This window comes from Triturus cristatus, chromosome 1_1, assembly GCF_964204655.1.
Source record: "Triturus cristatus chromosome 1_1, aTriCri1.1, whole genome shotgun sequence".
NCBI lineage: Eukaryota > Metazoa > Chordata > Amphibia > Caudata > Salamandridae > Triturus > Triturus cristatus.
Genome location: NC_140579.1, coordinates 644,821,618 through 645,097,056, shown reverse-complemented (window position 1 = coordinate 645,097,056; position 275,439 = coordinate 644,821,618).

Genomic DNA, 275,439 nt, shown 5'->3' with positions numbered 1-275,439 from the left:
AGAACCAGGTCAGCAGAGCTGCTCTAGAGCCAGAGAACCAGGTCAGCAGAGTTGCTGTAGAGCCAGAGAAACCAGGTACGTAGAGCTGCTTTAGAGGGAGAGAACCACGTCAGCAGAGCTGCTTTAGAGCCAGAGAACCAGGTCAACAGAACTGCTTTAGAGGGAGAGAACCAGGTCAGCAGAGCTGCTCTAGAGCCAGACAACCAGGTCAGCAGAGCTGCTTCAAAGCCAGAGAACCAGGTCAGCAGAGCTGTTGTAGAGCCTAAGAACCAGGTCAGCAGAGCTGCTCTAGAGCCATAGAACCAGGTCAGCAGAGCTGCTTTAAAGCCAGAGAAGCAGGACAGCAGAGCTGCTTTAGAGGGAGAGAACCAGGTCAGCAGATCTGCTCTAGATCCAGAGAACCAGGTCAGAAGAACTGCTCTAGAGCCTAAGAACTGGGTCAGCAGATCTGCTCTAGAGCCAGAGAACTAGGTCAGCAGAGATGATGTAGAGCCAGCGAAACCAGGTCAGCATAGCCTCTTTAGAGGGAGAGAACAAGGTCAGCAGAGCTGCTTTAGAGCCAGCGAACCAGGTCAGCAGAGCTGCTTTAGAGGGAGAGAAGCAGGTCAGCAGAGCTGCTCTAGAGCAAGAGAACCAGGTCAGCAGAGCTGCTTTAGAGCCAGAGAACCAGGTCAGCAGAGCTACTTTAGCGCCAGAGAACCAGGTCAGCAGAGCTCCTCTAGAGACTAGGAACCAGGTCAACAGAGCTGCTCTAGAGCCAGAGAACCAGGTCAGCAGAGCTGCTGTAGAGCCAGAGAAACCAGGAACGCAGAGCTGCTTTAGAGCCAGAGAACCAGGTCAGCAGAGCTGCTTCAAAGCCAGAGAACCAGGTCAGCAGAGCTGTTGTAGAGCCAGAGAACCAGGTCAGCAGAGCTGCTCTACAGCCTAAGAACCAGGTCAGCAGAGCTGCTCTAGAGCCAGAGAACCAGGTCAGCAGGGCTGCTGTAGAGCCCGAGAAACCTGGTCAGCAGAGCTGCTTTAGAGGGAGAGAACCACGTCAGCAGAGTTGCTTTAGAGCCAGAGAACCAGGACAGCAGAGTTGCTTTAGAGGGAGAGAACCAGGTCAGCAGAGCTGCTCTAGAGCCAGAGAACTAGATCAGCAGAGATGCTTAAGAGCCAGAGAACCAGGTCAGTAGAGCTGCTATAGAGCCAGAGAACCAGGTCAGCAGAGACGTTATAGAGCCAGAGAACCAGGTCAGCAGAGCTGCTCTAGAGCCTAAGAACCAGGTCACCAGAGCTGCTCTAGAGCCAGACAACCAGGTCAGCAGAGCTGCTTCAAAGACAGAGAACCAGGTCAGCTGAGCTGTTGTAGAGCCAGAGAACCAGGTCAGCAAAGCTGCTCTACAGCCTAAGAACCAGATCAGCAGAGCTGCTCTAGAGCCAGAGAAGCAGGACAGCAGAGCTGCTTTGGAGGGAGAGAACCAGGTCAGCCGATCTGCTCTAGATCCAGAGAAGTAGGTCAGCAGAACTGCTATAGAGCCTAACAACCAGGTCATCAGAGCTGCTTTAGCGCCAGAGAACCAGGTCAGCAGAGCTGTTATAGAGCCTAAGAACCAGGTCAGCAGAGCTGCTCCACAGCCTAAGAACCAGGTCAGCAGAGCTGCTCTAGAGCCAGAGATCCAGGTCAGCAGAGCTGCTTTAGAGGGAGAGAAACAGGTCAGCAGTGTTGCTGTAGAGCCATAGAACCAGGTCAGCAGAGCTGCTGTAGAGCCAGAGAACCAGGTCAGCAGAGCCGTTATAGAGCCAGAGAACAAGGTCAGCAGAGCTCCTCAAGAGCCAGAGAACTAGGTCATCAGAGCTGCTTTAGAGCCAGAGAACTAGGTCAGCAGAGCTGCTTTAGAGCCAGAGAACCAGGTCAGCAAAGCTGCTTTGGAGCCTAAGACCCAGGTCAGCAGAACTGCTTTAGAACCATAGAATCAGGTCAGTAGAGCTGCTTTAGAGCCAGAGAACCAGGTCAGCAGAGCTGCTCTAGAGCCAGAGAACTAGGTCAGCAGAGCTGCTCCAGAGCCAGAGAACAGGGTCAGCAGACGCTCTCTGGAGCCAGAGAACCAGGTCAGCAGAGCTGCTCTAGAGCCAGAGAACAGGTCAGCAGAGCTGCTTTAGAGCCAGAGAAACAGGTCAGCAGAGCTCCTCTAGAGCCTAAGAACCAGGCCAGCAGAGCTGCTCTAGAGCCAGAGAACCAGGTCAACAGAGCCTTTATAGAGCCAGAGAACCAGGTCAGCCGAGCTACTCTAGAGCCAGAGAAAGAGATCATCAGAGCTGCTCTAGAGCCAGAGAACCAAGTCAGCAGAGCCGCTCTAGAGCCAGAGAACCAGGTCAGTAGAGCTGCTCTAGATCCAGAGGACCAGTTCAGCAGAGCTGCTTTAGAGCCATAGAACCAGGTCAGCAGAGCTCCTCTAGAGCCTACGAACCAGGTCAGCAGAGCTGCTCTAGAGCCAGAGAACCAGGTCAATAGAGCTGCTGTAGAGTCAGAGAAACCAGGTCAGCAGAGCTGCTTTAGAGGGAGAGAACCAGGTCAGCAGAGCTGCTTTAGAGCCAGAGAACCGGGTCAGCAGAGCTGCTCTAGAGCCAGAGATCTAGGTCAGCAGAGCTACTTTAGAGCCTGAGAACCAGGTCAGCAGAGCTGCTTTAGAGCCCTAGAATCAGGTCAGCAGAGATGCTTTAGAGCCAGAGAATCAGGTCAGCGGAGCTGCTCTAGAGCCAGAGAACCTGGTCAGCAGACCTGCTCTTGAACCAGAGAACCAGGTCAGCAGAGCTGCTCTAAAGCCAAAGAACCAGGTCAGCAGAGCTGCTCTGGAGCCAGAGAACCAGGTCAGCAGAGCTGCTTTAGAGGGAGAGAACCAGGTCAGCAGAGCTGCTTTAGAACCAGAGTACCAGGTCAGCAGAGCTGCTCTAGAGCCAGAGAACTAGGTCAGCAGAGCTGCTATAGAGCCTAAGAACCAGGTCAGCAGAGCTGTTATAGAGCCAGAGAACCAGGTCAGCAGAGCTCCCCTAGAGCCTAAGAACCAGTTCTGCATAGCTGCTCTAGAGCCAGAGAACCAGGTCAGCAGAGTTGCTGTAGAGCCAGAGAAACCAAGTACGCAGAGCTGCTTTAGAGGGAGAGAACAACGTCAGCAGAGCTGCTTTAGAGCTAGAGAACCAGGTCAGCAGAACTGCTTTAGAGGGAGAGAACCAGGTCAGCAGAGCTGCTCTAGAGGCAGAGAACCAGGTAATCAGAGCTGCTTTAAAGCCAGAAAACCAGGTCAGCAGAGCTGTTGTAGAGCCAGAGATCCAGGTCAGCAGAGCTGCTCTAGAGCCAGAGAACCAGGTCAGAAGAGCTGCTTTAGAGGGAGAGAAACAGGTCTGCAGAGCTGCTGTAGAGCCATAGAACCAGGTCAGCAGAGCTGCCGTACAGCCAGAGAAACAGGTCAGCAGAGCCGTTATAGAGCCAGAGAACCAGGCCAGCAGAGCTGCATTAGAGCCAGAGAACTAGGTCAGCAGAGCTGCTTTAGAGCCTAAGAACCAGGTCAGCAGAGCTGCTCTACAGCCTAAGAACCAGGTCAGCAGAGCTGCTCTACAGCCAGAGAAACAGGTCAGCAGAGCTGCTTTAGAGGGAGAAGAACAGGTCAGCAGAGTTGCTGTGGAGCCATAGAACCAGGTCAGCAGAGCTGCTGTAGAGCCAGAGAACCAGGTCAGCAGAGACGTTATAGAGCCAGAGAACAAGGTCAGCAGAACTGCTCTAGAGCCAGAGAACTAGGTCAGCAGAGCTGCTTTAGAGCCAGAGAACCAGGTCAGCAGAGCTCCTCTAGAGCGTAAGAACCAGGTCAGCAGAGCTGCTCTAGAACCAGTGAACCAGGTCAGCAGAGATGCTGTGGAGCCAGAGACACCAAGCACGCAGAGGTGCTTTAGAGGGAGAGAACCAGGTCAGCAGAGCTGCTTTAGAGCTAGAGAACCAGGTCAGCAGAACTGCTTTAGAGGGAGAGAACCAGGTCAGCAGAGCTGCTCTAGAGGCAGAGAACCAGGTTATCAGAGCTGCTTTAAAGCCAGAAAACCAGGTCAGCAGAGCTGTTGTAGAGCCATAGATCCAGGTCAGCAGAGCTGCTCTAGAGCCAGAGAACCAGGTCAGAAGAGCTGCTTTAGATGGAGAGAAACAGGTCTGCAGAGCTGCTGTAGAGCCATAGAACCAGGTCAGCAGAGCTGCCGTACAGCCAGAGAAACAGGTCAGCAGAGCCGTTATAGAGCCAGAGAACCAGGCCAGCAGAGCTGCATTAGAGCCAGAGAACTAGGTCAGCAGAGCTGCTTTAGAGCCTAAGAACCAGGTCAGCAGAGCTGCTCTACAGCCTAAGAACCAGGTCAGCAGAGCTGCTCTACAGCCAGAGAAACAGGTCAGCAGAGCTGCTTTAGAGGGAGAAGAACAGGTCAGCAGAGTTGGTGTGGAGCCATAGAACCATGTCAGCAGAGCTGCAGTAGAGCCAGAGAACCAGGTCAGCAGAGACGTTATAGAGCCAGAGAACCATGTCAGCAGAGCTGCTCTAGAGCCAGAGAACCAGGACAGCAGAGCTGCTTTAGAGCCAGAGATCCAGGTCAGCAGAACTGCTCTAGAGCCAGAGAACTAGGTCAGCAGAGCTGCTTTAGAGCCAGAGAACCAGGTCAGCAGAGCTCCTCTAGAGCGTAAGAACCAGGTCAGCAGAGCTGCTCTAGAACCAGTGAACCAGGTCAGCAGAGCTGCTGTAGAGCCAGAGACACCAAGCACGCAGAGGTGCTTTAGAGGGAGAGAACCAGGTCAGCAGAATTGATTTAGAGCCAGAGAACCAGGTCAGCAGAACTGCTTTAGAGTGAGACAACCAGATCAGCAGAGCTGCTCTAGAGCCAGAGAACCAGGTCGGCAGAGCTGCTTCAAAGCCAGAGAACCAGGTCAGCAGAGCTGTTGTAGAGCCAGAAAACCAGGCCAGCAGAGCTGCTCTACAGCCTAAGAATGAGGTCAGCAGAGCTGCTCTAGAGCCAGAGAACCAGGTCAGCAGAGCGACTTTAGAGCCATAGTAACCAGGTCAGCAGAGCTGCTTTAGATGGAGAGAACCACGTCAGCAGAGCTGCTTTAGAGCCAGAGAACTAGGATAGCAGAGCTGCTTTAGAGGGAGAGAAACAGGTCAGCAGAGCTGCTCTAGAGCCAGACAACCAGGTCAGCAGAGCTGCTTTAGAGCCAGAGAACCACGTCAGCAGAGCCATTTTAGAGCCAGAGAACCAGGTCAGCAGAGCTTCTCTATAGCCAGAGAACTAGGTCAGCAGAGCTGCTCTAGAGCCAGAGAACCAGGTCAGCAGAGCTGCTTCAAAGCCAGAGAACCAGGTCAGCAGAGCTGTTGTAGAGCCAGAAAACCAGGTCAGCAGAGCTGCTCTAGAGCCAGAGAACCAGGTCAGCAGAGCTGCTCTGGAGCCAGACAACCAGGTCAGCAGAACTGCTTTAGAGGGAGAGAAACAGGTCGGCAGAGTTGCAGTAGAGCCATAGAACCAGGTCAGCAGAGCTGCTGTAGAGCCAGAGAACCAGGACAGCAAAGCCGTTATAGAGCCAGAGAGCAAAGTCAGAAGAGCTGCTCTAGCGCCAGAGAACTAGGTCAGCAGAGCTGCTTTAGAGCCAGAGAACCAGGTCAGCAGAGCTCCTCTAGAGCCTAAGAACCAGGTCAGCAGAGCTGCTCTTGAGCCAGTGAACCAGGTCAGCAGAGCTGCTGTAGAGCCAGAGAAATCAAGTACGCAGAGGTGCTTTAGAGGGAGAGAACCAGGTCAGCAGAGCTGCTTCAAAGCCGGAGAACCAGGTCAGCAGAGCTGCTCTAGAGCCAGAGAACCAGGTCAACAGAGCTGCTGTAGAGCCACAGAAACCAGGTCAGCAGAGCTGCATTAGAGGGAGAGAACCAGGTCAGCAGAGCTGCTTTACAGCCAGAGAACCGGGTCAGCAGAGCTGCTCTAGAGCCAGAGATCTAGGTCAGCAGAGCTACTTTAGAGCCTGAGAACCAGGTCAGCAGTGCTGCTTTAGAGCCCTAGAATCAGGTCAGCAGAGATGCTTTAGAGCCAGAGAATCAGGTCAGCGGAGCTGCTCTAGAGCCAGAGAACCTGGTCAGCAGACCTGCTCCTGAACCAGAGAACCAGGTCAGCAGAGCTGCTCTAGAGCCAAAGAACCAGGTCAGCAGAGCTGCTCTGGAGCCAGAGAAACCAGGTATGCAGAGCTGCTTTAGAGGGAGAGAACCACGTCAGCAGAGCTGCTTTAGAGCTAGAGAACCAGGTCAGCAGAACTGCTTTAGAGGGGGAGAACCAGGTCAGCAGAGCTGCTCTAGAGGCAGAGAACTAGGTCATCAGAGCTGCTTTAAAGCCAGAAAACCAGGTCAGCAGAGCTGTTGTAGAGCCAGAGATCCAGGTCAGCAGAGCTGCTCTAGAGCCAGAGAACCAGGTCAGAAGAGCTGCTGTACAGCCAGAGAAACAGGTCAGCAGAGCCGTTATAGAGCCAGAGAACCAGGTCAGCAGAGCTGCATTAGAGCCAGAGAACTAGGTCAGCAGAGCTGCTTTAGAGCCTAAGAACCAGGTCAGCAGATCTGCTCTAGAGCCAGAGAAACAGGTCAGCAGAGCTGCTTTAGAGGGAGAGAAACAGGTCAGCAGAGTTGCTGTGGAGCCATAGAACCAGGTCAGCAGAGCTGCTGTAGAGCCAGAGAACCAGGTAAGCAGCGACGTTATAGAGCCAGAGAACAAGGTCAGCAGACCTGCTCGAGAGCCAGAGAACTAGGTCAGCAGAGCTGCTTTAGAGCCAGAGAACCAGGTCAGCAGAGCTCCTCTAGAGCCTAAGAACCAGGTCAGCAGAGCTGCTCTAGAACCAGTGAACCCGGTCAGCAGAGCTGCTGTAGAGCCAGAGAAACCAAGCACGCAGAGGTGCTTTAGAGGGAGAGAACCAGGTCAGTAGAATTGATTTAGAGCCAGAGAACCAGGTCAGCAGAACTGCTTTAGAGTGAGAGAACCAGGTCAGCAGAGCTGCTCTAGAGGCAGAGAACTAGGTCATCAGAGCTGCTTTAAAGCCAGAAAACCAGGTCAGCAGAGCTGTTGTAGAGCCAGAGATCCAGGTCAGCAGAGCTGCTCTAGAGCCAGAGAACCAGGTCAGAAGAGCTGCTGTACAGCCAGAGAAACAGGTCAGCAGAGCCGTTATAGAGCCAGAGAACCAGGTCAGCAGAGCTGCATTAGAGCCAGAGAACTAGGTCAGCAGAGCTGCTTTAGAGCCTAAGAACCAGGTCAGCAGATCTGCTCTAGAGCCAGAGAAACAGGTCAGCAGAGCTGCTTTAGAGGGAGAGAAACAGGTCAGCAGAGTTGCTGTGGAGCCATAGAACCAGGTCAGCAGAGCTGCTGTAGAGCCAGAGAACCAGGTAAGCAGCGACGTTATAGAGCCAGAGAACAAGGTCAGCAGACCTGCTCTAGAGCCAGAGAACTAGGTCAGCAGAGCTGCTTTAGAGCCAGAGAACCAGGTCAGCAGAGCTCCTCTAGAGCCTAAGAACCAGGTCAGCAGAGCTGCTGTAGAACCAGTGAACCCGGTCAGCAGAGCTGCTGTAGAGCCAGAGAAACCAAGCACGCAGAGGTGCTTTAGAGGGAGAGAACCAGGTCAGTAGAATTGATTTAGAGCCAGAGAACCAGGTCAGCAGAACTGCTTTAGAGTGAGAGAACCAGGTCAGCAGAGCTGCTTTAGAGCCAGAGAACCAGGTCAGCAGAGCTGCTTAAAAGCCAGAGAACCAGGTCAGCAGAGCTGTTGTAGAGCCAGAAAACCAGGTCAGCAGAGCTGCTCTACAGCCTAAGAACGAGGTCAGCAGAGCTGCTCTAGAGCCAGAGAACCAGGTCATTAGAGCGGCTTTAGAGCCATAGTAACCAGGTCAGCAGAGCTGCTTTAGATGGAGAGAACCACGTCAGCAGAGCTGCTTTAGAGCCAGAGAACTAGGACAGCAGAGCTGCTTTAGATGGAGAGAAACAGGTCGGCAGAGCTGCTCTAGAGCCAGAGAACCGGATCAGCAGAGCTGCTTTAGAGCCAGAGAACCAGGTTAGCAAAGCCGTTATAGAGCCAGAGAACCAGGTCAGCAGAGCTGCTCTAGAGCCAGAGAACTAGGTCAGCAGAGCTGCTCTAGAGCCTAAGAACCAGGTCAACAGAGCTGCTCTACATCCTAAGAACCAGGTCAGCAGAGCTGCTCTAGAGCCAGAGAACCAGGTCAGCAGAGCTGCGTTAGAGGGAGAGAACCAGGTCAGCAAAGCTGCTCTAAAGCCAGAGAACCAGGTCAGCAGAACTGTTGTAGAGCCAGAGAACCAGGTCAGCAGAGCTGCTCTACAGCCTAAGAACCAGGTCAGCAGAGCTGCTCCAGAGCCAGAGAACCAGGTCAGCAGAGCTGCTGTAGAGCCAGAGAAACCAGGTCAGCAGAGCTTCTTTAGAGGGAGAGAACCATGTCAGCAGAGTTGCTTTAGAGCCAGAGAACCAGGACAGCAGAGCTGCTTTAGAGGGAGAGAACCAGGTCAGCAGATCTGCTCTAGATCCAGAGAACTAGGACAGCAGATCTGCTCTAGAGCCTAAGAACTGGGTCAGCAGAGCTGCTCTAGAGCCAGAGAACTAGGTCAGCAGAGATGCTTAAGAGCCAGAGAACCAGGTCAGTAGAGCTACTTTAGAGCCAGAGAACCAGGTCAGCAGAAACGTTATAGAGCCAGAGAACCAGGTCAGCAGAGCTGCTCTAGAGCCAGAGAACTAGGTCAGCAGATCTGCTTTAGAGCCAGAGAACCAGGTCAGCAGAGCTGCTTTAGAGCCTGAGAACCAGGTCAGCAGAGCTGCTTTAGAGCTCTAGAATCAGGTCAGCAGAGTTGCCGTAGAGCCAGAGAAACCAGGTACGCAGAGCTGCTTTAGAGGGAGAGAACCACGTCAACAGAGCTGCTTTAGAGCCAGAGAACCAGGTCAACAGAAGTGCTTTAGAGGGAGAGAACCAGGTCAGCAGAGCTGCTCTAGAGCCAGACAATCAGGTCAGCAGAGCTGCTTCAAAGCCAGAGAACCAGGTCAGCAGAGCAGTTGTAGAGCCAGAGAACCAGGTCAGCAGAGCTGCTCTACAGCCTAAGAACCAGGTCAGCAGAGCTTCTCTAGAGCCAGAGAATCAGGTCAGCAGAGCTGCTCTAGAGCCAAAGAACCAGGTCAGCAGAGCTGCTTTAAAGCCAGAGAACCAGGTCAGCAGAGCTCCTATAGAGCCTAAGAACCAGGTCAGCAGAGCTGCTTTAGAGCCAGAGAAGCAGGACAGCAGAGCTGCTTTAGAGGGAGAGAACCAGGTTAGAATCTGCTCTAGATCCAGAGAACCAGGTCAGCAGAACTGCTCTAGAGCCTACGAACTGGGTCAGCAGAGCTGTTCTAGAGCCAGAGAACTAGGTCAGCAGAGATGATGTAGAGCCAGAGAAACCAGATCAGCATAGCATCTTTAGAGGGAGAGAACAAGGTCAGCAGAGCTGCTCTAGAGCCAGAGAACCAGGTCAGCAGAGCTGCTGTAGAGCCAGAGAAACCAGGAAAGCAGAGCTGCTTTAAAGCCAGAGAACCAGGTCAGCAGAGCTGCTTCAAAGCCAGAGAATCAGGTCAGCAGAGCTGTTGTAGAGCCAGAGAACCAGGTCAGCAGAGCTGCTCTACAGCCAGAGAACCAGGTCAGCAGAGCTGCTTTAGAGCCAGCGAACCAGGTCAGCAGAGCTGCTCTAGAGCCTAAGAACAAGGTCAGCAGAGCTGCTCTAGAGGCAGAGAACCAGGCCAGCAGAGCTGTTTAGAGCTATAGAACCAGGTCAGCAGATCTGCTTTAGAGCCAGAGAACCAGGTCAACGGAGCCATTGTAGAGCCAGAGAACCAGGTCAGCAGAGCTGCTTTAGAGGGAGAGAACCAGGTCAGCAGAGCTGCTCTAGAGCCAGAGAACCAGGTCGGCAGAGCTGCTTCAAAGCCAGAGAACCAGGTCAGCAGAGCTGTTGTAGAGCCAGAAAACCAGGCCAGCAGAGCTGCTCTACAGCCTAAGAATGATGTCAGCAGAGCTGCTCTAGAGCCAGAGAACCAGGTCAGCAGAGCGACTTTAGAGCCATAGTAACCAGGTCAGCAGAGCTGCTTTAGATGGAGAGAACCACGTCAGCAGAGCTGCTTTAGAGCCAGAGAACTAGGATAGCAGAGCTGCTTTAGAGGGAGAGAAACAGGTCAGCAGAGCTGCTCTAGAGCCAGACAACCAGGTCAGCAGAGCTGCTTTAGAGCCAGAGAACCACGTCAGCAGAGCCATTATAGAGCCAGAGAACCAGGTCAGCAGAGCTTCTCTATAGCCAGAGAACTAGGTCAGCAGAGCTGCTCTAGAGCCAGAGAACCAGGTCAGCAGAGCTGCTTCAAAGCCAGAGAACCAGGTCAGCAGAGCTGTTGTAGAGCCAGAAAACCAGGTCAGCAGAGCTGCTCTAGAGCCAGAGAACCAGGTCAGCAGAGCTGCTCTGGAGCCAGACAACCAGGTCAGCAGAACTGCTTTAGAGGGAGAGAAACAGGTCGGCAGAGTTGCAGTAGAGCCATAGAACCAGGTCAGCAGAGCTGCTGTAGAGCTAGAGAACCAGGACAGCAAAGCCGTTATAGAGCCAGAGAGCCAAGTCAGAAGAGCTGCTCTAGCGCCAGAGAACTAGGTCAGCAGAGCTGCTTTAGAGCCAGAGAACCAGGTCAGCAGAGCTCCTCTAGAGCCTAAGAACCAGGTCAGCGGAGCTGCTCTAGAGCCAGTGAACCAGGTCAGCAGAGCTGCTGTAGAGCCAGAGAAATCAAGTACGCAGAGGTGCTTTAGAGGGAGAGAACCAGGTCAGCAGAGCTGCTTCAAAGCCGGAGAACCAGGTCAGCAGAGCTGCTCTAGAGCCAGAGAACCAGGTCAACAGAGCTGCTGTAGAGCCACAGAAACCAGGTCAGCAGAGCTGCATTAGAGGGAGAGAACCAGGTCAGCAGAGCTGCTTTACAGCCAGAAGACCGGGTCAGCAGAGCTGCTCTAGAGCCAGAGATCTAGGTCAGCAGAGCTACTTTAGAGCCTGAGAACCAGGTCAGCAGAGCTGCTTTAGAGCCCTAGAATCAGGTCAGCAGAGATGCTTTAGAGCCAGAGAATCAGGTCAGCGGAGCTGCTCTAGAGCCAGAGAACCTGGTCAGCAGACCTGCTCCTGAACCAGAGAACCAGGTCAGCAGAGCTGCTCTAGAGCCAAAGAACCAGGTCAGCAGAGCTGCTCTGGAGCCAGAGAAACCAGGTATGCAGAGCTGCTTTAGAGGGAGAGAACCACGTCAGCAGAGCTGCTTTAGAGCTAGAGAACCAGGTCAGCAGAACTGCTTTAGAGGGGGAGAACCAGGTCAGAAGAGCTGCTCTAGAGGCAGAGAACTAGGTCACCAGAGCTGCTTTAAAGCCAGAAAACCAGGTCAGCAGAGCTGTTGTAGAGCCAGAGATCCAGGTCAGCAGAGCTGCTCTAGAGCCAGAGAACCAGGTCAGAAAAGCTGCTGTACAGCCAGAGAAACAGGTCAGCAGAGCCGTTATAGAGCCAGAGAACCAGGTCATCAGAGCTGCATTAGAGCCAGAGAACTAGGTCAGCAGAGCTGCTTTAGAGCCTAAGAACCAGGTCAGCAGATCTGCTCTAGAGCCAGAGAAACAGGTCAGCAGAGCTGCTTTAGAGGGAGAGAAACAGGTCAGCAGAGTTGCTGTGGAGCCATAGAACCAGGTCAGCAGAGCTGCTGTAGAGCCAGAGAACCAGGTAAGCAGCGACGTTATAGAGCCAGAGAACAAGGTCAGCAGACCTGCTCTAGAGCCAGAGAACTAGGTCAGCAGAGCTGCTTTAGAGCCAGAGAACCAGGTCAGCAGAGCTCCTCTAGAGCCTAAGAACCAGGTCAGCAGAGCTGCTATAGAACCAGTGAACCCCGTCAGCAGAGCTGCTGTAGAGCCAGAGAAACCAAGCACGCAGAGGTGCTTTAGAGGGAGAGAACCAGGTCAGTAGAATTGATTTAGAGCCAGAGAACCAGGTCAGCAGAACTGCTTTAGAGTGAGAGAACCAGGTCAGCAGAGCTGCTTTAGAGGCAGAGAACCAGGTCAGCAGAGCTGCTTAAAAGCCAGAGAACCAGGTCAGCAGAGCTGTTGTAGAGCCAGAAAACCAGGTCAGCAGAGCTGCTCTACAGCCTAAGAACGAGGTCAGCAGAGCTGCTCTAGAGCCAGAGAACCAGGTCATTAGAGCGGCTTTAGAGCCATAGTAACCAGGTCAGCAGAGCTGCTTTAGATGGAGAGAACCACGTCAGCAGAGCTGCTTTAGAGCCAGAGAACTAGGACAGCAGAGCTGCTTTAGATGGAGAGAAACAGGTCGGCAGAGCTGCTCTAGAGCCAGAGAACCAGATCAGCAGAGCTGCTTTAGAGCCAGAGAACCAGGTTAGCAGAGCCGTTATAGAGCCAGAGAACCAGGTCAGCAGAGCTGCTCTAGAGCCAGAGAACTAGGTCAGCAGAGCTGCTCTAGAGCCTAAGAACCAGGTCAACAGAGCTGCTCTACATCCTAAGAACCAGGTCAGCAGAGCTGCTCTAGAGCCAGAGAACCAGGTCAGCAGAGCTGCGTTAGAGGGAGAGAACCAGGTCAGCAAAGCTGCTCTAAAGCCAGAGAACCAGGTCAGCAGAGCTGTTGTAGAGCCAGAGAACCAGGTCAGCAGAGCTGCTCTACAGCCTAAGAACCAGGTCAGCAGAGCCGCTCCAGAGCCAGAGAACCAGGTCAGCAGAGCTGCTGTAGAGACAGAGAAACCAGGTCAGCAGAGCTTCTTTAGAGGGAGAGAATCACGTCAGCAGAGTTGCTTTAGAGCCAGAGAACCAGGACAGCAGAGCTGCTTTAGAGGGAGAGAACCAGGTCAGCAGATCTGCTCTAGATCCAGAGAACCAGGACAGCAGATCTGCTCTAGAGCCTAAGAACTCGGTCAGCAGAGCTGCTCTAGAGCCAGAGAACTAGGTCAGCAGAGATGCTTAAGAGCCAGAGAACCAGGTCAGTAGAGCTACTTTAGAGCCAGAGAACCAGGTCAGCAGAAACGTTATAGAGCCAGAGAACCAGGTCAGCAGAGCTGCTCTAGAGCCAGAGAACTAGGTCAACAGATCTGCTTTAGAGCCAGAGAACCAGGTCAGCAGAGCTGCTTTAGAGCCTGAGAACCAGGTCAGCAGAGCTGCTTTAGAGCTCTAGAATCAGGTCAGCAGAGTTGCCGTAGAGCCAGAGAAACCAGGTACGCAGAGCTGCTTTAGAGGGAGAGAACCACGTCAACAGAGCTGCTTTAGAGCCAGAGAACCAGGTCAACAGAAGTGCTTTAGAGGGAGAGAACCAGGTCAGCAGAGCTGCTCTAGAGCCAGACAACCAGGTCAGCAGAGCTGCTTCAAAGCCAGAGAACCAGGTCAGCAGAGCAGTTGTAGAGCCAGAGAACCAGGTCAGCAGAGCTGCTCTACAGCCTAAGAACCAGGTCAGCAGAGCTTCTCTAGAGCCAGAGAATCAGGTCAGCAGAGCTACTCTAGAGCCAAAGAACCAGGTCAGGAGAGCTGCTTTAAAGCCAGAGAACCAGGTCAGCAGAGCTCCTATAGAGCCTAAGAACCAGGTCAGCAGAGCTACTTTAGAGCCAGAGAAGCAGGACAGCAGAGCTGCTTTAGAGGGAGAGAACCAGGTTAGAATCTGCTCTAGATCCAGAGAACCAGGTCAGCAGAACTGCTCTAGAGCCTACGAACTGGGTCAGCAGAGCTGTTCTAGAGCCAGAGAACTAGGTCAGCAGAGATGATGTAGAGCCAGAGAAACCAGATCAGCATAGCATCTTTAGAGGGAGAGAACAAGGTCAGCAGAGCTGCTCTAGAGCCAGAGAACCAGGTCAGCAGAGCTGCTGTAGAGCCAGAGAAACCAGGAAAGCAGAGCTGCTTTAAAGCCAGAGAACCAGGTCAGCAGAGCTGCTTCAAAGCCAGAGAACCAGGTCAGCAGAGCTGTTGTAGAGTCAGAGAACCAGGTCAGCAGAGCTGCTCTACAGCCAGAGAACCAGGTCAGCAGAGCTGCTTTAGAGCCAGCGAACCAGGTCAGCAGAGCTGCTCTAGAGCCTAAGAACAAGGTCAGCAGAGCTGCTCTAGAGGCAGAGAACCAGGTCAGCAGAGCTGTTTAGAGCTATAGAACCAGGTCAGCAGATCTGCTTTAGAGCCAGAGAACCAGGTCAACGGAGCCATTGTAGAGCCAGAGAACCAGGTCAGCAGAGCTGCTCTAGAGCCAGAGAACCAGGTCAGCAGGGCTGCAGTAGAGCCAGAGAAACCAGGTTAGCAGAGCTGCTTTAGAGGGAGAGAACCACGTCAGCAGAGTTGCTTTAGAGCCAGAGAACCAGGACAGCAGAGCTGCTTTAGAGGGAGAGAACCAGGTCAGCAGATCTGCTCTAGATCCAGAGAACCAGGACAGCAGATCTGCTCTAGAGCCTAAGAACTGGGTCAGCAGAGCTGCTCTAGATCCAGAGAACTAGGTCAGCAGAGATGCTTAAGAGCCGAGAACCAGGTCAGTAGAGCTGCTTTAGAGCCAGAGAACCAGGTCAGCAGAGAAGTTATAGAGCCAGAGAACCAGGTCAGCAGAGCTGCTCTAGAGCCTAAGAACCAGGTCACCAGAGCTGCTCTAGAGCCAGACAACCAGGTCAGCAGAGCTGCTTCAAAGCCAGAGAACCAGGTCAGCAGAGCTGTTGTAGAGCCAGAGAAACAGGTCACCAAAGCTGCTCTACAGCCTAAGAACCAGGTCAGCAGAGCTGCTCTAGAGCCAGAGAACCAGGTCAGCAGAGCTGCTTTAGAGCCAGAGAAGCAGGACAGCAGAGCTGCTTTAAAGGGAGAGAACCAGGTCAGCCGATCTGCTCTAGATCCAGACAACCAGGTCAGTAGAACTGCTATAGAGCCTAGGAACTGGGTCAGCAGAGCTGCTCTGGAGCGAGAGAACTAGGTCAGCAGAGATGTTGTAGAGCCAGAGAAACCAGGTCAGCATAGCTTCTTTAGAGGGAGAGAACAAGGTCAGCAGAGCTGCTTTAGAGCCAGAGAACCAGGTCAGCAGATCTGCTTTAGAGGGAGAGAAGAAGGTCAGCAGAGCTGTTCTAGAGCCGAGAACCAGGTCAGCAGAGCTGCTTTAGAGCCAGAGAACCAGGTCAGCAGAGCTGCTTTAGCGCCAGAGAACCAGGTCAGCAGAGCTGTTATAGAGCCTAAGAACCAGGTCAGCAGAGCTGCTCCACAGCCTAAGAACCAGGTCAGCAGAGCTGCTCTAGAGCCAGAGATCCAGGTCAGCAGAGCTGCTTTAGAGAGAGAGAAACAGGTCAGCAGTGTTGCTGTAGAGCCATAGAACCAGGTCAGCAGAGCTGCTGTAGAGCCAGAGAACCAGGTCAGCAGAGCCGTTATAGAGCCAGAGAACAAGGTCAGCAGAGCTCCTCAAGAGCCAGAGAACTAGGTCAGCAGAGCTGCTTTGGAGCAAGAGAACTAGGTCAGCAGAGCTGCTCTAGAGCCAGAGAACCAGGTCAGCAGAGCTGCTTTGGAGCCTAAGACCCAGGTCATCAGAACTGCTTTAGAACCATAGAATCAGGTCAGCAGAGCTGCTTTAGAGCCAGAGAACCAGGTCAGCAGAGCTGCTCTAGAGCCAGAGAACCAGGTCAGCAGAGCTGCTCCAGAGCCAGAGAACCGGGTCAGCAGACCCTCTTTGGAGCCAGAGAACCAGGTCAGCAGAGCTCCTCTAGAGCCTAAGAACCAGGCCAGCAGAGCTGCTCTAGAGCCAGTGAACCAGGTCAACAGAGCAGATTTAGAGCCACAGAACCAGGTCAGCAGAGCTGATTTAGAGCCATAGAACCAGGTCAGCAGAGCTGCTGTAGAACCAGAGAGCCAGATCCTCAGAGCCTTTATGGAGCCAGAGAATCAGGTCAGCAGAGCTGCTCTAGAGCCAGAGAAAGAGGTCAGCAGAGCCGCTCTAGAGCCAGAGAACCAGGTCAGTAGAGCTGCTCTAGATCCAGAGAACCAGTTCAACAGAGCTGCTCTAGAGCCAGAGAACCAGGTCAGCAGAGCTCCTCTAGAGCCTATGAACCAGGTCAGCAGAGCTGCTCTAGAGCCAGAGAAACAGGTCAACAGAGCTGCTGTAGAGCCAGAGAAACCAGGTCAGCAGAGCTGCTTTAGAGGGAGAGAACCAGGTCAGCAGAGCTGCTTTAGAGCCAGAGAACCGGGTCAGCAGAGCTGCTCTAGAGCCAGAGATCTAGGTCAGCAGAGCTACTTTAGAGCCTGAGAACCAGGTCAGCAGAGCTGCTTTAGAGCCCTAGAATCAGGTCAGCAGAGATGCTTTAGAGCCAGAGAATCAGGTCAGCGGAGCTGCTCTAGAGCCAGAGAACCTGGTCAGCAGACCTGCTCTTGAACCAGAGAACCAAGTCAGCAGAGCTGCTTTAAAGCCAAAGAACCAGGTCAGCAGAGCTGCTCTGGAGCCAGAGAACCAGGTCAGCAGAGCTGCTTTAGAGGGAGAGAACCAGGTCAGCAGAGCTCCTCTAGAGCCTAAAAACCAGGTCTGCATAGCTGCTCTAGAGCCAGAGAACCAGGTCAGCAGAGTTGCTGTAGAGCCAGAGACACCATGTACGCAGAGCTGCTTTAGAGGGAGAGAACCACGTCTGCAGAGCTGCTTTAGAACTAGAGAACCAGGTCAGAGGAACTGCTTTAGAGGGAGAGAACCAGGTCAGCAGTGCTGCTCTAGAGGCAGAGAACCAGGTCATCAGAGCAGCTTTAAAGCCAAAAAACCAGGTCAGCAGAGCTGTTCTAGAGCCAGAGAACAAGGTCAGAAGAGCTGCTTTAGAGGGAAAGAAACAGTTCAGCAGAGCTGCTGTAGAGCCATAGAACCAGGTCAGCAGAGCTGCTGTACAGCCAGAGAAACAGGTCAGCAGAGCCGTTATAGAGCCAAAGAACCAGGTCAGCAGAGCTGCATTAGAGCCAGAGAACTAGGTCAGCAGAGCTGCTTTAGAGCCTAAGAACCAGGTCAGCAGAGCTGCTCTACAGCCTAACAACCAGGTCAGCAGAGCTGCTCTAGAGCCAGAGAAACAGGTCAGCAGAGCTGCTTTAGAGGGAGAGAAACAGGTCAGCAGAGTTGCTGTTGAGCCATAGAACCAGGTCAGCAGAGCTGCTGTAGAGCCAGAGAACCAGGTCAGCAGAGACATTATAGAGCCAGAGAACAAGGTCAGCAGACCTGCTCTAGAGACAGAGAACTAGTTCAGCAGAGCTGCTTTAGAGCCAGACAACCAGGTAAGCAGAGCTCCTCTAGAGCCTAAGAACCAGGTCAGCAGAGCTGCTCTAGAACCAGTGAACCAGGTCAGCAGAGCTGCTTCAAAGCCAGAGAACCAGGTCAGCAGAGTTGTTGTAGAGCCAGAAAACCAGGCCAGCAGAGCTGCTCTACAGCCTAAGAACTAGGTCAGCAGAGATGCTTCAAAGCCAGAGAACCAGGTCAGCAGAGCTGTTGTAGAGCCAGAAAACCAGGCCAGCAGAGCTGCTCTACAGCCTAAGAACGAGGTCAGCAGAGCTGCTCTAGAGCCAGAGAACCAGGTCAGCAGAGCGGCTTTAGAGCCATAGTAACCAGGTCAGTAGAGCTGCTTTAGATGGAGAGAACCACGTCAGCAGAGCTGCTTTAGAACCAGAGAACTAGGATAGCAGAGCTGCTTTAGAGGGAGAGAAACAGGTCAGCAGAGCTGCTTTAGAGGGAGAGAAACAGGTCAGCAGAGTTGCTGTGGAGCCATAGAACCAGGTCAGCAGAGCTGCTGTAGAGCCAGAGAACCAGGTCAGCAGAGACGTTATAGAGCCAGAGAACAAGGTCAGCAGAACTGCTCTAGAGCCAGAGAACTAGGTCAGCAGAGCTGCTTTAGAGCAAGAGAACCAGGTCAGCAGAGCTCCTCTAGAGCCTAAGAACCAGGTCAGCAGAGCTGCTCTAGAACCAGTGAACCAGGTCAGCAGAGCTGCTGTAGAGCCAGAGACACCAAGCACGCAGAGGTGCTTTAGAGGGAGAGAACCAGGTCAGCAGAATTGATTCAGAGCCAGAGAACCAGGTCAGCAGAACTGCTTTACAGTGAGAGAACCAGGTCAGCAGAGCTGCTCTAGAGCCAGAGAACCAGGTCAGCAGAGCTGCTTCAAAGCCAGAGAACCAGGTCAGCAGAGCTGTTGTAGAGCCAGAAAACCAGGCCAGCAGAGCTGCTCTACAGCCTAATTACGAGGTCAGCAGAGCTGCTCTAGAGCCAGAGAACCAGGTCATCAGAGCGGCTTTAGAGCCATAGTAACCAGGTCAGCAGAGCTGCTTAAGATGTAGAGAACCACGTCAGCAGAGCTGCTTTAGAGCCAGAGAACTAGGATAGCAGAGCTGCTTTAGAGGGAGAGAAACAGGTCAGCAGAGCTGCTCTAGAGCCAGAGAACCAGGTCAGCAGAGCTGCTTTAGAGCCAGAGAACCACGTCATCAGAGCCATTATAGAGCCAGAGAACCAGGTCAGCAGAGCTGCTCTAGAGCCAGAGAACTAGGTCAGAAGAGCTGCTCTAGAGCCAGAGAACCAGGTCAGCAGAGCTGCTTCAAAGCCAGAGAACCAGGTCAGCAAAGCTGTTGTAGAGCCAGAAAACCAGGTCAGCAGAGCTGCTCTAGAGCCAGAGAACCAGGTCAGCAGAGCTGCTCTGGAGCCAGAGAACCAGGTCAGCAGAGCTGCTTTAGAGGGAGAGAAACAGTTCGGCAGAGTTGCAGTAGAGCCATAGAACCAGGTCAGCAGAGCTGCTGTAGAGCCAGAGAACCAGGACAGCAAAGCCGTTATAGGGCCAGAGAGCAAAGTCAGAAGAGCTGCTCTAGAGCCAGAGAACTAGGTCAGCAGAGCTGCTTTAGAGCCAGAGAACCAGGTCAGCAGAGCTCCTCTAGAGCCTAAGAACCAGGTCAGCAGAGCTGCTCTAGAGCCAGTGAACCAGGTCAGCAGAGCTGCTGTAGAGCCAGAGAAATCAAGTACGCAGAGGTGCTTTAGAGGGAGAGAACTGTTAAATGGTAGCGGCAGTTTCAATCGATAACCTTTCAAGTATTTGCCCGGCGGTAATCGCCTCTCATACCACTCGATAATTTACCAATGAAAGAGGCAGGCGCCGGAGACTGGAAGGCAGGAAACAAAGTTTTATTCCGTCGGAGCAGAACACATCAGATCAGACAGCAAGGTATCGTCACGAGGTGCTCTAACTGCATCTCTGAGACCTGGTCTCTTATACACAGGTTTATTGCTTTATTACATATGGTACATTCTTGTTGAGGCTTTGATGTACGGGAAGACATTCCTTGGAACCCCCACTTCAAGCTCGTTCCCACACATATCTACAGTAGAAGTCCCCACCCCACCCACAGTAGGAGATGGCTATCACGCAGCTGGATATTCCGCCAATTCCCGGGGGTGTGTGCAACCGGCCGGGTCTCAGGGGGTAGGGGCTTTTGATCCACCGTAATCCCTTTGATGTGGGGTGTTTCCCTTACAGTAGGAGCAATAAACTGCATCCGCAGGGCTAGGTGATGGCCTGGGATCGGTTCGGACAATGGGGCGCAGAGGAAGGGGGGGTTTATCAAAGAAAGGCATGACCATGTATAGGATGTCGGTCAGGTGTGGGATGTGGTTCCATGGCAGGGTCGTGCTGAATGAGAGGGTTTATGGCCCGTGTATGAGAGAGCGGGGGCGGCCGGCGCGCGGGGGATGATCGCAGCGCCAGGGGAAAGCGCTGGCGATCGAGAATGAGCGGGGAGAGAGTGGGGTGCTTAAAATGGCGGCCGTGCATTCGCTGTGCGTGGCGCTAGGGAGTGGCAAGATGGCGCAGATAATGTTCAGTTTGCAAGCTAAATTTCCACAGTCCTCCCTTTTAACATATCTCGCCTGCTTGCCTGGCCGTCATTTATCTTCGTTAACCTTCAGCTATAATATCGTTAATGTCTTTCGTACATTCCTTAAAGATACAGAGTTTTTAGGGCAGGCAGGAGTAATCTGACACATTTGCTTATAGTTACATACAGGTGATAATGTAGGCGAGGAGGTAGTACATACAGAGTTACATCAGCTGTGCCGCATGTCAGGCCCAGGGACAGGAGGAGGGGAGTTTGTTTGAGTACAAATAGGATACTGTAAAGCAAACAGGATGTTTCTGGCAAAACAAGGGATATTTCATACATTACTTAAGGCCCAGACTTTGTGTGGATCGAAAATAGTCAGTATAGTCGTGTACATGGCTGGTGTTGTATGAATGTCACTATACAAAGTTACATTTTCTTAACTTCTCAGTGTACAGTCGGAAGTGATTGATGCAACATCATGAAAACTTGATAGGAAGATAGTTAATATAAAAAGGTGGTTGGGAGAGGATTTTCAACTTTGACATGGGTTCTTCTTTCCAGTGTCCTTTTTTTTTATAAAGAGCCATCACTGGTAAGCTCTTATTGTTGTTCTTCTTTCGTTGGCACTGTTGAGCACCGGCGGTGGAGCTAAGGTCCAGCTCAAATCCAATTTCTCACGTTGCAGGGTGTGACCATTCACTGTTCTCCGATCACAGCCCCGTTCCTTAACACAGTTCACCATAGGTACTTTGAGACAGGGTACCTGCTTTTTGTTCTTCTGTAGGTAAGTCAGATTCATAATCCATATAAAAGAGGGTGAGAGAGAGAAGAGTGTGACGTGCTTCGGGATGCCGAGGGAAGAGGGGGTGGAGTGGGATCGGATCAAAAAATGTGGACCAAGGGGAGCAGAATCTTCCAGCACTGGGCCCATCAATCGGGCCCGACGGGTTGAGACTTCAGGCACGCTGGTCAGTGAGCAGGGGGGCCTCGATGTAGCCCTTCGCGCTTATCATCCTGAAAATGGTGTCTCGTCTCACGCCCTTTTTGCTTCGTAGCTTCCCCCTTGGTCGATGTCATAGATGTTCCATGGTCTGCAGCCAGGCTGTGCGTCACGTCCGACCCCTCCCTTCCGATGGCAGCACGTTATCTTTAAATGGGTACAAGAAACAAAAATCTTAGAGAGTTGGCAGGGAAGACATTTACATACTTCATCCTCTCTCCCAACCAACGAGTGGTTGCGGACATGCTTTTATCGGTTGCTGTATGATTGGTGTCTATTAACTCTGATGTTAGTGTGTGCGTTACTAATCTATTAATCATTGCTGTGGTGCAAGTTTCTGTGGGTGTCCCTGCCCATCGTCTGGCCCTCTAGGTGCCGATTCCTGCGCCCGATACTGGTTGCAGGAAGCCTGACATCTGTCAACCTTCTAGTCTATTAAAAATTCGAACCGGCTTCTCCGCCAGAGGCTCGTTCGTCTCAACACAAGTTTTGTTAATACATATTTCCTTCCGAGGACTGCTAAGTTTATGAAAAGAAAGTGCGAGGTGCTACTGTCACGGGTTCACGAGTATCCATTTCGGGGAGGAACATAAGCTAAGCATTATTTTTGCTGGCGACAATAGGTAACCCTTTATCAGTTTAGGCGATGTATTATTAGTGAATAAGGTCATCAGCTGTTTCGTTCGAAATACTCTGAGGCGGCTAGTATAGGGCCGGGGTTATCTTGGGAGAACGGGGTGCTTTAGACATTCTATTTCGGGGTAATTGGGCGGGGGTAATTCTGGGCGGTGGAGATGGTGTTGTTAAAGCTCTGAAAAACGGAAACCACGGACATATAGTCCCCGTGATGAGGGCCAAATTGGGAGACATCAGTCGTCTTACCTGTCCTTTCTTTTCTCAGCCAATTAAGCTCAATATTTGTAGAAAGGAGAGGTAGTAACGTGGCAGAGTACGGTCGTTTTGTTTCAGTCAATTTGTTCGAACACCACCGTGCTCCAGGCCAATTATACACTTACCGAGGAGGTATGTGTCGTTAATTTATTCAAAAAGAAAAGAGGGTAAGAAGGCTTTTTAGTGAGGGAGGGAGTGAGAGAGAGAGAGAGAGAGAGAGAGAGAGAGAGAGAGAGAGAAAGAGAGAGAGAGAGAGGGAGGGAGAGAGAGAGAGAGAGAGAGAGAGAGAGAGAGAGAGAGAGAGAGAGAGAGAGAGGTGTGCATCAAGTAGGCTATTTGGCATACATACGACACAAAACGAGAGAGACATGGGTAAGATAATAGGCCACTTGGTGCACACACAACATGGAGTAGCATGGGTCTGTTCCATGTAAGAAAACACAAGCGGGGAAAAGACATAAATTCGGTGATCACGTACACACAAATGCCGGATAGGGTGTGACAGTACATGCATCAAGCGCAGAAACTTAAGACGGAGACTCAGGGCTACGTTGAGTATCGGGACCTCTCCTTTCCTGTCCTCCTTTCCTATGCATGCTGCGTACTTTCAGTATTTTGTAGTTTATCCTAGGGGGTGTCGGACCCTTTATTCTCCTCCCTTTGATCGATGGGCGAGCACTTCAATCATACTGTGACGCTCTCTTCAAGTGACCTAAGCATGAGATGCACACACATTCATACCGTGTAATCATAGCACACACGCACAATCATGCCATACAGTTTCTCAAGTTCTTAATGGTGGTCTGCACTTCACGCACTATCTCACAACGTTTGTCTAAATTTTCCCTGATATTGAACTCGGTGCGGTCCATGTCCACTTCATTCTTCAGTCGGAGCTTCGTCGTGACCTATAGAGGGGAAAAAGAGGGGAGGGGATGTGCAGTATTCAAAGTACCCTAGCGCGCGCAGACACGAAAAAGTTCTACCTACCATGTACCAGGCTAGCCGCAGGAGTGGGTAATACCACAGACCTTTTATTCTTTTTGTTCGAGGCAAAGATGCTCTAGTTTATTCATCTCCTAAATTCGGGTTCCTTGGTCGTACATGTATTTCTCAATAGGTCGTGTACTGTGGTGCAAGATACCATACCTGGCGTTCGGCATATACCTTAAGTTATAGTTGATCATCGATTTGACAATTCTTGGAAAAGGGCAGGTGTGATGGGTACAAATTCCGTTAAAAAAGATTTTAGGCAAATGGAGTCTGTAATATCTGTATTCTTTCGCTTGGGAGTAACAATCATTTATTCGAAAAGAAAAACCTTTAACAACCTAGATGATTTGTCATGACACTGATTCAGTAATTCCTTTTAAGAAGCCCTTTATTTAAAACAATGTCAGTATAGAAATACGGGCCTACAGCCGCTATAGGCCGGCCACGGCGTGAGAGGCGTCGAGCATCATGAGCAACACTACTTTGGCATAAAATCGGTTCCTTCCCCGCCCCCCCCCCCCTCCTGACCATCATGTGTGGGGGGCATCGCATATGTATATATATATATCTCCTTTTAACACAAATATCACGTGACTGGAACGCCACAAGGGTTTGTAGGCCTCTCCTACATCGGCGCCATCTTGGGGCGAGGTCGGGCCAGAGTACAGTCTAAGTCTTTCCATGAATTAGCTGTTGGAACAGAATTCCTTTCAGTAGTTCGAGAACTTTCGTTAGCGTCAACTTTGCGTCAGCATGGCGTCACTGCGACCCCGTAGAAATGCCATGGTTCGTTCTTGGGGCGGGGCAGCAGGCGGGTTCTTCCGCCGACGCTTCGAACCAGTCTTTCTCACTGCACCAAGCGGAGGCAAGGTGGCTGCCGTCCGGGGCAAAGAGCAGTGGCAGCGGTTTGTCCTTACCGGAAGTCCGTGGGAGTCGAGTGTCAAATGACTCCAGCCGATTCTGCAAAGCTGAGGGGAGCATTTTGTCAAGGGTGGGGCCCACGCCCAAGCAGACAAGCTTTCGAGTCCAGAATCACCTCATGGTGGGTTAGGCCTGGATCCGGAGAACCGACCGCCGGAGTCCAACGGCAGCAGCAGTAGCAGCTCTTCGGCACAGCCACCGGGTGGGCCCAGTAGCAGCGACAGCAGTTTGGATGGTATCGCCACCGGGGTGGGTCCCCGATTACTTGGCTGCGGGGGCCCACTCCTCTCGTCGAGCGCTAGTGGCGATCCTGGTGAACCCGTGCTTGGGCGGTCGTCCGGTGGTCGCGTGCAGCGGCAGGGTGCAGCTCAGCTGGCCGGTGAGTCAAAGACGGTTGGGGTGCAGCTTAGCTGGCCGGCGAGTCAAAGACTTTTGGGGTGCCCTCATCTGCTGGCGACCCTCCACCTGTGGAGGCGGGGGAGGCCCGTCCGCGTCGCCTCCCCCCTGTCAGGGCACCCTAGCCGTTATTGAAGGAAGAAGAGAATGGGAGGATCCACACGACGTGGCAGGGTGCGACTCAGCAGACCGATGAAAAAGATGGCTGGGGCGCCCTCATCTGCTGGCGAGCCTCCACCTGGGGAGGTGGGGGAGGCCCGTCCGCGTCGCCTCCCCCCGTCAGGGCATCAGCCGTTATTGAAGAAAGAAGAAAGAAAACGGGAAGGTCCGCACAGCGTGGCGGACTCCGCCTTGGTGTTGCCAGAACTTCGGCGCTTCGTATAGCCTCCGGCCTATTCGCACAGTCGTCCGCCACTGATGTCAATGGATTTTTGCATGGCTTTTATAGCCCAAAGTCAACTAAAAAGGACCGCCCAAAACAGGCCAATGTTGCAATTTCGAGGAAGGAGAGGCGAGGACGGTGTCACGTGGACGTTAAGGCTTTGGGATGGAGGTTGCAGCAGACTGTCATGTAAATAGTTGTTTTAAAATGTGTTTTAACCTGTTTACCCTGTTGGTGTGTTTGTTATATCTTATAAGTTATTAAAATGTTATAACTATACTACTTCGTTGGAGTGTTTGTACATATTTGCAATCTGATGACGAGCACAAGGAGGTCACTGTGCAATCGGAAAAATAACATAGCCCAAGTGTGCGCGATCTAGCCCTAGTTTGGTGACGTCGATGGTGGGTGTCAGCAGGCTTCCGTTTGTGCAGGATTTTGTCATGCTTATTGGGCGGGGTGGGCAGTAGGGCAGACATGTTTAGGTAGCGAGAGTAATGGAGTCGGGCTACCTCGTGGCCGTCTCGACCGTGAGCTTGGCTCCTTCCCTTGGTTTCATATGTCCCACAAAGGGCTAACTCCTAGCGTTACTTTAGTTTTTGTAAGGTCAAAAAGGATCCCACCAGTGCCTTTACTATTTTGTCGATTCCTGTTCGTTCATCCTTCGTTAGTCGATTCATTCTGGTGGAATCTTTCTTTCTCATCTCAGGGTCATCCAACGTTATTGCCGACGTTGTGTTCAGTACAGGAGGCTCGGCCGGCGCGGAGGCCGTGAGGACCGAGGCCCCTGTACTGCTTTCGTTCGTGTTTGGGGGTTGTGGGTGTTGCACTATTGATTGGGAGGGTGCGTATGGAGGGGGCATGTAAATGATCGGGGGACCTAATAGTAATTCATCATTCGTTCGCTGTTTAGAGGATAACTCAGGGTAGAGCAAAGAAGGGGTCCTAACAGCGTACTGGCCTGATGTTTCGGGCTCCTGTCTTAGTTTAGTTTCCCTTCTCTCCTTTATTTCTTCTTCTAACTTTCTAGCGGCAAGGTGAGCTGCTTTTCGTAATTCCTTTTCTGCTTTTACTTCTTCCCTCTTTTTCCGTTGTGTTGCTTCTTTGCGCCACATGCCGATACTGTCAAGCATAGTAGGCGTCGTCTTATTGCTACGCAGAGCTATTTCTAGCGCTTCTATCTTATGGTCGTCGAAGGATCCCATCAGTGGCCACTGACTCTCGGGGTCCTTCTTGGTATATTTATGCCACAGCTTGCTATAAGCTATGGCGACTAGTCCATATTTAGTGAACATGTCCTTATTAGGGGTGCCCTCCAGTGGAGCCGGATGGTTCACCTCTAATAAGCGGTCCGGGCAGAACCAACTACCAATCAGTGGGGAGAAGATAGGCATGACGGGTTTCAACGGGGACAAAAGTCAGCACTACCTATCTTTTCACTGCTTGCAAAGACTAGACAGAATATCTCTATTCCTCGTTATTTGTAAGCAGAGAATACCTCCAAAGAACCAATATCGAACAACTAGTGTTCGGACAATCAATCAATGGGGAGATAAAGATAGGCACGACGGGTTTCAACGGGGACAAAAGTCTGCGTTACCTACCCTTCACTATTTGCAAAGACTAGACAGAATATTTCTATTCTACGTTATTTGCAAACAGAGAATATCTCAAAGAGCACTATTCTTCAAAACAATCAATGTTCGGACAATCAATCAGTGGGGAGATAAAGATAGGCACGACGGGTTTCAACGGGGACAAAAGTCTGCGTTACCTACCCTTCACTATCTGCAAAGGGAGAGAGAGAGAGAGTATTTCTACTCCTCCCCGTTTGTAGACAGCGAATATCTCAAAGAGAACAATCAATGAGCAATACTAGTATTTCCAAAACTTCAAACAATCAATCAATTATTTCGCAATTTGTCGTGTATCACGACCTTACCCGGACCGCGTGGACAGTTTCTCGTCTTCCGCCTCCAGCGCCCGATCGTCCTCTACTCTCCGTATTTGCCGCGGCACTCCTGATGGTTCCCAGTCAGGACCGTAGATCACTCGAGAGAGGTCTGCTCGGAACCAGTGAAGTTCGGATGATCGGCTGCCAGACGAGGGTCTATTGGGCAGGAGCTCTCCCGATCGTTGCAGTCGTTCACTCTGTCGTCGGGACCTCTCCCACTGGATCCACGTGTCGCTGATGGGCCCCACGTTTGGGACGCCAATTGTTAAATGGTAGCGGCAGTTTCAATCGATAACCTTTCAAGTATTTGCCCGGCGGTAATCGCCTCTCATACCACTCGATAATTTACCAATGAAAGAGGCAGGCGCCGGAGACTGGAAGGCAGGAAACAAAGTTTTATTCCGTCGGAGCAGAACACATCAGATCAGACAGCAAGGTATCGTCACGAGGTGCTCTAACTGCATCTCTGAGACCTGGTCTCTTATACACAGGTTTATTGCTTTATTACATATGGTACATTCTTGTTGAGGCTTTGATGTACGGGAAGACATTCCTTGGAACCCCCACTTCAAGCTCGTTCCCACACATATCTACAGTAGAAGTCCCCACCCCACCCACAGTAGGAGATGGCTATCACGCAGCTGGATATTCCGCCAATTCCCGGGGGTGTGTGCAACCGGCCGGGTCTCAGGGGGTAGGGGCTTTTGATCCACCGTAATCCCTTTGATGTGGGGTGTTTCCCTTACAGTAGGAGCAATAAACTGCATCCGCAGGGCTAGGTGATGGCCTGGGATCGGTTCGGACAATGGGGCGCAGAGGAAGGGGGGGTTTATCAAAGAGAGGCATGACCATGGTAAATAGACATAATATCGAAAAAAAAATATCGAGTGGACAGAATATCGAGTTTTAAATATAGAATGGACAGAATATCGAATTACCAAAATATAGTGGTGAAGAATATCGAAAAACAGGTAAGAAATATCGATTGCAATAATATAGAAGTAAATAATATCGACAGTCATAATATAGTTGTTAAAAATATCGAATTTTTTATAGTGTTTTAAGTGTTAGTATATGTGTTAAAAGTATGTATTAATATTGTAATGTATGTTAGAATATTTTTAAAGTAATGAATTTTATGTTATTTTATTTTTGTGTAATTTAATTCCGTAGCGGGTTGTGGGTTTATAGGGGAGTAGGGTGGGAAGTAATTTAATTATAATACATTAAATAATAATTTATTGGAATTATTAATAATTTTTAATTTAATTTTGCGTTTTACTTCTGTAGCGGGTTGTGGGTTTATAGGGGAATAGGGTGGGAAGTAATTTAATTGTTATTAGTTAATTATTAATTGGTATTGAAAATTAATTGGTTGTTGATTAATTATTAATTGGTAAATAATTAGTATTAATTGGTAATTAATTTGTATTAATTGTTTAATTGATAATTATGTTAATTGTATTTATTTAATAATTGTAGTGGGTATTGTGTTTATAGGGGAATATGGTGGGAAGTAATATAATTGTAAATAATTAATTATTTAATTGGTGTGTGTATATTGTTAATTAATATATCTTTAATTTAATTTAGCGTTTTACTTCTGTAGCGGGTTGTGGGTTTATAGGGGAATAGGGTGGGAAGTAATTTAATTGTTATTAGTTAATTATTAATTGATATTGAAAATTAATTGGTGGTTGATTAATTATTAATTGGTAAATAATTTGTATTAATTGGTAATTAATTTGTATTAATTGTTTAATTGATAATTATATTAATTGTATTTATTTAATATTTGTAGTGGGTAGTGTGTTCATAGGGGAATATGGTGGGAAGTAATATAATTGTAAAAAATTAATTATTTAAATAATTTGTGTATATCGTTAATCAATATATTATTAATTAATGATTAATTGTTATTATTAGCATTTATTAATGTTTGTTATTGAAAAACAATTGGTTGTTAATTAATTATTAATAGGTAATTAATTAAACAAAAATATCTTGGTATTTATAAATAATCAATTATTAAATCTTGTGTGATTGGTAATTAATTGTAATACTTGTTTTGGTATTAATAATTAATTAATTGTTAACAAAATATGAATTTATTATTTTCCCTACTTTTGCACTTACTTGAGTGGGAATAGTAATTTTTACCCTACTGCTTTGCAACGCTTTCCCTACTGTTGCACTCTCTGGAGTGGGAATAGTAATTTGTATCCCTACGTTATCCAATGCTTTCCCTACTGTTGCACTCTCTGGAGTGGGGATAGTAATTTTTACCCCTACGCTATCCAACGCTTTCCCTACTGTTGCACTCGCTGGAGTGGGAATAGTAAATTTTACCCTCCCGCTATCCAACGCTTTCCCTACTGTTGCACTCTCTGGAGTGGGAATAGTAATTTTTATCCCTACGCTATCCAACGCTTTCCCTACTGTTGCACTCTCTGGAGTGGGAATAGTAATTTTTACCCCTACGCTATCCAATGCTTTCCCTACTGTTGCACTCACTGGAGTGGGAATAGTAATTTTTACCCCTACGCTATCCAACGCTTTCCCTACTGTTGCACTCACTGGAGTGGGAATAGTAAATTTTACCCTCCCGCTATCCAACGCTTTCCCTACTGCTGCACTCTCTGGAGTGGGAATAGTAATTTTTATCCCTACGCTATCCAATGCTTTCCCTACTGTTGCACTCTCTGGAGTGGGAATAGTAATTTTTACCCTCCCGCTATCCAACGCTTTCCCTACTGTTGCACTCTCTGGAGTGGGAATAGTAATTTTTATCCCTACGCTATCCAACGCATTCTCTACTGTTGCACTCTCTGGAGTGGGAATAGTAATTTTTACCCCTACGCTATCCAATGCTTTCCCTACTGTTGCACTCACTGGAGTGGGAATAGTAATTTTTACCCCTACGCTATCCAACGCTTTCCCTACTGTTGCACTCACTGGAGTGGGAATAGTAAATTTTACCCTCCCGCTATCCAACACTTTCCCTTCTGTTGCACTCTCTGGAGTGGGAATAGTAATTTTTATCCCTATGCTATCCAATGCTTTCCCTACTGTTGCACTCTCTGGAGTGGGAATAGTAATTTTTACCCCTACGCTATCCAACGCTTTCCCTACTGTTGCACTCTTTGGAGTGGGAATAGTAATTTTTACTCTCCCGCTATCCAACGCTTTCTCTACTGTTGCATTCTCTGGAGTGGGAATAGTAATTTTTACCCTCCCGCTATCCAACGCTTTCCCTACTATTGCACTTACTGGAGTGGTAATAGTAAATTTTACCCGCCCGCTATCCTACGCAGAAAATATTGAATATTTTTAATAAATATTACGTTAATATATATGTATTCATTTTTTTTTTACTTACATTAATTATTTATTAATTTTAATGTTGTTTAAGTATTTTTAAGTATGTGTCAGTTAATTATATGTATTATTTCATTAATTTTACATTACTTTTAAAACATTTAAAAAATTCGATATTTTGACTAACTATATTATTTACAACGATATTTTGGATTCTATATTTTTGTATTTTCCTGTTTGGAGATAGGGAGTCGATATTTTGGTATTCTATATTTTGGCATCGATATTTTTGTAAGTCTATATTTTTGTAGTCGATATTATGTCAGTGATCCATGACCATGTATGGGATGTCGGTCAGGTGTGGGATGTGGTTCCATGGCAGGGTCGTGCTGAATGAGAGGGTTTATGGCCCGTGTATGAGAGAGCGGGGGCGGCCGGCGCGCGGGGGATGCTCGCAGCGCCAGGGGAAAGCGCTGGCGATCGAGAATGAGCGGGGAGAGAGTGGGGTGCTTAAAATGGCGGCCGTGCATTCGCTGTGCGTGGCGCTGGGGAGTGGCAAGATGGCGCAGATAATGTTCAGTTTGCAAGCTAAATTTCCACAGAACCAGGTCAGCAGAGCTGCTTCAAAGCCGGAGAACCAGGTCAGCAGAGGTGCTCTAGAGCCAGAGAACCAGGTCAACAGAGCTGCAGTAGAGCCACAGAAACCAGGTCAGCAGAGCTGCTTTACAGGGAGAGAACCAGGTCAGCAGAGCTGCTTTAGAGCCAGAGAACCGGGTCAGCAGATCTGCTCTAGAGCCAGAGATCTAGGTCAGCAGAGCTACTTTAGAGCCTGAGAACCAGGTCAGCAGAGCTGCTTTAGAGCCCTAGAATCAGGTCAGCAGAGATGCTTTAGAGCCAGAGAATCAGGTCAGCGGAGCTGCTCCTGAACCAGAGAACCAGGTCAGCAGAGCTGCTCTAGAGCCAAAGAACCAGGTCAGCAGAGCTGCTCTGGAGACAGAGAAACCAGGTATGCAGAGCTGCTTTAGAGGGAGAGAACCACGTCATCAGAGCTGCTTTAGAGCTAGAGAACCAGGTCAGCAGAACTGCTTTAGAGGGGGAGAACCAGGTCAGCAGAGCTGCTCTAGAGGCAGAGAACTAGGTCATCAGAGCTGCTTTAAAGCCAGAAAACCAGGTCAGCAGAGCTGTTGTAGAGCCAGAGATCCAGGTCAGCAGAGCTGCTCTAGAGCCAGAGAACCAGGTCAGAAGAGCTGCTGTACAGCCAGAGAAACAGGTCAGCAGAGCCATTATAGAGCCAGAGAACCAGGTCAGCAGAGCTGCATTAGAGCCAGAGAACTAGGTCAGCAGAGCTGCTTTAGAGCCTAAGAACCAGGTCAGCAGAGCTGCTCTAGAGCCAGAGAAACAGGTCAGCAGAGCTGCTTTAGAGGGAGAGAACCAGGTCAGCAGAGCTGCTGTAGAGCCAGAGAACCAGGTCAGCAGAGACGGTATAGAGCCAGAGGACAAGGTCAGCAGACCTGCTCTAGAGCCAGAGAACTAGGTCAGCAGAGCTGCTTTAGAGACAGAGAACCAGGTCAGCAGAGCTCCTCTAGAGCCTAAGAACCAGGTCAGCAGAGCTGCTCTAGAACCATTGAACCAGGTCAGTAGAGCTGCTGTAGAGCCAGAGAAACCAAGCACGCAGAGGTGCTTTAGAGGGAGAGAACCAGGTCAGTAGAATTGATTTAGAGCCAGAGAACCAGGTCAGCAGAACTGCTGTAGAGTGAGAGAACCAGGTCAGCAGAGCTGCTCTAGAGCCAGAGAACCAGGTCAGCAGAGCTGCTTCAAAGCCAGAGAACCAGGTCAGCAGAGCTGTTGTAGAGCCAGAAAACCAGGTCAGCAGAGCTGCTCTACAGCCTAAGAACGAGGTCAGCAGAGCTGCTCTAGAGCCAGAGAACCAGGTGAGCAGAGCGGCTTTAGAGCCATAGTAACCAGGTCAGCAGAGCTGCTTTAGATGGAGAGAACCACGTCAGCAGAGCTGCTTTAGAGCCAGAGAACTAGGACAGCAGAGCTGCTTTAGAGGGAGAGAAACAGGTCAGCAGAGCTGCTCTAGAGCCAGAGAACCAGGTCAGCAGAGCTGCTTTAGAGCCAGAGAACCAGGTCAGCAGAGCCGTTATAGAGCCAGAGAACCAGGTCAGCAGAGCTGCTCTAGAGCCAGAGAACTAGGTCAGCAGAGCTGCTCTAGAGCCTAAGAACCAGGTCAACAGAGCTGCTCTACATCCTAAGAACCAGGTCAGCAGAGCTGCTCTAAAGCCAGAGAACCAGGTCAGCAGAGCTGCTTTAGAGGGAGAGAACCAGGTCAGCAGAGCTGCTTCAAAGCCAGAGAACCAGGTCAGCAGAGCTGTTGTAGAGCCAGAGAACCAGGTCAGCAGAGCTGCTCTACAGCCTAAGAACCAGGTCAGCAGAGCTGCTCCAGAGCCAGAGAACCAGGTCAGCAGAGCTGCTGTAGAGCCAGAGAAACCAGGTCAGCAGAGCTTCTTTAGAGGGAGAGAACCACGTCAGCAGAGTTGCTTTAGAGCCAGAGAACCAGGACAGCAGAGCTGCTTTAGAGGGAGAGAACCAGGTCAGCAGATCTGCTCTAGAGCCTAAGAACTGGGTCAGCAGAGCTGCTCTAGAGCCAGAGAACTAGGTCAGCAGAGATACTTAAGAGCCAGAGAACCAGGTCAGTAGAGCTACTTTAGAGCCAGAGAACCAGGTCAGCAGAGACGTTATAGAGCCAGAGAACCAGGTCAGCAGAGCTGCTCTAGAGCCAGAGAACTAGGTCAGCAGAGCTGCTTTAGAGCCAGAGAATCAGGTCAGCAGAGCTACTTTAGAGCCTGAGAACCAGGTCAGCAGAGCTGCTTTAGAGCTCTAGAATCAGGTCAGCAGAGTTGCCGTAGAGCCAGAGAAACCAGGTACGCAGAGCTGCTTTAGAGGGAGAGAACCACGTCAACAGAGCTGCTTTAGAGCCAGAGAACCAGGTCAACAGAACTGCTTTAGAGGGAGAAAACCAGGTCAGCAGAGCTGCTCTAGAGCCAGACAACCAGGTCAGCAGAGCTGCTTCAAAGCCAGATAACCAGGTCAGCAGAGCAGTTGTAGAGCCAGAGAACCAGGTCAGCAGAGCTGCTCTACAGCCTAAGAACCAGGTCAGCAGAGCTGCTCTAGAGGCAGAGAATCAGGTCAGCAGAGCTGCTCTAGAGCCAAAGACCCAGGTCAGCAGAGCTGCTTTAAAGCCAGAGAACCAGGTCAGCAGAGCTCCTATAGAGCCTAAGAACCAGGTCAGCAGAGCTGCTTTATAGCCAGAGAAGCAGGACAGCAGAGCTGCTTTAGAGGGAGAGAACCAGGTTAGCAGATCTGCTCTAGATCCAGAGAACCAGGTCAGCAGAGATGCTTCAAAGCCAGAGAACCAGGTCAGCAGAGACGTTATAGAGCCAGAGAACCAGGTCAGCAGAGCTGCTCTAGAGCCTAAGAACCAGGTCACCAGAGCTGCTCTAGAGCCAGACAACCAGGTCAGCAGAGCTGCTTCAAAGCCTGAGAACCAGGTCAGCAGAGCTGTTGTGGAGCCAGAGAAACAGGTCACCAACGCTGCTCTACAGCCTAAGAACCAGGTCAGCAGAGCTGCTCTAGAGATAGAGAACCAGGTCAGCAGAGCTGCTTTAGAGCCAGAGAAGCAGGACAGCAGAGCTGCTTTAGAGGGAGAGAACCAGGTCAGCCGATCTGCTCTAGATCCAGACAACCAGGTCAGCAGAACTGCTATAGAGCCTAGGAACTGGGTCAGCAGAGCTGCTCTGGAGCGAGAGAACTAGGTCAGCAGAGATGTTGTAGAGCCAGAGAAACCAGATCAGCATAGCTTCTTTAGAGGGAGAGAACAAGGTCAGCAGAGCTGCTTTAGAGCCAGAGAACCAGGTCAGCAGATCTGCTTTAGAGGGAGAGAAGAAGGTCAGCAGAGCTGCTCTAGTGCCGAGAACCAGATGAGCAGAGCTGCTTTAGAGCCAGAGAACCAGGTCAGCAGAGCTGCTTTAGCACCAGAGAACCAGGTCAGCAGAGCTGTTATAGAGCCTAAGAACCAGGTCAGCAGAGCTGCTCCACAGCCTAAGAACCAGGTCAGCAGAGCTGCTCTAGAGCCAGAGATCCAGGTCAGCAGAGCTGCTTTAGAGGGAGAGAAACAGGTCAGCAGTGTTGCTGTAGAGCCATAGAACCAGGTCAGCAGAGCTGCTGTAGAGCCAGAGAACCAGGTCAGCAGAGCCGTTATAGAGCCAGAGAACAAGGTCAGCAGAGCTCCTCAAGAGCCAGAGTACTAGGTCAGCAGAGCTGCTTTGGAGCAAGAGAACTAGGTCAGCAGAGCTGCTTTAGAGCCAGAGAACCAGGTCAGCAGATCTGCTTTAGAGGGAGAGAAGAAGGTCAGCAGAGCTGCTCTAGAGCCGAGAACCAGGTCAGCAGAGCTGCTTTAGAGCCAGAGAACCAGGTCAGCAGAGCTGCTTTAGCACCAGAGAACCAGGTCAGCAGAGCTGTTATAGAGCCTAAGAACCAGGTCAGCAGAGCTGCTCCACAGCCTAAGAACCAGGTCAGCAGAGCTGCTCTAGAGCCAGAGATCCAGGTCAGCAGAGCTGCTTTAGAGGGAGAGAAACAGGTCAGCAGTGTTGCTGTAGAGCCATAGAACCAGGTCAGCAGAGCTGCTGTAGAGCCAGAGAACCAGGTCAGCAGAGCCGTTATAGAGCCAGAGAACCAGGTCAGCAGAGCTGCTTTGGAGCCTAAGACCCAGGTCATCAGAACTGCTTTAGAACCATAGAATCAGGTCAGCAGAGCTGCTTTAGAGCCAGAGAACCAGGTCAGCAGAGCTGCTCTAGAGCCAGAGAACCAGGTCAGCAGAGCTGCTCCAGAGCCAGAGAACCGGGTCAGCAGACCCTCTCTGGAGCCAGAGAACCAGGTCAGCAGAGCTCCTCTAGAGCCAGAGAACCAGGTCAACAGAGCTGCTTCAGAGCCACAGAACCAGGTCAGCAGAGCTGATTTAGAGCCATAGAACCAGGTCAGCAGAGCTGCTGTAGAACCAGAGAGCCAGGTCCTCAGAGCCTTTATGGAGCCAGAGAACCAGGTCAGCAGAGCTGCTCTAGAGCCAGAGAAAGAGGTCATCAGAGCTGCTCTAGAGCCAGAGAACCAGGTCATCAGAGCTGCTTTAAAGCCAGAAAACCAGGTCAGCAGAGCTGTTCTAGAGCTAGAGAACCAGGTCAGAAGAGCTGCTTTAGAGGGAAAGAAACAGTTCAGCAGAGCTGCTGTAGAGCCATAGAACCAGGTCAGCAGAGCTGCTGTACAGCCAGAGAAACAGGTCAGCAGAGCTGTTATAGAGCCAGAGAACCAGGTCAGCAGAGCTGCATTAGAGCCAGAGAACTAGGTCAGCAGAGCTGCTTTAGAGCCTAAGAACCAGGTCAGCAGAGCTGCTCTACAGCCTAAGAACCAGGTCAGCAGAGCTGCTCTAGAGCCAGAGAAACAGGTCAGCAGAGCTGCTTTAGAGGGAGAGAAACAGGTCAGCAGAGTTGCTGTTGAGCCATAGAACCAGGTCAGCAGAGCTGCTGTAGAGCCAGAGAACCAGGTCAGCAGAGACATTATAGAGCCAGAGAACAAGGTCAGCAGACCTGCTCTAGAGCCAGAGAACTAGGTCAGCAGAGCTGCTTTAGAGCCAGACAACCAGGTAAGCAGAGCTCCTCTAGAGCCTAAGAACCAGGTCAGCAGAGCTGCTCTAGAACCAGTGAACCAGGTCAGCAGAGCTGCTTCAAAGCCAGAGAACCAGGTCAGCAGATTTGTTGTAGAGCCAGAAAACCAGGCCAGCAGAGCTGCTCTACTGCCTAAGAACGAGGTCAGCAGAGATGCTTCAAAGCCAGAGAACCAGGTCAGCAGAGCTGTTGTAGAGCCAGAAAACCAGGCCAGCAGAGCTGCTCTACAGCCTAAGAACGAGGTCAGCAGAGCTGCTCTAGAGCCAGAGAACCAGGTCAGCAGAGCGGCTTTAGAGCCATAGTAACCAGGTCAGTAGAGCTGCTTTAGATGGAGAGAACCACGTCAGCAGAGCTGCTTTAGAACCAGAGAACTAGGATAGCAGAGCTGCTTTAGAGGGAGAGAAACAGGTCAGCAGAGCTGCTTTAGAAGGAGAGAAACAGGTCAGCAGAGTTGCTGTGGAGCCATAGAACCAGGTCAGCAGAGCTGCTGTAGAGCCAGAGAACCAGGTCAGCAGAGACGTTATAGAGCCAGAGAACAAGGTCAGCAGAACTGCTCTAGAGCCAGAGAACTAGGTCAGCAGAGCTGCTTTAGAGCAAGAGAACCAGGTCAGCAGAGCTCCTCTAGAGCCTAAGAACCAGGTCAGCAGAGCTGCTCTAGAACCAGTGAACCAGGTCAGCAGAGCTGCTGTAGAGCCAGAGACACCAAGCACGCAGAGGTGCTTTAGAGGGAGAGAACCAGGTCAGCAGAATTGATTCAGAGCCAGAGAACCAGGTCAGCAGAACTGCTTTAGAGTGAGAGAACCAGGTCAGCAGAGCTGCTCTAGAGCCAGAGAACCAGGTCAGCAGAGCTGCTTCAAAGTAGGAGAACCAGGTCAGCAGAGCTGTTGTAGAGCCAGAAAACCAGGCCAGCAGAGCTGCTCTACAGCCTAAGAACGAGGTCAGCAGAGCTGCTCTAGAGCCAGAGAACCAGGTCAGCAGAGCGGCTTTAGAGCCATAGTAACCAGGTCAGCAGAGCTGCTTAAGATGGAGAGAACCACGTCAGCAGAGCTGCTTTAGAGCCAGAGAACTAGGATAGCAGAGCTGCTTTAGAGGGAGAGAAACAGGTCAGCAGAGCTGCTCTAGAGCCAGAGAACCAGGTCAGCAGAGCTGCTTTAGAGCCAGAGAACCACGTCAGCAGAGGCATTATAGAGCCAGAGAACCAGGTCAGCAGAGCTGCTCTAGAGCCAGAGAACTAGGTCAGCAGAGCTGCTCTAGAGCCAGAGAACCAGTTCAGCAGAGCTGCTTCAAAGCCAGAGAACCAGGTCAGCAGAGCTGTTGTAGAGCCAGAAAACCAGGTCAGCAGAGCTGCTCTAGAGCCAGAGAACCAGGTCAGCAGAGCTGCTCTGGAGCCAGAGAACCAGGTCAGCAGAGCTGCTTTAGAGGGAGAGAAACAGGTCGGCAGAGTTGCAGTAGAGCCATAGAACCAGGTCAGCAGAGCTGCTGTAGAGCCAGAGAACCAGGACAGCAAAGCCGTTATAGAGCCAGAGAGCGAAGTCAGAAGAGCTGCTCTAGAGCCAGAGAACTAGGTCAGCAGAGCTGCTTTAGAGCCAGAGAACCAGGTCAGCAGAGCTCCTCTAGAGCCTAAGAACCAGGTCAGCAGAGCTGCTCTAGAGCCAGTGAACCAGGTCAGCAGAGCTGCTGTAGAGCCAGAGAAATCAAGTACGCAGAGGTGCTTTAGAGGGAGAGAACCAGGTCAGCAGAGCTGCTTCAAACCCGGAGAACCAGGTCAGCAGAGGTGCTCTAGAGCCAGAGAACCAGGTCAACAGAGCTGCAGTAGAGCCACAGAAACCAGGTCAGCAGAGCTGCTTTACAGGGAGAGAACCAGGTCAGCAGAGCTGCTTTAGAGCCAGAGAACCGGGTCAGCAGAGCTGCTCTAGATCCAGAGATCTAGGTCAGCAGAGCTACTTTAGAGCCTGAGAACCAGGTCAGCAGAGCTGCTTTAGAGCCCTAGAATCAGGTCAGCAGAGATGCTTTAGAGCCAGAGAATCAGGTCAGCGGAGCTGCTCCTGAACCAGAGAACCAGGTCAGCAGAGCTGCTCTAGAGCCAAAGAACCAGGTCAGCAGAGCTGCTCTGGAGCCAGAGAAACCAGGTATGCAGAGCTGCTTTAGAGGGAGAGAACCACGTCATCAGAGCTGCTTTAGAGCTAGAGAACCAGGTCAGCAGAACTGCTTTAGAGGGGGGGAACCAGGTCAGCAGAGCTGCTCTAGAGGCAGAGAACTAGGTCATCAGAGCTGCTTTAAAGCCAGAAAACCAGGTCAGCAGAGCTGTTGTAGAGCCAGAGATCCAGGTAAGCAGAGCTGCTCTAGAGCCAGAGAACCAGGTCAGAAGAGCTGCTGTACAGCCAGAGAAACAGGTCAGCAGAGCCATTATAGAGCCAGAGAACCAGGTCAGCAGAGCTGCATTAGAGCCAGAGAACTAGGTCAGCAGAGCTGCTTTAGAGCCTAAGAACCAGGTCAGCAGAGCTGCTCTAGAGCCAGAGAAACAGGTCAGCAGAGCTGCTTTAGAGGGAGAGAAACAGGTCAGCAGAGTTGCTGTGGAGCCATAGAACCAGGTCAGCAGAGCTGCTGTAGAGCCAGAGAACCAGGTCAGCAGAGACGGTATAGAGCCAGAGGACAAGGTCAGCAGACCTGCTCTAGAGCCAGAGAACTAGGTCAGCAGAGCTGCTTTAGAGCCAGAGAACCAGGTCAGCAGAGCTCCTCTAGAGCCTAAGACCCAGGTCAGCAGATCTGCTCTAGAACCAGTGAACCAGGTCAGTAGAGCTGCTGTAGAGCCAGAGAAACCAAGCACGCAGAGGTGCTTTAGAGGGAGAGAACCAGGTCAGTAGAATTGATTTAGAGCCAGAGAACCAGGTCAGCAGAACTGCTTTAGAGTGAGAGAACCAGGTCAGCAGAGCTGCTCTAGAGCCAGAGAACCAGGTCAGCAGAGCTGCTTCAAAGCCAGAGAACCAGGTCAGCAGAGCTGTTGTAGAGCCAGAAAACCAGGTCAGCAGAGCTGCTCTACAGCCTAAGAACGAGGTCAGCAGAGCTGCTCTAGAGCCAGAGAACCAGGTCAGCAGAGCGGCTTTAGGGCCATAGTAACCAGGTCAGCAGAGTTGCTTAAGATGGAGAGAACCACGTCAGCAGAGCTGCTTTAGAGCCAGAGAACTAGGATAGCAGAGCTGCTTTAGAGGGAGAGAACCAGGTCAGCAGAGCTGCTCTAGAGCCAGAGAACCAGGTCAGCAGAGCTGCTTTAGAGCCAGAGAACCACGTCAGCAGAGCCATTATAGAGCCAGAGAACCAGGTCAGCAGAGCTGCTCTAGAGCCAGAGAACTAGGTCAGCAGAGCTGCTCTAGAGCCAGAGAACCAGGTCAGCAGAGCTGCTTCAAAGCCAGAGAACCAGGTCAGCAGAGCTGTTGTAGAGCCAGAAAACCAGGTCAGCAGAGCTGCTCTAGAGCCAGAGAACCAGGTCAGCAGAGCTGCTCTGGAGCCAGAGATCCAGGTCAGCAGAGCTGCTTTAGAGGGAGAGAAACAGGTCGGCAGAGTTGCAGTAGAGCCATAGAACCAGGTCAGCAGAGCTGCTGTAGAGCCAGAGAACCAGGACAGCAAAGCCGTTATAGAGCCAGAGAGCAAAGTCAGAAGAGCTGCTCTAGAGCCAGAGAACTAGGTCAGCAGAGCTGCTTCAGAGCCAGAGAACCAGGTCAGCAGAGCTCCTCTAGAGCCTAAGAACCAGGTCAGCAGAGCTGCTCTAGAGCCAGTGAACCAGGTCAGCAGAGCTGCTGTAGAGCCAGAGAAATCAAGTACGCAGAGGTGCTTTAGAGGGAGAGAACCAGGTCAGCAGAGCTGCTTCAAAGCCGGAGAACCAGGTCAGCAGAGGTGCTCTAGAGCCAGAGAACCATGTCAACAGAGCTGCAGTAGAGCCACAGAAACCAGGTCAGCAGAGCTGCTTTACAGGGAGAGAACCAGGTCAGCAGAGCTGCTTTAGAGCCAGAGAACCGGGTCAGCAGAGCTGCTCTAGAGCCAGAGATCTAGGTCAGCAGAGCTACTTTAGAGCCTGAGAACCAGGTCAGCAGAGCTGCTTTAGAGCCCTAGCATCAGGTCAGCAGAGATGCTTTAGAGCCAGAGAATCAGGTCAGCGGAGCTGCTCCTGAATCAGAGAACCAGGTCAGCAGAGCTGCTCTGGAGCCAGAGAAACCAGGTATGCAGAGCTGCTTTAGAGGGAGAGAACCACGTCATCAGAGCTGCTTTAGAGCTAGAGAACCAGGTCAGCAGAACTGCTTTAGAGGGGGAGAACAAGGTCAGCAGAGCTGCTCTAGAGGCAGAGAACTAGGTCATCAGAGCTGCTTTAAAGCCAGAAAACCAGGTCAGCAGAGCTGTTGTAGAGCCAGAGATCCAGGTCAGCAGAGCTGCTCTAGAGCCAGAGAACCAGGTCAGAAGAGCTGCTGTACAGCCAGAGAAACAGGTCAGCAGAGCCATTATAGAGCCAGAGAACCAGGTCAGCAGAGCTGCTCTAGAGCCAAAGACCCAGGTCAGCAGAGCTGCTTCAAAGCCAGAGAACCAGGTCAGCAGAGCTCCTATAGAGCCTAAGAACCAGGTCAGCAGAGCTGCTTTAGAGCCAGAGAAGCAGGACAGCATAGCATCTTTAGAGGGAGAGAACAAGGTCAGCAGAGCTGCTTTAGAGCCAGCGAACCAGGTCAGCAGAGCTGCTTTAGAGGGAGAGAAGCAGGTCAGCAGAGCTGCTCTAGAGCCAGAGAACCAGGTCAGCAGAGCTGCTTTAGAGCCAGAGAACCAGGTCAGCAGAGCTACTTTAGCGCCAGAGAACCAGGTCAGCAGAGCTCCTCTAGAGCCTAAGAACCAGGTCAACAGAGCTGCTCTAGAGCCAGAGAACCAGGTCAGCAGAGCTGCTGTAGAGCCAGAGAAACCAGGAACGCAGAGCTGATTTAGAGCCAGAGAACCAGGTCAGCAGAGCTGCTTCAAAGCCAGAGAACCAGGTCAGCAGAGCTGTTGTAGAGCCAGAGAACCAGGTCAGCAGAGCTGCTCTGCAGCCTAAGAACAAGGTCAGCAGAGCTGCTCTAGAGCCAGAGAACCAGGTCAGCAGGGCTGCTGTAGAGCCAGAGAAACCAGGTCAGCAGAGCTGCTTTAGAGGGAGAGAACCACGTCAGCAGAGTTGCTTTAGAGCCAGAGAACCAGGACAGCAGAGCTGCTTTAGAGGGAGAGAACCAGGTCGGCAGATCTGCTCTAGATCCAGAGAACCAGGACAGCAGATCTGCTCTAGAGCCTAAGAACTGGGTCAGCAGAGCTGCTCTAGAGCCAGAGAACTAGGTCAGCAGAGATGCTTAAGAGCCGAGAACAAGGTCAGTAGAGCTGCTTTAGAGCCAGAGAACCAGGTCAGCAGAGACGTTATAGAGCCAGAGAACCAGGTCAGCAGAGCTGCTCTAGAGCCTAAGAACCAGGTCACCAGAGCTGCTCTAGAGCCAGACAACCAGGTCAGCAGAGCTGCTTCAAAGCATGAGAACCAGGTCAGCAGAGCTGTTGTAGAGCCAGAGAAACAGGTCACCAAAGCTGCTCTACAGCCTAAGAACCAGGTCAGCAGAGCTGCTCTAGAGCCAGAGAACCAGGTCAGCAGAGCTGCTTTAGAGCCAGAGAAGCAGGACAGCAGAGCTGCTTTAGAGGGAGAGAACCAGGTCAGCCGATCTGCTCTAGATCCAGACAACCAGGTCAGCAGAACTGCTATAGAGCCTAGGAACTGGGTCAGCAGAGCTGCTCTGGAGCGAGAGAACTAGGTCAGCAGAGATGTTGTAGAGCCAGAGAAACCAGGTCAGCATAGCTTCTTTAGAGGGAGAGAACAAGGTCAGCAGAGCTGCTTTAGAGCCAGAGAACCAGGTCAGCAGATCTGCTTTAGAGGGAGAGAAGAAGGTCAGCAGAGCTGCTCTAGAGCCGAGAACCAGGTCAGCAGAGCTGCTTTAGAGCCAGAGAACCAGGTCAGCAGAGCTGCTTTAGCACCAGAGAACCAGGTCAGCAGAGCTGTTATAGAGCCTAAGAACCAGGTCAGCAGAGCTGCTCCACAGCCTAAGAACCAGGTCAGCAGAGCTGCTCTAGAGCCAGAGATCCAGGTCAGCAGAGCTGCTTTAGAGGGAGAGAAACAGGTCAGCAGTGTTGCTGTAGAGCCATAGAACCAGGTCAGCAGAGCTGCTGTAGAGCCAGAGAACCAGGTCAGCAGAGCCGTTATAGAGCCAGAGAACAAGGCCAGCAGAGCTCCTCAAGAGCCAGAGTACTAGGTCAGCAGAGCTGCTTTGGAGCAAGAGAACCAGGTCAGCAGAGCTGCTTTAGAGCCAGAGAACCAGGTCAGCAGAGCTGCTTTGGAGCCTAAGACCCAGGTCATCAGAACTGCTTTAGAACCATAGAATCAGGTCAGCAGAGCTGCTTTAGAGCCAGAGAACCAGGTCAGCAGAGCTGCTCCAGAGCCAGAGAACCGGGTCAGCAGACCCTCTCTGGAGCCAGAGAACCAGGTCAGCAGAGCTCCACTAGAGCCAGAGAACCAGGTCAACAGAGCAGCTTTAGAGCCACAGAACCAGGTCAGCAGAGCTGATTTAGAGCCATAGAACCAGGTCAACAGAGCTGCTGTAGAACCAGGGAGCCAGGTCCTCAGAGCCTTTATGGAGCCAGAGAACCAGGTCAGCAGAGCTGCTCTAGAGCCAGAGAAAGAGGTCATCAGAGCTGCTCTAGAGCCAGAGAACCAGGTCATCAGAGCTGCTTTAAAGCCAGAAAACCAGGTCAGCAGAGCTGTTCTAGAGCCAGAGAACCAGGTCAGAAGAGCTGCTTTAGAGGGAAAGAAACAGTTCAGCAGAGCTGCTGTAGAGCCAGAGAACCAGGTCAGCAGAGCTCCTCTAGAGCCTAAGAACCAGGTCAGCAGAGCTGCTCTAGAGCCAGTGAACCAGGTCAGCAGAGCTGCTGTAGAGCCAGAGAAATCAAGTACGCAGAGGTGCTTTAGAGGGAGAGAACAAGGTCAGCAGAGCTGCTTCAAAGCCGGAGAACCAGGTCAGCAGAGGTGCTCTAGAGCCAGAGAACCAGGTCAACAGAGCTGCAGTAGAGCCACAGAAACCAGGTCAGCAGAGCTGCTTTACAGGGAGAGAACCAGGTCAGCAGAGCTGCTTTAGAGCCAGAGAACCGGGTCAGCAGAGCTGCTCTAGAGCCAGAGATCTAGGTCAGCAGAGCTACTTTAGAGCCTGAGAACCAGGTCAGCAGAGCTGCTTTAGAGCCCTAGAATCAGGTCAGCAGAGATGCTTTAGAGCCAGAGAATCAGGTCAGCGGAGCTGCTCCTGAACCAGAGAACCAGGTCAGCAGAGCTGCTCTAGAGCCAAAGAACCAGGTCAGCAGAGCTGCTCTGGAGCCAGAGAAACCAGGTATGCAGAGCTGCTTTAGAGGGAGAGAACCACGTCATCAGAGCTGCTTTAGAGCTAGAGAACCAGGTCAGCAGAACTGCTTTAGAGGGGGAGAACCAGGTCAGCAGAGCTGCTCTAGAGGCAGAGAACTAGGTCATCAGAGCTGCTTTAAAGCCAGAAAACCAGGTCAGCAGAGCTGTTGTAGAGCCAGAGATCCAGGTCAGCAGAGCTGCTCTAGAGCCAGAGAACCAGGTCAGAAGAGCTGCTGTACAGCCAGAGAAACAGGTCAGCAGAGCCATTATAGAGCCAGAGAACCAGGTCAGCAGAGCTGCATTAGAGCCAGAGAACTAGGTCAGCAGAGCTGCTTTAGAGCCTAAGAACCAGGTCAGCAGAGCTGCTCTAGAGCCAGAGAAACAGGTCAGCAGAGCTGCTTTAGAGGGAGAGAAACAGGTCAGCAGAGTTGCTGTGGAGCCATAGAACCAGGTCAGCAGAGCTGCTGTAGAGCCAGAGAACCAGGTCAGCAGAGACGGTATAGAGCCAGAGGACAAGGTCAGCAGACCTGCTCTAGAGCCAGAGAACTAGGTCAGCAGAGCTGCTTTAGAGCCAGAGAACCAGGTCAGCAGAGATCCTCTAGAGCCTAAGACCCAGGTCAGCAGAGCTGCTCTAGAACCAGTGAACCAGGTCAGTAGAGCTGCTGTAGAGCCAGAGAAACCAAGCACGCAGAGGTGCTTTAGAGGGAGAGAACCAGGTCAGTAGAATTGATTTAGAGCCAGAGAACCAGGTCAGCAGAACTGCTTTAGAGTGAGAGAACCAGGTCAGCAGAGCTGCTCTAGAGCCAGAGAACCAGGTCAGCAGAGCTGTTGTCGAGCCAGAAAACCAGGTCAGCAGAGCTGCTCTACAGCCTAAGAACGAGGTCAGCAGAGCTGCTCTAGAGCCAGAGAACCAGGTCAGCAGAGCGGCTTTAGGGCCATAGTAACCAGGTTAGCAGAGTTGCTTAAGATGGAGAGGACCACGTCAGCAGAGCTGCTTTAGAGCCAGAGAACTAGGATAGCAGAGCTGCTTTAGAGGGAGAGAAACAGGTCAGCAGAGCTGCTCTAGAGCCAGAGAACCAGGTCAGCAGAGCTGCTTTAGAGCCAGAGAACCACGTCAGCAGAGCCATTATAGAGCCAGAGAACCAGGTCAGCAGAGCTGCTCTAGAGCCAGAGAACTAGGTCAGCAGAGCTGCTCTAGAGCCAGAGAACCAGGTCAGCAGAGCTGCTTCAAAGCCAGAGAACCAGGTCAGCAGAGCTGCTCTAGAGCCAGAGAACCAGGTCAGCAGAGCTGCTCTGGAGCCAGAGATCCAGGTCAGCAGAGCTGCTTTAGAGGGAGAGAAACAGGTCGGCAGAGTTGCAGTAGAGCCATAGAACCAGGTCAGCAGAGCTGCTGTAGAGCCAGAGAACCAGGACAGCAAAGCCGTTATAGAGCCAGAGATCAAAGTCAGAAGAGCTGCTCTAGAGCCAGAGAACTAGGTCAGCAGAGCTGCTTCAGAGCCAGAGAACCAGGTCAGCAGAGCTCCTCTAGAGCCTAAGAACCAGGTCAGCAGAGCTGCTCTAGAGCAAGAGAACCAGGTCAGCAGAGCTGCTGTAGAGCCAGAGAAATCAAGTACGCAGAGGTGCTTTAGAGGGAGAGAACCAGGTCAGCAGAGCTGCTTCAAAGCCGGAGAACCAGGTCAGCAGAGGTGCTCTAGAGCCAGAGAACCAGGTCAACAGAGCTGCAGTAGAGCCACAGAAACCAGGTCAGCAGAGCTGCTTTACAGGGAGAGAACCAGGTCAGCAGAGCTGCTTTAGAGCCAGAGAACCGGGTCAGCAGAGCTGCTCTAGAGTCAGAGATCTAGGTCAGCAGAGCTACTTTAGAGCCTGAGAACCAGGTCAGCAGAGCTGCTTTAGAGCCCTAGAATCAGGTCAGCAGAGATGCTTTAGAGCCAGAGAATCAGGTCAGCGGAGCTGCTCCTGAATCAGAGAACCAGGTCAGCAGAGCTGCTCTAGAGCCAAAGAACCAGGTCAGCAGAGCTGCTCTGGAGCCAGAGAAACCAGGTATGCAGAGCTGCTTTAGAGGGAGAGAACCACGTCATCAGAGCTGCTTTAGAGCTAGAGAACCAGGTCAGCAGAACTGCTTTAGAGGGGGAGAACAAGGTCAGCAGAGCTGCTCTAGAGGCAGAGAACTAGGCCATCAGAGCTGCTTTAAAGCCAGAAAACCAGGTCAGCAGAGCTGTTGTAGAGCCAGAGATCCAGGTCAGCAGAGCTGCTCTAGAGCCAGAGAACCAGGTCAGAAGAGCTGCTGTACAGCCAGAGAAACAGGTCAGCAGAGCCATTATAGAGCCAGAGAACCAGGTCAGCAGAGCTGCTCTAGAGCCAAAGACCCAGGTCAGCAGAGCTGCTTTAAAGCCAGAGAACCAAGTCAGCAGAGCTCCTATAGAGCCTAAGAACCAGGTCAGCAGAGCTGCTTTAGAGCCAGAGAAGCAGGACAGCATAGCATCTTTAGAGGGAGAGAACAAGGTCAGCAGAGCTGCTTTAGAGCCAGCGAACCAGGTCAGCAGAGCTGCTTTAGAGGGAGAGAAGCAGGTCAGCAGAGCTGCTCTAGAGCCAGAGAACCAGGTCAGCAGAGCTGCTTTAGAGCCAGAGAACCAGGTCAGCAGAGCTACTTTAGCGCCAGAGAACCAGGTCAGCAGAGCTCCTCTAGAGCCTAAGAACCAGGTCAACAGAGCTGCTCTAGAGCCAGAGAACCAGGTCAGCAGAGCTGCTGTAGAGCCAGAGAAACCAGGAACGCAGAGCTGATTTAGAGCCAGAGAACCAGGTCAGCAGAGCTGCTTCAAAGCCAGAGAACCAGGTCAGCAGAGCTGTTGTAGAGCCAGAGAACCAGGTCAGCAGAGCTGCTCTGCCGCCTAAGAACAAGGTCAGCAGAGCTGCTCTAGAGCCAGAGAACCAGGTCAGCAGGGCTGCTGTAGAGCCAGAGAAACCAGGTCAGCAGAGCTGCTTTAGAGGGAGAGATCCACGTCAGCAGAGTTGCTTTAGAGCCAGAGAACCAGGACAGCAGAGCTGCTTTAGAGGGAGAGAACCAGGTCGGCAGATCTGCTCTATTTCCAGAGAACCAGGACAGCAGATCTGCTCTAGAGCCTAAGAACTGGGTCAGCAGAGCTGCTCTAGAGCCAGAGAACTAGGTCAGCAGAGATGCTTAAGAGCCGAGAACAAGGTCAGTAGAGCTGCTTTAGAGCCAGAGAACCAGGTCAGCAGAGACGTTATAGAGCCAGAGAACCAGGTCAGCAGAGCTGCTCTAGAGCCTAAGAACCAGGTCACCAGAGCTGCTCTAGAGCCAGACAACCAGGTCAGCAGAGCTGCTTCAAAGCCTGAGAACCAGGTCAGCAGAGCTGTTGTAGAGCCAGAGAAACAGGTCACCAAAGCTGCTCTACAGCCTAAGAACCAGGTCAGCAGAGCTGCTCTAGAGCCAGAGAACCAGGTAAGCAGAGCTGCTTTAGAGCCAGAGAAGCAGGACAGCAGAGCTGCTTTAGAGGGAGAGAACCAGGTCAGCCGATCTGCTCTAGATCCAGACAACCAGGTCAGCAGAACTGCTATAGAGCCTAGGAACTGGGTCAGCAGAGCTGCTCTGGAGCGAGAGAACTAGGTCAGCAGAGATGTTGTAGAGCCAGAGAAACCAGGTCAGCATAGCTTCTTTAGAGGGAGAGAACAAGGTCAGCAGAGCTGCTTTAGAGCCAGAGAACCAGGTCAGCAGATCTGCTTTAGAGGGAGAGAAGAAGGTCAGCAGAGCTGCTCTAGAGCCGAGAACCAGGTCAGCAGAGCTGCTTTAGAGCCAGAGAACCAGGTCAGCAGAGCTGCTTTAGCACCAGAGAACCAGGTCAGCAGAGCTGTTATAGAGCCTAAGAACCAGGTCAGCAGAGCTGCTCCACAGCCTAAGAACCAGGTCAGCAGAGCTGCTCTAGAGCCAGAGATCCAGGTCAGCAGAGCTGCTTTAGAGGGAGAGAAACAGGTCAGCAGTGTTGCTGTAGAGCCATAGAACCAGGTCAGCAGAGCTGCTGTAGAGCCAGAGAACCAGGTCAGCAGAGCCGTTATAGAGCCAGAGTACTAGGTCAGCAGAGCTGCTTTGGAGCAAGAGAACCAGGTCAGCAGAGCTGCTTTAGAGCCAGAGAACCAGGTCAGCAGAGCTGCTTTGGAGCCTAAGACCCAGGTCATCAGAACTGCTTTAGAACCATAGAATCAGGTCAGCAGAGCTGCTTTAGAGCCAGAGAACCAGGTCAGCAGAGCTGCTCCAGAGCCAGAGAACCGGGTCAGCAGACCCTCTCTGGAGCCAGAGAACCAGGTCAGCAGAGCTCCACTAGAGCCAGAGAACCAGGTCAACAGAGCAGCTTTAGAGCCACAGAACCAGGTCAGCAGAGCTGATTTAGAGCCATAGAACCAGGTCAGCAGAGCTGCTGTAGAACCAGAGAGCCAGGTCCTCAGAGCTTTTATGGAGCCAGAGAACCAGGTCAGTAGAGCTGCTCTAGAGATAGAGAAAGAGGTCATCAGAGCTGCTCTAGAGCCAGAGAACCAGGTCATCAGAGCTGCTTTAAAGCCAGAAAACCAGGTCAGCAGATCTGTTCTAGAGCCAGAGAACCAGGTCAGAAGAGCTGCTTTAGAGGGAAAGAAACAGTTCAGCAGAGCTGCTGTAGAGCCATAGAACCAGGTCAGCAGAGCTGCTGTACAGCCAGAGAAACAGGTCAGCAGAGCCGTTATAGAGCCAGAGAACCAGGTCAGCAGAGCTGCATTAGAGCCAGAGAACTAGGTCAGCAGAGCTGCTTTAGAGCCTAAGAACCAGGTCAGCAGAGCTGCTCTAGAGCCAGAGAAACAGGTCAGCAGAGCTGCTTTAGAGGGAGAGAAACAGGTCAGCAGAGTTGCTGTTGAGCCATAGAACCAGGTCAGCAGAGCTGCTGTAGAGCCAGAGAACCAGGTCAGCAGAGCTGCTGTACAGCCAGAGAAACAGGTCAGCAGAGCCGTTATAGAGCCAGAGAACCAGGTCAGCAGAGCTGCATTAGAGCCAGAGAACTAGGTCAGCAGAGCTGCTTTAGAGCCTAAGAACCAGGTCAGCAGAGCTGCTCTAGAACCAGTGAACCAGGTCAGCAGAGCTGCTTCAAAGCCAGAGAAGCAGGTCAGCAGAGTTGTTGTAGAGCCAGAAAACCAGGCCAGCAGAGCTGCTCTACAGCCTAAGAACGAGGTCAGCAGAGATGCTTCAAAGCCAGAGAACCAGGTCAGCAGAGCTGTTGTAGAGCCAGAAAACCAGGCCAGCAGAGCTGCTCTACAGCCTAAGAACGAGGTCAGCAGAGCTGCTCTAGAGCCAGAGAACCAGGTCAGAAGAGCGGCTTTAGAGCCATAGTAACCAGGTCAGTAGAGCTGCTTTAGATGGAGAGAACCACGTCAGCAGAGCTGCTTTAGAACCAGAGAACTAGGATAGCAGAGCTGCTTTAGAGGGAGAGAAACAGGTCAGCAGAGCTGCTTTAGAGGGAGAGAAACAGGTCAGCAGAGTTGCTGTGGAGCCATAGAACCAGGTCAGCAGAGCTGCTGTAGAGCCAGAGAACCAGGTCAGCAGAGACGTTATAGAGCCAGAGAACAAGGTCAGCAGAACTGCTCTAGAGCCAGAGAACTAGGTCAGCAGAGCTGCTTTAGAGCAAGAGAACCAGGTCAGCAGAGCTCCTCTAGAGCCTAAGAACCAGGTCAGCAGAGCTGCTCTAGAACCAGTGAACCAGGTCAGCAGAGCTTCTGTAGAGCCAGAGACACCAAGCACGCAGAGGTGCTTTAGAGGGAGAGAACCAGGTCAGCAGAATTGATTCAGAGCCAGAGAACCAGGTCAGCAGAACTGCTTTAGAGTGAGAGAACCAGGTCAGCAGAGCTGCTCTAGAGCCAGAGAACCAGGTCAGCAGAGCTGCTTTAAAGCCAGAGAACCAGGTCAGCAGAGCTGTTGTAGAGCCAGAAAACCAGGCCACCAGAGCTGCTCTACAGCCTAAGAACGAGGTCAGCAGAGCTGCTCTAGAGCCAGAGAACCAGGTCAGCAGAGCGGCTTTAGAGCCATAGTAACCCGGTCAGCAGAGCTGCTTAAGATGGAGAGAACCACGTCAGCAGAGCTGCTTTAGAGCCAGAGAACTAGGATAGCAGAGCTGCTTTAGAGGGAGAGAAACAGGTCAGCAGAGCTGCTCTAGAGCCAGAGAACCAGGTCAGCAGAGCTGCTTTAGAGCCAGAGAACCACGTCAGCAGAGCCATTATAGAGCCAGAGAACCAGGTCAGCAGAGCTGCTCTAGAGCCAGAGAACTAGGTCAGCAGAGCTGCTCTAGAGCCAGAGAACCAGGTCAGCAGAGCTGCTTCAAAGCCAGAGAACCAGGTCAGCAGAGCTGTTGTAGAGCCAGAAAACCAGGTCAGCAGAGCTGCTCTAGAGCCAGAGAACCAGGTCAGCAGAGCTGCTCTGCAGCCAGAGAACCAGGTCAGCAGAGCTGCTTTAGAGGGAGAGAAACAGGTCGGCAGAGTTGCAGTAGAGCCATAGAACCAGGTCAGCAGAGCTGCTGTAGAGCCAGAGAACCAGGACAGCAAAGCTGTTATAGAGCCAGAGAGCAAAGTCAGAAGAGCTGCTCTAGAGCCAGAGAACTAGGTCAGCAGAGCTGCTTTAGAGCCAGAGAACCAGGTCAGCAGAGCTCCTCTAGACCCTAAGAACCAGGTCAGCAGAGCTGCTCTAGAGCCAGTGAACCAGGTCAGCAGAGCTGCTGTAGAGCCAGAGAAATCAAGTACGCAGAGGTGCTTTAGAGGGAGAGAACCAGGTCAGCAGAGCTGCTTCAAAGCCGGAGAACCAGGTCAGCAGAGGTGTTCTAGAGCCAGAGAACCAGGTCAACTGAGCTGCAGTAGAGCCACAGAAACCAGGTCAGCAGAGCTGCTTTACAGGGAGAGAACCAGGTCAGCAGAGCTGCTTTAGAGCCAGAGAACCGGGTCAGCAGAGCTGCTCTAGAGCCAGAGATCTAGGTCAGCAGAGCTACTTTAGAGCCTGAGAACCAGGTCAGCAGAGCTGCTTTAGAGCCCTAGAATCAGGTCAGCAGAGATGCTTTAGAGCCAGAGAATCAGGTCAGTGGAGCTGCTCCTGAACCAGAGAACCAGGTCAGCAGAGCTGCTCTAGAGCCAAAGAACCAGGTCAGCAGAGCTGCTCTGGAGCCAGAGAAACCAGGTATGCAGAGCTGCTTTAGAGGGAGAGAACCACGTCATCAGAGCTGCTTTAGAGCTAGAGAACCAGGTCAGCAGAACTGCTTTAGAGGGGGAGAACCAGGTCAGCAGAGCTGCTCTAGAGGCAGAGAACTAGGTCATCAGAGCTGCTTTAAAGCCAGAAAACCAGGTCAGCAGAGCTGTTGTAGAGCCAGAGATCCAGGTCAGCAGAGCTGCTCTAGAGCCAGAGAACCAGGTCAGAAGAGCTGCTGTACAGCCAGAGAAACAGGTCAGCAGAGCCATTATAGAGCCAGAAAACCAGGTCGGCAGAGCTGCATTAGAGCCAGAGAACTAGGTCAGCAGAGCTGCTTTAGAGCCTAAGAACCAGGTCAGCAGAGCTGCTCTAGAGCCAGAGAAACAGGTCAGCAGAGCTGCTTTAGAGGGAGAGAAACAGGTCAGCAGAGTTGCTGTGGAACCATAGAACCAGGTCAGCAGAGCTGCTGTAGAGCCAGAGAACCAGGTCAGCAGAGACGGTATAGAGCCAGAGGACAAGGTCAGCAGACCTTGTCCTCTAGAGCCAGAGAACTAGGTCAGCAGAGCTGCTTTAGAGCCAGAGAACCAGGTCAGCAGAGCTCCTCTAGAGCCTAAGAACCAGGTCAGCAGAGCTGCTCTAGAACCAGTGAACCAGGTCAGTAGAGCTGCTGTAGAGCCAGAGAAACCAAGCACGCAGAGGTGCTTTAGAGGGAGAGAACAAGGTCAGTAGAATTGATTTAGAGCCAGAGAACCAGGTCAGCAGAACTGCTTTAGAGTGAGAGAACCAGGTCAGCAGAGCTGCTCTAGAGCCAGAGAACCAGGTCAGCAGAGCTGCTTCAAAGCCAGAGAACCAGGTCAGCAGAGCTGTTGTAGAGCCAGAAAACCAGGTCAGCAGAGCTGCTCTACAGCCTAAGAACGAGGTCAGCAGAGCTGCTCTAGAGCCAGAGAAACAGGTCAGCAGAGCGGCTTTAGAGCCATAGTAACCAGGTCAGCAGAGCTGCTTAAGATGGAGAGAACCACGTCAGCAGAGCTGCTTTAGAGCCAGAGAACTAGGATAGCAGAGCTGCTTTAGAGGGAGAGAAACAGGTCAGCAGAGCTGCTCTAGAGCCAGAGAACCAGGTCAGCAGAGGTGCTTTAGAGCCAGAGAACCACGTCAGCAGAGCCATTATAGAGCCAGAGAACCAGGTCAGCAGAGCTGCTCTAGAGCCAGAGAACGAGGTCAGAAGAGCTGCTCTAGAGCCAGAGAACCAGGTCAGCAGAGCTGCTTCAAAGCCAGAGAACCAGGTCAGCAGAGCTGTTGTAGAGCCAGAAAACCAGGTCAGCAGAGCTGCTCTAGAGCCAGAGAACCAGGTCAGCAGAGCTGCTCTGGAGCCAGAGATCCAGGTCAGCAGAGCTGCTTTAGAGGGAGAGAAACAGGTCGGCAGAGTTGCAGTAGAGCCATAGAACCAGGTCAGCAGAGCTGCTGTAGAGCCAGAGAACCAGGACAGCAAAGCCGTTATAGAGCCAGAGAGCAAAGTCAGAAGAGCTGCTCTAGAGCCAGAGAACTAGGTCAGCAGAGCTGCTTCAGAGCCAGAGAACCAGGTCAGCAGAGCTCCTCTAGAGCCTAAGAACCAGGTCAGCAGAGCTGCTCTAGAGCCAGTGAACCAGGTCAGCAGAGCTGCTGTAGAGCCAGAGAAATCAAGTACGCAGAGGTGCTTTAGAGGGAGAGAACCAGGTCAGCAGAGCTGCTTCAAAGCCTGAGAACCAGGTCAGCAGAGGTGCTCTAGAGCCAGAGAACCAGGTCAACAGAGCTGCAGTAGAGCCACAGAAACCAGGTCAGCAGAGCTGCTTTACAGGGAGAGAACCAGGTCAGCAGAGCTGCTTTAGAGCCAGAGAACCGGGTCAGCAGAGCTGCTCTAGAGCCAGAGATCTAGGTCAGCAGAGCTACTTTAGAGCCTGAGAACCAGGTCAGCAGAGCTGCTTTAGAGCCCTAGAATCAGGTCAGCAGAGATGCTTTAGAGCCAGAGAATCAGGTCAGCGGAGCGGCTCCTGAACCAGAGAACCAGGTCAGCAGAGCTGCTCTAGAGCCAAAGAACCAGGTCAGCAGAGCTGCTCTGGAGCCAGAGAAACCAGGTATGCAGAGCTGCTTTAGAGGGAGAGAACCACGTCATCAGAGCTGCTTTAGAGCTAGAGAACCAGGTCAGCAGAACAGCTTTAGAGGGGGAGAACAAGGTCAGCAGAGCTGCTCTAGAGGCAGAGAACTAGGTCATCAGAGCTGCTTTAAAGCCAGAAAACCAGGTCAGCAGAGCTGTTGTAGAGCCAGAGATCCAGGTCAGCAGAGCTGCTCTAGAGCCAGAGAACCAGGTCAGAAGAGCTGCTGTACAGCCAGAGAAACAGGTCAGCAGAGCCATTATAGAGCCAGAGAACCAGGTCAGCAGAGCTGCATTAGAGCCAGAGAACTAGGTCAGCAGAGCTGCTTTAGAGCCTAAGAACCAGGTCAGCAGAGCTGCTCTAGAGCCAGAGAAACAGGTCAGCAGAGCTGCTTTAGAGGGAGAGAAACAGGTCAGCAGAGTTGCTGTGGAGCCATAGAACCAGGTCAGCAGAGCTGCTGTAGAGCCAGAGAACCAGGTCAGCAGAGACGGTATAGAGCCAGAGGACAAGGTCAGCAGACCTGCTCTAGAGCCAGAGAACTAGGTCAGCAGAGCTGCTTTAGAGCCAGAGAACCAGGTCAGCAGAGCTCCTCTAGAGCATAAGAACCAGGTCAGCAGAGCTGCTCTAGAACCAGTGAACCAGGTCAGTAGAGCTGCTGTAGAGCCAGAGAAACCAAGCACGCAGAGGTGCTATAGAGGGAGAGAACCAGGTCAGTAGAATTGATTTAGAGCCAGAGAACCAGGTCAGCAGAACTGCTTTAGAGTGAGAGAACCAGGTCAGCAGAGCTGCTCTAGAGCCAGAGAACCAGGTCAGCAGAGCTGCTTCAAAGCCAGAGAACCTGGTCAGCAGAGCTGTTGTAGAGCCAGAAAACCAGGTCAGCAGAGCTGCTCTACAGCCTAAGAACGAGGTCAGCAGAGCTGCTCTAGAGCCAGAGAACCAGGTCAGCAGAGCGGCTTTAGAGCCATAGTAACCAGGTCAGCAGAGCTGCTTTAGATGGAGAGAACCACGTCAGCAGAGCTGCTTTAGAGCCAGAGAACTAGGACAGCAGAGCTGCTTTAGAGGGAGAAAAACAGGTCAGCAGAGCTGCTCTAGAGCCAGAGAACCAGGTCAGCAGAGCTGCTTTAGAGCCAGAGAACCAGGTCAGCAGAGCCGTTATAGAGCCAGAGAACCAGGTCAGCAGAGCTGCTCTAGAGCCAGAGAACTAGGTCAGCAGAGCTGCTCTAGAGCCTAAAAACCAGGTCAACAGAGCTGCTCTACATCCTAAGAACCAGGTCAGCAGAGCTGCTCTAAAGCCAGAGAACCAGGTCAGCAGAGCTGCTTTAGAGGGGGAGAACCAGGTCAGCAGAGCTGCTTCAAAGCCAGAGAACCAGGTCAGCAGAGCTGTTGTAGAGCCAGAGAACCAGGTCAGCAGAGCTGCTCTACAGCCTAAGAACCAGGTCAGCAGAGCTGCTCCAGAGCCAGAGAACCAGGTCAGCAGAGCTGCTGTAGAGCCAGAGAAACCAGGTCAGCAGAGCTTCTTTAGAGGGAGAGAACCACGTCAGCAGAGTTGCTTTAGAGCCAGAGAACCAGGACAGCAGAGCTGCTTTAGAGGGAGAGAACCAGGCCAGCAGATCTTCTCTAGATCCAGAGAACCAGGACAGCAGATCTGCTCTAGAGCCTAAGAACTGGGTCAGCAGAGCTGCTCTAGAGCCAGAGAACTAGGTCAGCTAAGATACTTAAGAGCCAGAGAACCAGGTCAGTAGAGCTACTTTAGAGCCAGAGAACCAGGTCAGCAGAGACGGTATAGAGCCAGAGAACCAGGTCAGCAGAGCTGCTCTAGAGCCAGAGAACTAGGTCAGCAGAGCTACTTTGGAGCCTGAGAACCAGGTCAGCAGAGCTGCTTTAGAGCTCTAGAATCAGGTCAGCAGAGTTGCCGTAGAGCCAGAGAAACCAGGTACGCAGAGCTGCTTTAGAGGGAGAGAACCACGTCAACAGAGCTGCTTTAGAGCCAGAGAACCAGGTCAACAGAACTGCTTTAGAGAGAGAAAACCAGGTCAGCAGAGCTGCTCTAGAGCCAGACAACCAGGTCAGCAGAGCTGCTTCAAAGCCAGATAACCAGGTCAGCAGAGCAGTTGTAGAGCCGAGAACCAGGTCAGCAGAGCTGCTCTACAGCCTAAGAACCAGATTAGCAGAGCTGCTCTAGAGGCAGAGAATCAGGTCAGCAGAGCTGCTCTAGAGCCAAAGACCCAGGCCAGCAGAGCTGCTTTAAAGCCAGAGAACCAGGTCAGCAGAGCTCCTATAGAGCCTAAGAACCAGGTCAGCAGAGCTGCTTTAGAGCCAGAGAAGCAGGACAGCAGAGCTGCTTTAGAGGGAGAGAACCAGGTTAGCAGATCTGCTATAGATCCAGAGAACCAGGTCAGCAGAACTGCTCTAGAGCCTACGAACTGCGTCAGCAGAGCTGCTCTAGAGCCAGAGAACTAGGTCAGCAGAGATGATGTAGAGCCAGAGAAACCATATCAGCATAGCATCTTTAGAGGGAGAGAACAAGGTCAGCAGAGCTGCTTTAGAGCCAGCGAACCACGTCAGCAGAGCTGCTTTAGAGGGAGAGAAGCAGGTCAGCAGAGCTGCTCTAGAGCCAGAGAACCAGGTCAGCAGAGCTGCTTTAGAGCCAGAGAACCAGGTCAGCAGAGCTACTTTAGCGCCAGAGAACCAGGTCAGCAGAGCTCCTCTAGAGCCTAAGAACCAGGTCAACAGAGCTGCTCTAGAGCCAGAGAACCAGGTCAGCAGAGCTGCTGTAGAGCCAGAGAAACCAGGAATGCAGAGCTACTTTAGAGCCAGAGAACCAGGTCAGCAGAGCTGCTTCAAAGCCAGAGAACCAGGTCAGCAGAGCTGTTGTAGAGCCAGAGAACCAGGTCAGCAGAGCTGCTCTGCAGCCTAAGAACAAGGTCAGCAGAGCTGCTCTAGAGCCAGAGAACAAGGTCAGCAGGGCTGCTGTAGAGCCAGAGAAACCAGGTCAGCAGAGCTGCTTTAGAGGGAGAGAACCACGTCAGCAGAGTTGCTTTAGAGCCAGAGAACCAGGACAGCAGAGCTGCTTTAGAGGGAGAGAACCAGGTCGGCAGATCTGCTCTAGATCCAGAGAACCAGGACAGCAGATCTGCTCTAGAGCCTAAGAACTGGGTCAGCAGAGCTGCTCTAGAGCCAGAGAACTAGGTCAGCAGGGATGCTTAAGAGCCGAGAACCAGGTCAGCAGAGCTGCTTTAGAGCCAGAGAACCAGGTCAGCAGAGCTGCTTTAGAGGGAGAGAAAGAGGTCGTCAGAGTTGCAGTAGAGCCATAGAACCAGGTCATCAGAGCTGCTGTAGAGCCAGAGAACCAGGACAGCAAAGCCGTTATAGAGCCAGAGAACAAAGTCAGAAGAGCTGCTCTAGAGCCAGAGAACCAGGTCAGCAGAGCTCTTCTAGAGCCTAAGAACCAGGTCAGCAGAGCTGCTCTAGAGCCAGTGAAACAGGTCAGCAGAGCTGCTGTAGAGCCACAGAAACCAAGTACGCAGAGGTGCTTTAGAGGGAGAGAACCAGGTCAGCAGAGCTGCTGCAAAGCCGGAGATCCAGGTCAGCAGAGCTGCTCTAGAGCCAGAGAACCAGGTCAGAAGAGCTGCTGTACAGCCAGAGAAACAGGTCAGCAGAGCCATTATAGAGCCAGAGAACCAGGTCAGCAGAGCTGCATTAGAGCCAGAGAACTAGGTCAGCAGAGCTGCTTTAGAGCCTAAGAACCAGGTCAGCAGAGCTGCTCTAGAGCCAGAGAAACAGGTCAGCAGAGCTGCTTTAGAGGGAGAGAAACAGGTCAGCAGAGTTGCTGTGGAGCCATAGAACCAGGTCAGCAGAGCTGCTGTAGAGCCAGAGAACCAGGTCAGCAGAGACGGTATAGAGCCAGAGGACAAGGTCAGCAGACCTGCTCTAGAGCCAGAGAACTAGGTCAGCACAGCTGCTTTAGAGCCAGAGAACCAGGTCAGCAGAGCTCCTCTAGAGCCTAAGAACCAGGTCAGCAGAGCTGCTCTAGAACCAGTGAACCAGGTCAGTAGAGCTGCTGTAGAGCCAGAGAAACCAAGCACGCAGAGGTGCTTAAGAGGGAGAGAACCAGGTCAGTAGAATTGATTTAGAGCCAGAGAACCAGGTCAGCAGAACTGCTTTAGAGTGAGAGAACCAGGTCAGCAGAGCTGCTCTAGAGCCAGAGAACCAGGTCAGCAGAGCTGCTTCAAAGCCTGAGAACCAGGTCAGCAGAGCTGTTGTAGAGCCAGAAAACCAGGTCAGCAGAGCTGCTCTACAGCCTAAGAACGAGGTCAGCAGAGCTGCTCTAGAGCCAGAGAACCAGGTCAGCAGAGCGGCTTTAGAGCCATAGTAACCAGGTCAGCAGAGCTGCTTTAGATGGAGAGAACCACGTCAGCAGAGCTGCTTTAGAGCCAGAGAACTAGGACAGCAGAGCTGCTTTAGAGGGAGAAAAACAGGTCAGCAGAGCTGCTCTAGAGCCAGAGAACCAGGTCAGCAGAGCTGCTTTAGAGCCAGAGAACCAGGTCAGCAGAGCCGTTATAGAGCCAGAGAACCAGGTCAGCAGAGCTGCTCTAGAGCCAGAGAACTAGGTCAGCAGAGCTGCTCTAGAGCCTAAAAACCAGGTCAACAGAGCTGCTCTACATCCTAAGAACCAGGTCAGCAGAGCTGCTCTAAAGCCAGAGAACCAGGTCAGCAGAGCTGCTTTAGAGGGAGAGAACCAGGTCAGCAGAGCTGCTTCAAAGCCAGAGAACCAGGTCAGCAGAGCTGTTGTAGAGCCAGAGAACCAGGTCAGCAGAGCTGCTCTACAGCCTAAGAACCAGGTCAGCAGAGCTGCTCCAGAGCCAGAGAACCAGGTCAGCAGAGCTGCTGTAGAGCCAGAGAAACCAGGTCAGCAGAGCTTCTTTAGAGGGAGAGAACTACGTCAGCAGAGTTGCTTTAAAGCCAGAGAACCAGGACAGCAGAGCTGCTTTAGAGGGAGAGAACCAGGTCAGCAGATCTTCTCTAGATTCAGAGAACCAGGACAGCAGATCTGCTCTAGAGCCTAAGAACTGGGTCAGCAGAGCTGCTCTAGAGCCAGAGAACTAGGTCAGCTAAGATACTTAAGAGCCAGAGAACCAGGTCAGTAGAGCTACTTTAGAGCCAGAGAACCAGGTCAGCAGAGACGTTATAGAGCCAGAGAACCAGGTCAGCAGAGCTGCTCTAGAGCCAGAGAACTAGGTCAGCAGAGCTACTTTGGAGCCTGAGAACCAGGTCAGCAGAGCTGCTTTAGAGCTCTAGAATCAGGTCAGCAGAGTTGCCGTAGAGCCAGAGAAACCAGGTACGCAGAGCTGCTTTAGAGGGAGAGAACCACGTCAACAGAGCTGCTTTAGAGCCAGAGAACCAGGTCAACAGAACTGCTTTAGAGGGAGAAAACCAGGTCAGCAGAGCTGCTCTAGAGCCAGACAACCAGGTCAGCAGAGCTGCTTCAAAGCCAGATAACCAGGTCAGCAGAGCAGTTGTAGAGCCGAGAACCAGGTCAGCAGAGCTGCTCTACAGCCTAAGAACCAGATTAGCAGAGCTGCTCTAGAGGCAGAGAATCAGGTCAGCAGAGCTGCTCTAGAGCCAAAGACCCAGGCCAGCAGAGCTGCTTTAAAGCCAGAGAACCAGGTCAGCAGAGCTCCTATAGAGCCTAAGAACCAGGTCAGCAGAGCTGCTTTAGAGCCAGAGAAGCAGGACAGCAGAGCTGCTTTAGAGGGAGAGAACCAGGTTAGCAGATCTGCTATGGATCCAGAGAACCAGGTCAGCAGAACTGCTCTAGAGCCTACGAACTGCGTCAGCAGAGCTGCTCTAGAGCCAGAGAACTAGGTCAGCAGAGATGATGTAGAGCCAGAGAAACCATATCAGCATAGCATCTTTAGAGGGAGAGAACAAGGTCAGCAGAGCTGCTTTAGAGCCAGCGAACCAGGTCAGCAGAGCTGCTTTAGAGGGAGAGAAGCAGGTCAGCAGAGCTGCTCTAGAGCCAGAGAACCAGGTCAGCAGAGCTGCTTTAGAGCCAGAGAACCAGGTCAGCAGAGCTACTTTAGCGCCAGAGAACCAGGTCAGCAGAGCTCCTCTAGAGCCTAAGAACCAGGTCAACAGAGCTGCTCTAGAGCCAGAGAACCAGGTCAGCAGAGCTGCTGTAGAGCCAGAGAAACCAGGAACGCAGAGCTACTTTAGAGCCAGAGAACCAGGTCAGCAGAGCTGCTTCAAAGCCAGAGAACCAGGTCAGCAGAGCTGTTGTAGAGCCAGAGAACCAGGTCAGCAGAGCTGCTCTGCAGCCTAAGAACAAGGTCAGCAGAGCTGCTCTAGAGCCAGAGAACCAGGTCAGCAGGGCTGCTGTAGAGCCAGAGAAACCAGGTCAGCAGAGCTGCTTTAGAGGGAGAGAACCACGTCAGCAGAGTTGCTTTAGAGCCAGAGAACCAGGACAGCAGAGCTGCTTTAGAGGGAGAGAACCAGGTCGGCAGATCTGCTCTAGATCCAGAGATCCAGGACAGCAGATCTGCTCTAGAGCCTAAGAACTGGGTCAGCAGAGCTGCTCTAGAGCCAGAGAACTAGGTCAGCAGAGATGCTTAAGAGCCGAGAACCAGGTCAGCAGAGCTGCTTTAGAGCCAGAGAACCAGGTCAGCAGAGCTGCTTTAGAGGGAGAGAAAGAGGTCGTCAGAGTTGCAGTAGAGCCATAGAACCAGGTCAGCAGAGCTGCTGTAGAGCCAGAGAACCAGGACAGCAAAGCCGTTATAGAGCCTGAGAACAAAGTCAGAAGAGCTGCTCTAGAGCCAGAGAACCAGGTCAGCAGAGCTCTTCTAGAGCCTAAGAACCAGGTCAGCAGAGCTGCTCTAGAGCCAGTGAAACAGGTCAGCAGAGCTGCTGTAGAGCCACAGAAACCAAGTACGCAGAGGTGCTTTAGAGGGAGAGAACCAGGTCAGCAGAGCTGCTGCAAAGCCGGAGAACCAGGTCAGCAGAGCTGCTTTAGAGCCAGAGAACCAGGTCAACAGAGCTGCTGTAGAGCCAGAGAAACCAGGTCAGCAGAGCTGCTTTAGAGGGAGAGAACCAGGTCAGCAGAGCTGCTTTAGAGCCAGAGAACCGGGTCAGCAGAGCTGCTCTAGAACCAGAGATCTAGGTTAGCAGAGCTACTTTAGAGCCTGAGAACCAGGTCAGCAGAGCTGCTTTAGAGCCCTAGAATCAGGTCAGCAGAGATGCTTTAGAGCCAGAGAATCAGGTCAGCGGAGCTGCTCTAGAGCCAGAGAACCTGGTCAGCAGACCTGCTCTTGAACCAGAGAACCAGGTCAGCAGAGCTGCTCTAGAGCCAAAGAACCAGGTCAGCAGAGCTGCTCCGGAGCCAGAGAAACCAGGTACGCAGAGCTGCTGTAGAGGGAGAGAACCACGTCAGCAGAGCTGCTTTAGAGCTAGAGAACCAGGTCAGCAGAACTGCTTTAGAGGGAGAGAACCAGGTCAGCAGAGCTGCTCTAGAGGCAGAGAACCAGGTCACCAGAGCTGCTTTAAAGCCAGAAAACCAGGTCAGCAGAGCTGTTGTAGAGCCAGAGATCCAGGTCAGCAGAGCTGCTCTAGAGCCAGAGAACCAGGTCAGAAGAGCTGCTTTAGAGGGAGAGAAACAGGTCAGCAGAGCTGCTGTAGAGCCATAGAACCAGGTCAGCAGAGCTGCTGTACAGCCAGAGAAACAGGTCAGCAGAGCCGTTATAGAGCCAGAGAACCAGGTCTGAAGAGCTGCATTAGAGCCAGAGAACTAGGTCAGCAGAGCTGCTTTAGAGCCTAGGAACCAGGTCAGCAGAGCTGCTCTAAAGCCAGAGAAACAGGTCAGCAGAGCTGCTTTAGAGGGAGAGAAACAGGTCATCAGATTTGCTGTGGAGCCATAGAACCAGGTCAGCAGAGCTGCTGTAGAGCCAGAGAACCAGGTCAGCAGAGACCTTATAGAGCCAGAGAACAAGGTCAGCAGACCTGCTCTAGAGCCAGAGAACTAGGTCAGCAGAGATGCTTTAGAGCCAGAGAACCAGGTCAGCAGAGCTCCTCTAGAGCCTAAGAACCAGGTCAGCAGAGCTGCTCTAGAACCAGTGAACCAGGTCAGCAGAGCTGCTGTAGAGCCAGAGAAACCAAGCACGCAGAGGTGCTTTAGAGGGAGAGAACCAGGTCAGTAGATTTGATTTAGAGCCAGAGAACCAGGTCAGCAGAACTGCTTTAGAGTTAGAGAACCAGGTCAGCAGAGCTGTTTTAGAGCCAGATAACCAAGTCAGCAGAGCTGCTTCAAAGCCAGAGAACCAGGTCAGCAGAGCTGTTGTAGAGCCAGAAAACCAGGTCAGCAGAGCTGCTCTACAGCCTAAGAACGAGGTCAGCAGAGCTGCTCTAGAGCCAGAGAACCAGGTCAGCAGAGCGGCTTTAAAGCCATAGTAACCAGGTCAGCAGAGCTGCTTTAGATGGAGAGAACCACGTCAGCAGAGCTGCTTTAGAGCCAGAGAACTAGGACAGCAGAGCTGCTTTAGAGGGAGAGAAACAGGTCAGCAGAGCTGCTCTAGAGCCAGAGAACCAGGTCAGCAGAGCTGCTTTAGAGCCAGAGAACCAGGTCAGCAGAGCCGTTATAGAGCCAGAGAACCAGGTCAGCAGAGCTGCTCTAGAGCCAGAGAACTAGGTCAGCAAAGCTGCTCTAGAGCCTAAGAACCACGTCAGCAGAGCTGCTCTACATCCTAAGAACCAGGTCAGCAGAGCTGCTCTAGAGCCAGAGAACCAGGTCAGCAGAGCTGCTTTAGAGGGAGAGAAACAGGTCGGCAGAGTTGCAGTAGAGCCATAGAACCAGGTCAGCAGAGCTGCTGTAGAGCCAGAGAACCAGGACAGCAAAGCCGTTATAGAGCCAGAGAACAAAGTCAGAAGAGCTGCTCTAGAGCCAGAGAACGAGTTCAGCAGAGCTGCTCTAGAGCCAGAGAACCAGGTCAGCAGAGCGGCTTTAGAGCCATAGTAACCAGGTCAGCAGAGCTGCTTTAGATGGAGAGAACCACGTCAGCAGAGCTGCTTTAGAGCCAGAGAACTAGGACAGCAGAGCTGCTTTAGAGGGAGAGAAACAGGTCAGCAGAGCTGCTCTAGAGCCAGAGAACCAGGTCAGCAGAGCTGCTTTAGAGCCAGAGAACCAGGTCAGCAGAGCCGTTATAGAGCCAGAGAACCAGGTCAGCAGAGCTGCTCTAGAGCCAGAGAACTAGGTCAGCAGAGATGCTCTAGAGCCTAAGAACCACGTCAGCAGAGCTGCTCTACATCCTAAGAACCAGGTCAGCAGAGCTGCTCTAGAGCCAGAGAACCAGGTCAGCAGAGCTGCTTTAGAGGGAGAGAAACAGGTCGGCAGAGTTGCAGTAGAGCCATAGAACCAGGTCAGCAGAGCTACTGTAGAGCCAGAGAACCAGGACAGCAAAGCCGTTATAGAACCAGAGAACAAAGTCAGAAAAACTGCTCTAGAGCCAGAGAACTAGGTCAGCCGAGCTGCTTTAGAGCCAGAGAACCAGGTCAGCAGAGTTCCTCTAGAGCCTAAGAACCAGGTCAGCAGAGCTGCTCTAGAGCCAGTGAACCAGGTCGGCAGAGCTGCCGTAGAGCCAGAGAAACCAAGTACGCAGAGGTGCTTTAGAGGGAGAGAACCAGGTCAGCAGAGCTGCTTCAAAGCCGGAGAACGAGGTCAGCAGAGCTGCTCTAGAGCCAGAGAACCAGGTCATCAGAGCTGCTGTAGAGCCAGACAAACCAGTTCAGCAGAGCTGCTTTGGAGGGAGAGAACCAGGTCAGCAGAGCTGCTTTAGAGCCAGAGAACCAGGTCATCAGAGATGCTTTAAAGCCAGAAAACCAGGTCAGCAGAGCTGTTGTAGAGCCAGAGATCCAGGTCAGCAGAGCTGCTCTACAGCCTAGGAACGAGGTCAGCAGAGCTGCTCTACAGCCAGAGAACCAGGTCAGCAGAGATGCTTTAGAGGGAAAGAAACAGGTTAGCGGAGTTGCTGTAGAGCCATAGAACCAGGCCAGCAGAGCTGCTTTAGAGCCAGAGAACCAGGTCAGCAGAGGTGCTCTAGAGCCTAAGAACCAGGTCAGCAGAGCTACTCTAGAGTCAGAGAACCAGGTCAGCAGAGCTGCTTTAGAGCCAGAGAACCAGGTCAGCAGAGCTGCTCTAGAGGGAGAGAAGCAGATCAGCAGAGCTGCTCTAGAGCCAGAGAACCAGGTCAGCAGAGCTGCTCTACATCCTAAGAACCAGGTCAGCAGAGCTGCTCTAGAGCCAGAGAACCAGGTCAGAAGAGCTGCTTTAGAGGGAGAGAAACAGGTCAGCAGAGCTGCTGTAGAGCCATAGAACCAGGTCAGCAGAGCTGCTGTACAGCCAGAGAAACAGGTCAGCAGAGCCGTTATAGAGCCAGAGAACCAGGTCAGCAGAGCTGCATTAGAGCCAGAGAACTAGGTCAGCAGAGCTGCTTTAGAGCCTAAGAACCAGGTCAGCAGAGCTGCTCTAGAGCCAGAGAAACAGGTCAGCAGAGCTGCTTTAGAGGGAGAGAAACAGGTCAGCAGAGTTGCTGTGGAGCCATAGAACCAGGTCAGCAGAGCTGCTGTAGAGCCAGAGAACCAGGTCAGCAGAGACGTTATAGAGCCAGAGAACAAGGTCAGCAGACCTGCTCTAGAGCCAGAGAACTAGGTCAGCAATGTTTTAGAGCCAGAGAACCAGGTCAGCAGAGCTCCTCTAGAGCCTAAGAACCAGGTCAGCAGAGCTGCTCTAGAACCAGTGAACCAGGTCAGCAGAGCTGCTGTAGAGCCAGAGAAACCAAGCACGCAGAGGTGCTTTAGAGGGAGAGAACCAGGTCAGTAGATTTGATTTAGAGCCAGAGAACCAGGTCAGCAGAACTGCTTTAGAGTGAGAGAACCAGGTCAGCAGAGCTGCTCTAGAGCCAGAGAACCAGGTCAGCAGAGCTGCTTCAAAGCCAGAGAACCAGGTCAGCAGAGCTGTTGTAGTGCCAGAAAACCAGGTCAGCAGAGCTGCTCTACAGCCTAAGAACGAGGTCATCAGAGCTGCTCTAGAGCCGGAGAACCAGGTCAGCAGAGCGGCTTTAGAGCCATAGTAACCAGGTCAGCAGAGCTGCTTTAGATGGAGAGAACCATGTCAGCAGAGCTGCTTTAGAGCCAGAGAAATAGGACAGCAGAGCTGCTTTAGAGGGAGATAAACAGGTCAGCAGAGCTGCTCTAGAGCCAGAGAACCAGGTCAGCAGAGCTGCTTCAGAGCCAGAGAACCAGGTCAGCAGAGCTGCTTTAGAGGGAGCGAAACAGGTCGGCAGAGTTGCAGTAGAGCCATAGAACCAGGTCAGCAGAGCTGCTGTAGAGCCAGAGAACCAGGACAGCAAAGCCGTTATAGAGCCAGAGAACAAAGTCAGAAGAGCTGCTCTAGAGCCAGAGAACTAGGTCAGCAGAGCTGCTTTAGAGCCAGAGAACCAGGTCAGCAGAGTTCCTCTAGAGCCTAAGAACCAGGTCAGCAGAGCTGCTCTAGAGCCAGTGAACCAGGTCGGCAGAGCTGCTGTAGAGCCAGAGAAACCAAGTACGCAGAGGTGCTTTAGAGGGAGAGAACCAGGTCAGCAGAGCTGCTTCAAAGCCGGAGAACCAGGTCAGCAGAGCTGCTCTAGAGCCAGAGAACCAGGTCATCAGATCTGCTGTAGAGCCAGACAAACCAGTTCAGCAGAGCTGCTTTGGAGGGAGAGAACCAGGTCGGCAGAGCTGCTTTAGAGCCAGAGAACCAGGACAGTAGAGCTGCTTTAGAGGGAGAGAACCAGGTCATCAGATCTGCTCTAGATCCAGAGAACCAGGTCAGCAGAGCTGCTCAAGAGCATAAGAACTGGGTCAGCAGAGGTGCTCTAGAGCCACAGACCTAGGTCAGCAGAGATCCTGTAGAGCCAGAGTAACCAGGTCTGCATAGCTTCTTTAGAGGGAAAGAACCAGGTCAGCAGAGATGCTTTAGAGCCAGAGAACCAGGTCAGCAGAGCTGCTTTAGAGGAAGAGAAACAGGTCAGCAGAGTTGCTCTAGAGCCAGACAACCCGGTCAGCAGAGCTGCTTAAGAGCCAGAGAACCAGGTCAGCCGAGCTGCTCTAGCGCCAGAGAACCAGGTCAGCAGAGCTGCTTTAGAGCCAGAGAACCAGGTCAGCAGAGTTGCTTTAGAGCCAGAGAATCAGGTCAGCAGAGCTGCTCTAGAGCCTAAGAACCAGGTCAGCAGAGCTGCCCTACAGCCTAAGAACCAGGTCAGCAGAGCTGCTCTAGAGCCAGAGAACCAGGTCAGCAGAGTTGCTTTAGAGGGAGAGAAACAGGTCAGCAGAGTTGCTGTGGAGCCATAGAACCAGGTCAGCAGAGCTGCTCTAGAGCCTGAGTACCACGTCAGCAGAGCTGCTCTACATCCTAAGAACCAGGTCAGCAGAGCTGCTCTAGAGCCAGAGAACCAGGTCAGCAGAGCTGCTTTAGAGGGAGAGAAACAGGTCGGCAGAGTTGCAGTAGAGCCATACAACCAGGTCAGCAGAGCTGCTGTAGAGCCAGAGAACCAGGACAGCAAAGCCGTTATAGAGCCAGAGAACAAAGTCAGAAGAGCTGCTCTAGAGCCAGAGAACTAGGTCAGCAGAGCTGCTTTAGAGCCAGAAAACCAGGTCAGCAGAGTTCCTCTAGAGCCTAAGAACCAGGTCAGCAGAGCTGCTCTAGAGCCAGTGAACCAGGTCGGCAGAGCTGCTGTAGAGCCAGAGAAACCAAGTACGCAGAGGTGCATTAGAGGGAGAGAACCAGGTCAGCAGAGCTGCTTCAAAGCCGGAGAACCAGGTCAGCAGAGCTGCTCTATAGCCAGAGAACCAGGTCATCAGATCTGCTGTAGAGCCAGACAAACCAGTTCAGCAGAGCTGCTTTGGAGGGAGAGAACCAGATCAGCAGAGCTGCTTTAGAGCCAGAGAACCAGGACAGCAGAGCTGCTTTAGTGGGAGAGAACCAGGTCATCAGATCTGCTCTAGATCCAGAGAACCAGGTCAGCAGAGCTGCTCAAGAGCCTAAGAACTGGGTCAGCAGAGGTGCTCTAGAGCCACAGAACTAGGTCAGCAGAGATCCTGTAGAGCCAGAGTAACCAGGTCTGCATAGCTTCTTTAGAGGGAAAGAAACAGGTCAGCAGAGCTGCCCTACAGCCTAAGAACCAGGTCAGCAGAGCTGCTATAGAGCCAGAGAACCAGGTCAGCAGAGCTGCCTTAGAGGGAGAGAAACAGGTCAGCAGGATTGCTGTGGAGCCATAGAACCAGGTCAGCAGAGCCATTATATAGCCAGAGAACAAGGTCAGCAGACCTGCTATAGAGCCAGAGAACTAGGTCAGCAGAGCTGCTTTAGAGCCAGAGAACCAGGTCAGCAGAGCTCCTCTAGAACCTAAGAACCAGGTCAGCAGAGCTGCTCTAGAGCCAGTGAACCAGGTCAGCAGAGCTGCTATAGAGCCAGAGAAACCAAGCACGCAGAGGTGCTTTAGAGGGAGAGAACCAGGTCAGTAGATTTGATTTAGAGCCAGAGAACCAGGTCAGCAGAACTGCTTTAGAGTGAGAGAACCAGGTCAGCAGAGCTGCTCTAGAGCCAGAGAACCAGGTCAGCAGAGCTGCTTCAAAGCCAGAGAACCAGGTCAGCAGAGCTGTTGTAGAGCCAGAAAACCAGGTCAGCAGAGCTGCTCTACAGCCTAAGAACGAGGTCAGCAGAGCTGCTCTAGAGCCGGAGAACCAGGTCAGCAGAGCGGCTTTAGAGCCATAGTAACCAGGTCAGCAGAGCTGCTTTAGATGGAGAGAACCACGTCAGCAGAGCTACTTTAGAGCCAGAGAAATAGGACAGCAGAGCTGCTTTAGAGGGAGATAAACAGGTCAGCAGAGCTGCTCTAGAGCCAGAGAACCAGGTCAGCAGAGCTGCTTTAGAGCCAGAGAACCAGGTCACCAGAGCCGTTATAGAGCCAGAGAACCAGGTCAGCAGAGCTGCTCTAGAGCCAGAGAACTAGGTCAGCAGAGCTGCTCTAGAGCCTAAGAACCACGTCAGCAGAGCTGCTCTACATCCTAAGAACCAGGTCAGCAGAGCTGCTCTAGAGCCAGAGAACCAGGTCAGCAGAGCTGCTTTAGAGGGAGCGAAACAGGTCAGCAGAGTTGCAGTAGAGCCATAGAACCAGGTCAGCAGAGCTGCTGTAGAGCCAGAGAACCAGGACAGCAAAGCCGTTATAGAGCCAGAGAACAAAGTCAGAAGAGCTGTTCTAGAGCCAGAGAACTAGGTCAGCAGAGCTGCTTTAGAGCCAGAGAACCAGGTCAGCAGAGTTCCTCTAGAGCCTAAGAACCAGGTCAGCAGAGCTGCTCTAGAGCCAGTGAACCAGGTCGGCAGAGCTGCTGTAGAGCCAGAGAAACCAAGTATGCAGAGGTGCTTTAGAGGGAGAGAACCAGGTCAGCAGAGCTGCTTCAAAGCCGGAGAACCAGGTCAGCAGAGCTGCTCTAGAGCCAGAGAACCAGGTCCTCAGATCTGCTGTAGAGCCAGACAAACCAGTTCAGCAGAGCTGCTTTGGAGGGAGAGAACCATGTCAGCAGAGCTGCTTTAGAGCCAGAGAACCAGGACAGCAGAGCTGCTTTAGAGGGAGAGAACCAGGTCATCAGATCTGCTCTAGATCCAGAGAACCAGGTCAGCAGAGCTGCTCAAGAGCATAAGAACTGGGTCAGCAGAGGTGCTCTAGATCCACAGAACTAGGTCAGCAGAGATCCTGTAGAGCCAGAGTAACCAGGTCTGCATAGCTTCTTTAGAGGGAAAGAACCAGGTCAGCAGAGATGCTTTAGAGCCAGAGAACCAGGTCAGCAGAGCTGCTTTAGAGGGAGAGAAACAGGTCAGCAGAGCTGCTCTAGGGCCAGAGAACCAGGTCAGCAGAGCTGCTTTAGAGCCAGAGAACCAAGTCAGCAGAGCTGCTTTAGAGCCAGAGAATCAGGTCAGCAGAGCTGCTCTAGAGCCAGAGAACCAGGTCAGCAGAGCTGCTTTAGAGGGAGAGAAACAGGTCAGCAGAGTTGCTGTGGAGCCATAGAACCAGGTCAGCAGAGCTGCTCTAGAGCCTAAGAACCACGTCAGCAGAGCTGCTCTATATCCTAAGAACCAGGTCAGCAGAGCTGCTCTAGAGCCAGAGAACCAGGTCAGCAGAGCTGCTTTAGAGGGAGAGAAACAGGTCGGCAGAGTTGCAGTAGAGCCATACAACCAGGTCAGCAGAGCTGCTGTAGAGCCAGAGAACCAGGACAGCAAAGCCGTTATAGAGCCAGAGAACAAAGTCAGAAGAGCTGCTCTAGAGCCAGAGAACTAGGTCAGCAGAGCTGCTTTAGAGCCAGAGAACCAGGTCAGCAGAGTTCCTTTAGAGCCTAAGAACCAGGTCAGCAGAGCTGCTTTAGAGCCAGAGAACCAGGACAGCAGAGCTGCTTTAGTGGGAGAGAACCAGGTCATCAGATCTGCTCTAGATCCAGAGAACCAGGTCAGCAGAGCTGCTCAAGAGCCTAAGAACTGGGTCAGCAGAGGTGCTCTAGAGCCACAGAACTAGGTCAGCAGAGATCCTGTAGAGCCAGAGTAACCAGGTCTGCATAGCTTCTTTAGAGGGAAAGAAACAGGTCAGCAGAGCTGCTCTAGCGCCAGAGAACCAGGTCAGCAGAGCTGCTTTAGAGTCAGAGAACCAGGTCAGCAGAGCTGCTTTAGAGCCAGAGAACCAGGTCAGCAGAGCTGCTCTAGAGCATAAGAACCAGGTCAGCAGAGCTGCCCTACAGCCTAAGAACCAGGTCAGCAGAGCTGCTATAGAGCCAGAGAACCAGGTCAGCAGAGCTGCTTTAGAGGGAGAGAAACAGGTCAGCAGGATTGCTGTGGAGACATAGAACCAGGTCAGCAGAGCCATTATATAGCCAGAGAACAAGGTCAGCAGACCTGCTATAGAGCCAGAGAACTAGGTCAGCAGAGCTGCTTTAGAGCCAGAGAACCAGGTCAGCAAAGCTCCTCTAGAACCTAAGAACCAGGTCAGCAGAGCTGCTCTAGAGCCAGTGAACCAGGTCAGCAGGGCTGCTGTAGAGCCAGAGAAACAAAGTATGCAGAGGTGCTTTAGAGGGAGAGAACCAGGCCACCAGAACTGCTTTAGAGCCAGATGAACCAGGTCAGCAGAAATGCTTTAGATAGAGAACCAGGTCAGCAGAGCTGCTCTAGAGCCAGAGAACCAGTTCAGCAGAGCTGCTTCAAAGCCAGAGAACCAGGTCAGCAGAGCTGTTGTAGAGCCAGAGAACCAGGTCAGCAGAGCTGCTCTACAGCCTAAGAACTAGGTCAGCAGAGCTGCTCTAGAGCCAGAGAACCAGGTCTGCAGAGCTGCTGTAGAGCCATAGTAACCAGGTCAGCAGAGCTGCTTTAGATGGAGAGAACCACATCAGCAGAGCTGCTTTAGAGCCAGAGAACCAGGACAGCAGAGCTGCTTTAGAGGGAGAGAAACAGGTCAGCAGAGCTGCTCTAGAGCCGCCTAAGAACCAGGTCAGCAGAGCTGCTCTACAGCCTAAGAACCAGGTCAGCAGAGCTGCTCTAGAGCCAGAGAACCAGGTCAGCAGAGCTGCTTTAGAGGGAGAGAAACAGGTCGGCAGAGTTGCAGTAGAGTCATAGAACCAGGTCAGCAGAGCTGCTGTAGAGCCAGAGAACCAGGACAGCAAAGCCGTTATAGAACCAGAGAACAAAGTCAGAAGAGCTGCTCTAGAGCCAGAGAACTAGGTCAGCAGAGCTGCTTTAGAGCCAGAGAACCAGGTCAGCAGAGCTGCTTTAGAGCCAGAGAACCAGGTCATCAGAGCTGCTTTAAAGCTAGAAAACCAGGTCAGCAGAGCTGTTGTAGAGCCAGAGATCCAGGTCAGCAGAGCTGCTCTAGAGCCAGAGAACCAGGTCAGAAGAGCTGCTTTAGAGGGAGAGAAACAGGTCAGCAGAGCTGCTGTAGAGCCATAGAACCAGGTCAGCAGAGCTGCTGTACAGCCAGAGAAACAGGTCAGCAGAGCCGTTATGGAGCCAGTGAACCAGGTCAGCAGAGCTGCATTAGAGCCAGAGAACTAGGTCAGCAGAGCTGCTTTAGAGCCTAAGAACCAGGTCAGCAGAGCTGCTCTAGAGCCAGAGAAACAGGTCAGCAGAGCTGCTTTAGAGGGAGAGAAACAGGTCAGCAGAGTTGCTGTGGAGCCATAGAACCAGGTCAGCAGAGCTGCTGTAGAGCCAGAGAACCAGGTCAGCCGAGACGTTATAGAGCCAGAGAACAAGGTCAGCAGACCTGCTCTAGAGCCAGAGAACTAGGTCAGCAATGCTTTAGAGCCAGAGAACCAGGTCAGCAGAGCTCCTCTAGAGCCTAAGAACCAGGTCAGCAGAGCTGCTCTAGAACCAGTTAACCAGGTCAGCAGAGCTGCTGTAGAGCCAGAGAAACCAAGCACGCAGAGGTGCTTTAGAGGGAGAGAACCAGGTCAGTAGATTTGATTTAGAGCCAGAGAACCAGGTCAGCAGAACTGCTTTAGAGTGAGAGAACCAGGTCAGCAGAGCTGCTCTAGAGCCAGAGAACCAGGTCAGCAGAGCTGCTTCAAAGCCAGAGAACCAGGTCAGCAGAGCTGTTGTAGTGCCAGAAAACCAGGTCAGCAGAGCTGCTCTACAGCCTAAGAACGAGGTCATCAGAGCTGCTCTAGAGCCGGAGAACCAGGTCAGCAGAGCGGCTTTAGAGCCATAGTAACCAGGTCAGCAGAGCTGCTATAGATGGAGAGAACCATGTCAGCAGAGCTGCCTTAGAGCCAGAGAAATAGGACAGCAGAGCTGCTTTAGAGGGAGATAAACAGGTCAGCAGAGCTGCTCTAGAGCCAGAGAACCAGGTCAGCAGAGCTGCTTTAGAGCCAGAGAACTAGGTCAGCAGAGCCATTATAGAGCCAGAGAACCAGGTCAGCAGAGCTGCTCTAGAGCCAGAGAACTAGGTCAGCAGAGCTGCTCTAGAGCCTAAGAACCACGTCAGCAGAGCTGCTCTACATCCTAAGAACCAGGTCAGCAGAGCTGCTTCAGAGCCAGAGAACCAGGTCAGCAGAGCTGCTTTAGAGGGAGCGAAACAGGTCAGCAGAGTTGCAGTAGAGCCATAGAACCAGGTCAGCAGAGCTGCTGTAGAGCCAGAGAACCAGGACAGCAAAGCCGTTATAGAGCCAGAGAACAAAGTCAGAAGAGCTGCTCTAGAGCCAGAGAACTAGGTCAGCAGAGCTGCTTTAGAGCCAGAGAACCAGGTCAGCAGAGTTCCTCTAGAGCCTAAGAACCAGGTCAGCAGAGCTGCTCTAGAGCCAGTGAACCAGGTCGGCAGAGCTGCTGTAGAGCCAGAGAAACCAAGTACGCAGAGGTGCTTTAGAGGGAGAGAACCAGGTCAGCAGAGCTGCTTCAAAGCCGGAGAACCAGGTCAGCAGAGCTGCTCTAGAGCCAGAGAACCAGGTCATCAGATCTGCTGAAGAGCCAGACAAACCAGTTCAGCAGAGCTGCTTTGGAGGGAGAGAACCAGGTCAGCAGAGCTGCTTTAGAGCCAGAGAACCAGGACAGCAGAGCTGCTTTAGAGGGAGAGAACCAGGTCTTCAGATCTGCTCTAGATCCAGAGAACCAGGTCAGCAGAGCTGCTCAAGAGCATAAGAACTGGTTCAGCAGAGGTGCTCTAGAGCCACAGAACTAGGTCAGCAGAGATCCTGTAGAGCCAGAGTAACCAGGTCTGCATAGCTTCTTTAGAGGGAAAGAACCAGGTCAGCAGAGATGCTTTAGAGCCAGAGAACCAGGTCAGCAGAGCTGCTTTAGAGGGAGAGAAACAGGTCAGCAGAGCTGCTCTAGCGCCAGAGAACCAGGTCAGCAGAGCTGCTTTAGAGCCAGAGAACCAGGTCAGCAGAGCTGCTTTAGAGCCAGAGAATCAGGTCAGCAGAGCTGCTCTAGAGCCTAAGAACCAGGTCAGCAGAACTGCCCTACAGCCTAAGAACCAGGTCAGCAGAGCTGCTCTAGAGCCAGAGAACCAGGTCAGCAGAGCTGCTTTAGAGGGAGAGAAACAGGTCAGCAGAGTTGCTGTGGAGCCATAGAACCAGGTCAGCAGAGCTGCTCTAGAGCCTAAGAACCACGTCAGCAGAGCTGCTCTACATCCTAAGAACCAGGTCAGCAGAGCTGCTCTAGAGCCAGAGAACCAGGTCAGCAGAGCTGCTTTAGAGGGCGAGAAACAGGTCGGCAGAGTTGCAGTAGAGCCATACAACCAGGTCAGCAGAGCTGCTGTAGAGCCAGAGAACCAGGACAGCAAAGCCGTTATAGAGCCAGAGAACAAAGTCAGAAGAGCTGCTCTAGAGCCAGAGAACTAGGTCAGCAGAGCTGCTTTAGAGCCAGAGAACCAGGTCAGCAGAGTTCCTTTAGAGCCTAAAAACCAGGTCAGCAGAGCTGCTTTAGAGCCAGAGAACCAGGACAGCAGAGCTGCTTTAGTGGGAGAGAACCAGGTCATCAGATCTGCTCTAGATCCAGAGAACCAGGTCCGCAGAGCTGCTCAAGAGCCTAAGAACTGGGTCAGCAGAGGTGCTCTAGAGCCACAGAACTAGGTCAGCAGAGATCATGTAGAGCCAGAGTAACCAGGTCTGCATAGCTTCTTTAGAGGGAAAGAAACAGGTCAGCAGAGCTGCTCTAGCGCCAGAGAACCAGGTCAGCAGAGCTGCTTTAGAGTCAGAGAACCAGGTCAGCAGAGCTGATTTAGAGCCAGAGAACCAGGTCAGCAGAGCTGCTCTAGAGCATAAGAACCAGGTCAGCAGAGCTGCCCTACAGCCTAAGAACCAGGTCAGCAGAGCTGCTATAGAGCCAGAGAACCAGGTCAGCAGAGCTGCTTTAGAGGGAGAGAAACAGGTCAGCAGGATTGCTGTGGAGCCATAGAACCAGGTCAGCAGAGCCATTATATAGCCAGAGAACAAGGTCAGCAGACCTGCTATAGAGCCAGAGAACTAGGTCAGCAGAGCTGCTTTAGAGCCAGAGAACCAGGTCAGCAGAGCTCCTCTAGAACCTAAGAACCAGGTCAGCAGAGCTGCTCTAGAGCCAGTGAACCAGGTCAGCAGGGCTGCTGTAGAGCCAGAGAAACAAAGTATGCAGAGGTGCTTTAGAGGGAGAGAACCAGGCCAGCAGAACTGCTTTAGAGCCAGAGAACCAGGTCAGCAGAAATGCTTTAGATTGAGAGAACCAGGTCAGCAGAGCTGCTCTAGAGCCAGAGAACCAGTTCAGCAGAGCTGCTTCAAAGCCAGAGAACCAGGTCAGCAGAGCTGTTGTAGAGCCAGAGAACCAGGTCAGCAGAGCTGCTCTACAGCCTAAATACTAGGTCAGCAGAGCTGCTCTAGAGCCAGAGAACCAGGTCTGCAGAGCTGCTGTAGAGCCATAAGCCATAATAACCAGGTCAGCAGAGCTGCTTTAGATGGAGAGAACCACATCAGCAGAGCTGCTTTAGAGCCAGAGAACCAGGACAGCAGAGCTGCTTTAGAGGGAGAGAAACAGGTCAGCAGAGCTGCTCTAGAGCCTAAGAACCAGGTCAGCAGAGCTGCTCTACAGCCTAAGAACCAGGTCAGCAGAGCTGCTCTAGAGCCAGAGAACCAGGTCAGCAGAGCTGCTTTAGAGGGAGAGAAACAGGTCGGCAGAGTTGCAGTAGAGTCATAGAACCAGGTCAGCAGAGCTGCTGTAGAGCCAGAGAACCAGGACAGCAAAGCCGTTATAGAACCAGAGAACAAAGTCAGAAGAGCTGCTCTAGAGCCAGAGAACTAGGTCAGCAGAGCTGCTTTAGAGCCAGAGAACCAGGTCAGCAGAGCTGCTGTAGAGCCATAGAACCAGGTCAGCAGAGCTGCTGTACAGCCAGAGAAACAGGTCAGCAGAGCCGTTATGGAGCCAGTGAACCAGGTCAGCAGAGCTGCATTAGAGCCAGAGAACTAGGTCAGCAGAGCTGCTTTAGAGCCTAAGAACCAGGTCAGCAGAGCTGCTCTAGAGCCAGAGAAACAGGTCAGCAGAGCTGCTTTAGAGGGAGAGAAACAGGTCAGCAGAGTTGCTGTGGAGCCATAGAACCAGGTCAGCAGAGCTGCTGTAGAGCCAGAGAACCAGGTCAGCAGACCTGCTCTAGAGCCAGAGAACTAGGTCAGCAATGCTTTAGAGCCAGAGAACCAGGTCAGCAGAGCTCCTCTAGAGCCTAAGAACCAGGTCAGCAGAGCTGCTCTAGAACCAGTTAACCAGGTCAGCAGAGCTGCTGTAGAGCCAGAGAAACCAAGCACGCAGAGGTGCTTTAGAGGGAGAGAACCAGGTCAGTAGATTTGATTTAGAGCCAGAGAACCAGGTCAGCAGAACTGCTTTAGAGTGAGAGAACCAGGTCAGCAGAGCTGCTCTAGAGCCAGAGAACCAGGTCAGCAGAGCAGCTTCAAAGCCAGAGAACCAGGTCAGCAGAGCTGTTGTAGAGCCAGAAAACCAGATCAGCAGAGCTGCTCTACAGCCTAAGAACGAGGTCAGCAGAGCTGCTCTAGAGCCGGAGAACCAGGTCAGCAGAGCGGCTTTAGAGCCATAGTAACCAGGTCAGCAGAGCTGCTTTAGATGGAGAGAACCACGTCAGCAGAGCTGCTCTAGAGCCAGAGAACTAGGACAGCAGAGCTGCTTTAGAGAAAGAGAAACAGGTCAGCAGAGCTGCTCTAGAGCCAGAGAACCAGGTCAGCAGAGCTGCTTTAGAGCCAGAGAACCAGGTCAACAGAGCCATTATAGAGCCAGAGAACCAGGTCAGCAGAGCTGCTCTAGAGCCAGAGAACTAGGTCAGCAGAGCTGCTCTAGAGCCTAAAAACCACGTCAGCAGAGCTGCTCTACATCCTAAGAACCAGGTCAGCAGAGCTGCTCTAGAGCCAGAGAACCAGGTCAGCAGAGCTGCTTTAGAGGGAGAGAAACAGGTCGGCAGAGTTGCAGTAGAGCCATAGAACCAGGTCAGCAGAGCTGCTGTAGAGCCAGAGAACCAGGACAGCAAAGCCGTTATAGAGCCAGAGAACAAAGTCAGAAGAGCTGCTCTAGAGCCAGAGAACTAGGTCAGCAGAGCTGCTTTAGAGCCAGAGAACCAGGTCAGCAGAGCTGCTTTAGAGCCAGAGAACCAGGTCATCAGAGCTGCTTTAAAGCCAGAAAACCAGGTCAGCAGAGCTGTTGTAGAGCCAGAGATCCAGGTCAGCAGAGCTGCTCTAGAGCCAGAGAACCAGGTCAGAAGAGCTGCTTTAGAGGGAGAGAAACAGGTCAGCAGAGCTGCTGTAGAGCCATAGAACCAGGTCAGCAGAGCTGCTGTACAGCCAGAGAAACAGGTCAGCAGAGCCGTTATGGAGCCAGTGAACCAGGTCAGCAGAGCTGCATTAGAGCCAGAGAACAGAGGCAAGATGGCGGCCGCGTCGTTGGTCGGCTGAGCGGGTTGCTCCTCACTCCCTTCGGTGTTAGCTGAGGATGTACTGAGCTCTATTCTGACCAAGCGGATCAAGCGGATGGATTTTGGGCACGCAAAGTGAACTGATGCTGTGGCTGCCGTCGCTGGTTATTGACCCCCTTTATTTGCTCACCTATTTGAGTTGCCGGCGTCTCAAACAAAGATTTCTGGGTTACGGCGTAATAGCAATGGCAGCGAAACCGGCGTCTCGTGCAGCGAGAACAGCGAGACCGCGAGTAACCGCCGCACAGACCGGCACCCTGGTCAAGACTCGCCTGGCTGCAAATGCCGCTAACTCTGCTAATGCTGCAACCGTGGGACAAAGTAAGGGGAGCCCTATCCCAACTAATGTAGCTGGAGAGCCGGAAGATTCGGATGGTCTGGGCCAGGGGCTTCAGAAGGATTTCACCGTTGAACCTCAAGCGCGGTGTCCACCTATACCGACTATACCTGTAATGTTCACGCAAAAAACAAGCAGGAAGAATCGAGGAAGTGACTCAGCGCTTTGCGCGAAGCCAGCTCTGGGTGTGGACGATCGGGTGATTGATGTCTTGGTCCCGGTGAGTGTGGAGAGTGCAAAATCGGGGGGGCCCGAAGCCAATGTAGTATTTACAATACCAGGGCCGGGCAATGATGTCTCTTCCTGTTGCATTGTGGGAAATGAAGTTCAGTTACCTGCAATGGAATCATGCGCTGATAATGCTATTGCTAAAATTACGGATGATGGTGGAGGAGTAAGCCAGGGCTCGACTGAGATTTCTAGTCCCGATGAAAGGATTAGGATGGCATATGATGCACTCGATGCTCCAACGGATACTTTAATCACTCCAAATATGGTAGACTTACATCGCTTCACAGAGTCAAGTGAGCCCCTTGATAAGTTGTCTAGTGCCGATGATTTCTTCTCCTTATCTGATCACTCCTCTGATGAGAGCTTTGTAGATGAGGGGATGGCAGCACCTGGCTTAGGTACCGGCGCCGGTGGGGACAAAATGAAAGGCTCCCTGAAGCAAAGGAAACTTCAGAACCAGGGGGAACGAGTGATGTCAGAGACTACAAGCGGCGTTATGGTCGCAGTCGAAGGGGCTGAGAGCCCGCCTGGGTCAGACGTGTCACATTCTTGGGATTATGAGGGCTCCCCAAACACAGTTATGTCTTCTTCAGAGACCCAGTTATTATCCCTGGCTGGGGCTGTTGGTACAAGTACAGAGAATGGTGAAGTAACACTGGCTACTATCTATGATTTGATTGTTGCGCATAGGGCGGAAACTCAGGCCGAGAGTATTCGCATGCAGAACTCGTCCAAGAAAATCCAGAACTCAATTCGGAGGGTAGTGAAGACATGCACAGATATGTCTAACAGAATTAGTGAGGCCGAGACCCGCATATCTGTCTTGGAGGATGATCTTATAAAGCAGAGAGAAATCACGGGCTCCATAAAGGCTCACAGAGATGACGTTCTTTGGAAATTGACGGATTTAGAAAACCGTGTAAGGCGCAACAATCTAAGAATTTTGGGGGTCCCCGAGGGCAAAGAGGGAGTGGACGTGCGTAAATTTGTTGCCGAATTATTTGAGGAGGCTTTTCCAGGTCTTACACACTGGGATTGGCGAGCGGAGATACAACGAGCCCATCGTTTTCCAGCTGTTCAGAGGAAAAAGTCGAGTGAGAGTCCTCATCCTCGAGCTATTCTTATCTCGCTTAATAACTTTTTGGCTCGCGAAGCCCTCTATGATATTGCGCGTCCCAACAAGAAAGGCCACGCCAAGGATTGTGACTTTTTCGTGAGGCCTGATTTCTGCCAGCCCACTGTTGATCTCCGTTGGAGGATGCGGCAGTTGATTCCGCAGTTTCAGGCTAAAGGTGTACAAGTATATCTACAGAATCCTTCTAGGCTGAAGATTGCTGATAAAGGTCGGACAATGATGTTCTTTGATGAGCTGTCTGCTAAGGAGTATTTGCAGACTCTAAAGTAATCAATGGCGTGACTGTGTGGAGTTATTAGATTTTTATTTTTTTAAATTTTTTTTTGCGACTAAATAGAGCCAGTCTGGTTTGGAGATAGTAAACGAGGGGAGTGGGAAGCTTGGAGCCCGACTCTACATCGCAAGGGACGAGATCCCTTATGCCTCATGGGGTTGGTAAGGCACTGGGGAGGGGGAGGGGGGGGCGGAGTGGTGGGGTTGGTGGGGGGGGTTGCACAGGGTAGGGGGATGTAGGGGTAGTAGGTGTAGGTTTGGGGTTAAAATTTCAGCAGTGGAGGCACAATCTTTGCTTTGGTTTGGAGGGAGCCCATTAACTTATTTTTGTAGGAATGGCAAGCTATATGCTATATATGCAATGATGAGCTTGGATAGAGAAGCTATGCTGCTTGCAAAGGGCTGGGAGTATCGGGGAGAGAGATGTGATTTGGAGGGGGTAGTATATAGTATTATAAAAGATTAAAATTCACAGTTTGTTCTCTCAATATATGTGGCTTAATTGACCCTAATAAGAGAAGGGTTTTGGCCAGTATAACCCAGGCTATGTCATGGGTCGTTTTGTGTTTACAAGAGACGCATATAGCGTGGGCAAATAGAGGGTGGCTTAGGGGTCTGGGAATGGAATTGGTCACCTGCTCACGCCAGTCAACAAATCTTAGAGGGGTGGCTATTTTGTCTAAGAAGGGGGTATTAACTGTTAGGAAACGTAAAGAGGACAATTGGGGGCGTTGGGCAATGGTCGAAGTTGTTGTTAATAGTGTAAAGCTTACAATATGTACTGTGTATGGTCCAAATCTGGATGAATCTGAATTTTTTGATAAAATTAATTTAGAATTGTCTACCTGGGCTCAGCCGTTTATAATTTGTGGGGATCTGAACATACATTTAAATGAAAGATTTGATGCTATAGGCCGCCCGGCTTATTATGGCAGGAAACCTAGAGTTTTTAGAAGTTTGCGCAGCTTAGTTTTGGATCAAGGATTAGCTGATGCCTGGATTGAATTAAATGCTAATCAACCGGGGTATACGTATTTTTCAGCCCCTCATAAAAAATTGGTTCGGCTGGACTATTTTTTTGTCTCACATTCCCTGCTTGGAAATTCGAGGGTTTTTACACTGCCTAGGTTTATATCTGACCATAACCCTGTAGTCTTAAAAATTGAGTTTGATATAGGTACCCCGCGAAATTTTGAGTGGACTTTTGACAGGAAAGTACTGCTGGATCCGGAGTATTGTAGCCATATTAAGGTCTGGATTTCCAGTTTTTTTGAGATAAATAGGAACACTGCCTCTGTAGGAACCGTTTGGGATGCATTTAAGGCGGGACTTAGGGGGGAGACCCTTAGTTTTGCCGCTTATAAGCGTAAGAATAATAAATCGGTTCTAGATAAACGTATAAAGGACCTAAACAATACTGAATGTGAGCTGGATAAATATATTAAAGAAGGACGGGATTTATCGGAGATACTGAGAAAATTAGCCATTCATAGGTCAGTTGTATATCAACAGTTTGCTGAGGAGGTGGCTGCTAAGTTTCAGATCCACAAAAGGGAATGTTATGAGCATGGTGAGCAGTCTGGCAAGGTTTTAGCCAATCGACTTCGACAAAGGGAGGCTCAGAATAAAATCTTGAAGATTAAAGATATGCAGGGAACAATTCAGACAACACCAATTGGTGTGAGGAAAGCCTTTCAAGTATTTTATGAGAATTTGTATCGCAATGAGGGCACTGAAAAGGCGGAGAGCTTTTTAGCAGGGATTGATTCTACCTCTCTGTCAGAAGAACAGAGAAATAGTTTGGTGGCTCCAATAACGTTAGAAGAAGTTCAGACCGCTATTTTTTCACTCCCCTCTGGCAAGGCGATGGGTACGGATCGAATACCCTTGGAGTTATATAGGAGGTTCTGGGGCGAGTTGGGGTTAGAGCTGTTGAAGCTGTTGCAATTTGCTTTTAACGGCTTTCTGCCGGAGTCTTGGTCCAAAACGATTATTATGGTTTTTAAGAAAAAAGGGAAAGACGGGCTCCAACTAGGTTCATATCGGCCTATTTCTTTAATTAATGCAGACAGCAAAATCTACTCAAAAATTCTTGCTGTGAGAATCTCGAAAATTATTGTGTCAATAGTCTCACCACGTCAGCATGGTTTTATTGCGGGACGAGGCACCACAGATCATGTTAGTCGGGTTATATGTCTTCTAGATTGGGCGCAGGCGACTGGGTCACGGGTCGGGGTGGCCCTGTTAGATGCTGAGAAGGCGTTTGACAGGGTCTCCTGGGCCTACCTGTGGGCAGTGCTTAGTTGGAAGGGTTTCCCTTCCGAATTTGTGAAGGCCATACAGACTATGTATATAAAGCCGGAGGCAGTTGTAAGGGTTTCAGGGCTGGAAACAGATGAGTTTAAGGTGTGGAGGGGCACACGTCAAGGGTGTCCCTGCTCTCCTTTGCTCTTCGCCCTTTATATAGAACCATTGATTCATAAACTGGAATGCGACATGCTAATTGCTCCTGTCAAACCTCGGCTACATGAGGTCAAAGTGTTAGCTTATGCTGACGACATAGCAGTTTTGACTAGTGATGTTGTCTGTTAGACTTGGGGGTCTCTGGTTGGCGCAAGGTTGCCCTTGTGTCAAGCAGGAACCCTCTCCTCTACGTCAGGGCGCAGGATAACCCCTTGTGAATGACCCTTGCTCACCCTCTAGGTGCGTGGCGTGAGCAGCCAAGGCGATTCCTCAGGCGTTGTTGGTTTGTGGTAAATAAAATATTACGCTCTATGTATTTCAGAATATCAATAAGATCATGCATAAAGCAAGAGGCTGAGTCTGTGGTATCAGGTTCAAAAAGGGCTTTATTCCAATAACTCGAGTCAAAGGGAGAATATTTCCATCACCAAAATTGGATCTGGAAAGGGGCTCAAAAGTATTCTCAATATTCTCAAAACATTATTCACAGAGTACAGTATATATACATTTCTCAATTGTACGTAAGCAAAAGATCAAGAGAGAATGAGATAAGAGCATGTGGGCGTGTAAGTAGGCGTGAAGGTGGGCGTCCATGTGGGCGTCCACTTGATGATAATGGGTAATTTGTCATGTGTGGGTGGATACCTGGAGAATCCTGCAATGTCAGCAGAAATATTTGGCAGAGATGCGTGCGCAGTCGCATGACGTGTGATAGACGTGCAACTAGAGGGAGAAAGGGACTTGACATTTAGCTCTACATGTGGAGACAAAAGTCTGGGGTTATGTCAACCTAATCCCAAATCATATCTAACATCCTATGTTTAAAGAACTATGTTATCCAAAAAGAAAGGTCTCTCGAACAAAATCTATTCTATACTGACTGTGAGTGCGTGTACAAGCGTCTAAGTGTCTACACTAGATGCGAGGGCAGAAATCTTCCATAGTAACCGGGCTATGAATTACTTGCATAAAGACAGAGAAGCCGGGCCCTTTGCTCGATAGCTGGAAGAATGTTTACTTAAACTACTAGACAGGAATGCATTGGATAGGGAGCGGAGCAGATAATCACAAGGTGAAATACAGTTTTTGGCAGGCAACAGGCTGGAGTCAGGCACCGTTAGCCGCGCAGGGAATAGGACAAAGTTCATGGATACAGATGCGAGCTCAGACTGGAGCTTTCAGAGGCAGAAGGCAGGAAAAGGCTTAACGGCAGAATCAGGGCCTACTCGCCTGGACTGAAAAATGGGATAAATGAACCATATAAAGCCGGTGGCCTTTCATACTTAGAAATAGAATATCCGGCCCATTCATGGCGGATCTGAAAGAGGACATGTTGACGGTGGACGCACAAGTGTTTGCGTCTTCATAACTGGAACTGGAGGGAACATACATGTACTTGTGATTTATACATGAAACCGTTGGGGTCCAAGATAGGGGACATAACTGATCATAAAAATCCATATTTCCACATTCCCTCCTTGTCCCCTACTTGCCCGTTAAGAGATATCAATCTTCATCAATCCGTTGATCTGTTCATATAGCATCATTTGCTCTTCTTTTTTCTTCTGGGATGAACGAAATTTTGGTGGTGGAATACACGATGTGGCACACAGACCACAAATCGCTGGTCCACATTGTAGGTATAAGCAGCAACTGAATAGTATGAGAAAGCCAATACCTAGGAAGGATAGGACCCTCCATCCAAAGGTAGATAATACACTCCAAAACCAACCGGACCAAGTCCAGGTGCCTGGATTCTGGTGTATCTGGCTTACAATCTTATGAAGGCGAGTTATGGCTTTATATACAGATGGCGAATTTTCTGGTATGAAAATGCAACAGATTGATCCGATGACCCTACAAGCTCCGCCCCTATCGGCCAGGATAACGTCAAGGACAAGACTATTTTGAAGCACAACAATCCGCATAGCAGACTGCTCTTCTGTTAAATTGCCTAAGGCGGAAATAGTTTCGTTCACTACTGCTTCAAGGGTTTCTTGTTAATCTACGTATCAGCTTACTATTGGTAACTGTACCTATATAGGGAAAGAGACCTTTATTGAAATCTGTGTATTTTTCCCATGCTGTCTCAGTGTAATCGACTATTGGGAGATCTCTCCGTTCTCTATTGTGTACTAAATGAGTATTTCTATGATAATCAGGAGGAGCTAGAAAAACAGGTGGCAAAAGGAATCCGATGTAGCAGGTACCATCCCAATCTAGAGGTAGGCGTATATATGCGGTCTGGCCACATATAAAGTAGGAATGACGAGAAGCTCTAAATGTAGACTTGCCTTGATCACTGAATTTTATTACAGTGGTGCATTTACTATGGCCCATGTGTATGGAGCCATTCTTTCTTATACATAATTCCCCTTTTACTGGGAATACGGACATGGCGGGCAAGATTGGTGTAGCTTCAGATTCAACGTTCAGGATCATGAGGTTAAGTGTAAAATTACCTAATCCATATACTTCATTTCTTAGATCAGTTCCTGTTCTTTTGGGAAGTCCCTCCTTGTTAGGGTAGCAGACTTTAAGCAAAACTAAGTTCAGGTTTCCCCATACCCAGTTGTCTTGATAAACTGCGGAATTCGAATCTAGGGAATTAATCAAACTAAACCATGCTCCACAGGAGCCATTGTGTGTGAACGGATAGAGAAAGAGGGGCAAAACTCCCTTATAGTTCTGATAGGGGGGAAGTCGACCACAGACTCAGCAGTCTGTAGCATTGCTAGTCTGATGTGAATGGTGCAGCATCTGAATAAAGGTATTGTTGCGTAAGGCAAGTCAATATGATAGCTCATAGGATGGCAGATCACTAAATGTGTGCTTTATGGTATCATTAGTGGAGGAGTGTAAAAGTGAGGCAATAGGAGGAAAAATAGCATGTAGTATTAAGCTGATACATATTATCGTGATGCACATCTTGCTCTTTTTTTTATCAATGTTATTGTCCAAGATCTTATGCAAGCCAGAATACATGTTCAACCGCTTCACCACCTAGTGGACTTAATTGATCAAACGGGTTCTGACTTCTTAGATCAAAGTTTAGCTTTGTGGAAACTTCTGGGGAGTCTCCTCTAGAAAATGGTGTTCAAAATCCAAAATCCAAGTTCAAAGTCTTTTTCCTTTGTAAAAGAGTGGTGAAGGTGCACTTTGACTTTAACGGCCGTCCCCGTGGTCCAGAGCACTGACTTTGGTGCCTTCCATCCAGGAGCGATGGAGTATTCTTTGACCTGGGTGTTGTCAGGGAAGGCGGCAGCAACCTGCGAACAACAAGAGAGTAGTGCAGACATCAAGGAAGCCAGGTAATCTGTCAGCATCAGTAATCTTTTAGGCATTGGAGTGCCCACATATTTGGTGGTCTACCAAAGACCACTTCATAGGGAGATAAGCCTGTTCTAGAATGAGCTACCATTCGCATGTAAAAGAGGGCAACCGGCAGGGCTACCATCCAATCTACACCTTTGTCTGCGCAAATTTTTAATGTCTGTTTATGTCTTTCTACAAGGCCTGCTGCTTCAGGATGTCGCACACAATGGAATTTCCAGGTATACCCTAACAGAAGGGACACCTGCTTCATTAGTACCAGGACATATTTGTAACCTCTACATCTGTTTATTTGGATATAATCCATTTGGAGCACTTCAAAAGGGTGGTCAGGTGGATGGAATCCACCTTGTTCCATCGGAATGCCTTTACCTGGATTGAATTGGCAACAGATCATACATGTTCTGACCTTTTGTTTCGCTGCTGCACGCAGGTGCTTGTTGAACCATATATTCTGTAAGCTATCTATCATTGCTTTCTCTCCTAAGTGTGCAGGACTATGTGCGGTATTTATAATCACTTGTACCATCGAATCAGGAAGAAACCATGTGGATTTGCCCTTATTCATCCAACCCTGATCAGTCAGTACCCCTCCTTGTTCCGACCATTTCTTTAATTCGTCCATAGTAGCATGTGATATACTGGGAGTTCTTAGATAAATGAACCACTGGTTAAGCAGGGAACCAGATCAAATTAAAAATACCTATGAGTGTACCCTGTTTTGAATCCTTTATTCCTGGGCACTCATGATATCAATAAAAACTTATCGGGGTTCTTTTGAACTCAATTCGTTCAATTGTACCCTCAACCATGTGCCAACATGTTTCGGCCCGTCTTGTAGCCCTATCGGGTCTGGGGGCCTTCGTCAGGGCAATATCTTTCTGTTCCTTATACTATAAGGTCCCTGCGATTTAGCCGTACATGTGATTACATGCAACCTATTAGTGCGTGAGGCCTAATGCACTCACCTGTCCGTATGTACCATCCGACTTCAGTAGAATTTTTCTATTGGATATGGAACAAAAAAATTAGCATGTATTTCTTTGACGCCACAACAACAGAATCTGTCTACAGCCCGTTTTGTGCTCGTAGTCTTTGATTTCTAGTTGTAGTGATGGTGTACCACCTGTCTATGTGCTCTCTATTTTAGGGCTTGGTGCAATACATTAATCATTTCAGTCTACTCACCGCCACATCACACCCACATCTATTCACCACACAACGTGATCATCATACTACTTGTGTTTGACTATGAGTGCAAAGGATTGTGGCTAGGTTGTTTCTCTCAGTCACCGATCCTATTGGTCACTAATTTCGCACCCATTTCCTTGTCGTGTGATATATTCGTTCTTATATCTACCACCATGCGTTGGAATCGCGTATATCACTTTCATCCAGTATTTTTGAACCTACAGGCACTCACCTACTGCCCTATGCCTATTGGCATCATGCGGATCTCGTGTGTTCAGGTGCAGTCCTGTAGTCAAACACTGCGAGGGAGGTAAATGAAGGCATATATTGTATGGCCATCACGCTATAACCCGATCTATTGAGGTAAACCTAATTCTCTACACGATCATTGTTTTAGGACATTTATTCCCATATTAATTCTTTGTTTGGATTAAGTATAGAAAAGGAGATCTTCATTCTTATATCGCCTAAACGCATTCGTTTCTGCTTAAGCCTTCATATCGTGCGTAATAGGGTGAATTCCCCCCCTCTTATATGTATAATGTTTGGAGGACCCTTTTATTTTCACTGCAGCCAGTAATTTTTAATTAATTAAAACAAGACGGAACCTTCAAGAGACTCTAAAAACGACCCTGTCTTATTAACAGTTAGTTCGGGACAACAAACGTCAGAACTTTAAGTAGTGTACCCTCGCGCTCACTTCCTTCATCAAGGACATTGCACCGCCGTTGCACCTAGTCAACCACACCGTCCGCCGTCGGGGATGTGAGTACGGTAGTGTCGGCTTTTAAAAGACGTTACACGAACCTAATTGGAGGGCTGTTCTACCCCGGTTCCAATTCTCTATCGTTAGGTAACGTTATCACAGCTTTTCGAACGTGTATGCGGCCGAACTACAAGAATTGTGGGGAATGTAGTTCTATTGTGTCCGTGACGCGGTGTACGATCCTACTTGGAGCGGGGGATTCGTTTTTTTACAATTTGAAGGTATATTTTGTTAATCCCTCATGTAGCTGTTTTGGGGCAAATAACTCGTATGGTGTAAGGCTACCGTTTCACCGTTTTGTTCGGACGTGTATGCGGCCGAACTACAAGAATTATGGGCAATGTAGTTTTATTATGTCCGATCCGCGGTGTTCGATCCCCCTCGAAGCGGGTGGTTCAGTTTATACACTTTGAAGGCATGTTTGTAAATCCCTCGTGTAGCTGTTTTGAGGACAATAGCTTGTATGGTGTAAGGCTGCCGTATTACCGTTTTACGTATACTTTCATGTTTCACCTATTGACCCGTGATCGGGGGTAGGATGTTGGCAACCCCACTGCACCTTTTGTATATCTTTTTAACCGTGGGTCATTTTTATCAGTAGATAAATCTGTTATTTAGATTATCTGAACGTTGTTATATGTCGCCCGACCTTATTGGTGTTATACCCCTATGTTCCTCAATTCTATATAGCATGGTCTGATATTACACCCCAGTCTTCTTGTTTAATATACAGGACGCTTTATTTTCTTTACAGTACTTTCTTTTACTCTCGACCCCAAGGTTTAATCGTATTTATATCTTGGAGGTACAACTCTTTTCTCTAGTTATTCATACAGCTGGTCGCAACGGGATTTTTTGCCGTGTTCAAGGGATATATGCTCTGTGGCAGAATTAAGTCATAGAACCCCACGGAATTTCCTCGTTAAGGCCTGATGTTGTACTTGACAGGCGATAGATCCATCTTTGCTCTAATTTCAGTAATTGTTTTTCGTTGCAGCTCTCTGGTAGTCTCTCAATTACAGTCCAAGTAAAGTCATTTTCACTGTGTCTCTGTGTTTGAAAGTGTCTCATCATTTTTGTGATTGTTTTTCCGCATCTGAATGTACTGCGGTGCTCATTGATTCTGATCTTGACTTTACGTGTGGTCATCCCAATATATATTTTCTTGCAGACGCACGTCATTAGGTAAACCACATTGTGGCTGTTGCAATTGCTGAAGGATCTTTGTTCCCACGGTGTTTTAAGGCCAACGTCGATTGTTTTGCTCGGTTTTGTTAGTTTGCATACACTACATGATCCGCACGGGTAGTGTCCAATTACCTCTGGTAGATTCCAGAGTGTGCTCTGTTGGCCTGTTCTGCATTGTTTCTTTTTTGGTCGGGTATGCACAACAGAATCTTTAATTGATTTCCCTCTCTTAAATGCAAACAACGGTTTCTCTAGTTTTAGTCCCCCAGAAATCAGTGTTCTCCAATGTCGTAGGACTATGTTCTTTACATTATTGGAATCTGTTCCGTAGGTGGTCACGCATACTAGTTTTTTCTCGTCCGATTTCTTTTTTGGTTCCAAAAGCCCTTCTCTGTTGCAGTTTTTTGCCCTTTTATATGCCTGTTTAATCAGTTTGGTAGGATAACATTTTTTCTTCAATTTCTGTGTTAATTTTTTGGCGTGAGTTTCATAGTTTGCTTTTTCAGTACAATTTCTCCTTAGTCGTAGGAATTGGCCTACTGGCAAGTTGTCTCGCAACGCTTTGGGGTGGAAGCTGTCATATCTGAGGAGGTTGTTAGCATCTGTAGGTTTATAGAACACTTCAGTTTTTAATGTCCCCTCCGCTGGCCAGATTTTTAAATCCAAAAACGTGATAGAATCTTTTGTCAGAGTCATCGTGAACTTTAGAAATTCGTCCCTGTTATTTAGCCATATCAGAAATTCTTTTGCTTTGTTGGCATCTCCTTTCCAGATTATGAAAATGTCATCTATAAATCTTTTCCATACTCCCAAGTTGGGTTGGTACGGGTTGGTATCACTATAGATGAAGCGTGTTTCAAAGTCATGCACATACAGGCACGCTGTTTAGCTGTTCGGTCTGCCAGATCATTGCCTTGGGAAATGGTATCTGTGGCTCTAGTATGTGCTTTACATTTTAGGATAGCTATGGCTGTTGGTAAATATATTGCTTCCAGTAGGGCTTGAATATGGGGGCCATGCTGTATCTTGGCCCCATGAGAGGTCAAGAAACCTCTTTCTCGCCAGAGAATCGGTGTAAATGTTTACTCTCAGGTGCTTAGCTCTTATGCACGCTTGTGTCAGGGCGATGAGCTCTGCTGCTTGTGCTGACAATATGTCTATTCTTTTAGTCTCTATTATTACTGTATCAGTAGTCACTGCATATGCTGCCACTAATTCTCCCGCCCCTGTCCTCATGCATGAGCCGTCAACTTATAGTGTTAGGTCGGGGTCTGGGAGTGCAACGTCTGTCAAGTCTTGTCTTGGTTTAGTCACGGTATGTATTACTTCAACACAGTCGTGTGGTGAAACGCTTTCTGTACTGGAGGGCAAAAGGGTAGCAGGATTCAGTATGTTGCATCGTCTGATCTCTATGTGTGGTTGAAATAACGTTGGCTCATAGCCTGTCAGTCTAGCTACAGTCAGGTGTTGTGTTTGTGTCCGGTTCAAGAGAACCTCTACTGCGTGTGGTACTTGTACTGTCAGAGGGTGGCCCAGCACTATCAAGTCACTTTGTCTTATGGCTAAGGCCGTTGCTGCAACTGATTTTAGGCACGCAGGCAAAGCCTGTGCTACTGGGTCTAATGTACTAGAAAAATAAGCACAGGGCTCGTGTTTTCCTGCATGATCTTGTGTTAGGACAGATAGTGCTGTTCCATCCCGCTCTGTCACAAAAAGCATAAACGATTTGTTGTAATCAGGGTTTGCTAAAACTGGTGCTTGACATAAAGCTCTCTTTAATTCTTCAAATGCCACAGTGTGTTCTTGAGGACTTTAGTCTTTTTGTGTCTTGGGCTGGGAAAAACCAGAAATCAATTGAATACGTTCCGGTGCCCACAACTAATTCCCCTGAAAGATCACAATAAAACATGAGAAAAAGGGGAAAGCACCATACCTATTTCCTCGACTTAATTTCTAAGGGGGCTAATTTCTAAGGGGCTTAATTTCTTAAGGGGCTAGCGGGAAGCGAACCTCCTCAGGGGCCAGCAGAAAGCCAATATTCTCCTCCTTCCCCCCCTTTTTGACAGGAGGAAATCTGAAACAGATTTCACTGCTGTCAAACACTATCAAACCCTGTGTCTTGTCAACACTATTAATCCCTGTGTGTAGCTACTGGGCGTAAGCAAAATTATAGGAGATACACAGCGTATTTGAAACGGCGAGAAATCCTTCAAATTAATGTACAAACCTCATTGTGTTAGCTCATAAGCTGGCCAAATGACATCTCATATGCAAATGTCCCTATTACATGAACCTACACCAACCTGAAGTCAATATTAATGCTAGTAGGCCCTAATAGGAATGCTAAATTACCTAAATATTCGGAAAACCAAGTTTAAGAACAGTTGTTAATGTTGATAATTAATAATTCATCTGCTAAAAAAAAATCAGTAATTCTGCAATAATTTCCACCTATACAATAAACAGCCTAATTTAAAAACAAGTCAACTTTTGGGGCCACCACTTACAAGAATGAGCTTACTAAAGCAAACTTTAAAAAGGAAATCCTGTCAGATATTTTCTCATTACCCTAAATACCGAGCCTCATTTGTCACTCTGTGGTGGCAGTCCTTATTTAAAACAGGCCTTTCAAGAGTTAAGATGCGAGTGCACAGATCATAATTGTTCCTTAATGTCCAATCTGGAAACATATGACCGAGGCTGCCTGTCTATAAGAGAAAGGCAGTTATGTGAAAAATATTTTAGTCTTGCATAGCCTTTTTCTTTTGTTTCATTCATCTCCAACACCAATTAGACATACACTGATAACGTGTTGTCTGCTATTTTGACAGCATGATAATGGTAATATCATGTCTGTGAATTTTAGTAATTGTGAACAAGTTCCAGCCAAGCGCTGTGCAAAGATTGCCGTCATCACGACCATCTCTGTACTTGCACAGGAGAACTTTGTATTAAACGCTAAACAGACTGGTCAATACAACACAAAAACAAAACATATATAAAATACATATGCCAAGCCATCAGTATACCAAGCACAGAAAGCATAGACAATTACACTAACATATATAAATGAGCAGTGATGCGCAATCATAGTACCTACAGCTCAGAGGCGAACACTCTGGCCTGCTTAATTTGTCAGGCTTATAATCAATAACTTATTTACCTGCCCTATACAACCCCATCTGAAATCACCGTGTCAAGTCTGACACACAGAATCAGCAATAATAATCAAAAACGAAGAACACACGAACCTGTTTGTTTTCTTTTATAAAAACAGAATCAGCAATAATAATCAAAAACGAAGAACACACAAACCTGTTTGTTTTCTTTTATAAAAATGAGCTATGCATCTTCGTCAACACAATGTACCCTAATGTCCCAGACGAAGACGCACCTCTCATCTCTCCTCACAGACTTTTAACCACTGGATCATTTATCCAATGCAACTGGTGGCAGCTTGTGTCCACAATTCAAAAATGTCTGAATTTGAAAATCGTTTTTATATAGGCACATAGCCCTTAAAATTCCAAGCAAGAGCAACATTTTACTTTCTGGCCAGAAGCAATATAACATTTGCTAAAAAATAAAACAAATCTTCTCCATAGACATTTCCCCGGGGCACTGGTTTAGCACAGAATAGACCAAGGGAATCTTTCTCGACTTACATTTCTCAGCTGCCCTGTCTTATCAGAGAAGCAAAAAATAGCCCCTCAGCGCGGCCTGAGCCTGGGCCGCCAGCCAACTTTTTTCGTTGTTCCGGCTGCAGGCATTACACAGATGCGATGTCAGAGAAGCTTTCTAAGCAGTGCCTCTGTTCTGCTCCTCTCACCGGCCCCCACCTACACTGGCTACAAGGTCAGAATCTGTCTCCGATTTCTGTATCACATACTGCTCTACACAGCCCCCACCTTCTCCTCACTCTGAAGCTGTCAAAGACAAAAAGACTACTCAATTCCATAAAAACTGCAATAATTCGCCCAATTGAAAAATTATTTTTATATACAATTTGCTCTCAGGGGGTCATAATCTTACCGTCTTGACCCAGCACATTGGCTCACTGGACCACCAAGAACACAAACCTGTATTCTTGAACAATTTGCAAATTCGAAATACCCACAATTCTTTTTTCAAGCTAAACTGTTCAAAAATTACTTTTTCGTTAGCACTTTGTACATTAGGGGTGTCATCAAATCACAGGTGTTGCTCCTTCTCTAGCTACACCCCTCTCAATTTCCTATTGACAACGTAGTCAAATGTTGGACCATGTAAACACCAGCTATGCGCTGTTCATTTGGTGGGTGGCTCAAGAACCTTTGGGCTACTATATCATTATTATATGTATCGTAGTACTTGCGGTGGCACTCTAACTGGTCTTTCTACTGGGGCCACTCTTGCTAGGTCCTCTGAAAGGACGGGATAAATACCAGCAACGTCAGTATTTCTTTCTCTGTCAGCCTGCACTCATTTCACCTGCTCCACTTCCACCTGTAACATCTTTTCCTTGGCTTTTCCAGACTCCAGTCTACTTCCCTCTGCTTCGTGAAACACTTACTCTGACCTCCTATGTGACTCCTTGCGCCAAAACTCAATGGCATCCTTACAAGCTGGTCTACATTTTCTCTTTCATAAGAGTGTTTCGTTGTCTATCTACTTGTTCTGCTTTTACTCGGATACCTTCCTCAACTAACACGTTTTCTCGGGCTTTGTCTGAATCCTCCCTACTTTTCTCTCCTTTTCTGAGCGCTTACTCTGTGCGTCTATGCTATTCTTTACGCCATAATTCAATGGCATCTTTCTGTTACTGTCTGGCTATCTTTTTCCATAATTCTTCTTCTACTCTCATGATGCAATCTGCATCCCATGTCCCAACTGCGGGCCACCTCTGACTTTCTGGTAAATCCTTGGTGTAGTCCACCCATAAATCAAGAAATAATACGGCATCTAGGCCATGCTTATGATACATAAAGTACCCTGGAGTGTCCCTAGGTGGAATGGGAACAGCTTCTTCGAGTACCCCTTTTCTAGTTTTGATCTGTCTTAATTTTGAAAAGAGCGGCATTTTTAGACCTTATTACTTGAACACACTTAATACAATAAACACAATAATGAACAGTCATTCACACCACAATATGTAGAACGTATTTAAAACATTTAACATTTAACATTTAACGAACAACAATGGCCATTAGGGAACTAATCACTTAGCATAATACTCGACACTAACTAGGTGCTTCTGAATTATATACTAGACATACTAGATATACTGCTAAACAGTACAGATACACTGCTGAAACAGTGCAGACCGGATTTGTGTACCCAAACCCGTCTTGACCGGCACAACCTATGTGCACGTCAGAACGCCTCCCCGGCAATGGTACTCACCGGGTAGCTCGGAACGGAAGGCCTCGGAACTGAACTGGACTGGACTGGACCGGACTGGACTCGACGCGGAACTTCGGAACTTCGGAACTTCGGAATCTGGTGGGCCTCTTGAAAGGATGGATGGGTACACAGCTGGAGATTTTCCATAAGTAGTTTATTGTCAAAGTAAGAGAGCCGCTCCAAGACCCGAGCAAGGCATCCAGCAACTTCCAACTGCCTTCCCAGCCCAGGCGCAGCTAGGCAACCATTCAACATTCCACAGAACACAGAACCATTCTGCTGATGACTCTAAGTGACATCACCACACACCTCCCTTCTTTTAATAAAATAGCATTTGCAACATAGAATAAAAAACGATAAACAGATCTAAGAGATACAAAATCAACAGTTGCAATGAAAAGACAATAAGAAGCTTCATTTACACATACCCTTGTAACCAGCTCGGTTTGATATGTTCTCTAGAGCTTCTCCTAACAACACCATCTCCTCCTACAACATTTTTGTCACAAAATACCTTCTTTTGCAAAAAACCAGGATCTTTAGCCACCCGAGATGTATTCCACCAATTACCATTGCTCAACTTTACCGCATTCCTTCTGACCTCGACCACTTGTTGAGGATCCAAAAACTTTGAATAACCTTTCCTGACAGAAACAGGATTCTTTATTCTTACCCAATCCCCAATACTAATTTTGTGGTCTTCATTCTTGACAATTAATTCACTTTTCTTCTTACTGATTTCATAAGATTTCTTATTAGCAGAATTCCAAATACTCCTCATGTCACACCCCTGGTGAAAAGACTTCACCATCCAAAAAGGATAAACTTGCGAAGAAGCTTTTCTTCCTCTCATGAGTTCAAATGGACTGAAATTGGTAGTTACATGAGGAGTAGTGCGGTATGACCACACAAGATCCTTAACTGCCTGAAAAACACATGCATTAGACTTGTAAGCAGCTTGAACACATTCTACAACAACCCTATTGAATCTTTCCGTTTTACCATTGCTCTGTGGATGATAAAGGGGAGTCCTTGTGTGTTTAATACCACAAGAATGCAAAAAAGAATTCATTTCCTGTGAGACAAATTGGACACCATTATCCGTGAGGATTTCCTCAGGAAAACCCTCTCTGAGAAAAATCTTATTAAGACAATTGATGACACTTTTGGAATTTGGTACACCGATGGATTCAACTTCAACCCATCTAGACAGATGATCTACAAGAACTAGAAAATACTTCGAATTAGCAGGAAGAACATGAAATGGCCCTAGAAAATCCATTCCTAACTTTTGCCATGCCCTTGCAGGAGGAGATACAGGATGTTCAACGGAACCTTCTAATACAAGAACCTTGTCACTAGCACTACATCGTGCACACCGTCTGACCAGGTCGTCTACCTGGACATCCATTCTGGGCCACCAGAAATCTGATCTTACCTTTCTCTTCGTAATAGTTGAACCTAGATGACCAGAGTGAGCATCCAATATGATCTTCTCTCGATAACAAGTGGGAGGTACCAATTTATTACCTCTGACAACCTTACCATTCTCAAGAGAAAGCTCACTGTTTACCTTCCAAAACATTTGTAGGTCTGGCGAAAGACATTTTTCTTTTGGCCAACCTTTTTTTATCAAAGAAATCACTTCACTAAGAATGATATCTTTTTCAGTTTCAACAATCCATTCATCCTCCGCAAAAGACACAGTTTCACGACTAATGCAAGCTACAAAACACTCTTCTATATCATTTTCCCAATCTTGTTCCTCTATATCTTTGATTGGTAACCTAGAAAGACAGTCCGCTCTGCTATTTTTCCCTCCTGCAATATACTCCACAGAGAATGAAAATTCTAACAATTTTGTTGCAAACCTGGCCAAACGAGCAGTGGTGCTTTTAGGATTCTTCCCAGACAAGATATCAACTAAGGGCCGGTGATCAGTTCTTAAAACAAAAGATCTTCCCCACAAATATGATTTGAATTTTTCAACACTCCAGGTGCAAGCCAATAACTCTTTTTCAATTACGGAATACTTCCGTTCAACTGGACGAAGAGTCCTGGAAGCAAACCCTACTGTATACTCCTTGCCTTCCTCAAATTGCGAGAGTACAGCACCCAAACCGTACTCACAAGCATCAACCGTAACCACAGTCTGTCTACCTTCCATAAAGGCCTGTAGAGCAGGAGCTTGAACAATGTGATTTTTTATACATTGAAATCCTTTCTCACACTCATCTGACCAAATGAACGCTGCTCCCTTTTTGAGTAGAGCTCTGAAACACTCAGTTGTTTTTGCAAAATCCTTCATAAATTTTGCATAAAACTCACAAAGACCTAGAAAGGACATGAGCTGTTCCTTATTTTGTGGGGCAGGTGCTTCTACAATACTTTTAACCAACCCTGGTCTAGGCTTAATACCTTGTTCAGAAATTATGTGGCCTAAGTATTCAATCTCCTTCACCTTAAAGGAACACTTGCCTTTTTGTAAGGTCACACCTCTACTATCTAGTATTTTAAAAACCTGTTCAAGGGCTAAATCATGTTCAACCTCTTTCTTGGTGAAAATAAGGATGTCATCTTGAAAGACTACAACGTTGGAAATACCTTTGAACATTTCTGTCATAATTCTCTGAAAGACCGCAGCTGCAGAAGCTAGACCAAAAGGTAGCCTGCAGAATTGGAAAACACCATCAGGAGTAACAAACGCAGTGAGATGTCGGGACTGAGGATGAAGCTCGACCTGATGATAAGCCGCTTTGAGATCAAGTTTAGTAAAAAATGAAGAAGACCCCACTCTAGCAATGAGGTCCTCTATATGCGGAAGGGGAAAACCATCAACCCAGATAGCCTCGTTGAGGCTTCTCAAGTCCACACACATCCTCAGGTCCCCAGACCTCTTTTTCGCCAAAACAATGGGAGAAAGCCAGAGGCTAGACTCAATTTTCTCAATTATACCCTGTTCACATAAATTTTGAAGATGTTGCGAAAGTTCACTTCTAATACTTAGTGGAACATTGCGCAACTTGTGTTTGACAGGAGTTACATTTTCTTTCAGTTTAATAAAATGTTGAAAATCCGTAATTCTTCCTAATCGATTTTCAAAAACCTTACTGAATTTGGCCTCCAAATTATCAGTGGATAGAGTGCTGGAAAGTGAAAGAGTGTTATGAGTAGAATGAATTTGTTCATGATCTAACCTTTGTTTATCAATAAAAACAGGAATCTTCAACCCAGGTTTAATCGTTAAACCAATTTGAGCTTGATGAACAAGACCAAGAACATTAATACCTCTCTTGGCCACATAAACCTTGCCCTTGATGCTCTCGCCTAAAACAGTAATAGTGGCCCAAAAATAACCTAACAATTCAATGCGACTGCCTTCAAAAGCTATCGTGAGAATGTCAGGAGGTAACAAACTTTTTCTGAACCATAACTTTTGATACTTGTCTTGCGAGACAATTGTGATTCTAGCACCAGTGTCAACTAGTAGTTGAATTTTGTCGTTCTCAATAGTGACATCAACTTCAGGATCAGGGATATGTTGTAACTCATCCTCATGACAATTCTTTACCACAACAACATATTCTTGATCGATAACATTCTCATCATATATGTTATCAAACTCGTTAATTACACATCTTACATTCCTCCTTCTACCACTCAAACAAACTTTAGCAAAATGTCCCATTTTCCCACATTGCCCACATTGTTGGTTGACCGCTGGACAATTTCTAAAGGATGAGACATGCATCGATGATCCACATCTATAACAATACATCCTGGAATTCAATTGTCTATTTTGCATAGATGTTCTTCCGCCTCTAAAAGTACCAAATCTTCTTGTATTGTCATGAAAAGTATTACCCCTGAAAACATTTCCCTGAGATTTCACAGAAGATGACTCAGGATGTCGTGTTGAACCAGTACCTGAAGTTGATTCAAGTTGTTTTGTCGAAACCGCACCTGAAATTGAGGAATTCGCTAATGCTGATTCTAGTTGTTTTGCGTCATCAATAGAGTTTTCTATACTCTTAGCAATGTCGACTGCCTTGTCTAAAGTAGGGTCTTTACATGTAAGCAGCCTTTCTTGAACTTTTTTGCAGTAACAACGTGCAACTAGTTGATCCCTTATTAGTTGAGAAGTGAAATTCTCAAATTCACATTTTGAGGCTAACACCTTTAATGCTGTGATAAAAGTGTCAATACTTTCATCCGACTTTTGCATTCTTGTAAAAAATTTATATCTGTGCACAACAACGTTCTTTGTTTTAGTGAAATGCTTGTCCAATTGAGCTATAGCTATTTCAAATTCATCCAGATTTTCACCTTCAGGTTGTTCATATGGGGGTAGGTGATCAAACACGTTCTGTCCCTCAACCCCCAGATGGTAGTACATTAAATTCTTTTTCCTATCTGGTCTGTATCTCTGACCATCTATTGCCCCTAAGTATGCTTTAAATGACCTGAACCATAGTTTCCACTCCAAAACTGGATCTCCTGGATCTTGTAAAAAAGGTGCTGGTGGAGTTACGCTTTGCATGTTGACACTTACTTTTTGCTAAAAAGCTAAAAGAGGAAAAGGGAGAAAAAATAAATAAATAAATAAATAAATAAATGCAAACCCAATGTAAAGTTTCGTAATAATAGTTATTTGCGAAATACTACATTGAAAACTGTAGTGTAGTATAGTATTCGCTTAAAACACAAGGTGGCAGCATTGATCTGAACTGTAGACATAAAATATGCAACTGTGCGTGTCAGTGATACTTCGAATATCATAAGAGATTTCTTCGACACGCAACTGCTGAGCGTGTCAGCGCTGAACTGTTGTTACGTAGAAAACACTGTACTCATTAAAACTGATGCTCCCAAACGCGACGTTGCATCGATGTCTCAGTCGCGCATTCTGACGTGTTCCAGGCACAATGTAGCGTCGTGCGTATGCGTTCCAACAGCAAATGCAGGAAGTCTGGCGTGACAATGGCAAGTATTCTGAGGCAGCGCGCAGAACACCCGGCTCGTGAAGTAAGGCTCGTGAGTCAAAGCGCGAGCAAAGCCAGCAGTTTCCAACACGGTGAGACTCGTAGTGACTTATGCTTTTTTTAAAAAAAACATCCCAGACTTCGGAATTGCCAATTAGAAGCTTTGTCTCAGAAACCATTACAGTTGTGCTTGTTTAAACAACATTTCGCGTGTCAGATGTCAAACTAATGGACGCGGCTCTCTAATAACTTATTCGTCCTTAAAACCTTGACGCTCGGTAGAACGATGTTGCGAAGTAAATTGAAAAAGTACTTACATAAGAATTAAGGGCTGAGGCACGCTGCGAAAAAGGAATACCTTCTGTTCTTTTCTTCGTGAAAAAAAAAAATAAGTCTTGAACCACAGCTTCAGCGGGTCAAACGAAATCCCATCCTCTGTCGCCAATGAAAGGATGGATGGGTACACAGCTGGAGATTTTCCATAAGTAGTTTATTGTCAAAGTAAGAGAGCCGCTCCAAGACCCGAGCAAGGCATCCAGCAACTTCCAACTGCCTTCCCAGCCCAGGCGCAGCTAGGCAACCATTCAACATTCCACAGAACACAGAACCATTCTGCTGATGACTCTAAGTGACATCACCACACCTCTGTATACCTCGGACACAGCTCTCTCGCAGGTGGGCTCTGGGTAGGACAATCTGCGTTCCTCACCGCCTCGTATGGATGCCTGGTCGCAGTCTGTCCCCTTCGTTGGCCTGAGGGAGTTGGCGGGAAGACCCGTGACGTGCGCGCTTGAAGTCCGTCACGGCTATGGAAGGGGGCAAAACTGGACCTTCATCTCCGGCGTGTGGGGAAAGAGATTAAACTATTCGGGCGCCATTATGTGGTAAATAAAATATTACGCTCTATGTATTTCAGAATATCAATAAGATCATGCATAAAGCAAGAGGCTGAGTCTGTGGTATCAGGTTCAAAAAGGGCTTTATTCCAATAACTCGAGTCAAAGGGAGAATATTTCCATCACCAAAATTGGATCTGGAAAGGGGCTCAAAAGTATTCTCAATATTCTCAAAACATTATTCACAGAGTACAGTATATATACATTTCTCAATTGTACGTAAGCAAAAGAGCAAGAGAGAATGAGATAAGAGCATGTGGGCGTGTAAGTAGGCGTGAAGGTGGGCGTCCATGTGGGCGTCCACTTGATGATAATGGGTAATTTGTCATGTGTGGGTGGATACCTGGAGAATCCTGCAATGTCAGCAGAAATATTTGGCAGAGATGCGTGCGCAGTCGCATGACGTGTGATAGACGTGCAACTAGAGGGAGAAAGGGACTTGACATTTAGCTCTACATGTGGAGACAAAAGTCTGGGGTTATGTCAACCTAATCCCAAATCATATCTAACATCCTATGTTTAAAGAACTATGTTATCCAAAAAGAAAGGTCTCTCGAACAAAATCTATTCTATACTGACTGTGAGTGCGTGTACAAGCGTCTAAGTGTCTACACTAGATGCGAGGGCAGAAATCTTCCATAGTAACCGGGCTATGAATTACTTGCATAAAGACAGAGAAGCCGGGCCCTTTGCTCGATAGCTGGAAGAATGTTTACTTAAACTACTAGACAGGAATGCATTGGATAGGGAGCGGAGCAGATAATCACAAGGTGAAATACAGTTTTTGGCAGGCAACAGGCTGGAGTCAGGCACCGTTAGCCGCGCAGGGAATAGGACAAAGTTCATGGATACAGATGCGAGCTCAGACTGGAGCTTTCAGAGGCAGAAGGCAGGAAAAGGCTTAACGGCAGAATCAGGGCCTACTCGCCTGGACTGAAAAATGGGATAAATGAACCATATAAAGCCGGTGGCCTTTCATACTTAGAAATAGAATATCCGGCCCATTCATGGCGGATCTGAAAGAGGACATGTTGACGGTGGACGCACAAGTGTTTGCGTCTTCATAACTGGAACTGGAGGGAACATACATGTACTTGTGATTTATACATGAAACCGTTGGGGTCCAAGATAGGGGACATAACTGATCATAAAAATCCATATTTCCACAGGTTAAGCACTTACAATCACACACACAGTAAATACATCAATCCCCCCAGAAACGGACACCAGACTTGGATATGTAGAAAAATACGCTTCTTTATGTAAAAATAAGTATATATCTCAGCAGACTTATCACAAGACCAATAACGTTTTCGCTATTCCACCAGGTTGTAAAGCAGGCAAATGTTCTTTGTTCGTAGTTTCAAATGGATACTTTGTAGTCTCTCGCAAATGTTACTTGTGGTTCCAGTACTTACAGAGATCGGCTCCGGCGAACGGGGAAATAAGGCGTTGCGGGCCCCGAGCCCGATACTGGAACTTCTTTCGTGATGTGGAGAGTCGGCACAGGTCGGTGCGACTCTCAGCTTGGGAAGTGGTCTTGGGTCCTCGATCAGCGGGTGTGGGCAGGTAGGCAGGCGCGGCCAGCGACCCTCAGCACGGCGGTGCAGGGGGGGTCTCCACAACGGGGGCGGCGCGGCCTGAGATGTCCGGGGATAGCGAAGCGGGGTCGCAGGGCACGGTCAGTGCAGCTGGATGACCCGGCGTAGATCACAGTCGTCGGACGGTTTCCGGCAGGAGGGGTGATAGCGCGTTCAGCGCGCTCCAGTGGCAGGCGGTGACAGGGATGCAGGCAACCTAGCCCGGGGACAGAGAGCGGCTCCGGACGGAGCGGGGCTCTCACGGGGTTGAGGTAGGCAAGCTTCTGAGTGTCACGGCCCTAGGAGGGGCGATGAGGGGCGCAGTCTCTTTCCAGCGGGATGCACACACGGCTCGAAGCGGAGGACGAGCAAAAGCACAGAGAACCCACTGGTCCTGGGGTTCAGTTCAGGGGGCAAGCTCAGATCAAGCCCTTGGAGAATGTTTAAAGCACAAAGTAGCAAAGTCTTTTCAGTAGTCTCTTCCTCTCCTTTCTCAGCAAGGCAAGCAGCAGGCCAGCTCCTCCAGCGTCTTCTTCTCCTTCTAGTCGGGCAGAGGTTCTTTGTGGTAAAACAGGATTCTGATTTCTTAGGAGCCAGGCTCCTACTTTTATACCATGATTCTTTTGTTCTTTAGCGCCAGGGGGCCTAGGCCTGGCTCAGTCCAGTTCTGGAGCACTTTGTTATGGTGACTCTGCTCTTTCCTTTCAGCAGCAGGGCAGAGACATCAGCCGCTCCACAGGGGGCGGCGCCGGCTTTGTGGTGGCAGAGCACAGGTCTATTCAAGAGTCAAGGTGTACTCCTCCCACCCATCCTGGTGTCACCTTTCTACCCACCACCTGGCAGCCAACCTGTCTCTGGGGATTCCCCAACCCTGCTCCTCACTGTTGCTAGGCAGAACACACACACACAGCAGAGGCGGACTGAAATGGCCAGGTCAGTAAATACTAACTTTCTAAAAGTAGTATTTACAAACACAGGATATTAAAATAAACTTGACTACAAGAAGTATTTTATTATTCTGAGTTCAGGCATACTAAACTTGACATTCTACCATGCTCTCTGAGTCCACTGAGGTCACAGCGTGTAGTGACTCCAGCAGCCCATTCTGGCCTATGGAGAGCAGGTAGCCTTCAATAGTGAAAAACGAAAATGGCTGTAATTCACTACTAAGACATGCCACACACATCAGGGCATGTCCTACCTTATGCCTACAATGCACCCTGCCCTTGGGCCTACCAGAGGGGGGGCTAATATGTAGGTAAGGGAAGGTTTAGGGACTGGCAAGTGGGGGCACTTGCGCAGCCAGCGCGACGGTCCCAGACCGCGCACAGGGTCTGCGGTGGCAGACCCTAGACACATTTTACACGGCCGCTTTCTGTGGGTGGCGCAACCAGCGCTGCAAGCCCACCAGCAGCATTGGCATTCACAAGCCCTGGCACCCCTGGTGCCCTTTACTGGGGACTGACAGTGAATCCAATAAACCAATCATGGACATCAATTACAGGTACACTTTACTTAGGGAGCACTTGCACTGCGGCACGGATTAGCCGTGGCGCAGTGCCCTGAGCGGACAACACCAGCAAAACAATCGAGGCACACCATCAAAAAGTGGAAGGGAAACTCACGCCAAGGTCCAGGTCTAACACGTGTCCCCTCCAGCTGAAATGTGGGGAGAACTACCCTTGCCCAGGGGGTTCCTCGTCACTAAGGCGGAAATACCTGGACAGACCGTCAGCGTTGGCGTGATCTGTACCAGGACGGTGTTCCACCGTAAAGTCCATACCCTGTAGGGAGATGGACCACCTCAACAGCTTCGGGTTCTCACCCCTCATTTGCATCAACCATCTGAGGGGCCTGTGGTCCGTCTGAACCCGGAAGTGAGACCCAAACAAGTAGGGTCTTAGCTTCTTCAGCGCCCAGACCACAGCAAATGCTTCTCGCTCAATTGCACCCCACCTACTTTCCCGTGGAAGTAACCTCCTACTGATGAAGGCTACGGGTTGGTCCCAGCCCTCCTCAGTCATCTGTGAGAGAACAGCCCCTACACCATGCTCTGAAGCGTCTGTCTGTACTAGGAATTCCTTGGAGAAGTCAGGGGCCAAGAGCACGGGCGCCGTGCACATGGCGGTCTTCAGGGTGTCGAAAGCTTTCTGACAGGTGTCAGTCCAGATTACGTTCCTGGGCTGCTTCTTAGAAGTCAGCTCTGTCAAGGGGGCAACGATCGTTCCATAGCCCTTGACAAACCTCCTGTAGTACCCAGTGAGCCCCAGGAAGGCCCTCACTGCGGTCTGCGTCTTGAGGGGTTCCCAAGCCAGGATGGTCTCAATTTTGGGTTGCAAGGGTGCCACCTTGCCACTCCCCACTTGGTGTCCCAAGTACACCACGGAACCCTGCCCGATCTGGCACTTGTTTGCCTTGATCGTGAGGCCTGCTCGGCGCAGAGCCATCAACACTTCCCAGAGGTGGCGCAGGTGTTCGGGCCAGGTGGCACTGAACACTGCGATGTCATCCAGGTAGGCGGCACTGAACGCATCCAGCCCAACCAGTACCTGGTTGACCAACCTCTGAAAGGTGGCAGGGGCATTCTTCATTCCAAATGGCATGACTCGGAACTGGAAGTGCCCATCTGGTGTAGAGAATGCTGACCTCTCTTTGGCCCCATCGGTCAAGGCGATCTGCCAGTACCCAGACTTTAAATCAACCGTGCTGAGGAACCGGGCAGCCCCCAGCCGATCAATTAGCTCATCAGCTCTGGGGATGGGGTGCGCGTCAGTCTTCGTTACTGAATTGAGTCCCCTGTAGTCCACACAGAACCGGAGTTCAGGTGTGGCTCCCGGCGCAGCAGCCCTTGGGACCAAGACCACGGGGCTGGACCAAGGACTGCTGGAGGACTCAACCACCCCTAGCGCAAGCATCTTGGAGACCTCCTCCTTGATGCAAGCTCTGACCCTGTCAGTTACCCTGTAAGCCTTGTGCTTCACAGGTAAGCTGTCTCCTGTGTCCACATCATGGACGCACCAATCTGTGACACCAGGAACCAGGGAGAACCTATCGGAAAACTGCCCCAGCAAGTGGCGGCAATCTTCCTGTTGTTCGGGCGTCAGGGTGGGTGAGAGGTTAACTCCATCCACTGACCCATCTTTCTCAGAAGCTACTAAGAGGTCAGGAAGAGGCTCGGTCTCCTCTTCCATTCCATCATCAGTGGCCAGCAGCATGCCCACTTCGGTCCTCTCTAAGTGGGGCTTAAGGCGGTTAACATGTAGGACCCTCAAAGGGTTCCTGGGAGACCGCATGTCCACCAAGTAGGTGATAGGACTTTTGCGCTCCACAACCTCAAATGGACCTGTCCACTTATCCTGAAGTGCACAAGGCTCCACTGGGGCCAAGACCCACACCTTTTGTCCAGGTTGAAGCTCTACCAGAGTGGCATTCCGGTCGTACCACCGCTTCATCTCCTCCTGGCTGGCTTCCAGATTTGCCTCAGCAAGTTGCCTGAAACGCCGAGTCTGGTTTCGGAAGGCCAGCATGTAACTGTATACATTCTGGGGAGGTTTCCTGGGAGATTGCTCCCAGCCTTCCTTTACCAAACTCAGAGGTCCTCTTACCGGGTGACCATACAGAAGCTCAAAGGGGCTGAATCCTAGAGACTTCTGTGGCACCTCTCGGTAAGCGAAGAGCAGGCATGGCAAGAGGACGTCCCACTTACGCCTCATTGGACCGTCCAGGCCCATGATCATGCCTTTGAGGGTTCAGTTGAATCTCTCAACCAACCCATTTCCTTGGGGGTGGTAAGGAGTGGTGAACTTGTAAGTTACCCCACACTCCTTCCACAGGGATTTCATATATGTGGATATGAAATTGGTCCCCCTGTCGCTCACCACCTCTAGAGGGAATCCCACTCGGGAGAAAATTCCCATCAGTGCTCGTCCCACCACGGGGGCCGTCACTGTCCTCAGAGGGATGGCTTCAGGGTACCGGGTGGCATGGTCCACCAAGACCAGGATGAACCTGTTGCCCAGGGCTGTCTTGGGGTCCAGAGGCCCCACAATATCAATACCCACTCGTTGGAATGGTGTACCGACCACGGGGAAGGGCTGCAGAGGAGCCTTGTGCTTCCCTCCTCTCTTACCACTTGCCTGGCAAGTCTGACAGGTTCTGCAGTAGGAATCTGAATTCTTGTGCATTTGGGGCCAGTAAAAGTGGGTGACAAGCCTGTCATAGGTCTTGTCCATCCCCAAATGTCCTGCTAACGGCACATCATGAGCCAGCCCCAGTAGGAAGGTTCTGAACTTCTGGGGTACCACCAGCACACGGGCTGACCCAGGTTCAGCAGCCTTAGGCTCGGAATACAGGAGGTCACTCTCCCAGTACACGTAGTGTGTTTTGGCCTGAACACCATTGGCCTGGTCTGCAGCCTGCTGCCGCATACCCACGAGAGAAGGGCATTCTTTCTGCTCCCTGCAGAATTCCTCCCTGGAGGGACCTCCTTCTTGCTGCCAATGGGTCAGCTCAGGCAGGTCTCCCAGTTCGGCAATCTGTTCCCCGGTAGGCTCCAGAGCAACCCCCTCAGGGTCTGCTTCCTCCTGGGCCGTGGGAACTTCGGGGGCCGGTTTCCCGCGCCTCCTGCGCCTTCTCCCTAAGGCCGGTTCCTGGACCTCTCCCTCAGGCTCCAGGACCCTCTCGACACCCCTACTGGCTGCCATGGACCGGGTGGTCACGCACGCCCAGTCGGGTAGACCCACCATCCTCAGATGCGTGGTCTTCTCCACCTTTTCCCAAGGGGAGCTCTCCAGGTCGTTCCCTAGCAGACAGTCTACAGGCATGTCAGTTCTCACAGCGACTTGTAGAGTACCAGAGACCTCCCCCCACTCAAAGGGAACTTGAGCCATTGGACAACGGCTCTCTATGTTGTCAGCATTGACAACCCTACAGTAGGCATTGGGTAAAATCTGCTCTTGAGACACCAGGTGTTGCCTCACCGAGGTCACGCTGGCTCCTGTATCTCTAAGAGCCTCAACCTTCTTTCCATTGATGGTCACTACTTGCCCATATTTCTTAGTGTTAGAGGGTAAGTAAGTTTCAGGGACCATCTCACTGTCTCCTAGCGAGACTAGGGTCATCTGCCCGGGACCCCCACCCTCCTGGACTGCTACCTCCTCCCCAAAGTTAATATTAGCTACTTGCCAGGGTGGAGCACCAGTGGGTGCGGTCTTACCAAACAGGCGACACTTAGGATCAGAGGCAATGTGACCCGGGTCACCACACTTATAACAATTGAAGGGCCCCTTTGGAACAGGTCTACCTGTCGGGGCCCCGTTCTGCTGCGGGGGTGGGGGAGGCTGAGAACCCTTCTGCTGGTTCCCTTGGGGATTACTTTGGGGGCCTTTTTGGAACCCTTTCTGTTTACCCCTGTCCCCCCCACTCTTCTGCTGGGGACCCTGGCCACCTTTGGCGGAGTCTCCCACTTGACCCTTGTGGACCCTGGTGCTGAGCCAGCGGTCCGCCTCCTCAGCAAGCTTCCTCGGGTTGGACAGCTTGCTATCAATCAGGTGCTGGCGTAGCTCAGGAAAACATTGACTGGACAAGTGCTCCCATGCAATTAAATCAAGCAGCCCTTGATAATCATTCACTTTGCTACCCTTCACCCAACCATCCAGTGCTCTGCAGAAAAAAGTTACATACTCCACATACGTACTCTCAGGGATCTTCTTAGTCTCCCTGAACCTCTGTCTATATAGCTCAGGAGTTAACCCATACCTGGTCATTAAAGCTTCCTTCATATGGGGGTATGAGGTCTGGACTTCTAGGGGCAAATCTAACAGTGTGTCACGCCCTTCAGCAAGGAACCTTCCCCACAACCCCGCTCCCCAGTCTTTCTCAGGGACCCGGTGTGAAGACATGGCCACCTCATAGGCTCTAAACCACTGCCCTATGTCATCCTTTCTAAAATACTCCTTGACTACATCTTTGGGGATGTACACCTTGGACTCTACCTGCACCGGTGGAGTGCTGCCACCAGAAGGAGCGGTGTCCAAACTTTTCGCCTTCAGCTCCAACTCCTTCAATCTTATATCATGATCCATTTGGCGTTGTTGTGCCTCCAGGGCCAACTTCTGCTTTTCCATTTCCATTTGTCCTGCCAACTTTGCCATCTCCATTGCATGCGCCCTGTCTGCTGCCCTGTCTGCCAGCTCCTCTGGCGACCGGACTCTGCTGGGCTCCTCAAGGTTGTCGGGTGGAACGATGTCCCCCGCATTCCGTGGGTCTCTTGACTCCTTCCAGGCTCTCAACGCCTTGGTGTACTGGACCCTTCTCTTGAATCCAGCATGGGGAACTCTGAATTTTACACTGTAGCCTTTCAATTGCTCTATCGTGTAGCCTTCCAGTCTCTCCCAATCCACCTCATCCATTCCAGAAATCACAGAGAGTGCTCTTCCAGCAGAGAGTGAGCCAGGCATGGTTGCAGTAATGGCAGATGTCTCAACAAAGTTCAAAAATGAAAACCTGTGGCTGCGTTACTTGGTCTGCTCTCACTATCTGGTGATTAATAATTCACTGTATTGAAATTACAAATGCAAATCCGAAATCCCTCCGCTGCCACCAATGTTAGACTTGGGGGTCTCTGGTTGGCACAAGGTTGCCCTTGTGTCAAGCAGGAACCCTCTCCTCTATGTCAGGGCGCAGGATAACCCCTTGTGAATGACCCTTGCTCACCCTCTAGGTGCGTGGCGTGAGCAGCCAAGGCGATTCCTCAGGCGTTGTTGGTTAAGTACTTACAATCACACACACAGTAAATACATCAATCCCCCCAGAAACGGACACCAGACTTGGATATGTAGAAAAATACGCTTCTTTATGTAAAAATAGGTATATATCTCAGCAGACTTATCACAAGACCAATAACGTTTTCGCTATTCCACCAGGTTGTAAAGCAGGCAAATGTTCTTTGTTCGTAGTTTCAAATGGATACTTTGTAGTCTCTCGCAAATGTTACTTGTGGTTCCAGTACTTACAGAGATCGGCTCCGGCGAACGGGGAAATAAGGCGTTGCGGGCCCCGAGCCCGATACTGGAACTTCTTTCGTGATGTGGAGAGTCGGCACAGGTCGGTGCGACTCTCAGCTTGGGAAGTGGTCTTGGGTCCTCGATCAGCGGGTGTGGGCAGGTAGGCAGGCGCGGCCAGCGACCCTCAGCACGGCGGTGCAGGGGGGGTCTCCACAACGGGGGCGGCGCGGCCTGAGATGTCCAGGGATAGCGAAGCAGGGTCGCAGGGCACGGTCAGTGCAGCTGGATGACCCGGCGTAGATCACAGTCGTCGGACGGTTTCCGGCGGGAGGGGTGATAGCGCGTTCAGCGCGCTCCAGTGGCAGGCGGTGCCAGGGATGCAGGCAACCTAGCCCGGGGACAGAGAGCGGCTCCGGACGGAGCGGGGCTCTCACGGGGTTGAGGTAGGCAAGCTTCTGAGTGTCACGGCCCTAGGAGGGGCGATGAGGGGCGCAGTCTCTTTCCAGCGGGATGCACACACGGCTCGAAGCGGAGGACGAGCAAAAGCACAGAGAACCCACTGGTCCTGGGGTTCAGTTCAGGGGGCAAGCTCAGATCAAGCCCTTGGAGAATGTTTAAAGCACAAAGTAGCAAAGTCTTTTCAGTAGTCTCTTCCTCTCCTTTCTCAGCAAGGCAAGCAGCAGGCCAGCTCCTCCAGCGTCTTCTTCTCCTTCTAGTCGGGCAGAGGTTCTTTGTGGTAAAACAGGATTCTGATTTCTTAGGAGCCAGGCTCCTACTTTTATACCATGATTCTTTTGTTCTTTAGCGCCACGGGGCCTAGGCCTGGCTCAGTCCAGTTCTGGAGCACTTTGTTATGGTGACTCTGCTCTTTCCTTTCAGCAGCAGGGCAGAGACATCAGCCGCTCCACAGGGGGCGGCGCCGGCTTTGTGGTGGCAGAGCACAGGTCTATTCAAGAGTCAAGGTGTACTCCTCCCACCCATCCTGGTGTCACCTTTCTACCCACCACCTGGCAGCCAACCTGTCTCTGGGGATTCCCCAACCCTGCTCCTCACTGTTGCTAGGCAGAACACACACACACAGCAGAGGCGGACTGAAATGGCCAGGTCAGTAAATACTAACTTTCTAAAAGTAGTATTTACAAACCCAGGATATTAAAATAAACTTGACTACAAGAAGTATTTTATTATTCTGAGTTCAGGCATACTAAACTTGACATTCTACCATGCTCTCTGAGTCCACTGAGGTCACAGCGTGTAGTGACTCCAGCAGCCCATTCTGGCCTATGGAGAGCAGGTAGCCTTCAATAGTGAAAAACGAAAATGGCTGTAATTCACTACTAAGACATGCCACACACATCAGGGCATGTCCTACCTTATGCCTACAATGCACCCTGCCCTTGGGCCTACCAGAGGGGGGGCTAATATGTAGGTAAGGGAAGGTTTAGGGACTGGCAAGTGGGGGCACTTGCGCAGCCAGCGCGACGGTCCCAGACCGCGCACAGGGTCTGCGGTGGCAGACCCTAGACACATTTTACACGGCCGCTTTCTGTGGGTGGCGCAACCAGCGCTGCAAGCCCACCAGCAGCATTGGCATTCACAAGCCCTGGCACCCCTGGTGCCCTTTACTGGGGACTGACAGTGAATCCAATAAACCAATCATGGACATCAATTACAGGTACACTTTACTTAGGGAGCACTTGCACTGCGGCACGGATTAGCCGTGGCGCAGTGCCTTGAGCGGACAACACCAGCAAAACAATCGAGGCACACCATCAAAAAGTGGAAGGGAAACTCACGCCAAGGTGCCAGGTCTAACATTGTCCAAGCGCTAGATAGAATTGAGAGCTTGACGAGTGATTTTGCCAGGTATTCAGGATATAAATTAAATCTGACTAAGACTCAGGTCTTGCACTCAGAAAAGGGATGCCCAGCTGATCTTAATCTAATAGTTGATCAGGCTGTATATTTGGGTATTAGAATCTCAGCGAAAGTCGAGGAAATCCCAGCCTTGAACGCTGACCCTATAATATTAGAGTCTGATAGGACTCTGGAGAGACTGGATCACCTGCATCTATCACTTTATGGAAGAAGCAACGTCATCAAAATGATGATCTTCCCGAAGTTTCTGTATATATTTAGGGCGATTCCGTTAATTTTTCCTAATTCCTTATTTGTGAAGATAGATAGACTTTGTTCTCGGTTCCTTTGGAGTTACAAAAGGTCAAGAAGAGCCATGAAATGGCTTTTTATGCCAATTAGTCGAGGTGGGTGGGCCATTCCAAATTTTCGTTTGTATTATTATGTTTCGATGCTTCAATACTGTCGTATTCTGATTTATGGTGAAAGGGCTGTCATGGATCCGGCAGTAACCCCTTCTATTTTTGAAATGGTTCTCGGTATAGAAGTACGGTACTTATTAGTTAGGGTTATTGAACCTAGCTACTACAAAAAAACTAGATTTAAGGTCTTGGCCGCAGCTTTTTCTGTTTGGAAAAAGATAGGTTTGCTGTGTGGGATAAATAAAGTTAATGTTTATACACCGATTGGGCTTCCCGGGGCTTTATCCATAGTCCTTATGGACTCTGTTGCTCGGAAGTGGCGGCTGGCCGGCATCAGGACTTTGGGGGATATATGTGAACATGGCCAATTAATGCCCTATGCTTCAGTGAGTGAAAAATGTAATTTGGGAAGGGGGGATTTTTTTAAATATTTACAGCTGCGTAGCTATGTAGATAAAGCTATCACAAACGGTATATGCTCACTTGAGGGAATCCCGATACTTAAAGTGTTAAGTTCTAAGGCGAATCTTTCTCAGCTATACAAAGAGGCTAGCTGCGGCCAGCATGATTACCTCCAAATCCAGGAACTTAAATGGAATAGGAAGATAGGGATTCAGAATTTAGACTTGCAGGAGTCGCTAGAAATGGCAAGCACTATCCTGTTTTCAGGGAGTTTAAAGAGCCAGTGTTTTATGTCAGTTTTCGATCTTTATTATACTCCAGCCAAGCTTGCAAAATGGAAAGTGGGAAGAGGGGACAAATGTGCGCGCTGTGGTGAGAGCGCAGCGGAGGCTGCACACATGTTCTTCTTTTGTCCCTCATTAACCCATTTTCTTGGCGAAGTGCAACTTTTCCTGAATTCCTCTTTAGAATTTCCGGTAATATTTAATCCGGGCTTAGTGCTATTTGGAACTGAGCCTGAACTGTTAAATAATAGAAGGCTGGCACCACAAAGGGGCTTCTTATTTTTGAGTATGGCGGTAATTCGCCTTTGTGTCACCACGAAGTGGCTAAGCTCAGATCCACCCTCTTTTTTTGAATGGAGGTCTAGGATCCTTGCTCTATACTACATGGAAGTTGCTTTATATAAATTAAAGGGACATAGAAGAAAACAATTTGGGGAGCAACTATGGGCACCGATTACCAAGTGGCTGTCTGGTGGTGAACAGCTATAATATCTGTAAATGTCTTAAAATGATTCTCTTTGGTCTTGAGATGTATGAATTTTGGCCTATATGTAATGTTTATGTATTGCTGACACTGCTGAATAAAATTATAAAAAAAAAAAAAAAAAAAAAAAAAGAGCCAGAGAACTAGGTCAGCAGAGCTGCTTTAGAGCCTAAGAACCAGGTCAGCAGAGCTGCTCTAGAGCCAGAGAAACAGGTCAGCAGAGCTGCTTTAGAGGGAGAGAAACAGGTCAGCAGAGTTGCTGTGGAGCCATAGAACCAGGTCAGCAGAGCTGCTGTAGAGCCAGAGAACCAGGTCAGCAGAGACGTTATAGAGCCAGAGAACAAGGTCAGCAGACCTGCTCTAGAGCCAGAGAACTAGGTCAGCAATGCTTTAGAGCCAGAGAACCAGGTCAGCAGAGCTCCTCTAGAGCCTAAGAACCAGGTCAGCAGAGCTGCTCTAGAACCAGTTAACCAGGTCAGCAGAGCTGCTGTAGAGCCAGAGAAACCAAGCACGCAGAGGTGCTTTAGAGGGAGAGAACCAGGTCAGTAGATTTGATTTAGAGCCAGAGAACCAGGTCAGCAGAACTGCTTTAGAGTGAGAGAACCAGGTCAGCAGAGCTGCTCTAGAGCCAGAGAACCAGGTCAGCAGAGCAGCTTCAAAGCCAGAGAACCAGGTCAGCAGAGCTGTTGTAGAGCCAGAAAACCAGGTCAGCAGAGCTGCTCTACAGCCTAAGAACGAGGTCAGCAGAGCTGCTCTAGAGCCGGAGAACCAGGTCAGCAGAGCGGCTTTAGAGCCATAGTAACCAGGTCAGCAGAGCTGCTTTAGATGGAGAGAACCACGTCAGCAGAGCTGCTCTAGAGCCAGAGAACTAGGACAGCAGAGCTGCTTTAGAGAAAGAGAAACAGGTCAGCGGAGCTGCTCTAGAGCTAGAGAACCAGGTCAGCAGAGCTGCTTTAGAGCCAGAGAACCAGGTCAGCAGAGCCATTATAGAGCCAGAGAACCAGGTCAGCAGAGCTGCTCTAGAGCCAGAGAACTAGGTCAGCAGAGCTGCTCTAGAGCCTAAAAACCACGTCAGCAGAGCTGCTCTACATCCTAAGAACCAGGTCAGCAGAGCTGCTCTAGAGCCAGAGAACCAGGTCAGCAGAGCTGCTTTAGAGGGAGAGAAACAGGTCGGCAGAGTTGCAGTAGAGCCATAGAACCAGGTCAGCAGAGCTGCTGTAGAGCCAGAGAACCAGGACAGCAAAGCCGTTATAGAGCCAGAGAACAAAGTCAGAAGAGCTGCTCTAGAGCCAGAGAACTAGGTCAGCAGAGCTGCTTTAGAGCCAGAGAACCAGGTCAGCAGAGTTCCCCTAGAGCCTAAGAACCAGGTCAGCAGAGCTGCTCTAGAGCCAGTGAACCAGGTCGGCAGAGCTGCTGTAGAGCCAGAGAAACCAAGTACGCAGAGGTGCTTTAGAGGGAGAGAACCAGGTCAGCAGAGCTGCTTCAAAGCCGGAGAACCAGGTCAGCAGAGCTGCTCTAGAGCCAGAGAACCAGGTCATCAGAGCTGCTTGTAGAGCCAGACAAACCAGTTCAGCAGAGCTGCTTTGGAGGGAGAGAACCAGGTCAGCAGAGCTGCTTTAGAGCCAGAGAACCAGGACAGCAGAGCTGCTTTAGAGGGAGAGAACCAGGTCATCAGATCTGCTCTAGATCCAGAGAACCAGGTCAGCAGAGCTGCTCAAGAGCATAAGAACTGGGTCAGCAGAGGTGCTCTAGAGCCACAGAACTAGGTCAGCAGAGATCCTGTAGAGCCAGAGTAACCAGGTCTGCATAGCTTCTTTAGAGGGAAAGAACCAGGTCAGCAGAGATGCTTTAGAGCCAGAGAACCAGGTCAGCAGAGCTGCTTTAGAGGGAGAGAAACAGGTCAGCAGAGCAGCTCTAGCGCCAGAGAACTAGGTCAGCAGAGCTGCTTTAGAGCCAGAGAACCAGGTCAGCAGAGCTGCTTTAGAGCCAGAGAACCAGGTCAGCAGAGCTGCTCTAGAGCCTAAAAACCAGGTCAGCAGAGCTGCCCTACAGCCTAAGAACCAGGTCAGCAGAGCTGCTCTAGAGCCAGAGAACCAGGTCAGCAGAGCTGCTTTAGAGGGAGAGAAACAGGTCAGCAGAGTTGCTGTGGAGCCATAGAACCAGGTCAGCAGAGCTGCTGTAGAGCCAGAGAACCAGGACAGCAAAGCCGTTATAGAGCCAGAGAACAAAGTCAGAAGAGCTGCTCTAGAGCCAGAGAACTAGGTCAGCAGAGCTGCTTTAGAGCCAGAGAACCAGGTCAGCAGAGTTCCTCTAGAGCCTAAGAACCAGGTCAGCAGAGCTGCTCTAGAGCCAGTGAACCAGGTCGGCAGAGCTGCTGTAGAGCCAGAGAAACCAAGTACGCAGAGGTGCATTAGAGGGAGAGAACCAGGTCAGCAGAGCTGCTTCAAAGCCGGAGAACCAGGTCAGCAGAGCTGCTCTAGAGCCAGAGAACCAGGTCATCAGAGCTGCTGTAGAGCCAGACATACCAGTTCAGCAGAGCTGCTTTGGAGGGAGAGAACCAGATCAGCAGAGCTGCTTTAGAGCCAGAGAACCAGGACAGCAGAGCTGCTTTAGAGGGAGAGAACCAGGTCATCAGATCTGCTCTAGATCCAGAGAACCAGGTCAGCAGAGCTGCTCAAGAGCCTAAGAACTTGGTCAGCAGAGATGCTCTAGAGCCACAGAACTAGGTCAGCAGAGATGCTGTAGAGCCAGAGTAACCAGGTCTGCAAAGCTTCTTTAGAGGGAAAGAAACAGGTCAGCAGAGCTGCTCTAGCGCCAGAGAACCAGGTCAGCAGACCTGCTTTAGAGCCAGAGAACCAGGTCAGCAGAGCTGCTTTAGAGCCAGAGAACCAGGTCAGCATAGCTGCTCTAGAGCCTAAGAACCAGGTCATCAGAGCTGCCCTACAGCCTAAGAACCAGGTCAGCAGAGCTGCTATAGAGCCAGAGAACCAGGTCAGCAGAGCTGCTTTAGAGGGAGAGAAACAGGTCAGCAGAGTTGCTGTGGAGCCATAGAACCAGGTCAGCAGAGCCATTATAGAGCCAGAGAACAAGGTCAGCAGACCTGCTATAGAGCCAGAGAACTAGATCAGCAGAGCTGCTTTAGAGCCAGAGAACCAGGTCAGCAGAGCTGCTGTAGAGCCAGAGAAACCAAGTATGCAGAGGTGCTTTACAGGGAGAGAACCAGGCCAGCAGAACTGCTTTAGAGCCAGAGAACCAGGTCAGCAGAAATGCTTTAGATTGAGAGAACCAGGTCAGCAGAGCTGCTCTAGAGCCAGAGAACCAGTTCAGCAGAGCTGCTTCAAAGCCAGAGAACCAGGTCAGCAGAGCTGCTCTACAGCCTAAGAACTAGGTCAGCAGAGCTGCTCTAGAGCCAGAGAACCAGGTCAGCAGAGCTGCTGTAGAGCCATAGTAACCAGGTCAGGAGAGCTGCTTTAGATGGAGAGAACCACATCAGCAGAGCTGCTTTAGAGCCAGAGAACCAGGACAGCAGAGCTGCTTTAGAGGGAGAGAAACAGGTCAGCAGAGCTGCTCTAGAGCCTAAGAACCAGGTCAACAGAGCTGGTCTACAGCCTAAGAAGCAGGTCAGGATAGTTGCTCTAGAGCCAGAGAACCTGGTCAGCAGAGCTGCTGTAGAGCCAGAGAACCAGGTCTGCAGAACTGCTTTAGAGGGAGAGAACCAGGTCAGCAGAGCTGCTCTAGAGCCAGAAAACCAGGCCAGCAGAGCTGCTTCAAAGCCAGAGAACAAGGTCAGCAGAGCTGTTGTAGTCCCAGAGAACCAGGTCAGCAGAGCTGCTCTACAGCCTAAGAACCAGGTCAGTAGAGCTGCTCTAGAGCCAGAGAACCAGGACAGCAGAGCTGTTGTAGAGCCAGAGAACCAGGTCAGCAGAGCTGCTCTACAATCTAAGAACCAGGTCAGCAGAGCTGCTTCAGAGCCAGAGAACCAGGTCGGCAGAGCTGTTGTAGAGCCAGAGAAACCAGGTCAGCAGAGCTGCTTTTGAGGGAGAGAACCAGGACAGCAGAGCTGCTTTAGAGGGAGAGAACAAGGTCAGCAGATCTGCTCTACATCCAAAGAACCAGGACAGCAGATCTGCTCTAGAGCCTAAGAACGGGGTCAGCAGAGCTGCTCTAGAGCCAGAGAACTAGGTCAACAGAGCTGCTTTAGAGCCAGAGAACCAGGTCAGCAGAGCTGCTTTAGAGCCTGAGAACCAGGTCAGAGGAGCTGCTTTAGAGGGAGAGAAACAGGTCAGCAGAGTTGCTGTGGAGCCATAGAACCAGGTCAGCAGAGCTGCTGTAGAGCCAGAGAACCAGGTCAGCAGAGACGTTATAGAGCCAGAGAACAAGGTCAGCAGACCTGTTCTAGAGCCAGAGAACTAGGTCAGCAGAGACGTTATAGAGCCAGAGAACAAGGTCAGCAGACCTGTTCTAGAGCCAGAGAACTAGGTCAGCGGAGCTGCTTTGAGCCAGAGAACCAGGTCAGCAGAGCTCCTCTAGAGCCTAAGAACCAGGTCAGCAGAGCTGCTCTAGAACCAGTGAACCAGGTCAGCAGAGCTGCTGTAGAGCCAGAGAAACCAAGCACGCAGAGGTGCTTTAGAGGGAGAGAACCAGGTCAGCAGAATTGATTTAGAGCCAGAGAACCACGTCAGCAGAACTGCATTAGAGTGAGAGAACCAGTTCAGCAGAACTGCTCTAGAGCCAGAGAACCAGGTCAGCAGAGCTGCTTCAAAGCGAGAGAACCAGGTCAGCAGAGCTGTTGTAGAGCCAGAAAACCAGGTCAGCAGAGCTGCTCTACAGCCTAAGAACGAGGTCAACAGAGCCGCTCTAGAGCCAGAGAACCAGGTCAGCAGAGCTGCTTTAGAGGGAGAGAAACAGGTCAGCAGAGCTGCTCTAGCGCCAGAGAACCAGGTCAGCAGAGCTGCTTTAGAGCCAGAAAACCAGGTCAGCAGATCTGCTTTAGAGCCAGAGAACCAGGTCAGCAGAGCTGCTCTAGAGCCTAAGAACCAGGTCAGCAGAGCTGCCCTACAGCCTAAGAACCAGGTCAGCAGAGCTGCTATATAGCCAGAGAACCAGGTCAGCAGAGCTGCTTTAGAGGGAGAGAAACAGGTCAGCAGACTTGCTGTGGAGCCATAGAACCAGGTCAGCAGAGCTCCTCTAGAGCCTAAGAACCAGGTCAGCAGAGCTGCTCTAGAGCCAGTGAACCAGGTCAGCAGAGCTGCTGTAGAGCCAGAGAAACCAAGTATGCAGAGGTGCTTTAGAGGGAGAGAACCAGGCCAGCAGAACTGCTTTAGAGCCAGAGAACCAGGTCAGCAGAAATGCTTTAGATTGAGAGAACCAGGTCAGCAGAACTGCTCTAGAGCCAGAGAACCAGTTCAGCAGAGCTGCTTCAAAGCCAGAGAACCAGGTCAGCAGAGCTGTTGTAGAGCCAGAGAACCAGGTCAGCAGAGCTGCTCTACAGCCTAAGAACTAGGTCAGCAGAGCTGCTCTAGAGCCAGAGAACAAGGTCAGCAGAGCTGCTGTAGAGCCATAGTAACCAGGTCAGCAGAGCTGCTTTAGATGGAGAGAACCACATCAGCAGAGCTGCTTTAGAGCCAGAGAACCAGGACAGCAGAGCTTTTTTAGAGGGAGAGAAACAGGTCAGCAGAGCTGCTCTAGAGCCTAAGAACCAGGTCAGCAGAGCTGCTCTACAGCCTAAGAACCAGGTCAGGAGAGCTGCTCTAGAGCCAGAGAACCAGGTCAGCAGAGCTGCTGTAGAGCCAGATAACCAGGTCAGCAGAACTGCTTTAGAGGGAGAGAACCAGGTAAGCAGAGCTGCTCTAGAGCCAGAAAACCAGGCCAGCAGAGCTGCGTCAAAGCCAGAGAACAAGGTCAGCAGAGCTGTTGCAGTCCCAGAGAACCAGGTCAGCAGAGCTGCTCTACAGCCTAAGAACCAGGTCAGCAGAGCTGCTCTAGAGCCAGAGAACCAGGTCAGTAAAGCTGCAGTAGAGCCAGAGAAGCCAGGTCAGCAGAGCTTCTTTAGAGGGAGAGAACCACGTCAGCAGAGCTGCTTTAAAGCCAGAGAACCAGGACAAAACAGCTGCTTTAGAGGGAGAGAACCAGGTCTGCAGATCTGATCTAGATCCAGAGAACCAGGTCAGCAGAACTGCTCTAGAGCCTAATAACTGGGTCAGCAGATCTCTAGAGCCAGAGAACTAGGTCAGAAGAGATGCTTTAGAGTCAGAGCACCAGGTCAGCAGAGCTGCTTTAGAGCCAGAGAACCAGGTCAGCAGAGCCGTTATAGAGCCAGAGAACCAGGTCAGCAGAGCTGATCTAGAGCCAGAGAACCAGGTCAGCAGAGCTGCTTTAAAGCCAGAGAACCAGGTCAGCAGAGCTCCTCTAGAGCCTAAGAACCAGGTCAACAGAGCTGCTCTTGAGCCAGAGAACCAGGTCAGCAGAGATGCTGTAGAGCCAGAGATACCAGGTACGCAGAGCTGCTTTAGAGCCAGAGAACCAGGTCAGCAGAGCTACTTCAAAGCCAGACAACCAGGTCAGCAGAGCTGTTGTAGAGCCAGAGAACCAGGTCAGCAGAGCTGCTCTACAGCCTAAGAACCAGGTCAGCAGAGCTGCTCCAGAGCCAGAGAACCAGGCCGGCAGAGCTGTTGTAGAGCCAGAGAAACCAGGTCAGCAGAGCTGCTTTAGAGGGAGAGAACCACGTCAGCAGAGTTGCTTTAGAGCCAGAGAACCAGGACAGCAGAGCTGCTTTAGAGGGAGAGAACAAGGTCAGCAGATCTGCTCTAGATCCAAAGAACCAGGACAGCAGATCTGCTCTAGAGCCTAAGAACTGGGTCAGCAGAGCTGCTCTAGAGCCAGAGAACTAGGTCAGCAGAGCTGCTTTAGAGCCAGAGAACCAGGTCAGCAGAGCTGCTTTAGAGCCTGAGAACCAGGTCAGCAGAGCTGCTTTAGAGGGAGAGAAACAGGTCAGCAGAGTTGCTGTGAAGCCATAGAGCCAGGTCAGCAGAGCTGCTGTAGAGCCAGAGAACCAGGTCAGCAGAGACGTTATAGAGCCAGAGAACAAGGTCAGCAGACCTGTTCTAGAGCCAGAGAACTAGGTCAGCAGAGCTGCTTTAGAGCCAGAGAACCAGGTCAGCAGAGCTCCTCTAGAGCCTAAGAACCAGGTCAGCAGAGCTGCTCTAGAACCAGTGAACCAGGTCAGCAGAGCTGCTGTAGAGCCAGAGAAACGAAGCACGCAGAGGTGCTTTAGAGGGAGAGAACCAGGTCAGCAGAATTGATTTAGAGCCAGAGAACCAGGTCAGCAGAACTGCATTAGAGTGAGAGAACCAGCTCAGTAGAGCTGCTCTAGAGCCAGAGAACCAGGTCAGCAGAGCTGCTTCAAAGCGAGAGAACCAGGTCAGCAGAGCTGTTGTAGAGCCAGAAAACCAGGTCAACAGAGCTGCTCTACAGCCTAAGAACGAGGTCAGCAGAGCCGCTCTAGAGCCAGAGAACCAGGTCAGCAGAGCGGCTTTAGAGCCATAGTAACCAGGTCAGCAGAGCTGCTTTGGATGGAGAGAACCACGTCAGCAGAGCTGCTTTAGAGCCAGAGAACTAGGATAGCATAGCTGCTTTAGAGGTAGAGAAACAGGTCAGCAAAGCTGCTCTAGAGCCAGAGACCCAGGTCAGCAGAGCTGCTTTAGAGCCAGAGAACCAGGTCAGCAGAGCCGTTATAGAGCCAGAGAACCAGATCAGCAGAGCTGCTCTAGAGCCAGAGAACTAGGTCAGCCGAGCTGCTCTGGAGCCTAAGAACCAAGTCAGCAGAGCTGCTCTACATCCTAAGAACCAGGTCAGCAGAGCTGCTCTAGAGCCAGAGAACCAGGTCAGCAGAGCTGCTTTAGAGGGAGAGAAACAGGTCGGCAGAGTTGCAGTAGAACCATAGAACCAGGTCAGCAGAGCTGCGGTTGAGCCAGAGAAACAGGACAGCAAAGCCGTTACAGAGCCAGAGAACAAAGTCAGAAGAGCTGCTCTAGAGCCAGAGAACTAGGTCAGCAGAGCTGCTTTAGAGCCAGAGAACCAGGTCAGCAGAGCTCCTCTAGAGCCTAAGATCCAGGACAGCAGAGCTGCTCTAGAGCCAGTGAACCAGGTCAGCAGAGCTGCTGTAGAGCCAGAGAAACCAAGTACGCAGAGGTGCTTTAGAGGGAGAGAACCAGGTCAGCAGAGCTGCTTCAAAGCCGGAGAACCAGGTCAGCAGAGGTGCTCTAGAGCCACAGAACTAGGTCAGCAGAGATCCTGTAGAGCCAGAGTTACCAGGTCTGCATAGCTTCTTTAGAGGGAAAGAACCAGGTCAGCAGAGATGCTTTAGAGCCAGAGAACCAGGTCAGCAGAGCTGCTTTAGAGGGAGAAAAACAGGTCAGCAGAGCTGCTCTAGCGCCAGAGAGCCATGTCAGCAGAGCTGCTTTAGAGCCAGAGAACCAGGTCAGCAGAGCTGCTTTAGAGCCAGAGAACCAGGTCAGCAGAGCTGCTCTAGAGCCTAAGAACCAGGTCAGCAGAGCTGCCCTACAGCCTAAGAACCAGGTCAGCAGAGCTGCTCTAGAGCCAGAGAACCAGGTCAGCAGAGCTGCTTTAGAGGGAGAGAAACAGGTCAGCGGAGTTGCTGTGGAGCCATAGAACCAGGTCAGCAGAGCTGCTGTAGAGCCAGAGAACCAGGACAGCAAAGCCGTTATAGAGCCAGAGAACAAAGTCAGAAGAGCTGCTCTAGAGCCAGAGAACTAGGTCAGCAGAGCTGCTTTAGAGCCAGAGAACCAGGTCAGCAGAGTTCCTCTAGAGCCTAAGAACCAGGTCAGCAGAGATGCTCTAGAGCTAGTGAACCAGGTCGGCAGAGCTGCTGTAGAGCCAGAGAAACCAAGTACGCAGAGGTGCATTAGAGGCAGAGAACCAGGTCAGCAGAGCTGCTTCAATGCCGGAGAACCAGGTCAGCAGAGCTGCTCTAGAGCCAGAGAACCAGGTCATCAGAGCTGCTGTAGAGCTAGACAAACCAGTTCAGCAGAGCTGCTTTGGAGGGAGAGAACCAGATCAGCAGAGCTGCTTTAGAGCCAGAGAACCAGGACAGCAGAGCTGCTTTAGAGGGAGAGAACCAGGTCATCAGATCTGCTCTAGATCCAGAGAACCAGGTCAGCAGAGCTGCTCAAGAGCCTAAGAACTGGGTCAGCAGAGGTGCTCTAGAGCCACAGAACTAGGTCAGCAGAGATGCTGTAGAGCCAGAGTAACCAGGTCTGCATAGCTTCTTTAGAGGGAAAGAAACAGGTCAGCAGAGCTGCTCTAGCACCAGAGAACCAGGTCAGCAGAGCTGCTTTAGAGCCAGAGAACCAGGTCAGCAGAGCTGCTTTAGAGCCAGAGAACCAGGTCAGCATAGCTGCTCTAGAGCCTAAGAACCAGGTCAGCAGAGCTGCCCTACAACCTAAGAACCAGGTCAGCAGAGCTGCTATAGAGCCAGAGAACCAGGTCAGCAGAGCTGCTTTAGAGGGAGAGAAACAGGTCAGCAGAGTTGCTGTAGAGCCATAGAACCAGGTCAGCAGAGCCATTATAGAGCCAGAGAACAAGGTCAGCAGACCTGCTATAGAGCCAGAGAACTAGATCAGCAGAGCTGCTTTAGAGCCAGAGAACCAGGTCAGCAGAGCTGCTGTAGAGCCAGAGAAACCAAGTGTGCAGAGGTGCTTTAGAGGGAGAGAACCAGACCAGCAGAACTGCTATAGAGCCAGAGAACCAGGTCAGCAGAAATGCTTTAGATTGAGAGAACCAGGTCAGCAGAGCTGCTCTAGAGCCAGAGAACCAGTTCAGCAGAGCTGCTTCAAAGCCAGAGAACCAGGTCAGCAGAGCTGTTGTAGAGCCAGAGAACCAGGTCAGCAGAGCTGCTCTACAGCCTAAGAACTAGGTCAGCAGAGCTGCTCTAGAGCCAGAGAACCAGGTTAGCAGAGCTGCTGTAGAGCCATAGTAACCAGGTCAGCAGAGCTGCTTTAGATGGAGAGAACCACATCAGCAGAGCTGCTTTAGAGCCAGAGAACCAGGACAGCAGAGCTGCTTTAGAGGGAGAGAAACAGGTCAGCAGAGCTGCTCTAGAGCCTAAGAACCAGGTCAGCAGAGCTGCTCTACAGCCTAAGAACCAGGTCAGGAAATCTGCTCTAGAGCCAGAGAACCAGGTCAGCAGAACTGCTTTAGAGGGAGAGAACCAGGTCAGCAGAGCTGCTCTAGAGCCAGAAAACCAGGCCAGCAGAGCTGCTTCAAAGCCAGAGAACAAGGTCAGCAGAGCTGTTGTAGTCCCAGAGAACCAGGTCAGCAGAGCTGCTCTAAAGCCAGAGAACCAGGACAGTAAAGCTACAGTAGAGCCAGAGAAGCCAGGTCAGCAGAGCTTCTTTAGAGGGAGAGAACCACGTCAGCAGAGCGGCTTTAAAGCCAGAGAACCAGGACAAAAGAGCTGCTTTAGAGGGAGAGAACCAGGTCTGCAGATCTGATCTAGATCCAGAGAACCAGGTCAGCAGAACTGCTCTAGAGCCTAAGAACTGGGTCAGCAGATCTCTAGAGCCAGAGAACTAGGTCAACAGAGCTGCTTTAAAGCCAGAGAACCAGGACAAAAGAGCTGCTTTAGAGTCAGAGCACCAGGTCAGCAGAGCTGCTTTAGAGCCAGAGAACCAGGTCAGCAGAGCCGTTATAGAGCCAGAGAACCAGGTCAGCAGAGCTGATCTAGAGCCAGAGAACCAGGTCAGCAGAGCTGCTTTAAAGCCAGAGAACCAGGTCAGCAGAGCTCCTCTAGAGCCTAAGAACCAGGTCAACAGAGCTGCTCTAGAGCCAGAGAACAAGGTCAGCAGAGATGCTGTAGAGCCAGAGATACCAGGTACGCAGAGCTTCTTTAGAGCCAGAGAACCAGGTCAGCAGAGCTGCTTCAAAGCCAGACAACCAGGTCAGCAGAGCTGTTGTAGAGCCAGAGAACCAGGTCAGCAGAGCTGCTCTACAGCCTAAGAACCAGGTCAGCAGAGCTGCTCCAGAGCCAGAGAACCAGGTCGGCAGAGCTGTTGTAGAGCCAGAGAAACCAGGTCAGCAGAGCTGCTTTAGAGGGAGAGAACCACATCAGCAGAGTTGCTTTGGAGCCAGAGAACCAGGACAGCAGAGCTGCTTTAGAGGGAGAGAACAAGGTCAGCAGATCTGTTCTAGATCCAAAGAACCAGGACAGCAGATCTGCTCTAGAGCCTAAGAACTGGGTCAGCAGAGCTGCTCTAGAGCCAGAGAACTAGGTCAGCAGAGCTGCTTTAGAGTCAGAGAACCAGGTCAGAGGCAGCTGCTTTAGAGCCTGAGAACCAGGTCAGCAGAGCTGCTTTAGAGGGAGAGAAACAGGTCAGCAGAGTTACTGTGGAGCCATAGAACCAGGTCAGCAGAGCTGCTGTAGAGCCAGAGAACCAGGTCAGCAGAGATGGTATAGAGCCAGAGAACAAGGTCAGCAGACCTGTTCTAGAGCCAGAGAACTAGGTCAGCAGAGCTGCTTTAGAGCCAGAGAACCAGGTCAGCAGAGCTCCTCTAGAGCCTAAGAACCAGGTCAGCAGAGCTGCTCTAGAACCAGTGAACCAGGTCAGCAGAGCTGCTGTAGAGCCAGAGAAACCAAGCACGCAGAGGTGCTTTAGAGGGAGAGAACCAGGTCAGCAGAATTGATTTAGAGCCAGAGAACCAGGTCAGCAGAACTGCATTAGAGTGAGAGAACCAGCTCAGCAGAGCTGCTCTAGAGCCAGAGAACCAGGTCAGCAGAGCTGCTTCAAAGTGAGAGAACCAGCTCAGCAGAGCTGCTCTAGAGCCAGAGAACCAGGTCAGCAGAGCTGCTCTACAGCCTAAGAACGAGGTCAGCAGAGCCGCTCTAGAGCCAGAGAACCAGGTCAGCAGAGCTGCTTTAGAGGGAGAGAAACAGGTCAGCAGAGCTGCTCGAGCGCCAGAGAACCAGGTCAGCAGAGCTGCTTTAGAGCCAGAGAACCAGGTCAGCAGAGCTGCTTTAGAGCCAGAGAACCAGGTCAGCAGAGCTGCTCTAGAGCCTAAGAACCAGGTCAGCAGAGCTGCCCTACAGCCTAAGAACCAGGTCAGCAGAGCTGCTATTGAGCCAGAGAACCAGGTCAGCAGAGCTGCTTTAGAGGGAGAGAAACAGGTCAGCAGAGTTGCTGTGGAGCCATAGAACCAGGTCAGCAGAGCCATTATAGAGCCAGAGAACAAGGTCAGCAGACCTGCTATAGAGCCAGAGAACTAGGTCAGCAGAGCTGCTTTAGAGCCAGAGAACCAGGTCAGCAGAGCTCCTCTAGAACCTAAGAACCAGGTCAGCAGAGCTGCTCTAGAGCCAGTGAACCAGGTCAGCAGGGCTGCTGTAGAGCCAGAGAAACAAAGTATGCAGAGGTGCTTTAGAGGGAGAGAACCAGGCCAGCAGAACTGCTTTAGAGCCAGAGAACCAGGTCAGCAGAGCCGTTATAGAGCCAGAGAACCAGGTCAGCAGAGCTGCTCTAGAGCCAGAGAACCAGGTCAGCAGAGCTGCTGTAGAGCCATAGTAACCAGGTCAGCAGAGCTGCTTTAGATGGAGAGAACCACATCAGCAGAGCTCCTTTAGAGCCAGAGAACCAGGACAGCAGAGCTGTTTTAGAGGGAGAGAAACAGGTCAGCAGAGCTGCTCTAGAGACTAAGAACCAGGTCAGCAGAGCTGCTCTACAGCCTAAGAACCAGGTCAGGAGAGCTGCTCTAGAGCCAGAGAACTAGGTCAGCAGAGCTGCTGTAGAGCCAGAGAACCAGGTCAGCAGAACTGCTTTAGAAGGAGAGAACCAGGTCAGCAGAGCTGCTCTAGAGCCAGAAAACCAGGTCAGCAGAGCTGCTTCAAAGCCAGAGAACAAGGTCAGCAGAGCTGTTGTAGTCCCAGAGAACCAGGTCAGCAGAACTGCTCTACAGCCTAAGAACCAGGTCAGCAGAGCTGCTCTAGAGCCAGAGAACCAGGTCAGCAAAGCTGCAGTAGAGCCAGAGAAGCCAGGTCAGCAGAGCTTCTTTAGAGGGAGAGAACCACGTCAGCAGAGCTGCTTTAAAGCCAGAGAACCAGGACAAAACAGCTGCTTTAGAGGGAGAGAACCAGGTCTGCAGATCTGATCTAGATCCAGAGAACCAGGTCAGCAGAACTGCTCTAGGGCCTAAGAACTGGGTCAGCAGGTCTCTAGAGCCAGAGAACTAGGTCAGCAGAGATGCTTTAGAGTCAGAGCACCAGGTCAGCAGAGCTGCTTTAGAGCCAGAGAACCAGGTCAGCAGAGCCGTTATAGAGCCAGAGAACCAGGTCAGCAGAGCTGATCTAGAGCCAGAGAACCAGGTCAGCAGAGCTGCTTTAAAGCCAGAGAACCAGGTCAGCAGAGCTCCTCTAGAGCCTAAGAACCAGGTCAACAGAGCTGCTCTAGAGCCAGAGAACCAGGTCAGCAGAGATGCTGTAGAGCCAGAGATACCAGGTACGCAGAGCTGCTTTAGAGCCAGAGAACCAGGTCAGCAGAGCTACTTCAAAGCCAGACAACCAGGTCAGCAGAGCTGTTGTAGAGCCAGAGAACCAGGTCAGCAGAGCTGCTCTACAGCCTAAGAACCAGGTCAGCAGAGCTGCTCCAGAGCCAGAGAACCAGGTCGGCAGAGCTGTTGTAGAGCCAGAGAAACCAGATCAGCAGAGCTGCTTTAGAGGGAGAGAACAAGGTCAGCAGATCTGCTCTAGATCCAAAGAACCAGGACAGCAGATCTGCTCTAGAGCCTAAGAACTGGGTCAGCAGAGCTGCTCTAGAGCCAGAGAACTAGGTCAGCAGAGCTGCTTTAGAGCCAGAGAACCAGGTCAGCAGAGCTGCTTTAGAGCCTGAGAACTAGGTCAGCAGTGCTGCTTTAGAGGGAGAGAAACAGGTCAGCAGAGTTGCTGTGAAGCCATAGAGCCAGGTCAGCAGAGCTGCTGTAGAGCCAGAGAACCAGGTCAGCAGAGACGTTATAGAGCCAGAGAACAAGGTCAGCAGACCTGTTCTAGAGCCAGAGAACTAGGTCAGCAGAGCTGCTTTAGAGCCAGAGAACCAGGTCAGCAGAGCTCCTCTAGAGCCTAAGAACCAGGTCAGCAGAGCTGCTCTAGAACCAGTGAACCAGGTCAGCAGAGCTGCTGTAGAGCCAGAGAAACCAAGCACGCAGAGGTGCTTTAGAGGGAGAGAACCAGGTCAGCAGAATTGATTTAGAGCCAGAGAACCAGGTCAGCAGAACTGCATTAGAGTGAGAGAACCAGCTCAGCAGAGCTGCTCTAGAGCCAGAGAACCAGGTCAGCAGAGCTGCTTCAAAGCGAGAGAACCAGGTCAGCAGAGCTGTTGTAGAGCCAGAAAACCAGGTCAACAGAGCTGCTCTACAGCCTAAGAACGAGGTCAGCAGAGCCGCGCTAGAGCCAGAGAACCAGGTCAGCAGAGCGGCTTTAGAGCCATAGTAACCAGGTCAGCAGAGCTGCTTTGGATGGAGAGAACCACGTCAGCAGAGCTGCTTTAGAGCCAGAGAACTAGGATAGCATACCTGCTTTAGAGGGAGAGAAACAGGTCAGCAGAGCTGCTCTAGAGCCAGAGAACCAGGTCAGCAGAGCTGCTTTAGAGCCAGAGAACCAGGTCAGCAGAGCCGTTATAGAGCCAGAGAACCAGATCAGCAGAGCTGCTCTAGAGCCAGAGAACTAGGTCAGCCGAGCTGCTCTAGAGCCTAAGACCCAGGTCAGCAGAGCTGCTCTACATCCTAAGAACCAGGTCAGCAGAGCTGCTCTAGAGCCAGAGAACCAGGTCAGCAGAGCTGCTTTAGAGGGAGAGAAACAGGTCGGCAGAGTTGCAGTAGAGCCATAGAACCAGGTCAGCAGAGCTGCTGTAGAGCCAGAGAACCAGGACAGCAAAGCCGTTATAGGACCAGAGAACAAAGTCAGAAGAGCTGCTCTAGAGCCAGAGAACTAGGTCAGCAGAGCTGCTTTAGAGCCAGAGAACCAGGTCAGCAGAGCTCCTCTAGAGCCTAAGAACCAGGACAGCAGAGCTGCTCTAGAGCCAGTGAACCAGGTCAGCAGAGCTGCTGTAGAGCCAGAGAAACCAAGTACGCAGAGGTGCTTTAGAGGGAGAGAACCAGGTCAGCAGAGCTGCTTCAAAGCCGGAGAACCAGGTCAGCAGAGCTGCTCTAGAGCCAGAGAACCAGGTCAACAGAGCTGCTGTAGAGCCAGAGAAACCAGGTCAGCAGAGCTGCTTTAGAGGGAGAGAACCAGGACAGCAGAGCTGCTTTAGAGCCAGAGAACCGGGTCAGCAGAGCTGCTCTAGAGCCAGAGATCTAGGTCAGCAGAGCTACGTTAGAGCCTGAGAACCAGGTCAGCAGATCTGCTTTAGAGCCCGAGAATCAGGTCAGCAGAGATGCTTTAGAGCCAGAGAACCTGGTCAGCAGACCTGCTCTTGAACCAGAGAACCAGGTCAGCAGAGCTGCTCTAGAGCCAAAGAACCAGGTCAGCAGAGCTGCTCTGGAGCCAGAGAACCAGGTCAGCAGAGCTGCTTTAGAGGGAGAGAACCAGGTCAGCAGAGCTCCTCTAGAGCCTAAGAACCAAGTCTGCATAGCTGCTTTAGAGCCAGAGAACCAGGTTAGCAGAGTTCCTCTAGAGCCTAAGAACCAGGTCAACAGAGCTGTTCTAGAGCCAGTGAACCAGGTCGGCAGAGCTGCTGTAGAGCCAGAGAAACCAAGTACGCAGAGGTGCTTTAGAGGGAGAGAACCAGGTCAGCAGAGCTGCTTCAAAGCCGGAGAACCAGGTCAGCAGAGCTGCTCTAGAGCCAGATAACCAGGTCATCAGAGCTGCTGTAGAGCCAGACAAACCAGTTCAGCAGAGCTGCTTTGGAGTGAGAGAACCAGGTCAGCAGAGCTGCTTTAGAGCCAGAGAACCAGGTCATCAGAGCTGCTTTAAAGCCAGAAAACCAGGTCAGCAGAGCTGTTGTAGAGCCAGAGATCCAGGTCAGCAGAGCTGCTCTAGAGCCAGAGAACCAGGTCAGAAGAGCTGCTTTAGAGGGAGAGAAACAGGTCAGCAGAGCTGCTGTAGAGCCATAGAACCAGGTCAGCAGAGCTGCTGTACAGCCAGAGAAACAGGTCAGCAGAGCAGTTATAGAGCCAGAGAACCAGGTCAGCAGAGCTGCATTAGAGCCAGAGAACTAGGTCAGCAGAGCTGCTTTAGAGCCTAAGAACCAGGTCAGCAGAGCTCCTCTAGAGCCTAAGAACCAGGTCAGCAGAGCTGCTGTAGAGACAGAGAACCAGGTCAGCAGAGACGTTATAGAGCCAGAGAACAAGGTCAGCAGACCTGCTCTAGAGCCAGAGAACTAGGTCAGCAGAGATGCTTTAGAGCCAGAGAACCAGGTCAGCAGAGCTCCTCTAGAGCCTAAGAACCAGGTCAGCAGAGCTGCTCTAGAACCAGTGAACCAGGTCAGCAGAGCTGCTGTAGAGCCAGAGAAACCAAGCACGCAGAGGTGCTTTAGAGGGAGAGAACCAGGTCAGTAGATTTGATTTAGAGCCAGAGAACCAGGTCAGCAGAACTGCTTTAGATTGAGAGAACCAGGTCAGCAGAGCTGCTCTAGAGCCAGAGAACCAGTTCAGCAGAGCTGCTTCAAAGCCAGAGAACCAGGTCAGCAGAGCTGTTGTAGAGCCAGAGAACCAGGTCAGCAGAGCTGCTCTACAGCCTAAGAACTAGGTCAGCAGAGCTGCTCTAGAGCCAGAGAACCAGGTCAGCAGAGCTGCTGTAGAGCCATAGTAACCAGGTCAGCAGAGCTGCTTTACATGGAGAGAACCACATCAGCAGAGCTGCTTTAGAGCCAGAGAACCAGGACAGCAGAGCTGTTTTAGAGGGAGAGAAACAGGTCAGCAGAGCTGCTCTAGAGCCAGAGAACTAGGTCAGCAGAGCTGCTGTAGAGCCAGAGAACCAGGTCAGCAGAACTGCTTTAGAGGGAGAGAACCAGGTCAGCAGAGCTGCTCTAGAGCCAGAAAACCAGGTCAGCAGAGCTGCTTCAAAGCCAGAGAACAAGGTCAGCAGAGCTGTTGTAGTCCCAGAGAACCAGGTCAGCAGAACTGCTCTACAGCCTAAGAACCAGGTCAGCAGAGCTGCTCTAGAGCCAGAGAACCAGGTCAGCAAAGCTGCAGTAGAGCCAGAGAAGCCAGGTCGGCAGAGCTTCTTTAGAGGGAGAGAACCACGTCAGCAGAGCTGCTTTAAAGCCAGAGAACCAGGACAAAACAGCTGCTTTAGAGGGAGAGAACCAGGTCTGCAGATCTGATCTAGATCCAGAGAACCAGGTCAGCAGAACTGCTCTAGGGCCTAAGAACTGGGTCAGCAGATCTCTAGAGCCAGAGAACTAGGTCAGCAGAGATGCTTTAGAGTCAGAGCACCAGGTCAGCAGAGCTGCTTTAGAGCCAGAGAACCAGGTCAGCAGAGCCGTTATAGAGCCAGAGAACCAGGTCAGCAGAGCTGATCTAGAGCCAGAGAACCAGGTCAGCAGAGCTGCTTTAAAGCCAGAGAACCAGTTCAGCAGAGCTCCTCTAGAGCCTAAGAACCAGGTCAACAGAGCTGCTCTAGAGCCAGAGAACCAGGTCAGCAGAGATGCTGTAGAGCCAGAGATACCAGGTATGCAGAGCTGCTTTAGAGCCAGAGAACCAGGTCAGCAGAGCTACTTCAAAGCCAGACAACCAGGTCAGCAGAGCTGTTGTAGAGCCAGAGAACCAGGTCAGCAGAGCTGCTCTACAGCCTAAGAACCAGGTCAGCAGAGCTGCTCCAGAGCCAGAGAAGCAGGTCGGCAGAGCTGTTGTAGAGCCAGAGAAACCAGATCAGCAGAGCTGCTTTAGAGGGAGAGAACCACGTCAGCAGAGTTGCTTTAGAGCCAGAGAACCAGGACAGCAGAGCTGCTTTAGAGGGAGAGAACAAGGTCAGCAGATCTGCTCTAGATCCAAAGAACCAGGACAGCAGATCTGCTCTAGAGCCTAAGAACTGGGTCAGCAGAGCTGCTCTAGAGCCAGAGAACTAGGTCAGCAGAGCTGCTTTAGAGCCAGAGAACCAGGTCAGCAGAGCTGCTTTAGAGCCTGAGAACCAGGTCAGCAGAGCTGCTTTAGAGGGAGAGAAACAGGTCAGCAGAGTTGCTGTGAAGCCATAGAGCCAGGTCAGCAGAGCTGCTGTAGAGCCAGAGAACCAGGTCAGCAGAGACGTTATAGAGCCAGAGAACAAGGTCAGCAGACCTGTTCTAGAGCCAGAGAACTAGGTCAGCAGAGCTGCTTTAGAGCCAGAGAACCAGGTCAGCAGAGCTCCTCTAGAGCCTAAGAACCAGGTCAGCAGAGCTGCTCTAGAACCAGTGAACCAGGTCAGCAGAGCTGCTGTAGAGCCAGAGAAACGAAGCACGCAGAGGTGCTTTAGAGGGAGAGAACCAGGTCAGCAGAATTGATTTAGAGCCAGAGAACCAGGTCAGCAGAACTGCATTAGAGTGAGAGAACCAGCTCAGTAGAGCTGCTCTAGAGCCAGAGAACCAGGTCAGCAGAGCTGCTTCAAAGCGAGAGAACCAGGTCAGCAGAGCTGTTGTAGAGCCAGAAAACCAGGTCAACAGAGCTGCTCTACAGCCTAAGAACGAGGTCAGCAGAGCCGCTCTAGAGCCAGAGAACCAGGTCAGCAGAGCGGCTTTAGAGCCATAGTAACCAGGTCAGCAGAGCTGCTTTGGATGGAGAGAACCACGTCAGCAGAGCTGCTTTAGAGCCAGAGAACTAGGATAGCATAGCTGCTTTAGAGGTAGAGAAACAGGTCAGCAAAGCTGCTCTAGAGCCAGAGACCCAGGTCAGCAGAGCTGCTTTAGAGCCAGAGAACCAGGTCAGCAGAGCCGTTATAGAGCCAGAGAACCAGATCAGCAGAGCTGCTCTAGAGCCAGAGAACTAGGTCAGCCGAGCTGCTCTGGAGCCTAAGAACCAAGTCAGCAGAGCTGCTCTACATCCTAAGAACCAGGTCAGCAGAGCTGCTCTAGAGCCAGAGAACCAGGTCAGCAGAGCTGCTTTAGAGGGAGAGAAACAGGTCGGCAGAGTTGCAGTAGAGCCATAGAACCAGGTCAGCAGAGCTGCGGTTGAGCCAGAGAAACAGGACAGCAAAGCCGTTACAGAGCCAGAGAACAAAGTCAGAAGAGCTGCTCTAGAGCCAGAGAACTAGGTCAGCAGAGCTGCTTTAGAGCCAGAGAACCAGGTCAGCAGAGCTCCTCTAGAGCCTAAGATCCAGGACAGCAGAGCTGCTCTAGAGCCAGTGAACCAGGTCAGCAGAGCTGCTGTAGAGCCAGAGAAACCAAGTACGCAGAGGTGCTTTAGAGGGAGAGAACCAGGTCAGCAGAGCTGCTTCAAAGCCGGAGAACCAGGTCAGCAGAGGTGCTCTAGAGCCACAGAACTAGGTCAGCAGAGATCCTGTAGAGCCAGAGTTACCAGGTCTGCATAGCTTCTTTAGAGGGAAAGAACCAGGTCAGCAGAGATGCTTTAGAGCCAGAGAACCAGGTCAGCAGAGCTGCTTTAGAGGGAGAAAAACAGGTCAGCAGAGCTGCTCTAGCGCCAGAGAGCCATGTCAGCAGAGCTGCTTTAGAGCCAGAGAACCAGGTCAGCAGAGCTGCTTTAGAGCCAGAGAACCAGGTCAGCAGAGCTGCTCTAGAGCCTAAGAACCAGGTCAGCAGAGCTGCCCTACAGCCTAAGAACCAGGTCAGCAGAGCTGCTCTAGAGCCAGAGAACCAGGTCAGCAGAGCTGCTTTAGAGGGAGAGAAACAGGTCAGCGGAGTTGCTGTGGAGCCATAGAACCAGGTCAGCAGAGCTGCTGTAGAGCCAGAGAACCAGGACAGCAAAGCCGTTATAGAGCCAGAGAACAAAGTCAGAAGAGCTGCTCTAGAGCCAGAGAACTAGGTCAGCAGAGCTGCTTTAGAGCCAGAGAACCAGGTCAGCAGAGTTCCTCTAGAGCCTAAGAACCAGGTCAGCAGAGATGCTCTAGAGCTAGTGAACCAGGTCGGCAGAGCTGCAGTAGAGCCAGAGAAACCAAGTACGCAGAGGTGCATTAGAGGCAGAGAACCAGGTCAGCAGAGCTGCTTCAATGCCGGAGAACCAGGTCAGCAGAGCTGCTCTAGAGCCAGAGAACCAGGTCATCAGAGCTGCTGTAGAGCTAGACAAACCAGTTCAGCAGAGCTGCTTTGGAGGGAGAGAACCAGATCAGCAGAGCTGCTTTAGAGCCAGAGAACCAGGACAGCAGAGCTGCTTTAGAGGGAGAGAACCAGGTCATCAGATCTGCTCTAGATCCAGAGAACCAGGTCAGCAGAGCTGCTCAAGAGCCTAAGAACTGGGTCAGCAGAGGTGCTCTAGAGCCACAGAACTAGGTCAGCAGAGATGCTGTAGAGCCAGAGTAACCAGGTCTGCATAGCTTCTTTAGAGGGAAAGAAACAGGTCAGCAGAGCTGCTCTAGCACCAGAGAACCAGGTCAGCAGAGCTGCTTTAGAGCCAGAGAACCAGGTCAGCAGAGCTGCTTTAGAGCCAGAGAACCAGGTCAGCATAGCTGCTCTAGAGCCTAAGAACCAGGTCAGCAGAGCTGCCCTACAACCTAAGAACCAGGTCAGCAGAGCTGCTATAGAGCCAGAGAACCAGGTCAGCAGAGCTGCTTTAGAGGGAGAGAAACAGGTCAGCAGAGTTGCTGTAGAGCCATAGAACCAGGTCAGCAGAGCCATTATAGAGCCAGAGAACAAGGTCAGCAGACCTGCTATAGAGCCAGAGAACTAGATCAGCAGAGCTGCTTTAGAGCCAGAGAACCAGGTCAGCAGAGCTGCTGTAGAGCCAGAGAAACCAAGTGTGCCGAGGTGCTTTAGAGGGAGAGAACCAGACCAGCAGAACTGCTATAGAGCCAGAGAACCAGGTCAGCAGAAATGCTTTAGATTGAGAGAACCAGGTCAGCAGAGCTGCTCTAGAGCCAGAGAACCAGTTCAGCAGAGCTGCTTCAAAGCCAGAGAACCAGGTCAGCAGAGCTGTTGTAGAGCCAGAGAACCAGGTCAGCAGAGCTGCTCTACAGCCTAAGAACTAGGTCAGCAGAGCTGCTCTAGAGCCAGAGAACCAGGTTAGCAGAGCTGCTGTAGAGCCATAGTAACCAGGTCAGCAGAGCTGCTTTAGATGGAGAGAACCACATCAGCAGAGCTGCTTTAGAGCCAGAGAACCAGGACAGCAGAGCTGCTTTAGAGGGAGAGAAACAGGTCAGCAGAGCTGCTCTAGAGCCTAAGAACCAGGTCAGCAGAGCTGCTCTACAGCCTAAGAACCAGGTCAGGAAATCTGCTCTAGAGCCAGAGAACCAGGTCAGCAGAACTGCTTTAGAGGGAGAGAACCAGGTCAGCAGAGCTGCTCTAGAGCCAGAAAACCAGGCCAGCAGAGCTGCTTCAAAGCCAGAGAACAAGGTCAGCAGAGCTGTTGTAGTCCCAGAGAACCAGGTCAGCAGAGCTGCTCTAAAGCCAGAGAACCAGGACAGTAAAGCTACAGTAGAGCCAGAGAAGCCAGGTCAGCAGAGCTTCTTTAGAGGGAGAGAACCACGTCAGCAGAGCGGCTTTAAAGCCAGAGAACCAGGACAAAAGAGCTGCTTTAGAGGGAGAGAACCAGGTCTGCAGATCTGATCTAGATCCAGAGAACCAGGTCAGCAGAACTGCTCTAGAGCCTAAGAACTGGGTCAGCAGATCTCTAGAGCCAGAGAACTAGGTCAACAGAGCTGCTTTAAAGCCAGAGAACCAGGACAAAAGAGCTGCTTTAGAGTCAGAGCACCAGGTCAGCAGAGCTGCTTTAGAGCCAGAGAACCAGGTCAGCAGAGCCGTTATAGAGCCAGAGAACCAGGTCAGCAGAGCTGATCTAGAGCCAGAGAACCAGGTCAGCAGAGCTGCTTTAAAGCCAGAGAACCAGGTCAGCAGAGCTCCTCTAGAGCCTAAGAACCAGGTCAACAGAGCTGCTCTAGAGCCAGAGAACAAGGTCAGCAGAGATGCTGTAGAGCCAGAGATACCAGGTACGCAGAGCTTCTTTAGAGCCAGAGAACCAGGTCAGCAGAGCTGCTTCAAAGCCAGACAACCAGGTCAGCAGAGCTGTTGTAGAGCCAGAGAACCAGGTCAGCAGAGCTGCTCTACAGCCTAAGAACCAGGTCAGCAGAGCTGCTCCAGAGCCAGAGAACCAGGTCGGCAGAGCTGTTGTAGAGCCAGAGAAACCAGGTCAGCAGAGCTGCTTTAGAGGGAGAGAACCACATCAGCAGAGTTGCTTTGGAGCCAGAGAACCAGGACAGCAGAGCTGCTTTAGAGGGAGAGAACAAGGTCAGCAGATCTGTTCTAGATCCAAAGAACCAGGACAGCAGATCTGCTCTAGAGCCTAAGAACTGGGTCAGCAGAGCTGCTCTAGAGCCAGAGAACTAGGTCAGCAGAGCTGCTTTAGAGTCAGAGAACCAGGTCAGAGGCAGCTGCTTTAGAGCCTGAGAACCAGGTCAGCAGAGCTGCTTTAGAGGGAGAGAAACAGGTCAGCAGAGTTACTGTGGAGCCATAGAACCAGGTCAGCAGAGCTGCTGTAGAGCCAGAGAACCAGGTCAGCAGAGATGGTATAGAGCCAGAGAACAAGGTCAGCAGACCTGTTCTAGAGCCAGAGAACTAGGTCAGCAGAGCTGCTTTAGAGCCAGAGAACCAGGTCAGCAGAGCTCCTCTAGAGCCTAAGAACCAGGTCAGCAGAGCTGCTCTAGAACCAGTGAACCAGGTCAGCAGAGCTGCTGTAGAGCCAGAGAAACCAAGCACGCAGAGGTGCTTTAGAGGGAGAGAACCAGGTCAGCAGAATTGATTTAGAGCCAGAGAACCAGGTCAGCAGAACTGCATTAGAGTGAGAGAACCAGCTCAGCAGAGCTGCTCTAGAGCCAGAGAACCAGGTCAGCAGAGCTGCTTCAAAGCGAGAGAACCAGGTCAGCAGAGCTGTTGTAGAGCCAGAAAACCAGGTCAGCAGAGCTGCTCTACAGCCTAAGAACGAGGTCAGCAGAGCCGCTCTAGAGCCAGAGAACCAGGTCAGCAGAGCTGCTTTAGAGGGAGAGAAACAGGTCAGCAGAGCTGCTCGAGCGCCAGAGAACCAGGTCAGCAGAGCTGCTTTAGAGCCAGAGAACCAGGTCAGCAGAGCTGCTTTAGAGCCAGAGAACCAGGTCAGCAGAGCTGCTCTAGAGCCTAAGAACCAGGTCAGCAGAGCTGCCCTACAGCCTAAGAACCAGGTCAGCAGAGCTGCTATTGAGCCAGAGAACCAGGTCAGCAGAGCTGCTTTAGAGGGAGAGAAACAGGTCAGCAGAGTTGCTGTGGAGCCATAGAACCAGGTCAGCAGAGCCATTATAGAGCCAGAGAACAAGGTCAGCAGACCTGCTATAGAGCCAGAGAACTAGGTCAGCAGAGCTGCTTTAGAGCCAGAGAACCAGGTCAGCAGAGCTCCTCTAGAACCTAAGAACCAGGTCAGCAGAGCTGCTCTAGAGCCAGTGAACCAGGTCAGCAGGGCTGCTGTAGAGCCAGAGAAACAAAGTATGCAGAGGTGCTTTAGAGGGAGAGAACCAGGCCAGCAGAACTGCTTTAGAGCCAGAGAACCAGGTCAGCAGAGCCGTTATAGAGCCAGAGAACCAGGTCAGCAGAGCTGCTCTAGAGCCAGAGAACCAGGTCAGCAGAGCTGCTGTAGAGCCATAGTAACCAGGTCAGCAGAGCTGCTTTAGATGGAGAGAACCACATCAGCAGAGCTCCTTTAGAGCCAGAGAACCAGGACAGCAGAGCTGTTTTAGAGGGAGAGAAACAGGTCAGCAGAGCTGCTCTAGAGACTAAGAACCAGGTCAGCAGAGCTGCTCTACAGCCTAAGAACCAGGTCAGGAGAGCTGCTCTAGAGCCAGAGAACTAGGTCAGCAGAGCTGCTGTAGAGCCAGAGAACCAGGTCAGCAGAACTGCTTTAGAAGGAGAGAACCAGGTCAGCAGAGCTGCTCTAGAGCCAGAAAACCAGGTCAGCAGAGCTGCTTCAAAGCCAGAGAACAAGGTCAGCAGAGCTGTTGTAGTCCCAGAGAACCAGGTCAGCAGAACTGCTCTACAGCCTAAGAACCAGGTCAGCAGAGCTGCTCTAGAGCCAGAGAACCAGGTCAGCAAAGCTGCAGTAGAGCCAGAGAAGCCAGGTCAGCAGAGCTTCTTTAGAGGGAGAGAACCACGTCAGCAGAGCTGCTTTAAAGCCAGAGAACCAGGACAAAACAGCTGCTTTAGAGGGAGAGAACCAGGTCTGCAGATCTGATCTAGATCCAGAGAACCAGGTCAGCAGAACTGCTCTAGGGCCTAAGAACTGGGTCAGCAGGTCTCTAGAGCCAGAGAACTAGGTCAGCAGAGATGCTTTAGAGTCAGAGCACCAGGTCAGCAGAGCTGCTTTAGAGCCAGAGAACCAGGTCAGCAGAGCCGTTATAGAGCCAGAGAACCAGGTCAGCAGAGCTGATCTAGAGCCAGAGAACCAGGTCAGCAGAGCTGCTTTAAAGCCAGAGAACCAGGTCAGCAGAGCTCCTCTAGAGCCTAAGAACCAGGTCAACAGAGCTGCTCTAGAGCCAGAGAACCAGGTCAGCAGAGATGCTGTAGAGCCAGAGATACCAGGTACGCAGAGCTGCTTTAGAGCCAGAGAACCAGGTCAGCAGAGCTACTTCAAAGCCAGACAACCAGGTCAGCAGAGCTGTTGTAGAGCCAGAGAACCAGGTCAGCAGAGCTGCTCTACAGCCTAAGAACCAGGTCAGCAGAGCTGCTCCAGAGCCAGAGAACCAGGTCGGCAGAGCTGTTGTAGAGCCAGAGAAACCAGATCAGCAGAGCTGCTTTAGAGGGAGAGAACAAGGTCAGCAGATCTGCTCTAGATCCAAAGAACCAGGACAGCAGATCTGCTCTAGAGCCTAAGAACTGGGTCAGCAGAGCTGCTCTAGAGCCAGAGAACTAGGTCAGCAGAGCTGCTTTAGAGCCAGAGAACCAGGTCAGCAGAGCTGCTTTAGAGCCTGAGAACTAGGTCAGCAGTGCTGCTTTAGAGGGAGAGAAACAGGTCAGCAGAGTTGCTGTGAAGCCATAGAGCCAGGTCAGCAGAGCTGCTGTAGAGCCAGAGAACCAGGTCAGCAGAGACGTTATAGAGCCAGAGAACAAGGTCAGCAGACCTGTTCTAGAGCCAGAGAACTAGGTCAGCAGAGCTGCTTTAGAGCCAGAGAACCAGGTCAGCAGAGCTCCTCTAGAGCCTAAGAACCAGGTCAGCAGAGCTGCTCTAGAACCAGTGAACCAGGTCAGCAGAGCTGCTGTAGAGCCAGAGAAACCAAGCACGCAGAGGTGCTTTAGAGGGAGAGAACCAGGTCAGCAGAATTGATTTAGAGCCAGAGAACCAGGTCAGCAGAACTGCATTAGAGTGAGAGAACCAGCTCAGCAGAGCTGCTCTAGAGCCAGAGAACCAGGTCAGCAGAGCTGCTTCAAAGCGAGAGAACCAGGTCAGCAGAGCTGTTGTAGAGCCAGAAAACCAGGTCAACAGAGCTGCTCTACAGCCTAAGAACGAGGTCAGCAGAGCCGCGCTAGAGCCAGAGAACCAGGTCAGCAGAGCGGCTTTAGAGCCATAGTAACCAGGTCAGCAGAGCTGCTTTGGATGGAGAGAACCACGTCAGCAGAGCTGCTTTAGAGCCAGAGAACTAGGATAGCATAGCTGCTTTAGAGGGAGAGAAACAGGTCAGCAGAGCTGCTCTAGAGCCAGAGAACCAGGTCAGCAGAGCTGCTTTAGAGCCAGAGAACCAGATCAGCAGAGCCGTTATAGAGCCAGAGAACCAGATCAGCAGAGCTGCTCTAGAGCCAGAGAACTAGGTCAGCCGAGCTGCTCTAGAGCCTAAGACCCAGGTCAGCAGAGCTGCTCTACATCCTAAGAACCAGGTCAGCAGAGCTGCTCTAGAGCCTAAGAACCAGGTCAACAGAGCTGCTCTAGAGCCAGAGAACCAGGTCAGCAGAGATGCTGTAGAGCCAGAGATACCAGGTACGCAGAGCTGCTTTAGAGCCAGAGAACCAGGTCAGCAGAGCTACTTCAAAGCCAGACAACCAGGTCAGCAGAGCTGTTGTAGAGCCAGAGAACCAGGTCAGCAGAGCTGCTCTACAGCCTAAGAACCAGGTCAGCAGAGCTGCTCCAGAGCCAGAGAACCAGGTCGGCAGAGCTGTTGTAGAGCCAGAGAAACCAGATCAGCAGAGCTGCTTTAGAGGGAGAGAACAAGGTCAGCAGATCTGCTCTAGATCCAAAGAACCAGGACAGCAGATCTGCTCTAGAGCCTAAGAACTGGGTCAGCAGAGCTGCTCTAGAGCCAGAGAACTAGGTCAGCAGAGCTGCTTTAGAGCCAGAGAACCAGGTCAGCAGAGCTGCTTTAGAGCCTGAGAACTAGGTCAGCAGTGCTGCTTTAGAGGGAGAGAAACAGGTCAGCAGAGTTGCTGTGAAGCCATAGAGCCAGGTCAGCAGAGCTGCTGTAGAGCCAGAGAACCAGGTCAGCAGAGACGTTATAGAGCCAGAGAACAAGGTCAGCAGACCTGTTCTAGAGCCAGAGAACTAGGTCAGCAGAGCTGCTTTAGAGCCAGAGAACCAGGTCAGCAGAGCTCCTCTAGAGCCTAAGAACCAGGTCAGCAGAGCTGCTCTAGAACCAGTGAACCAGGTCAGCAGAGCTGCTGTAGAGCCAGAGAAACCAAGCACGCAGAGGTGCTTTAGAGGGAGAGAACCAGGTCAGCAGAATTGATTTAGAGCCAGAGAACCAGGTCAGCAGAACTGCATTAGAGTGAGAGAACCAGCTCAGCAGAGCTGCTCTAGAGCCAGAGAACCAGGTCAGCAGAGCTGCTTCAAAGCGAGAGAACCAGGTCAGCAGAGCTGTTGTAGAGCCAGAAAACCAGGTCAACAGAGCTGCTCTACAGCCTAAGAACGAGGTCAGCAGAGCCGCGCTAGAGCCAGAGAACCAGGTCAGCAGAGCGGCTTTAGAGCCATAGTAACCAGGTCAGCAGAGCTGCTTTGGATGGAGAGAACCACGTCAGCAGAGCTGCTTTAGAGCCAGAGAACTAGGATAGCATAGCTGCTTTAGAGGGAGAGAAACAGGTCAGCAGAGCTGCTCTAGAGCCAGAGAACCAGGTCAGCAGAGCTGCTTTAGAGCCAGAGAACCAGATCAGCAGAGCCGTTATAGAGCCAGAGAACCAGATCAGCAGAGCTGCTCTAGAGCCAGAGAACTAGGTCAGCCGAGCTGCTCTAGAGCCTAAGACCCAGGTCAGCAGAGCTGCTCTACATCCTAAGAACCAGGTCAGCAGAGCTGCTCTAGAGCCAGAGAACCAGGTCAGCAGAGCTGCTTTAGAGGGAGAGAAACAGGTCGGCAGAGTTGCAGTAGAGCCATAGAACCAGGTCAGCAGAGCTGCTGTAGAGCCAGAGAACCAGGACAGCAAAGCCGTTATAGGACCAGAGAACAAAGTCAGAAGAGCTGCTCTAGAGCCAGAGAACTAGGTCAGCAGAGCTGCTTTAGAGCCAGAGAACCAGGTCAGCAGAGCTCCTCTAGAGCCTAAGAACCAGGACAGCAGAGCTGCTCTAGAGCCAGTGAACCAGGTCAGCAGAGCTGCTGTAGAGCCAGAGAAACCAAGTACGCAGAGGTGCTTTAGAGGGAGAGAACCAGGTCAGCAGAGCTGCTTCAAAGCCGGAGAACCAGGTCAGCAGAGCTGCTCTAGAGCCAGAGAACCAGGTCAACAGAGCTGCTGTAGAGCCAGAGAAACCAGGTCAGCAGAGCTGCTTTAGAGGGAGAGAACCAGGACAGCAGAGCTGCTTTAGAGCCAGAGAACCGGGTCAGCAGAGCTGCTCTAGAGCCAGAGATCTAGGTCAGCAGAGCTACGTTAGAGCCTGAGAACCAGGTCAGCAGATCTGCTTTAGAGCCCGAGAATCAGGTCAGCAGAGATGCTTTAGAGCCAGAGAACCTGGTCAGCAGACCTGCTCTTGAACCAGAGAACCAGGTCAGCAGAGCTGCTCTAGAGCCAAAGAACCAGGTCAGCAGAGCTGCTCTGGAGCCAGAGAACCAGGTCAGCAGAGCTGCTTTAGAGGGAGAGAACCAGGTCAGCAGAGCTCCTCTAGAGCCTAAGAACCAAGTCTGCATAGCTGCTTTAGAGCCAGAGAACCAGGTTAGCAGAGTTCCTCTAGAGCCTAAGAACCAGGTCAACAGAGCTGTTCTAGAGCCAGTGAACCAGGTCGGCAGAGCTGCTGTAGAGCCAGAGAAACCAAGTACGCAGAGGTGCTTTAGAGGGAGAGAACCAGGTCAGCAGAGCTGCTTCAAAGCCGGAGAACCAGGTCAGCAGAGCTGCTCTAGAGCCAGATAACCAGGTCATCAGAGCTGCTGTAGAGCCAGACAAACCAGTTCAGCAGAGCTGCTTTGGAGTGAGAGAACCAGGTCAGCAGAGCTGCTTTAGAGCCAGAGAACCAGGTCATCAGAGCTGCTTTAAAGCCAGAAAACCAGGTCAGCAGAGCTGTTGTAGAGCCAGAGATCCAGGTCAGCAGAGCTGCTCTAGAGCCAGAGAACCAGGTCAGAAGAGCTGCTTTAGAGGGAGAGAAACAGGTCAGCAGAGCTGCTGTAGAGCCATAGAACCAGGTCAGCAGAGCTGCTGTACAGCCAGAGAAACAGGTCAGCAGAGCAGTTATAGAGCCAGAGAACCAGGTCAGCAGAGCTGCATTAGAGCCAGAGAACTAGGTCAGCAGAGCTGCTTTAGAGCCTAAGAACCAGGTCAGCAGAGCTCCTCTAGAGCCTAAGAACCAGGTCAGCAGAGCTGCTGTAGAGACAGAGAACCAGGTCAGCAGAGACGTTATAGAGCCAGAGAACAAGGTCAGCAGACCTGCTCTAGAGCCAGAGAACTAGGTCAGCAGAGATGCTTTAGAGCCAGAGAACCAGGTCAGCAGAGCTCCTCTAGAGCCTAAGAACCAGGTCAGCAGAGCTGCTCTAGAACCAGTGAACCAGGTCAGCAGAGCTGCTGTAGAGCCAGAGAAACCAAGCACGCAGAGGTGCTTTAGAGGGAGAGAACCAGGTCAGTAGATTTGATTTAGAGCCAGAGAACCAGGTTAGCAGAACTGCTTTAGATTGAGAGAACCAGGTCAGCAGAGCTGCTCTAGAGCCAGAGAACCAGTTCAGCAGAGCTGCTTCAAAGCCAGAGAACCAGGTCAGCAGAGCTGTTGTAGAGCCAGAGAACCAGGTCAGCAGAGCTGCTCTACAGCCTAAGAACTAGGTCAGCAGAGCTGCTCTAGAGCCAGAGAACCAGGTCAGCAGAGCTGCTGTAGAGCCATAGTAACCAGGTCAGCAGAGCTGCTTTACATGGAGAGAACCACATCAGCAGAGCTGCTTTAGAGCCAGAGAACCAGGACAGCAGAGCTGTTTTAGAGGGAGAGAAACAGGTCAGCAGAGCTGCTCTAGAGCCAGAGAACTAGGTCAGCAGAGCTGCTGTAGAGCCAGAGAACCAGGTCAGCAGAACTGCTTTAGAGGGAGAGAACCAGGTCAGCAGAGCTGCTCTAGAGCCAGAAAACCAGGTCAGCAGAGCTGCTTCAAAGCCAGAGAACAAGGTCAGCAGAGCTGTTGTAGTCCCAGAGAACCAGGTCAGCAGAACTGCTCTACAGCCTAAGAACCAGGTCAGCAGAGCTGCTCTAGAGCCAGAGAACCAGGTCAGCAAAGCTGCAGTAGAGCCAGAGAAGCCAGGTCGGCAGAGCTTCTTTAGAGGGAGAGAACCACGTCAGCAGAGCTGCTTTAAAGCCAGAGAACCAGGACAAAACAGCTGCTTTAGAGGGAGAGAACCAGGTCTGCAGATCTGATCTAGATCCAGAGAACCAGGTCAGCAGAACTGCTCTAGGGCCTAAGAACTGGGTCAGCAGATCTCTAGAGCCAGAGAACTAGGTCAGCAGAGATGCTTTAGAGTCAGAGCACCAGGTCAGCAGAGCTGCTTTAGAGCCAGAGAACCAGGTCAGCAGAGCCGTTATAGAGCCAGAGAACCAGGTCAGCAGAGCTGATCTAGAGCCAGAGAACCAGGTCAGCAGAGCTGCTTTAAAGCCAGAGAACCAGTTCAGCAGAGCTCCTCTAGAGCCTAAGAACCAGGTCAACAGAGCTGCTCTAGAGCCAGAGAACCAGGTCAGCAGAGATGCTGTAGAGCCAGAGATACCAGGTATGCAGAGCTGCTTTAGAGCCAGAGAACCAGGTCAGCAGAGCTACTTCAAAGCCAGACAACCAGGTCAGCAGAGCTGTTGTAGAGCCAGAGAACCAGGTCAGCAGAGCTGCTCTACAGCCTAAGAACCAGGTCAGCAGAGCTGCTCCAGAGCCAGAGAAGCAGGTCGGCAGAGCTGTTGTAGAGCCAGAGAAACCAGATCAGCAGAGCTGCTTTAGAGGGAGAGAACCACGTCAGCAGAGTTGCTTTAGAGCCAGAGAACCAGGACAGCAGAGCTGCTTTAGAGGGAGAGAACAAGGTCAGCAGATCTGCTCTAGATCCAAAGAACCAGGACAGCAGATCTGCTCTAGAGCCTAAGAACTGGGTCAGCAGAGCTGCTCTAGAGCCAGAGAACTAGGTCAGCAGAGCTGCTTTAGAGCCAGAGAACCAGGTCAGCAGAGCTGCTTTAGAGCCTGAGAACCAGGTCAGCAGAGCTGCTTTAGAGGGAGAGAAACAGGTCAGCAGAGTTGCTGTGAAGCCATAGAGCCAGGTCAGCAGAGCTGCTGTAGAGCCAGAGAACCAGGTCAGCAGAGACGTTATAGAGCCAGAGAACAAGGTCAGCAGACCTGTTCTAGAGCCAGAGAACTAGGTCAGCAGAGCTGCTTTAGAGCCAGAGAACCAGGTCAGCAGAGCTCCTCTAGAGCCTAAGAACCAGGTCAGCAGAGCTGCTCTAGAACCAGTGAACCAGGTCAGCAGAGCTGCTGTAGAGCCAGAGAAACGAAGCACGCAGAGGTGCTTTAGAGGGAGAGAACCAGGTCAGCAGAATTGATTTAGAGCCAGAGAACCAGGTCAGCAGAACTGCATTAGAGTGAGAGAACCAGCTCAGCAGAGCTGCTCTAGAGCCAGAGAACCAGGTCAGCAGAGCTGCTTCAAAGCGAGAGAACCAGGTCAGCAGAGCTGTTGTAGAGCCAGAAAACCAGGTCAACAGAGCTGCTCTACAGCCTAAGAACGAGGTCAGCAGAGCCGCGCTAGAGCCAGAGAACCAGGTCAGCAGAGCGGCTTTAGAGCCATAGTAACCAGGTCAGCAGAGCTGCTTTGGATGGAGAGAACCACGTCAGCAGAGCTGCTTTAGAGCCAGAGAACTAGGATAGCATAGCTGCTTTAGAGGGAGAGAAACAGGTCAGCAGAGCTGCTCTAGAGCCAGAGAACCAGGTCAGCAGAGCTGCTTTAGAGCCAGAGAACCAGGTCAGCAGAGCCGTTATAGAGCCAGAGAACCAGATCAGCAGAGCTGCTCTAGAGCCAGAGAACTAGGTCAGCCGAGCTGCTCTAGAGCCTAAGACCCAGGTCAGCAGAGCTGCTCTACATCCTAAGAACCAGGTCAGCAGAGCTGCTCTAGAGCCAGAGAACCAGGTCAGCAGAGCTGCTTTAGAGGGAGAGAAACAGGTCGGCAGAGTTGCAGTAGAGCCATAGAACCAGGTCAGCAGAGCTGCTGTAGAGCCAGAGAACCAGGACAGCAAAGCCGTTATAGGACCAGAGAACAAAGTCAGAAGAGCTGCTCTAGAGCCAGAGAACTAGGTCAGCAGAGCTGCTTTAGAGCCAGAGAACCAGGTCAGCAGAGCTCCTCTAGAGCCTAAGAACCAGGACAGCAGAGCTGCTCTAGAGCCAGTGAACCAGGTCAGCAGAGCTGCTGTAGAGCCAGAGAAACCAAGTACGCAGAGGTGCTTTAGAGGGAGAGAACCAGGTCAGCAGAGCTGCTTCAAAGCCGGAGAACCAGGTCAGCAGAGCTGCTCTAGAGCCAGAGAACCAGGTCAACAGAGCTGCTGTAGAGCCAGAGAAACCAGGTCAGCAGAGCTGCTTTAGAGGGAGAGAACCAGGACAGCAGAGCTGCTTTAGAGCCAGAGAACCGGGTCAGCAGAGCTGCTCTAGAGCCAGAGATCTAGGTCAGCAGAGCTACGTTAGAGCCTGAGAACCAGGTCAGCAGATCTGCTTTAGAGCCCGAGAATCAGGTCAGCAGAGATGCTTTAGAGCCAGAGAACCTGGTCAGCAGACCTGCTCTTGAACCAGAGAACCAGGTCAGCAGAGCTGCTCTAGAGCCAAAGAACCAGGTCAGCATAGCTGCTCTGGAGCCAGAGAACCAGGTCAGCAGAGCTGCTTTAGAGGGAGAGAACCAGGTCAGCAGAGCTCCTCTAGAGCCTAAGAACCAAGTCTGCATAGCTGCTTTAGAGCCAGAGAACCAGGTTAGCAGAGTTCCTCTAGAGCCTAAGAACCAGGTCAACAGAGCTGTTCTAGAGCCAGTGAACCAGGTCGGCAGAGCTGCTGTAGAGCCAGAGAAACCAAGTACGCAGAGGTGCTTTAGAGGGAGAGAACCAGGTCAGCAGAGCTGCTTCAAAGCCGGAGAACCAGGTCAGCAGAGCTGCTCTAGAGCCAGATAACCAGGTCATCAGAGCTGCTGTAGAGCCAGACAAACCAGTTCAGCAGAGCTGCTTTGGAGTGAGAGAACCAGGTCAGCAGAGCTGCTTTAGAGCCAGAGAACCAGGTCATCAGAGCTGCTTTAAAGCCAGAAAACCAGGTCAGCAGAGCTGTTGTAGAGCCAGAGATCCAGGTCAGCAGAGCTGCTCTAGAGCCAGAGAACCAGGTCAGAAGAGCTGCTTTAGAGGGAGAGAAACAGGTCAGCAGAGCTGCTGTAGAGCCATAGAACCAGGTCAGCAGAGCTGCTGTACAGCCAGAGAAACAGGTCAGCAGAGCAGTTATAGAGCCAGAGAACCAGGTCAGCAGAGCTGCATTAGAGCCAGAGAACTAGGTCAGCAGAGCTGCTTTAGAGCCTAAGAACCAGGTCAGCAGAGCTCCTCTAGAGCCTAAGAACCAGGTCAGCAGAGCTGCTGTAGAGACAGAGAACCAGGTCAGCAGAGACGTTATAGAGCCAGAGAACAAGGTCAGCAGACCTGCTCTAGAGCCAGAGAACTAGGTCAGCAGAGATGCTTTAGAGCCAGAGAACCAGGTCAGCAGAGCTCCTCTAGAGCCTAAGAACCAGGTCAGCAGAGCTGCTCTAGAACCAGTGAACCAGGTCAGCAGAGCTGCTGTAGAGCCAGAGAAACCAAGCACGCAGAGGTGCTTTAGAGGGAGAGAACCAGGTCAGTAGATTTGATTTAGAGCCAGAGAACCAGGTCAGCAGAACTGCTTTAGATTGAGAGAACCAGGTCAGCAGAGCTGCTCTAGAGCCAGAGAACCAGTTCAGCAGAGCTGCTTCAAAGCCAGAGAACCAGGTCAGCAGAGCTGTTGTAGAGCCAGAGAACCAGGTCAGCAGAGCTGCTCTACAGCCTAAGAACTAGGTCAGCAGAGCTGCTCTAGAGCCAGAGAACCAGGTCAGCAGAGCTGCTGTAGAGCCATAGTAACCAGGTCAGCAGAGCTGCTTTACATGGAGAGAACCACATCAGCAGAGCTGCTTTAGAGCCAGAGAACCAGGACAGCAGAGCTGTTTTAGAGGGAGAGAAACAGGTCAGCAGAGCTGCTCTAGAGCCAGAGAACTAGGTCAGCAGAGCTGCTGTAGAGCCAGAGAACCAGGTCAGCAGAACTGCTTTAGAGGGAGAGAACCAGGTCAGCAGAGCTGCTCTAGAGCCAGAAAACCAGGTCAGCAGAGCTGCTTCAAAGCCAGAGAACAAGGTCAGCAGAGCTGTTGTAGTCCCAGAGAACCAGGTCAGCAGAACTGCTCTACAGCCTAAGAACCAGGTCAGCAGAGCTGCTCTAGAGCCAGAGAACCAGGTCAGCAAAGCTGCAGTAGAGCCAGAGAAGCCAGGTCGGCAGAGCTTCTTTAGAGGGAGAGAACCACGTCAGCAGAGCTGCTTTAAAGCCAGAGAACCAGGACAAAACAGCTGCTTTAGAGGGAGAGAACCAGGTCTGCAGATCTGATCTAGATCCAGAGAACCAGGTCAGCAGAACTGCTCTAGGGCCTAAGAACTGGGTCAGCAGATCTCTAGAGCCAGAGAACTAGGTCAGCAGAGATGCTTTAGAGTCAGAGCACCAGGTCAGCAGAGCTGCTTTAGAGCCAGAGAACCAGGTCAGCAGAGCCGTTATAGAGCCAGAGAACCAGGTCAGCAGAGCTGATCTAGAGCCAGAGAACCAGGTCAGCAGAGCTGCTTTAAAGCCAGAGAACCAGTTCAGCAGAGCTCCTCTAGAGCCTAAGAACCAGGTCAACAGAGCTGCTCTAGAGCCAGAGAACCAGGTCAGCAGAGATGCTGTAGAGCCAGAGATACCAGGTATGCAGAGCTGCTTTAGAGCCAGAGAACCAGGTCAGCAGAGCTACTTCAAAGCCAGACAACCAGGTCAGCAGAGCTGTTGTAGAGCCAGAGAACCAGGTCAGCAGAGCTGCTCTACAGCCTAAGAACCAGGTCAGCAGAGCTGCTCCAGAGCCAGAGAAGCAGGTCGGCAGAGCTGTTGTAGAGCCAGAGAAACCAGATCAGCAGAGCTGCTTTAGAGGGAGAGAACCACGTCAGCAGAGTTGCTTTAGAGCCAGAGAACCAGGACAGCAGAGCTGCTTTAGAGGGAGAGAACAAGGTCAGCAGATCTGCTCTAGATCCAAAGAACCAGGACAGCAGATCTGCTCTAGAGCCTAAGAACTGGGTCAGCAGAGCTGCTCTAGAGCCAGAGAACTAGGTCAGCAGAGCTGCTTTAGAGCCAGAGAACCAGGTCAGCAGAGCTGCTTTAGAGCCTGAGAACCAGGTCAGCAGAGCTGCTTTAGAGGGAGAGAAACAGGTCAGCAGAGTTGCTGTGAAGCCATAGAGCCAGGTCAGCAGAGCTGCTGTAGAGCCAGAGAACCAGGTCAGCAGAGACGTTATAGAGCCAGAGAACAAGGTCAGCAGACCTGTTCTAGAGCCAGAGAACTAGGTCAGCAGAGCTGCTTTAGAGCCAGAGAACCAGGTCAGCAGAGCTCCTCTAGAGCCTAAGAACCAGGTCAGCAGAGCTGCTCTAGAACCAGTGAACCAGGTCAGCAGAGCTGCTGTAGAGCCAGAGAAACGAAGCACGCAGAGGTGCTTTAGAGGGAGAGAACCAGGTCAGCAGAATTGATTTAGAGCCAGAGAACCAGGTCAGCAGAACTGCATTAGAGTGAGAGAACCAGCTCAGTAGAGCTGCTCTAGAGCCAGAGAACCAGGTCAGCAGAGCTGCTTCAAAGCGAGAGAACCAGGTCAGCAGAGCTGTTGTAGAGCCAGAAAACCAGGTCAACAGAGCTGCTCTACAGCCTAAGAACGAGGTCAGCAGAGCCGCTCTAGAGCCAGAGAACCAGGTCAGCAGAGCGGCTTTAGAGCCATAGTAACCAGGTCAGCAGAGCTGCTTTGGATGGAGAGAACCACGTCAGCAGAGCTGCTTTAGAGCCAGAGAACTAGGATAGCATAGCTGCTTTAGAGGTAGAAAACAGGTCAGCAAAGCTGCTCTAGAGCCAGAGACCCAGGTCAGCAGAGCTGCTTTAGAGCCAGAGAACCAGGTCAGCAGAGCCGTTATAGAGCCAGAGAACCAGATCAGCAGAGCTGCTCTAGAGCCAGAGAACTAGGTCAGCCGAGCTGCTCTGGAGCCTAAGAACCAAGTCAGCAGAGCTGCTCTACATCCTAAGAACCAGGTCAGCAGAGCTGCTCTAGAGCCAGAGAACCAGGTCAGCAGAGCTGCTTTAGAGGGAGAGAAACAGGTCGGCAGAGTTGCAGTAGAGCCATAGAACCAGGTCAGCAGAGCTGCGGTTGAGCCAGAGAAACAGGACAGCAAAGCCGTTACAGAGCCAGAGAACAAAGTCAGAAGAGCTGCTCTAGAGCCAGAGAACTAGGTCAGCAGAGCTGCTTTAGAGCCAGAGAACCAGGTCAGCAGAGCTCCTCTAGAGCCTAAGATCCAGGACAGCAGAGCTGCTCTAGAGCCAGTGAACCAGGTCAGCAGAGCTGCTGTAGAGCCAGAGAAACCAAGTACGCAGAGGTGCTTTAGAGGGAGAGAACCAGGTCAGCAGAGCTGCTTCAAAGCCGGAGAACCAGGTCAGCAGAGGTGCTCTAGAGCCACAGAACTAGGTCAGCAGAGATCCTGTAGAGCCAGAGTTACCAGGTCTGCATAGCTTCTTTAGAGGGAAAGAACCAGGTCAGCAGAGATGCTTTAGAGCCAGAGAACCAGGTCAGCAGAGCTGCTTTAGAGGGAGAAAAACAGGTCAGCAGAGCTGCTCTAGCGCCAGAGAGCCATGTCAGCAGAGCTGCTTTAGAGCCAGAGAACCAGGTCAGCAGAGCTGCTTTAGAGCCAGAGAACCAGGTCAGCAGAGCTGCTCTAGAGCCTAAGAACCAGGTCAGCAGAGCTGCCCTACAGCCTAAGAACCAGGTCAGCAGAGCTGCTCTAGAGCCAGAGAACCAGGTCAGCAGAGCTGCTTTAGAGGGAGAGAAACAGGTCAGCGGAGTTGCTGTGGAGCCATAGAACCAGGTCAGCAGAGCTGCTGTAGAGCCAGAGAACCAGGACAGCAAAGCCGTTATAGAGCCAGAGCACAAAGTCAGAAGAGCTGCTCTAGAGCCAGAGAACTAGGTCAGCAGAGCTGCTTTAGAGCCAGAGAACCAGGTCAGCAGAGTTCCTCTAGAGCCTAAGAACCAGGTCAGCAGAGATGCTCTAGAGCTAGTGAACCAGGTCGGCAGAGCTGCTGTAGAGCCAGAGAAACCAAGTACGCAGAGGTGCATTAGAGGCAGAGAACCAGGTCAGCAGAGCTGCTTCAATGCCGGAGAACCAGGTCAGCAGAGCTGCTCTAGAGCCAGAGAACCAGGTCATCAGAGCTGCTGTAGAGCTAGACAAACCAGTTCAGCAGAGCTGCTTTGGAGGGAGAGAACCAGATCAGCAGAGCTGCTTTAGAGCCAGAGAACCAGGACAGCAGAGCTGCTTTAGAGGGAGAGAACCAGGTCATCAGATCTGCTCTAGATCCAGAGAACCAGGTCAGCAGAGCTGCTCAAGAGCCTAAGAACTGGGTCAGCAGAGGTGCTCTAGAGCCACAGAACTAGGTCAGCAGAGATGCTGTAGAGCCAGAGTAACCAGGTCTGCATAGCTTCTTTAGAGGGAAAGAAACAGGTCAGCAGAGCTGCTCTAGCACCAGAGAACCAGGTCAGCAGAGCTGCTTTAGAGCCAGAGAACCAGGTCAGCAGAGCTGCTTTAGAGCCAGAGAACCAGGTCAGCATAGCTGCTCTAGAGCCTAAGAACCAGGTCAGCAGAGCTGCCCTACAACCTAAGAACCAGGTCAGCAGAGCTGCTATAGAGCCAGAGAACCAGGTCAGCAGAGCTGCTTTAGAGGGAGAGAAACAGGTCAGCAGAGTTGCTGTAGAGCCATAGAACCAGGTCAGCAGAGCCATTATAGAGCCAGAGAACAAGGTCAGCAGACCTGCTATAGAGCCAGAGAACTAGATCAGCAGAGCTGCTTTAGAGCCAGAGAACCAGGTCAGCAGAGCTGCTGTAGAGCCAGAGAAACCAAGTGTGCAGAGGTGCTTTAGAGGGAGAGAACCAGACCAGCAGAACTGCTATAGAGCCAGAGAACCAGGTCAGCAGAAATGCTTTAGATTGAGAGAACCAGGTCAGCAGAGCTGCTCTAGAGCCAGAGAACCAGTTCAGCAGAGCTGCTTCAAAGCCAGAGAACCAGGTCAGCAGAGCTGTTGTAGAGCCAGAGAACCAGGTCAGCAGAGCTGCTCTACAGCCTAAGAACTAGGTCAGCAGAGCTGCTCTAGAGCCAGAGAACCAGGTTAGCAGAGCTGCTGTAGAGCCATAGTAACCAGGTCAGCAGAGCTGCTTTAGATGGAGAGAACCACATCAGCAGAGCTGCTTTAGAGCCAGAGAACCAGGACAGCAGAGCTGCTTTAGAGGGAGAGAAACAGGTCAGCAGAGCTGCTCTAGAGCCTAAGAACCAGGTCAGCAGAGCTGCTTCAAAGCCGGAGAACCAGGTCAGCAGAGCTGCTCTAGAGCCAGATAACCAGGTCATCAGAGCTGCTGTAGAGCCAGACAAACCAGTTCAGCAGAGCTGCTTTGGAGTGAGAGAACCAGGTCAGCAGAGCTGCTTTAGAGCCAGAGAACCAGGTCATCAGAGCTGCTTTAAAGCCAGAAAACCAGGTCAGCAGAGCTGTTGTAGAGCCAGAGATCCAGGTCAGCAGAGCTGCTCTAGAGCCAGAGAACCAGGTCAGAAGAGCTGCTTTAGAGGGAGAGAAACAGGTCAGCAGAGCTGCTGTAGAGCCATAGAACCAGGTCAGCAGAGCTGCTGTACAGCCAGAGAAACAGGTCAGCAGAGCAGTTATAGAGCCAGAGAACCAGGTCAGCAGAGCTGCATTAGAGCCAGAGAACTAGGTCAGCAGAGCTGCTTTAGAGCCTAAGAACCAGGTCAGCAGAGCTCCTCTAGAGCCTAAGAACCAGGTCAGCAGAGCTGCTGTAGAGACAGAGAACCAGGTCAGCAGAGACGTTATAGAGCCAGAGAACAAGGTCAGCAGACCTGCTCTAGAGCCAGAGAACTAGGTCAGCAGAGATGCTTTAGAGCCAGAGAACCAGGTCAGCAGAGCTCCTCTAGAGCCTAAGAACCAGGTCAGCAGAGCTGCTCTAGAACCAGTGAACCAGGTCAGCAGAGCTGCTGTAGAGCCAGAGAAACCAAGCACGCAGAGGTGCTTTAGAGGGAGAGAACCAGGTCAGTAGATTTGATTTAGAGCCAGAGAACCAGGTCAGCAGAACTGCTTTAGATTGAGAGAACCAGGTCAGCAGAGCTGCTCTAGAGCCAGAGAACCAGTTCAGCAGAGCTGCTTCAAAGCCAGAGAACCAGGTCAGCAGAGCTGTTGTAGAGCCAGAGAACCAGGTCAGCAGAGCTGCTCTACAGCCTAAGAACTAGGTCAGCAGAGCTGCTCTAGAGCCAGAGAACCAGGTCAGCAGAGCTGCTGTAGAGCCATAGTAACCAGGTCAGCAGAGCTGCTTTACATGGAGAGAACCACATCAGCAGAGCTGCTTTAGAGCCAGAGAACCAGGACAGCAGAGCTGTTTTAGAGGGAGAGAAACAGGTCAGCAGAGCTGCTCTAGAGCCAGAGAACTAGGTCAGCAGAGCTGCTGTAGAGCCAGAGAACCAGGTCAGCAGAACTGCTTTAGAGGGAGAGAACCAGGTCAGCAGAGCTGCTCTAGAGCCAGAAAACCAGGTCAGCAGAGCTGCTTCAAAGCCAGAGAACAAGGTCAGCAGAGCTGTTGTAGTCCCAGAGAACCAGGTCAGCAGAACTGCTCTACAGCCTAAGAACCAGGTCAGCAGAGCTGCTCTAGAGCCAGAGAACCAGGTCAGCAAAGCTGCAGTAGAGCCAGAGAAGCCAGGTCGGCAGAGCTTCTTTAGAGGGAGAGAACCACGTCAGCAGAGCTGCTTTAAAGCCAGAGAACCAGGACAAAACAGCTGCTTTAGAGGGAGAGAACCAGGTCTGCAGATCTGATCTAGATCCAGAGAACCAGGTCAGCAGAACTGCTCTAGGGCCTAAGAACTGGGTCAGCAGATCTCTAGAGCCAGAGAACTAGGTCAGCAGAGCCGTTATAGAGCCAGAGAACCAGGTCAGCAGAGCTGATCTAGAGCCAGAGAACCAGGTCAGCAGAGCTGCTTTAAAGCCAGAGAACCAGTTCAGCAGAGCTCCTCTAGAGCCTAAGAACCAGGTCAACAGAGCTGCTCTAGAGCCAGAGAACCAGGTCAGCAGAGATGCTGTAGAGCCAGAGATACCAGGTATGCAGAGCTGCTTTAGAGCCAGAGAACCAGGTCAGCAGAGCTACTTCAAAGCCAGACAACCAGGTCAGCAGAGCTGTTGTAGAGCCAGAGAACCAGGTCAGCAGAGCTGCTCTACAGCCTAAGAACCAGGTCAGCAGAGCTGCTCCAGAGCCAGAGAAGCAGGTCGGCAGAGCTGTTGTAGAGCCAGAGAAACCAGATCAGCAGAGCTGCTTTAGAGGGAGAGAACCACGTCAGCAGAGTTGCTTTAGAGCCAGAGAACCAGGACAGCAGAGCTGCTTTAGAGGGAGAGAACAAGGTCAGCAGATCTGCTCTAGATCCAAAGAACCAGGACAGCAGATCTGCTCTAGAGCCTAAGAACTGGGTCAGCAGAGCTGCTCTAGAGCCAGAGAACTAGGTCAGCAGAGCTGCTTTAGAGCCAGACAACCAGGTCAGCAGAGCTGCTTTAGAGCCTGAGAACCAGGTCAGCAGAGCTGCTTTAGAGGGAGAGAAACAGGTCAGCAGAGTTGCTGTGAAGCCATAGAGCCAGGTCAGCAGAGCTGCTGTAGAGCCAGAGAACCAGGTCAGCAGAGACGTTATAGAGCCAGAGAACAAGGTCAGCAGACCTGTTCTAGAGCCAGAGAACTAGGTCAGCAGAGCTGCTTTAGAGCCAGAGAACCAGGTCAGCAGAGCTCCTCTAGAGCCTAAGAACCAGGTCAGCAGAGCTGCTCTAGAACCAGTGAACCAGGTCAGCAGAGCTGCTGTAGAGCCAGAGAAACCAAGCACGCAGAGGTGCTTTAGAGGGAGAGAACCAGGTCAGCAGAATTGATTTAGAGCCAGAGAACCAGGTCAGCAGAACTGCATTAGAGTGAGAGAACCAGCTCAGTAGAGCTGCTCTAGAGCCAGAGAACCAGGTCAGCAGAGCTGCTTCAAAGCGAGAGAACCAGGTCAGCAGAGCTGTTGTAGAGCCAGAAAACCAGGTCAACAGAGCTGCTCTACAGCCTAAGAACGAGGTCAGCAGAGCCGCTCTAGAGCCAGAGAACCAGGTCAGCAGAGCGGCTTTAGAGCCATAGTAACCAGGTCAGCAGAGCTGCTTTGGATGGAGAGAACCACGTCAGCAGAGCTGCTTTAGAGCCAGAGAACTAGGATAGCATAGCTGCTTTAGAGGTAGAGAAACAGGTCAGCAAAGCTGCTCTAGAGCCAGAGACCCAGGTCAGCAGAGCTGCTTTAGAGCCAGAGAACCAGGTCAGCAGAGCCGTTATAGAGCCAGAGAACCAGGTCAGCAGAGCTGATCTAGAGCCAGAGAACCAGGTCAGCAGAGCTGCTTTAAAGCCAGAGAACCAGTTCAGCAGAGCTCCTCTAGAGCCTAAGAACCAGGTCAACAGAGCTGCTCTAGAGCCAGAGAACCAGGTCAGCAGAGATGCTGTAGAGCCAGAGATACCAGGTATGCAGAGCTGCTTTAGAGCCAGAGAACCAGGTCAGCAGAGCTACTTCAAAGCCAGACAACCAGGTCAGCAGAGCTGTTGTAGAGCCAGAGAACCAGGTCAGCAGAGCTGCTCTACAGCCTAAGAACCAGGTCAGCAGAGCTGCTCCAGAGCCAGAGAAGCAGGTCGGCAGAGCTGTTGTAGAGCCAGAGAAACCAGATCAGCAGAGCTGCTTTAGAGGGAGAGAACCACGTCAGCAGAGTTGCTTTAGAGCCAGAGAACCAGGACAGCAGAGCTGCTTTAGAGGGAGAGAACAAGGTCAGCAGATCTGCTCTAGATCCAAAGAACCAGGACAGCAGATCTGCTCTAGAGCCTAAGAACTGGGTCAGCAGAGCTGCTCTAGAGCCAGAGAACTAGGTCAGCAGAGCTGCTTTAGAGCCAGACAACCAGGTCAGCAGAGCTGCTTTAGAGCCTGAGAACCAGGTCAGCAGAGCTGCTTTAGAGGGAGAGAAACAGGTCAGCAGAGTTGCTGTGAAGCCATAGAGCCAGGTCAGCAGAGCTGCTGTAGAGCCAGAGAACCAGGTCAGCAGAGACGTTATAGAGCCAGAGAACAAGGTCAGCAGACCTGTTCTAGAGCCAGAGAACTAGGTCAGCAGAGCTGCTTTAGAGCCAGAGAACCAGGTCAGCAGAGCTCCTCTAGAGCCTAAGAACCAGGTCAGCAGAGCTGCTCTAGAACCAGTGAACCAGGTCAGCAGAGCTGCTGTAGAGCCAGAGAAACCAAGCACGCAGAGGTGCTTTAGAGGGAGAGAACCAGGTCAGCAGAATTGATTTAGAGCCAGAGAACCAGGTCAGCAGAACTGCATTAGAGTGAGAGAACCAGCTCAGTAGAGCTGCTCTAGAGCCAGAGAACCAGGTCAGCAGAGCTGCTTCAAAGCGAGAGAACCAGGTCAGCAGAGCTGTTGTAGAGCCAGAAAACCAGGTCAACAGAGCTGCTCTACAGCCTAAGAACGAGGTCAGCAGAGCCGCTCTAGAGCCAGAGAACCAGGTCAGCAGAGCGGCTTTAGAGCCATAGTAACCAGGTCAGCAGAGCTGCTTTGGATGGAGAGAACCACGTCAGCAGAGCTGCTTTAGAGCCAGAGAACTAGGATAGCATAGCTGCTTTAGAGGTAGAGAAACAGGTCAGCAAAGCTGCTCTAGAGCCAGAGACCCAGGTCAGCAGAGCTGCTTTAGAGCCAGAGAACCAGGTCAGCAGAGCCGTTATAGAGCCAGAGAACCAGATCAGCAGAGCTGCTCTAGAGCCAGAGAACTAGGTCAGCCAAGCTGCTCTGGAGCCTAAGAACCAAGTCAGCAGAGCTGCTCTACATCCTAAGAACCAGGTCAGCAGAGCTGCTCTAGAGCCAGAGAACCAGGTCAGCAGAGCTGCTTTAGAGGGAGAGAAACAGGTCGGCAGAGTTGCAGTAGAGCCATAGAACCAGGTCAGCAGAGCTGCGGTTGAGCCAGAGAAACAGGACAGCAAAGCCGTTACAGAGCCAGAGAACAAAGTCAGAAGAGCTGCTCTAGAGCCAGAGAACTAGGTCAGCAGAGCTGCTTTAGAGCCAGAGAACCAGGTCAGCAGAGCTCCTCTAGAGCCTAAGATCCAGGACAGCAGAGCTGCTCTAGAGCCAGTGAACCAGGTCAGCAGAGCTGCTGTAGAGCCAGAGAAACCAAGTACGCAGAGGTGCTTTAGAGGGAGAGAACCAGGTCAGCAGAGCTGCTTCAAAGCCGGAGAACCAGGTCAGCAGAGGTGCTCTAGAGCCACAGAACTAGGTCAGCAGAGATCCTGTAGAGCCAGAGTTACCAGGTCTGCATAGCTTCTTTAGAGGGAAAGAACCAGGTCAGCAGAGATGCTTTAGAGCCAGAGAACCAGGTCAGCAGAGCTGCTTTAGAGGGAGAAAAACAGGTCAGCAGAGCTGCTCTAGCGCCAGAGAGCCATGTCAGCAGAGCTGCTTTAGAGCCAGAGAACCAGGTCAGCAGAGCTGCTTTAGAGCCAGAGAACCAGGTCAGCAGAGCTGCTCTAGAGCCTAAGAACCAGGTCAGCAGAGCTGCCCTACAGCCTAAGAACCAGGTCAGCAGAGCTGCTCTAGAGCCAGAGAACCAGGTCAGCAGAGCTGCTTTAGAGGGAGAGAAACAGGTCAGCGGAGTTGCTGTGGAGCCATAGAACCAGGTCAGCAGAGCTGCTGTAGAGCCAGAGAACCAGGACAGCAAAGCCGTTATAGAGCCAGAGAACAAAGTCAGAAGAGCTGCTCTAGAGCCAGAGAACTAGGTCAGCAGAGCTGCTTTAGAGCCAGAGAACCAGGTCAGCAGAGTTCCTCTAGAGCCTAAGAACCAGGTCAGCAGAGATGCTCTAGAGCTAGTGAACCAGGTCGGCAGAGCTGCTGTAGAGCCAGAGAAACCAAGTACGCAGAGGTGCATTAGAGGCAGAGAACCAGGTCAGCAGAGCTGCTTCAATGCCGGAGAACCAGGTCAGCAGAGCTGCTCTAGAGCCAGAGAACCAGGTCATCAGAGCTGCTGTAGAGCTAGACAAACCAGTTCAGCAGAGCTGCTTTGGAGGGAGAGAACCAGATCAGCAGAGCTGCTTTAGAGCCAGAGAACCAGGACAGCAGAGCTGCTTTAGAGGGAGAGAACCAGGTCATCAGATCTGCTCTAGATCCAGAGAACCAGGTCAGCAGAGCTGCTCAAGAGCCTAAGAACTGGGTCAGCAGAGGTGCTCTAGAGCCACAGAACTAGGTCAGCAGAGATGCTGTAGAGCCAGAGTAACCAGGTCTGCATAGCTTCTTTAGAGGGAAAGAAACAGGTCAGCAGAGCTGCTCTAGCACCAGAGAACCAGGTCAGCAGAGCTGCTTTAGAGCCAGAGAACCAGGTCAGCAGAGCTGCTTTAGAGCCAGAGAACCAGGTCAGCATAGCTGCTCTAGAGCCTAAGAACCAGGTCAGCAGAGCTGCCCTACAACCTAAGAACCAGGTCAGCAGAGCTGCTATAGAGCCAGAGAACCAGGTCAGCAGAGCTGCTTTAGAGGGAGAGAAACAGGTCAGCAGAGTTGCTGTAGAGCCATAGAACCAGGTCAGCAGAGCCATTATAGAGCCAGAGAACAAGGTCAGCAGACCTGCTATAGAGCCAGAGAACTAGATCAGCAGAGCTGCTTTAGAGCCAGAGAACCAGGTCAGCAGAGCTGCTGTAGAGCCAGAGAAACCAAGTGTGCAGAGGTGCTTTAGAGGGAGAGAACCAGACCAGCAGAACTGCTATAGAGCCAGAGAACCAGGTCAGCAGAAATGCTTTAGATTGAGAGAACCAGGTCAGCAGAGCTGCTCTAGAGCCAGAGAACCAGTTCAGCAGAGCTGCTTCAAAGCCAGAGAACCAGGTCAGCAGAGCTGTTGTAGAGCCAGAGAACCAGGTCAGCAGAGCTGCTCTACAGCCTAAGAACTAGGTCAGCAGAGCTGCTCTAGAGCCAGAGAACCAGGTTAGCAGAGCTGCTGTAGAGCCATAGTAACCAGGTCAGCAGAGCTGCTTTAGATGGAGAGAACCACATCAGCAGAGCTGCTTTAGAGCCAGAGAACCAGGACAGCAGAGCTGCTTTAGAGGGAGAGAAACAGGTCAGCAGAGCTGCTCTAGAGCCTAAGAACCAGGTCAGCAGAGCTGCTCTACAGCCTAAGAACCAGGTCAGGAAATCTGCTCTAGAGCCAGAGAACCAGGTCAGCAGAACTGCTTTAGAGGGAGAGAACCAGGTCAGCAGAGCTGCTCTAGAGCCAGAAAACCAGGCCAGCAGAGCTGCTTCAAAGCCAGAGAACAAGGTCAGCAGAGCTGTTGTAGTCCCAGAGAACCAGGTCAGCAGAGCTGCTCTAAAGCCAGAGAACCAGGACAGTAAAGCTACAGTAGAGCCAGAGAAGCCAGGTCAGCAGAGCTTCTTTAGAGGGAGAGAACCACGTCAGCAGAGCGGCTTTAAAGCCAGAGAACCAGGACAAAAGAGCTGCTTTAGAGGGAGAGAACCAGGTCTGCAGATCTGATCTAGATCCAGAGAACCAGGTCAGCAGAACTGCTCTAGAGCCTAAGAACTGGGTCAGCAGATCTCTAGAGCCAGAGAACTAGGTCAACAGAGCTGCTTTAAAGCCAGAGAACCAGGACAAAAGAGCTGCTTTAGAGTCAGAGCACCAGGTCAGCAGAGCTGCTTTAGAGCCAGAGAACCAGGTCAGCAGAGCCGTTATAGAGCCAGAGAACCAGGTCAGCAGAGCTGATCTAGAGCCAGAGAACCAGGTCAGCAGAGCTGCTTTAAAGCCAGAGAACCAGGTCAGCAGAGCTCCTCTAGAGCCTAAGAACCAGGTCAACAGAGCTGCTCTAGAGCCAGAGAACAAGGTCAGCAGAGATGCTGTAGAGCCAGAGATACCAGGTACGCAGAGCTTCTTTAGAGCCAGAGAACCAGGTCAGCAGAGCTGCTTCAAAGCCAGACAACCAGGTCAGCAGAGCTGTTGTAGAGCCAGAGAACCAGGTCAGCAGAGCTGCTCTACAGCCTAAGAACCAGGTCAGCAGAGCTGCTCCAGAGCCAGAGAACCAGGTCGGCAGAGCTGTTGTAGAGCCAGAGAAACCAGGTCAGCAGAGCTGCTTTAGAGGGAGAGAACCACATCAGCAGAGTTGCTTTGGAGCCAGAGAACCAGGACAGCAGAGCTGCTTTAGAGGGAGAGAACAAGGTCAGCAGATCTGTTCTAGATCCAAAGAACCAGGACAGCAGAGCTGCTCTAGAGCCAGAGAACTAGGTCAGCAGAGCTGCTTTAGAGTCAGAGAACCAGGTCAGAGGCAGCTGCTTTAGAGCCTGAGAACCAGGTCAGCAGAGCTGCTTTAGAGGGAGAGAAACAGGTCAGCAGAGTTACTGTGGAGCCATAGAACCAGGTCAGCAGAGCTGCTGTAGAGCCAGAGAACCAGGTCAGCAGAGATGGTATAGAGCCAGAGAACAAGGTCAGCAGACCTGTTCTAGAGCCAGAGAACTAGGTCAGCAGAGCTGCTTTAGAGCCAGAGAACCAGGTCAGCAGAGCTCCTCTAGAGCCTAAGAACCAGGTCAGCAGAGCTGCTCTAGAACCAGTGAACCAGGTCAGCAGAGCTGCTGTAGAGCCAGAGAAACCAAGCACGCAGAGGTGCTTTAGAGGGAGAGAACCAGGTCAGCAGAATTGATTTAGAGCCAGAGAACCAGGTCAGCAGAACTGCATTAGAGTGAGAGAACCAGCTCAGCAGAGCTGCTCTAGAGCCAGAGAACCAGGTCAGCAGAGCTGCTTCAAAGCGAGAGAACCAGGTCAGCAGAGCTGTTGTAGAGCCAGAAAACCAGGTCAGCAGAGCTGCTCTACAGCCTAAGAACGAGGTCAGCAGAGCCGCTCTAGAGCCAGAGAACCAGGTCAGCAGAGCTGCTTTAGAGGGAGAGAAACAGGTCAGCAGAGCTGCTCGAGCGCCAGAGAACCAGGTCAGCAGAGCTGCTTTAGAGCCAGAGAACCAGGTCAGCAGAGCTGCTTTAGAGCCAGAGAACCAGGTCAGCAGAGCTGCTCTAGAGCCTAAGAACCAGGTCAGCAGAGCTGCCCTACAGCCTAAGAACCAGGTCAGCAGAGCTGCTATTGAGCCAGAGAACCAGGTCAGCAGAGCTGCTTTAGAGGGAGAGAAACAGGTCAGCAGAGTTGCTGTGGAGCCATAGAACCAGGTCAGCAGAGCCATTATAGAGCCAGAGAACAAGGTCAGCAGACCTGCTATAGAGCCAGAGCACTAGGTCAGCAGAGCTGCTTTAGAGCCAGAGAACCAGGTCAGCAGAGCTCCTCTAGAACCTAAGAACCAGGTCAGCAGAGCTGCTCTAGAGCCAGTGAACCAGGTCAGCAGGGCTGCTGTAGAGCCAGAGAAACAAAGTATGCAGAGGTGCTTTAGAGGGAGAGAACCAGGCCAGCAGAACTGCTTTAGAGCCAGAGAACCAGGTCAGCAGAGCCGTTATAGAGCCAGAGAACCAGGTCAGCAGAGCTGCTCTAGAGCCAGAGAACCAGGTCAGCAGAGCTGCTGTAGAGCCATAGTAACCAGGTCAGCAGAGCTGCTTTAGATGGAGAGAACCACATCAGCAGAGCTCCTTTAGAGCCAGAGAACCAGGACAGCAGAGCTGTTTTAGAGGGAGAGAAACAGGTCAGCAGAGCTGCTCTAGAGACTAAGAACCAGGTCAGCAGAGCTGCTCTACAGCCTAAGAACCAGGTCAGGAGAGCTGCTCTAGAGCCAGAGAACTAGGTCAGCAGAGCTGCTGTAGAGCCAGAGAACCAGGTCAGCAGAACTGCTTTAGAAGGAGAGAACCAGGTCAGCAGAGCTGCTCTAGAGCCAGAAAACCAGGTCAGCAGAGCTGCTTCAAAGCCAGAGAACAAGGTCAGCAGAGCTGTTGTAGTCCCAGAGAACCAGGTCAGCAGAACTGCTCTACAGCCTAAGAACTAGGTCAGCAGAGCTGCTCTAGAGCCAGAGAACCAGGTCAGCAAAGCTGCAGTAGAGCCAGAGAAGCCAGGTCAGCAGAGCTTCTTTAGAGGGAGAGAACCACGTCAGCAGAGCTGCTTTAAAGCCAGAGAACCAGGACAAAACAGCTGCTTTAGAGGGAGAGAACCAGGTCTGCAGATCTGATCTAGATCCAGAGAACCAGGTCAGCAGAACTGCTCTATGTCCTAAGAACTGGGTCAGCAGGTCTCTAGAGCCAGAGAACTAGGTCAGCAGAGATGCTTTAGAGTCAGAGCACCAGGTCAGCAGAGCTGCTTTAGAGCCAGAGAACCAGGTCAGCAGAGCCGTTATAGAGCCAGAGAACCAGGTCAGCAGAGCTGATCTAGAGCCAGAGAACCAGGTCAGCAGAGCTGCTTTAAAGCCAGAGAACCAGGTCAGCAGAGCTCCTCTAGAGCCTAAGAACCAGGTCAACAGAGCTGCTCTAGAGCCAGAGAACCAGGTCAGCAGAGATGCTGTAGAGCCAGAGATACCAGGTACGCAGAGCTGCTTTAGAGCCAGAGAACCAGGTCAGCAGAGCTACTTCAAAGCCAGACAACCAGGTCAGCAGAGCTGTTGTAGAGCCAGAGAACCAGGTCAGCAGAGCTGCTCTACAGCCTAAGAACCAGGTCAGCAGAGCTGCTCCAGAGCCAGAGAACCAGGTCGGCAGAGCTGGTGTAGAGCCAGAGAAACCAGATCAGCAGAGCTGCTTTAGAGGGAGAGAACAAGGTCAGCAGATCTGCTCTAGATCCAAAGAACCAGGACAGCAGATCTGCTCTAGAGCCTAAGAACTGGGTCAGCAGAGCTGCTCTAGAGCCAGAGAACTAGGTCAGCAGAGCTGCTTTAGAGCCAGAGAACCAGGTCAGCAGAGCTGCTTTAGAGCCTGAGAACTAGGTCAGCAGTGCTGCTTTAGAGGGAGAGAAACAGGTCAGCAGAGTTGCTGTGAAGCCATAGAGCCAGGTCAGCAGAGCTGCTGTAGAGCCAGAGAACCAGGTCAGCAGAGACGTTATAGAGCCAGAGAACAAGGTCAGCAGACCTGTTCTAGAGCCAGAGAACTAGGTCAGCAGAGCTGCTTTAGAGCCAGAGAACCAGGTCAGCAGAGCTCCTCTAGAGCCTAAGAACCAGGTCAGCAGAGCTGCTCTAGAACCAGTGAACCAGGTCAGCAGAGCTGCTGTAGAGCCAGAGAAACCAAGCACGCAGAGGTGCTTTAGAGGGAGAGAACCAGGTCAGCAGAATTGATTTAGAGCCAGAGAACCAGGTCAGCAGAACTGCATTAGAGTGAGAGAACCAGCTCAGCAGAGCTGCTCTAGAGCCAGAGAACCAGGTCAGCAGAGCTGCTTCAAAGCGAGAGAACCAGGTCAGCAGAGCTGTTGTAGAGCCAGAAAACCAGGTCAACAGAGCTGCTCTACAGCCTAAGAACGAGGTCAGCAGAGCCGCGCTAGAGCCAGAGAACCAGGTCAGCAGAGCGGCTTTAGAGCCATAGTAACCAGGTCAGCAGAGCTGCTTTGGATGGAGAGAACCACGTCAGCAGAGCTGCTTTAGAGCCAGAGAACTAGGATAGCATAGCTGCTTTAGAGGGAGAGAAACAGGTCAGCAGAGCTGCTCTAGAGCCAGAGAACCAGGTCAGCAGAGCTGCTTTAGAGCCAGAGAACCAGGTCAGCAGAGCCGTTATAGAGCCAGAGAACCAGATCAGCAGAGCTGCTCTAGAGCCAGAGAACTAGGTCAGCCGAGCTGCCCTAGAGCCTAAGAACCAGGTCAGCAGAGCTGCTCTACATCCTAAGAACCAGGTCAGCAGAGCTGCTCTAGAGCCAGAGAACCAGGTCAGCAGAGCTGCTTTAGAGGGAGAGAAACAGGTCGGCAGAGTTGCAGTAGAGCCATAGAACCAGGTCAGCAGAGCTGCTGTAGAGCCAGAGAACCAGGACAGCAAAGCCGTTATAGAGCCAGAGAACAAAGTCAGAAGAGCTGCTCTAGAGCCAGAGAACTAGGTCAGCAGAGCTGCTTTAGAGCCAGAGAACCAGGTCAGCAGAGCTCCTCTAGAGCCTAAGAACCAGGACAGCAGAGCTGCTCTAGAGCCAGTGAACCAGGTCAGCAGAGCTGCTGTAGAGCCAGAGAAACCAAGTAAGCAGAGGTGCTTTAGAGGGAGAGAACCAGGTCAGCAGAGCTGCTTCAAAGCCGGAGAACCAGGTCAGCAGAGCTGCTCTAGAGCCAGAGAACCAGGTCAACAGAGCTGCTGTAGAGCCAGAGAAACCAGGTCAGCAGAGCTGCTTTAGAGGGAGAGAACCAGGACAGCAGAGCTGCTTTAGAGCCAGAGAACCGGGTCAGCAGAGCTGCTCTAGAGCCAGAGATCTAGGTCAGCAGAGCTACGTTAGAGCCTGAGAACCAGGTCAGCAGATCTGCTTTAGAGCCCGAGAATCAGGTCAGCAGAGATGCTTTAGAGCCAGAGAACCTGGTCAGCAGACCTGCTCTTGAACCAGAGAACCAGGTCAGCAGAGCTGCTCTAGAGCCAAAGAACCAGGTCAGCAGAGCTGCTCTGGAGCCAGAGAACCAGGTCAGCAGAGCTGCTTTAGAGGGAGAGAACCAGGTCAGCAGAGCTCCTCTAGAGCCTAAGAACCAAGTCTGCATAGCTGCTTTAGAGCCAGAGAACCAGGTCAGCAGAGTTCCTCTAGAGCCTAAGAACCAGGTCAGCAGAGCTGTTCTAGAGCCAGTGAACCAGGTCGGCAGAGCTGCTGTAGAGCCAGAGAAACCAAGTACGCAGAGGTGCTTTAGAGGGAGAGAACCAGGTCAGCAGAGCTGCTTCAAAGCCGGAGAACCAGGTCAGCAGAGCTGCTCTAGAGCCAGATAACCAGGTCATCAGAGCTGCTGTAGAGCCAGACAAACCAGTTCAGCAGAGCTGCTTTGGAGTGAGAGAACCAGGTCAGCAGAGCTGCTTTAGAGCCAGAGAACCAGGTCATCAGAGCTGCTTTAAAGCCAGAAAACCAGGTCAGCAGAGCTGTTGTAGAGCCAGAGATCCAGGTCAGCAGAGCTGCTCTAGAGCCAGAGAACCAGGTCAGAAGAGCTGCTTTAGAGCCTAAGAACCAGGTCAGCAGAGCTCCTCTAGAGCCTAAGAACCAGGTCAGCAGAGCTGCTGTAGAGACAGAGAACCAGGTCAGCAGAGACGTTATAGAGCCAGAGAACAAGGTCAGCAGACCTGCTCTAGAGCCAGAGAACTAAGTCAGCAGAGATGCTTTAGAGCCAGAGAACCAGGTCAGCAGAGCTCCTCTAGAGCCTAAGAACCAGGTCAGCAGAGCTGCTCTAGAACCAGTGAACCAGGTCAGCAGAGCTGCTGTAGAGCCAGAGAAACCAAGCACGCAGAGGTGCTTTAGAGGGAGAGAACCAGGTCAGTAGATTTGATTTAGAGCCAGAGAACCAGGTCAGCAGAACTGCTTTAGATTGAGAGAACCAGGTCAGCAGAGCTGCTCTAGAGCCAGAGAACCAGTTCAGCAGAGCTGCTTCAAAGCCAGAGAACCAGGTCAGCAGAGCTGTTGTAGAGCCAGAGAACCAGGTCAGCAGAGCTGCTCTACAGCCTAAGAACTAGGTCAGCAGAGCTGCTCTAGAGCCAGAGAACCAGGTCAGCAGAGCTGCTGTAGAGCCATAGTAACCAGGTCAGCAGAGCTGCTTTAGATGGAGAGAACCACATCAGCAGAGCTGCTTTAGAGCCAGAGAACCAGGACAGCAGAGCTGTTTTAGAGGGAGAGAAACAGGTCAGCAGAGCTGCTCTAGAGACTAAGAACCAGGTCAGCAGAGCTGCTCTACAGCCTAAGAACCAGGTCAGGAGAGCTGCTCTAGAGCCAGAGAACTAGGTCAGCAGAGCTGCTGTAGAGCCAGAGAACCAGGTCAGCAGAACTGCTTTAGAGGGAGAGAACCAGGTCAGCAGAGCTGCTCTAGAGCCAGAAAACCAGGTCAGCAGAGCTGCTTCAAAGCCAGAGAACAAGGTCAGCAGAGCTGTTGTAGTCCCAGAGAACCAGGTCAGCAGAACTGCTCTACAGCCTAAGAACCAGGTCAGCAGAGCTGCTTTAGAGGGAGATAACCAGGTCAGCAGAGCTCCTCTAGAGCCTAAGAACCAAGTCTGCATAGCTGCTTTAGAGCCAGAGAACCAGGTCAGCAGAGTTCCTCTAGAGCCTAAGAACCAGGTCAACAGAGCTGTTCTAGAGCCAGTGAACCAGGTCGGCAGAGCTGCTGTAGAGCCAGAGAAACCAAGTACGCAGAGGTGCTTTAGAGGGAGAGAACCAGGTCAGCAGAGCTGCTTCAAAGCCGGAGAACCAGGTCAGCAGAGCTGCTCTAGAGCCAGATAACCAGGTCATCAGAGCTGCTGTAGAGCCAGACAAACCAGTTCAGCAGAGCTGCTTTGGAGTGAGAGAACCAGGTCAGCAGAGCTGCTTTAGAGCCAGAGAACCAGGTCATCAGAGCTGCTTTAAAGCCAGAAAACCAGGTCAGCAGAGCTGTTGTAGAGCCAGAGATCCAGGTCAGCAGAGCTGCTCTAGAGCCAGAGAACCAGGTCAGAAGAGCTGCTTTAGAGGGAGAGAAACAGGTCAGCAGAGCTGCTGTAGAGCCATAGAACCATGTCAGCAGAGCTGCTGTACAGCCAGAGAAACAGGTCAGCAGAGCAGTTATAGAGCCAGAGAACCAGGTCAGCAGAGCTGCATTAGAGCCAGAGAACTAGGTCAGCAGAGCTGCTTTAGAGCCTAAGAACCAGGTCAGCAGAGCTCCTCTAGAGCCTAAGAACCAGGTCAGCAGAGCTGCTGTAGAGACAGAGAACCAGGTCAGCAGAGACGTTATAGAGCCAGAGAACAAGGTCAGCAGACCTGCTCTAGAGCCAGAGAACTAGGTCAGCAGAGATGCTTTAGAGCCAGAGAACCAGGTCAGCAGAGCTCCTCTAGAGCCTAAGAACCAGGTCAGCAGAGCTGCTCTAGAACCAGTGAACCAGGTCAGCAGAGCTGCTGTAGAGCCAGAGAAAGCAAGCACGCAGAGGTGCTTTAGAGGGAGAGAACCAGGTCAGTAGATTTGATTTAGAGCCAGAGAACCAGGTCAGCAGAACTGCTTTAGATTGAGAGAACCAGGTCAGCAGAGCTGCTCTAGAGCCAGAGAACCAGTTCAGCAGAGCTGCTTCAAAGCCAGAGAACCAGGTCAGCAGAGCTGTTGTAGAGCCAGAGAACCAGGTCAGCAGAGCTGCTCTACAGCCTAAGAACTAGGTCAGCAGAGCTGCTCTAGAGCCAGAGAACCAGGTCAGCAGAGCTGCTGTAGAGCCATAGTAACCAGGTCAGCAGAGCTGCTTTACATGGAGAGAACCACATCAGCAGAGCTGCTTTAGAGCCAGAGAACCAGGACAGCAGAGCTGTTTTAGAGGGAGAGAAACAGGTCAGCAGAGCTGCTCTAGAGCCAGAGAACTAGGTCAGCAGAGCTGCTGTAGAGCCAGAGAACCAGGTCAGCAGAACTGCTTTAGAGGGAGAGAACCAGGTCAGCAGAGCTGCTCTAGAGCCAGAAAACCAGGTCAGCAGAGCTGCTTCAAAGCCAGAGAACAAGGTCAGCAGAGCTGTTGTAGTCCCAGAGAACCAGGTCAGCAGAACTGCTCTACAGCCTAAGAACCAGGTCAGCAGAGCTGCTCTAGAGCCAGAGAACCAGGTCAGCAAAGCTGCAGTAGAGCCAGAGAAGCCAGGTCGGCAGAGCTTCTTTAGAGGGAGAGAACCACGTCAGCAGAGCTGCTTTAAAGCCAGAGAACCAGGACAAAACAGCTGCTTTAGAGGGAGAGAACCAGGTCTGCAGATCTGATCTAGATCCAGAGAACCAGGTCAGCAGAACTGCTCTAGGGCCTAAGAACTGGGTCAGCAGATCTCTAGAGCCAGAGAACTAGGTCAGCAGAGATGCTTTAGAGTCAGAGCACCAGGTCAGCAGAGCTGCTTTATAGCCAGAGAACCAGGTCAGCAGAGCCGTTATAGAGCCAGAGAACCAGGTCAGCAGAGCTGATCTAGAGCCAGAGAACCAGGTCAGCAGAGCTGCTTTAAAGCCAGAGAACCAGTTCAGCAGAGCTCCTCTAGAGCCTAAGAACCAGGTCAACAGAGCTGCTCTAGAGCCAGAGAACCAGGTCAGCAGAGATGCTGTAGAGCCAGAGATACCAGGTATGCAGAGCTGCTTTAGAGCCAGAGAACCAGGTCAGCAGAGCTACTTCAAAGCCAGACAACCAGGTCAGCAGAGCTGTTGTAGAGCCAGAGAACCAGGTCAGCAGAGCTGCTCTACAGCCTAAGAACCAGGTCAGCAGAGCTGCTCCAGAGCCAGAGAAGCAGGTCGGCAGAGCTGTTGTAGAGCCAGAGAAACCAGATCAGCAGAGCTGCTTTAGAGGGAGAGAACCACGTCAGCAGAGTTGCTTTAGAGCCAGAGAACCAGGACAGCAGAGCTGCTTTAGAGGGAGAGAACAAGGTCAGCAGATCTGCTCTAGATCCAAAGAACCAGGACAGCAGATCTGCTCTAGAGCCTAAGAACTGGGTCAGCAGAGCTGCTCTAGAGCCAGAGAACTAGGTCAGCAGAGCTGCTTTAGAGCCAGAGAACCAGGTCAGCAGAGCTGCTTTAGAGCCTGAGAACTAGGTCAGCAGTGCTGCTTTAGAGGGAGAGAAACAGGTCAGCAGAGTTGCTGTGGAGCCATAGAGCCAGGTCAGCAGAGCTGCTGTAGAGCCAGAGAACCAGGTGAGCAGAGACGTTATAGAGCCAGAGAACAAGGTCAGCAGACCTGTTCTAGAGCCAGAGAACTAGGTCAGCAGAGCTGCTTTAGAGCCAGAGAACCAGGTCAGCAGAGCTCCTCTAGAGCCTAAGAACCAGGTCAGCAGAGCTGCTCTAGAACCAGTGAACCAGGTCAGCAGAGCTGCTGTAGAGCCAGAGAAACCAAGCACGCAGAGGTGCTTTAGAGGGAGAGAACCAGGTCAGCAGAATTGATTTAGAGCCAGAGAACCAGGTCAGCAGAACTGCATTAGAGTGAGAGAACCAGCTCAGCAGAGCTGCTCTAGAGCCAGAGAACCAGGTCAGCAGACCTGCTTCAAAGCGAGAGAACCAGGTCAGCAGAGCTGTTGTAGAGCCAGAAAACCAGGTCAACAGAGCTGCTCTACAGCCTAAGAACGAGGTCAGCAGAGCCGCGCTAGAGCCAAAGAACCAGGTCAGCAGAGCGGCTTTAGAGCCATAGTAACCAGGTCAGCAGAGCTGCTTTGGATGGAGAGAACCACGTCAGCAGAGCTGCTTTAGAGCCAGAGAACTAGGATAGCATAGCTGCTTTAGAGGGAGAGAAACAGGTCAGCAGAGCTGCTCTAGAGAAAGAGAACCAGGTCAGCAGGGCTGCTTTAGAGCCAGAGAACCAGGTCAGCAGAGCCGTTATAGAGCCAGAGAACCAGATCAGCAGAGCTGCTCTAGAGCCAGAGAACTAGGTCAGCCGAGCTGCTCTAGAGCCTAAGAACCAGGTCAGCAGAGCTGCTCTACATCCTAAGAACCAGGTCAGCAGAGCTGCTCTAGAGCCAAAGAACCAGGTCAGCAGAGCTGCTTTAGAGGGAGAGAAACAGGTCGGCAGAGTTGCAGTAGAGCCATAGAACCAGGTCAGCAGAGCTGCTGTAGAGCCAGAGAATCAGGACAGCAAAGCCGTTATAGAGCCAGAGAACAAAGTCAGAAGAGTTGCTCTAGAGCCAGAGAACTAGGTCAGCAGAGCTGCTTTAGAGCCAGAGAACCAGGTCAGCAGAGCTCCTCTAGAGCCTAAGAACCAGGACAGCAGAGCTGCTCTAGAGCCAGTGAACCAGGTCAGCAGAGCTGCTGTAGAGCCAGAGAAACCAAGTACGCAGAGGTGCTTTAGAGGGAGAGAACCAGGTCAGCAGAGCTGCTTCAAAGCCGGAGAACCAGGTCAGCAGAGCTGCTCTAGAGCCAGAGAACCAGGTCAACAGAGCTGCTGTAGAGCCAGAGAAACCAGGTCAGCAGAGCTGCTTTAGAGGGAGAGAACCAGGACAGCAGAGCTGCTTTAGAGCCAGAGAACCGGGTCAGCAGAGCTGCTCTAGAGCCAGAGATCTAGGTCAGCAGAGCTACGTTAGAGCCTGAGAACCAGGTCAGCAGATCTGCTTTAGAGCCCGAGAATCAGGTCAGCAGAGATGCTTTAGAGCCAGAGAACCTGGTCAGCAGACCTGCTCTTGAACCAGAGAACCAGGTCAGCAGAGCTGCTCTAGAGCCAAAGAACCAGGTCAGCAGAGCTGCTCTGGAGCCAGAGAACCAGGTCAGCAGAGCTGCTTTAGAGGGAGAGAACCAGGTCAGCAGAGCTCCTCTAGAGCCTAAGAACCAAGTCTGCATAGCTGCTTTAGAGCCAGAGAACCAGGTCAGCAGAGTTCCTCTAGAGCCTAAGAACCAGGTCAGCAGAGCTGTTCTAGAGCCAGTGAACCAGGTCGGCAGAGCTGCTGTAGAGCCAGAGAAACCAAGTACGCAGAGGTGCTTTAGAGGGAGAGAACCAGGTCAGCAGAGCTGCTTCAAAGCCGGAGAACCAGGTCAGCAGAGCTGCTCTAGAGCCAGATAACCAGGTCATCAGAGCTGCTGTAGAGCCAGACAAACCAGTTCAGCAGAGCTGCTTTGGAGTGAGAGAACCAGGTCAGCAGAGCTGCTTTAGAGCCAGAGAACCAGGTCATCAGAGCTGCTTTAAAGCCAGAAAACCAGGTCAGCAGAGCTGTTGTAGAGCCAGAGATCCAGGTCAGCAGAGCTGCTCTAGAGCCAGAGAACCAGGTCAGAAGAGCTGCTTTAGAGCCTAAGAACCAGGTCAGCAGAGCTCCTCTAGAGCCTAAGAACCAGGTCAGCAGAGCTGCTGTAGAGACAGAGAACCAGGTCAGCAGAGACGTTATAGAGCCAGAGAACAAGGTCAGCAGACCTGCTCTAGAGCCAGAGAACTAAGTCAGCAGAGATGCTTTAGAGCCAGAGAACCAGGTCAGCAGAGCTCCTCTAGAGCCTAAAAACCAGGTCAGCAGAGCTGCTGTAGAGCCAGAGAAACCAAGCACGCAGAGGTGCTTTAGAGGGAGAGAACCAGGTCAGTAGATTTGATTTAGAGCCAGAGAACCAGGTCAGCAGAACTGCTTTAGATTGAGAGAACCAGGTCAGCAGAGCTGCTCTAGAGCCAGAGAACCAGTTCAGCAGAGCTGCTTCAAAGCCAGAGAACCAGGTCAGCAGAGCTGTTGTAGAGCCAGAGAACCAGGTCAGCAGAGCTGCTCTACAGCCTAAGAACTAGGTCAGCAGAGCTGCTCTAGAGCCAGAGAACCAGGTCAGCAGAGCTGCTGTAGAGCCATAGTAACCAGGTCAGCAGAGCTGCTTTAGAGCCAGAGAACCAGGACAGCAGAGCTGTTTTAGAGGGAGAGAAACAGGTCAGCAGAGCTGCTCTAGAGACTAAGAACCAGGTCAGCAGAGCTGCTCTACAGCCTAAGAACCAGGTCAGGAGAGCTGCTCTAGAGCCAGAGAACTAGGTCAGCAGAGCTGCTGTAGAGCCAGAGAACCAGGTCAGCAGAACTGCTTTAGAGGGAGAGAACCAGGTCAGCAGAGCTGCTCTAGAGCCAGAAAACCAGGTCAGCAGAGCTGCTTCAAAGCCAGAGAACAAGGTCAGCAGAGCTGTTGTAATCCCAGAGAACCAGGTCAGCAGAACTGCTCTACAGCCTAAGAACCAGGTCAGCAGAGCTGCTCTAGAGCCAGAGAACCAGGTCAGTAAAGCTGCAGTAGAGCCAGAGAAGCCAGGTCGGCAGAGCTTCTTTAGAGGGAGAGAACCACGTCAGCAGAGCTGCTTTAAAGCCAGAGAACCAGGACAAAACAGCTGCTTTAGAGGGAGAGAACCAGGTCTGCAGATCTGATCTAGATCCAGAGAACCAGGTCAGCAGAACTGATCTAGGGCCTAAGAACTGGGTCAGCAGATCTCTAGAGCCAGAGAACTAGGTCAGCAGAGATGCTTTAGAGTCAGAGCACCAGGTCAGCAGAGCTGCTTTAGAGCCAGAGAACCAGGTCAGCAGAGCCGTTATAGAGCCAGAGAACCAGGTCAGCAGAGCTGATCTAGAGCCAGAGAACCAGGTCAGCAGAGCTGCTTTAAAGCCAGAGAACCAGTTCAGCAGAGCTCCTCTAGAGCCTAAGAACCAGGTCAACAGAGCTGCTCTAGAGCCAGAGAACCAGGTCAGCAGAGATGCTGTAGAGCCAGAGATACCAGGTATGCAGAGCTGCTTTAGAGCCAGAGAACCAGGTCAGCAGAGCTACTTCAAAGCCAGACAACCAGGTCAGCAGAGCTGTTGTAGAGCCAGAGAACCAGGTCAGCAGAGCTGCTCTACAGCCTAAGAACCAGGTCAGCAGAGCTGCTCCAGAGCCAGAGAAGCAGGTCGGCAGAGCTGTTGTAGAGCCAGAGAAACCACGTCAGCAGAGCTACTTTAGAGGGAGAGAACCACGTCAGCAGAGTTGCTTTAGAGCCAGAGAACCAGGACAGCAGAGCTGCTTTAGAGGGAGAGAACAAGGTCAGCAGATCTGCACTAGATCCAAAGAACCAGGACAGCAGATCTGCTCTAGAGCCTAAGAACTGGGTCAGCAGAGCTGCTCTAGAGCCAGATAACTAGGTCAGCAGAGCTGCTTTAGAGCCAGAGAACCAGGTCAGCAGAGCTGCTTTAGAGCCTGAGAACTAGGTCAGCAGTGCTGCTTTAGAGGGAGAGAAACAGGTCAGCAGAGTTGCTGTGGAGCCATAGAGCCAGGTCAGCAGAGCTGCTGTAGAGCCAGAGAACCAGGTGAGCAGAGACGTTATAGAGCCAGAGAACAAGGTCAGCAGACCTGTTCTAGAGCCAGAGAACTAGGTCAGCAGAGCTGCTTTAGAGCCAGAGAACCAGGTCAGCAGAGCTCCTCTAGAGCCTAAGAACCAGGTCAGCAGAGCTGCTCTAGAACCAGTGAACCAGGTCAGCAGAGCTGCTGTAGAGCCAGAGAAACCAAGCACGCAGAGGTGCTTTAGAGGGAGAGAACCAAGTCAGCAGAATTGATTTAGAGCCAGAGAACCAGGTCAGCAGAACTGCATTAGAGTGAGAGAACCAGCTCAGCAGAGCTGCTCTAGAGCCAGAGAACCAGGTCAGCAGAGCTGCTTCAAAGCGAGAGAACCAGGTCAGCAGAGCTGTTGTAGAGCCAGAAAACCAGGTCAACAGAGCTGCTCTACAGCCTAAGAACGAGGTCAGCAGAGCCGCGCTAGAGCCAGAGAACCAGGTCAGCAGAGCGGCTTTAGAGCCATAGTAACCAGGTCAGCAGAGCTGCTTTGGATGGAGAGAACCACGTCAGCAGAGCTGCTTTAGAGCCAGAGAACTAGGATAGCATAGCTGCTTTAGAGGGAGAGAAACAGGTCAGCAGAGCTGCTCTAGAGCCAGAGAACCAGGTCAGCAGAGCTGCTTTAGAGCCAGAGAACCAGGTCAGCAGAGCTGTTCTAGAGCCAGAGAACCAGGTCAGCAGAGCTGCTTTAGAGGGAGAGAAACAGGTCGGCAGAGTTGCAGTAGAGCCATAGAACCAGGTCAGCAGAGCTGCTGTAGAGCCAGAGAACCAGGACAGCAAAGCCGTTATAGAGCCAGAGAACAAAGTCAGAAGAGCTGCTCTAGAGCCAGAGAACTAGGTCAGCAGAGCTGCTTTAGAGCCAGAGAACCAGGTCAGCAGAGCTCCTCTAGAGCCTAAGAACCAGGACAGCAGAACTGCTCTAGAGCCAGTGAACCAGGTCAGCAGAGCTGCTGTAGAGCCAGAGAAACCAAGTACGCAGAGGTGCTTTAGAGGGAGAGAACCAGGTCAGCAGAGCTGCTTCAAAGCCGGAGAACCAGGTCAGCAGAGCTGCTCCAGAGCCAGAGAACCAGGTCAACAGAGCTGCTGTAGAGCCAGAGAAACCAGGTCAGCAGAGCTGCTTTAGAGGGAGAGAACCAGGACAGCAGAGCTGCTTTAGAGCCAGAGAACCGGGTCAGCAGAGCTGCTCTAGAGCCAGAGATCTAGGTCAGCAGAGCTACGTTAGAGCCTGAGAACCAGGTCAGCAGAGCTGCTTTAGAGCCCGAGAATCAGGTCAGCAGAGATGCTTTAGAGCCAGAGAACCTGGTCAGCAGACCTGCTCTTGAACCAGAGAACCAGGTCATCAGAGCTGCTCTAGAGCCAAAGAACCAGGTCAGCAGAGCTGCTCTGGAGCCAGAGAACCAGGTCAGCAGAGCTGATTTAGAGGGAGAGAACCAGGTCAGCAGAGCTCCTCTAGAGCCTAAGAGCCAAGTCTGCATAGCTGCTTTAGAGCCAGAGAACCAGGTCAGCAGAGTTCCTCTAGAGCCTAAGAACCAGGTCAGCAGAGCTGCTCTAGAGCCAGTGAACCAGGTCGGCAGAGCTGCTGTAGAGCCAGAGAAACCAAGTACGCAGAGGTGCTTTAGAGGGAGAGAACCAGGTCAGCAGAGCTGCTTCAAAGCCGGAGAACCAGGTCAGCAGAGCTGCTCTAGAGCCAGATAACCAGGTCATCAGAGCTGCTGTAGAGCCAGACAAACCAGTTCAGCAGAGCTGCTTTGGAGTGAGAGAACCAGGCCAGCAGAGCTGCTTTAGAGCCAGAGAACCAGGTCATCAGAGCTGCTTTAAAGCCAGAAAACCAGGTCAGCAGAGCTGTTGTAGTGCCAGAGATCCAGGTCAGCAGAGCTGCTCTAGAGCCAGATAACCAGGTCATCAGAGCTGCTGTAGAGCCAGACAAACCAGTTCAGCAAAGCTGCTTTGGAGTGAGAGAACCAGGTCAGCAGAGCTGCTTTAGAGCCAGAGAACCAGGTCATCAGAGCTGCTTTAAAGCCAGAAAACCAGGTCAGCAGAGCTGTTGTAGTGCCAGAGAACCAGGTCAGAAGAGCTGCTTTAGAGGGAGAGAAACAGGTCAGCAGAGCTGCTGTAGAGCCATAGAACCAGGTGAGCAGAGCTGCTGTACAGCCAGAGAAACAGGTCAGCAGAGCAGTTATAGAGCCAGAGAACCAGGTCTGCAGAGCTGCATTAGAGCCAGAGAACTAGGTCAGCAGAGCTGCTTTAGAGCCTAAGAACCAGGTCAGCAGAGCTGCTGTAGAGCCAGAGAAACAGGTCAGCATAGCTCCTTTAGAGGGAGAGAAACAGGTCAGCAGACCTGCTCTAGAGCCAGAGAACTAGGTCAGCAGAGATGCTTTAGAGCCAGAGAACCAGGTCAGCAGAGCTCCTCTAGAGCCTAAGAACCAGGTCAGCAGAGCTGCTCTAGAACCAGTGAACCAGGTCAGCAGAGCTGCTGTAGAGCCAGAGAAACCAAGCACGCAGAGGTGCTTTAGAGGGAGAGAACCAGGTCAGTAGATTTGATTTAGAGCCAGAGAACCAGGTCAGCAGAACTGCTTTAGAGTGAGAGAACCAGGTCAGCAGAGCTGCTCTAGAGTCAGAGAACCAGGTCAGCAGCGCTGCTTCAAAGCCAGAGAACCAGGTCAGCAGAGCTGTTGTAGAGCTAGAAAACCAGGTCAGCAGAGCTGCTCTACAGCCTAAGAACGAGGTCAGCAGAGCTGCTCTAGAGCCAGAGAACCCGGTCAGCAGAGCGGCTTTAGAGCCATAGTAACCAGGTCAGCAGAGCTGCTTTAGATGGAGAGAACCACGTCAGCAGAGCTGCTTTAGAGCCAGAGAACTAGGACATCAGAGCTGCTTTAGAGGGAGAGAAACAGGTCAGAAGAGCTGCTCTAGAGCCAGAGAACCAGGTCAGCAGAGCTGCTTTAGAGCCAGAGAACCAGGTCAGCAGAGCCGTTATAGAGCCAGAGAACCAGGTCAGCAGAGCTGCTCTAGAGCCAGAGAACTAGGTCAGCAGAGCTGCTCTAGAGCCTAAGAACCAATTCAGCAGAGCTGCTCTACATCTTAAGAACCAGGTCAGCAGAGCTGCTCTAGAGCCAGAGAACCAGGTCAGCAGAGCTGCTTTAGAGGGAGAGAAACAGGTCGGCAGAGTTGCAGTAGAGCCATAGAACCAGGTCAGCAGAGCTGCTGTAGAGCCAGAGAACCAGGACAGCAAAGCCGTTATAGAGCCAGAGAACAAAGTCAGAAGAGCTGCTCTAGAGCCAGAGAACTAGGTCAGCAGAGCTGCTTCAAAGCCAGAGAACCAGGTCAGCAGAGCTGTTGTATAGCCAGAAAACCAGGTCAGCAGAGCTGCTCTACAGCCTAAGAACGAGGTCAGCAGAGCTGCTCTAGAGCCAGAGAACCCGGTCAGCAGAGCGGCTTTAGAGCCATAGTAACCAGGATAGCAGAGCTGCTTTAGATGGAGAGAACCACGTCAGCAGAGCTGCTTTAGAGCCAGAGAACTAGGACAGCAGAGCTGCTTTAGAGGGAGAGAAACAGGTCAGCAGAGCTGCTCTAGAGCCAGAGAACCAGGTCAGCAGAGCTGCTTTAGAGCCAGAGAACCAGGTCAGCAGAGCCGTTATAGAGCCAGAGAACCAGGTCAGCAGAGCTGCTCTAGAGCCAGAGAACCAGGTCAGCAGAGCTGCTTTAGAGGGAGAGAAACAGGTCGGCAGAGTTGCAGTAGAGCCATAGAACCAGGTCAGCAGAGCTGCTGTAGAGCCAGAGAACCAGGACAGCAAAGCCGTTATAGAGCCAGAGAACAAAGTCAAAAGAGCTGCTCTAGAGCCAGAGAACTAGGTCAGCAGAGCTGCTTTAGAGCCAGAGAACCAGGTCAGCAGAGTTCCTCTAGAGCCTAAGAACCAGGTCAGCAGAGCTGCTCTAGAGCCAGTGAACCAGGTCGGCAGAGCTGCTGTAGAGCCAGAGAAACCAAGTACGCAGAGGTGCTTTAGAGGGAGAGAACCAGGTCAGCAGAGCTGCTTCAAAGCCGGAGAACCAGGTCAGCAGAGCTGCTCTAGAGCCAGAGAACCAGGTCATCAGAGCTGCTGTAGAGCCAGACAAACCAGTTCAGCAGAGCTGCTTTGGAGGGAGAGAACCAGGTCAGCAGAGCTGCTTTAGAGCCAGAGAACCAGGACAGCAGAGCTGCTTTAGAGGGAGAGAACCAGGTCATCAGATCTGCTCTAGATCCAGAGAACCAGGTCAGCAGAGCTGCTCAAGAGCCTAAGAGCTGGGTCAGCAGAGGTGCTCTAGAGCCACAGAACTAGGTCAGCAGAGATCCTGTAGAGCCAGAGTAACCAGGTCTGCATAGCTTCTTTAGAGGGAAAGAACCAGGTCAGCAGAGATGCTTTAGAGCCAGAGAACCAGGTCAGCAGAGCTGCTTTAGAGGGAGAGAAACAGGTCAGCAGAGCTGCTCTAGCGCCAGAGAACCAGGTCAGCAGAGCTGCTTTAGAGCCAGAGAACCAGGTCAGCAGAGCTGCTTTAGAGCCAGAGAACCAGGTCAGCAGAGCTGCTTTAGAGCCAGAGAACCAGGTCAGCAGAGCTGCTCTAGAGCCTAGGAACCAGGTCAGCAGAGCTGCCCTACAGCCATAGAACCAGGTCAGCAGAGCTGCTCTAGAGCCAGAGAACCAGGTCAGCAGAGCTGCTTTAGAGGGAGAGAAACAGGTCAGCAGAGTTGCTGTGGAGCCATAGAACCAGGTCAGCAGAGCTGCTCTAGAGCCTAAGAACCACGTCAGCAGAGCTGCTCTACATCCTAAGAACCAGGTCAGCAGAGCTGCTCTAGAGCCAGAGAACCAGGTCAGCAGAGCTGCTTTAGAGGGAGAGAAACAGGTCGGCAGAGTTGCAGTAAAGCCATAGAACCAGGTCAGCAGAGCTGCTGTAGAGCCAGAGAACCAGGACAGCAAAGCCGTTATAGAGCCAGAGAACAAAGTCAGAAGAGCTGCTCTAGAGCCAGAGAACTAGGTCAGCAGAGCTGCTTTAGAGCCAGAGAACCAGGTCAGCAGAGTTCCTCTAGAGCCTAAGAACCAGGTCAGCAGAGCTGCTCTAGAGCCAGTGAACCAGGTCGGCAGAGCTGCTGTAGAGCCAGAGAAACCAAGTACACAGAGGTGCTTTAGAGGGAGAGAACCAGGTCATCAGATCTGCTCTAAATCCAGAGAACCAGGTCAGCAGAGCTGCTCAAGAGCCTAAGAACTGGGTCAGCAGAGGTGCTCTAGAGTCACAGAACTAGGTCAGCAGAGATCCTGTAGAGTCAGAGTAACCAGGTCTGCATAGCTTCTTTAGAGGGAAAGAACCAGGTCAGCAGAGATGCTTTAGAGCCAGAGAATCAGGTCAGCAGAGCTGCTTTAGAGGGAGAGAAACAGGTCAGCAGAGCTGCTCTAGCGCCAGAGAACCAGGTCAGCAGAGCTGCTTTAGAGCCAGAGAACCAGGTCAGCAGAGCTGCTTTAAAGCCAGAGAACCAGGTCAGCAGAGCTGCTCTAGAGCCTAAGAACCAGGTCAGCAGAGCTGCCCTACAGCCTAAGAACCAGGTCAGCAGAGCTGCTCTAGAGCCAGAGAACCAGGTCAGCAGAGCTGCTTTAGAGGGAGAGAAACAGGTCAGCAGAGTTGCTGTGGAGCCATAGAACCAGGTCAGCAGAGCTGCTCTAGAGCCTAAGAACCACGTCAGCAGAGCTGCTCTACATCCTAAGAACCAGGTCAGCAGAGCTGCTCTAGAGCCAGAGAACCAGGTCAGCAGATCTGCTTTAGAGGGAGAGAAACAGGTCGGCAGAGTTGCAGTAGAGCCATAGAACCAGGTCAGCAGAGCTGCTGTAGAGCCAGAGAACCAGGACAGCAAAGCCATTATAGAGCCAGAGAACAAAGTCAGAAGAGCTGCTCTAGAGCCAGAGAACTAGGTCAGCAGAGCTGCTTTAGAGCCAGAGAGCCAGGTCAGCAGAGTTCCTCTAGAGCCTAAGAACCAGGTCAGCAGAGCTGCTCTAGAGCCAGTGAACCAGGTCGGCAGAGCTGCTGTAGAGCCAGAGAAACCAAGTACGCAGAGGTGCTTTAGAGGGAAAGAACCAGGTCAGCAGAGCTGCTTCAAAGCCGGAGAACCAGGTCAGCAGAGCTGCTCTAGAGCCAGAGAACCAGGTCATCAGAGCTGCTGTAGAGCCAGACAAACCAGTTCAGCAGAGCTGCTTTGGAGGGAGAGAACCAGATCAGCAGAGCTGCTTTAGAGCCAGAGAACCAGGACAGCAGAGCTGCTTTAGAGGGAGAGAACCAGGTCATCAGATCTGCTCTAGATCCAGAGAACCAGGTCAGCAGAGCTGCTCAAGTGCCTAAGAACTGGGTCAGCAGAGGTGCTCTAGAGCCACAGAACAAGGTCAGCAGAGATCCTGTAGAGCCAGAGTAACCAGGTCTGCATAGCTTCTTTAGAGGGAAAGAAACAGGTCAGCAGAGCTGCTCTAGCGCCAGAGAACCAGGTCAGCAGAGCTGCTTTAGAGCCAGAGAACCAGGTCAGCAGAGCTGCTTTAGAGCCAGAGAACCAGGTCAGCAGAGCTGCTCTAGAGCCTAAGAACCAGGTCAGCAGAGCTGCCTACAGCCTAAGAACCAGGTCAGCAGAGCTGCTATAGAGCCAGAGAACCAGGTCAGCAGAGCTGCTTTAGAGGGAGAGAAACAGGTCAGCAGAGTTGCTGTGGAGCCATAGAACCAGGTCAGCAGAGCCATTATATAGCCAGAGAACAAGGTCAGCAGACCTGCTATAGAGCCAGAGAACTAGGTCAGCAGAGCTGCTTTAGAGCCAGAGAACCAGGTCAGCAGAGCTCCTCTAGAGCCTAAGAACCAGGTCAGCAGAGCTGCTCTAGAGCCAGTGAACCAGGTCAGCAGAGCTGCTGTAGAGCCAGAGAACCAGGTCAGCAGAAATGCTTTAGATTGAGAGAACCAGGTCAGCAGAGCTGCTCTAGAGCCAGAGAACCAGTTCAGCAGAGCTGCTTCAAAGCCAGAGAACCAGGTCAGCAGAGCTGTTGTAGAGCCAGAGAACCAGGTCAGCAGAGCTGCTCTACAGCCTAAGAACTAGGTCAGCAGAGCTGCTCTAGAGCCAGAGAACCAGGTCAGCAGAGCTGCTGTAGAGCCATAGTAACCAGGTCAGCAGAGCTGCTTTACATGGAGAGAACCACATCAGCAGAGCTGCTTTAGAGCCAGAGAACCAGGACAGCAGAGCTGTTTTAGAGGGAGAGAAACAGGTCAGCAGAGCTGCTCTAGAGACTAAGAACCAGGTCAGCAGAGCTGCTCTACAGCCTAAGAACCAGGTCAGGAGAGCTGCTCTAGAGCCAGAGAACTAGGTCAGCAGAGCTGCTGTAGAGCCAGAGAACCAGGTCAGCAGAACTGCTTTAGAGGGAGAGAACCAGGTCAGCAGAGCTGCTCTAGAGCCAGAAAACCAGGTCAGCAGAGCTGCTTCAAAGCCAGAGAACAAGGTCAGCAGAGCTGTTGTAGTCCCAGAGAACCAGGTCAGCAGAACTGCTCTACAGCCTAAGAACCAGGTCAGCAGAGCTGCTCTAGAGCCAGAGAACCAGGTCAGCAAAGCTGCAGTAGAGCCAGAGAAGCCAGGTCGGCAGAGCTTCTTTAGAGGGAGAGAACCACGTCAGCAGAGCTGCTTTAAAGCCAGAGAACCAGGACAAAACAGCTGCTTTAGAGGGAGAGAACCAGGTCTGCAGATCTGATCTAGATCCAGAGAACCAGGTCAGCAGAACTGCTCTAGGGCCTAAGAACTGGGTCAGCAGATCTCTAGAGCCAGAGAACTAGGTCAGCAGAGATGCTTTAGAGTCAGAGCACCAGGTCAGCAGAGCTGCTTTAGAGCCAGAGAACCAGGTCAGCAGAGCCGTTATAGAGCCAGAGAACCAGGTCAGCAGAGCTGATCTAGAGCCAGAGAACCAGGTCAGCAGAGCTGCTTTAAAGCCAGAGAACCAGTTCAGCAGAGCTCCTCTAGAGCCTAAGAACCAGGTCAACAGAGCTGCTCTAGAGCCAGAGAACCAGGTCAGCAGAGATGCTGTAGAGCCAGAGATACCAGGTATGCAGAGCTGCTTTAGAGCCAGAGAACCAGGTCAGCAGAGCTACTTCAAAGCCAGACAACCAGGTCAGCAGAGCTGTTGTAGAGCCAGAGAAGCAGGTCGGCAGAGCTGTTGTAGAGCCAGAGAAACCAGGTCAGCAGAGCTGCTTTAGAGGGAGAGAACCACGTCAGCAGAGTTGCTTTAGAGCCAGAGAACCAGGACAGCAGAGCTGCTTTAGAGGGAGAGAAACAGGTCAGCAGAGTTGCTGTGGAGCCATAGAGCCAGGTCAGCAGAGCTGCTGTAGAGCCAGAGAACCAGGTCAGCAGAGACGTTATAGAGCCAGAGAACAAGGTCAGCAGACCTGTTCTAGAGCCAGAGAACTAGGTCAGCAGAGCTGCTTTAGAGCCAGAGAACCAGGTCAGCAGAGCTCCTCTAGAGCCTAAGAACCAGGTCAGCAGAGCTGCTCTAGAACCAGTGAACCAGGTCAGCAGAGCTGCTGTAGAGCCAGAGAAACCAAGCACGCAGAGGTGCTTTAGAGGGAGAGAACCAGGTCAGCAGAATTGATTTAGAGCCAGAGAACCAGGTCAGCAGAACTGCATTAGAGTGAGAGAACCAGCTCAGCAGAGCTGCTCTAGAGCCAGAGAACCAGGTCACCAGAGCTGCTTCAAAGCGAGAGAACCAGGTCAGCAGAGCTGTTGTAGAGCCAGAAAACCAGGTCAACAGAGCTGCTCTACAGCCTAAGAACGAGGTCAGCAGAGCCGCGCTAGAGCCAGAGAACCAGGTCAGCAGAGCGGCTTTAGAGCCATAGTAACCAGGTCAGCAGAGCTGCTTTGGATGGAGAGAACCACGTCAGCAGAGCTGCTTTAGAGCCAGAGAACTAGGATAGCATAGCTGCTTTAGAGGGAGAGAAACAGGTCAGCAGAGCTGCTCTAGAGCCAGAGAACCAGGTCAGCAGAGCTGCTTTAGAGCCAGAGAACCAGGTCAGCAGAGCCGTTATAGAGCCAGAGAACCAGATCAGCAGAGCTGCTCTATAGCCAGAGAACTAGGTCAGCCGAGCTGCTCTAGAGCCTAAGAACCAGGTCAGCAGAGCTGCTCTACATCCTAAGAACCAGGTCAGCAGAGCTGCTCTAGAGCCAGAGAACCAGGTCAGCAGAGCTGCTTTAGAGGGAGAGAAACAGGTCGGCAGAGTTGCAGTAGAGCCATAGAACCAGGTCAGCAGAGCTGCTGTAGAGCCAGAGAACCAGGACAGCAAAGCCGTTATAGAGCCAGAGAACAAAGTCAGAAGAGCTGCTCTAGAGCCAGAGAACTAGGTCAGCAGAGCTGCTTTAGAGCCAGAGAACCAGGTCAGCAGAGCTCCTCTAGAGCCTAAGAACCAGGACAGCAGAACTGCTCTAGAGCCAGTGAACCAGGTCAGCAGAGCTGCTGTAGAGCCAGAGAAACCAAGTACGCAGAGGTGCTTTAGAGGGAGAGAACCAGGTCAGCAGAGCTGCTTCAAAGCCGGAGAACCAGGTCAGCAGAGCTGCTCCAGAGCCAGAGAACCAGGTCAACAGAGCTGCTGTAGAGCCAGAGAAACCAGGTCAGCAGAGCTGCTTTAGAGGGAGAGAACCAGGACAGCAGAGCTGCTTTAGAGCCAGAGAACCGGGTCAGCAGAGCTGCTCTAGAGCCAGAGATCTAGGTCAGCAGAGCTACGTTAGAGCCTGAGAACCAGGTCAGCAGAGCTGCTTTAGAGCCCGAGAATCAGGTCAGCAGAGATGCTTTAGAGCCAGAGAACCTGGTCAGCAGACCTGCTCTGGAGCCAGAGAACCAGGTCAGCAGAGCTGCTTTAGAGGGAGAGAACCAGGTCAGCAGAGCTCCTCTAGAGCCTAAGAGCCAAGTCTGCATAGCTGCTTTAGAGCCAGAGAACCAGGTCAGCAGAGTTCCTCTAGAGCCTAAGAACCAGGTCAGCAGAGCTGCTCTAGAGCCAGTGAACCAGGTCGGCAGAGCTGCTGTAGAGCCAGAGAAACCAAGTATGCAGAGGTGCTTTAGAGGGAGAGAACCAGGTCAGCAGAGCTGCTTCAAAGCCGGAGAACCAGGTCAGCAGAGCTGCTCTAGAGCCAGATAACCAGGTCATCAGAGCTGCTGTAGAGCCAGACAAACCAGTTCAGCAGAGCTGCTTTGGAGTGAGAGAACCAGGTCAGCAGAGCTGCTTTAGAGCCAGAGAACCAGGTCATCAGAGCTGCTTTAAAGCCAGAAAACCAGGTCAGCAGAGCTGTTGTAGTGCCAGAGATCCAGGTCAGCAGAGCTGCTCTAGAGCCAGATAACCAGGTCATCAGAGCTGCTGTAGAGCCAGACAAACCAGTTCAGCAAAGCTGCTTTGGAGTGAGAGAACCAGGTCAGCAGAGCTGCTTTAAAGCCAGAAAACCAGGTCAGCAGAGCTGTTGTAGTGCCAGAGAACCAGGTCAGAAGAGCTGCTTTAGAGGGAGAGAAACAGGTCAGCAGAGCTGCTGTAGAGCCATAGAACCAGGTCAGCAGAGCTGCTGTACAGCCAGAGAAACAGGTCAGCAGAGCAGTTATAGAGCCAGAGAACCAGGTCAGCAGAGCTGCATTAGAGCCAGAGAACTAGGTCAGCAGAGCTGCTTTAGAGCCTAAGAACCAGGTCAGCAGAGCTGCTGTAGAGCCAGAGAAACAGGTCAGCATAGCTCCTTTAGAGGGAGAGAAACAGGTCAGCAGACCTGCTCTAGAGCCAGAGAACTAGGTCAGCAGAGATGCTTTAGAGCCAGAGAACCAGGTCAGCAGAGCTCCTCTAGAGCCTAAGAACCAGGTCAGCAGAGCTGCTCTAGAACCAGTGAACCAGGTCAGCAGAGCTGCTGTAGAGCCAGAGAAACCAAGCACGCAGAGGTGCTTTAGAGGGAGAGAACCAGGTCAGTAGATTTGATTTAGAGCCAGAGAACCAGGTCAGCAGAACTGCTTTAGAGTGAGAGAACCAGGTCAGCAGAGCTGCTCTAGAGTCAGAGAACCAGGTCAGCAGCGCTGCTTCAAAGCCAGAGAACCAGGTCAGCAGAGCTGTTGTAGAGCTAGAAAACCAGGTCAGCAGAGCTGCTCTACAGCCTAAGAACGAGGTCAGCAGAGCTGCTCTAGAGCCAGAGAACCCGGTCAGCAGAGCGGCTTCAGAGCCATAGTAACCAGGTCAGCAGAGCTGCTTTAGATGGAGAGAACCACGTCAGCAGAGCTGCTTTAGAGCCAGAGAACTAGGACAGCAGAGCTGCTTTAGAGGGAGAGAAACAGGTCAGCAGAGCTGCTCTAGAGCCAGAGAACCAGGTCAGCAGAGCTGCTTTAGAGCCAGAGAACCAGGTCAGCAGAGCCGTTATAGAGCCAGAGAACCAGGTCAGCAGAGCTGCTCTAGAGCCAGAGAACTAGGTCAGCAGAGCTGTTCTAGAGCCTAAGAACCAAGTCAGCAGAGCTGCTCTACATCTTAAGAACCAGGTCAGCAGAGCTGCTCTAGAGCCAGAGAACCAGGTCAGCAGAGCTGCTTTAGAGGGAGAGAAACAGGTCGGCAGAGTTGCAGTAGAGCCAGAGAACCAGGACAGCAAAGCCGTTATAGAGCCAGAGAACAAAGTCAGAAGAGCTGCTCTAGAGCCAGAGAACTAGGTCAGCAGAGCTGCTTCAAAGCCGGAGAACCAGGTCAGCAGACCTGTTGTAGAGCCAGAAAACCAGGTCAGCAGAGCTGCTCTACAGCCTAAGAACGAGGTCAGCAGAGCTGCTCTAGAGCCAGAGAACCCGGTCAGCAGAGCGGCTTTAGAGCCATAGTAACCAGGTCAGCAGAGCTGCTTTAGATGGAGAGAACCACGTCAGCAGAGCTGCTTTAGAGCCAGAGAACTAGGACAGCAGAGCTGCTTTAGAGGGAGAGAAACAGGTCAGCAGAGCTGCTCTAGAGCCAGAGAACCAGGTCAGCACAGCTGCTTTAGAGCCAGAGAACCAGGTCAGCAGAGCCGTTATAGAGCCAGAGAACCAGGTCAGCAGAGCTGCTCTAGAGCCAGAGAACTAGGTCAGCAGAGCTGCTCTAGAGCCTAAGAACCAAGTCAGCAGAGCTGCTCTACATCTTAAGAACCAGGTCAGCAGAGCTGCTCTAGAGCCAGAGAACCAGGTCAGCAGAGCTGCTTTAGAGGGAGAGAAACAGGTCGGCAGAGTTGCAGTAGAGCCATAGAACCAGGTCAGCAGAGCTGCTGTAGAGCCAGAGAACCAGGACAGCAAAGCCGTTATAGAGTCAGAGAACAAAGTCAAAAGAGCTGCTCTAGAGCCAGAGAACTAGGTCAGCAGAGCTGCTCTAGAGCCAGAGAACCAGGTCAGCAGAGCTGCTTTAGAGGGAGAGAAACAGGTCGGCAGAGTTGCAGTAGAGCCATAGAACCAGGTCAGCAGAGCTGCTGTAGAGCCAGAGAACCAGGACAGCAAAGCCGTTATAGAGTCAGAGAACAAAGTCAAAAGAGCTGCTCTAGAGCCAGAGAACCAGGTCAGCAGAGCTGCTCTAGAGCCAGTGAACCAGGTCGGCAGAGTTGCTGTAGAGCCAGAGAAACCAAGTACGCAGAGGTGCTTTAGAGGGAGAGAACCAGGTCAGCAGAGCTGCTTCAAAGCCGGAGAACCAGGTCAGCAGAGCTGCTCTAGAGCCAGAGAACCAGGTCATCAGAGCTGCTGTAGAGCCAGACAAACCAGTTCAGCAGAGCTGCTTTGGAGGGAGAGAACCAGGTCAGCAGAGCTGCTTTAGAGCCAGAGAACCAGGACAGCAGAGCTGCTTTAGAGGGAGAGAACCAGGTCATCAGATCTGCTCTAGATTCAGAGAACCAAATCAGCAGAGCTGCTCAAGAGCCTAAGAGCTGGGTCAGCAGAGGTGCTCTAGAGCCACAGAACTAGGTCAGCAGAGATCCTGTAGAGCCAGAGTAACCAGGTCTGCATAGCTTCTTTAGAGGGAAAGAACCAGGTCAGCAGAGATGCTTTAGAGCCAGAGAACCAGGTCAGCAGAGCTGCTTTAGAGGGAGAGAAACAGGTCAGCAGAGCTGCTCTAGCGCCAGAGAACCAGGTCAGCAGAGCTGCTTTAGAGCCAGAGAACCAGGTCAGCAGAGCTGCTTTAGAGCCAGAGAACCAGGTCAGCAGAGCTGCTTTAGAGCCAGAGAACCAGGTCAGCAGAGCTGCTCTAGAGCCTAGGAACCAGGTCAGCAGAGCTGCCCTACAGCCATAGAACCAGGTCAGCAGAGCTGCTCTAGAGCCAGAGAACCAGGTCAGCAGAGCTGCTTTAGAGGGAGAGAAACAGGTCAGCAGAGTTGCTGTGGAGCCATAGAACCAGGTCAGCAGAGCTGCTCTAGAGCCTAAGAACCACGTCAGCAGAGCTGCTCTACATCCTAAGAACCAGGTCAGCAGAGCTGCTCTAGAGCCAGAGAACCAGGTCAGCAGAGCTGCTTTAGAGGGAGAGAAACAGGTCGGCAGAGTTGCAGTAAAGCCATAGAACCAGGTCAGCAGAGCTGCTGTAGAGCCAGAGAACCAGGACAGCAAAGCTGTTATAGAGCCAGAGAACAAAGTCAGAAGAGCTGCTCTAGAGCCAGAGAACTAGGTCAGCAGAGCTGCTTTAGAGCCAGAGAACCAGGTCAGCAGAGTTCCTCTAGAGCCTAAGAACCAGGTCAGCAGAGCTGCTCTAGAGCCAGTGAACCAGGTCGGCAGAGCTGCTGTAGAGCCAGAGAAACCAAGTACGCAGAGGTGCTTAAGAGGGAGAGAACCAGGTCATCAGATCTGCTCTAAATCCAGAGAACCAGGTCAGCAGAGCTGCTCAAGAGCCTAAGAACTGGGTCAGCAGAGGTGCTCAAGAGCCACAGAACTAGGTCAGCAGAGATCCTGTAGAGTCAGAGTAACCAGGTCTGCATAGCTTCTTTAGAGGGAAAGAACCAGGTCAGCAGAGATGCTTTAGAGCCAGAGAATCAGGTCAGCAGAGCTGCTTTAGAGGGAGAGAAACAGGTCAGCAGAGCTGCTCTAGCGCCAGAGAACCAGGTCAGCAGAGCTGCTTTAGAGCCAGAGAACCAGGTCAGCAGAGCTGCTTTAGAGCCAGAGAACCAGGTCAGCAGAGCTGCTTTAGAGCCTAAGAACCAGGTCAGCAGAGCTGCCCTACAGCCTAAGAACCAGGTCAGCAGAGCTGCTCTAGAGCCAGAGAACCAGGTCAGCAGAGCTGCTTTAGAGGGAGAGAAACAGGTCAGCAGAGTTTCTGTGGAGCCATAGAACCAGGTCAGCAGAGCTGCTCTAGAGCCTAAGAACCACGTCAGCAGAGCTGCTCTACATCCTAAGAACCAGGTCAGCAGAGCTGCTCTAGAGCCAGAGAACCAGGTCAGCAGATCTGCTTTAGAGGGAGAGAAACAGGTCGGCAGAGTTGCAGTAGAGCCATAGAACCAGGTCAGCAGAGCTGCTGTAGAGCCAGAGAAGCAGGACAGCAAAGCCGTTATAGAGCCAGAGAACAAAGTCAGATGAGCTGCTCTAGAGCCAGAGAACTAGGTCAGCAGAGCTGCTTTAGAGCCAGAGAGCCAGGTCAGCAGAGTTCCTCTAGAGCCTAAGAACCAGGTCAGCAGAGCTGCTCTAGAGCCAGTGAACCAGGTCGGCAGAGCTGCTGTAGAGCCAGAGAAACCAAGTACGCAGAGGTGCTTTAGAGGGAAAGAACCAGGTCAGCAGAGCTGCTTCAAAGCCGGAGAACCAGGTCAGCAGAGCTGCTCTAGAGCCAGAGAACCAGGTCATCAGAGCTGCTGTAGAGCCAGACAAACCAGTTCAGCAGAGCTGCTTTGGAGGGAGAGAACCAGATCAGCAGAGCTGCTTTAGAGCCAGAGAACCAGGACAGCAGAGCTGCTTTAGAGGGAGAGAACCAGGTCATCAGATCTGCTCTAGATCCAGAGAACCAGGTCAGCAGAGCTGCTCAAGTGCCTAAGAACTGGGTCAGCAGAGGTGCTCTAGAGCCACAGAACTAGGTCAGCAGAGATCCTGTAGAGCCAGAGTAACCAGGTCTGCATAGCTTCTTTAGAGGGAAAGAAACAGGTCAGCAGAGCTGCTCTAGCGCCAGAGAACCAGGTCAGCAGAGCTGCTTTAGAGCCAGAGAACCAGGTCAGCAGAGCTGCTTTAGAGCCAGAGAACCAGGTCAGCAGAGCTGCTCTAGAGCCTAAGAACCAGGTCAGCAGAGCTGCCTACAGCCTAAGAACCAGGTCAGCAGAGCTGCTATAGAGCCAGAGAACCAGGTCAGCAGAGCTGCTTTAGAGGGAGAGAAACAGGTCAGCAGAGTTGCTGTGGAGCCATAGAACCAGGTCAGCAGAGCCATTATATAGCCAGAGAACAAGGTCAGCAGACCTGCTATAGAGCCAGAGAACTAGGTCAGCAGAGCTGCTTTAGAGCCAGAGAACCAGGTCAGCAGAGCTCCTCTAGAGCCTAAGAACCAGGTCAGCAGAGCTGCTCTAGAGCCAGTGAACCAGGTCAGCAGAGCTGCTGTAGAGCCAGAGAACCAGGTCAGCAGAAATGCTTTAGATTGAGAGAACCAGGTCAGCAGAGCTGCTCTAGAGCCAGAGAACCAGTTCAGCAGAGCTGCTTCAAAGCCAGAGAACCAGGTCAGCAGAGCTGTTGTAGAGCCAGAGAACCAGGTCAGCAGAGCTGCTCTACAGCCTAAGAACTAGGTCAGCAGAGCTGCTCTAGAGCCAGAGAACCAGGTCAGCAGAGCTGCTGTAGAGCCATAGTAACCAGGTCAGCAGAGCTGCTTTAAATGGAGAAAACCACATCAGCAGAGCTGCTTTAGAGCCAGAGAACCAGGACAGCAGAGCTGTTTTAGAGGAAGAGAAACAGGTCAGCAGAGCTGCTCTAGAGCCTAAGAACCAGGTCAGCAGAGCTGCTCTACAGCCTAAGAACCAGGGCAGGAGAGCTGCTCTAGAGCCAGAGAACCAGGTCAGCAGAGCTGCTGTAGAGCCAGAGAACCAGGTCAGCAGAACTGCTTTAGAGGGAGAGAACCAGGTCAGCAGAGCTGCTCTAGAGCCAGAAAACCAGGCCAGCAGAGCTGCTTCAAAGCCAGAGAACAAGGTCAGCAGAGCTGTTGTAGTCCCAGAGAACCAGGTCAGCAGAGCTGCTCTACAGCCTAAGAACCAGGTCAGCAGAGCTGCTCTAGAGCCAGAGAACCAGGTCAGCAAAGCTGCAGTAGAGCCAGAGAAGCCAGGTCAGCAGAGCTTCTTTAGAGGGAGAGAACCACGTCAGCAGAGCTGTTTTAAAGCCAGAGAACCAGGACAAAAGAGCTGCTTTAGAGGGAGAGAACCAGGTCTGCAGATCTGATCTAGATCCAGAGAACGAGGTCAGCGTTACTGCTCTAGAGCCTAAGAACTGGGTCAGCAGATCTCTTGAGCCAGAGAACTAGGTCAGCAGAGATGCTTTAGAGTCAGAGCACCAGGTCAGCAGAGCTGCTTTAGAGCCAGAGAACCAGGTCAGCAGAGCTGATCTAGAGCCAGAGAACCAGGTCAGCAGAGCTGCTTTAAAGCCAGAGAACCAGGTCAGCAGAGCTCCTCTAGAGCCTAAGAACCAGGTCAACAGAGCTGCTCTAGAGCCAGAGAACCAGGTCAGCAGAGATGCTGTAGAGCCAGAGATACCAGGTACGCAGAGCTGCTTTAGAGCCAGAGAACCAGGTCACCAGAGCTACTTCAAAGCCAGACAACCAGGTCAGCAGAGCTGTTGTAGAGCCAGAGAACCAGGTCAGCAGAGCTGCTCTACAGCCTTAGAACCAGGTCAGCAGAGCTGCTCCAGAGCCAGAGAACCAGGTCGGCAGAGCTGTTGTAGAGCCAGAGAAACCAGGTCAGCAGAGCTGCTTTAGAGGGAGAGAACCACGTCAGCAGAGTTGCTTTAGAGCCAGAGAACCAGGACAGCAGAGCTGCTTTAGAGGGCGAGAACAAGGTCAGCAGATCTGCTCTAGATCCAAAGTACCAGGACAGCAGATCTGCTCTAGAGCCTAAGAACTGGGTCAGCAGAGCTGCTCTAGAGCCAGAGAACTAGGTCAGCAGAGCTGCTTTAGAGCCAGAGAACCAGGTCAGCAGAGCTGCTTTAGAGCCTGAGAACCAGGTCAGCATAGCTGCTTTAGAGGGAGAGAAACAGGTCAGCAGAGTTGCTGTGGAGCCATAGAGCCAGGTCAGCAGAGCTGCTGTAGAGCCAGAGAACCAGGTCAGCAGAGACGTTATAGAGCCAGAGAACAAGGTCAGCAGACCTGTTCTAGAGCCAGAGAACTAGGTCAGCAGAGCTGCTTTAGAGCCAGAGAACCAGGTCAGCAGAGCTCCTCTAGAGCCTAAGAACCAGGTCAGCAGAGCTGCTCTAGAACCAGTGAACCAGGTCAGCAGAGCTGCTGTAGAGCCAGAGAAACCAAGCACGCAGAGGTGCTTTAGAGGGAGAGAACCAGGTCAGCAGAATTGATTTAGAGCCAGAGAACCAGGTCAGCAGAACTGCATTAGAGTGAGAGAACCAGCTCAGCAGAGCTGCTCTAGAGCCAGAGAACCAGGTCAGCAGAGCTGCTTCAAAGCGAGAGAACCAGGTCAGCAGAGCTGTTGTAGAGCCAGAAAACCAGGTCAACAGAGCTGCTCTACAGCCTAAGAACGAGGTCAGCAGAGCCGCGCTAGAGCCAGAGAACCAGGTCAGCAGAGCGGCTTTAGAGCCATAGTAACCAGGTCAGCAGAGCTGCTTTGGAAGGAGAGAACCACGTCAGCAGAGCTGCTTTAGAGCCAGAGAACTAGGATAGCATAGCTGCTTTAGAGGGAGAGAAACAGGTCAGCAGAGCTGTTCTAGAGCCAGAGAACCAGGTCAGCAGAGCTGCTTTAGAGCCAGAGAACCAGGTCAGCAGAGCCGTTATAGAGCCAGAGAACCAGATCAGCAGAGCTGCTCTAGAGCCAGAGAACTAGGTCAGCCGAGCTGCTCTAGAGCCTAAGAACAAGGTCAGCAGAGCTGCTCTACATCCTAAGAACCAGGTCAGCAGAGCTGCTCTAGAGCCAGAGAACCAGGTCAGCAGAGCTGCTTTAGAGGGAGAGAAACAGGTCGGCAGAGTTGCAGTAGAGCCATAGAACCAGGTCAGCAGAGCTGCTGTAGAGCCAGAGAACCAGGACAGCAGAGCCATTATAGAGCCAGAGAACAAAGTCAGAAGAGCTGCTCCAGAGCCAGAGAACTAGGTCAGCAGAGCTGCTTTAGAGCCAGAGAACCAGGTCAGCAGAGCTCCTCTAGAGTCTAAGAACCAGGACAGCAGAGCTGCTCTAGAGCCAGTGAACCAGGTCAGCAGAGCTGCTGTAGAGCCAGAGAAACCAAGTACGCAGAGGTGCTTTAGAGGGAGAGAACCTAGTCCGCAGAGCTGCTTCAAAGCCGGAGAACCAGGTCAGCAGAGCTGCTCTAGAGCCAGAGAACCAGGTCAACAGAGCTGTTGTAGAGCCAGAGAAACCAGGTCAGCAGAGCTGCTTTAGAGGGAGAGAACCAGGACAGCAGAGCTGCTTTAGAGCCAGAGAACCGGGTCAGCAGAGCTGCTCTAGAGCCAGAGATCTAGGTCAGCAGAGCTACTTTAGAGCCTGAGAACCAGGTCAGCAGAGCTGCTTTAGAGCCAGAGAACCTGGTCAGCAGACCTGCTCTTGAACCAGAGAACCAGGTCAGCAGAGCTGCTCTAGAGCCAAAGAACCAGGTCAGCAGAGCTGCTCTGGAGCCAGAGAACCAGGTCAGCAGAGATGCTTTAGAGCCAGAGAACCAGGTCAGCAGAGTTCCTCTAGAGCCTAAGAACCAGGTCAGCAGAGCTGCTCTAGAGCCAGTGAACCAGGTCGGCAGAGCTGCTGTAGAGCCAGAGAAACCAAGTACGCAGAGGTGCTTTAGAGGGAGAGAACCAGGTCAGCAGAGCTGCTTCAAAGCCGGAGAACCAGGTCAGCAGAGCTGCTCTAGAGCCAGATAACCAGGTCATCAGAGCTGCTGTAGAGCCAGACAAACCAGTTCAGCAGAGCTGCTTTGGATGGAGAGAACCAGGTCAGCAGAGCTGCTTTAGAGCCAGAAAACCAGGTCATCAGAGCTGCTTTAAAGCCAGAAAACCAGGTCAGCAGAGCTGTTGTAGAGCCAGAGATCCAGGTCAGCAGAGCAGCTCTAGAGCCAGAGAACCAGGTCAGAAGAGCTGCTTTAGAGGGAGAGAAACAGGTCAGCAGAGCTGCTGTAGAGCCATAGAACCAGGTCAGCAGAGCTGCTGTACAGCTAGAGAAACAGGCCAGCAGAGCCGTTATAGAGCCAGAGAACCAGGTCAGCAGAGCTGCATTAGAGCCAGAGAACTAGGTCAGCAGAGCTGCTTTAGAGCCTAAGAACCAGGTCAGCAGAGCTGCTCTAGACCCAGAGAAACAGGTCAGCATAGCTCCTTTAGAGGGAGAGAAACAGGTCAGCAGAGTTGCTGTGGAACCATAGAACAAGGTCAGCAGAGCTGCTGTAGAGCCAGAGAACCAGGTCAGCAGAGACGTTATAGAGCCAGAGAACAAGGTCAACAGACCTGCTCTAAAGCCAGAGAACTAGGTCACCAGAGATGCTTTAGAGCCAGAGAACCAGGTCAGCAGAGCTCCTCTAGAGCCTAAGAACCAGGTCAGCAGAGCTGCTCTAGAACCAGTGAACCAGGTCAGCAGAGCTGCTGTAGAGCCAGAGAAACCAAGCACGCAGAGGTGCTTTAGAGGGAGAGAACCAGGTCAGTAGATTTGATTTAGAGCCAGAGAACCAGGTCAGCAGAACTGCTTTAGAGTGAGAGAACCAGGTCAGCAGAGCTGCTCTAGTGTCAGAGAACCAGGTCAGCAGAGCTGCTTCAAAGCCAGAGAACCAGGTCAGCAGAGCTGTTGTAGAGCCAGAAAACCAGGTCAGCAGAGCTGCTCTACAGCCTAAGAACGAGGTCAGCAGAGCTGCTCTAGAGCCAGAGAACCCGGTCAGCAGAGCGGCTTTAGAGCCATAGTAACCAGGTCAGCAGAGCTGCTTTAGATGGAGAGAACCACGTCAGCAGAGCTGCTTTAGAGCCAGAGAACTAGGACAGCAGAGCTGCTTTAGAGGGAGAGAAACAGGTCAGCAGAGCTGCTCTAGAGCCAGAGAACCAGGTCAGCAGAGCTGCTTTAGAGCCAGAAACCCAGGTCAGCAGAGCCGTTATAGAGCCAGAGAACCAGGTGAGCAGAGCTGCTCTAGAGCCAGAGAACTAGGTCAGCAGAGCTGCTCTAGAGCCTAAGAACCACGTCAGCAGAGCTGCTCTACATCCTAAGAACCAGGTCAGCAGAGCTGCTCTAGAGCCAGAGAACCAGGTCAGCAGAGCTGCTTTAGAGGCAGAGAAACAGGTCGGCAGAGTTGAAGTAGAGCCATAGAACCAGGTCAGCAGAGCTGCTGTAGAGCCAGAGAACCAGGACAGCAAAGCCGTTATAGAGCCAGAGAACAAAGTCAGAAGAGCTGCTCTAGAGCCAGAGAACTAGGTCAGCAGAGCTGCTTTAGAGCCAGAGAACCAGGTCAGCAGAGTTCCTCTAGAGCCTAAGAACCAGGTCAGCAGAGCTGCTCTAGAGCCAGTGAACCAGGTCGGCAGAGCTGCTGTAGAGCCAGAGAAACCAAGTATGCAGAGGTGCTTTAGAGGGAGAGAACCAGGTCAGCAGAGCTGCTTCAAAGCCGGAGAACCAGGTCAGCAGAGCTGCTCTAGAGCCAGAGAACCAGGTCATCAGAGCTGCTGTAGAGCCAGACAAACCATTTCAGCAGAGCTGCTTTGGAGGGAGAGAACCAGGTCAGCAGAGCTGCTTTAGAGCCAGAGAACCAGGACAGCAGAGCTGCTTTAGAGGGAGAGAACCAGGTCATCAGATCTGCTCTAGATCCAGAGAACCAGGTCAGCAGAGCTGCTCAAGAGCCTAAGAACTGGGTCAGCAGAGGTGCTCTAGAGCCAAAGAACTAGGTCAGCAGAGATCCTGTAGAGCCAGAGTAACCAGGTCTGCATAGCTTCTTTAGAGGGAAAGAACCAGGTCAGCAGAGATGCTTTAGAGCCAGAGAACCAGGTCAGCAGAGCTGCTTTAGAGGGAGAGAAAGAGGTCAGCAGAGCTGCTCTAGCGCCAGAGAACCAGGTCAGCAGAGCTGCTTTAGTGCCAGAGAACCAGGTCAGCAGAGCTGCTTTAGAGCCAGAGAACCAGGTCAGCAGAGCTGCTCTAGAGCCTAAGAACCAGTTCAGCAGAGCTGCCCTACAGCCTAAGAACCAGGTCAGCAGAGCTGCTCTAGAGCCAGAGAACCAGGTCAGCAGAGCTGCTTTAGAGGGAGAGAAACAGGTCAGCAGAGTTGCTGTGGAGCCATAGAACCAGGTCAGCAGAGCTGCTCTAGAGCCTAAGAACCACGTCAGCAGAGCTGCTCTACATCCTAAGAACCAGGTCAGCAGAGCTGCTCTAGACCCAGAGAACCAGGTCAGCAGAGCTGCTTTAGAGGGAGAGAAACAGGTCGGCAGAGTTGCAGTAGAGCCATAGAACCAGGTCAGCAGAGCTGCTGTAGAGCTAGAGAACCAGCACAGCAAAGCCGTTATAGAGCCAGAGAACAAAGTCAGAAAAGCTGCTCTAGAGCCAGAGAACTAGGTCAGCAGAGTTCCTCTAGAGCCTAAGAACCAGGTCAGCAGAGCTGCTCTAGAGCCAGTGAACCGGGTCGGCAGAGCTGCTGTAGAGCCAGAGAAACCAAGTACGCAGAGGTGCTTTAGAGGGAGAGAACCAGGTCATCAGATCTGCTCTAGATCCAGAGAACCAGGTCAGCAGAGCTGCTCAAGAGCCTAAGAACTGGGTCAGCAGAGGTGCTCTAGAGCCACAGAACTAGGTCAGCAGAGATCCTGTAGAGCCAGAGTAACCAGGTCTGCATAGCTTCTTTAGAGGGAAAGAACCAGGTCAGCAGAGATGCTTTAGAGCCAGAGAACCAGGTCAGCAGAGCTGCTTTAGAGGGAGAGAAACAGGTCAGCAGAGCTGCTCTAGCGCCAGAGAACCAGGTCAGCAGAGCTGCTTTAGAGCCAGAGAACCAGGTCAGCAGAGCTGCTTTAGAGCCAGAGAACCAGGTCAGCAGAGCTGCTCTAGAGCCTAAGAACCAGGTCAGCAGAGCTGCCCTACAGCCTAAGAACCAGGTCAGCAGAGCTGCTCTAGAGCCAGAGAACCAGGTCAGCAGAGCTGCTTTAGAGGGAGAAAAATAGGTCAGCAGAGTTGCTGTGGAGCCATAGAACCAGGTCAGCAGAGCTGCTCTAGAGCCTAAGAACCACGTCAGCAGAGCTGCTCTACATCCTAAGAACCAGGTCAGCAGAGCTGCTCTAGAGCCAGAGAACCAGGTCAGCAGAGCTGCTTTAGAGGGAGAGAAACAGGTCGGCAGAGTTGCAGTAGAGCCATAGAATCAGGTCAGCAGAGCTGCTGTAGAGCCAGAGAACCAGGACAGCAAAGCCGTTATAGAGCCAGAGAACAAAGTCAGAAGAGCTGCTCTAGAGCCAGAGAACTAGGTCAGCAGAGCTGCTTTAGAGCCAGAGAACCAGGTCAGCAGAGCTGCTTCAAAGCCGGAGAACCAGGTCAGCAGAGCTGCTCTAGAGCCAGAGAACCAGGTCATCAGAGCTGCTGTAGAGCCAGACAAACCAGTTCAGCAGAGCTGCTTTGGAGGGAGAGAACCAGATCAGCAGAGCTGCTTTAGAGCCAGAGAACCAGGACAGCAGAGCTGCTTTAGAGGGAGAGAACCAGGTCATCAGATCTGCTCTAGATCCAGAGAACCAGGTCAGCAGAGCTGCTCTAGAGCCAGAGAACCAGGTCAGCAAAGCTTCAGTAGAGCCAGAGAAGCCAGGTCAGCAGAGCTTCTTTAGAGGGAGAGAACCACGTCAGCAGAGCTGCTTTAAAGCCAGAGAACCAGGACAAAAGAGCTGCTTTAGAGGGAGAGAACCAGGTCTGCAGATCTGATCTAGATCCAGAGAACCAGGTCAGTAGAACTGCTCTAGAGCCTAAAAACTGGGTCAACAGATCTCTAGTCCCAGAGAACTAGGTCAGCAGAGCTGCTTTAAAGCCAGAGAACCAGGACAAAAGAGCTGCTTTAGAGTCAGAGCACCAGGTCAGCAGAGCTGCTTTAGAGCCAGAGAACCAGGTCAGCAGAGCCGTTATAGAGCCAGAGAACCAGGTCAGCAGACCTGATCTAGAGCCAGAGAATGAGGTCAGCAGAGCTGCTTTAAAGCCAGAGAACCAGGTCAGCAGAGCTCCTCTAGAGCCTAAGAACCAGGTCAACAGAGCTGCTCTAGAGCCAGAGAACCAGGTCAGCAGAGATGCTGTAGAGACAGAGATACCAGGTACGCAGAGCTGCTTTAGAGCCAGAGAACCAGGTCAGCAGAGCTGCTTTAGAGGGAGAGAAACAGGTAGGCAGAGTTGCAGTAGAGCCATAGAACCAGGTCAGCAAAGCCGTTATAGAGCCACAGAACAAAGTCAGAAGAGCTGCTCTAGAGCCAGAGAACTAGGTCAGCAGAGCTGCTTTAGAGCCAGAGAACCAGGTCAGCAGAGTTCCTCTAGTCCCTAAGAACCAGGTCAGCAGAGCTGCTCTAGAGCCAGTGAACCAGGTCGGCAGAGCTGCTGTAGAGCCAGAGAAACCAAGTATGCAGAGGTGCTTTAGAGGGAGAGAACCAGGTCAGCAGAGCTGCTTCAAAGCCGGAGAACCAGGTCAGCAGAGCTGCTCTAGAGCCAGAGAACCAGGTCATCAGAGCTGCTGTAGAGCCAGACAAACCAGTTCAGCAGAGCTGCTTTGGAGGGAGAGAACCAGATCAGCAGAGCTGCTTTAGAGCCAGAGAACCAGGACAGCAGAGCTGCTTTAGAGGGAGAGAACCAGGTCATCAGATCTGCTCTAGATCCAGAGAACCAGGTCAGCAGAGCTGCTCTAGAGCCAGAGAACCAGGTCAGCAAAGCTTCAGTAGAGCCAGAGAAGCCAGGTCAGCAGAGCTTCTTTAGAGGGAGAGAACCACGTCAGCAGAGCTGCTTTAAAGCCAGAGAACCAGGACAAAAGAGCTGCTTTAGAGGGAGAGAACCAGGTCTGCAGATCTGATCTAGATCCAGAGAACCAGGTCAGCAGAGCTGCTTTAGAGCCAGAGAACCAGGTCAGCAGAGCTGCTTTAGAGCCAGAGAACCAGGTCAGCAGAGCTGCTCTAGAGCCTAAGAACCAGGTCAGCAGAGCTGCCCTACAGCCTAAGAACCAGGTCAGCAGAGCTGCTTTAGAGCCAGAGAACCAGGTCAGCAGAGCTGCTTTAGAGGGAGAAAAACAGGTCAGCAGAGCTGCTCAAGAGCCTAAGAACTGGGTCAGTAGAGGTGCTCTAGAGCCACAGAACTAGGTCAGCAGAGATCCTGTAGAGCCAGAGTAACCAGGTCTGCATAGCTTCTTTAGAGGGAAAGAACCAGGTCAGCAGAGATGCTTTAGAGCCAGAGAACCAGGTCAGCAGAGCTGCTTTAGAGGGAGAGAAACAGGTCAGCAGAGCTGCTCTAGCGCCAGAGAACCAGGTCAGCAGAGCTGCTTTAGAGCCAGAGAACCAGGTCAGCAGAGCTGCTTTAGAGCCAGAGAACCAGGTCAGCAGAGCTGCTCTAGAGCCTAAGAACCAGGTCAGCAGAGCTGCCCTACAGCCTAAGAACCAGGTCAGCAGAGCTGCTCTAGAGCCAGAGAACCAGGTCAGCAGAGCTGCTTTAGAGGGAGAAAAACAGGTCAGCAGAGTTGCTGTGGAGCCATAGAACCAGGTTAGCAGAGCTGCTCTAGAGCCTAAGAACCACGTCAGCAGAGCTGCTCTACATCCTAAGAACCAGGTCTGCAGAGCTGCTCTAGAGCCAGAGAACCAGGTCAGCAGAGCTGCTTTAGAGGGAGGGAAACAGGTCGGCAGAGTTGCAGTAGAGCCATAGAACCAGGTCAGCAGAGCTGCTGTAGAGCCAGAGAACCAGGACAGCAAAGCCGCTATAGAGCCAGAGAACAAAGTCAGAAGAGCTGCTCTAGAGCCAGAGAACTAGGTCAGCAGAGCTGCTTTAGAGCCAGAGAACCAGGTCAGCAGAGTTCCTCTAGAGCCTAAGAACCAGGTCAGCAGAGCTGCTCTAGAGCCAGTAAACCAGGTCGGCAGAGCTGCTGTAGAGCCAGAGAAACCAAGTACGCAGAGGTGCTTTAGAGGGAGAGAACCAGGTCAGCAGAGCTGCTTCAAAGCCGGAGAACCAGGTCAGCAGAGCTGCTCTAGAGCCAGAGAACCAGGTCATCAGAGCTGCTGTAGAGCCAGACAAACCAGTTCAGCAGAGCTGCTTTGGAGGGAGAGAACCAGATCAGCAGAGCTGCTTTAGAGCCAGAGAACCAGGACAGCAGAGCTGCTTTAGAGGGAGAGAACCAGGTCATCAGATCTGCTCTAGATCCAGAGAACCAGGTCAGCAGAGCTGCTCTAGAGCCAGAGAACCAGGTCAGCAAAGCTTCAGTAGAGCCAGAGAAGCCAGGTCAGCAGAGCTTCTTTAGAGGGAGAGAACCACGTCAGCAGAGCTGCTTTAAAGCCAGAGAACCAGGACAAAAGAGCTGCTTTAGAGGGAGAGAACCATGTCTGCAGATCTGATCTAGATCCAGAGAACCAGGTCAGAAGAACTGCTCTAGAGCCTAAGAACTGGGTCAGCAGATCTCTAGACCCAGAGAACTAGGTCAGCAGAGCTGCTTTAAAGCCAGAGAACCAGGACAAAAGAGCTGCTTTAGAGTCAGAGCACCAGGTCAGCAGAGCTGCTTTAGAGCCAGAGAACCAGGTCAGCAGAGCCGTTATAGAGCCAGAGAACCAGGTCAGCAGAGCTGATCTAGAGCCAGAGAACGAGGTCAGCAGAGCTGCTTTAAAGCCAGAGAACCAGGTCAGCAGAGCTCCTCTAGAGCCTAAGAACCAGGTCAACAGAGCTGATCTAGAGCCAGAGAACCAGGTCAGCAGAGATGCTGTAGAGACAGAGATACCAGGTATGCAGAGCTGCTTTAGAGCCAGAGAACCAGGTCAGCAGAGCTGCTTTAGAGCCAGAGAACCAGGTCAGCAGAGCTGCTTTAGAGCCAGAGAACCAGGTCAGCAGAGCTGCTTTAGAGCCAGAGAACCAGGTCAGCAGAGCTGCTCTAGAGCCTAAGAACCAGGTCAGCAGAGCTGCCCTACAGCCTAAGAACCAGGTCAGCAGAGCTGCTCTAGAGCCAGAGAACCAGGTCAGCAGAGCTGCTTTAGAGGGAGAGAAACAGGTCAGCAGAGTTGCTGTGGAGCCATAGAACCAGGTCAGCAGAGCTGCTCTAGAGCCTAAGAACCACATCAGCAGAGCTGCTCTACATCCTAAGAACCAGGTCAGCAGAGCTGCTCTAGAGCCAGAGAACCAGGTCAGCAGAGCTGCTTTAGAGGGAGAGAAACAGGTCGGCAGAGTTGCAGTAGAGCCATAGAACCAGGTCAGCAGAGCTACTGTAGAGCCAGAGAACCAGGACAGCAAAGCCGTTATAGAGCCAGAGAACAAAGTCAGAAGAGCTGCTCTAGAGCCAGAGAACTAGGTCAGCAGAGCTGCTTTAGAGCCAGAGAACCAGGTCAGCAGAGTTCCTCTAGAGCCTAAGAACCAGGTCTGCAGAGCTGCTCTAGAGCCAGTGAACCGGGTCGGCAGAGCTGCTGTAGAGCCAGAGAAACCAAGTACGCAGAGGTGCTTTAGAGGGAGAGAACCAGGTCATCAGATCTGCTCTAGATCCAGAGAACCAGGTCAGCAGAGCTGCTCAAGAGCCTAAGAACTGGGTCAGCAGAGGTGCTCTAGAGCCACAGAACTAGGTCAGCAGAGATCCTGTAGAGCCAGAGTAACCAGGTCTGCATAGCTGCTTTAGAGGGAAAGAACCAGGTCAGCAGAGATGCTTTAGAGCCAGAGAACCAGGTCAGCAGAGCTGCTTTAGAGGGAGAGAAACAGGTCAGCAGAGCTGCTCTAGCGCCAGAGAACCAGGTCAGCAGAGCTGCTTTAGAGCCAGAGAACCAGGTCAGCAGAGCTGCTTTAGAGCCAGAGAACCAGGTCAGCAGAGCTGCTCTAGAGCCTAAGAACCAGGTCAGCAGAGCTGCCCTACAGCCTAAGAACCAGGTCAGCAGAGCTGCTCTAGAGCCAGAGAACCAGGTCAGCAGAGCTGCTTTAGAGGGAGAGAAACAGGTCAGCAGAGTTGCTGTGGAGCCATAGAACCAGGTCAGCAGAGCTGCTCTAGAGCCTAAGAACCACATCAGCAGAGCTGCTCTACATCCTAAGAACCAGGTCAGCAGAGCTGCTCTAGAGCCAGAGAACCAGGTCAGCAGAGCTGCTTTAGAGGGAGAGAAACAGGTCGGCAGAGTTGCAGTAGAGCCATAGAACCAGGTCAGCAGAGCTGCTGTAGAGCCAGAGAAACCAAGTACGCAGAGGTGCTTTAGAGGGAGAGAACCAGGTCAGCAGAGCTGCTTCAAAGCCGGAGAACCAGGTCAGCAGAGCTGCTCTAGAGCCAGAGAACCAGGTCATCAGAGCTGCTGTAGAGCCAGACAAACCAGTTCAGCAGAGCTGCTTTGGAGGGAGAGAACCAGATCAGCAGAGCTGCTTTAGAGCCAGAGACCCAGGACAGCAGAGCTGCTTTATAGGGAGAGAACCAGGTCATCAGATCTGCTCTAGATCCAGAGAACCAGGTCAGTAGAGCTGCTCTAGAGCCAGAGAACCAGGTCAGAAAAGCTGCAGTAGAGCCAGAGAAGCCAGGTCAGCAGAGCTTCTTTAGAGGGAGAGAACCACGTCAGCAGAGCTGCTTTAAAGCCAGAGAACCAGGACAAAAGAGCTGCTTTAGAGGGAGAGAACCAGGTCTGCAGATCTGATCTAGATCCAGAGAACCAGGTCAGCAGAACTGCTCTAGAGCCTAAGAACTGGGTCAGCAGATCTCTAGACCCAGAGAACTAGGTCAGCAGAGCTGCTTTAAAGCCACAGAACCAGGACAAAAGAGCTGCTTTAGAGTCAGAGCACCAGGTCAGCAGAGCTGCTTTAGAGCCAGAGAACCAGGTCAGCAGAGCCGTTATAGAGCCAGAGAACCAGGTCAGCAGAGCTGATCTAGAGCCAGAGAACGAGGTCAGCAGAGCTGCTTTAAAGCCAGAGAACCAGGTCAGCAGAGCTCCTCTAGAGCCTAAGAACCAGGTCAACAGAGCTGCTCTAGAGACAGAGAACCAGGTCAGCAGAGATGCTGTAGAGACAGAGATACCAGGTACGCAGAGCTGCTTTAGAGCCAGAGAACCAGGTCAGCAGAGCTGCTTTAGAGCCAGAGAACCAGGTCAGCAGAGCTGCTTTAGAGCCAGAGAACCAGGTCAGCAGAGCTGCTTTAGAGCCAGAGAACCAGGTCAGCAGAGCTGCTCTAGAGCCTAAGAACCAGGTCAGCAGAGCTGCCCTACAGCCTAAGAACCAGGTCAGCAGAGCTGCTCTAGAGCCAGAGAACCAGGTCAGCAGAGCTGCTTTAGAGGGAGAGAAACAGGTCAGCAGAGTTGCTGTGGAGCCATAGAACCAGGTCAGCAGAGCTGCTCTAGAGCCTAAGAACCACATCAGCAGAGCTGCTCTACATCCTAAGAACCAGGTCAGCAGAGCTGCTCTAGAGCCAGAGAATCAGGTCAGCAGAGCTGCTTTAGAGGGAGAGAAACAGGTCGGCAGAGTTGCAGTAGAGCCATAGAACCAGGTCAGCAGAGCTGCTGTAGAGCCAGAGAACCAGGACAGCAAAGCCGTTATAGAGCCAGAGAACAAAGTCAGAAGAGCTGCTCTAGAGCCAGAGAACTAGGTCAGCAGAGCTGCTTTAGAGCCAGAGAACCAGGTCAGCAGAGCTGCTTTAGAGCCAGAGAACCAGGTCAGCAGAGCTGCTCTAGAGCCTAAGAACCAGGTCAGCAGAGCTGCCCTACAGCCTAAGAACCAGGTCAGCAGAGCTGCTCTAGAGCCAGAGAACCAGGTCAGCAGAGCTGCTTTAGAGGGAGAAAAACAGGTCAGCAGAGCTGCTCAAGAGCCTAAGAACTGGGTCAGCAGAGCTGCTTTAGAGCCAGAGAACCAGGTCAGCAGAGCTGCTTTAGAGCCAGAGAACCAGGTCAGCAGAGCTGCTTTAGAGGGAGAAAAACAGGTCAGCAGATCTGCTCAAGAGCCTAAGAACTGGGTCAGCAGAGGTGCTCTAGAGCCACAGAACTAGGTCAGCAGAGATCCTGTAGAGCCAGAGTAACCAGGTCTGCATAGCTTCTTTAGAGGGAAAGAACCAGGTCAGCAGAGATGCTTTAGAGCCAGAGAACCAGGTCAGCAGAGCTGCTTTAGAGGGAGAGAAACAGGTCAGCAGAGCTGCTCTAGCGCCAGAGAACTAGGTCAGCAGAGCTGCTTTAGAGCCAGAGAACCAGGTCAGCAGAGCTGCTTTAGAGCCAGAGAACAAGGTCAGCAGAGCTGCTCTAGAGCCTAAGAACCAGGTCAGCAGAGCTGCCCTACAGCCTAAGAACCAGGTCAGCAGAGCTGCTCTAGAGCCAGAGAACCAGGTCAGCAGAGCTGCTTTAGAGGGAGAAAAACAGGTCAGCAGAGTTGCTGTGGAGCCATAGAACCAGGTCAGCAGAGCTGCTCTAGAGCCTAAGAACCACGTCAGCAGAGCTGCTCTACATCCTAAGAACCAGGTCAGCAGAGCTGCTCTAGAGCCAGAGAACCAGGTCAGCAGAGCTGCTTTAGAGGGAGAGAAACAGGTCGGCAGAGTTGCAGTAGAGCCATAGAACCAGGTCAGCAGAGCTGCTGTAGAGCCAGAGAACCAGGACAGCAAAGCCGTTATAGAGCCTGAGAACAAAGTCAGAAGAGCTGCTCTAGAGCCAGAGAACTAGGTCAGCAGAGCTGCTTTAGAGCCAGAGAACCAGGTCAGCAGAGTTCCTCTAGAGCCTAAGAACCAGGTCAGCAGAGCTGCTCTAGAGCCAGTGAACCAGGTCGGCAGAGCTGCTGTAGAGCCAGAGAAACCAAGTACGCAGAGGTGCTTTAGAGGGAGAGAACCAGGTCAGCAGAGCTGCTTCAAAGCCGGAGAACCAGGTCAGCAGAGCTGCTCTAGAGCCAGAGAACCAGGTCATCAGATCTGCTGTAGAGCCAGACAAACCAGTTCAGCAGAGCTGCTTTGGAGGGAGAGAACCAGATCAGCAGAGCTGCTTTAGAGCCAGAGAACCAGGACATCAGAGCTGCTTTAGAGGGAGAGAACCAGGTCATCAGATCTGCTCTAGATCCAGAGAACCAGGTCAGCAGAGCTGCTCTAGAGCCAGAGAACCAGGTCAGCAAAGCTTCAGTAGAGCCAGAGAACCAGGTCAGCAGAGCTGATCTAGAGCCAGAGAACGAGGTCAGCAGAGCTGCTTTAAAGCCAGAGAACCAGGTCAGCAGAGCTCCTCTAGAGCCTAAGAACCAGGTCAGCAGAGCTGCTCTAGAGCCAGAGAACCAGGTCATCAGAGCTGCTGTAGAGCCAGACAAACCAGTTCAGCAGAGCTGCTTTGGAGGGAGAGAACCAGATCAGCAGAGCTGCTTTAGAGCCAGAGACCCAGGACAGCAGAGCTGCTTTATAGGGAGAGAACCAGGTCATCAGATCTGCTCTAGATCCAGAGAACCAGGTCAGTAGAGCTGCTCTAGAGCCAGAGAACCAGGTCAGCAAAGCTGCAGTAGAGCCAGAGAAGCCAGGTCAGCAGAGCTTCTTTAGAGGGAGAGAACCACGTAAGCAGAGCTGCTTTAAAGCCAGAGAACCAGGACAAAAGAGCTGCTTTAGAGGGAGAGAACCAGGTCTGCAGATCTGATCTAGATCCAGAGAACCAGGTCAGCAGAACTGCTCTAGAGCCTAAGAACTGGGTCAGCAGATCTCTAGACCCAGAGAACTAGGTCAGCAGAGCTGCTTTAAAGCCAGAGAACCAGGACAAAAGAGCTGCTTTAGAGTCAGAGCACCAGGTCAGCAGAGCTGCTTTAGAGCCAGAGAACCAGGTCAGCAGAGCCGTTATAGAGCCAGAGAACCAGGTCAGCAGAGCTGATCTAGAGCCAGAGAACGAGGTCAGCAGAGCTGCTTTAAAGCCAGAGAACCAGGTCAGCAGAGCTCCTCTAGAGCCTAAGAACCAGGTCAACAGAGCTGCTCTAGAGCCAGAGAACCAGGTCAGCAGAGATGCTGTAGAGACAGAGATACCAGGTACGCAGAGCTGCTTTAGAGCCAGAGAACCAGGTCAGCAGAGCTGCTTTAGAGCCAGAGAACCAGGTCAGCAGAGCTGCTTTAGAGCCAGAGAACCAGGTCAGCAGAGCTGCTTTAGAGCCAGAGAACCAGGTCAGCAGAGCTGCTCTAGAGCCTAAGAACCAGGTCAGCAGAGCTGCCCTACAGCCTAAGAACCAGGTCAGCAGAGCTGCTCTAGAGCCAGAGAACCAGGTCAGCAGAGCTGCTTTAGAGGGAGAGAAACAGGTCAGCAGAGTTGCTGTGGAGCCATAGAACCAGGTCAGCAGAGCTGCTCTAGAGCCTAAGAACCACATCAGCAGAGCTGCTCTACATCCTAAGAACCAGGTCAGCAGAGCTGCTCTAGAGCCAGAGAATCAGGTCAGCAGAGCTGCTTTAGACGGAGAGAAACAGGTCGGCAGAGTTGCAGTAGAGCCATAGAACCAGGTCAGCAGAGCTGCTGTAGAGCCAGAGAACCAGGACAGCAAAGCCGTTATAGAGCCAGAGAACAAAGTCAGAAGAGCTGCTCTAGAGCCAGAGAACTAGGTCAGCAGAGCTGCTTTAGAGCCAGAGAACCAGGTCAGCAGAGCTGCTTTAGAGCCAGAGAACCAGGTCAGCAGAGCTGCTCTAGAGCCTAAGAACCAGGTCAGCAGAGCTGCCCTACAGCCTAAGAACCAGGTCAGCAGAGCTGCTCTAGAGCCAGAGAACCAGGTCAGCAGAGCTGCTTTAGAGGGAGAAAAACAGGTCAGCAGAGCTGCTCAAGAGCCTAAGAACTGGGTCAGCAGAGCTGCTGTAGAGCCACAGAAACCAAGTACGCAGAGGTGCTTTAGAGGGAGAGAACCAGGTCAGCAGAGCTGCTTCAAAGCCGGAGAACCAGGTCAGCAGAGCTGCTCTAGAGCCAGAGAACCAGGTCATCAGAGCTGCTGTAGAGCCAGACAAACCAGTTCAGCAGAGCTGCTTTGGAGGGAGAGAACCAGATCAGCAGAGCTGCTTTAGAGCCAGAGACCCAGGACAGCAGAGCTGCTTTATAGGGAGAGAACCAGGTCATCAGATCTGCTCTAGATCCAGAGAACCAGGTCAGTAGAGCTGCTCTAGAGCCAGAGAACCAGGTCAGAAAAGCTGCAGTAGAGCCAGAGAAGCCAGGTCAGCAGAGCTTCTTTAGAGGGAGAGAACCACGTCAGCAGAGCTGCTTTAAAGCCAGAGAACCAGGACAAAAGAGCTGCTTTAGAGGGAGAGAACCAGGTCTGCAGATCTGATCTAGATCCAGAGAACCAGGTCAGCAGAACTGCTCTAGAGCCTAAGAACTGGGTCAGCAGATCTCTAGACCCAGAGAACTAGGTCAGCAGAGCTGCTTTAAAGCCACAGAACCAGGACAAAAGAGCTGCTTTAGAGTCAGAGCACCAGGTCAGCAGAGCTGCTTTAGAGCCAGAGAACCAGGTCAGCAGAGCCGTTATAGAGCCAGAGAACCAGGTCAGCAGAGCTGATCTAGAGCCAGAGAACGAGGTCAGCAGAGCTGCTTTAAAGCCAGAGAACCAGGTCAGCAGAGCTCCTCTAGAGCCTAAGAACCAGGTCAACAGAGCTGCTCTAGAGACAGAGAACCAGGTCAGCAGAGATGCTGTAGAGACAGAGATACCAGGTACGCAGAGCTACTTTAGAGCCAGAGAACCAGGTCAGCAGAGCTGCTTTAGAGCCAGAGAACCAGGTCAGCAGAGCTGCTTTAGAGCCAGAGAACCAGGTCAGCAGAGCTGCTTTAGAGCCAGAGAACCAGGTCAGCAGAGCTGCTCTAGAGCCTAAGAACCAGGTCAGCAGAGCTGCCCTACATCCTAAGAACCAGGTCAGCAGAGCTGCTCTAGAGCCAGAGAACCAGGTCAGCAGAGCTGCTTTAGAGGGAGAGAAACAGGTCAGCAGAGTTGCTGTGGAGCCATAGAACCAGGTCAGCAGAGCTGCTCTAGAGCCTAAGAACCACATCAGCAGAGCTGCTCTACATCCTAAGAACCAGGTCAGCAGAGCTGCTCTAGAGCCAGAGAACCAGGTCAGCAGAGCTGCTTTAGAGGGAGAGAAACAGGTCGGCAGAGTTGCAGTAGAGCCATAGAACCAGGTCAGCAGAGCTGCTGTAGAGCCAGAGAACCAGGACAGCAAAGCCGTTATAGAGCCAGAGAACAAAGTCAGAAGAGCTGCTCTAGAGCCTAAGAACCAGGTCAGCAGAGCTGCCCTACAGCCTAAGAACCAGGTCAGCAGAGCTGCTCTAGAGCCAGAGAACCAGGTCAGCAGAGCTGCTTTAGAGGGAGAGAAACAGGTCAGCAGAGTTGCTGTGGAGCCATAGAACCAGGTCAGCAGAGCTGCTCTAGAGCCTAAGAATCACGTCAGCAGAGCTGCTCTACATCCTAAGAACCAGGTCAGCAGAGCTGCTCTAGAGCCAGAGAACCAGGTCAGCAGAGCTGCTTTAGAGGGAGAGAAACAGGTCGGCAGAGTTGCAGTAGAGCCATAGAACCAGGTCAGCAGAGCTGCTGTAGAGCCAGAGAAACCAAGTACGCAGAGGTGCTTTAGAGGGAGAGAACCAGGTCAGCAGAGCTGCTTCAAAGCCGGAGAACCAGGTCAGCAGAGCTGCTCTAGAGCCAGAGAACCAGGTCATCAGAGCTGCTGTAGAGCCAGACAAACCAGTTCAGCAGAGCTGCTTTGGAGGGAGAGAACCAGATCAGCAGAGCTGCTTTAGAGCCAGAGACCCAGGACAGCAGAGCTGCTTTATAGGGAGAGAACCAGGTCATCAGATCTGCTCTAGATCCAGAGAACCAGGTCAGTAGAGCTACTCTAGAGCCAGAGAACCAGGTCAGAAAAGCTGCAGTAGAGCCAGAGAAGCCAGGTCAGCAGTGCTTCTTTAGAGGGAGAGAACCACGTCAGCAGAGCTGCTTTAAAGCCAGAGAACCAGGACAAAAGAGCTGCTTTAGAGGGAGAGAACCAGGTCTGCAGATCTGATCTAGATCCAGAGAACCAGGTCAGCAGAACTGCTCTAGAGCCTAAGAACTGGGTCAGCAGATCTCTAGACCCAGAGAACTAGGTCAGCAGAGCTGCTTTAAAGCCACAGAACCAGGACAAAAGAGCTGCTTTAGAGTCAGAGCACCAGGTCAGCAGAGCTGCTTTAGAGCCAGAGAACCAGGTCAGCAGAGCCGTTATAGAGCCAGAGAACCAGGTCAGCAGAGCTGATCTAGAGCCAGAGAACGAGGTCAGCAGAGCTGCTTTAAAGCCAGAGAACCAGGTCAGCAGAGCTCCTCTAGAGCCTAAGAACCAGGTCAACAGAGCTGCTCTAGAGACAGAGAACCAGGTCAGCAGAGATGCTGTAGAGACAGAGATACCAGGTACGCAGAGCTGCTTTAGAGCCAGAGAACCAGGTCAGCAGAGCTGCTTTAGAGCCAGAGAACCAGGTCAGCAGAGCTGCTTTAGAGCCAGAGAACCAGGTCAGCAGAGCTGCTTTAGAGCCAGAGAACCAGGTCAGCAGAGCTGCTCTAGAGCCTAAGAACCAGGTCAGCAGAGCTGCCCTACAGCCTAAGAACCAGGTCAGCAGAGCTGCTCTAGAGCCAGAGAACCAGGTCAGCAGAGCTGCTTTAGAGGGAGACAAACAGGTCAGCAGAGTTGCTGTGGAGCCATAGAACCAGGTCAGCAGAGCTGCTCTAGAGCCTAAGAACCACATCAGCAGAGCTGCTCTACATCCTAAGAACCAGGTCAGCAGAGCTGCTCTAGAGCCAGAGAATCAGGTCAGCAGAGCTGCTTTAGAGGGAGAGAAACAGGTCGGCAGAGTTGCAGTAGAGCCATAGAACCAGGTCAGCAGAGCTGCTGTAGAGCCAGAGAACCAGGACAGCAAAGCCGTTATAGAGCCAGAGAACAAAGTCAGAAGAGCTGCTCTAGAGCCAGAGAACTAGGTCAGCAGAGCTGCTTTAGAGCCAGAGAACCAGGTCAGCAGAGCTGCTTTAGAGCCAGAGAACCAGGTCAGCAGAGCTGCTCTAGAGCCTAAGAACCAGGTCAGCAGAGCTGCCCTACAGCCTAAGAACCAGGTCAGCAGAGCTGCTCTAGAGCCAGAGAACCAGGTCATCAGAGCTGCTTTAGAGGGAGAAAAACAGGTCAGCAGAGCTGCTCAAGAGCCTAAGAACTGGGTCAGCAGAGCTGCTTTAGAGCCAGAGAACCAGGTCAGCAGAGCTGCTTTAGAGCCAGAGAACCAGGTCAGCAGAGCTGCTTTAGAGGGAGAAAAACAGGTCAGCAGAGCTGCTCAAGAGCCTAAGAACTGGGTCAGCAGAGGTGCTCTAGAGCCACAGAACTAGGTCAGCAGAGATCCTGTAGAGCCATATAACCAGGTCTGCATAGCTTCTTTAGAGGGAAAGAACCAGGTCAGCAGAGATGCTTTAGAGCCAGAGAACCAGGTCAGCAGAGCTGCTTTAGAGGGAGAGAAACAGGTCAGCAGAGCTGCTCTAGCGCCAGAGAACCAGGTCAGCAGAGCTGCTTTAGAGCCAGAGAGCCAGGTCAGCAGAGCTGCTTTAGAGCCAGAGAACAAGGTCAGCAGAGCTGCTCTAGAGCCTAAGAACCAGGTCAGCAGAGCTGCCCTACAGCCTAAGAACCAGGTCAGCAGAGCTGCTCTAGAGCCAGAGAACCAGGTCAGCAGAGCTGCTTTAGAGGGAGAAAAACAGGTCAGCAGAGTTGCTGTGGAGCCATAGAACCAGGTCAGCAGAGCTGCTCTAGAGCCTAAGAACCACGTCAGCAGAGCTGCTCTACATACTAAGAACCAGGTCAGCAGAGCTGCTCTAGAGCCAGAGAACCAGGTCAGCAGAGCTGCTTTAGAGGGAGAGAAACAGGTCGGCAGAGTTGCAGTAGAGCCATAGAACCAGGTCAGCAGAGCTGCTGTAGAGCCAGAGAACCAGGACAGCAAAGCCGTTATAGAGCCAGAGAACAAAGTCAGAAGAGCTGCTCTAGAGCCAGAGAACTAGGTCAGCAGAGCTGCTTTAGAGCCAGAGAACCAGGTCAGCAGAGTTCCTCTAGAGCCTAAGAACCAGGTCAGCAGAGCTGCTCTAGAGCCAGTGAACCAGGTCGGCAGAGCTGCTGTAGAGCCAGAGAAACCAAGTACGCAGAGGTGCTTTAGAGGGAGAGAACCAGGTCAGCAGAGCTGCTTCAAAGCCGGAGAACCAGGTCAGCAGAGCTGCTCTAGAGCCAGAGAACCAGGTCATCAGATCTGCTGTAGAGCCAGACAAACCAGTTCAGCAGAGCTGCTTTGGAGGGAGAGAACCAGATCAGCAGAGCTGCTTTAGAGCCAGAGAACCAGGACATCAGAGCTGCTTTAGAGGGAGAGAACCAGGTCATCAGATCTGCTCTAGATCCAGAGAACCAGGTCAGCAGAGCTGCTCTAGAGCCAGAGAACCAGGTCAGCAAAGCTTCAGTAGAGCCAGAGAACCAGGTCAGCAGAGCTGATCTAGAGCCAGAGAACGAGGTCAGCAGAGCTGCTTTAAAGCCAGAGAACCAGGTCAGCAGAGCTCCTCTAGAGCCTAAGAACCAGGTCAGCAGAGCTGCTCTAGAGCCAGAGAACCAGGTCATCAGAGCTGCTGTAGAGCCAGACAAACCAGTTCAGCAGAGCTGCTTTGGAGGGAGAGAACCAGATCAGCAGAGCTGCTTTAGAGCCAGAGACCCAGGACAGCAGAGCTGCTTTATAGGGAGAGAACCAGGTCATCAGATCTGCTCTAGATCCAGAGAACCAGGTCAGTAGAGCTGCTCTAGAGCCAGAGAACCAGGTCAGCAAAGCTGCAGTAGAGCCAGAGAAACCAGGTCAGCAGAGGTTCTTTAGAGGGAGAGAACCACGTCAGCAGAGCTGCTTTAAAGCCAGAGAACCAGGACAAAAGAGCTGCTTTAGAGGGAGAGAACCAGGTCTGCAGATCTGATCTAGATCCAGAGAACCAGGTCAGCAGAACTGCTCTAGAGCCTAAGAACTGGGTCAGCAGATCTCTAGACCCAGAGAACTAGGTCAGCAGAGGTGCTTTAAAGCCAGAGAACCAGGACAAAAGAGCTGCTTTAGAGTCAGAGCACCAGGTCAGCAGAGCTGCTTTAGAGCCAGAGAACCAGGTCAGCAGAGCAGTTATAGAGCCAGAGAACCAGGTCAGCAGAGCTGATCTAGAGCCAGAGAACGAGGTCAGCAGAGCTGCTTTAAAGCCAGAGAACCAGGTCAGCAGAGCTCCTCTAGAGCCTAAGAACCAGGTCAACAGAGCTGCTCTAGAGCCAGAGAACCAGGTCAGCAGAGATGCTGTAGAGACAGAGATACCAGGTACGCAGAGCTGCTTTAGAGCCAGAGAACCAGGTCAGCAGAGCTGCTTTAGAGCCAGAGAACCAGGTCAGCAGAGCTGCTTTAGAGCCAGAGAACCAGGTCAGTAGAGCTGCTTTAGAGCCAGAGAACCAGGTCAGCAGAGCTGCTCTAGAGCCTAAGAACCAGGTCAGCAGAGCTGCCCTACAGCCTAAGAACCAGGTCAGCAGAGCTGCTCTAGAGCCAGAGAACCAGGTCAGCAGAGCTGCTTTAGAGGGAGAGAAACAGGTCAGCAGAGTTGCTGTGGAGCCATAGAACCAGGTCAGCAGAGCTGCTCTAGAGCCTAAGAACCACATCAGCAGAGCTGCTCTACATCCTAAGAACCAGGTCAGCAGAGCTGCTCTAGAGCCAGAGAATCAGGTCAGCAGAGCTGCTTTAGAGGGAGAGAAACAGGTCGGCAGAGTTGCAGTAGAGCCATAGAACCAGGTCAGCAGAGCTGCTGTAGAGCCAGAGAACCAGGACAGCAAAGCCGTTATAGAGCCAGAGAACAAAGTCAGAAGAGCTGCTCTAGAGCCAGAGAACTAGGTCAGCAGAGCTGCTTTAGAGCCAGAGAACCAGGTCAGCAGAGCTGCTTTAGAGCCAGAGAACCAGGTCAGCAGAGCTGCTCTAGAGCCTAAGAACCAGGTCAGCAGAGCTGCCCTACAGCCTAAGAACCAGGTCAGCAGAGCTGCTCTAGAGCCAGAGAACCAGGTCAGCAGAGCTGCTTTAGAGGGAGAAAAACAGGTCAGCAGAGCTGCTCAAGAGCATAAGAACTGGGTCAGCAGAGCTGCTGTAGAGCCACAGAAACCAAGTACGCAGAGGTGCTTTAGAGGGAGAGAACCAGGTCAGCAGAGCTGCTTCAAAGCCGGAGAACCAGGTCAGCAGAGCTGCTCTAGAGCCAGAGAACCAGGTCATCAGAGCTGCTGTAGAGCCAGACAAACCAGTTCAGCAGAGCTGCTTTGGAGGGAGAGAACCAGATCAGCAGAGCTGCTTTAGAGCCAGAGACCCAGGACAGCAGAGCTGCTTTATAGGGAGAGAACCAGGTCATCAGATCTGCTCTAGATCCAGAGAACCAGGTCAGTAGAGCTGCTCTAGAGCCAGAGAACCAGGTCAGAAAAGCTGCAGTAGAGCCAGAGAAGCCAGGTCAGCAGAGCTTCTTTAGAGAGAGAGAACCACGTCAGCAGAGCTGCTTTAAAGCCAGAGAACCAGGACAAAAGAGCTGCTTTAGAGGGAGAGAACCAGGTCTGCAGATCTGATCTAGATCCAGAGAACCAGGTCAGCAGAACTGCTCTAGAGCCTAAGAACTGGGTCAGCAGATCTCTAGACCCAGAGAACTAGGTCAGCAGAGCTGCTTTAAAGCCACAGAACCAGGACAAAAGAGCTGCTTTAGAGTCAGAGCACCAGGTCAGCAGAGCTGCTTTAGAGCCAGAGAACCAGGTCAGCAGAGTCGTTATAGAGCCAGAGAACCAGGTCAGCAGAGCTGATCTAGAGCCAGAGAACGAGGTCAGCAGAGCTGCTTTAAAGCCAGAGAACCAGGTCAGCAGAGCTCCTCTAGAGCCTAAGAACCAGGTCAACAGAGCTGCTCTAGAGACAGAGAACCAGGTCAGCAGAGATGCTGTAGAGACAGAGATACCAGGTACGCAGAGCTGCTTTAGAGCCAGAGAACCAGGTCAGCAGAGCTGCTTTAGAGCCAGAGAACCAGGTCAGCAGAGCTGCTTTAGAGCCAGAGAACCAGGTCAGCAGAGCTGCTCTAGAGCCTAAGAACCAGGTCAGCAGAGCTGCCCTACAGCCTAAGAACCAGGTCAGCAGAGCTGCTCTAGAGCCAGAGAACCAGGTCAGCAGAGCTGCTTTAGAGGGAGAGAAACAGGTCAGCAGAGTTGCTGTGGAGCCATAGAACCAGGTCAGCAGAGCTGCTCTAGAGCCTAAGAACCACATCAGCAGAGCTGCTCTACATCCTAAGAACCAGGTCAGCAGAGCTGCTCTAGAGCCAGAGAATCAGGTCAGCAGAGCTGCTTTAGAGGGAGAGAAACAGGTCGGCAGAGTTGCAGTAGAGCCATAGAACCAGGTCAGCAGAGCTGCTGTAGAGCCAGAGAACCAGGACAGCAAAGCCGTTATAGAGCCAGAGAACAAAGTCAGAAGAGCTGCTCTAGAGCCAGAGAACTAGGTCAGCAGAGCTGCTTTAGAGCCAGAGAACCAGGTCAGCAGAGCTGCTCTAGAGCCTAAGAACCAGGTCAGCAGAGCTGCCCTACAGCCTAAGAACCAGGTCAGCAGAGCTGCTCTAGAGCCAGAGAACCAGGTCAGCAGAGCTGCTTTAGAGGGAGAAAAACAGGTCAGCAGAGCTGCTCAAGAGCCTAAGAACTGGGTCAGCAGAGCTGCTTTAGAGCCAGAGAACCAGGTCAGCAGAGCTGCTTTAGAGCCAGAGAACCAGGTCAGCAGAGCTGCTTTAGAGGGAGAAAAACAGGTCAGCAGAGCTGCTCAAGAGCCTAAGAACTGGGTCAGCAGAGGTGCTCTAGAGCCACAGAACTAGGTCAGCAGAGATCCTGTAGAGCCAGAGTAACCAGGTCTGCATAGCTTCTTTAGAGGGAAAGAACCAGGTCAGCAGAGATGCTTTAGAGCCAGAGAACCAGGTCAGCAGAGCTGCTTTAGAGGGAGAGAAACAGGTCAGCAGAGCTGCTCTAGCGCCAGAGAACCAGGTCAGCAGAGCTGCTTTAGAGCCAGAGAACCAGGTCAGCAGAGCTGCTTTAGAGCCAGAGAACAAGGTCAGCAGAGCTGCTCTAGAGCCTAAGAACCAGGTCAGCAGAGCTGCCCTACAGCCTAAGAACCAGGTCAGCAGAGCTGCTCTAGAGCCAGAGAACCAGGTCAGCAGAGCTGCTTTAGAGGGAGAAAAACAGGTCAGCAGAGTTGCTGTGGAGCCATAGAACCAGGTCAGCAGAGCTGCTCTAGAGCCTAAGAACCACGTCAGCAGAGCTGCTCTACATCCTAAGAACGAGGTCAGCAGAGCTGCTCTAGAGCCAGAGAACCAGGTCAGCAGAGCTGCTTTAGAGGGAGAGAAACAGGTCGGCAGAGTTGCAGTAGAGCCATAGAACCAGGTCAGCAGAGCTGCTGTAGAGCCAGAGAACAAGGACAGCAAAGCCGTTATAGAGCCAGAGAACAAAGTCAGAAGAGCTGCTCTAGAGCCAGAGAACTAGGTCAGCAGAGCTGCTTTAGACTCAGAGAACCAGGTCAGCAGAGTTCCTCTAGAGCCTAAGAACCAGGTCAGCAGAGCTGCTCTAGAGCCAGTGAACCAGGTCGGCAGAGCTGCTGTAGAGCCAGAGAAACCAAGTACGCAGAGGTGCTTTAGAGGGAGAGAACCAGGTCAGCAGAGCTGCTTCAAAGCCGGAGAACCAGGTCAGCAGAGCTGCTCTAGAGCCAGAGAACCAGGTCATCAGATCTGCTGTAGAGCCAGACAAACCAGTTCAGCAGAGCTGCTTTGGAGGGAGAGAACCAGATCAGCAGAGCTGCTTTAGAGCCAGAGAACCAGGACATCAGAGCTGCTTTAGAGGGAGAGAACCAGGTCATCAGATCTGCTCTAGATCCAGAGAACCAGGTCAGCAGAGCTGCTCTAGAGCCAGAGAACCAGGTCAGCAAAGCTTCAGTAGAGCCAGAGAACCAGGTCAGCAGAGCTGATCTAGAGCCAGAGAACGAGGTCAGCAGAGCTGCTTTAAAGCCAGAGAACCAGGTCAGCAGAGCTCCTCTAGAGCCTAAGAACCAGGTCAGCAGAGCTGCTCTAGAGCCAGAGAACCAGGTCATCAGAGCTGCTGTAGAGCCAGACAAACCAGTTCAGCAGAGCTGCTTTGGAGGGAGAGAACCAGATCAGCAGAGCTGCTTTAGAGCCAGAGACCCAGGACAGCAGAGCTGCTTTATAGGGAGAGAACCAGGTCATCAGATCTGCTCTAGATCCAGAGAACCAGGTCAGTAGAGCTGCTCTAGAGCCAGAGAACCAGGTCAGCAAAGCTGCAGTAGAGCCAGAGAAGCCAGGTCAGCAGAGCTTCTTTAGAGGGAGAGAACCACGTCAGCAGAGCTGCTTTAAAGCCAGAGAACCAGGACAAAAGAGCTGCTTTAGAGGGAGAGAACCAGGTCTGCAGATCTGATCTAGATCCAGAGAACCAGGTCAGCAGAACTGCTCTAGAGCCTAAGAACTGGGTCAGCAGATCTCTAGACCCAGAGAACTAGGTCAGCAGAGCTGCTTTAAAGCCAGAGAACCAGGACAAAAGAGCTGCTTTAGAGTCAGAGCACCAGGTCAGCAGAGCTGCTTTAGAGCCAGAGAACCAGGTCAGCAGAGCCGTTATAGAGCCAGAGAACCAGGTCAGCAGAGCTGATCTAGAGCCAGAGAACGAGGTCAGCAGAGCTGCTTTAAAGCCAGAGAACCAGGTCAGCAGAGCTCCTCTAGAGCCTAAGAACCAGGTCATTAGAGCTGCTCTAGAGCCAGAGAACCAGGTCAGCAGAGATGCTGTAGAGACAGAGATACCAGGTACGCAGAGCTGCTTTAGAGCCAGAGAACCAGGTCAGCAGAGCTGCTTTAGAGCCAGAGAACCAGGTCAGCAGAGCTGCTTTAGAGCCAGAGAACCAGGTCAGCAGAGCTGCTTTAGAGCCAGAGAACCAGGTCAGCAGAGCTGCTCTAGAGCCTAAGAACCAGGTCAGCAGAGCTGCCCTACAGCCTAAGAACCAGGTCAGCAGAGCTGCTCTAGAGCCAGAGAACCAGGTCAGCAGAGCTGCTTTAGAGGGAGAGAAACAGGTCAGCAGAGTTGCTGTGGAGCCATAGAACCAGGTCAGCAGAGCTGCTCTAGAGCCTAAGAACCACATCAGCAGAGCTGCTCTACATCCTAAGAACCAGGTCAGCAGAGCTGCTCTAGAGCCAGAGAATCAGGTCAGCAGAGCTGCTTTAGAGGGAGAGAAACAGGTCGGCAGAGTTGCAGTAGAGCCATAGAACCAGGTCAGCAGAGCTGCTGTAGAGCCAGAGAACCAGGACAGCAAAGCCGTTATAGAGCCAGAGAACAAAGTCAGAAGAGCTGCTCTAGAGCCAGAGAACTAGGTCAGCAGAGCTGCTTTAGAGCCAGAGAACCAGGTCAGCAGAGCTGCTTTAGAGCCAGAGAACCAGGTCAGCAGAGCTGCTCTAGAGCCTAAGAACCAGGTCAGCAGAGCTGCCCTACAGCCTAAGAACCAGGTCAGCAGAGCTGCTCTAGAGCCAGAGAACCAGGTCAGCAGAGCTGCTTTAGAGGGAGAAAAACAGGTCAGCAGAGCTGCTCAAGAGCATAAGAACTGGGTCAGCAGAGCTGCTGTAGAGCCACAGAAACCAAGTACGCAGAGGTGCTTTAGAGGGAGAGAACCAGGTCAGCAGAGCTGCTTCAAAGCCGGAGAACCAGGTCAGCAGAGCTGCTCTAGAGCCAGAGAACCAGGTCATCAGAGCTGCTGTAGAGCCAGACAAACCAGTTCAGCAGAGCTGCTTTGGAGGGAGAGAACCAGATCAGCAGAGCTGCTTTAGAGCCAGAGACCCAGGACAGCAGAGCTGCTTTATAGGGAGAGAACCAGGTCATCAGATCTGCTCTAGATCCAGAGAACCAGGTCAGTAGAGCTGCTCTAGAGCCAGAGAACCAGGTCAGAAAAGCTGCAGTAGAGCCAGAGAAGCCAGGTCAGCAGAGCTTCTTTAGAGAGAGAGAACCACGTCAGCAGAGCTGCTTTAAAGCCAGAGAACCAGGACAAAAGAGCTGCTTTAGAGGGAGAGAACCAGGTCTGCAGATCTGATCTAGATCCAGAGAACCAGGTCAGCAGAACTGCTCTAGAGCCTAAGAACTGGGTCAGCAGATCTCTAGACCCAGAGAACTAGGTCAGCAGAGCTGCTTTAAAGCCACAGAACCAGGACAAAAGAGCTGCTTTAGAGTCAGAGCACCAGGTCAGCAGAGCTGCTTTAGAGCCAGAGAACCAGGTCAGCAGAGTCGTTATAGAGCCAGAGAACCAGGTCAGCAGAGCTGATCTAGAGCCAGAGAACGAGGTCAGCAGAGCTGCTTTAAAGCCAGAGAACCAGGTCAGCAGAGCTCCTCTAGAGCCTAAGAACCAGGTCAACAGAGCTGCTCTAGAGACAGAGAACCAGGTCAGCAGAGATGCTGTAGAGACAGAGATACCAGGTACGCAGAGCTGCTTTAGAGCCAGAGAACCAGGTCAGCAGAGCTGCTTTAGAGCCAGAGAACCAGGTCAGCAGAGCTGCTTTAGAGCCAGAGAACCAGGTCAGCAGAGCTGCTCTAGAGCCTAAGAACCAGGTCAGCAGAGCTGCCCTACAGCCTAAGAACCAGGTCAGCAGAGCTGCTCTAGAGCCAGAGAACCAGGTCAGCAGAGCTGCTTTAGAGGGAGAGAAACAGGTCAGCAGAGTTGCTGTGGAGCCATAGAACCAGGTCAGCAGAGCTGCTCTAGAGCCTAAGAACCACATCAGCAGAGCTGCTCTACATCCTAAGAACCAGGTCAGCAGAGCTGCTCTAGAGCCAGAGAATCAGGTCAGCAGAGCTGCTTTAGAGGGAGAGAAACAGGTCGGCAGAGTTGCAGTAGAGCCATAGAACCAGGTCAGCAGAGCTGCTGTAGAGCCAGAGAACCAGGACAGCAAAGCCGTTATAGAGCCAGAGAACAAAGTCAGAAGAGCTGCTCTAGAGCCAGAGAACTAGGTCAGCAGAGCTGCTTTAGAGCCAGAGAACCAGGTCAGCAGAGCTGCTCTAGAGCCTAAGAACCAGGTCAGCAGAGCTGCCCTACAGCCTAAGAACCAGGTCAGCAGAGCTGCTCTAGAGCCAGAGAACCAGGTCAGCAGAGCTGCTTTAGAGGGAGAAAAACAGGTCAGCAGAGCTGCTCAAGAGCCTAAGAACGGGGTCAGCAGAGCTGCTTTAGAGCCAGAGAACCAGGTCAGCAGAGCTGCTTTAGAGCCAGAGAACCAGGTCAGCAGAGCTGCTTTAGAGGGAGAAAAACAGGTCAGCAGAGCTGCTCAAGAGCCTAAGAACTGGGTCAGCAGAGGTGCTCTAGAGCCACAGAACTAGGTCAGCAGAGATCCTGTAGAGCCAGAGTAACCAGGTCTGCATAGCTTCTTTAGAGGGAAAGAACCAGGTCAGCAGAGATGCTTTAGAGCCAGAGAACCAGGTCAGCAGAGCTGCTTTAGAGGGAGAGAAACAGGTCAGCAGAGCTGCTCTAGCGCCAGAGAACCAGGTCAGCAGAGCTGCTTTAGAGCCAGAGAACCAGGTCAGCAGAGCTGCTTTAGAGCCAGAGAACAAGGTCAGCAGAGCTGCTCTAGAGCCTAAGAACCAGGTCAGCAGAGCTGCCCTACAGCCTAAGAACCAGGTCAGCAGAGCTGCTCTAGAGCCAGAGAACCAGGTCAGCAGAGCTGCTTTAGAGGGAGAAAAACAGGTCAGCAGAGTTGCTGTGGAGCCATAGAACCAGGTCAGCAGAGCTGCTCTAGAGCCTAAGAACCACGTCAGCAGAGCTGCTCTACATCCTAAGAACGAGGTCAGCAGAGCTGCTCTAGAGCCAGAGAACCAGGTCAGCAGAGCTGCTTTAGAGGGAGAGAAACAGGTCGGCAGAGTTGCAGTAGAGCCATAGAACCAGGTCAGCAGAGCTGCTGTAGAGCCAGAGAACAAGGACAGCAAAGCCGTTATAGAGCCAGAGAACAAAGTCAGAAGAGCTGCTCTAGAGCCAGAGAACTAGGTCAGCAGAGCTGCTTTAGACTCAGAGAACCAGGTCAGCAGAGTTCCTCTAGAGCCTAAGAACCAGGTCAGCAGAGCTGCTCTAGAGCCAGTGAACCAGGTCGGCAGAGCTGCTGTAGAGCCAGAGAAACCAAGTACGCAGAGGTGCTTTAGAGGGAGAGAACCAGGTCAGCAGAGCTGCTTCAAAGCCGGAGAACCAGGTCAGCAGAGCTGCTCTAGAGCCAGAGAACCAGGTCATCAGATCTGCTGTAGAGCCAGACAAACCAGTTCAGCAGAGCTGCTTTGGAGGGAGAGAACCAGATCAGCAGAGCTGCTTTAGAGCCAGAGAACCAGGACATCAGAGCTGCTTTAGAGGGAGAGAACCAGGTCATCAGATCTGCTCTAGATCCAGAGAACCAGGTCAGCAGAGCTGCTCTAGAGCCAGAGAACCAGGTCAGCAAAGCTTCAGTAGAGCCAGAGAACCAGGTCAGCAGAGCTGATCTAGAGCCAGAGAACGAGGTCAGCAGAGCTGCTTTAAAGCCAGAGAACCAGGTCAGCAGAGCTCCTCTAGAGCCTAAGAACCAGGTCAGCAGAGCTGCTCTAGAGCCAGAGAACCAGGTCATCAGAGCTGCTGTAGAGCCAGACAAACCAGTTCAGCAGAGCTGCTTTGGAGGGAGAGAACCAGATCAGCAGAGCTGCTTTAGAGCCAGAGACCCAGGACAGCAGAGCTGCTTTATAGGGAGAGAACCAGGTCATCAGATCTGCTCTAGATCCAGAGAACCAGGTCAGTAGAGCTGCTCTAGAGCCAGAGAACCAGGTCAGCAAAGCTGCAGTAGAGCCAGAGAAGCCAGGTCAGCAGAGCTTCTTTAGAGGGAGAGAACCACGTCAGCAGAGCTGCTTTAAAGCCAGAGAACCAGGACAAAAGAGCTGCTTTAGAGGGAGAGAACCAGGTCTGCAGATCTGATCTAGATCCAGAGAACCAGGTCAGCAGAACTGCTCTAGAGCCTAAGAACTGGGTCAGCAGATCTCTAGACCCAGAGAACTAGGTCAGCAGAGCTGCTTTAAAGCCAGAGAACCAGGACAAAAGAGCTGCTTTAGAGTCAGAGCACCAGGTCAGCAGAGCTGCTTTAGAGCCAGAGAACCAGGTCAGCAGAGCCGTTATAGAGCCAGAGAACCAGGTCAGCAGAGCTGATCTAGAGCCAGAGAACGAGGTCAGCAGAGCTGCTTTAAAGCCAGAGAACCAGGTCAGCAGAGCTCCTCTAGAGCCTAAGAACCAGGTCAACAGAGCTGCTCTAGAGCCAGAGAACCAGGTCAGCAGAGATGCTGTAGAGACAGAGATACCAGGTACGCAGAGCTGCTTTAGAGCCAGAGAACCAGGTCAGCAGAGCTGCTTTAGAGCCAGAGAACCAGGTCAGCAGAGCTGCTTTAGAGCCAGAGAACCAGGTCAGCAGAGCTGCTTTAGAGCCAGAGAACCAGGTCAGCAGAGCTGCTCTAGAGCCTAAGAACCAGGTCAGCAGAGCTGCCCTACAGCCTAAGAACCAGGTCAGCAGAGCTGCTCTAGAGCCAGAGAACCAGGTCAGCAGAGCTGCTCTAGAGGGAGAAAAACAGGTCAGCAGAGCTGCTCAAGAGCCTAAGAACTGGGTCAGCAGAGGTGCTCTAGAGCCACAGAACTAGGTCAGCAGAGATCCTGTAGAGCCAGAGTAACCAGGTCTGCATAGCTTCTTTAGAGGGAAAGAACCAGGTCAGCAGAGATGCTTTAGAGCCAGAGAACCAGGTCAGCAGAGCTGCTTTAGAGGGAGAGAAACAGGTCAGCAGAGCTGCTCTAGCGCCAGAGAACCAGGTCAGCAGAGCTGCTTTAGAGCCAGAGAACCAGGTCAGCAGAGCTGCTTTAGAGCCAGAGAACAAGGTCAGCAGAGCTGCTCTAGAGCCTAAGAACCAGGTCAGCAGAGCTGCCCTACAGCCTAAGAACCAGGTCAGCAGAGCTGCTCTAGAGCCAGAGAACCAGGTCAGCAGAGCTGCTTTAGAGGGAGAAAAACAGGTCAGCAGAGTTGCTGTGGAGCCATAGAACCAGGTCAGCAGAGCTGCTCTAGAGCCTAAGAACCACGTCAGCAGAGCTGCTCTACATCCTAAGAACGAGGTCAGCAGAGCTGCTCTAGAGCCAGAGAACCAGGTCAGCAGAGCTGCTTTAGAGGGAGAGAAACAGGTCGGCAGAGTTGCAGTAGAGCCATAGAACCAGGTCAGCAGAGCTGCTGTAGAGCCAGAGAACAAGGACAGCAAAGCCGTTATAGAGCCAGAGAACAAAGTCAGAAGAGCTGCTCTAGAGCCAGAGAACTAGGTCAGCAGAGCTGCTTTAGACTCAGAGAACCAGGTCAGCAGAGTTCCTCTAGAGCCTAAGAACCAGGTCAGCAGAGCTGCTCTAGAGCCAGTGAACCAGGTCGGCAGAGCTGCTGTAGAGCCAGAGAAACCAAGTACGCAGAGGTGCTTTAGAGGGAGAGAACCAGGTCAGCAGAGCTGCTTCAAAGCCGGAGAACCAGGTCAGCAGAGCTGCTCTAGAGCCAGAGAACCAGGTCATCAGATCTGCTGTAGAGCCAGACAAACCAGTTCAGCAGAGCTGCTTTGGAGGGAGAGAACCAGATCAGCAGAGCTGCTTTAGAGCCAGAGAACCAGGACATCAGAGCTGCTTTAGAGGGAGAGAACCAGGTCATCAGATCTGCTCTAGATCCAGAGAACCAGGTCAGCAGAGCTGCTCTAGAGCCAGAGAACCAGGTCAGCAAAGCTTCAGTAGAGCCAGAGAACCAGGTCAGCAGAGCTGATCTAGAGCCAGAGAACGAGGTCAGCAGAGCTGCTTTAAAGCCAGAGAACCAGGTCAGCAGAGCTCCTCTAGAGCCTAAGAACCAGGTCAGCAGAGCTGCTCTAGAGCCAGAGAACCAGGTCATCAGAGCTGCTGTAGAGCCAGACAAACCAGTTCAGCAGAGCTGCTTTGGAGGGAGAGAACCAGATCAGCAGAGCTGCTTTAGAGCCAGAGACCCAGGACAGCAGAGCTGCTTTATAGGGAGAGAACCAGGTCATCAGATCTGCTCTAGATCCAGAGAACCAGGTCAGTAGAGCTGCTCTAGAGCCAGAGAACCAGGTCAGCAAAGCTGCAGTAGAGCCAGAGAAGCCAGGTCAGCAGAGCTTCTTTAGAGGGAGAGAACCACGTCAGCAGAGCTGCTTTAAAGCCAGAGAACCAGGACAAAAGAGCTGCTTTAGAGGGAGAGAACCAGGTCTGCAGATCTGATCTAGATCCAGAGAACCAGGTCAGCAGAACTGCTCTAGAGCCTAAGAACTGGGTCAGCAGATCTCTAGACCCAGAGAACTAGGTCAGCAGAGCTGCTTTAAAGCCAGAGAACCAGGACAAAAGAGCTGCTTTAGAGTCAGAGCACCAGGTCAGCAGAGCTGCTTTAGAGCCAGAGAACCAGGTCAGCAGAGCCGTTATAGAGCCAGAGAACCAGGTCAGCAGAGCTGATCTAGAGCCAGAGAACGAGGTCAGCAGAGCTGCTTTAAAGCCAGAGAACCAGGTCAGCAGAGCTCCTCTAGAGCCTAAGAACCAGGTCAACAGAGCTGCTCTAGAGCCAGAGAACCAGGTCAGCAGAGATGCTGTAGAGACAGAGATACCAGGTACGCAGAGCTGCTTTAGAGCCAGAGAACCAGGTCAGCAGAGCTGCTTTAGAGCCAGAGAACCAGGTCAGCAGAGCTGCTTTAGAGCCAGAGAACCAGGTCAGCAGAGCTGCTTTAGAGCCAGAGAACCAGGTCAGCAGAGCTGCTCTAGAGCCTAAGAACCAGGTCAGCAGAGCTGCCCTACAGCCTAAGAACCAGGTCAGCAGAGCTGCTCTAGAGCCAGAGAACCAGGTCAGCAGAGCTGCTTTAGAGGGAGAGAAACAGGTCAGCAGAGTTGCTGTGGAGCCATAGAACCAGGTCAGCAGAGCTGCTCTAGAGCCTAAGAACCACATCAGCAGAGCTGCTCTACATCCTAAGAACCAGGTCAGCAGAGCTGCTCTAGAGCCAGAGAATCAGGTCAGCAGAGCTGCTTTAGAGGGAGAGAAACAGGTCGGCAGAGTTGCAGTAGAGCCATAGAACCAGGTCAGCAGAGCTGCTGTAGAGCCAGAGAACCAGGACAGCAAAGCCGTTATAGAGCCAGAGAACAAAGTCAGAAGAGCTGCTCTAGAGCCAGAGAACTAGGTCAGCAGAGCTGCTTTAGAGCCAGAGAACCAGGTCAGCAGAGCTGCTTTAGAGCCAGAGAACCAGGTCAGCAGAGCTGCTCTAGAGCCTAAGAACCAGGTCAGCAGAGCTGCCCTACAGCCTAAGAACCAGGTCAGCAGAGCTGCTCTAGAGCCAGAGAACCAGGTCAGCAGAGCTGCTTTAGAGGGAGAAAAACAGGTCAGCAGAGCTGCTCAAGAGCCTAAGAACTGGGTCAGCAGAGGTGCTCTAGAGCCACAGAACTAGGTCAGCAGAGATCCTGTAGAGCCAGAGTAACCAGGTCTGCATAGCTTCTTTAGAGGGAAAGAACCAGGTCAGCAGAGATGCTTTAGAGCCAGAGAACCAGGTCAGCAGAGCTGCTTTAGAGGGAGAGAAACAGGTCAGCAGAGCTGCTCTAGCGCCAGAGAACCAGGTCAGCAGAGCTGCTTTAGAGCCAGAGAACCAGGTCAGCAGAGCTGCTTTAGAGCCAGAGAACAAGGTCAGCAGAGCTGCTCTAGAGCCTAAGAACCAGGTCAGCAGAGCTGCCCTACAGACCTAAGAACCAGGTCAGCAGAGCTGCTCTAGAGCCAGAGAACCAGGTCAGCAGAGCTGCTTTAGAGGGAGAAAAACAGGTCAGCAGAGTTGCTGTGGAGCCATAGAACCAGGTCAGCAGAGCTGCTCTAGAGCCTAAGAACCACGTCAGCAGAGCTGCTCTACATCCTAAGAACCAGGTCAGCAGAGCTGCTGTAGAGCCAGAGAACCAGGACAGCAAAGCCGTTATAGAGCCAGAGAACAAAGTCAGAAGAGCTGCTCTAGAGCCAGAGAACTAGGTCAGCAGAGCTGCTTTAGAGCCAGAGAACCAGGTCAGCAGAGTTCCTCTAGAGCCTAAGAACCAGGTCAGCAGAGCTGCTCTAGAGCCAGTGAACCAGGTCGGCAGAGCTGCTGTAGAGCCAGAGAAACCAAGTACGCATAGGTGCTTTAGAGGGAGAGAACCAGGTCAGCAGAGCTGCTTCAAAGCCGGAGAACCAGGTCAGCAGAGCTGCTCTAGAGCCAGAGAACCAGGTCATCAGATCTGCTGTAGAGCCAGACAAACCAGTTCAGCAGAGCTGCTTTGGAGGGAGAGAACCAGATCAGCAGAGCTGCTTTAGAGCCAGAGAACCAGGACAGCAGAGCTGCTTTAGAGGGAGAGAACCAGGTCATCAGATCTCCTCTAGATCCAGAGAACCAGGTCAGCAGAGCTGCTCTAGAGCCAGAGAACCAGGTCAGCAAAGCTTCAGTAGAGCCAGAGAACCAGGTCAGCAGAGCTGATCTAGAGCCAGAGAACGAGGTCAGCAGAGCTGCTTTAAAGCCAGAGAACCAGGTCAGCAGAGCTCCTCTAGAGCCTAAGAACCAGGTCAACAGAGCTGCTCTAGAGCCAGAGAACCAGGTCAGCAGAGATGCTGTAGAGACAGAGATACCAGGTACGCAGAGCTGCTTTAGAGCCAGAGAACCAGGTCAGCAGAGCTGCTTTAGAGCCAGTGAACCAGGTCAGCAGAGCTGCTTTAGAGCCAGAGAACCAGGTCAGCAGAGCTGCTTTAGAGCCAGAGAACCAGGTCAGCAGAGCTGCTCTAGAGCCTAAGAACCAGGTCAGCAGAGCTGCCCTACAGCCTAAGAACCAGGTCAGCAGAGCTGCTCTAGAGCCAGAGAACCAGGTCAGCAGAGCTGCTTTAGAGGGAGAGAAACAGGTCAGCAGAGTTGCTGTGGAGCCATAGAACCAGGTCAGCAGAGCTGCTCTAGAGCCTAAGAACCACATCAGCAGAGCTGCTCTACATCCTAAGAACCAGGTCAGCAGAGCTGCTCTAGAGCCAGAGAACCAGGTCAGCAGAGCTGCTTTAGAGGGAGAGAAACACGTCGGCAGAGTTGCAGTAGAGCCATAGAACCAGGTCAGCAGAGCTGCTGTAGAGCCAGAGAACCAGGACAGCAAAGCCGTTATAGAGCCAGAGAACAAAGTCAGAAGAGCTGCTCTAGAGCCAGAGAACTAGGTCAGCAGAGCTGCTTTAGAGCCAGAGAACCAGGTCAGCAGAGTTCCTCTAGAGCCTAAGAACCAGGTCAGCAGAGCTGCTCTAGAGCCAGTGAACCGGGTCGGCAGAGCTGCTGTAGAGCCAGAGAAACCAAGTACGCAGAGGTGCTTTAGAGGGAGAGAACCAGGTCATCAGATCTGCTCTAGATCCAGAGAACCAGGTCAGCAGAGCTGCTCAAGAGCCTAAGAACTGGGTCAGCAGAGGTGCTCTAGAGCCACAGAACTAGGTCAGCAGAGATCCTGTAGAGCCAGAGTAACCAGGTCTGCATAGCTTCTTTAGAGGGAAAGAACCAGGTCAGCAGAGATGCTTTAGAGCCAGAGAACCAGGTCAGCAGAGCTGCTTTAGAGGGAGAGAAACAGGTCAGCAGAGCTGCTCTAGCGCCAGAGAACCAGGTCAGCAGAGCTGCTTTAGAGACAGAGAACCAGGTCAGCAGAGCTGCTTTAGAGCCAGAGAACCAGGTCAGCAGAGCTGCTCTAGAGCCTAAGAACCAGGTCAGCAGAGCTGCCCTACAGCCTAAGAACCAGGTCAGCAGAGCTGCTCTAGAGCCAGAGAACCAGGTCAGCAGAGCTGCTTTAGAGTGAGAGAAACAGGTCAGCAGAGTTGCTGTGGAGCCATAGAACCAGGTCAGCAGAGCTGCTCTAGAGCCTAAGAACCACGTCAGAAGAGCTGCTCTACATCCTAAGAACCAGGTCAGCAGAGCTGCTCTAGAGCCAGAGAACCAGGTCAGCAGAGCTGCTTTAGAGGGAGAGAAACAGGTCGGCAGAGTTGCAGTAGAGCCATAGAACCAGGTCAGCAGAGCTGCTGTAGAGCCAGAGAAACCAAGTACGCAGAGGTGCTTTAGAGGGAGAGAACCAGGTCAGCAGAGCTGCTTCAAAGCCGGAGAACCAGGTCAGCAGAGCTGCTCTAGAGCCAGAGAACCAGGTCATCAGAGCTGCTGTAGAGCCAGACAAACCAGTTCAGCAGAGCTGCTTTGGAGGGAGAGAACCAGATCAGCAGAGCTGCTTTAGAGCCAGAGAACCAGGACAGCAGAGCTGCTTTAGAGGGAGAGAACCAGGTCATCAGATCTGCTCTAGATCCAGAGAACCAGGTCAGTAGAGCTGCTCTAGAGCCAGTGAACCAGGTCAGCAAAGCTGCAGTAGAGCCAGAGAAGCCAGGTCAGCAGAGCTTCTTTAGAGGGAGAGAACCACGTCAGCAGAGCTGCTTTAAAGCCAGAGAACCAGGACAAAAGAGCTGCTTTAGAGGGAGAAAACCAGGTCTGCAGATCTGATCTAGATCCAGAGAACCAGGTCAGCAGAACTGCTCTAGAGCCTAAGAACTGGGTCAGCAGATCTCTAGACCCAGAGAACTAGGTCAGCAGAGCTGCTTTAAAGCCAGAGAAAAAGGACAAAAGAGCTGCTTTAGAGTCAGAGCACCAGGTCAGCAGAGCTGCTTTAGAGCCAGAGAACCAGGTCAGCAGAGCCGTTATAGAGCCAGAGAACCAGGTCAGCAGAGCTGATCTAGAGCCAGAGAACGAGGTCAGCAGAGCTGCTTTAAAGCCAGAGAACCAGGTCAGCAGAGCTCCTCTAGAGCCTAAGAACCAGGTCAACAGAGCTGCTCTAGAGCCAGAGAACCAGGTCAGCAGAGATGCTGTAGAGACAGAGATACCAGGTACGCAGAGCTGCTTTAGAGCCAGAGAACCAGGTCAGCAGAGCTGCTTTAGAGCCAGAGAACCAGGTCAGCAGAGCTGCTTTAGAGCCAGAGAACCAGGTCAGCAGAGCTGCTCTAGAGCCTAAGAACCAGGTCAGCAGAGCTGCCCTACAGCCTAAGAACCAGGTCAGCAGAGCTGCTCTAGAGCCAGAGAACCAGGTCAGCAGAGCTGCTTTAGAGGGAGAGGAACAGGTCAGCAGAGTTGCTGTGGAGCCATAGAACCAGGTCAGCAGAGCTGCTCTAGAGCCTAAGAACCACATCAGCAGAGCTGCTCTACATCCTAAGAACCAGGTCAGCAGAGCTGCTCTAGAGCCAGAGAATCAGGTCAGCAGAGCTGCTTTAGAGGGAGAGAAACAGGTCGGCAGAGTTGCAGTAGAGCCATAGAACCAGGTCAGCAGAGCTGCTGTAGAGCCAGAGAACCAGGACAGCAAAGCCGTTATAGAGCCAGAGAACAAAGTCAGAAGAGCTGCTCTAGAGCCAGAGAACTAGGTCAGCAGAGCTGCTTTAGAGCCAGAGAACCAGGTCAGCAGAGTTCCTCTAGAGCCTAAGAACCAGGTCAGCAGAGCTGCTCTAGAGCCAGTGAACCGGGTCGGCAGAGCTGCTGTAGAGCCAGAGAAACCAAGTACGCAGAGGTGCTTTAGAGGGAGAGAACCAGGTCATCAGATCTGCTCTAGATCCAGAGAACCAGGTCAGCAGAGCTGCTCAAGAGCCTAAGAACTGGGTCAGCAGAGGTGCTCTAGAGCCACAGAACTAGGTCAGCAGAGATCCTGTAGAGCCAGAGTAACCAGGTCTGCATAGCTTCTTTAGAGGGAAAGAACCAGGTCAGCAGAGATGCTTTAGAGCCAGAGAACCAGGTCAGCAGAGCTGCTTTAGAGGGAGAGAAACAGGTCAGCAGAGCTGCTCTAGCGCCAGAGAACCAGGTCAGCAGAGCTGCTTTAGAGCCAGAGAACCAGGTCAGCAGAGCTGCTTTAGAGCCAGAGAACCAGGTCAGCAGAGCTGCTCTAGAGCCTAAGAACCAGGTCAGCAGAGCTGCCCTACAGCCTAAGAACCAGGTCAGCAGAGCTGCTCTAGAGCCAGAGAACCAGGTCAGCAGAGCTGCTTTAGAGGGAGAGAAACAGGTCAGCAGAGTTGCTGTGGAGCCATAGAACCAGGTCAGCAGAGCTGCTCTAGAGCCTAAGAACCACATCAGCAGAGCTGCACTACATCCTAAGAACCAGGTCAGCAGAGCTGCTCTAGAGCCAGAGAACCAGGTCAGCAGAGCTGCTTTAGAGGGAGAGAAACAGGTCGGCAGAGTTGCAGTAGAGCCATAGAACCAGGTCAGCAGAGCTGCTGTAGAGCCAGAGAAACCAAGTACGCAGAGGTGCTTTAGAGGGAGAGAACCAGGTCAGCAGAGCTGCTTCAAAGCCGGAGAACCAGGTCAGCAGAGCTGCTCTAGAGCCAGAGAACCAGGTCATCAGAGCTGCTGTAGAGCCAGACAAACCAGTTCAGCAGAGCTGCTTTGGAGGGAGAGAACCAGATCAGCAGAGCTGCTTTAGAGCCAGAGAACCAGGACAGCAGAGCTGCTTTAGAGGGAGAGAACCAGGTCATCAGATCTGCTCTAGATCCAGAGAACCAGGTCAGTAGAGCTGCTCTAGAGCCAGAGAACCAGGTCAGCAAAGCTGCAGTAGAGCCAGAGAAGCCAGGTCAGCAGAGCTTCTTTAGAGGGAGAGAACCACGTCAGCAGAGCTGCTTTAAAGCCAGAGAACCAGGACAAAAGAGCTGCTTTAGAGGGAGAGAACCAGGTCTGCAGATCTGATCTAGATCCAGAGAACCAGGTCAGCAGAACTGCTCTAGAGCCTAAGAACTGGGTCAGCAGATCTCTAGACCCAGAGAACTCGGTCAGCAGAGCTGCTTTAAAGCCAGAGAACCAGGACAAAAGAGCTGCTTTAGAGTCAGAGCACCAGGTCAGCAGAGCTGCTTTAGAGCCAGAGAACCAGGTCAGCAGAGCCGTTATAGAGCCAGAGAACCAAGTCAGCAGAGCTGATCTAGAGCCAGAGAACGAGGTCAGCAGAGCTGCTTTAAAGCCAGAGAACCAGGTCAGCAGAGCTCCTCTAGAGCCTAAGAACCAGGTCAACAGAGCTGCTCTAGAGCCAGAGAACCAGGTCAGCAGAGATGCTGTAGAGACAGAGATACCAGGTACGCAGAGCTGCTTTAGAGCCAGAGAACCAGGTCAGCAGAACTGCTTTAGAGCCAGAGAACTAGGACAGCAGAGCTGCTTTAGAGGGAGAGAAACAGGTCAGCAGAGCTGCTCTAGAGCCAGAGAACCAGGTCAGCAGAGCTGCTTTAGAGCCAGAGAACCAGGTCAGCAGAGCTGCTCTAGAGCCAGAGAATTAGGTCAGCAGAGCTGCTCTAGAGCCTAAGAACCACGTCAGCAGAGCTGCTCTACATCCTAAGAACCAGGTCAGCAGAGCTGCTCTAGAGCCAGAGAACCAGGTCAGCAGAGCTGCTTTAGAGGGAGAGAAACAGGTCGGCAGAGTTGCAGTAGAGCCAGAGAACCAGGTCAGCAGAGCTGCTGTAGAGCCAGAGAACTAGGTCAGCAGAGCTGCTCTAGAGCCCAAGAACCACGTCAGCAGAGCTGCTCTTCATCCTAAGAACCAGGTCAGCAGAGCTGCTCTAGAGCCAGAGAACCAGGTCAGCAGAGCTGCTTTAGAGGGAGAGAAACAGGTCGGCAGAGTTGCAGTAGAGCCATAGAACCAGGTCAGCAAAGCCGTTATAGAGCCACAGAACAAAGTCAGAAGAGCTGCTCTAGAGCCAGAGAACAAGGTCAGCAGAGCTGCTTTAGAGCCAGAGAACCAGGTCAGCAGAGTTCCTTTAGATCCTAAGAACCAGGTCAGCAGAGCTGCTCTAGAGCCAGTTAACCAGGTCGGCAGAGCTGCTGTAGAGCCAGAGAAACCAAGTACGCAGAGGTGCTTTAAAGGGAGAGAACCAGGTCAGCAGAGCTGCTTCAAAGCCAGAGAACCAGGTCAGCAGAGCTGCTCTAGAGCCAGAGAACCAGGTCATCAGAGCTGCTGTAGAGCCAGACAAACCAGTTCAACAGAGCTGCTTTGGAGGGAGAGAACCAGGTCAGCAGAGCTGCTTTAGAGCCAGAGAACCAGGACAGCAGAGCTGCTTTAGAGGGAGAGAACCAGGTCATCAGATCTGCTCTAGATCCAGAGAACCAGGTCAGCAGAGCTGCTCAAGAGCCTAAGAACTGGGTCAGCAGAGGTGCTCTAGAGCCACAGAACTAGGTCAGCAGAGATCCTGTAGAGCCAGAGTAACCAGGTCTGCATAGCTTCTTTAGAGGGAAAGAACCAGGTCAGCAGAGATGCTTTAGAGCCAGAGAACCAGGTCAGCAGAGCTGCTTTAGAGGGAGAGAAACAGGTCAGCAGAGCTGCTCTAGCGCCAGAGAACCAGGTCAGCAGATCTGCTTTAGAGCCAGAGAATCAGGTCAGCAGAGCTGCTTTAGAGCCAGAGAACCAGGTCAGCAGAGCTGCTCTAGAGCCTAAGAACCAGGTCAGCAGAGCTGCCCTACAGCCTAAGAACCAGGTCAGCAGAGCTGCTCTAGAGCCAGAGAACCAGGTCAGCAGAGCTGCTTTAGAGGGAGAAAAACAGGTCAGCAGAGTTGCTGTGGAGCCATAGAACCAGGTCAGCAGAGCTGCACTAGAGCCTAAGAACCACGTCAGCAGAGCTGCTCTACATCCTAAGAACCAGGTCAGCAGAGCTGCTCTAGAGCCAGAGAACCAGGTCAGCAGAGCTGCTTTAGAGGGAGAGAAACAGGTCGGCAGAGTTGCAGTAGAGCCATAGAACCAGGTCAGCAGAGCTGCTGTAGAGCCAGAGAACCAGGACAGCAAAGCCGTTATAGAGCCAGAGAACAAAGTCAGAAGAGCTGCTCTAGAGCCAGAGAACTAGGTCAGCAGAGCTGCTTTAGAGCCAGAGAACCAGGTCAGCAGAGTTCTTCTAGAGCCTAAGAACCAGGTCAGCAGAGCTGCTCTAGAGCCAGTGAACCAGGTCGGCAGAGCTGCTGTAGAGCCAGAGAAACCAAGTACGCAGAGGTGCTTTAGAGGGAGAGAACCAGGTCAGCAGAGCTGCTTCAAAGCCGGAGAACCAGGTCAGCAGAGCTGCTCTAGAGCCAGAGAACCAGGTCATAAGAGCTGCTGTAGAGCCAGACAAACCAGTTCAGCAGAGCTGCTTTGGAGGGAGAGAACCAGATCAGCAGAGCTGCTTTAGAGCCAGAGAACCAGGACAGCAGAGCTGCTTTAGAGGGAGAGAACCAGGTCATCAGATCTACTCTAGATCCAGAGAACCAGGTCAGCAGAGCTGCTCTAGAGCCAGAGAACCAGGTCAGCAAAGCTTCAGTAGAGCCAGAGAAGCCAGGTCAGCAGAGCTTCTTTAGAGGGAGAGAACCACGTCAGCAGAGCTGCTTTAAAGCCAGAGAACCAGGACAAAAGAGCTGCTTTAGAGGGAGAGAACCAGGTCTGCAGATCTGATCTAGATCCAGAGAACCAGGTCAGCAGAGCTGCTTTAGAGCCAGAGAACCAGGTCAGCAGAGCTGCTTTAGAGCCAGAGAACCAGGTCAGCAGAGCTGCTCTAGAGCCTAAGAACCAGGTCAGCAGAGCTGCCCTACAGCCTAAGAACCAGGTCAGCAGAGCTGCTCTAGAGCCAGAGAACCAGGTCAGCAGAGCTGCTTTAGAGGGAGAAAAACAGGTCAGCAGAGCTGCTCAAGAGCCTAAGAACTGGGTCAGCAGAGGTGCTCTAGAGCCACAGAACTAGGTCAGCAGAGATCCTGTAGAGCCAGAGTAACCAGGTTTGCATAGCTTCTTTAGAGGGAAAGAACCAGGTCAGCAGAGATGCTTTAGAGCCAGAGAACCAGGTCAGCAGAGCTGCTTTAGAGGGAGAGAAACAGGTCAGCAGAGCTACTCTAGCGCCAGAGAACCAGGTCAGCAGAGCTGCTTTAGAGCCAGAGAACCAGGTCAGCAGAGCTGCTTTAGAGCCAGAGAACCAGGTCAGCAGAGCTGCTCTAGAGCCTAAGAACCAGGTCAGCAGAGCTGCCCTACAGCCTAAGAACCAGGTCAGCAGAGCTGCTCTAGAGCCAGAGAACCAGGTCAGCAGAGCTGCTTTAGAGGGAGAAAAACAGGTCAGCAGAGTTGCTGTGGAGCCATAGAACCAGGTCAGCAGAGCTGCTCTAGAGCCTAAGAACCACGTCAGCAGAGCTGCTCTACATCCTAAGAACCAGGTCAGCAGAGCTGCTCTAGAGCCAGAGAACCAGGTCAGCAGAGCTGCTTTAGAGGGAGAGAAACAGGTCGGCAGAGTTGCAGTAGAGCCATAGAACCAGGTCAGCAGAGCTGCTGTAGAGCCAGAGAACCAGGACAGCAAAGCCGGTATAGAGCCAGAGAACAAAGTCAGAAGAGCTGCTCTAGAGCCAGAGAACTAGGTCAGCAGAGCTGCTTTAGAGCCAGAAAACCAGGTCAGCAGAGTTCCTCTAGAGCCTAAGAACCAGGTCAGCAGAGCTGCTCTAGAGCCAGTGAACCAGGTCGGCAGAGCTGCTGTAGAGCCAGAGAAACCAAGTACGCAGAGGTGCTTTAGAGGGAGAGAACCAGGTCAGCAGAGCTGCTTCAAAGCCGGAGAACCAGGTCAGCAGAGCTGCTCTAGAGCCAGAGAACCAGGTCATCAGAGCTGCTGTAGAGCCAGACAAACCAGTTCAGCAGAGCTGCTTTGGAGGGAGAGAACCAGATCAGCAGAGCTGCTTTAGAGCCAGAGAACCAGGACAGCAGAGCAGCTTTAGAGGGAGAGAACCAGGTCATCAGATCTGCTCTAGATCCAGAGAACCAGGTCAGCAGAGCTGCTCTAGAGCCAGAGAACCAGGTCAGCAAAGCTTCAGTAGAGCCAGAGAAGCCAGGTCAGCAGAGCTTCTTTAGAGGGAGAGAACCACGTCAGCAGAGCTGCTTTAAAGCCAGAGAACCAGGACAAAAGAGCTGCTTTAGAGGGAGAGAACCAGGTCTGCAGATCTGATCTAGATCCAGAGAACCAGGTCAGCAGAACTGCTCTAGAGCCTAAGAACTGGGTCAGCAGATCTCTAGACCCAGAGAACTAGGTCAGCAGAGCTGCTTTAAAGCCAGAGAACCAGGACAAAAGAGCTGCTTTAGAGTCAGAGCACCAGGTCAGCAGAGCTGCTTTAGAGCCAGAGAACCAGGTCAGCAGAGCCGTTATAGAGCCAGAGAACCAGGTCAGCAGAGCTGATCTAGAGCCAGAGAACGAGGTCAGCAGAGCTGCTTTAAAGCCAGAGAACCAGGTCAGCAGAGCTCCTCTAGAGCCTAAGAACCAGGTCAACAGAGCTGCTCTAGAGCCAGAGAACCAGGTCAGCAGAGATGCTGTAGAGACAGAGATACCAGGTACGCAGAGCTGCTTTAGAGCCAGAGAACCAGGTCAGCAGAGCTGCTTTAGAGCCAGAGAACCAGGTCAGCAGAGCTGCTTTAGAGCCAGAGAACCAGGTCAGCAGAGCTGCTTTAGAGCCAGAGAACCAGGTCAGCAGAGCTGCTCTAGAGCCTAAGAACCAGGTCAGCAGAGCTGCCCTACAGCCTAAGAACCAGGTCAGCAGAGCTGCTCTAGAGCCAGAGAACCAGGTCAGCAGAGCTGCTTTAGAGGGAGAGAAACAGGTCAGCAGAGTTGCTGTGGAGCCATAGAACCAGGTCAGCAGAGCTGCTCTAGAGCCTGAGAACAACATCAGCAGAGCTGCTCTACATCCTAAGAACCAGGTCAGCAGAGCTGCTCTAGAGCCAGAGAACCAGGTCAGCAGAGCTGCTTTAGAGGGAGAGAAACAGGTCGGCAGAGTTGCAGTAGAGCCATAGAACCAGGTCAGCAGAGCTGCTGTAGAGCCAGAGAACCAGGACAGCAAAGCCGTTATAGAGCCAGAGAACAAAGTCAGAAGAGCTGCTCTAGAGCCAGAGAACTAGGTCAGCAGAGCTGCTTTAGAGCCAGAGAACCAGGTCAGCAGAGTTCCTCTAGAGCCTAAGAACCAGGTCAGCAGAGCTGCTCTAGAGCCAGTGAACCGGGTCGGCAGAGCTGCTGTAGAGCCAGAGAAACCAAGTACGCAGAGGTGCTTTAGAGGGAGAGATCCAGGTCATCAGGTCTGCTCTAGATCCAGAGAACCAGGTCAGCAGAGCTGCTCAAGAGCCTAAGAACTGGGTCAGCAGAGGTGCTCTAGAGCCACAGAACTAGGTCAGCAGAGATCCTGTAGAGCCAGAGTAACCAGGTCTGCATAGCATCTTTAGAAGGAAAGAACCAGGTCAGCAGAGATGCTTTAGAGCCAGAGAACCAGGTCAGCAGAGCTGCTTTAGAGGGAGAGAAACAGGTCAGCAGAGCTGCTCTAGCGCCAGAGAACCAGGTCAGCAGAGCTGCTTTAGAGCCAGAGAACCAGGTCAGCAGAGCTGCTTTAGAGCCAGAGATCCAGGTCAGCAGAGCTGCTCTAGAGCCTAAGAACCAGGTCAGCAGAGCTGCCCTACAGCCTAAGAACCAGGTCAGCAGAGCTGCTCTAGAGCCAGAGAACCAGGTCAGCAGAGCTGCTTTAGAGGGAGAGAAACAGGTCAGCAGAGTTGCTGTGGAGCCATAGAACCAGGTCAGCAGAGCTGCTCTAGAGCCTAAGAACCACGTCAGCAGAGCTGCTCTACATCCTAAGAACCAGGTCAGCAGAGCTGCTCTAGAGCCAGAGAACCAGGTCAGCAGAGCTGCTTTAGAGGGAGAGAAACAGGTCGGCAGAGTTGCAGTAGAGCCATAGAACCAGGTCAGCAGAGCTGCTGTAGAGCCAGAGAAACCAAGTACGCAGAGGTGCTTTAGAGGGAGAGAACCAGGTCAGCAGAGCTGCTTCAAAGCCGGAGAACCAGGTCAGCAGAGCTGCTCTAGAGCCAGAGAACCAGGTCATCAGAGCTGCTTTAGAGCCAGAGAACCAGGACAGCAGAGCTGCTTTGGAGGGAGAGAACCAGATCAGCAGAGCTGCTTTAGAGCCAGAGAACCAGGACAGCAGAGCTGCTTTAGAGGGAGAGAACCAGGTCATCAGATCTGCTCTAGATCCAGAGAACCAGGTCAGTAGAGCTGCTCTAGAGCCAGAGAACCAGGTCAGCAAAGCTGCAGTAGAGCCAGAGAAGCCAGGTCAGCAGAGCATCTTTAGAGGGAGAGAACCACGTCAGCAGAGCTGCTTTAAAGCCAGAGAACCAGGACAAAAGAGCTGCTTTAGAGGGAGAGAACCAGGTCTGCAGATCTGATCTAGATCCAGAGAACCAGGTCAGCAGAACTGCTCTAGAGCCTAAGAACTGGGTCAGCAGATCTCTAGACCCAGAGAACTAGGTCAGCAGAGCTGCTTTAAAGCCAGAGAACCAGGACAAAAGAGCTGCTTTAGAGTCAGAGCACCAGGTCAGCAGAGCTGCTTTAGAGCCAGAGAACCAGGTCAGCAGAGCCGTTATAGAGCCAGAGAACCAGGTCAGCAGAGCTGATCTAGAGCCAGAGAACGAGGTCAGCAGAGCTGCTTTAAAGCCAGAGAACCAGGTCAGCAGAGCTCCTCTAGAGCCTAAGAACCAGGTCAACAGAGCTGCTCTAGAGCTAGAGAACCAGGTCAGCAGAGATGCTGTAGAGACAGAGATACCAGGTACGCAGAGCTGCTTTAGAGCCAGAGAACCAGGTCAGCAGAACTGCTTTAGAGCCAGAGAACTAGGACAGCAGAGCTGCTTTAGAGGGAGAGAAACAGGTCAGTAGAGCTGCTCTAGAGCCAGAGAACCAGGTCAGCAGAGCTGCTTTAGAGCCAGAGAACCAGGTCAGCAGAGCCGTTATAGAGCCAGAGAACCAGGTCAGCAGAGCTGCTCTAGAGCCAGAGAATTAGGTCAGCAGAGCTGCTCCAGAGCCTAAGAACCACGTCAGCAGAGCTGCTCTACATCCTAAGAACCAGGTCAGCAGAGCTGCTCTAGAGCCAGAGAACCAGGTCAGCAGAGCTGCTTTAGAGGGAGAGAAACAGGTCGGCAGAGTTGCAGTAGAGCCAGAGAACCAGGTCAGCAGAGCTGCTGTAGAGCCAGAGAACTAGGTCAGCAGAGCTGCTCTAGAGCCTAAGAACCACGTCAGCAGAGCTGCTCTTCATCCTAAGAACCAGGTCAGCAGAGCTGCTCTAGAGCCAGAGAACCAGGTCAGCAGAGCTGCTTTAGAGGGAGAGAAACAGGTCGGCACAGTTGCAGTAGAGCCATAGAACCAGGTCAGCAAAGCCGTTATAGAGCCACAGAACAAAGTCAGAAGAGCTGCTCTAGAGCCAGAGAACAAGGTCAGCAGAGCTGCTTTAGAGCCAGAGAACCAGGTCAGCAGAGTTCCTTTAGAGCCTAAGAACCAGGTCAGCAGAGCTGCTCTAGAGCCAGTTAACCAGGTCGGCAGAGCTGCTGTAGAGCCAGAGAAACCAAGTACGCAGAGGTGCTTTAAAGGGAAAGAACCAGGTCAGCAGAGCTGCTTCAAAGCCAGAGAACCAGGTCAGCAGAGCTGCTCTAGAGCCAGAGAACCAGGTCATCAGAGCTGCTGTAGAGCCAGACAAACCAGTTCAGCAGAGCTGCTTTGGAGGGAGAGAACCAGGTCAGCAGAGCTGCTTTAGAGCCAGAGAACCAGGACAGCAGAGCTGCTTTAGAGGGAGAGAACCAGGTCATTAGATCTGCTCTAGATCCAGAGAACCAGGTCAGCAGAGCTGCTCAAGAGCCTAAGAACTGGGTCAGCAGAGGTGCTCTAGAGCCACTGAACTAGGTCAGCAGAGATCCTGTAGAGCCAGAGTAACCAGGTCTGCATAGCTTCTTTAGAGGGAAAGAACCGGGTCAGCAGAGATGCTTTAGAGCCAGAGAACCAGGTCAGCAGAGCTGCTTTAGAGGGAGAGAAACAGGTCAGCAGAGCTGCTCTAGCGCCAGAGAACCAGGTCAGCAGATCTGCTTTAGAGCCAGAGAATCAGGTCAGCAGAGCTGCTTTAGAGCCAGAGAACCAGGTCAGCAGAGCTGCTCTAGAGCCTAAGAACCAGGTCAGCAGAGCTGCCCTACAGCCTAAGAACCAGGTCAGCAGAGCTGCTCTAGAGCCAGAGAACCAGGTCAGCAGAGCTGCTTTAGAGGGAGAAAAACAGGTCAGCAGAGTTGCTGTGGAGCCATAGAACCAGGTCAGCAGAGCTGCTCTAGAGCCTAAGAACCACGTCAGCAGAGCTGCTCTACATCCTAAGAACCAGGTCAGCAGAGCTGCTCTAGAGCCAGAGAACCAGGTCAGCAGAGCTGCTTTAGAGGGAGAGAAACAGGTCGGCAGAGTTGCAGTAGAGCCATAGAACCAGGTCAGCAGAGCTGCTGTAGAGCCAGAGAACCAGGACAGCAAAGCCGTTATAGAGCCAGAGAACAAAGTCAGAAGAGCTGCTCTAGAGCCAGAGAACTAGGTCAGCAGAGCTGCTTTAGAGCCAGAGAACCAGGTCAGCAGAGTTCCTCTAGAGCCTAAGAACCAGGTCAGCAGAGCTGCTCTAGAGCCAGTGAACCAGGTCGGCAGAGCTGCTGTAGAGCCAGAGAAACCAAGTACGCAGAGGTGCTTTAGAGGGAGAGAACCAGGTCAGTAGAGCTGCTTCAAAGCCGGAGAACCAGGTCAGCAGAGCTGCTCTAGAGCCAGAGAGCCAGGTCATCAGAGCTGCTGTAGAGCCAGACAAACCAGTTCAGCAGAGCTGCTTTGGAGGGAGAGAACCAGATCAGCAGAGCTGCTTTAGAGCCAGAGAACCAGGACAGCAGAGCTGCTTTAGAGGGAGAGAACCAGGTCATCAGATCTGCTCTAGATCCAGAGAACCAGGTCAGCAGAGCTGCTCTAGAGCCAGAGAACCAGGTCAGCAAAGCTTCAGTAGAGCCAGAGAAGCCAGGTCAGCAGAGCTTCTTTAGAGGGAGAGAACCACGTCAGCAGAGCTGCTTTAAAGCCAGAGAACCAGGACAAAAGAGCTGCTTTAGAGGGAGAGAACCAGGTCTGCAGATCTGATCTAGATCCAGAGAACCAGGTCAGCAGAGCTGCTTTAGAGCCAGAGAACCAGGTCAGCAGAGCTGCTTTAGAGCCAGAGAACCAGGTCAGCAGAGCTGCTCTAGAGCCTAAGAACCAGGTCAGCAGAGCTGCCCTACAGCCTAAGAACCAGGTCAGCAGAGCTGTTCTAGAGCCAGAGAACCAGGTCAGCAGAGCTGCTTTAGAGGGAGAAAAACAGGTCAGCAGAGCTGCTCAAGAGCCTAAGAACTGGGTCAGCAGAGGTGCTCTAGAGCCACAGAACTAGGTCAGCAGAGATCCTGTAGAGCCAGAGTAACCAGGTCTGCATAGCTTCTTTAGAGGGAAAGAACCAGGTCAGCAGAGATGCTTTAGAGCCAGAGAACCAGGTCAGCAGAGCTGCTTTAGAGGGAGAGAAACAGGTCAGCAGAGCTGCTCTAGCGCCAGAGAACCAGGTCAGCAGAGCTGCTTTAGAGCCAGAGAACCAGGTCAGCAGAGCTGCTTTAGAGCCAGAGAACCAGGTCAGCAGAGCTGCTCTAGAGCCTAAGAACCAGGTCAGCAGAGCTGCCCTACAGCCTAAGAACCAGGTCAGCAGAGCTGCTCTAGAGCCAGAGAACCAGGTCAGCAGAGCTGCTTTAGAGGGAGAGAAACAGGTCAGCAGAGCTGCTCTAGCGCCAGAGAACCAGGTCAGCAGATCTGCTTTAGAGCCAGAGAATCAGGTCAGCAGAGCTGCTTTAGTGCCAGAGAACCAGGTCAGCAGAGCTGCTCTAGAGCCTAAGAACCAGGTCAGCAGAGCTGCCCTACAGCCTAAGAACCAGGTCAGCAGAGCTGCTCTAGAGCCAGAGAACCAGGTCAGCAGAGCTGCTTTAGAGGGAGAAAAACAGGTCAGCAGAGTTGCTGTGGAGCCATAGAACCAGGTCAGCAGAGCTGCTCTAGAGCCTAAGAACCACGTCAGCAGAACTGCTCTACATCCTAAGAACCAGGTCAGCAGAGCTGCTCTAGAGCCAGAGAACCAGGTCAGCAGAGCTGCTTTAGAGGGAGAGAAACAGGTCGGCAGAGTTGCAGTAGAGCCATAGAACCAGGTCAGCAGAGCTGCTGTAGAGCCAGAGAACCAGGACAGCAAAGCCGTTATAGAGCCAGAGAACAAAGTCAGAAGAGCTGCTCTAGAGCCAGAGAACTAGGTCAGCAGAGCTGCTTTAGAGCCAGAGAACCAGGTCAGCAGAGTTCCTCTAGAGCCTAAGAACCAGGTCAGCAGAGCTGCTCTAGAGCCAGTGAACCAGGTCGGCAGAGCTGCTGTAGAGCCAGAGAAACCAAGTACGCAGAGGTGCTTTAGAGGGAGAGAACCAGGTCAGCAGAGCTGCTTCAAAGCCGGAGAACCAGGTCAGCAGAGCTGCTTTAGAGCCAGAGAACCAGGTCATCAGAGCTGCTGTAGAGCCAGACAAACCAGTTCAGCAGAGCTGCTTTGGAGGGAGAGAACCAGATCAGCAGAGCTGCTTTAGAGCCAGAGAACCAGGACAGCAGAGCAGCTTTAGAGGGAGAGAACCAGGTCATCGGATCTGCTCTAGATCCAGAGAACCAGGTCAGCAGAGCTGCTCTAGAGCCAGAGAACCAGGTCAGCAAAGCTTCAGTAGAGCCAGAGAAGCCAGGTCAGCAGAGCTTCTTTAGAGGGAGAGAACCACGTCAGCAGAGCTGCTTTAAAGCCAGAGAACCAGGACAAAAGAGCTGCTTTAGAGGGAGAGAACCAGGTCTGCAGATCTGATCTAGATCCAGAGAACCAGGTCAGCAGAACTGCTCTAGAGCCTAAGAACTGGGTCAGCAGATCTCTAGACCCAGAGAACTAGGTCAGCAGAGCTGCTTTAAAGCCAGAGAACCAGGACAAAAGAGCTGCTTTAGAGTCAGAGCACCATGTCAGCAGAGCTGCTTTAGAGCCAGAGAACCAGGTCAGCAGAGCCGTTATAGAGCCAGAGAACCAGGTCAGCAGAGCTGATCTAGAGCCAGAGAACGAGGTCAGCAGAGCTGCTTTAAAGCCAGAGAACCAGGTCAGCAGAGCTCCTCTAGAGCCTAAGAACCAGGTCAACAGAGCTGCTCTAGAGCCAGAGAACCAGGTCAGCAGAGATGCTGTAGAGACAGAGATACCAGGTACGCAGAGCTGCTTTAGAGCCAGAGAACCAGGTCAGCAGAGCTGCTTTAGAGCCAGAGAACCAGGTCAGCAGAGCTGCTTTAGAGCCAGAGAACCAGGTCAGCAGAGCTGCTTTAGAGCCAGAGAACCAGGTCAGCAGAGCTGCTCTAGAGCCTAAGAACCAGGTCAGCAGAGCTGCCCTACAGACTAAGAACCAGGTCAGCAGAGCTGCTCTAGAGCCAGAGAACCAGGTCAGCAGAGCTGCTTTAGAGGGAGAGAAACAGGTCAGCAGAGTTGCTGTGGAGCCATAGAACCAGGTCAGCAGAGCTGCTCTAGAGCCTAAGAACAACATCAGCAGAGCTGCTCTACATCCTAAGAACCAGGTCAGCAGAGCTGCTCTAGAGCCAGAGAACCAGGTCAGCAGAGCTGCTTTAGAGGGAGAGAAACAGGTCGGCAGAGTTGCAGTAGAGCCATAGAACGAGGTCAGCAGAGCTGCTGTAGAGCCAGAGAACCAGGACAGCAAAGCCGTTATAGAGCCAGAGAACAAAGTCAGAAGAGCTGCTCTAGAGCCAGAGAACTAGGTCAGCAGAGCTGCTTTAGAGCCAGAGAACCAGGTCAGCAGAGTTCCTCTAGAGCCTAAGAACCAGGTCAGCAGAGCTGCTCTAGAGCCAGTGAACCGGGTCGGCAGAGCTGCTGTAGAGCCAGAGAAACCAAGTACGCAGAGGTGCTTTAGAGGGAGAGAACCAGGTCATCAGATCTGCTCTAGATCCAGAGAACCAGGTCAGCAGAGCTGCTCAAGAGCCTAAGAACTGGGTCAGCAGAGGTGCTCTAGAGCCACAGAACTAGGTCAGCAGAGATCCTGTAGAGCCAGAGTAACCAGGTCTGCATAGCATCTTTAGAAGGAAAGAACCAGGTCAGCAGAGATGCTTTAGAGCCAGAGAACCAGGTCAGCAGAGCTGCTTTAGAGGGAGAGAAACAGGTCAGCAGAGCTGCTCTAGCGCCAGAGAACCAGGTCAGCAGAGCTGCTTTAGAGCCAGAGAACCAGGTCAGCAGAGCTGCTTTAGAGCCAGAGATCCAGGTCAGCAGAGCTGCTCTAGAGCCTAAGAACCAGGTCAGCAGAGCTGCCCTACAGCCTAAGAACCAGGTCAGCAGAGCTGCTCTAGAGCCAGAGAACCAGGTCAGCAGAGCTGCTTTAGAGGGAGAGAAACAGGTCAGCAGAGTTGCTGTGGAGCCATAGAACCAGGTCAGCAGAGCTGCTCTAGAGCCTAAGAACCACGTCAGCAGAGCTGCTCTACATCCTAAGAACCAGGTCAGCAGAGCTGCTCTAGAGCCAGAGAACCAGGTCAGCAGAGCTGCTTTAGAGGGAGAGAAACAGGTCGGCAGAGTTGCAGTAGAGCCATAGAACCAGGTCAGCAGAGCTGCTGTAGAGCCAGAGAAACCAAGTACGCAGAGGTGCTTTAGAGGGAGAGAACCAGGTCAGCAGAGCTGCTTCAAAGCCGGAGAACCAGGTCAGCAGAGCTGCTCTAGAGCCAGAGAACCAGGTCATCAGAGCTGCTGTAGAGCCAGACAAACCAGTTCAGCAGAGCTGCTTTGGAGGGAGAGAACCAGATCAGCAAAGCTGCAGTAGAGCCAGAGAAGCCAGGTCAGCAGAGCATCTTTAGAGGGAGAGAACCACGTCAGCAGAGCTGCTTTAAAGCCAGAGAACCAGGACAAAAGAGCTGCTTTAGAGGTAGAGAACCAGGTCTGCAGATCTGATCTAGATCCAGAGAACCAGGTCAGCAGAACTGCTCTAGAGCCTAAGAACTGGGTCAGCAGATCTCTAGACCCAGAGAACTAGGTCAGCAGAGCTGCTTTAAAGCCAGAGAATCAGGACAAAAGAGCTCCTTTAGAGTCAGAGCACCAGGTCAGCAGAGCTGCTTTAGAGCCAGAGAACCAGGTCAGCAGAGCCGTTATAGAGCCAGAGAACCAGGTCAGCAGAGCTGATCTAGAGCCAGAGAACGAGGTCAGCAGAGCTGCTTTAAAGCCAGAGAACCAGGTCAGCAGAGCTCCTCTAGAGCCTAAGAACCAGGTCAACAGAGCTGCTCTAGAGCCAGAGAACCAGGTCAGCAGAGATGCTGTAGAGACAGAGATACCAGGTACGCAGAGCTGCTTTAGAGCCAGAGAACCAGGTCAGCAGAGCTGCTTTAGAGCCAGAGAACTAGGACAGCAGAGCTGCTTTAGAGGGAGAGAAACAGGTCAGCAGAGCTGCTCTAGAGCCAGAGAACCAGGTCAGCAGAGCTGCTTTAGAGCCAGAGAACCAGGTCAGTAGAGCCGTTATAGAGCCAGAGAACCAGGTCAGCAGAGCTGCTCTAGAGCCAGAGAATTAGGTCAGCAGAGCTGCTCTAGAGCCTAAGAACCACGTCAGCAGAGCTGCTCTACATCCTAAGAACCAGGTCAGCAGAGCTGCTCTAGAGCCAGAGAACCAGGTCAGCAGAGCTGCTTTAGAGGGAGAGAAACAGGTCAGCAGAGTTGCAGTAGAGCCAGAGAACCAGGTCAGCAGAGCTGCTGGAGAGCCAGAGAACTAGGTCAGCAGAGCTGCTCTAGAGCCTAAGAACCTCGTCAGCAGAGCTGCTCTTCATCCTAAGAACCAGGTCAGCAGAGCTGCTCTAGAGCCAGAGAACCAGGTCAGCAGAGCTGCTTTAGAGGGAGAGAAACAGGTCGGCAGAGTTGCAGTAGAGCCATAGAACCAGGTCAGCAAAGCCGTTATAGAGCCACAGAACAAAGTCAGAAGAGCTACTCTAGAGCCAGAGAACAAGGTCAGCAGAGCTGCTTTAGAGCCAGAGAACCAGGTCAGCAGAGTTCCTTTAGAGCCTAAGAACCAGGTCAGCAGAGCTGCTCTAGAGCCAGTTAACCAGGTCGGCAGAGCTGCTGTAGAGCCAGAGAAACCAAGTACGCAGAGGTGCTTTAAAGGGAGAGAACCAGGTCAGCAGAGCTGCTTCAAAGCCAGAGAACCAGGTCAGCAGAGCTGCTCTAGAGCCAGAGAACCAGGTCATCAGAGCTGCTGTAGAGCCAGACAAACCAGTTCATCAGAGCTGCTTTGGAGGGAGAGAACCAGGTCAGCAGAGCTGCTTTAGAGCCAGAGAACCAGGACAGCAGAGCTGCTTTAGAGGGAGAGAACCAGGTCATCAGATCTGCTCTAGATCCAGAGAACCAGGTAAGCAGAGCTGCTCAAGAGCCTAAGAACTGGGTCAGCAGAGGTGCTCTAGAGCCACAGAACTAGGTCAGCAGAGATCCTGTAGAGCCAGAGTAACCAGGTCTGCATAGCTTCTTTAGAGGGAAAGAACCGGGTCAGCAGATATGCTTTAGAGCCAGAGAACCAGGTCAGCAGAGCTGCTTTAGAGGGAGAGAATCAGGTCAGCAGAGCTGCTTTAGAGCCAGAGAACCAGGTCAGCAGAGCTGCTCTAGAGCCTAAGAACCAGGTCAGCAGAGCTGCCCTACAGCCTAAGAACCAGGTCAGCAGAGCTGCTCTAGAGCCAGAGAACCAGGTCAGCAGAGCTGCTTTAGAGGGAGAGAAACAGGTCAGCAGAGTTGCTGTGGAGCCATAGAACCAGGTCAGCAGAGCTGCTCTAGAGCCTAAGAACCACGTCAGCAGAGCTGCTCTACATCCTAAGAACCAGGTCAGCAGAGCTGCTCTAGAGCAAGAGAACCAGGTCAGCAGAGCTGCTTTAGATGGAGAGAAACAGGTCGGCAGAGTTGCAGTAGAGCCATAGAACCAGGTCAGCAGAGCTGCTGTAGAGCCAGAGAACCAGGACAGCAAAGCCGTTATAGAGCCAGAGAACAAAGTCAGAAGAGCTGCTCTAGAGCCAGAGAACTAGGTCAGCAGAGCTGCTTTAGAGCCAGAGAACCAGGTCAGCAGAGTTCCTCTAGAGCCTAAGAACCAGGTCAGCAGAGCTGCTCTAGAGCCAGTGAACCAGGTCAGCAGAGCTGCTGTAGAGCCAGAGAAACCAAGTACGCAGAGGTGCTTTAGAGGGAGAGAACCAGGTCAGCAGAGCTGCTTCAAAGCCGGAGAACCAGGTCAGCAGAGCTGCTCTAGAGCCAGAGAACCAGGTCATCAGATCTGCTGTAGAGCCAGACAAACCAGTTCAGCAGAGCTGCTTTGGAGGGAGAGAACCAGATCAGCAGAGCTGCTTTAGAGCCAGAGAACCAGGACAGCAGAGCTGCTTTAGAGGGAGAGAACCAGGTCACCAGATCTGCTCTAGATCCAGAGAACCAGGTCAGCAGAGCTGCTCAAGAGCCTAAGAACTGGGTCAGCAGAGGTGCTCTAGAGCCACAGAACTAGGTCAGCAGAGATCCTGTAGAGCCAGAGTAACCAGGTATGCATAGCTTCTTTAGAGGGAAAGAAACAGGTCAGCAGAGCTGCTCTAGCACCAGAGAACCAGGTCAGCAGAGCTGCTTTAGAGCCAGAGAACCAGGTCAGCAGAGCTGCTTTAGAGCCAGAGAACCAGGTCAGCAGAGCTGCTCTAGAGCCTAAGAACCAGGTCAGCAGAGCTGCCCTACAGCCTAAGAACCAGGTCAGCAGAGCTGCTATAGAGCCAGAGAACCAGGTCAGCAGAGCTGCTTTAGAGGGAGAGAAACAGGTCAGCAGAGTTGCTGTGGAGCCATAGAACCAGGTCAGCAGAGCCATTATATAGCCAGAGAACAAGGTCAGCAGACCTGCTATAGAGCCAGAGAACTAGGTCAGCAGAGCTGCTTTAGAGCCAGAGAACCAGGCCAACAGAGCTCCTCTAGAGCCTAAGAACCAGGTCAGCAGAGCTGCTCTAGAGCCAGTGAACCAGGTCAGCAGAGCTGCTGTAGAGCCAGAGAAACCAAGTATGCAGAGGTGCTTTAGAGGGAGAGAACCAGGCCAGCAGAACTGCTTTAGAGCCAGAGAACCAGGTCAGCAGAAATGCTTTAGATTGAGAGAACCAGGTCAGCAGAGCTACTCTAGAGCCAGAGAACCAGTTCAGAAGAGCTGCTTCAAAGCCAGAGAACCAGGTCAGCAGAGCTGTTGTAGAGCCAGAGAACCAGGTCAGCAGAGCTGCTCTACAGCCTAAGAACTAGGTCCGCAGAGCTGCTCTAGAGCCAGAGAACAATGTCAGCAGAGCTGCTGTAGAGCCATAGTAACCAGGTCAGCAGAGCTGCTTTAGATGGAGAGAACCACATCAGCAGAGCTGCTCTAGAGCCTAAGAACCAGGTCAGCAGAGCTGCTCTACAGCCTAAGAACCAGGTCAGGAGAGCTGCTCTAGAGCCAGAGAACCAGGTCAGCAGAGCTGCTGTAGAGCCAGAGAACCAGGACAGCAGAGCTACTTTAGAGGGAGAGAAACAGGTCAGCAGAGCTGCTCTAGAGCCTAAGAACCAGGTCAGCAGAGCTGCTCTACAGCCTAAGAACCAGGTCAGGAGAGCTGCTCTAGAGCCAGAGAACCAGGTCAGCAGAGCTGCTGTAGAGCCAGAGAACCAGGTCAGCAGAACTGCTTTAGAGGGAGAGAACCAGGTCAGCAGAGCTGCTCTAGAGCCAGAAAACCAGGCCAGCAGAGCTGCTTCAAAGCCAGAGAACAAGGTCAGCAGAGATGTTGTAGTCCCAGAGAACCAGGTCAGCAGAGCTGCTCTACAGCCTAAGAACCAGGTCAGCAGAGCTGCTCTAGAGCCAGAGAACCAGGTCAGCAAAGCTGCAGTAGAGCCAGAGAAGCCAGGTCAGCAGAGCTTCTTTAGAGGGAGAGAACCACGTCAGCAGAGCTGCTTTAAAGCCAGAGAACCAGAACAAAAGATCTGCTTTAGAGGGAGAGAACCAGGTCTGCAGATCTGATCTAGATCCAGAGAACCAGGTCAGCAGAACTGCTCTAGAGCCTAAGAACTGGGTCAGCAGATCTCTAGAGCCAGAGAACTAGGTCAGCAGAGCTGCTTTAAAGCCAGAGAACCAGGACAAAAGAGCTGCTTTAGAGTCAGAGCACCAGGTCAGCAGAGCTGCTTTAGAGCCAGAGAACCAGGTCAGCAGAGCTGTTATAGAGCCAGAGAACCAGGTCAGCAGAGCTGATCTAGAGCCAAAGAACGAGGTCAGCAGAGCTGCTTTAAAGCCAGAGAACCAGGTCAGCAGAGCTCCTCTAGAGCCTAAGAACCAGGTCAACAGAGCTGCTCTAGAGCCAGAGAACCAGGTCAGCAGATATGCTGTAGAGCCAGAGATACCAGGTACGCAGAGCTGCTTTAGAGCCAGAGAACCAGGTCAGCAGAGCTGCTTCAAAGCCAGACAACCAGGTCAGCAGAGCTGTTGTAGAGCCAGAGAACCAGGTCAGCAGAGCTCCTCTACAGCCTAAGAACCAGGTCAGCAGAGTTGCTCCAGAGCCAGAGAACCAGGTCGGCAGAGCTGTTGTAGAGCCAGAGAAACCAGGTCAGCACAGCTGCTTTAGAGGGAGAGAACCACGTCAGCAGAGTTGCTTTAGAGCCAGAGAACCAGGACAGCAGAGCTGCTTTAGAGGGAGAGAACAAGGTCAGCAGATCTGCTCTAGATCCAAAGAACCAGGACAGCAGAGCTGCTTTAGAGCCTGAGAACCAGGTCAGCAGAGCTGCTTTAGAGGGAGAGAAACAGGTCAGCAGAGTTGCTGTGGAGCCATAGAACCAGGTCAGCAGAGCTGCTGTAGAGCCAGAGAACCAGGTCAGAATAGACGTTATAGAGCCAGAGAACAAGGTCAGCAGACCTGTTCTAGAGCCAGAGAACTAGGTCAGCAGAGCTGCTTTAGAGCCAGAGAACCAGGTCAGCAGAGCTCCTCTAGAGCCTAAGAACTGGGTCAGCAGAGCTGCTCTAGAGCCAGAGAACTAGGTCAGCAGAGCTGCTTTAGAGCCAGAGAACCAGGTCAGCAGAGCTGCTTTAGAGCCTGAGAACCAGGTCAGCAGAGCTGCTTTAGAGGGAGAGAAACAGGTCAGCAGAGTTGCTGTGGAGCCATAAAACCAGGTCAGCAGAACTGCTGTAGAGCCAGAGAACCAGGTCAGAAGAGACGTTATAGAGCCAGAGAACAAGGTCAGCAGACCTGTTCTAGAGCCAGAGAACTAGGTCAGCAGAGCTGCTTTAGAGCCAGAGAACCAGGTCAGCAGAGCTCCTCTAGAGCCTAAGAACCAGGTCAGCAGAGCTGCTCTAGAACCAGTGAACCAGGTCAGCAGAGCTGCTGTAGAGCCAGAGAAACCAAGCACGCAGAGGTGCTTTAGAGGGAGAGAACCAGGTCAGCAGAATTGATTTAGAGCCAGAGAACCAGGTCAGCAGAACTGCATTAGAGTGAGAGAACCAGCTCAGCAGAGCTGCTCTAGAGCCAGAGAACCAGGTCAGCAGAGCTGCTTCAAAGCGAGAGAACCAGGTCAGCAGAGCTGTTGTAGAGCCAGAAAACCAGGTCAGCAGAGCTGCTCTACAGCCTAAGAACGAGGTCAGCAGAGCCGCTCTAGAGCCAGAGAAGCAGGTCAGCAGAGCTGCTTTAGAGGGAGAGAAACAGGTCAGCAGAGCTGCTCTAGCGCCAGAGAACCAGGTCAGCAGAGCTGCTTTAGAGCCAGAGAACCAGGTCAGCAGAGCTGCTTTAGAGCCAGAGAACCAGGTCAGCAGAGCTGCTCTAGAGCCTAAGAACCAGGTCAGCAGAGCTGCCCTACAGCCTAAGAACCAGGTCAGCAGAGCTGCTATAGAGCCAGAGAACCAGGTCAGCAGAGCTGCTTTAGAGGGAGAGAAACAGGTCAGCAGAGTTGCTGTGGAGCCATAGAACCAGGTCAGCAGAGCCATTATAGAGCCAGAGAACAAGGTCAGCAGACCTGCTATAGAGCCAGAGAACTAGGTCAGCAGAGCTGCTTTAGAGCCAGAGAACCAGGTCAGCAGAGCTCCTCTAGAGCCTAAGAACCAGGTCAGCAGAGCTGCTCTAGAGCCAGTGAACCAGGTCAGCAGAGCTGCTGTAGAGCCAGAGAAACCAAGTATGCAGAGGTGCTTTAGAGGGAGAGAACCAGGCCAGCAGAGCTGCTCTAGAGCCAGAGAACCAGTTCAGCAGAGCTGCTTCAAAGCCAGAGAACCAGGTCAGCAGAGCTGTTGTAGAGCCAGAGAACCAGGTCAGCAGAGCTGCTCTACAGCCTAAGAACTAGGTCAGCAGAGCTGCTCTAGAGCCAGAGAACCAGGTCAGCAGAGCTGCTGTAGAGCCATAGTAACCAGGTCAGCAGAGCTGCTTTAGATGGAGAGAACCACATCAGCAGAGCTGCTGTAGAGCCAGAGAACCAGGACAGCAGAGCTGCTCTACAGCCTAAGAACGAGGTCAGCAGAGCTGCTCTAGAGCCAGAGAACCCGGTCAGCAGAGCGGCTTTAGAGCCATAGTAACCAGGTCAGCAGAGCTGCTTTAGATGGAGAGAACCACGTCAGCAGAGCTGCTTTAGAGCCAGAGAACTAGGACAGCAGAGCTGCTTTAGAGGGAGAGAAACAGGTCAGCAGAGCTGCTCTAGAGCCAGAGAACCAGGTCAGCAGAGCTGCTTTAGAGCCAGAAAACCAGGTCAGCAGAGCCGTTATAGAGCCAGAGAACCAGGTCAGCAGAGCTGCTCTAGAGCCAGAGAACTAGGTCAGCAGAGCTGCTCTAGAGCCTAAGAACCACGTCAGCAGAGCTGCTCTACATCCTAAGAACCAGGTCAGCAGAGCTGATCTAGAGCCAGAGAACCAGGTCAGCAGAGCTGCTGTAGAGCCAGAGAACCAGGTCAGCAGAGCTGCTTTAGAGGGAGAGAAACAGGTCGGCAGAGTTGCAGTAGAGCCATAGAACCAGGTCAGCAGAGCTGCTGTAGAGCCAGAGAACCAGGACAGCAAAGCCGTTATAGAGCCAGAGAACAAAGTCAGAAAAACTGCTCTAGAGCCAGAGAACTAGGTCAGCAGAGCTGCTTTAGAGCCAGAGAACCAGGTCAGCAGAGTTCCTCTAGAGCCTAAGAACCAGGTCAGCAGAGCTGCTCTAGAGCCAGTGAACCAGGTCGGCAGAGCTGCTGTAGAGCCAGAGAAACCAAGTACGCAGAGGTGCTTTAGAGGGAGAGAACCAGGTCAGCAGAGCTGCTTCAAAGCCGGAGAACCAGGTCAGCAGAGCTGCTCTAGAGCCAGAGAACCAGGTCATCAGAGCTGCTGTAGAGCCAGAGAACCAGTTCAGCAGAGCTGCTTTGGAGGGAGAGAACCAGGTCAGCAGAACTGCTTTAGAGCCAGAGAACCAGGACAGCAGAGCTGCTTTAGAGGGAGAGAACCAGGTCATCAGATCTGCTCTAGATCCAGAGAACCAGGTCAGCAGAGCTGCTCAAGAGCCTAAGAACTGGGTCAGCAGAGGTGCTCTAGAGCCACAGAACTAGGTCAGCAGAGATCCTGTAGAGCCAGAGTAACCAGGTCTGCATAGCTTCTTTAGAGGGAAAGAACCAGGTCAGCAGAGATGCTTTAGAGCCAGAGAACCAGGTCAGCAGAGCTGCTTTAGAGGGAGAGAAACAGGTCAGCAGAGCTGCTCTAGCGCCAGAGAACCAGGTCAGCAGAGCTGCTTTAGAGCCAGAGAACCAGGTCAGCAGAGCTGCTTTAGAGCCAGAGAACCAGGTCAGCAGAGCTGCTCTAGAGCCTAAGAACCAGGTCAGCAGAGCTGCCCTACAGCCTAAGAACCAGGTCAGCAGAGCTGCTCTAGAGCCAGAGAACCAGGTCAGCAGAGCTGCTTTAGAGGGAGAGAAACAGGTCAGCAGAGTTGCTGTGGAGCCATAGAACCAAGTCAGCAGAGCTGCTCTAGAGCCTAAGAACCACGTCAGCAGAGCTGCTCTACATCCTAAGAACCAGGTCAGCAGAGCTGCTCTAGAGCCAGAGAACCAGGTCAGCAGAGCTGCTTTAGAGGGAGAGAAACAGGTCGGCAGAGTTGCTGTAGAGCCATAGTAACCAGGTCAGCAGAGCTGCTTTAGATGGAGAGAACCACGTCAGCAGAGCTGCTTTAGAGCCAGAGAACTAGGACAGCAGAGCTGCTTTAGAGGGAGAGAAACAGGTCAGCAGAGCTGCTCTAGAGCCAGAGAACCAGGTCAGCAGAGCTGCTTTAGAGCCAGAAAACCAGGTCAGCAGAGCCGTTATAGAGCCAGAGAACCAGGTCAGCAGAGCTGCTCTAGAGCCTAAGAACCACGTCAGCAGAGCTGCTCTACATCCTAAGAACCAGGTCAGCAGAGCTGATCTAGAGCCAGAGAACCAGGTCAGCAGAGCTGCTTTAGAGGGAGAGAAACAGGTCGGCAGAGTTGCAGTAGAGCCATAGAACCAGGTCAGCAGAGCTGCTGTAGAGCCAGAGAACCAGGACAGCAAAGCCGTTATAGAGCCAGAGAACCAGGTCAGCAGAGCTGCTTTAGAGGGAGAGAAACAGGTCAGCAGAGCTGCTCTAGCGCCAGAGAACCAGGTCAGCAGAGCTGCTTTAGAGCCAGAGAACCAGGTCAGCAGAGCTGCTTTAGAGCCAGAGAACCAGGTCAGCAGAGCTGCTCTAGAGCCTAAGAACCAGGTCAGCAGAGCTGCCCTACAGCCTAAGAACCAGGTCAGCAGAGCTGCTCTAGAGCCAGAGAACCAGGTCAGCAGAGCTGCTTTAGAGGGAGAGAAACAGGTCAGCAGAGTTGCTGTGGAGCCATAGAACCAGGTCAGCAGAGCTGCTCTAGAGCCTAAGAACCACGTCAGCAGAGCTGCTCTACATCCTAAGAACCAGGTCAGCAGAGCTGCTCTAGAGCCAGAGAACCAGGTCAGCAGAGCTGCTTTAGAGGGAGAGAAACAGGTCGGCAGAGTTGCAGTAGAGCCATAGAACCAGGTCAGCAGAGCTGCTGTAGAGCCAGAGAACCAGGACAGCAAAGCCGTTATAGAGCCAGAGAACAAAGTCAGAAGAGTTGCTCTAGAGCCAGAGAACTAGGTCAGCAGAGCTGCTTTAGAGCCAGAGAACCAGGTCAGCAGAGTTCCTCTAGAGCCTGAGAACCAGGTCAGCAGAGCTGCTCTAGAGCCAGTGAACCGGGTCGGCAGAGCTGCTGTAGAGCCAGAGAAACCAAGTACGCAGAGGTGCTTTAGAGGGAGAGAACCATGTCATCAGATCTGCTCTAGATCCAGAGAACCAGGTCAGCAGAGCTGCTCAAGAGCCTAAGAACTGGGTCAGCAGAGGTGCTCTAGAGCCACAGAACTAGGTCAGCAGAGATCCTGTAGAGCCAGAGTAACCAGGTCTGCATAGCTTCTTTAGAGGGAAAGAACCAGGTCAGCAGAGATGCTTTAGAGCCAGAGAACCAGGTCAGCAGAGCTGCTTTAGAGGGAGAGAAACAGGTCAGCAGAGCTGCTCTAGCGCCAGAGAACCAGGTCAGCAGAGCTGCTTTAGAGCCAGAGAACCAGGTCAGCAGAGCTGCTTTAGAGCCAGAGAACCAGGTCAGCAGAGCTGCTCTAGAGCCTAAGAACCAGGTCAGCAGAGCTGCCCTACAGCCTAAGAACCAGGTCAGCAGAGCTGCTCTAGAGCCAGAGAACCAGGTCAGCAGAGCTGCTCTAGAGCCAGAGAACCAGGTCAGCAGAGCTGCTTTAGAGGGAGAGAACAGGTCAGCAGAGTTGCTGTGGAGCCATAGAACCAGGTCAGCAGAGCTGCTCTAGAGCCTAAGAACCACGTCAGCAGAGCTGCTCTACATCCTAAGAACCAGGTCAGCAGAGCTGCTCTAGAGCCAGAGAACCAGGTCAGCAGAGCTGCTTTAGAGGGAGAGAAACAGGTCGGCAGAGTTGCAGTAGAGCCATAGAACCAGGTCAGCAGAGCTGCTGTAGAGCCAGAGAACCAGGACAGCAAAGCCGTTATAGAGCCAGAGAACAAAGTCAGAAGAGCTGCTCTAGAGCCAGAGAACTAGGTCAGCAGAGCTGCTTTAGAGCCAGAGAACCAGGTCGGCAGAGCTGCTGTAGAGCCAGAGAAACCAAGTACGCAGAGGTGCTTTAGAGGGAGAGAACCAGGTCAGCAGAGCTGCTTCAAAGCTGGAGAACCAGGTCAGCAGAGCTGCTCTAGAGCCAGAGAACCAGGTCATCAGAGCTGCTGTAGAGCCAGACAAACCAGTTCAGCAGAGCTGCTTTGGAGGGAGAGAACCAGATCAGCAGAGCTGCTTTAGAGCCAGAGAACCAGGACAGCAGAACTGCTCTAGAACCAGTGAACCAGGTCAGCAGAGCTGCTGTAGAGCCAGAGAAACCAAGCACGCAGAGGTGCTTTAGAGGGAGAGAACCAGGTCAGCAGAATTGATTTAGAGCCAGAGAACCAGGTCAGCAGAACTGCATTAGAGTGAGAGAACCAGCTCAGCAGAGCTGCTCTAGAGCCAGAGAACCAGGTCAGCAGAGCTGCTTCAAAGCGAGAGAACCAGGTCAGCAGAGCTGTTGTAGAGCCAGAAAACCAGGTCAGCAGAGCTGCTCTACAGCCTAAGAACGAGGTCAGCAGAGCCGCTCTAGAGCCAGAGAAGCAGGTCAGCAGAGCTGCTTTAGAGGGAGAGAAACCGGTCAGCAGAGCTGCTCTAGCGCCAGAGAACCAGGTCAGCAGAGCTGCTTTAGCGCCAGAGAACCAGGTCAGCAGAGCTGCTTTAGAGCCAGAGAACCAGGTCAGCAGAGCTGCTCTAGAGCCTAAGAACCAGGTCAGCAGAGCTGCCCTACAGCCTAAGAACCAGGTCAGCAGAGCTGCTATAGAGCCAGAGAACCAGGTCAGCAGAGCTGCTTTAGAGGGAGAGAAACAGGTCAGCAGAGTTGCTGTGGAGCCATAGAACCAGGTCAGCAGAGCCATTATAGAGCCAGAGAACAAGGTCAGCAGACCTGCTATAGAGCCAGAGAACTAGGTCAGCAGAGCTGCTTTAGAGCCAGAGAACCAGGTCAGCAGAGCTCCTCTAGAGCCTAAGAACCAGGTCAGCAGAGCTGCTCTAGAGCCAGTGAACCAGGTCAGCAGAGCTGCTGTAGAGCCAGAGAAACCAAGTATGCAGAGGTGCTTTAGAGGGAGAGAACCAGGCCAGCAGAACTGCTTTAGAGCCAGAGAACCAGGTCAGCAGAAATGCTTTAGATTGAGAGAACCAGGTCAGCAGAGCTGCTCTAGAGCCAGAGAACCAGTTCAGCAGAGCTGCTTCAAAGCCAGAGAACCAGGTCAGCAGAGCTGTTGTAGAGCCAGAGAACCAGGTCAGCAGAGCTGCTCTACAGCCTAAGAACTAGGTCAGCAGAGCTGCTCTAGAGCCAGAGAACCAGGTCAGCAGAGCTGCTGTAGAGCCATAGTAACCAGGTCAGCAGAGCTGCTTTAGATGGAGAGAACCACATCAGCAGAGCTGCTGTAGAGCCAGAGAACCAGGACAGCAGAGCTGCTCTACAGCCTAAGAACGAGGTCAGCAGAGCTGCTCTAGAGCCAGAGAACCCGGTCAGCAGAACGGCTTTAGAGCCACAGTAACCAGGTCAGCAGAGCTGCTTTAGATGGAGAGAACCACGTCAGCAGAGCTGCTTTAGAGCCAGAGAACTAGGACAGCAGAGCTGCTTTAGAGGGAGAGAAACAGGTTAGCAGAGCTGCTCTAGAGCCAGAGAACCAGGTCAGCAGAGCTGCTTTAGAGCCAGAAAACCAGGTCAGCAGAGCCGTTATAGAGCCAGAGAACCAGGTCAGCAGAGCTGCTCTAGAGCCAGAGAACTAGGTCAGCAGAGCTGCTCTAGAGCCTAAGAACCACGTCAGCAGAGCTGCTCTACATCCTAAGAACCAGGTCAGCAGAGCTGATCTAGAGCCAGAGAACCAGGTCAGCAGAGCTGCTTTAGAGGGAGAGAAACAGGTCAGCAGAGTTGCTGTGGAGCCATAGAACCAGGTCAGCAGAGCTGCTCTAGAGCCTAAGAACCACGTCAGCAGAGCTGCTCTACATCCTAAGAACCAGGTCAGCAGAGCTGCTCTAGAGCCAGAGAACCAGGTCAGCAGAGCTGCTTTAGAGGGAGAGAAACAGGTCGGCAGAGTTGCAGTAGAGCCATAGAACCAGGTCGGCAGAGCTGCTGTAGAGCCAGAGAACCAGGACAGCAAAGCCGTTATAGAGCCAGAGAACAAAGTCAGAAGAGCTGCTCTAGAGCCAGAGAACTAGGTCAGCAGAGCTGCTTTAGAGCCAGAGAACCAGGTCGGCAGAGCTGCTGTAGAGCCAGAGAAACCAAGTACGCAGAGGTGCTTTAGAGGGAGAGAACCAGGTCAGCAGAGCTGCTTCAAAGCTGGAGAACCAGGTCAGCAGAGCTGCTCTAGAGCCAGAGAACCAGGTCATCAGAGCTGCTGTAGAGCCAGACAAACCAGTTCAGCAGAGCTGCTTTGGAGGGAGAGAACCAGATCAGCAGAGCTGCTTTAGAGCCAGAGAACCAGGACAGCAGAACTGCTCTAGAACCAGTGAACCAGGTCAGCAGAGCTGCTGTAGAGCCAGAGAAACCAAGCACACAGAGGTGCTTTAGAGGGAGAGAACCAGGTCAGCAGAATTGATTTAGAGCCAGAGAACCAGGTCAGCAGAACTGCATTAGAGTGAGAGAACCAGCTCAGCAGAGCTGCTCTAGAGCCAGAGAACCAGGTCAGCAGAGCTGCTTCAAAGCGAGAGAACCAGGTCAGCAGAGCTGTTGTAGAGCCAGAAAACCAGGTCAGCAGAGCTGCTCTACAGCCTAAGAACGAGGTCAGCAGAGCCGCTCTAGAGCCAGAGAAGCAGGTCAGCAGAGCTGCTTTAGAGGGAGAGAAACCGGTCAGCAGAGCTGCTCTAGCGCCAGAGAACCAGGTCAGCAGAGCTGCTTTAGCGCCAGAGAACCAGGTCAGCAGAGCTGCTTTAGAGCCAGAGAACCAGGTCAGCAGAGCTGCTCTAGAGCCTAAGAACCAGGTCAGCAGAGCTGCCCTACAGCCTAAGAACCAGGTCAGCAGAGCTGCTATAGAGCCAGAGAACCAGGTCAGCAGAGCTGCTTTAGAGGGAGAGAAACAGGTCAGCAGAGTTGCTGTGGAGCCATAGAACCAGGTCAGCAGAGCCATTATAGAGCCAGAGAACAAGGTCAGCAGACCTGCTATAGAGCCAGAGAACTAGGTCAGCAGAGCTGCTTTAGAGCCAGAGAACCAGGTCAGCAGAGCTCCTCTAGAGCCTAAGAACCAGGTCAGCAGAGCTGCTCTAGAGCCAGTGAACCAGGTCAGCAGAGCTGCTGTAGAGCCAGAGAAACCAAGTATGCAGAGGTGCTTTAGAGGGAGAGAACCAGGCCAGCAGAACTGCTTTAGAGCCAGAGAACCAGGTCAGCAGAAATGCTTTAGATTGAGAGAACCAGGTCAGCAGAGCTGCTCTAGAGCCAGAGAACCAGTTCAGCAGAGCTGCTTCAAAGCCAGAGAACCAGGTCAGCAGAGCTGTTGTAGAGCCAGAGAACCAGGTCAGCAGAGCTGCTCTACAGCCTAAGAACTAGGTCAGCAGAGCTGCTCTAGAGCCAGAGAACCAGGTCAGCAGAGCTGCTGTAGAGCCATAGTAACCAGGTCAGCAGAGCTGCTTTAGATGGAGAGAACCACATCAGCAGAGCTGCTGTAGAGCCAGAGAACCAGGACAGCAGAGCTGCTCTACAGCCTAAGAACGAGGTCAGCAGAGCTGCTCTAGAGCCAGAGAACCCGGTCAGCAGAGCGGCTTTAGAGCCACAGTAACCAGGTCAGCAGAGCTGCTTTAGATGGAGAGAACCACGTCAGCAGAGCTGCTTTAGAGCCAGAGAACTAGGACAGCAGAGCTGCTTTAGAGGGAGAGAAACAGGTCAGCAGAGCTGCTCTAGAGCCAGAGAACCAGGTCAGCAGAGCTGCTTTAGAGCCAGAAAACCAGGTCAGCAGAGCCGTTATAGAGCCAGAGAACCAGGTCAGCAGAGCTGCTCTAGAGCCAGAGAACTAGGTCAGCAGAGCTGCTCTAGAGCCTAAGAACCACCTCAGCAGAGCTGCTCTACATCCTAAGAACCAGGTCAGCAGAGCTGATCTAGAGCCAGAGAACCAGGTCAGCAGAGCTGCTTTAGAGGGAGAGAAACAGGTCGGCAGAGTTGCAGTAGAGCCATAGAACCAGGTCAGCAGAGCTGCTGTAGAGCCAGAGAACCAGGACAGCAAAGCCGTTATAGAGCCAGAGAACAAAGTCAGAAAAACTGCTCTAGAGCCAGAGAACTAGGTCAGCAGAGCTGCTTTAGAGCCAGAGAACCAGGTCAGCAGAGTTCCTCTAGAGCCTAAGAACCAGGTCAGCAGAGCTGCTCTAGAGCCAGTGAACCAGGTCGGCAGAGCTGCTGTAGAGCCAGAGAAACCAAGTACGCAGAGGTGCTTTAGAGGGAGAGAACCAGGTCAGCAGAGCTGCTTCAAAGCCGGAGAACCAGGTCAGCAGAGCTGCTCTAGAGCCAGAGAACCAGGTTATCAGAGCTGCTGTAGAGCCAGACAAACCAGTTCAGCAGAGCTGCTTTGGAGGGAGAGAACCAGGTCAGCAGAACTGCTTTAGAGCCAGAGAACCAGGACAGCAGAGCTGCTTTAGAGGGAGAGAACCAGGTCATCAGATCTGCTCTAGATCCAGAGAACCAGGTCAGCAGAGCTGCTCAAGAGCCTAAGAACTGGGTCAGCAGAGGTGCTCTAGAGCCACAGAACTAGGTCAGCAGAGATCCTGTAGAGCCAGAGTAACCAGGTCTGCATAGCTTCTTTAGAGAGAAAGAACCAGGTCAGCAGAGATGCTTTAGAGCCAGAGAACCAGGTCAGCAGAGCTGCTTTAGAGGGAGAGAAACAGGTCAGCAGAGCTGCTCTAGCGCCAGAGAACAAGGTCAGCAGAGTTGTTTTAGAGCCAGAGAACCAGGTCAGCAGAGCTGCTTTAGAGCCAGAGAACCAGGTCAGCAGAGCTGCTCTAGAGCCTAAGAACCAGGTCAGCAGAGCTGCCATACAGCCTAAGAACCAGGTCAGCAGAGCTGCTCTAGAGCCAGAGAACCAGGTCAGCAGAGCTGCTTTCGAGGGAGAGAAACAGGTCAGCAGAGTTGCTGTGGAGCCATAGAACCAGGTCAGCAGAGCTGCTCTAGAGCCTAAGAACCACGTCAGCAGAGCTGCTCTACATCCTAAGAACCAGGTCAGCAGAGCTGCTCTAGAGCCAGAGAACCAGGTCAGCAGAGCTGCTTTAGAGGGAGAGAAACAGGTCGGCAGAGTTGCAGTAGAGCCATAGAACCAGGTCAGCAGAGCTGCTGTAGAGCCAGAGAACCAGGACAGCAAAGCCGTAATAGAGCCAGAGAACAAAGTCAGAAGAGCTGCTCTAGAGCCAGAGAACTAGGTCAGCAGAGCTGCTTTAGAGCCAGAGAACCAGGTCAGCAGAGTTCCTCTAGAGCCTAAGAACCAGGTCAGCAGAGCTGCTCTAGAGCCAGTGAACCGGGTCGGCAGAGCTGCTGTAGAGCCAGAGAAACTAAGTACGCAGAGGTGCTTTAGAGGGAGAGAACCAGGTCATCAGATCTGCTCTAGATCCAGAGAACCAGGTCAGCAGAGCTGCTCAAGAGCCTAAGAACTGGGTCAGCAGAGGTGCTCTAGAGCCACAGAACTAGGTCAGCAGAGATCCTGTAGAGCCAGAGTAACCAGGTCTGCATAGCTTCTTTAGAGGGAAAGAACCAGGTCAGCAGAGATGCTTTAGAGCCAGAGAACCAGGTCAGCAGAGCTGCTTTAGAGGGAGAGAAACAGGTCAGCAGAGCTGCTCTAGCGCCAGAGAACCAGGTCAGCAGAGCTGCTTTAGAGCCAGAGAACCAGGTCAGCAGAGCTGCCCTACAGCCTAAGAACCAGGTCAGCAGAGCTGCTCTAGAGCCAGAGAACCAGGTCAGCAGAGCTGCTCTAGAGCCAGAGAACCAGGTCAGCAGAGCTGCTTTAGAGGGAGAGAAACAGGTCAGCAGAGTTGCTGTGGAGCCATAGAACCAGGTCAGCAGAGCTGCTCTAGAGCCTAAGAACCACGTCAGCAGAGCTGCTCTACATCCTAAGAACCAGGTCAGCAGAGCTGCTCTAGAGCCAGAGAACCAGGTCAGCAGAGCTGCTTTAGAGGGAGAGAAACAGGTCGGCAGAGTTGCAGTAGAGCCATAGAACCAGGTCAGCAGAGCTGCTGTAGAGCCAGAGAACCAGGACAGCAAAGCCGTTATAGAGCCAGAGAACAAAGTCAGAAGAGCTGCTCTAGAGCCAGAGAACTAGGTCAGCAGAGCTGCTTTAGAGCCAGAGAACCAGGTCGGCAGAGCTGCTGTAGAGCCAGAGAAACCAAGTACGCAGAGGTGCTTTAGAGGGAGAGAACCAGGTCAGCAGAGCTGCTTCAAAGCTGGAGAATCAGGTCAGCAGAGCTGCTCTAGAGCCAGAGAACCAGGTCATCAGAGCTGCTGTAGAGCCAGACAAACCAGTTCAGCAGAGCTGCTTTGGAGGGAGAGAACCAGATCAGCAGAGCTGCTTTAGAGCCAGAGAACCAGGACAGCAGAGCTGCTTTAGAGGGAGAGAACCAGGTCATCAGATCTGCTCTAGATCCAGAGAACCAGGTCAGCAAAGCTGCAGTAGAGCCAGAGAAGCCAGGTCAGCAGAGCTTCTTTAGAGGGAGAGAACCACGTCAGCAGAGCTGCTTTAAAGCCAGAGAACCAGGATAAAAGAGCTGCTTTAGAGGGAGAGAACCAGGTCTGCAGATCTGATCTAGATCCAGAGAACCAGGTCAGGAGAACTGCTCTAGAGCCTAAGAACTGGGTCAGCAGATCTCTAGACCCAGAGAACTAGGTCGGCAGAGCTGCTTTAAAGCCAGAGAACCAGGACAAAAGAGCTGCTTTAGAGTCAGAGCACCAGGTCAGCAGAGCTGCTTTAGAGCCAGAGAACCAGGTCAGCAGAGCCGTTATAGAGCCAGAGAACCAGGTCAGCAGAGCTGATCTAGAGCCAGAGAACGAGGTCAGCAGAGCTGCTCTAGAGCCAGAGAACCAGGTCAGCAGAGCTGCTTTAGAGGGAGAGAAACAGGTCGGCAGAGTAGTAGTAGAGCCAGAGAACCAGGTCAGCAGAGCTGCTGTAGAGCCAGAGAACTAGGTCAGCAGAGCTGCTCTAGAGCCTAAGAACCACGTCAGCAGAGCTGCTCTACATCCTAAGAACCAGGTCAGCAGAGCTGCTCTAGAGCCAGAGAACCAGGTCAGCAGAGCTGCTTTAGAGGGAGAGAAACAGGTCGGCAGAGTTGCAGTAGAGCCATAGAACCAGGTCAGCAGAGCTGCTGTAGAGCTAGAGAACCAGGACAGCAAAGCCGTTATAGAGCCACAGAACAAAGTCAGAAGAGCTGCTCTAGAGCCAGAGAACTAGGTCAGCAGAGCTGCTTTAAAGCCAGAGAACCAGGTCAGCAGAGTTCCTCTAGAGCCTAAGAACCAGATCAGCAGAGCTGCTGTAGAGCCAGTTAACCAGGTCGGCAGAGCTGCTGTAGAGCCAGAGAAACCAAGTACGCAGAGGTGCTTTAAAGGGAGAGAACCAGGTCAGCAGAGCTGCTTCAAAGCCAGAGAACCAGGTCAGCAGAGCTGCTCTAGAGCCAGAGAACCAGGTCATCAGAGCTGCTGTAGAACCAGACAAACCAGTTCAGCAGAGCTGCTTTGGAGGGAGAGAACCAGGTCAGCAGAGCTGCTTTAGAGCCAGAGAACCAGGACAGCAGAGCTGCTTTAGAGGGAGAGAACCAGGTCATCAGATCTGCTTTAGATCCAGAGAACCAGGTCAGCAGAGCTGCTCAAGAGCCTAAGAACTGGGTCAGCAGAGGTGCTCTAGAGCCACAGAACTAGGTCAGCAGAGATCCTGTAGAGCCAGAGTAACCAGGTCTGCATAGCTTCTTTAGAGGGAAAGAACCGAGTCAGCAGAGATGCTTTAGAGCCAGAGAACCAGGTCAGCAGAGCTGCTTTAGAGGGAGAGAAACAGGTCAGCAGAGCTGCTCTAGCGCCAGAGAACCAGGTCAGCAGAGCTGCTTTAGAGCCAGAGAATCAGGTCAGCAGAGCTGCTTTAGAGCCAGAGAACCAGGTCAGCAGAGCTGCTCTAGAGCCTAAGAACCAGGTCAGCAGAGCTGCCCTACAGCCAGGTCAGCAGAGCTGCTCTAGAGCCAGAGAACCAGGTCAGCAGAGCTGCTTTAGAGGGAGAGAAACAGGTCAGCAGAGTTGCTGTGGAGCCATAGAACCAGGCCAGCAGAGCTGCTCTAGAGCCTAAGAACCACGTTAGCAGAGCTGCTCTACATCCTAAGAACCAGGTCATCAGAGCTGCTGTAGAGCCAGACAAACCAGTTCAGCAGAGCTGCTTTGGAGGGAGAGAACCAGATCAGCAGAGCTGCTTTAGAGCCAGAGAACCAGGACAGCAGAGCTGCTTTAGAGGGAGAGAACCAGGTCATCAGATATGCTCTAGATCCAGAGAACCAGGTCAGCAAAGCTGCAGTAGAGCCAGAGAAGCCAGGTCAGCAGAGCCTCTTTAGAGGGAGAGAACCACGTCAGCAGAGCTGCTTTAAAGCCAGAGAACAAGGACAAAAGAGCTGCTTTAGAGGGAGAGAACCAGGTCTGCAGATCTGATCTAGATCCAGAGAACCAGGTCAGGAGAACTGCTCTAGAGCCTAAGAACTGGGTCAGCAGATCTCTAGACCCAGAGAACTAGGTCAGCAGAGCTGCTTTAAAGCCAGAGAACCAGGACAAAAGAGTTGCTTTAGAGTCAGAGCACCAGGTCAGCAGAGCTGCTTTAGAGCCAGAGAACCAGGACAGCAGAGCTACTTTAGAGGGAGAGAAACAGGTCAGCAGAGCTGCTCTAGAGCCTAAGAACCAGGTCAGCAGAGCTGCTCTACAGCCTAAGAACCAGGTCAGGAGAGCTGCTCTAGAGCCAGAGAACCAGGTCAGCAGAGCTGCTGTAGAGCCAGAGAAACAGGTCAGCAGAACTGCTTTAGAGGGAGAGAACCAGGTCAGCAGAGCTGCTCTAGAGCCAGAAAACCAGGCCAGCAGAGCTGCTTCAAAGCCAGAGAACAAGGTCAGCAGAGCTGTTGTAGTCCCAGAGAACCAGGTCAGCAGAGCTGCTCTACAGCCTAAGAACCAGGTCAGCAGAGCTGCTCTAGAGCCAGAGAACCAGGTCAGCAAAGCTGCAGTAGAGCCAGAGAAGCCAGGTCAGCAGAGCTTCTTTAGAGGGAGAGAACCACGTCAGCAGAGCTGCTTTAAAGCCAGAGAACCAGAACAAAAGAGCTGCTTTAGAGGGAGAGAACCAGGTCTGCAGATCTGATCTAGATCCAGAGAACCAGGTCAGCAGAACTGCTCTAGAGCCTAAGAACTGGGTCAGCAGATCTCTAGAGCCAGAGAACTAGGTCAGCAGAGCTGCTTTAAAGCCAGAGAACCAGGACAAAAGAGCTGCTTTAGAGTCAGAGCACCAGGTCAGCAGAGCTGCTTTAGAGCCAGAGAACCAGGTCAGCAGAAGTGTTATAGAGCCAGAGAACCAGGTCAGCAGAGCTGATCTAGAGCCAAAGAACGAGGTCAGCAGAGCTGCTTTAAAGCCAGAGAACCAGGTCAGCAGAGCTCCTCTAGAGCCTAAGAACCAGGTCAACAGAGCTGCTCTAGAGCCAGAGAACCAGGTCAGCAGATATGCTGTAGAGCCAGAGATACCAGGTACGCAGAGCTGCTTTAGAGCCAGAGAACCAGGTACGCAGAGCTGCTTTAGAGCCAGAGAACCAGGTCAGCAGAGCTGCTTTAGAGCCAGAGAACTAGGACAGCAGAGCTGCTTTAGAGGGAGAGAAACAGGTCAGCAGAGCTGCTCTAGAGCCAGAGAACCAGGTCAGCAGAGCTGCTTTAGAGCCAGAGAACCAGGTCAGCAGAGCCGTTATAGAGCCAGAGAACCAGGTCAGCAGAGCTGCTCTAGAGCCAGAGAATTAGGTCAGCAGAGCTGCTCTAGAGCCTAAGAACCACGTCAGCAGAGCTGCTCTACATCCTAAGAACCAGGTCAGCAGAGCTGCTCTAGAGCCAGAGAACCAGGTCAGCAGAGCTGCTTTAGAGAGAGAGAAACAGGTCGGCAGAGTTGCAGTAGAGCCAGAGAACCAGGTCAGCAGAGCTGCTGTAGAGCCAGAGAACTAGGTCAGCAGAGCTGCTCTAGAGCCTAAGAACCACGTCAGCAGAGCTGCTCTACATCCTAAGAACCAGGTCAGCAGAGCTGCTCTAGAGCCAGAGAACCAGGTCAGCAGAGCTGCTTTAGAGGGAGAGAAACAGGTCGGAAGAGTTGCAGAAGAGCCATAGAACCAGGTCAGCAGAGCTGCTGTAGAGCTAGAGAACCAGGACAGCAAAGCCGTTATAGAGCCACAGAACAAAGTCAGAAGAGCTGCTCTAGAGCCAGAGAACTAGGTCAGCAGAGCTGCTTTAGAGCCAGAGAACCAGGTCAGCAGAGTTCCTCTAGAGCCTAAGAACCAGGTCAGCAGAGCTGCTCTAGAGCCAGATAACCAGGTCGGCAGAGCTGCTGTAGAGCCAGAGAAACCAAGTACGCAGAGGTGCTTTAAAGGGAGAGAACCAGGTCAGCAGAGCTGCTTCAAAGCCAGAGAACCAGGTCAGCAGAGCTGCTCTAGAGCCAGAGAACCAGGTCATCAGAGCTGCTGTAGAGCCAGACAAACCAGTTCAGCAGAGCTGCTTTGGAGGGAGAGAACCAGGTCAGCAGAGCTGCTTTAGAGCCAGAGAACCAGGACAGCAGAGCTGTTTTAGAGGGAGAGAACCAGGTCATCAGATCTGCTCTAGATCCGGAGAACCAGGTCAGCAGAGCTGCTCAAGAGCCTAAGAACTGGGTCAGCAGAGGTGCTCTAGAGCCACAGAACTAGGTCAGCAGAGATCCTGTAGAGCCAGAGTAACCAGGTCTGCATAGCTTCTTTAGAGGGAAAGAACCGGGTCAGCAGAGATGCTTTAGAGCCAGAGAACCAGGTCAGCAGAGCTGCTTTAGAGGGAGAGAAACAGGTCAGCAGAGCTGCTCTAGCGCCAGAGAACCAGGTCAGCAGAGCTGCTTTAGAGCCAGAGAATCAGGTCAGCAGAGCTGCTTTAGAGCCAGAGAACCAGGTCAGCAGAGCTGCTCTAGAGCCTAAGAACCAGGTCAGCAGAGCTGCCCTACAGCCTAAGAACCAGGTCAGCAGAGCTGCTCTGGAGCCAGAGAACCAGGTCAGCAGAGCTGCTTTAGAGGGAGAGAAACAGGTCAGCAGAGTTGCTGTGGAGCCATAGAACCAGGTCAGCAGAGCTGCTCTAGAGCCTAAGAACCACGTCAGCAGAGCTGCTCTACATCCTAAGAACCAGGTCAGCAGAGCTGCTCTAGAGCAAGAGAACCAGGTCAGCAGAGCTGCTTTAGATGGAGAGAAACAGGTCGGCAGAGTTGCAGTAGAGCCATAGAACCAGGTCAGCAGAGCTGCTGTAGAGCCAGAGAACCAGGACAGCAAAGCCGTTATAGAGCCAGAGAACAAAGTCAGAAGAGCTGCTCTAGAGCCAGAGAACTAGGTCAGCAGAGCTGCTTTAGAGCCAGAGAACCAGGTCAGCAGAGTTCCTCTAGAGCTTAAGAACCAGGTTAGCAGAGCTGCTCTAGAGCCAGTGAACCAGGTCGGCAGAGCTGCTGTAGAGCCAGAGAAACCAAGTACGCAGAGGTGCTTTAGCGGGAGAGAACCAGGTCAGCAGAGCTGCTCTACAGCCTAAGAACTAGGTCAGCAGAGCTGCTCTAGAGCCAGAGAACCAGGTCATCAGAGCTGCTGTAGAGCCAGACAAACCAGTTCAGCAGAGCTGCTTTGGAGGGAGAGAACCAGATCAGCAGAGCTTCTTTAGAGCCAGAGAACCAGGACAGCAGAGCTGCTTTAGAGGGAGAGAACCAGGTCATCAGATCTGCTCTAGATCCAGAGAACCAGGTCAGCAGAGCTGCTCAAGAGCCTAAGAACTTGGTCAGCAGAGGTGCTCTAGAGCCACAGAACTAGGTCAGCAGAGATCCTGTAGAGCCAGAGTAACCAGGTCTGCATAGCTTCTTTAGAGGGAAAGAAACAGGTCAGCAGAGCTGCTCTAGCACCAGAGAACCAGGTCATCAGAGCTGCTTTAGAGCCAGAGAACCAGGTCAGCAGAGCTGCTCTAGAGCCTAAGAACCAGGTCAGCAGAGCTGCCCTACAGCCTAAGAACCAGGTCAGCAGAGCTGCTATAGAGCCAGAGAACCAGGTCAGCAGAGCTGCTTTAGAGGGAGAGAAACAGGTCAGCAGAGTTGCTGTGGAGCCATAGAACCAGGTCAGCAGAGCCATTATATAGCCAGAGAACAAGGTCAGCAGACCTGCTATAGAGCCAGAGAACTAGGTCAGCAGAGCTGCTTTAGAGCCAGAGAACCAGGCCAGCAGAGCTCCTCTAGAGCCTAAGAACCAGGTCAGCAGAGCTGCTCTAGAGCCAGTGAACCAGGTCAGCAGAGCTGCTGTAGAGCCAGAGAAACCAAGTATGCAGAGGTGCTTTAGAGGGAGAGAACCAGGCCAGCAGAACTGCTTTAGAGCCAGAGAACCAGGTCAGCAGAAATGCTTTAGATTGAGAGAACCAGGTCAGCAGAGCTGCTCTACAGCCAGAGAACCAGTTTAGCAGAGCTGCTTCAAAGCCAGAGAACCAGGTCAGCAGAGCTGTTGTAGAGCCAGAGAACCAGGTCAGCAGAGCTGCTCTACAGCCTAAGAACTAGGTCCGCAGAGCTGCTCTAGAGCCAGAGAACCAGGTCATCAGAGCTGCTGTAGAGCCAGACAAACCAGTTCAGCAGAGCTGCTTTGGAGGGAGAGAACCAGATCAGCAGAGCTGCTTTAGAGCCAGAGAACCAGGACAGCAGAGCTGCTTTAGAGGGAGAGAACCAGGTCATCAGATCTGCTCTAGATCCAGAGAACCAGGTCAGCAGATCTGCTTCAAAGCCAGAGAACCAGGTCAGCAGAGCTGTTGTAGAGCCAGAGAACCAGGTCAGCAGAGCTGCTCTACAGCCTAAGAACTAGGTCCGCAGAGCTGCTCTAGAGCCAGAGAACCAGGTCATCAGAGCTGCTGTAGAGCCAGACAAACCAGTTCAGCAGAGCTGCTTTGGAGGGAGAGAACCAGATCAGCAGAGCTGCTTTAGAGCCAGAGAACCAGGACAGCAGAGCTGCTTTAGAGGGAGAGAACCAGGTCATCAGATCTGCTCTACAGCCAGAGAACCAGTTTAGCAGAGCTGCTTCAAAGCCAGAGAACCAGGTCAGCAGAGCTGTTGTAGAGCCAGAGAACCAGGTCAGCAGAGCTGCTCTACAGCCTAAGAACTAGGTCCGCAGAGCTGCTCTAGAGCCAGAGAACCAGGTCATCAGAGCTGCTGTAGAGCCAGACAAACCAGTTCAGCAGAGCTGCTTTGGAGGGAGAGAACCAGATCAGCAGAGCTGCTTTAGAGCCAGAGAACCAGGACAGCAGAGCTGCTTTAGAGGGAGAGAACCAGGTCATCAGATCTGCTCTAGATCCAGAGAACCAGGTCAGCAGAGCTGCTCAAGAGCCTAAGAACTTGGTCAGCAGAGGTGCTCTAGAGCCAGTGAACCAGGTCAGCAGAGCTGCTGTAGAGCCAGAGAAACCAAGTATGCAGAGGTGCTTTAGAGGGAAAGAAACAGGTCAGCAGAGCTGCTCTAGCACCAGAGAACCAGGTCAGCAGAGCTGCTTTAGAGGGAGAGAAACAGGTCAGCAGAGTTGCTGTGGAGCCATAGAACCAGGTCAGCAGAGCCATTATATAGCCAGAGAACAAGGTCAGCAGACCTGCTATAGAGCCAGAGAACTAGGTCAGCAGAGCTGCTTTAGAGCCAGAGAACCAGGCCAGCAGAGCTCCTCTAGAGCCTAAGAACCAGGTCAGCAGAGCTGCTCTAGAGCCAGTGAACCAGGTCAGCAGAGCTGCTGTAGAGCCAGAGAAACCAAGTATGCAGAGGTGCTTTAGAGGGAGAGAACCAGGCCAGCAGAACTGCTTTAGAGCCAGAGAACCAGGTCAGCAGAAATGCTTTAGATTGAGAGAACCAGGTCAGCAGAGCTGCTCTACAGCCAGAGAACCAGTTTAGCAGAGCTGCTTCAAAGCCAGAGAACCAGGTCAGCAGAGCTGTTGTAGAGCCAGAGAACAATGTCAGCAGAGCTGCTGTAGAGCCATAGTAACCAGGTCAGCAGAGCTGCTTTAGATGGAGAGAACCACATCAGCAGAGCTGCTTTAGAGCCAGAGAACCAGGACAGCAGAGCTGCTGTAGAGCCAGAGAACCAGGTCAGCAGAACTGCTTTAGAGGGAGAGAACCAGGTCAGCAGAGCTGCTCTAGTGCCAGAAAACCAGGCCAGCAGAGCTGCTTCAAAGCCAGAGAACAAGGTCAGCAGAGCTGTTGTAGTCCCAGAGAACCAGGTCAGCAGAGCTGCTCTACAGCCTAAGAACCAGGTCAGCAGAGCTGCTCTAGAGCCAGAGAACCAGTTCAGCAAAGCTGCAGTAGAGCCAGAGAAGCCAGGTCAGCAGAGCTTCTTTAGAGGGAGAGAACCACGTCAGCAGAGCTGCTTTAAAGCCAGAGAACCAGAACAAAAGAGCTGCTTTAGAGGGAGAGAACCAGGTCTGCAGATCTGATCTAGATCCAGAGAACCAGGTCAGCAGAACTGCTCTAGAGCCTAAGAACTGGGTCAGCAGATCTCTAGAGCCAGAGAACTAGGTCAGCAGAGCTGCTTTAAAGCCAGAGAACCAGGACACAAGAGCTGCTTTAGAGTCAGAGCACCAGGTCAGCAGAGCTGCTTTAGAGCCAGAGAACCAGGTCAGCAGAGCTGTTATAGAGCCAGAGAACCAGGTCAGCAGAGCTGATCTAGAGCCAAAGAACGAGGTCAGCAGAGCTGCTTTAAAGCCAGAGAACCAGGTCAGCAGAGCTCCTCTAGAGCCTAAGAACCAGGTCAACAGAGCTGCTCTAGAGCCAGAGAACCAGGTCAGCAGATATGCTGTAGAGCCAGAGATACCAGGTACGCAGAGCTGCTTTAGAGCCAGAGAACCAGGTCAGCAGAGCTGCTTCATAGCCAGACAACCAGGTCAGCAGAGCTGTTGTAGAGCCAGAGAACCAGGTCAGCAGAGCTGCTCTACAGCCTAAGAACCAGGTCAGCAGAGTTGCTCCAGAGCCAGAGAACCAGGTCGGCAGAGCTGTTGTAGAGCCAGAGAAACCAGGTCAACACAGCTGCTTTAGAGGGAGAGAACCACGTCAGCAGAGTTGCTTTAGAGCCAGAGAACCAGGACAGCAGAGCTGCTTTAGAGGGAGAGAACAAGGTCAGCAGATCTGCTCTAGATCCAAAGAACCAGGACAGCAGAGCTGCTTTAGAGCCTGAGAACCAGGTCAGCAGAGCTGCTTTAGAGGGAGAGAAACAGGTCAGCAGAGTTGCTTTGGAGCCATAGAACCAGGTCAGCAGAGCTGCTGTAGAGCCAGAGAACCAGGTCAGAAGACACGTTATAGAGCCAGAGAACAAGGTCAGCAGACCTGTTCTAGAGCCAGAGAACTAGGTCAGCAGAGCTGCTTTAGAGCCAGAGAACCAGGTCAGCAGAGCTCCTCTAGAGTCTAAGAACTGGGTCAGCAGAGCTGCTCTAGAGCCAGAGAACTAGGTCAGCAGAGCTGCTTTAGAGCCAGAGAACCAGGTCAGCAGAGCTGCTTTAGAGCCTGAGAACCAGGTCAGCAGAGCTGCTTTAGAGGGAGAGAAACAGGTCAGCAGAGTTGCTCTAGAGCCTAAGAACCAGGTCAGCAGAGCTGCCCTACAGCCTAAGAACCAGGTCAGCAGAGCTGCCCTACAGCCAGGTCAGCAGAGCTGCTCTAGAGCCAGAGAACCTGGTCAGCAGAGCTGCTTTAGAGGGAGAGAAACAGGTCAGCAGAGTTGCTGTGGAGCCATAGAACCAGGCCAGCAGAGCAGCTCTAGAGCCTAAGAACCACGTCAGCAGAGCTGCTCTACATCCTAAGAACCAGGTCATCAGAGCTGCTGTAGAGCCAGACAAACCAGTTCAGCAGAGCTGCTTTGGAGGGAGAGAACCAGATCAGCAGAGCTGCTTTAGAGCCAGAGAACCAGGACAGCAGAGCTGCTTTAGAGGGAGAGAACCAGGTCATCAGATATGCTCTAGATCCAGAGAACCAGGTCAGCAAAGCTGCAGTAGAGCCAGAGAAGCCAGGTCAGCAGAGCCTCTTTAGAGGGAGAGAACCACGTCAGCAGAGCTGCTTTAAAGCCAGAGAACAAGGACAAAAGAGCTGCTTTAGAGGGAGAGAACCAGGTCTGCAGATCTGATCTAGATCCAGAGAACCAGGTCAGGAGAACTTCTCTAGAGCCTAAGAACTGGGTCAGCAGATCTCTAGACCCAGAGAACTAGGTCAGCAGAGCTGCTTTAAAGCCAGAGAACCAGGACAAAAGAGTTGCTTTAGAGTCAGAGCACCAGGTCAGCAGAGCTGCTTTAGAGCCAGAGAACCAGGTCAGCAGAGCTGTTATAGAGCCAGAGAACCAGGTCAGCAGAGCTGATCTAGAGCCAGAGAACGAGGTCAGCAGAGCTGCTTTAAAGCCAGAGAACCAGGTCAGCAGAGCTCCTCTAGAGCCTAAGAACCAGGTCAACAGAGCTGCTCTAGAGCCAGAGAACCAGGTCAGCAGAGATGCTGTAGAGCCAGAGATACCAGGTACGCAGAGCTGCTTTAGAGCCAGAGAACCAGGTCAGCAGAGCTGCTTTAGAGCCAGAGAACTAGGACAGCAGAGCTGCTTTAGAGGGAGAGAAACAGGTCAGCAGAGCTGCTCTAGAGCCAGAGAACCAGGTCAGCAGAGCTGCTTTAGAGCCAGAGAACCAGGTCAGCAGAGCCGTTATAGAGCCAGAGAACCTCTCTAGAGCCTAAGAACTGGGTCAGCAGATCTCTAGACCCAGAGAACTAGGTCAGCAGAGCTGCTTTAAAGCCAGAGAACCAGGACAAAAGAGTTGCTTTAGAGTCAGAGCACCAGGTCAGCAGAGCTGCTTTAGAGCCAGAGAACCAGGTCAGCAGAGCTGTTATAGAGCCAGAGAACCAGGTCAGCAGAGCTGATCTAGAGCCAGAGAACGAGGTCAGCAGAGCTGCTTTAAAGCCAGAGAACCAGGTCAGCAGAGCTCCTCTAGAGCCTAAGAACCAGGTCAACAGAGCTGCTCTAGAGCCAGAGAACCAGGTCAGCAGAGATGCTGTAGAGCCAGAGATACCAGGTACGCAGAGCTGCTTTAGAGCCAGAGAACCAGGTCAGCAGAGCTGCTTTAGAGCCAGAGAACTAGGACAGCAGAGCTGCTTTAGAGGGAGAGAAACAGGTCAGCAGAGCTGCTCTAGAGCCAGAGAACCAGGTCAGCAGAGCTGCTTTAGAGCCAGAGAACCAGGTCAGCAGAGCCGTTATAGAGCCAGAGAACCAGGTCAGCAGAGCTGCTCTAGAGCCAGAGAATTAGGTCAGCAGAGCTGCTCTAGAGCCTAAGAACCACGTCAGCAGAGCTGCTCTACATCCTAAGAACCAGGTCAGCAGAGCTGCTCTAGAGCCAGAGAACCAGGTCAGCAGAGCTGCTTTAGAGGGAGAGAAACAGGTCGGCAGAGTTGCAGTAGAGCCAGAGAACCAGGTCAGCAGAGCTGCCGTAGAGCCAGAGAACTAGGTCAGCAGAGCTGCTCTAGAGCCTAAGAACCACGTCAGCAGAGCTGCTCTACATCCTAAGAACCAGGTCAGCAGAGCTGCTCTAGAGCCAGAGAACCAGGTCAGCAGAGCTGCTTTAGAGGGAGAGAAACAGGTCGGCAGAGTTGCAGTAAAGCCATAGAACCAGGTCAGCAGAGCTGCAGTAGAGCTAGAGAACCAGGACAGCAAAGCCGTTATAGAGCCACGGAACAAAGTCAGAAGAGCTGCTCTAGAGCCAGAGAACTAGGTCAGCAGAGCTGCTTTAGAGCCAGAGAACCAGGTCAGCAGAGTTCCTCTAGAGCCTAAGAACCAGGTCAGCAGAGCTGCTCTAGAGCCAGATAACCAGGTCGGCAGAGCTGCTGTAGAGCCAGAGAAACCAAGTACGCAGAGGTGCTTTAAAGGGAGAGAACCAGGTCAGCAGAGCTGCTTCAAAGCCAGAGAACCAGGTCAGCAGAGCTGCTCTAGAGCCAGAGAACCAGGTCATCAGAGCTGCTGTAGAGCCAGACAAACCAGTTCAGCAGAGCTGCTTTGGAGGGAGAGAACCAGGTCAGCAGAGCTGCTTTAGAGCCAGAGAACCAGGACAGCAGAGCTTCTTTAGAGGGAGAGAACCAGGTCATCAGATCTGCTCTAGATCCGGAGAACCAGGTCAGCAGAGGTGCTCAAGAGCCTAAGAACTGGGTCAGCAGAGGTGCTCTAGAGCCACAGAACTAGGTCAGCAGAGATCCTGTAGAGCCAGAGTAACCAGGTCTGCATAGCTTCTTTAGAGGGAAAGAACCGGGTCAGCAGTTATGCTTTAGAGCCAGAGAACCAGGTCAGCAGAGCTGCTTTAGAGGGAGAGAAACAGGTCAGCAGAGCTGCTCTAGCGCCAGAGAACCAGGTCAGCAGAGCTGCTTTAGAGCCAGAGAATCAGGTCAGCAGAGCTGCTTTAGAGCCAGAGAACCAGGTCAGCAGAGCTGCTCTAGAGCCTAAGAACCAGGTCAGCAGAGCTGCCCTACAGCCTAAGAACCAGGTCAGCAGAGCTGCTCTAGAGCCAGAGAACCAGGTCAGCAGAGCTGCTTTAGAGGGAGAGAAACAGGTCAGCAGAGTTGCTATGGAGCCATAGAACCAGGTCAGCAGAGCTGCTCTAGAGCCTAAGAACCACGTCAGCAGAGCTGCTCTACATCCTAAGAACCAGGTCAGCAGAGCTGCTCTAGAGCAAGAGAACCAGGTCAGCAGAGCTGCTTTAGATGGAGAGAAACAGGTCGGCAGAGTTGCAGTAGAGCCATAGAACCAGGTCAGCAGAGCTGCTGTAGAGCCAGAGAACCAGGACAGCAAAGCCGTTATAGAGCCAGAGAACAAAGTCAGAAGAGCTGCTCTAGAGCCAGAGAACTAGGTCAGCAGAGCTGCTTTAGAGCCAGAGAACCAGGTCAGCAGAGTTCCTCTAGAGCCTAAGAACCAGGTTAGCAGAGCTGCTCTAGAGCCAGTGAACCAGGTCGACAGAGCTGCTGTAGAGCCAGAGAAACCAAGTACGCAGAGCTGCTTTAGAGGGAGAGAACCAGGTCAGCAGAGCTGCTTCAAAGCCGGAGAACCAGGTCAGCAGAGCTGCTCTAGAGCCAGAGAACCAGGTCATCAGAGCTGCTGTAGAGCCAGACAAACCAGTTCAGCAGAGCTGCTTTGGAGGGAGAGAACCAGATCAGCAGAGCTGCTTCAAAGCCGGAGAACCAGGTCACCAGAGCTGCTCTAGAGCCAGAGAACCAGGTCATCAGAGCTGCTGTAGAGCCAGACAAACCAGTTCAGCAGAGCTGCTTTAGAGGGAGAGAACCAGATCAGCAGAGCTGCTTTAGAGCCAGAGAACCAGGACAGCAGAGCTGCTTTAGAGGGAGAGAACCAGGTCATCAGATCTGCTCTAGATCCAGAGAACCAGGTCAGGAGAGCTGCTCAAGAGCCTAAGAACTTGGTCAGCAGAGGTGCTCTAGAGCCACAGAACTAGGTCAGCAGAGATCCTGTAGAGCCAGAGTAACCAGGTCTGCATAGCTTCTTTAGAGGGAAAGAAACAGGTCAGCAGAGCTGCTCTAGCACCAGAGAACCAGGTCAGCAGAGCTGCTTTAGAGCCAGAGAACCAGGTCAGCAGAGCTGCTCTAGAGCCTAAGAACCAGGTCAGCAGAGCTGCCCTACAGCCTAAGAACCAGGTCAGCAGAGCTGCTAGAGAGCCAGAGAACCAGGTCAGCAGAGCTGCTTTAGAGGGAGAGAAACAGGTCAGCAGAGTTGCTGTGGAGCCATAGAACCAGGTCAGCAGAGCCATTATATAGCCAGAGAACAAGGTCAGCAGACCTGCTATAGAGCCAGAGAACTAGGTCAGCAGAGCTGCTTTAGAGCCAGAGAACCAGGCCAGCAGAGCTCCTCTAGAGCCTAAGAACCAGGTCAGCAGAGCTGCTCTAGAGCCAGTGAACCAGGTCAGCAGAGCTGCTGTAGAGCCAGAGAAACCAAGTATGCAGAGGTGCTTTAGAGGGAGAGAACCAGGCCAGCAGAACTGCTTTAGAGCCAGAGAACCAGGTCAGCAGAAATGCTTTAGATTGAGAGAACCAGGTCAGCAGAGCTGCTCTACAGCCAGAGAACCAGTTTAGCAGAGCTGCTTCAAAGCCAGAGAACCAGGTCAGCAGAGCTGTTGTAGAGCCAGAGAACCAGGTCAGCAGAGCTGCTCTACAGCCTAAGAACTAGGTCCGCAGAGCTGCTCTAGAGCCAGAGAACAATGTCAGCAGAGCTGCTGTAGAGCCATAGTAACCAGGTCAGCAGAGCTGCTTTAGATGGAGAGAACCACATCAGCAGAGCTGCTTTAGAGCCAGAGAACCAGGACAGCAGAGCTGCTGTAGAGCGAGAGGACCAGGTCAGCAGAACTGCTTTAGAGGGAGAGAACCAGGTCAGCAGAGCTGCTCTAGTGCCAGAAAACCAGGCCAGCAGAGCTGCTTCAAAGCCAGAGAACAAGGTCAGCAGAGCTGTTGTAGTCCCAGAGAACCAGGTCAGCAGAGCTGCTCTACAGCCTAAGAACCAGGTCAGCAGAGCTGCTCTAGAGCCAGAGAACCAGGTCAGCAAAGCTGCAGTAGAGCCAGAGAAGCCAGGTCAGCAGAGCTTCTTTAGAGGGAGAGAACCACGTCAGCAGAGTTGCTTTAAAGCCAGAGAACCAGAACAAAAGAGCTGCTTTAGAGGGAGAGAACCAGCTCTGCAGATCTGATCTAGATCCAGAGAACCAGGTCAGCAGAACTGCTCTAGAGCCTAAGAACTGGGTAAGCAGATCTCTAGAGCCAGAGAACTAGGTCAGCAGAGCTGCTTTAAAGCCAGAGAACCAGGACACAAGAGCTGCTTTAGAGTCAGAGCACCAGGTCAGCAGAGCTGCTTTAGAGCCAGAGAACCAGGTCAGCAGAGCTGTTATAGAGCCAGAGAACCAGGTCAGCAGAGCTGATCTAGAGCCAAAGAACGAGGTCAGCAGAGCTGCTTTAAAACCAGAGAACCAGGTCAGCAGAGCTCCTCTAGAGCCTAAGAACCAGGTCAACAGAGCTGCTCTAGAGCCAGAGAACCAGGTCAGCAGATATGCTGTAGAGCCAGAGATACCAGGTACGCAGAGCTGCTTTAGAGCCAGAGAACCAGGTCAGCAGAGCTGCTTCAAAGCCAGACAACCAGGTCAGCAGAGCTGTTGTAGAGCCAGAGAACCAGGTCAGCAGAGCTGCTCTACAGCCTAAGAACCAGGTCAGCAGAGTTGCTCCAGAGCCAGAGAACCAGGTCGGCAGAGCTGTTGTAGAGCCAGAGAAACCAGGTCAACACAGCTGCTTTAGAGGGAGAGAACCACGTCAGCAGAGTTGCTTTAGAGCCAGAGAACCAGGACAGCAGAGCTGCTTTAGAGGGAGAGAACAAGGTCAGCAGATCTGCTCTAGATCCAAAGAACCAGGACAGCAGAGCTGCTTTAGAGCCTGAGAACCAGGTCAGCAGAGCTGCTTTAGAGGGAGAGAAACAGGTCAGCAGAGTTGCTTTGGAGCCATAGAACCAGGTCAGCAGAGCTGCTGTAGAGCCAGAGAACCAGGTCAGAAGAGACGTTATAGAGCCAGAGAACAAGGTCAGCAGACCTGTTCTAGAGCCAGAGAACTAGGTCAGCAGAGCTGCTTTAGAGCCAGAGAACCAGGTCAGCAGAGCTCCTCTAGAGTCTAAGAACTGGGTCAGCAGAGCTGCTCTAGAGCCAGAGAACTAGGTCAGCAGAGCTGCTTTAGAGCCAGAGAACCAGGTCAGCAGAGCTGCTTTAGAGCCTGAGAACCAGGTCAGCAGAGCTGCTTTAGAGGGAGAGAAACAGGTCAGCAGAGTTGCTGTGGAGCCATAGAACCAGGTCAGCAGAACTGCTGTAGAGCCAGAGAACCAGGTCAGAAGAGACGTTATAGAGCCAGAGAACAAGGTCAGCAGACCTGTTCTAGAGCCAGAGAACTAGGTCAGCAGAGCTGCTTTAGAGCCAGAGAACCAGGTCAGCAGAGCTCCTCTAGAGCCTAAGAACCAGGTCAGCAGAGCTGCTCTAGAACCAGTGAACCAGGTCAGCAGAGCTGCTGTAGAGCCAGAGAAATGAAGCATGCAGAGGTGCTTTAGAGGGAGAGAACCAGGTCAGCAGAATTGATTTAGAGCCAGAGAACCAGGTCAGCAGAACTGCATTAGAGTGAGAGAACCAGCTCAGCAGAGCTGCTCTAGAGCCAGAGAACCAGGTCAGCAGAGCTGCTTCAAAGCGAGAGAACCAGGTCAGCAGAGCTGTTGTAGAGCCAGAAAACCAGGTCAGCAGAGCTGCTCTACAGCCTAAGAATGAGGTCAGCAGAGCCGCTCTAGAGCCAGAGAAGCAGGTCAGCAGAGCTGCTTTAGAGGGAGAGAAACAGGTCAGCAGAGCTGCTCTTGCGCCAGAGAACCAGGTCAGCAGAGCTGCTTTAGAGCCAGAGAACCAGGTCAGCAGAGCTGCTTTAGAGCCAGAGAACCAGGTCAGCAGAGCTGCTCTAGAGCCTAAGAACCAGGTCAGCAGAGCTGCCCTACAGCCTAAGAACCAGGTCAGCAGAGCTGCTATAGAGCCAGAGAACCAGGTCAGCAGAGCTGCTTTAGAGGGAGAGAAACAGGTCAGCAGAGTTGCTGTGGAGCCATAGAACCAGGTCAGCAGAGCCATTATAGAGCCAGAGAACAAGGTCAGCAGACCTGCTATAGAGCCAGAGAACCTGGTCAGCAGAGCTCCTCTAGAGCCTAAGAACCAGGTCAGCAGAGCTGCTCTAGAGCCAGTGAACCAGGTCAGCAGAGCTGCTGTAGAGCCAGAGAAACCAAGTATGCAGAGGTGCTTTAGAGGGAGAGAACCAGGCCAGCAGAACTGCTTTAGAGCCAGAGAACCGGGTCAGCAGAGCTGCTTTAGAGGGAGAGAACCAGGACAGCAGAGCTGCTTTAGAGCCAGAGAACCGGGTCAGCAGAGCTGCTCTAGAGCCAGAGATCTAGGTCAGCAGAGCTACTTTAGAGCCTGAGAACCAGGTCAGCAGAGCTGCTTTAGAGCCCGAGAATCAGGTCAGCAGAGATGCTTTAGAGCCAGTGAACCTGGTCAGCAGACCTGCTCTTGAACCAGAGAACCAGGTCAGCAGAGCTGCTTTAGAGCCAAAGAACCAGGTCAGCAGAGCTGCTCTGGAGCCAGAGAACCAGGTCAGCAGAGCTGCTTTAGAGGGAGAGAACCAGGTCAGCAGAGTTCCTCTAGAGCCTAAGAACCAGGTCAGCAGAGCTGCTCTAGAGCCAGTGAACCAGGTCGGCAGAGCTGCTGTAGAGCCAGAGAAACCAAGTACGCAGAGGTGCTTTAGAGGGAGAGAACCAGGTCAGCAGAGCTGCTTCAAAGCCGGAGAACCAGGTCAGCAGAGCTGCTCTAGAGCCAGATAACCAGGTCATCAGAGCTGCTGTAGAGCCAGACAAACCAGATCAGCAGAGCTGCTTTGGAGGGAGAGAACCAGGTCAGCAGAGCTGCTTTAGAGCCAGAGAACCAGGTCATCAGAGCTGCTTCAAAGCCAGAAAACCAGGTCAGCAGAGCTGTTGTAGAGCCAGAGATCCAGGTCAGCAGAGCTGCTCTAGAGCCAGAGAACCAGGTCAGAAGAGCTGCTTTAGAGGGAGAGAAACAGGTCAGCAGAGCTGCTGTAGAGCCATAGAACCAGGTCAGCAGAGCTGCTGTACAGCCAGAGAAACAGGTCAGCAGAGCCGTTATAGAGCCAGAGAACCAGGTCATCAGAGCTGCATTAGAGCCAGAGAACTAGGTCAGCAGAGCTGCTTTAGAGCCTAAGAACCAGGTCAGCAGAGCTGCTCTAGAGCCAGAGAAACAGGTCAGCATAGCTCCTTTAGAGGGAGAGAAACAGGTCAGCAGAGTTGCTGTGGAACCATAGAACCAGGTCAGCAGAGCTGCTGTAGAGCCAGAGAACCAGGTCAGCAGAGACGTTATAGAGCCAGAGAACAAGGTCAGCAGACCTGCTCTAGAGCCAGAGAACTAGGTCAGCAGAGATGCTTTAGAGCCAGAGAACCAGGTCAGCAGAGCTCCTCTAGAGCCTAAGAACCAGGTCAGCAGAGCTGCTCTAGAACCAGTGAACCAGGTCAGCAGAGCTGCTGTAGAGCCAGAGAAACCAAGCACCCAGAGGTGCTTTAGAGGGAGAGAACCAGGTCAGTAGATTTGATTTAGAGCCAGAGAACCAGGTCAGCAGAACTGCTTTAGAGTGAGAGAACCAGGTCAGCAGAGCTGCTCTAGAGTCAGAGAACCAGGTCAGCAGAGCTGCTTCAAAGCCAGAGAACCAGGTCAGCAGAGCTGTTGTAGAGCCAGAAAACCAGGTCAGCAGAGCTGCTCTACAGCCTAAGAACGAGGTCAGCAGAGCTGCTCTAGAGCCAGAGAACCCGGTCAGCAGAGCGGCTTTAGAGCCATAGTAACCAGGTCAGCAGAGCTGCTTTAGATGGAGAGAACCACGTCAGCAGAGCTGCTCTAGAGCCAGAGAACCAGGTCAGCAGAGCTGCTTTAGAGCCAGAAAACCAGGTCAGCAGAGCCGTTATAGAGCCAGAGAACCAGGTCAGCAGAGCTGCTCTAGAGCCAGAGAACTAGGTCAGCAGAGCTGCTCTAGAACCTAAGAACCACGTCAGCAGAGCTGCTCTACATCCTAAGAACCAGGTCAGCAGAGCTGCTCTAGAGCCAGAGAACCAGGTCAGCAGAGCTACTTTAGAGGGAGAGAAACAGGTCGGCAGAGTTGCAGTAGAGCCATAGAACCAGGTCAGCAGAGCTGCTGTAGAGCCAGAGAACCAGGACAGCAAAGCCGTTATAGAGCCAGAGAACAAAGTCAGAAGAGCTGCTTTAGAGCCAGAGAACAAGGTCAGCAGAGCTGCTTTAGAGCCAGAGAACCAGGTCAGCAGAGTTCCTCTAGAGCCTAAGAACCAGGTCAGCAGAGCTGCTCTAGAGCCAGTGAACCAGGTCGGCAGAGCTTCTGTAGAGCCAGAGAAACCAGGTACGCAGAGGTGCTTTAGAGGGAGAGAACCAGGTCAGCAGAGCTGCTTCAAAGCCGGAGAACCAGGTCAGCAGAGCTGCTCTAGAGCCAGAGAACCAGGTCATCAGAGCTGCTGTAGAGCCAGACAAACCAGTTCAGCAGAGCTGCTTTGGAGGGAGAGAACCAGGTCAGCAGAGCTGCTTTAGAGCCAGAGAACCAGGACAGCAGAGCTGCTTTAGAGGGAGAGAACCAGGTCATCAGATCTGCTCTAGATCCAGAGAACCAGGTCAGCAGAGCTGCTCAAGAGCCTAAGAACTGGGTCAGCAGAGGTGCTCTAGAGCCACAGAACTAGGTCAGCAGAGATCCTGTAGAGCCAGAGTAACCAGGTCTGCATAGCTTCTTTAGAGGGAAAGAACCAGGTCAGCAGAGATGCTTTAGAGCCAGAGAACCAGGTCAGCAGAGCTGCTTTAGAGGGAGAAAACAGGTCAGCAGAGCTGCTCTAGCGCCAGAGAACCAGGTCAGCAGAGCTGCTTTAGAGCCAGAGAACCTGGTCAGCAGAGCTGCTCTAGAGCCTAAGAACCAGGTCAGCAGAGCTGCCCTACAGCCTAAGAACCAGGTCAGCAGAGCTGCTCTAGAGCCAGAGAACCAGGTCAGCAGAGCTGCTTTAGAGGGAGAGAAACAGGTCAGCAGAGTTGCTGTGGAGCCATAGAACCAGGTCAGCAGAGCTGCTCTAGAGCCTAAGAACCACGTCAGCAAAGCTGCTCTACATCCTAAGAACCAGGTCAGCAGAGCTTCTCTAGAGCCAGAGAACCAGGTCAGCAGAGCTGCTTTAGAGGGAGAGAAACAGGTCGGCAGAGTTGCAGTAGAGCCATAGAACCAGGTCAGCAGAGCTGCTGTAGAGCCAGAGAACCAGGACAGCAGAGCTGCTCTACAGCCTAAGAACGAGGTCAGCAGAGCTGCTCTAGAGCCAGAGAACCCGGTCAGCAGAGCGGCTTTAGAGCCATAGTAACCAGGCCAGCAGAGCTGCTTTAGATGGAGAGAACCACGTCAGCAGAGCTGCGTTAGAGCCAGAGAACTAGGACAGCAGAGCTGCTTTAGAGGGAGAGAAACAGGTCAGCAGAGTTGCTGTGGAGCCATAGAACCAGGTCAGCAGAGCTGCTCTAGAGCCTAAGAACCATGTCAGCAGAGCTGCTCTACATCCTAAGAACCAGGTCAGCAGAGCTGCTCTAGAGCCAGAGAACCAGGTCAGCAGAGCTGCTTTAGAGGGAGAGAAACAGGTCGGCAGAGTTGCAGTAGAGCCATAGAACCAGGTCAGCAGAGCTGCTGTAGAGCCAGAGAACCAGGACAGCAAAGCCGTTATAGAGCCAGAGAACAAAGTCAGAAGAGCTGCTCTAGAGCCAGAGAACTAGGTCAGCAGAGCTGCTTTAGAGCCAGAGAACCAGGTCAGCAGAGTTCCTCTAGAGCCTAAGAACCAGGTCAGCAGAGCTGCTCTAGAGCCAGTGAACCGGGTCGGCAGAGCTGCTGTAGAGCCAGAGAAACCAAGTACGCAGAGGTGCTTTAGAGGGAGAGAACCAGTTCATCATATCTGCTCTAGATCCAGAGAACCAGGTCAGCAGAGCTGCTTTAGAGCCAGAGAACCAGGTCAGCAGAGCTGCTCTAGAGCCTAAGAACCAGGTCAGCAGAGCTGCCCTACAGCCTAAGAACCAGGTCAGCAGAGCTGCTCTAGAGCCAGAGAACCAGGTCAGCAGAGCTGCTTTAGAGGGAGAGAGACAGGTCAGCAGAGTTGCTGTGGAGCCATAGAACCAGGTCAGCAGAGCTGCTCTAGAGCCTAAGAACCACGTCAGCAGAGCTGCTCTACATCCTAAGAACCAGGTCAGCAGAGCTGCTCTAGAGCCAGAGAACCAGGTCAGCAGAGCTGCTTTAGAGGGAGAGAAACAGGTCGGCAGAGTTGCAGTACAGCCATAGAACCAGGTCAGCAGAGCTGCTGTAGAGCCAGAGAACCAGGACAGCAAAGCCGTTATAGAGCCAGAGAACAAAGTCAGAAGAGCTGCTCTGGAGCCAGAGAACTAGGTCAGCAGAGCTGCTTTAGAGCCAGAGAACCAGGTCAGCAGAGTTCCTCTAGAGCCTAAGAACCAGGTCAGCAGAGCTGCTCTAGAGCCAGTGAACCAGGTCGGCAGAGCTGCTGTAGAGCCAGAGAAACCAAGTACGCAGAGGTGCTTTAGAGGGAGAGAACCAGGTCAGCAGAGCTGCTTCAAAGCCGGAGAACCAGGTCAGCAGAGCTGCTCTAGAGCCAGAGAACCAGGTCATCAGAGCTGCTGTAGAGCCAGACAAACCAGTTCAGCAGAGCTGCTTTGGAGGGAGAGAACCAGATCAGCAGAGCTGCTTTAGAGCCAGAGAACCAGGACAGCAGAGCTGCTTTAGAGGGAGAGAACCAGGTCATCAGATCTGCTCTAGATCCAGAGAACCAGGTCAGCAAAGCTGCAGTAGAGCCAGAGAAGCCAGGACAGCAGAGCTTCTTTAGAGGGAGAGAACCACGTCAGCAGAGCTGCTTTAAAGCCAGAGAACCAGGACAAAAGAGCTGCTTTAGAGGGAGAGAACCAGGTCTGCAGATCTGATCTAGATCCAGAGAACCAGGTCAGGAGAACTGCTCTAGAGCCTAAGAACTGGGTCAGCAGATCTCTAGACCCAGAGAACTAGGTCAGCAGAGCTGCTTTAAAGCCAGAGAACCAGGACAAAAGAGCTGCTTTAGAGTCAGAGCACCAGGTCAGCAGAGCTGCTTTAGAGCCAGAGAACCAGGTCAGCAGAGCCGTTATAGAGCCAGAGAACCAGGTCAGCAGAGATGCTGTAGAGCCAGAGATACCAGGTACGCAGAGCTGCTTTAGAGCCAGAGAACCAGGTCAGCAGAGCTGCTTTAGAGCCAGAGAACTAGGACAGAAGAGCTGCTTTAGAGGGAGAGAAACAGGTCAGCAGAGCTGCTCTAGAGCCAGAGAACCAGGTCAGCAGAGCTGCTTTAGAGCCAGAGAACCAGGTCAGCAGAGCCGTTATAGAGCCAGAGAACCAGGTCAGCAGAGCTGCTCTAGAGCCAGAGAATTAGGTCAGCAGAGCTGCTCTAGAGCCTAAGAACCACGTCAGCAGAGCTGCTCTACATCCTAAGAACCAGGTCAGCAGAGCTGCTCTAGAGCCAGAGAACCAGGTCAGCAGAGCTGCTTTAGAGGGAGAGAAACAGGTCGGCAGAGTTGCAGTAGAGCCAGAGAACCAGGTCAGCAGAGCTGCTGTAGAGCCAGAGAACTAGGTCAGCAGAGCTGCTCTAGAGCCTAAGAACCACGTCAGCAGAGCTGCTCTACATCCTAAGAACCAGGTCAGCAGAGCTGCTCTAGAGCCAGAGAACCAGGTCAGCAGAGCTGCTTTAGAGGGAGAGAAACAGGTCGGCACAGTTGCAGTAGAGCCATAGAACCAGGTCAGCAGAGCTGCTGTAGAGCTAGAGAACCAGGACAGCAAAGCCGTTATAGAGCCACAGAACAAAGTCAGAAGAGCTGCTCTAGAGCCAGAGAACTAGGTCAGCAGAGCTGCTTTAGAGCCAGAGAACCAGGTCAGCAGAGTTCCTCTAGAGCCTAAGAACCAGGTCAGCAGAGCTGCTCTAGAGCCAGTTAACCAGGTCGGCAGAGCTGCTGTAGAGCCAGCGAAACCAAGTACGCAAAGGTGCTTTAAAGGGAGAGAACCAGGTCAGCAGAGCTGCTTCAAAGCCAGAGAACCAGGTCAGCAGAGCTGCTCTAGAGCCAGAGAACCAGGTCATCAGAGCTGCTGTAGAGCCAGACAAACCAGTTCAGCAGAGCTGCTTTGGAGGGAGAGAACCAGGTCAGCAGAGCTGCTTTAGAGCCAGAGAACCAGGACAGCAGAGCTGCTTTAGAGGGAGAGAACCAGGTCATCAGATCTGCTCTAGATCCAGAGAACCAGGTCAGCAGAGCTGCTCAAGAGCCTAAGAACTGGGTCAGAAGAGGTGCTCTAGAGCCACAGAACTAGGTCAGCAGAGATCCTATAGAGCCAGAGTAACCAGGTCTGCATAGCTTCTTTAGAGGGAAAGATCCGGGTCAGCAGAGATGCTTTAGAGCCAGAGAACCAGGTCAGCAGAGCTGCTTTAGAGGGAGAGAAACAGGTCAGCAGAGCTGCTCTAGCGCCAGAGAATCAGGTCTGCAGAGTTGCTTTAGAGCCAGAGAACCAGGTCAGCAGAGCTGCTCTAGAGCCTAAGAACCAGGTCAGCAGAGCTGCCCTACAGCCTAAGAACCAGGTCAGCAGAGCTGCTGTAGAGCCAGAGAACCAGGTCAGCAGAGCTGCTTTAGAGGGAGAGAAACAGGTCAGCAGAGTTGCTATGGAGCCATAGAACCAGGTCAGCAGAGCTGCTCTAGAGCCTAAGAACCACGTCAGCAGAGCTGCTCTACATCCTAAGAACCAGGTCAGCAGAGCTGCTCTAGAGCAAGAGAACCAGGTCAGCAGAGCTGCTTTAGATGGAGAGAAACAGGTCGGCAGAGTTGCAGTAGAGCCATAGAACCAGGTCAGCAGAGCTGCTGTAGAGCCAGAGAACCCAGGCAGCAAAGCC